Source organism: Oryctolagus cuniculus, chromosome 6 (assembly GCF_964237555.1).
Source record: "Oryctolagus cuniculus chromosome 6, mOryCun1.1, whole genome shotgun sequence".
Classification (NCBI taxonomy): Eukaryota; Metazoa; Chordata; class Mammalia; order Lagomorpha; family Leporidae; genus Oryctolagus; species Oryctolagus cuniculus.
In genome coordinates, this window is record NC_091437.1 from 148536330 (window position 1) to 148791817 (window position 255488).

General features: G+C 50.7%; 1 protein-coding gene, 2 long non-coding RNA genes and 1 pseudogene across 9 annotated transcripts; 1 reads left to right on the forward strand and 3 right to left on the reverse strand.

The window, feature by feature from the left end:
- Positions 1–11124: 11124 nt before the first annotated feature.
- Positions 11125–20079, reverse strand: LOC103348123 (uncharacterized). 3 transcript variants are annotated; one of them, XR_007918716.2, is made up of 3 exons: positions 19685–20079; positions 13559–13649; positions 11125–11353 (listed from the first exon to the last, which is right to left on the reverse strand). It is a non-coding gene; the product is annotated as an uncharacterized lncRNA (long non-coding RNA). The 3 variants fall into 3 exon arrangements; XR_516567.4 differs by lacking the exon at positions 19685–20079 and adding an exon at positions 14020–14086; XR_516569.4 differs by lacking the exon at positions 19685–20079 and adding an exon at positions 13790–14012.
- Positions 20080–58338: 38259 nt separating this feature from the next.
- Positions 58339–59028, reverse strand: LOC138849976 (small ribosomal subunit protein eS1-like; annotated as a pseudogene).
- A 3604-nt stretch (positions 59029–62632) lies between these two features.
- Positions 62633–71364, reverse strand: LOC103348124 (uncharacterized). Its single transcript, XR_007918718.2, has 2 exons — positions 71040–71364; positions 62633–63389 (listed from the first exon to the last, which is right to left on the reverse strand). It is a non-coding gene; the product is annotated as an uncharacterized lncRNA (long non-coding RNA).
- Positions 70991–225204, forward strand: ZHX2 (zinc fingers and homeoboxes 2). Of its 5 annotated transcripts, XM_051844016.2 has the most exons (5): positions 71202–71491; positions 108206–108327; positions 141176–141246; positions 208318–211042; positions 224003–225204. In XM_051844016.2, exon 4 carries the CDS (start codon positions 208525–208527, stop codon positions 211036–211038), a length of 2514 nt encoding a protein of 837 aa, XP_051699976.2. In that variant the 5' UTR covers positions 71202–71491; positions 108206–108327; positions 141176–141246; positions 208318–208524; the 3' UTR covers positions 211039–211042; positions 224003–225204. The 5 variants fall into 5 exon arrangements, with proteins under 5 accessions (XP_051699975.2, XP_051699976.2, XP_069931544.1 ...); XM_051844015.2 differs by lacking the exon at positions 108206–108327 and having other exon boundaries at positions 70991–71491; XM_070075443.1 differs by lacking the exons at positions 71202–71491; positions 108206–108327 and adding an exon at positions 111877–114838.
- Positions 225205–255488: the final 30284 nt, after the last annotated feature.

Here is a 255488-nt window from a genome sequence, read left to right on the forward strand (position 1 = left end):
AATCTCCATTGTCTTTGCCATTAACACGTTACTATTATTCTTCCATGGATGTCTCCCTCTGTGATGGATCCTCAATGTTTTCCACTACCTGCTGTACATGCATTGGCATCATCTTCTCCCTTTGAATGCAGACAGGACCTGTGTCTTGTTTCTAATCAATACAGTGATGGAATGCCATCTTCATTGTTACCTTGCATCACGTAAGACTCTCAGAGATGCTCCTTGGCGGCGGGATAACGTAAGTGGTTGTGTTGGGGAAGCCCACGAGGCAAGGGACTGTGGGAGCCTGCATTTGCCAGGAGTAGTCTCTCGGACCTTGGGCTGGAACCAGCCAACAGCCAGCCAAACCACAGTCATGCCTTGGTAAGAAAGTGAATTTTGCCTACAAGCTAAATGAGCTCGGAAACATATTTTTCCTCCAGGCAAGCTTAAAGGGGACAACATATCTTGGTAGAACACCTTGATTGCAACTTGAAGAGCCTGAGCAAAGGAGCCAATTAAAACAGGCTCAGACTCCTGACCCCTAGAAAGTGTGTTGTTTCAAGCCTCTAAGTTTGTGGCCATTTGTTATGCAATGATGGAAAGCTAACACATAATCCCACTAGACTATATACTCAGTGTGGACCGAGACCATGTCCCCCTTATTCCCCATTATATCCACAGCACCCCACACTACCCCTGGAACAGAGAAGACGCTCAACAGTTATTTTATGGATTAATGATTGAATGATGAATATCATCCATACAATATTTCCAACCACTTTATAACAAGGATTATTTTAATTAAACTTTTAATAACACTGGGCAAAGATAAGTGACACATTTAAGATTCACATAGAAAGAGAAGAGCTGGATATAAACTAGCATCTGCTAGGACCAAATTCCAAGCTCATTCACCAAAACCATAGCCTTAAGAACAGCACAGGCATTCCACTGTGGCAGAGCCAATAGGAGCCTACACAAATTATTGTCCCTTTCCTATGCCCAGAGAAGACATCACTAATCAATGCCAGCCTTCAGGCTGAGTTCATCACAAACCTCCTCAACTCAGCATTTCAGTAGCTACAGGCAATCGATCACAGCTGGCCCAGGAGAGGAAACCTATTTATCATCTGAGCTCTAAGATCCTAGTTAGAAGCTATACCTTCATGTAATTGAACTTAGGATCCATTCCCAGCGATGTCAGGAAAATAATAAGAAAGAAAAAGAATTCTGAGGATAGAGGGAAGTGGTAGGAAGGGAAAGAAAAGCCAAAAAAAAAAAAAAACAGAAAGAAAGAAAAGAAAAGAAAAAGGTTAGGGATGGAGAAAAACCAAACAGAAAACAATGTTCCTAGAACTTTTTCCCACAGAAAACATTTCCAGGCAGGAAATTCCATTCATGATGCAGCTACAGCTGGATTCTCTTATGGCTGAATTCCTGAGTCAGCTGATGGATTTGTCCTTGTACAGTAATTGGACCCAGCAATTAGAATCCCCTTTTTATTATCATCACTGTCATGCTATCTCCCAGCTTCCCTCCAAACCCAGCTGATGACCACACCACAAGTGCAATGGATTGGACACTTTCCACGACTGTTATCTGTATTGTTTTTATGATTAAGGTGTGTGTTTGCCTAAGGGGCTGCAGTTATGATATGTTAAGCATCTTTCTCCAGAGAAGAAAGCTAACTGTTTGAACAACAAGTGTGCATGCTGCCAAAAACATGATGGAGACTTAAAGTAAGAAAACAGATTGAAAAGTATGGAAAATGTCAATGAATCTGTTTGAATTTCAGTTGCTTTCTTTGTTAATAAATCAATTAAATCCACTTTGCTCTAGGCATTGTGTAGACTAGAGTCACCAAATATATTGTGCTGACAGTATCACCTCTCTTGCCCAAGGCAGGCATTACTAATTAATCACATCACTCTTTCCTCCTTGAGCCTCAGAATGGTCTTGGAAACCATCCCACTATGGAGGTTCAGCCAGCCAATATCAATCTATCGTTTTGGATCTCAAAGCAAAACTACTTGCCCTCCAACATTGCTAGCCCTACCTCACAAGTCATCAAGTAAAAAGAAGTAGAATGAAGCTCTTATGATAAAGGGGAACCCCGACACTGGGCTAAAAGTGCCTGGATTTGAAGCCAACCTCTGATATCCACAAGCCCTCCCATTCCCCAGTATTGTCACCTGAAAAATGGGGCTAATACCAGCACCCATCTCACAGAGCTACAATGATGATTACATGAGCAAAGATATGAAGGGCCTTTGGAAGAGTACCTAGCAAACACTGGTTACTCTTTCTTGCATTTGGATGGTTTGGTTCCCTTTTTTTCTCTTTGCACAATCTAGCACTGCTGGTAGACTAAGCTGCTTTGCATTTCTAACACTTAATATGCAATGAGAGAGGCCAGCCTGTTCGAGACCTGGCTGCTCCACTTCTGATCCTGCTCTCTGTTATGACCTGGGAAAACAGTGGAGGATGACCCAAGTCCTTGGGCCCCTGCACCCACGTGGGAGACCCAAAGGAAGCTCCTGGCTCCTGGCTTCGGATCTGCTCAACTGCAGCCATTGTGTGGCCATTTGGGAAGTGAACCAGTGGATGGAAGACTCTCTCTCTCTCTCTCTCTCTCTCTCTCTCTCTCTCTCTGCATTTCCCTCTCTCTGTGTGTAACTCACTTTCAAATATTAAAAAAAAATGCAATGAGAGCTAAGTCAGTACATGTTAAACTCTTAAATCAAACTCTTCCAGCCAGACCAGCACGCTCCCTACCCCAACACACAGTGCCTTCACATCTCTGCTTCCTGTGTCGCTCGTCATCTCCCACCCCATCCTCCACCTCTTTAAGGCTCCACTTTACCCCTCCCCCTCTCCCACTCTCTCCATCTCAGTTCCATCCTGCAATCATTCCTCTATTTCCCACCCATCCTTCAGAGTCTTCCCAGCTGGAGAAGTCATCAATCTGTCCCCCAAGTGCTTCCAGCTCTCTGCCTTCTGGGCACAGAGTAGATGTGTACTTCCTGTCCTTCCCCTGTGCTTGGATGGGGCCATATAAAGAGTAAAGCACTTAATTGCTGGTGTGTTCCTGGCCCTCCAGATCTCACCTTCTCTTCCTCTAGCCAGCAGTGTTCCCACATGTGGCTGTTCCATCAGTCTGGTTTGGAGTGAAAGGAGGCACTAGTGGACCATGATGGGCGGCCAATAGGACGGATGGAATTGAATCTTTGCTTTTAAATTTGTGATCATTGTTTTGCACCATCGTCTAATTTATCCTGACAGCTTAAGTTAAACACCCTTCTGTAAGACTGTTCCATCTACTCTAATCCATGGCATTTTCCCCCCAAAGAACATATAGTCTTACTCACTTTTAGTCCAATAGCTAACAGAATCTTGCACCTGGTGAGTGTTCATTGCATGAACAATCATTAATCTCTGAACCTGTGGTTTCCCATCTGTGGAACAGAATAACAAATTTCTTGTTCTCCCTACTTTGCAGAGTTATTGTGGGGCTCAACTGGAATTACGTGTTAAGAAAGTGCTCTGTGAACCATAGGATGAAGAATGCACCCCATGTGTTATTATTAGATGATAAACTACAGGGAAAACTTCACAGAATTCAGTCATCTACCTGGCACTGTTGTCCCATTTTATCATTAATTGTCCTCATAGTCAATCCTGAGTTCCGTTACTGTTCTTTTTTTTTTTTTAATTTTTTGACAGGCAGAGTGGACAGTGAGTGAGAGACAGAGAGAAAGGTCTTCCTTTGCCGTTGGTTCAACCTCCAATGGCCGCCACGGCCGGCTCGCTGCAGCCGGTGCACCGCGCTGATCCGAAGCCAGGAGCCAGGTACTTATCCTGGTCTCCCATGGGGTGCAGGGCCCAAGGACTTGGGCCATCCTCCACTGCACTCCTGGGCCACAGCAGAGAGCTGGCCTGGAAGAGGGGCAACCGGGACAGAATCCGGCGCCCCAACCAGGACTAGAACCCCGTGTGCTGGCGCCGCAAGGCGGAGGATTAGCCTAGTGAGCCGCGGCGCTGGCTCCGTTACTGTTCTTAAACTTCAGTAAAATAACAATAGGGGATTCCAATTCAATCCCATCAAGGTGGTATGTACCAATGCCATCTCACTAGTCCAAGTGATCAATTTCAGTTCACAATTGATCATAATGAAAGGACTAAGAGTCAAAGGGAGCACATAAACAAGTCTAGTACCTGCTAATACTAACCGATAGAATAAATAAAGGGGAGAGTGATCCAACATGGGAAGTGAGATACTCAGCAGACTCATAGAATGGCAGATGTCCTAAACAGCACTCTGGCCTCAGAATCAGCCCTAAAGCCACTCAGATCTGGCTGAAAAGCCCATGAGAGTATTTCAGGCATGGAAAGCCAAGACACTCTGGGGAAAAAAAAAAAAAAAAAAAAAAAAAAAAAAAAAAAAAACCTAAATGAAAGTCTGTGAGTGAGATCCCAGTGGAAAGAACAGGTCTTCAAAGAAGGAGGTACCTTTCTCTGAAGGGAGGAGAGAACCTCCACTTTGACTATGACCTTGTCTAAACAAGATAAGAGTCAGAGAAATCAAAAGGCTTCCATAGCCTTGGAAACTCATGACTGGAGCATAGGGAGATTACTGATGCCATGAACAGGAGTGTCAATTTGTAAAGTCAACAACAGGAGTCACTGTGCACTTACTCCTCATGTAGGATCTCTGTCCTTAATGTGCTGTACATTGAGATTTAATGCTATAATGAGTACTCAAACAGTATATTTCACTTTGTGTTTCTATGTGGGTACAAACTGTTGAAATCTTTACTTAATGTATACTAAACTGATCTTCTGTAAAAAAAAAAAAATTATCAATTCCCAACTTGACTCTCACTGGATTAAACATGACAATAGGGCTGATCTGATTTCATCATCATTTAAAAAATCATCTATTATTTTTCACTTTATGTTTCTGTGTGGGGTGCAAAATGTTGAAATCTTTACTTAATGTATACTAAACTGATCTTCTGTATATTAAGAGAATCAAAAATGAATCTTGATGTGAATGGAAGGGGAGAGGGAGTGGGAAAGGGGAGGGTTGCGGGTGGGAGGGACAGTATGGGGGGGAAGCCATTGTAATCCATAAGTCGTACTTTGGAAATTTATATTCATTAAATAAAAGTTTAAAAAAAATCAAAAAAAATAACAATAGTCAACATCTACCAATTGGACGATATATGAGAGCATATCAGAAACTTCACGGAATATGAAATTAAAAGATGAGTTTATTTTGGTAAAAAAAAAGTGAAATCCATTAATACAAAGGATCTGCAAAATGTTCGAGGATAATGGATATTATAAACAGCCTATGCCTGGATTTCAAAACATTTTGACATTAAAATAAATTTATCTTTAATGCTTTTCCATGACCTTTTTGAAGTATCCTCATAACCAGACACTGAGCTGAGTACTTTCACACCATTATCACTGATAATCTTCAATCATTGGTGATAGATACCTTATGCCTATTTTATATATGGCAAAACTGAGGTTCAAAAAGCCTAAGTAATCTGAAGCCCCTGTCAGATGGCTAAAAAGCAATAAACTAGGAGCTCAATCAGCAGATCCATATATCTGAGCTCCTCAGAGCAGAGCCCTTAGACACAGAACCATTCTACCTCCCAAGGAAGGTTTAACTAAACAATCTCCAAACCGCAGATGGAAGTGACATCACTGCAAGCTCAGGGACTTTGAGCATGGCCACTGAAGGGACAGCAGTGACCCCATGGGAGGAGACTGCCCAAGTTCTCATTTTCCCAAGCCACAGAAGCTGGGCTACAGGGTGTTGTCAAATGCACATCCATGCGGATGAGACCACACCCAATTTTAGAAATTTGATTCAGTCATGCACCACATAGCTACATTCCCAATGATGGACTGAAGATACAACCACGGTCCCATAAGATTATAATATAGCCACAAAATACCTACCACCTAGTGTTCTTCTAGGTGTAATCTGTTTGGGTACGCAAATACTGCTGTGTGGCAATTGTCTACAGTACTTGCCACAGTAGCATGTTGCACATGTTCCCACCCAAGTGGCAATAGGCCACTTGCGGACTAGGCGTTTAATTAAATAAACTCATGCAAAAACTCTAAAATGTTGAAAAGACAAACTCATCTAATGAATCAGGACATGTCTCCATGCTAGGTAATACTCGATTGTATACAGAAAGACAAACACCCCACAAGGGGCCAGCATTATGGCACAGTGGTACTGGTCCCAGCTGCTCCACTCCCAATCCAACTCCCTGCTAATGTGGCTAGGAAAGCTGTCATAGATGGTCAAGGGGCCAGCGCTGTGATTTATTGGGTAAAACCACCACCTGCAGCGCTGGCATCTCATATGGGCAATAGGTCTAGTCCTGGCTGCTCTCTGCTGTGGCCTGGGAAAGCAGTAGAAGATGGCCCAAGTCCTTGGGCCCCTGCACTTTCATGAGAGACAAGGGAGAAACTCCTGGCTCCTGGCTTCAGGTGGGTGCAGCTCTGGCTGTTGTGGTCATCTGGGGAGTGAATCAGCTGATGGAAGACCTCTCTCTCTCTCTCTCTCTCTGCCTCTGCCTTTCAAATAAATAAATAAATATTAAAAAAAGATGTCTCAAGTGCCTGGACCCCCTACCGCCCACATGGAAGACCTGGATGGAGTTCCAGGATCCTGACTTTGGCCTAGCCTAGCCCTGGCAGTAGCAGCCATTTAGGGAGTGAATCAGCAGATGGAAACGCTCTGTGTGTGTGTGTGTGTGTGTGTGTGTATCTATCTGTGTGTGTATGTGTCCCTCTCTCTAACTCTGCCTTTCAAATAAGTAAATAAATATTTTAAAAGAAGAAAAAGAAGGAAAGACATCTATAAAAGTGTCTACTTCTCACTTTAGAAGGGAAATTGCCTGAGTAAGCGTGTAAGTAGCGTCAACCTCACAAGCATTCCACCAGTGCAGCACAACAGAGCCCTGAGCTTAAGGCCCCACATTCAGTGTGGCGATGCAGATGCCACACTGAAATTTTCAAACAATTTCTGAAGATGCTTAAAATGTTTTTATTTATTTCCATTATATTTGAAAGGCAGGGGGACTCACTCCCCCAAATGCCTACAGCAGTCAGAGCTGGGCCAGGCCAAATTCAGGAGCCCAGAACTCCATCCAGGTCTCTCACTTAGGTGATGGGGACCCGAGTAGTGGAGCCATCACTTGCTGCCTCCCACGATGTACAGAGATTCCCATGTTGCTTTGGATTTGCACTCCAAAGATCAAGTCTACGGGGGCAATAACAAACACTCCAGAGCTGAGAGCCTTGGTTCACGCACAGTCCCACCTCCTACTGCTCCCTGCTTCCCAGGGGGAAGACTCCCAGCTCCCTGTACCTCAGCCTGGGTGCTCCAGCCCCACCTTCCCTGTCTCTACCTGAGCACAGATACTGCTGGGTCACTCCCTAAATGGCTGCTACTGTCAGGGCTGGGCCAGGCCAAAGCCAGAGCCGGAATCCCGGAACTCTACCCGGAATGCAGATAGCTGGAATTTCAATCCCCTCTCCTCACTTGCCAGCTCTATCATCTCAGATCTTACTTACCTGTCGAGCCTCAGTTTCCTTCTCTGGACTACAAGTGCGAGCACAGTATCTGCCTTGTGGAGCTGTCGTGAGGATTAGGATGCTTCCGCCAAGCACTGAGCAGGACACTCAGTAAACAGTAAACAGCAGGGATCGTGTTGTGGGCATCAGGCTATGAGGCTGGGGCTTCCATTCCAGTCCACAGATGAGAAACTGAGGCCGCAGAACATTAAGTTATGCACCCAGGAGGCTCTTTCAAGCAGGAGCCAAGATGTACTCTTAGACCTGCTGGCTTTCAAAACCCAGGGGCCTGATCCCCCAGGCCACACTGCCACACTTCTGGGACATGGCCCTTTCTGATGGCACAGGTCCCACCCCAGGCTTGCCTCTGAGCTCTTTAAATCGCAGCCCTCTGAACTTGGGATCTGACAGGTCTTTGCAGCTCTCAAAGTCCTATTGGCAATCAGGATAACCCTCCCAGGCAGCCATTGTGGCCACCATTATGCACGCACCCCAAGGGACCCCTCCTGTCTGTTGAACTTGTCTTGCACAGAGCCTCAGACAGCGCCATGCCCAGACAGCCACTTAATGGGCTTCTTTGATGAAAGCCGATGTGGCAGTTAGGGCTGGGACGGTATTCATTTTCCCTGCACCTACCTGATGTTTGATGCCGACACTGAGCGGTAGGAGGCGAGCAACAAGAATGACCTAACGAAAGCACAATTGAAACCAAAGGCAAAGGGAAAGAGGGAAAAGGGCAGACTGAGCGTCTGCAACCCAGGCTTTTATGTCTTTGGAGCGGAATCCAGGAAAATTGCTGCGAGCCGTGTGGACGGTTGGCGGGCGTCTTCTCCCTGGATTGCCGCATCGTTTGGGAACCTCCTGTCTCGAAATGCTCAGGTTGGGAGCACAGCCCTGTAGCCTCTGAGTGCAGTGAGTGTGTGTGTGAGAGTCGGCCTCGGGCCCTGGCCAGGTCTCGCAGGGAGTCCAGGCCCGGCGCTGACACATGGGGGAGACGAGACAGGAGTGGGTGTTTGCTGACAAGCAGCTTCATGGGAACGCTTGCCTTGGCATTTCTCAGTGCTGAATCAGGGAGAGAAGTTGGGCAGAGCGCCTGTGTGTGTTTGGGGGGTTGGGGAGTGGGAGAAAGAGAGAAAGAAATAAAACAGGCTGAGGTGGGAAAGCAAGCCCCACAGAAGGCAGTAAGAGCAATAGGACAATCGTCACTGCTTGGAGGCAGACAGGCGCTTGTCCTGCACTTGCCCTGCCTGCCCTGGGGATAGCTTTCTGAGTTAAGGGAACCCCTGGAGGAACATTCGCCCTCTAGCACATGAAAAATACAGGTTAAGAGAGATCCAGAGCCGTACAACAAAGGAGTGCCTAGAATAGACTGACCTCAAGTCTCATTTCAAACCTCGCTGTTCTCAATGTCTAATGCTCACTCCACCCAACTCTGTACAATGCTCTGTTCCACCCTGCCATCTCCTTCTTTAGGGAAAGGCAACCAGACAGGAAACAACTCAGACACGGAGAGTGGCATTCACCTCCCCAGACAGACTGGGAAGAAGTGAGTGGACTCCAAACATGGGAGTCTGGGTGGGCCTTGGTCAGCCCTGGGTGAACAGATCTACACCCAACTGTCTAGTGGAGAGAGAGAAAGCCAGGCATCCCATTACTCCCTGATTGTGTTGTCTGATAAAAATACAAAGCAAGATATGTAGCAAAATTATAACTTGCTAGTCACTACATTTGAAAAAAAAATGGAAAGATTGATTATAATAGATTTATTTCATCCAATATATCAAAAATGACATTACTTAAATATGTAATCCACATGAGAATTATTTTGTTTTAACTTATTTTTCATTTTTTATTTGAAAGTCAGAGACACAGAGATCTCCCATCTACTGGTTCAACAGTTCAACTCTCCAATGCTTAGCCTACTATGCCACAGCACTGGCCCCAGTAAGTTTTTAATTTTGATGATGTCAAATTTCTTGAAGCATTTTCTCATATGAAATGTGTTTTTATTATCATAAATGGACTCTTTGCCTAACCTTAAGTCATAGAGATTTTCTCATATTAAATTTTTGAACTAGAAGATCACCCTTTAATAGCTAAAAAGAAACTAGGAGAAAATTAACTGTGCGTTTTTGTTGTGAAGATCCACATTTTCTTATGGATTCATTCATTCACCCCACAGATCATTGCAAGTTGAAAAATCATCACTTGTAAAACAAATATGAATAACATTTGGTCCACAATAGCAGTCGCCATTGATTGAGCATCTAGAGCCAGTGGCCATTTAAGCATCATCTATAACCGTCAGTCTGGCATTACTGTCCCCATTGCACAGCAGAGGAACCTGAAGTCTGCAGAGGTCAAGTAATTTTCCACAGTTGCACAACCAAGAAACAGGACTGTCAGTGCCAGCTAACTTCAAAGCCCTCATACATAGGGGAGTTGTTTGGTTTCTAGCAACTTAGCTCAGGTACCTAAGAGGGAAAACAAAGAGAGAGGTACTCCACCAACGTTTTACAGAACCAACTCAACAGCTAAACAGGCAGAACGTGGAAGGGAAATGCATCAAGTCCAGGGATCCAGGGAGCAGGGGGGAAAGAAGGCATTATCCTCCATCTATTCCCTTAGACTGAAGCATTTTCAACAGTTTTCAGCTCTTGTGTTTTTCCTCTCAGAATGTGGATTCCCTGACAGACCTGGTGTGGATCATGTGGCCGTATTTTTTGACCAAGGAAGGAAAAGACGTTGTACTTGACAGTCCTACTAAGACTATGCACAACAAGGAACATGGGCTCCTTTCTTTGTTGTAAGGAGTATTGAGGTGCTGTCACCAGAGGAAAAGAGAAGAGTGGGTTCTGGGGTGGGAAAAAAGTCACAGAATCTATCTATGGCAGTGGCTTCCAAAATTTTGGACCATGATCTGTGTTGCAAACAGTACTTCACCAACAGGTAAGCAAACATGTGAATGAATGAAATGGGATGCCCCTATAATAGTATATACTCTCACAATCTGTAATACATTCTGGCACGTCATATCTTCCTCCTGTTTAGAAAGCGAACTTTGTCACTCCCTATTGAGTTAGGACCTGAAGTTGAAAAGCACTGCTCTCAGCCGTGATTTCCTTCCTCTCCCTACCCCTGGACCAGACTCCAGAAGGGAAGACGTGAGTCCAACAATGAAGATGGAAAGTGGGGAGCTCCATAATTTGTTCCCAGAGAATACTGGGTTACCTGTCTCCCAATGTGGATGTGTGTGGACACCCAGGATGTAAAGATCTGGATCTGAAGAGCTGATTTTCAAAGTGATCCCAGGGAGCACGAAGAAGAGGTAGTGAAGTGTACAAGGAAGAGAGTGAAGTCAGCCCTGGCCCATGATGCATGTGTTGTCACTGTAGGCCTCTGGGGTGAGACCATACGGGAGGCCCTCTAAGAAACTGGGCCTCAGAACTCTGCCACCTTTGGACAAGGGAGCTGGGTATTCATCTGCCAACTGCCATCCTCCTATGCTCAAGATCAAAGCCAAGCCTTAACTTTATTTTTTTAATTTTTATTTTATTTATTTGAGTGGTAGAGTTACAGACAGAGAAAGGGAGAGACAGAGAGGTCTTCCATCCACTGATTCAGTTTCCCAGATGGCCACACTGGCGGGAGCAGTGCCCATCTGAAGTGAGGAGCCAGGAGATTCCTTTGGGTCTTGCACGTGGGTGCAGGGACCCAAGCACTTGGGCCATCTTCTGCCTTCTCAGGCCAAAGCAGAGACCTGGATCAGAAGAGGAGCAGTTGAAACATAAACTAGCACCCATATGGGATGTCAGCACCACAGGTGGAGGCTCAACCCACTATGCCACAGCGTCAGCCCCATGCTTAACTTCTTGATTCTTCCAACCTGCCCAAGGTGAGGACCAGACTTCCACAGCCAGCGAGCACCTGCAGACCAAGAGACACGGGAAGCACTAGGCTGTAAGGGAATGGTCTGCAGATGACCTCAAGAGTGAGCTAAGAGTATGCAATCTGAGGCTCTCCTGAAGGATAGAAGGAGGCGGGAAAAGGACTAGCCCAGGAAAGCGCTCTCAGCCATCAATGCTTATCTCCCTCCCCAGAACAAACCTCACAGCCCCAGCTCATCTACCCATCTCAAAGGTAAGGAAACTGAAGCTCAGGATAATCAGGTAATCCACCCAAGCTCCCAACCACAATAGAGCCAGAATCACCACCCAAAACTCTGAGCTCAAAGGCCATGATTTTTTCTACCCACTATATTCCCAAGTAAAATTTCAATAAGGTTGATGATAAAAGGGATGGGACAGGAAAAAAAAAAAAAAAAAACTGAGAATGAGGTGTCACAGGAAAAAGCAAGGCTGGCCTAGATAAGGCAGGTTGAAAGAGGGCCCTGTATCTCCCAGGCTGTCCACAGCACCAAGGAACATGGGCAAGGCCACCAAAGGGGACTGAGTAACATCTAGCCCTCTTTTCCAACATTCCCTGCGGCTAACCCTGCTCTCAAGAATGCCTTGCACCCAAGGTTGCCGCATGGGCCGTAGTCCCATCAGACCCTGAACTGAGACTTGGAACATCACACCCATCAGCTCGTGTCTGAGAGTCTCTTGGCGTGCTTAATCTTCTCCATCTTCCCTCTGGCCTCCAGGCAGACTCGATTCAGCTGTGAGAATAAACCATCGCACAGCAACCCGCCTCTCCTCATTTCCGCAACGGATTTCTCTATTCTCTGTGACTGCTTGGCTCTCGGAGCCGGCAGCCCATCTGGCTGAAGGGCTATCCTGCTGTGTACAGCCTCCTCTGGGACTGCTCAAAGACAGGAGAAACCCTATTCATTTCTACTCCTCTGCATTTGCTCTGTGAAACTGCATCTTGCTTAAGCATCGCATTTGGAAAAGAAAAACAGAATTTCAGTCTTTGCTGTCTTGATTCTTCAGTGACAGAAAGAGGCCCAATAAATTAAAGCAGCTCTCAAAAGAAAAGCCTCAAAATGAAACTCTCCCAAGCAGGCTGTGTTTCCCAAGTTCAAGAGCATCCTCCGGTGAGGATTGGGAAACCGTCAAGCTCGAAGGGCCCTAGAGATTGCCTCTTAGTTGGGGAACCAAAGCCCCAAATGGGGACGTGACTTGTCCAATGTCACGGCACAAGCTGGGAGCAGACCCTCTGACCTCATCCTGCTGACCATGTTTTAGTGGGCAGGGGCTGCAAGACGAGGAAAGGCAGGAGAACCACACAATGAAAGTGGGCCCCCTTGGGCCCACCAAAGTAGTATTGGTTAAGAAGTAGCGGATTTAAAACCTGTAGACGTAGCACCACTTGTGAAAAGCAAAGTGATCTTTGCTATTTACCAATCTGTCTCTCCCAAGTTGACCAATACAGGGCCACCATGTGGCGCAATTCCAGGCAGTTCAGCTCATGCTGCACAGTTCATCTGTATTTTTGAAAAAGCGAAAAGAATAGTAGCTCAACAAATACTAGCTATTCTTTTCCTTATCTGCACTAATTGATAACTACAATATTCACAACTTAGGGACATCACGATGACTTAGCTTTCAAGATCCAAAAGAATAAGTCTGCAAAAGTGGGTGTTACAAAATTGTTTGAAAACGAGGACATTTGCAGCAAGCACAGACTTTGGCACTTGCAAATGTCAGCTCTGTGGCAGGCATGGTTCCACATGCTTCATGTGTGTTAATCCTCACAACTCTCAGCCTAGGTTCTACGATCACCCAGTTCACACCTGAGGAAACTGGGGAGAGAGGTAATCAAATAACAGGCAAATCCCAGAGCCAGTAGGCAGCAAAGGGGATTCAAAGGCAGCAAGTATTCTGCCTCCCCACGCTGTGTCCTTACCAGTTTACACCATCATCCCTTTTGTAGACGCCAGCTCATCAATGCTATTTGCTTCTGAGAGTTGGGGACAAGCGAGGCCATCTCCATTCCCCTCAAATCACTGCAGGTGACTTACGTGCCATGTGCAACATGGTGACAGTGAGGAAGGGCTCTTGATCCAACACAGGGAGAACCTTTCCAGAGAGGGAGGCCACCACAGCTCAGCTCTAGGGAAACCAAAAACCGCTGGTGTCATTGTCAGGGAGACGCAGAGATCAGCAAGCATCCCAGATTCCGCAAACATCACGGCAGGAGTTCACCCAAACTCCCCTCCAGGGGTGTACAGTGCAAAGAAGAGAGTAAAAACCTTCAAGTCCCTTCCACGGAAGCCAACAGCAAATATTCCCAGTAACTCGAGCCCTCCTCCAGCACTTCTGAACTCATTATAGAGGATTTACTTTAATTCATCTCACTCTGTAATCTGATCTCTCTGAATCCCAGCTCCTTCAACTCTATAGAGTTCACATCTACTGCACATAGATACGTTGCAGGAATTAATTGGAAACACAGATGAAAAAGGCTTAGTACAATGCTCACCACCAGGTAGCAGACCAATAAATGGTAGTTTTGCTCTGCCTTCTGGGGAAGAGGAGGGCACTGATAGGTTCTTACCCAATATCCATTATTCTTCTTTGTCAACAGAACTATTTTCTCATCTGGGGTTGCAACATGTCCAGATAAAAAGATTACTTTTCCAGGCTCTTGTGCATGTAGGGTGCCAATAATTCAGTCTGGCAAATGAGATGTCAGCAGAAGACTAGCAGTGAGGGGAGCTTCTAGAAAATGTGTTGCTTCCCTAAAAATAGAGACTCACTTGGCATTTTTTTTACTCTTGCTTTTTGCCCAGCCTTCTTCTTCTTAACTGAAACCGTGGGCTGAGGATGAGCATTTGGCCCAGAAATTAGGACTTCTGCATCCCCTATCAGAGTTCCTCAGTTGGATGCCCAGCTCTGGCTCCTGACCCCAGCTTCCTGCTGCTACGGACCCTGGGAGGCAGTGGTGAAGGCTCAGGTAGTTGGGTTCCTGTGAGCAACATGGGACACCTGGACCAAGTTCCGAGGTCCTGGCTTCAGCCTTGCCCAGTGTTGGCCATCGTGGACATGTGGTGAGTAAACCAGTAGGTGGGCAATTTCTCTCTCTCCCTCCACTTCAAATAAAATTGTTTTATAAAACTAAAAACCACATGCTGATCTCAAGAACAGAGAAGGAGCCTAGATCCTAAGTAACCTCTTTTGGTTATTACACCAACTCTAGATCCCTACCACGTGACTTGTCAGTGTAGAAAAATAAACTCCTATCATTAGAATTTCATTGTTATTCTACTAAGTAGCTGAGCACAATCCTGATGGATATCTACCAATCCCAGACTGATGTATTGAAATTAACAAAAGTAGAGAGATGTTGTTTGTTCAAGGTCATATCAGGAATTGATTAGTGGCAAAGTTAGAAACATTGCATACCAAAGTCTTAAATTTCTAAGCCAAACACTGCCCTAATAGATTACATTTCCATAAAAATTGTCTTCTTGTCAAGAATAAGAAAAGGGGTCAGCACTGTGGCATAGAGGGTAAAGCCACTGCCTGTAGTGCCAGCATCCCATATAGGAACCAGTTCGAGTTCTGGCTGTTCCACTTCCCATCCAGCTCCCTGCTATGGCCTAGGAAAGCAGAAGATGTCCCAAGTCCTTGGGCCCCTGCACCCGCATGGGAGACTTGGAAGAAGCCCCTGGCTCCTAGCTTCAGATCAGCACAGCTCTGGCCATTGCAGCCAACTGGGGAGTGAACCAGTGGATAGAAGACCTCTCTCTCTCTCTCTCGCTCTCGCTCTCTTGCTCTCTGCCTCTCCTTCTCTCTGTGTGTAACTCTGACTTTCAAATAAATAAATAAATCTTTTTAAAAAAGAATAAGAATGGACAGTGTCATAAAGCATGTGTGTGGAAGCCAGGTGTGCTCATGTATAAGAAATTGCCTTCTGGAAATTTAAGTAGCAAATTTATTTTTTGAAAACCATAGATTCCACTTAATCTATGCAAGTGGCCTTTTCAGTCTTGGGGTAAATCACACACAGCTCAGCAGAGAAACTGTTCATCTACAAAACCCAGCTTCACTTCCCTGCAAATGTAAGGAAGCACCTTTGAACCACACAAAGAACATCACACCGTGAAAGCAACAAATAGAGCTGCCTGCCCCGACGTCTCTCCTGGAGAAGATACTGGATGCAAAAAAGAGATGCCTTTGAAGTGCTAATAAATATTTTATAACTGGATCATTCGAGGAGTCAGGATTGAAAAGCACTGCCTTATAAATATAACCTGTGTGGCAAAATTGCTTGGGTTTAAATATATCACCTGTCGTGGGTTGTTATAATTTAATGAAAGTTATTTGATGGGCTCAAAAATGCCACTGACAAATGAATGCAATTAATAAGACCATATCCAAATTCTCTTGTTGAATATGTTTCTGCCAGGAAGCTGTTGGCTCTGAGTTTGGTCAGAATCTGGACACATTAGAGTCCCTGGGAGAGGAAGATGTACTCCGATTTGCCAAGAGGTACATCCCTGGAGCTTTCCAGGTGGGTGTAGGTGACGGTGCTTAGAACTGATCTTGCCACCAAGCAGTCGACCCCAAGTGATTCCCCAGGGGCCTTGCTTGTGCTCATGTCCACCTGTCCCTGGCCAGACCCTACTGGTCCAACATAAGCACACGTGATCCACACTGTGGCAGACTCTCAGTCATGGGAAATTGGGACTTGAAGAGACAGTGCTGGGAAACCTGTAGACCATCGTTGGCTAGCAACACATTAGAAAGTGAGCTTACAAATTACTGTCGTTGAGGTAGGTCCCAAGGGCTTGTCCAGTTCTTGCCTTTCCTGGGACCTTCTGATTCTGACAGCTCCCCAGTACTTCCTTAAGAAATGTCTCTTTTCTTTTTTTTTAAAGATTTATTTATTTATTTGCAAGTCAGAGAGAGGAGAGGCAGAGAGAGAGAGATAGGTCTTCCATCTGCTGGTTCACTCCCTAGATGGCCGCAACGGCCGGAACTGTGCCAATCCAAAGCCACGCTTGGGCCATCTTCTACTGCTGTCCCAGGCCATAGCAGAGAGCTGGATCGGAAGAGGAGAAGCCAGGACTAGAACCGGCGCCCATATGGGATGCCGGTGCTTCAGGCCAGGGCATTAGCCTGCTGTGCCACAGCACTGGCCCCAAGAAATGTCTCTTTTCAAACTTGAGCTGGACCGAATCAGTTTCTACTGCTCACAGCCACCTCTTAGTGAATATACTTTGCCACTACTGTGCACCAATTTGGAGGCTCACAGAGGCAGAAAAGAATCCAAGAGGTCTCCCAGCTCTTCCCATCTTCATGCAGAAACTAGTGGGGAAAGAAAAGGGAGTGGCAAGGAGTCGTCACCTGATTGTCTGCAGGCCTCTACAGAAGGTAGTTTCAACACCCAGCACCAAGCACCTTCCTTTGTTTCCTGCCTTCTTCCTCCTTTCTGTTGTAGTGACAGCAGTTAATAGTGGTTCTGGCTTTGTGCCTGAACTCCCTGGCTTGGAATCGGACCCTGCTGCTGTCTAGCTGTGTGACTCAGGTGTTATCCAACCTCCCCGAGCCATGGCCTCTACGTCTGCATCTGTATAGATGGGATAACCAACGGACTTGCCTTATGGGGTGTTTGTGGGACTTAAGTGAGTTAATGCATATAATGTGCTCAGAATGATGTTCCAACTCTCCTGCCACCTACTATTTCAGGCATACCAGCCTATATCTGCTTTTCTGTCCAAAACTCTTAGGGGGTTCTTTCTGACTGGGAGCCCCTCCTTAGCCTCCATTCCCCTACATACTCCCAGAGATAACATTGCAAAAATCATCCCGGTTCTCCACCTTTCCCTGTAACCATACTCTGTGCTTTTACACTTTGTGATTTTACAGCTCCTCCTACCAGAGGTGAGGTCTATATGGTTCATCCCTTGACTCCGGGCTGGTCATGTGACCTTCCTTGGCCAATAGAATTCCATAAAAGTGACACCATGCTAGTTTTAAGCCTAAGTCTCAAGAGACTTCGCAGTTTCCACTGTCTCTCAGATCCCTCCCAGCCACCAGCTTACATTAGCCTGTTGAATGATGAGAGACACCTGGACCAGTCTCCACCATTACCCCAGCCCATGAATGACTAATTCCTTGAAGCAGAACTGTGTAGCTGACCAGGATCTGACCATCAAATCATAATGGCCCAGCGAGACCTGGATGAGCTGAGACCAGAAGAACCATGCAGCTGAACCCAACCCAAATTGCCAAATGTTCTCCCTGATCGGTGACGACTGACTGAACACCAAGAGGGAAACCTGTTGGAGTGAGGTGGACACTATGGGAAACGGTGGCTTGATCAGCATAGCCCTGACTGTTAATGAACAACTTAATACATTATCCCTCTTAGTAGTTTTTTTATCTGTTCTACTTAATATGACTGGTTTAGATCTGTAATTGATGCACAGTTATTCTTAAGTGTTGAAAATTAACTGAAATGTGATCCCTGTTGAACATGGTGGTGGGAATGGGAGAGGGAAGAGATGTATAATTTGGGACATGCTCAGGCTGACTTGCCCCAAGTGGTGGAGTTGGAAGCATACCAGGGGATTCCAATTCAATCCCATCGAGGTGGCATGTACCAATGCCATCTCACTGTTCCAGGTGATCAGTTTCAGTTCACAGTTGGTCATGGTGGAGGGACTGGGAGTCAAAGGGAGCACATAGACAAGTCTAGTACCTGCTAACGCTAACCGATGGAGTAAATAAAGGGGAGAGTGATCCAACATGGGAAGTGAGATACTCAGCAGACTCATAGAATGGCAGATGTCCTAAATAGCACTCTGGCCTCAGAATCAGCCCTAAAGGCATTCGGAGCTGGCTGAAAAGCTCATGAGAGTATTTCAGGCATGGAAAGCCAAGACACTCTGGCAAAAGATCTCTGTGAGTGAGATCCCAGTGGAAAGAACAGGTCATCAAAGAAGGAGGTACCTTTCTCTGAAGGGAGGAGAGAACCTCCACTTTGATTATGACCTTGTCTAAACAAGATAAGAGTCGGAGAACTCAGAGGGCTTCCATAGCCTTGGAAACTCATGACTGGAGCATAGGGAGATTACTGATGCCATAGACAGGAGTGTCAATTGGTAAAGTCAACAACAGGAGTCACTGTGCACTTACTCCTCATGTAGGATCTCTATCCTTAATGTGCTGTACATTGAGATTTAATGCTATAACGAGTACTCAAACAATATATTTCACTTTGTGTTTCTATGGGGGTGCAAACTGTTGAAATCCTTACTTAATGCATACTAAACTGATCCTCTGTAAAAAAAAAAAAAAAAAAAAATTATCAATTCCCAAGTTGACTCTCACTGGGATTAAACATGACAATAGGTCTGCTCTGATTTCATCATCATTTAAAAAAAATCATCTATTATTTTTCACTTTATGTTTCTGTGTGGGAGCAAACTGTTGAAATCCATACTTGATGTATACTAAGCTGATCTTCTGTATATTAAGATAATCAAAAATGAATCTTGATGTGAATGGAAGGGGAGAGGGAGTGGGAAAGGGGAGGGTTGTGGGTGGGAGGGACGGTATGGGGGGGAAGCCATTGTAATCCATAAGTCGTACTTTGGAAATTTATATGCATTAAATAAAAGTTTAAAAAAAAAAAACTAAATAAGTGATTGTTATTTCAAGCTGCTAAATTTGGAGTAGTTTACCATATTGTAAAAGCTAACTAATAAATACCCTCTGTAAGCCTCAGTTTCTTTAATATGATGACAATAGAAATAACAAAACCTACGTCATAAAATAAGTGTGATGATTAAATAGCATAATGCTTGTAAAGCGCCTATGTGATTGGATATTGCACAGCTTTTAACTACCACAAGCATTGTAATGATAATACCTTACTTTGGATTCTTTCTCTGTCATCTATAAATTTAGGAAGAAGGATATGGAATGATTAGGGTGGTTGTGGAGAACTGAGAAAATTTGTAGAATGTACTTCACACAGATACAAACCAAAGTCAGATACAAGGCAAACATCAATAAATACTTGTAACTGATGTGCTGTTCCTGAGGCTGGTTCCTTCATTGTATTTGCTGCCCCTCACACACAGTCAGCCACCACCTCCCCCTGCCTTGTCTCCAGCCCTCATGGTTTTTCTCACCTTGGACTCCTGCATTCAGTCTCACACTGGAGCATCACAACCTGCATAGCACACACGCTTGCAAGAGGAGGCATCAGAACTCCACAGGAAGTTCATGGTGAGTCTCCTTGAACTTCAGTCCCCTTATGAACCTTAGCCACTAGGGGGCAGCCTCACACTCCAGCACACAAAAGCAGGGTCCATGCTGTGGGTTTTATTCCGGGTTTCTGATCATGCTGCCCACTTTTCTCTGCAGGACTTGGGACCAGTGGACTATGGGCCATGTCTCCACGGTGATCCTTGCCCCTGTTCACATCTCCCCCTCCCTCCTGATGCGGAGCAACCCCACTCCCCGCCACCTGGAGTAGACACTGGTGGCAACAGTGCCCCAACTCTGGGCAACCTCTCAACCTACGTGAGTGGTTTCATAATTCATGCCTGCCCATCAGCAGACAGATTTAGCCCGCTGCCTGCTGAGTCTGGAAATACTGAATATTAAAATATCCCCAGACACTCGCCCTTCTGACGCCCTGGCCTCTCTCGGATTCACATGCAGTTTGTTGCACAAACAATTTCAGGGACACATATCCATGTGTCGATTAAGTAGGTTCTGAGCACTCCTATGTATAACTTATCAAATGGGGGAGGAATCCTTGGGGCCACATGTTAGGTGTGTGCCCTTTGAGAAGTCCTAGGCTTCTGACATCAGAGCTGTCATGTTTTCTCCTGGCCACATTGCTTCAAAAACTTCCCAGGCCCTTTTTGTGGTACTATTTGCAAGAAAAAGCAGGAATCCTATTTGGAGGGTTTTACTAGGCAAAGTAGAGCTGAACACCCACAAACATATTTTCTGCCTATGTAGGACAACAACAGAGAGGCTGTCGGGAATTAAAATCTGCCTCAAATGTGAAGTGGAAGCAGAGGAGAGTGGCGTATTTGGTAAAGCAGGTGCACATGCTTGTGTGTGTGTGTGTGTGTGTGTGTCACACCCCTTTACCAAAAATCTGACTCCTCCTCCTACACACCAAGGTCTGCCCCGCATTTCCCACCTTTGATGTTGAGCTTTTAAAACTTCTACTCAGCCAGAGAACTCCTAGGCTGCTGTGAACACACACATGTTGGCTGATATCCAACAATGACAAGCCACGAAAATGGGCTTGAGGTTTCTGGGTGTGAAGTGGGAAGTGCCCCCACGGATTCCTAATAGTGGAAAGGGTTTCTCTTGGCTCTCTTCCTGGAGAAATTCAGTGAGCCCCTGAAGCAGGTTCCAAAAGAGGAAAGAAGTCAGAAAGAGACCATTTGCTCTCAGGGTGGGTAATCTTACAGAGGAGGCAAGACCACCATAGGGAAAATAAAAGACAACGGCCAGGCAACATAGGCAGCAGGCGTAGTAACTTAGTGTAAGAACCGTAAGGAGCAGCAGAGAGCAACAAGTCTCTGTGGAGGGAACTTGAAATTTCTCAGGAAGCAGGCGAGGAAGGCCAAGGTGTGTAGGACACAGAGGAGCTGGGCCAGGCAGACCAGGATTCAAGCCTGGGCCCTTCTGCCCATGGCGGGACCTAGACAAGGTCCTTGGCTTGAGATGGGAGACTCTGCACCTGAAAGCATCTGGTCACAGCTGATGGGTAAGTGTCTCCGAGGACTGGTAATAGTGCAATCCAGCACGATGACTCATTACAAACTGCAGTGGGCTGTGCCACACGTCTCCACATGTGAGAGGTCACCATGCACTTCTTTGAGGAACGCCCAGCAGGAATCCAGGGACACCCATCCAATGAGACCACAGACGCATCACGTGCAATGCCACCTGTTTGCTGTCTTACAGAGCTGGAGGGAGAACAGAATGTGTCTCACTGGGCTGAGGCCACCTCCTCCAGCCTTGTCCAGCCTACAAACTCATGACACCAGGAATATATGAGCCCAGTGGTGCTTTAAGAAAATGTTCTCCTCTTGAAATCCCAGCAAAGCAAGGGCCAGCCTACCTCCTGGATCCATAACCATGCCCAAGGAAGATCTTCTTCCTGTGGGAGCTGGGAGAGTTCAGAGGTTCAGATGCGGATGTCAGAGTTGAAAGTCCCAGATAACACACCCTGGTCCAACACTGGCCAGCCACAGGGACTCAGATCAGCTACTGCAGCTCCTGTAGTCTCAGTATCTTCTGCAAGCTGGAGATGGTGTTACAGTGACACCTGACAAAATGAGTTAGTTCTCATGGAGTGCTTGCTGCAATGTCTGGTTTGTTCTGGGTGATGTGCAAACAGCATTTGCACTATCAACCCCACCGTATCAGCCTCCTAAGGCCACCATAGCAAATTAGCCACAAACTTAGTGGCTAAAAGCAACAGCTCTAGAGAGCAGAAGTCTGAAGCCAAGATGTCAGCAGAGCCAAGCACCCTCCCAAAGCTCTAGGGAAGGGGAGTTCCTTGCCTCTTCCAACCTCTGGCGCTCCTGCAGGGCTTGTGGGCCCATCCCTCCTTTCCTGCCTCCCTCTTCCCATGACCGTCCTCCCCATGTGTCCTTTCCTCTTCGTCTAAGGAGACCCAAACTGTATCTAGGGCCAGTATGATCTCCCCCCAATCCTCAACTTCATTACATCTGCAAGATCCTCCTTCTGGATGTCTCCATCCACTCAAGCTTCTTTCTTCAAAGCACCTTAGACTGAGTCATTGTAAAACAACAGAAATGCATTGCCCACACCCAGGAGACATGCACGTAGGCTTCCTATACAGAGGGGGCCACCGGAGCCAGCAAGGACCCAGATCCACCACACAGGGAGTTGGAGCATCATAGAGTCAAGCGAGGTTTCTTGATCCCTGGGCTATTGCCACGTGGAAAATCTAAAGGCACACCCCATCACGAAGAGTCCATTTGGAAAGTGCATTTTTAGAGACGTGCTAACCCACAGGGCTGTATCTCTCTCTTCTCTGCAAGGCACATCCCTATATGTATTCTCATTTGATCATGACAAGAAGGCTGCAAGGAAGAGGGAATGGGGGCTTTAGTCCCAGTTTACAGAGAAGAAAATGGACTCTGGGTGATCATGGCCAGTCTCCCCCTCTCTTCATCTCAACATCCTCACATGTAAGATGAGGCTGGATCCTCATCCCATCTATGTCTGTGAGTCACGCAATTTGTCCCCAAATATCAGATGATGTTAAGAACACACAAAGAGGCCGGCACCGCGGCTCACTTGGCTAATCCTCCGCCTTGCGGCGCCGGCACACAGGGTTCTAGTCCCAGTCGGGGTGCCGGATTCTGTCCCGGTTGCCCCTCTTCCAGGCTAGCTCTCTGCTGTGGCCAGGGAGTGCAGTGGAGGATGGCCCAAGTACTTGGGCCCTGCACCCCATGGGAGACCAGGAGAAGCGTAGGCCGCAGCGCGCCGGCCACGGCAGCCATTAGAGGGTGAACCAACGGCAAAAGGAAGACCTTCCTCTCTGTCTCTCTCTCTCTCACTGTCCACTCTGCCTGTCGAAACACACACACACACACACACACACAAAGAACATATTACAGAGGCCAGCGCCGTGGCTCAATAGGCTAATCCTCCGCCTGTGGCACTGGCAGGTTCTAGTCCCAGTTGGGGCACCGGATTCTGTCTCGGTTGCTCCTCTTCCAATCCAGCTCTCTGCTGTGGCCCGGGAGTGCAGTGGAGGATGGCCCAAGTCCTTGGGCCCTGCACCCACTTGGGAGACTGGGGGGTCACCTGGCTCCTGGCTTCTGGCTTCAGATCAGTGTGGTGCACCAGCCGCAGCGGCCATTGGGAGGTAAACCAATGGGAAAGGAAGACCTTTCTCTCTGTCTCTCTCTCACTGTCCACTCTGCCTGTCAAAAAAAAAAAAAAAAAAAAAAAAAGAACATGTTACAGAGTGACAGATAACATGTTGTGCGTAAATTCTTAGTATATGACAGATCACTTAATCCTCACAACCCTGTGAGTGCCTTCTCACAGTCACACCTCTCTAAGTGTCTGGGTCCCAGTGTCCTGCTCTTACAAGAAATCTCTCTACTAGATTAGAGCACACCCCAGTGAGCACATCTTAATTACGCCTTTCAAGACCCTGTCTCCAAATACAGTCACCCTCGAGGTACTAAGGTTAGGGCTGCAATCAAGAAGCTGGGGAGAAGGGACAGGATTGAGTCTGTAACAAAGACCTAAGTCCAAGTGGGGTGCAGGGGCCTCACTTAAAGTCACTCAAGTGAAGCAGACTTTTATTTATTTATCTGGTTTATTTGGCTGGGGGGGGGGGGTGGGGAGAGAGAGAGACTTTCATCTCTGGTTCACACCTACAATGCACACAATAGTCAGAGGTGGGCCAGGCTGAGCTAAGAGCAGGCACTCAATCTAGCTCTCCCATATTCAAGGAAGAGGGGGCAGGAAACCAACCACTTGAGCCACCACCTGCTGCCACCCAGGGTGTACATAAGGAAGAAAGTGGTATTGGGAGTGAAGCCAGGACTTGAACCCAGGCCCTCTGGCACAGCATAAGGTACCCCAAGTCTTATTTTAACAGCTGGGCCTAACACCTGCCCCTGCATGGACTTTTGAAAGCAATGTTGTCACCAATTAAACTCTAGTCACACCTCCTCTCTTAGAGGATCCCTTGGACATAGTTCCTCATCAGCAGACACAAGAGAGGAAGCGGCCTCAAGTTCTTCTCTGGCAGATGTGAGAGCTCTGCAAGAATTTTTTACTTTCAGTGTTCTCATTTTTATGATCACCAAAAACAATTATTTCGGCTGGTGCTGCGGCTCACTTGGCTAATCCTCCGCCTGCAGCGCCAGCACACCGGGTTCTAGTCCCAGTTGGGGCGCCAGGTACTAGTCCCAGTTGCTCTTCTTCCAGTCCAGCCCTCTGCTGTGGCCCGGGAATGCAGCGGAGGATGGTCCAAGTGCTTGGGCCCTGCACCCGCATGGGAGACCAGGAGGAAGCACCTGGCTCCTGGCTTCAGATTGGCGCAGCGCGCCGGCCATGGTGGCCATTTGGTGAGTGAACCAACAGAAGGAAGACCTTTCTCTCTGTCTCTGTCTCTCTCACTGTCTAACTCTGCCTGTCAAAAAAAAAAAATTATTTCATGAGGTTTAAAGATGAAATTCTCAGTAATGCTAGTGTGCACTTGAAAAATATTGGTCAAGAATGAATCTTCGATTTTTCTTCTTTCTTTTTTTTTTTTTTTTTTTTTTTTGGACAGGCAGAGTGGACAGTGAGAGAGAGACAGAGAGAAAGGTCTTCCTTTGCCGGTTGGTTCACCCTCCAATGGCTGCCGCGGCCATCACGCTGCGGCAGGCGCACCGCGCTGATCCGATGGCAGGAGCCAGGTACTTATCCTGGTCTCCCATGGGGTGCAGGGCCCAAGTACTTGGGCCATCCTCCACTGCACTCCCGGGCCACAGCAGAGAGCTGGCCTGGCAGAGGGGCAACCGGGACAGAATCCGGCGCCCCGACTGGGACTAGAACCCGGTGTGCCGGCGCCACAAGGCGGATGATTAGCCTAGTGAGCCGCTGCGCCGGCCAGAATCTTCAATTTTTCAAGTCTCTGTTTCTGAAAGTCAGGTCCTGCAAACATAGGGTTCACCGATGTATTTTCAAGCGTCCACAGGAAATGTCCCACCAGAGTCGTGTTTGAAGAGCGTCCATGTAGAAATGGTGTTTTCCTCCAAGCCACCTACCTCTCGTTATGCTTCGGGAATGGAGCGAGATATGAACATTCTAGCCCCGCATCCTTCACTCTAATTTTCTTGCAATATTTGTAATTTTATGTGAAAACAAAACATGGGGAAATTTTGTCCACCACAATCTTACCACACTGAAAATTATTCCAGGTTTCTTCTCTGCTTTTCTGAGGATCACTGGGTAACATTTATGGAGTTACAGACACAAATAGATATACTATTGCAGTCAACTGTTCCCCCATTGCAACAAAAGCATTTCTCATGTTATTACATTTTCTTTGAAATAGTCTTCCAAGTGAATACAATCCTTTTATTGTTCATTTAACTCATTTCCAATTTCTTGCTTTTAAACTAACATTAAAATGAACAATGTCGTACATTATTTTTTCCCCTCATTTTGAATTCTTTTTTAAAAAGAATTCCCAGAAATGGCATTATGGAGTGCAGAGTATACAGGCTTCTTTGGATGCTTACAGCATATTCCCAAAATTGTGCACCGTCACCACCACTATCCATTCATGAGTATATGGACCTCATTAGTTTTCATTTTTACCATCTGTGTACAATAAACTCTGACACCAGCTCAATTCATTTCTTTGATAATGAAGAAAGTGAAGCATGTTCCCGTATTTATTTACTTACTGTATATTCTTATGTCACCTGAGTTTTCATGTCATTGCCAATTTCTGCCCTTTCGAACAGGACTAACCAATCTGCCTGGGTCTTCTCTTGGGACCTAGTTCCTCCCTCTGCTTCCAGACTGAGCACACTGTGGCTGTCACTGGCTCACACAGAAGCTTCTGGAGGCAAAGAGCTACGTCTCCCCCCCTAAACCTGCCCTGTCCCTTACAGCAGTCACCAGTGTCTTCTACTTTTTTTTAAGATTTATTGTCCTTATTTGAAAGGAGGAGTTAGAGAGAGAGAAAAGGAGAGAAAGAAAGAGATCTTCCATCCTCTAGCTCACTCCCCAAATGGCTGTATCAGCCAGGGCTGGGCCAGGTGAAGCCAGGAGCCAGGAGCTTCATCAGGGTCCCCCATGTGGGTGCAAACACTTGCGAAATCTTCACTGCTTTCCCAGGTGCATCAGCAGGGAGCTGGATCACAAGTGGAGCAGCAGGGATGGGAACCAGCGCCCATATGGGATGCAGGTGTCCCAGGTGGCTGCTACACCACAATGCCTGCCTCCAGCCACCAGTTTCTGTGACTACTGAACACTCAAAATGTGGCTGATCCAGATCAAGATGTCCTCAAAGTGAGAAACGTACACTGGATTTTGAAGATTTAGAAACATAAAGGAACATAGAATGTCTCAGCAATCACATTTACATTTATTATATGTTGAAATGCTAAATATTTTGCCTATGTTGGATTAAATAAAATAAATATTAAAATTAATTTCACCTCTTTAGTTTTACTTCTCTGATGTAGCAACTAGAACACTGTAAGATTGTATGTGTCTTCATACTATGTTTTTGTTGGACAAAGCTGCCTACAGTCCTGATGCTTCAATCAATGTTTTCAGAGAAGTAATTTATTAAATGTTTAAGAGTTGACGGGAGCCAGCACTGTGGCATAGCGAGTAGGGTTGCTGCCTGTGGTGCTGGCATCACATAAGGGCACCAGTTCAAGCCCCGGCTGCTCTACTTCTGATCCGGCTCTCTGCTACGGCCTAGGAAAGCAGTAGAAGATGGCCCAAGTCCTTGGGTCCCTGCACCCGAATGAGAGACCTGGAAGAAGCTCCTGGCTCCTAGTTTGGATCGGCACAGCTCAGGCCGTTGCAGCCAATTGGGGAGTGAACCAGCTGATGGAAGACTTCTCTCTCTCTCTCTCTCTCTATCTCTCTGCCTCTCCTTCTCTCTCTGTGTAACTCTTTCAAATAAATAAATATTAAAAGAAGAAGAAGACCTACAAGCGCTTAAGGTCTTCCTTGACAATCTGACTGTGGCCCCTTAGTTTAAAATCATCATCATCGTCATCTTTTAAGAGAGAGCTCCAACACCGATTCAGCCCCTAAATGCCTGAAAAAGCCAGGACTGGGCCAGGCTGAAGCTGCAGGCTGGAACTCAAGTCAAGTTTCCAGGTGCACGACAGGTTCCAACTACTTGACCCCTCACCACTGCCTCCCAGGGTGTGCACTGGCAGAAGCCGGGAGTCAAAGGCAGGCACTCCAGTATGGGACACGGGCATCTTAACCATCTTACCCACTGGGCCAAGGACCCACCGCCTCACCTTGTCAGGTTTACATCTCCCCCGTTAACACGTTGCAACATGAAGGGAGAAGACCTAGCACTGCAGCTAAGGCAACAAATGGTTTTGGAACATCTGCTGCTGTCAGGCTCCTTCGAGAAACAGGACAATCATTGGAGGAAGAAGACGCAGGAGCTCTCCCGGAGGAGTTAACACGGGGAAGAGGAGACAGGGATAAGAACAGTAGGTTTATGACCTTGCATGTTAGAAAAGGGGAAATGCTACAGCAAAAGAGAAAACAAACAGGGGATAGGGAGGGGCAGTTTGCACTATGAGTGGGTGGTCTCAGTAGGTCTCAATGAGGAGAGATTCCAAGCAAAGATTTCAAGGAAGCAAGGACTGTCGCAGGGACTCCCTGGGGGAAGAGCATTCGTTGGCACCAAGAATGACTACAGCAAACAGCTTCTGTCTCCAGGCCTCGGTTTCCCCGTGTCATCCAGATCTTATCTCTGGGGCTCTCCACCCAAAATGGTCACAGCTGCACCACCTACGTCTCTCATCAAGGTCAGTGCCCATCGACCCCATCCTCACCGGGGCTTCAGCCGTCTCCCAGGCTCCCTGAGTCTAGAAAAGCCTGGCGTGGTGGGGGAGGGGCGAGTGGAGCCGGAGTCGGCTTATTGATAGAGCAGGGCAGGCAGTGGGTTACTCTGCAACCCTGGCTCAGCTCCTGGAGGAACAGCCGGCTGCTGAAACGCGTCCCCGGGGAGCCGCTCAGCTCACTTGCCGGCGCCGCAAGCAGCTCCGCTGGGGTGCTGAAGAACGAGGCCGGATGCAGGCGAATCGGCCTCCGTGGCTTCCTAACTGAATTCCGCCCTCCTCTGCCCTGCCGCGTAGGCCTGTGCGCCGCGTTTCTGCGCTTAGCAGTGCGGCATGCAGCGCCTCCCAGCACAAGCATCTTAGCAGAGTGAGTGGAAGTATCACAGTCTGGCCCCAGACCAGCGTCCTGGCTTCATTTGTTTTCTAGATCCTTCCTGATCTTTCTCGATCACCTTCCCTCCAAGCCCCTCTGCCAGACGTCATCGCAGCCGCCCAAGGCGCGGTTGTTCCCACTCCTCCGTCTGCCTTGAGGTGGCCCTCTCTTCTGCTCCCCCCGCAGGCGCCCACACTCCTCCAATGCGACCTTTTGTCAGGGTGTGGCTCCCGGAGTTAGACGTCAAATCCCAGCTCAGCCATTTGCTGCCACCCTAAGCTTTGGCTTCATCAGCTGTGAAATGGGGTCATGATAAACAGCACAGCCTAGTAGAGTGCGGCAGGTGCTGTGGCAGCACCAGGCATACAGTAAGTGCCTGATAAGTGCTGACATGGTTTCTGTGCTTTCATGCTATCATCATTATCACTAACAACTCCTGCTACTACCATGGCTGCTCCCCCAGGCAGAAGGGATCCTCCTCCAGTGTGTCCCTAATGTCCTCATGCGGGTTCCTCAAACTTGGTGCTGGTTCCCTCAGAATCAGACCGTGTCCTGTGATGAGGGCATGGATGCAAATGATTTGCCTGCAAATTGATCCCAGGAAGACCGATGAGAACGTGGGAGAGAAAAGTCAAGAAAGGGTGGGTTCATGAGAGCCTTATCTGTGTAAGTAATTGAAACTCAGCCCCACAGGAGATTCCTTAAGAGAATGCCCCCTTTATCAGCTAGATACCCATAAGATGGGGACCCAACCTGCCCAGTCCTGGCCTAGTTCAGAGATACAGACACTGCTTACAAGAACCATGGTGCACCCTGATGTCAAGTATTTCTCAAAAAAAAAACTCAAGAATTTGCTAAGTCTTTACCTTGGCAATTCCACCTTGAAGAATGTATGTGAGGTGACTAATTGTAGACATATACAGAAGAACAGCAAAAAGAAATTTCAAGGGGCTAGCCCTGTGGCATAGTGGGTAAAGCCACTGCCTATGGTATTGATATCCCATATGGGTGCTGGTTCAAGTCCCAGATGCTCCACTTCCCATATAGCTCTCTGCTAATGTACCCGGGAAAGCAGTGGAAGATGGTTCAGGTGCTTGGGCACCTCCACTCATGTGGGAGACATGGATAAATCTCTTGGCTCCTGGCTTTACCTGGCTCCACCTTGGCTGTTGTGTCCATTTGGGGAGTGAACCAGCAGATAGAAGATCTCTCTCTCTCTCTCTCTCTCTCTCTCAACTCTGCCTTTCAAATAAATTTTAAAAAATTTTTAAAAACAAATTTTTCATTTCCAGAATTGTTTGTAACAGTGAAAAGTTGAGCTCAATCTAAATGTCCAACAACGAGAATAGATAAATGAACCATGATTCTTCCCCACAGAATTACCAGCAGCCACTAAAGATGATTTTGTGCAAGAATATTTAACATCACAGAAAACTTAGCATATATTGTAGACATACATGACATGAAATGAAGTCATTCTTAAAGAACAGGTGCATACGCACATAATCCAGTATGAATAATAGGATCCAATATGAATTTAAATAAGAGTTTACTGTAACGCACACACTTCCAATACTTGGAAAGGTAAGGACTAAAAATGATCACAATGGAAATAATTGATTGCATTTGCATTTTCTTTTGTTGTTGTTGCTCTTATCTGTAATGTCAAACCATTCTAGAGTGCTCAGATGTTACAGGGATGCTCTGGCAGCATCCAGGCTGCCAGCTTCGAGAAGGAACAAGAAGGCTGAGCATCACTCAATTTGCCTGTCCAAGTGAGTTTTTATTTTCCTCTAACAAGAAAGGTCCTGAGATCAAGCAACTCAGAAAGCCTGGCTTGCCTCCAGTCCCAGAGTAGCCCATCTGGGACATGTGCATCTCTGAAAACACATGGGCTTTTCCAGTGAGAGCATGCAGCCCACAACCAGAAAGGGAAATTAAATGCTTTTCTCAGCAAATGCCTCCTTCTCCAAATTTTAATCAGTTAAATAGAACCACTTGCTGGTTTATGTTGATTAAAGATTGATTGAAATTAGTTGATCCTATGAAATTACTAGTAAAAGGAAAAGTGAATTACTTATACCAGGCTTGCTAATCTCTGATCTGTAGATCTTGAAGATCTTGTTCCGTGTTCTCCAGCTGTACTTAGAGGATGGTAAGGAAAACAGGAGACGGCAACAGAAAATCTCTATGGTCACTGAAAAATGTTTTGTATCTTAATGGAAGGAGGAAGGCCTCTACCTTTCTCTAGATTTTTGCTCTCACAATAGCATTAGAGGAACTTTCACATCCCTTTCATCACTTCTAGAGCCTGTGTCCACCCCATCCCTTGAAAACTTCCTCCCCAAGGAACCAGAGCTGGAGTGATCATTGGACCATGCTTATGGACAAGTTGAGCTACAGTGTCCCTTGACTTCCGCACACCCTTTTCCTTGGTCACAGGCAGTCCCCTGTCTGTGCCTGACCCTCTACCCAGGACTAGGTACATCATGCAAGTTGACCATCCTTGCCTTCCAGCTGGGTGGGTAAGTGGTCTTAGAGTCAACTCTACATGGCCAGTTATTCTAGACTTGAGAGAACAAGAAAAAAGAAGTTCCATTTTCGTGGAAGGAGGCAGAAACATAAGCAAATGTGTACCATAATGGGCACACTATAATGGGATAAATGCTACGATGTGAGAATGGACAAAGTGCAGGGCAAACACGCATGTAAATGTTGCAGAAGGAATTGGAAAAGAAACTGAGAAGTCTTAACAGAGGGGAAGATATTTAGGCCACATCTTGATGAGCCTATAGGAGAGAAGCAAGAGAAGGAAGTTCAACTAGAGGGAATAATAAGTGCAAGGAATACAATGTATAACTCCACATGGCACTTTGCAGAAGTGGCAAGGTATAAATGATGGGAGCTGTGATTTTCTTATGAATTTATGTAGGTCTTCATAATTAAGACTAATTCCTTTGTCTATTATTGTTATTAATTAAAGACCTGTTCTGTCATAGAGTATGGAGTAGGTTTAGTGAGGAAAGGCTAACAATAAGGCATAATTTAGGAGACTATTTTTCTACTTGGAAGCCATGTAGATCCAAATCAGATGGTAGCAAAAAGAAAGCATCCCAAGCAAGTTGTCCAAAGCATGGAGTAAAACCGGAAGTTAAAGCAGAAAGGTAATCTGTGTATGAATGCAGTGTTCTTTGTCCTATCTCATGGAGGGAGCAGCCTGGGAAAAACCTCAGATAATAAACGGATTGGCTGCTTATAGGGTCTTTACCATGAGAGATGTGGACAATTTGGAAAACAGCCATGCCTTTTGCAGCCTCCACTAAAGATCCCCTCTTCTGATGGAATCCCACTCACTCAGATTTCTGTTGAGAAAACCCTTGGTAACCAGAAAATCAGTCTTTTTTTAAAAAAAATCCTGATTCATTAACAAAGGTTTCATGGAGAAGATGGAACTTACTCTGGTCCTGAAGAATGAATAGAATCTGAGTAGGTGGGAAAGCGAGAGGCATAGCAACTCCAAGAGTATTCCTTCATGGTGCTAGTAAACGCCTTAGCACCCTTTCCCAGGCAAATCTTCCTTGGTTTAAAAAAAATCAACTCAATCGAGCTCAGTAAAAGGAGGAGGATGTGTGGGAGGTGTCCCATAGACCATCCCCTCTCTTCCAGCCACTGAGAAGATTAACAGGTTCTAGCTCATTGAATCCCAGTTCTCAGAAACAGATCTGATTGGTCCAACCTGATTCTCATGTTCAGTTCCAGCCAATCAGCTCCTGCTGAGGGTCTGAATCTCATGGTACAAATATGGCTGCTCTGGGCAACTGTAAAAAAAAAAAAAAAAAAAAAAAAGCATAAACTGGACCACACTCTCCAAATTCACAGTTCTTTCAGAAAGAGAAGGAATGTATTACCAAGCTCCCTTCTGCCCCAGAACTAAAGTTCAGCTGAAATCTATGACCAGATAGAAACCTTAATTCAGTGTGGACAGTAGGGTGGCCAGATTCAGGAAATAAAAGTACAAATTACACAAATAATTTGAATATTTAACCAAAACAAAAATTTAGTAAAAGTATGTTCCTTTCAATATTTGGGACAAACTTATACTAAAAATCCTTCACTATTTTATATGAAATTCAAATTTAACTGGGTATCCTGTATTTTATCTATCAAACCGAGTGGAAAGGTGATACTTTTATAGCACTCAGAATTCTTGACATTTCCAACATAATGATCACATCTCTGGGAATGCAAATGCCCAAGACAGATGTAGGGATTTTCAATATGCCATATCGAGACCACTGTGAGTGAAACTGGCATCCTGAGAGCGGGAGGTGGATCTGCATAATTATCAGTGAATTAAATTGCTTTGCTGCACAGAGTCAGCTTATTAAATATGCATTTCCATTTTGGAGTGGTTGGCTGAGGAATCTGAGTATCAACAGATGGGAAATCCCTTGTGCAGCCATGACATTTACCTGCCATGCTGACTCACAGGGCCATATGCAGGAGGACATTACTGTACCTCCAATGCCACTCTCCAGACACTGTGGGCAGGGAGCACCAGGCTCCTCTGGGGCTGGCTACCTCAATGGGGACATGCTCTCTGTGGCTTTTCTTGGTCTTTACCCGTGCCTTGGCTCCTCTCACTCCGTGACAAGGACACTGCTATCAATGTTAAACAAATTTGGGTCCTGGTTTTACTGCTATCTCCTACAAGTTTTACAAGCCAGAGAACATAATGAAAATTCTGTGGGCATCAGTTTCCTCATATGTTAGTTGGGGGTGGTATCCATTATCTTAGGGTCATGGGGAAGAGTCAATGACCTGATGACTATAAGTGCAAGATGTCTGTGGTCCTCACCCCTCAATCATATCCTAGTCTTTCTTCTCTGTGGTCTGTGTCCCCACAATCAGTCATTTTCATGGTGATCTCCTATCCACCTTAAAATGGATGTCTTGCCAATCACCAGCCTTCAAGATCAGTTATTCCACCATCTCTGAGCCACCCAGCTTGCTGGCATCAAATCTTAACACAGACTCATGTTACCCAGTCTCAGCTGGGCTCCTCCTGTGCTCAAGCATCCTTTAAATTTTTTCCCATGGACCCACAGGTCCTAGTTTCACAACTAAAACAGAAAGTCGTATTTTGTTCTCACACTGCACACATGATGGGGAAGAGGAATACCAGAGAGGGGAAAGATGGGATCTGGCCCTTGGAATCTCATCTGATCTCTAAGGGCAGAGGTGCTTCAAGAAGCATTGAGAAGACATGGAGACCCACAGCACTTGCCTTGGGATCTAGGTTACAAAGTGTGTGGTACACCAGATACAACAAGGTATACTGGAGCCTATTGGGATCCGCAGTGAGAAGCCGTGTGTCACCCCACTGTGCCAGCGGCTCAGCACCTCTGTAATAACCCAGCATCTTCTTCCTACAGCAGATCTGCAGTGCATCTCCACATCCCAGATGATGAAGGTCCCAGCCACTGGAAGTTCTCTAGCCTAGGGTGCAGAGTTGCTGCTGAGTTCCTCTGGACCCACAGCAAGTCTGCAGTGCACACACAGATGTGGGTGTCATTAGAGCAAAGTTTTCAAAAAAACACACCTTACCTGCACTACATCCATGAGGCTCTGAGATTTTCTGTTTTATTTCTCTTTTGAATTTGAATGTTCAAATACTATTGTCATATTGGGAAAATGAAATAAGTATAGAAAAATAAACTGTAGACAACATAGAATAATAAAAATTATTTTACCAGGGCCTAAGATGTATGTAAGTTTCCAGACAAGATCTGCAAAATGGTCACAAGCTTTTTACATGCAGATAAACCCCACTAAACAGATTTCCTGGTGTGGCTCAGACCTCAGATCTCTGACTCTGAATTTAGTCTCCCTATTATTTTAGCAAGCAGCATGATTTCCTTCGTTCTGTTGATCACAGTCTGCAATTCCAGATATGTTTCTGTTCATTTGTTTGATGTCTACTTGTCCACTATCCTGTGGTCTCCACTGGGGCAAAGACAGGTCTGTATTTCTTGGTCCCTTAAACCCAGTCCCTGGCACTGAATGGGCGCTCCTAAAACCTTCATGAGCAATACACTGATGATATGGCTGCATAGTGTCTGTGGATACATGTCAGCATTTTCCAGAAAAATATATAGGTGTGTGTGTGTGTGTGTGTGTGTATATGCATGAATGAATTGGCTTACATGACTATATAGGTTGAGAAATCACAAAATTTACAGTTGGCAAGCCAGAGACTCAGGAGTGCCAGTGATGAAAGTTCCCGTTCAAGGGCAGAAGAAACCTGAAGTCACAGGCCGAGCAGTGCAAGAGGAATTCTCTGACTGAGAGGACAGGACGGTCAGCCTTTTTGTTCTACTCAGGCCTTCAACTGATTGCATGAGGTCCACACCCTGGGAAGGGCCATGTGCTGTACTCAGTCTACTAACTTCAACATTAAACTCATCCAAAAACACCCTCCCAGACATACCGAGAATAATGTTTGACCAAACCTCTGGGCACCCTATGGCCCAGCCAGGTCAATACATAAACATTAACCATCCCGGTGGGGCAGGATTAATCTTTTATTATGGATGTGTCCTGTGATGGAAGCCGCACATATCCTCATCCCACTTCCTGGAACTTGAGAATCTATTGCCTTATATAGTGAAAGGGACTTTGCAGACCCAAGTTAAAGATATCACAATGGGGAAATAAATTATCCTGGGTAATGCAGGTACCGAGTCAAATCACACAGATTATTAAAGCCAAGAACCTTTCTGATCTGTAGCCACAGGCTCTGTAACCATGGAAGAATAGGCAAAGTGACGCAGCGTTGCCGGCTCTGAAGGCAGAGCAAGGTCCCAGGCAAAGGAATGTGACAGCCTCTGGAAGTTGGAGAAAGCACAACAACAAAAGAAGCTCCCCTGGAGCCGCCAGTCCACACCTGAGCCCAGCCCAGGAAAAACATGTCAGATTTCCACAGAGCCCATTTCTACCAAAATAAACTTATTTTTTAATTCCATTTTTCCATGAATTTTTTTAAGTTCCCCTGTGTTATCTCAACTTTATAGGGGAGAAAATTGAGCCACAGACAGATTTAACACTTTGCTGAAAGTCAGGGAAGGATGGAGCCAGGATTTGAACTAAGACAGAAGCCTAGTGTCTAACCACTGAGCCACACCACCTCTCAGGACAGGCAGACAGTAGTAGTGAAAATCAGTGGTGTTCTTCAGCAGGTTTTCTCACATGAATCCTGAGGACCCAAGGGCAAGCCCCAGGGTCCTAAGACTTTCCCCCATGTGCACTTTCTGAATATCAACCCATGACTTTGGTATTTAAAGGCCTCATTAATTTGGCACTCAAATCCTGTTTAAATCATAGCATCACTCGCCCCAATCTACACCCCAACCCCTACAGTTTCCTATGGTCTCCTCACTCCTCTGAACAGTCTTCTGCCCCTTCAGTATCTTTCTCAAGGTCATTTATTCTATAAATATTACATTTATTGAGCAACTGTTTAATGCATTATTAAGGACCACAGACTCTAGAGTTGCAGGGGAGAATGAGACAGAATGGTGAGCAATGACACTTGTTACTGTGCTTATGTCTGTGCCCCTGCTGCAGCCAGGAACCAAGGTCTCGACCCTTGTTATACTGACAAAGACTTTCTCCTTGACCAAACTCTAGTCAGGCCCCACTGAGTCCTCTTGTTGACTAAGCCTTAGCCTTATCCCAGTGCAGCCTTAATCCTGCATTTGACCTTCCCAGCCTTATCTTAGCAAAGACCTAAGTCACCCCTCACCCTTGATATCTGACCAAGGTCCTCATGCTTCAGCTGTGATGTCTAAGTTCTTGGCCTGTCTTTATCCCTACCTCTGATGTCTTTTTTCAGTAATGGAAAATAATGGAAACCCACTGGCCCCCTCACCCTGCGACTTGATGATAAACCCCACTGTCCTGGCAGTATTCAAAGGTGAGCCCCTCTCTCTCCCCTATTGCAATAGTCTTGAATAGTCTTCCTCACCATTTTAACAAGTGTCAGTATAACTTTTCTTTAATGGTTAATTAATATCACCTAAGTTTGGGGTTTTTTTTGTTATTGTTTTGTTTTGTTTTGTTTTTTACTATGAGGAGGCCCAGGCTCTACCTAACACTGACAGAATCAGAACCTTGAGGGTGGCTCTATGTTCCAGAAACTCTGCACAAATCTCCTTTTTTTATGGAGAACTCAGGAGCTAGGCTGACTCTCAGACTGGAGGGCCCTGAAGATTCTTCCTGGCTGGGTTGTCCTTTATTTCTGCTTCATATCAGCCCCATCCTCATTTGAAACTGGCTTATTCTGTCAGCTGCACCAGACTGCATCTCCGGGAACAGGAGCTGTGTGGTTTCTCCCTACATTTGCCCACATTACCTCCTCTTCCTCGAGTGTCCACTCCATTCCCCACCACCACCACTTGGGAAATGATTCCTTATAGTCAAGCCCTCTGCTCCAGTACCACTCCTCTAGAATGCCTTTGCCAATTCTTCTTTCCAGGGCTTTAATGATTCCTGCCTCCTTTCTCTCCCCACTGCCTCATGAGCAGTGCCCATCACAACATCTTCCATACCACAGCCGGACAGTTGCCCTGCATACCAGCCTGGCAATGCATGGTACAAACTACAGCAAGGCTGACATCACCAGAATCAGGAACATAGCTCCTCACCAGGCAGGAGGACTTAATATTTATGTTAACAGAGTTGCAGAAACCACCCATCTAACATTAAGACCGACTTGAGGAGACAATAACAAAAGCTTGTCATTAGGCAGAATGAAGCTGATTGAATCTGCCAGGAAAATGAAAATTGGATAAACCTCTATGTTAAACACCAACGTTACTGATGTATCATCAAATATTAGGAATTCTACAACATGGAACAGTAGATTTAGAGTTGTAAAGCCTGCACTGTGAATGAACTCAACCATTTTCTAAATGTGTGACTTTGTGCAAAACCCTTACTCTCTTTGAGCGTCAGCTTTCTCATCTATAAAATGAAATTATAATACCTCACCCACTACCTCTAGTAGGTAGTTTTAATCATTAAATGCATCGTAAAGCATATTTTCTTTAACTGTGAAACTCTACACTAGTATAAGTAAGACTTTTAATGTTCTTCCTAATTACTTGTGTTTCTCTTTATGCCTAATTAGTATCAACATGTTACACTCACATGAAACAGATTGAGAAATCCATTCAGGAGTAATTAAGAAGAAATGTTCATTTTAAAAAGACTGTGGTATGTTGTGGAGGGGTGGTATAACTCGTCTTTTCTTTTCTTTCTTTTTTTTCCTCCTTTTTTAGGAAATGAGATGCAAATGACTTTATTTCACTAAGACTCTTCCATATAAACTGTAATAAAAAATATCTTGCACCTAAACAATGCAGTTATGTTTAAATTATAGTCATCGAGGAGAAAGAATAGCTAAGGACAGGAAGCAAGGCCTAGCAACAACATGTGATTAAAATGGTAATTTGAAAAGAGCTGAGATCCAAAGCAGGTGTTGGTTTTGCTGATGTGGTTGGTTCACTTTCTACTTCTTTTTTTTATGTTTTTTTTTAAAGGTTTTATTTATTTATTTGAGATGTAGAGTTACAGAGTGTGAGAGGGAGAGACAGAGAGAAAGGTCTTCCTTCCGTTGGTTCACCCCCCCAAATGTCTGCAACAGCTGGAGCAGCGCCAATCCGAAGCCAGGAGCTTCTTCCAGGTGTCCCACATGGGTGCAGGGGCCCAAGGACCTGGGCCATCCTCCACTGCTATCCCAAGCCACAGCAGATAGCTGGATTGGAAGAAGAGCAGCAGGGACTTGAACCAGCGTCTATATGGGATGCCGGTGCTGCAGGTGGAGGATTAACCTACTGTACCACGGTGCCGGCCCCCACTTTCTACTTCTTATCCATCATCTGTCCCTGTCTAAATCTATCTTTCAACAAATGAGGGATATGTGTTCATGCACATTCAGTGCATGTGTGTACACATGTGAGTGCTGCATGATTTCTCCTCCTAGTCTCGGTTGACTGGTTGGTTTGTCTGGGAGGTATTTAACTTAATTTTTGGCAAGTGAATCTATGTGTGTGATATGAAAGTCTAGAAGGCTCGGTCCTACCAAAGGGCTTTACAACTCTCTCTGGAGTTAGGTTAAAGCTGGCAATTCCAGAAGTGGTGGAGCTCACGAAGCAGATATTTCTTTGCACTGAAATCTCGGATTGAAAGGAATCTTAAAGAGCATCTTGCCCGATCCTGTGCACCCCCTCATTTTAAAGATAAGAAAAGAAAAAGTGACCAGAGAGGGAAAATGAATTGTGCAAGATCACACAGACTTACTTTTACCAACTTTTCCTAAGCCTCTATTATAAGTGAGCTCTTAATCTTTTAAAGTGATTCAAAAAACAATAAGGCACAACCTCCATACTCGAGGATTTGATGATCTAATAGCTCAATAGGTCAGTGTCCTATGACACAGACAGTGTAAAACCAGGGCTAAAAAGAAGTGCTAAAAATGTTGAAAGAACTTGGAGCAGGTGTTTAGCTAGTACTCAAGATGCCACTTCAAATGCCTGCATCCCATATTAGGGTCCATAGGTTTGGGTCCTGCCTCTACTCTTGCTTCCAGCTTCTAGCTAATGTACACCCTGAAGGGCAGCAGATGATGGCTCAGGTACCTGGGTCCCTGCCTCCCAGTGTGGGAGACCCAGATGGAGTTCCTGGCTCCTGGCTTCAGCCTGGCCCAGGCATTTGGGAAGTGAACCAGTAGATGAAAGATATAGCTCAATCTCTGCCCACTCCACCCTGGCTCCTCAAATGGATAAAATAAAATTTCAAGATTATTTTACAAAGGGATACTGTGAAAAGTGAAGAAAATGCTGACTGGGAAACTAAAAAGTGTTTCATGAAGAAGATGGCTTCTGATCCTGGCATCAAAGGAGAGAGGATCCAGATCACAGGGTGCTCACATGTGTGTATATACCATTGCGACCTGCTGCCTCAGGGCACCCATCTCAGAAAATCACAGCAAAAGGCTGGCTGGTTAAAAAGAGGACAAGAAGGAAAACTTAAAAGAAGCACAGTCAAGGAAAGGACAAGTAGAAAGCTGCCCCTTGAGAATCATAGGGACATCTCTAGAAAACACACAGTGCACCTGCTTGTATAAAGCACATTAAAAATGCAAAAGTAGAGAAAAGAGTATTTTCTGATTGTGCCAGGAAGTTAAAACAATTCAGTAGATCATTCAATAGATGATTATTGGGATGCTAACCCTCTTACATGTATAAAATATGGACTAGATCCATGCCCAAATTAAGGTAAGGCAAGAGAGACTAGGTAAGGGCAAAAAAGTGTGAAGGAAACCATTTCAAACTCAGTTCCTAAATGGATATAGGATGGAAGAAAATGCCGCTGTGAAGTTTGGAAATGCTAAGCTCCACCGTAGGCAGCAAGGTCAGTAGGGGAACAAAAATATAGGAGATGGAGCTACAGGTATAACAGCATCCTAAGTAACTGTTAAGGGTAAGAGGTGGGGTGAGACTACACAGAGAGTGTGCAGAGTGAGAGGAGATATTGGACCACGACTCTGGAAACCTCCAAGCTTTCAAGGACAGGATGGAGACAAGAAGTGTCCCTGGTGACTTGAGTGGCTGCAATTTCATGGCACTTTGGGAGTGGACAGCAGAGCACAGTGAGTTGGGGTAGATGCAAAATAATTAATTGTCCTTAAACCTGTACTACATGTAGCTACACAGGGGACAGAAGATGCTCTACCCTAGAGCAAGCGAGAGTGAGTATGGAATGATTAGATGCTGGGGCACATAGTACCTAACAGGTTAAAGGATGTACCCCCAGACCAACAGGAAATCTAGACAGCTCCTGGGAAGTATGTTATCCTAGGTCCACGGAAGAGCTCCAGTTAGAGTTCCATTCCCCACCCCAGCCAGACACACCACCACCACTACCACTCAGAAACTGGACATTTGATGAAAAGACCAAACATCCGGGTTGATCCCTGCAAAACAACGGGTAGGTTATTTCACTCTCAAAAGTCTCCCAGAGCAGTGATTACAAGGGCTAGACTGTGGTAGCAGGACAGGTGGACATGCTACCCAAGGGTAGCAAGGAGGAGAGAGATCATTATGGTGAAGGAATCATTCCATGTTGTGATTGTGGTGGTGATGACGCAAATCTGCTCATGTGATAAATGACACAGCACACACATAGTACCAATGTCATTTTCCCAGTTTTGATGTTGCACCATAGGTGAGAAACTGCATGAAGGGTACCCAGACCCTGCCTATACTGGCCTTGCAATTTCCTGTGCATCTGTAATCATTTCACTATGAAAAAGTTCTAAAAGCAAAAGAGAAAAGAGCTCAAGCAGCCTCCACTGAGCACTGGAGAAGGGCCACTGCAGACATGAGGTTTGCTCAGGCAGCATTTGCTTGGATCCGTATAGTTGCTAACGGGAACATAGACTGCTGTTGCTACAGACTACAGGTGTTAGGGAAGACCCAGTTCTTTGAAGTTTGAATTACAAGACAGGGAGGCCAAGAATTCCATGTAACTCTTCTATTAGCCCTGGTACAAGGAAGTGAATGTTCTGATATGAAGCCACAGGGGTAGACAGAGCATGTGAAAGTGCACCGGGGGATGTCCCAGAACAAGCTCAAAGACAGCACAGGAGATGGGAAAGGAAAGCCAGGGCACCCTCTGTCTCCAAGCTCCATCAGCTTTCAGGAAAAGAGAGGTTTAATAGTAAACTCCAGATTCATGTTGTAGTAGAGTTGTGCATAGATGGTTTGGTAAACTGCTTTTAGTTACTCAATATTGTGACTTTTGTCATTCCAACAATTCAGTTTATTTCTCTTTTATTGTCACATATTAAAAGCATCCCATCAGCTATTTTTAATTTATTGAATATTATGTGTTGACACCATTCCCATGTCATTTCACTTGAATCTTCACACAGACTTACAAAGTGGAGATTGTATTCCCATTTTGCTTATGAGAAAACGGAGACTCAGAGAGCTTAAGGAACTTGTCAAATGTCACTTGCATAATAAGAGACAGGACCAGGAATCAACTCAGATGACTCAGGCTGCAAAACTCTGTCACCCTACAGGATACACCACATGAAAGCGGCAAGGGTCATGGGACTTGCAGGGTTACCTGAGACAAGAAAAGTCAACCGACGGATACACTCGCAAATGCATTGCAGTGTTGGGGAGACCCAGGAAATGCACCCCTGGGTGCATTTGAGTTTACCTTGTGTTCCATGTACCCCTAGTGTTTGTGTAGTCAGGAGTCTCTCTTTATCCCATCATTCTTTCTTGAAGATCTTAGTGAGGAGGACGAGGAGGAAGGAAAGGAGGAGAATTCTGCCCTACACACCTAGAGCAGTATGCTAAAATTCCATTCTCTGAGAGTTCAAGAAGCTTTCATGGACTCAATGCCCACCTGCCTGCCCACTCAGGGACCTGCCTGCAGGCTGCAGGAACATCAGGCACAGATCCTCAGGAGATCGCCAATGTCCTCAGCAACTCTGGAATGAAGAATAGCATTGGGGGGAAATCCAGCTACCAGGTCTCTTTCTCCAAATCCTTTCAGGTTAACAGCACATGCCTTGCATTAGAGGAGAGAAGGAATCATTTTCCTGGCCCAAGAATGTCTCCAGCAAGGGCTCAGCTGAGAAAAGCCTGCGAAATCTACTCTCATGGCAAAATTTGAGGTCACCAGGCCAAGTGATGAGAATGGAAATTCTAAAGGCAAGAGTGAGGAAAACAGCAGAGATGTGGCTGACATCTCAACCATGAGACTTGGCCAACAGTGCCAAGGGTTTGCTCCTCTGCTCCTGTGACTCCAACAGACAAACTGAGATAGCTCAGGATCCAATGAGCAAGGTGAAGGGCAGTGGGTCACAGGCCCTCTCAGCTTCCCTCCTCAGACACAGTTACAGGAAAAACAGAGGGACCAAGGACAGCAACTGGGCTAAGACGTGCTTAGAGACTGGCAGCTGTGACTCCTCTGTGTCTACACTGCAGGCCCTGAGGTAAGTGCTTGATACGCATTCATGTCATTGGGTTCTCACAATAGACACCTAGATTGGTGTAATTGCCATTCCCGTCTCACAACTGAGCAAACTGAGGCTCAAAGATGCCAAGTAATTAGCCTAAGATTCCACTGAAAATGAACATGAACAGGATTTGAACCCAGGCAAACCAACTCTTAAGTCCATGCTTTTGCCTGTTCTCACCTGTCTCCCACACAGAGAACAATGGCGAGGAAAGGGAGCGGGATGGACAGCTCAGACCTGCCCAGCTCTAAGGCTCTTGCCTGCTCAAAACACTGCATGCATTCGTCACCTGGGAGGATGCACACACACACACACACACACACTTCACACACACTTGTCTTGCTTTGACTGTCTACCTGGTTGGGGGGGGCGGTGTTTACAACATGTTCTTTGGGAATCCCATGCTCAGTTGGGAATTTGGGCTATCTTCCTGTGACCTTGTGTCAGAAGAGCTGCTGGCTCTGGCATCTGAGCCACCAGGTACCAACCCATGAATGGGGTACAAAGTTCATGGAGAGATCTAAGTCCGGCCAGATCTGGGACTTGCCCTGGCCCCTGCCCGCCCCCTCCCCCCCACACACACACACATCCCTTGCAGCTGTGTGATATTGGAAAGGTTATAGCCACAACACTCAGGGACAAGTTTGCCTTTTTTTCCAGTCAGGTACAAGGCAACTTCTGACAGACCCAGACTTGGAGCAAAGGAGGCAAAAGCATAACAAACCTCAGGTTTTTAATTTGTGACTAATAGAACTCCAAGAAAAGCAGGGCTGGACCAAGTAAAGTCTGGATGACCCCAAGGAGGAGCAAATGGTCTTACAGAAAAGGACTTATGAGAGAAGAAAAGCCTCAGGTGGCTAAAGCTACGTGCTCCAGGAAGGAGGACGGAGAACCCCAGGCATAACAGCAACAACTCAAAAGAGCATCAGCCACAAACATGAAACATTTCCAAGATGGCAGCTAAGAGCTAGATGTTAGGACCCCACCTTCATAGCCTCATGGTTGGGCCCTGTGCAAAGGTTTCATAAGCAGGCGGGAGGTCGTGCACTCCAAATGTCAATTTCAGGAGTACAGCATCATTGGAGACAATTCATGTGCATCTTGTCAGCTTGGGAGCCAAAGGTCACACAGTTCACATTACAGAAGAACAATTAGGAGACTGGGGGGGGGGGGTCACACTCCTTGCCTTATAGCCTCATGGGAGGAGCTTTGATCCAATGCTAGGGTCCCAGTGGATTCTGACATGTGTCTGCCTAGGTAGTAATGAGTTGTTAATGAAAAGAACGAAGATTCCCTGAGAGCTTAGCATGTGCCCATTACTGCTCTAGACACTTGCACATAGTAACTCATGTAAGCCATACACCAATTGGATGATGTGGTCATACCACTCATGTATGAACATAGGAAAAGTGAGTTTGGCTTTTGTGAAATGGATGATAAGGATGTTGGTGATGGAGATGATGATGATGGAAGTGGTGGTGATGACTGTGGTGTTAGTGATGGGCAGTATAGTGTGGTCGGTAAAGATAAAGACTTGGCGTTGCACGGGGACCTAGTCCAAATCCCAGTTCTACTACCTACTCATCGTGTGAGCTTAAGCAAATTATATGAATCTCAGTTTACTTGCCTGAAAAAGAATAGTCTCTCTGCCATGGGGGTATTGGGAAGAGAAAATGCTTGTCAACTTCCTGGCACAGTAACCAGCACTTCCTACACACATGACCATGACAGAGGAGGGCAGTGGTGGCAACAGCAGCAGTGATGATGGCAAGACAGTTCCCAGTGGATGTCTCTGCAGCAGGGGGGTGCAGGCTCCTGTTCACACCCTACACAGCCCATCCAGCAGAGGGACTTCTCTTTGATAGAGTTTTTCATTGGCTACATTTAGTCCCAAATGCACAGGAAGTCTTTCCAAGCTATTGCAGGTGCCACCCACTTAACCATTAACCAAGCCGGCCCTCGCTAAGCAGGGAAACAGCCAAAGGTTACCTGTGGAATTATTGCATCATCTTCCCATCCCCAGTCTTGGCACTCTGTGGCCTGCTAGGACCCCAGTTGCCCTGTCCCATCTGCTCCCTCCCAGAACACTGCTTTTAGGCCTCTGTGTCTAGGTAACATTCGCAAGTTGGGGTTCTATGGTCTCAAAGTTAGTAGCAATAATAATAGCTAAGACAGCTTGTGTGTTCACTCTGATCCACTGAGCTGTTTATTTAATCCTCACAACTGCCTTGTGAGTTAAGTGGAATTGTTAATCCCATTTTACAGGTGAAGATACTAAGGCTCAGGAAGGGTGAGTAACCTTTCCTTGGTCACATAGCTGAAAAGGTGCAGAACTCAATCTGATTTGAGATGTGTCTGTCCTGGAGTCCACCACATTATGTGCCTGCCTTGCAAAGACTTACCCCACATGAGAAGGGCACTGAAGAGGAAAGATGAAAGGAAGTTATTGGGGGGCTGGCGCAGTGGCATAATAGGTTAATCCTCCGCCTGCAGCGCCAGCATCCCAATGGGTGCCAGTTCTAGTCCCGGCTGCTCCACTTCCAATCCAGCTCTCGGCTGTGGCCTGGGAAAGCAGTAGAAGATGGCCCAAGTGCTTGGGCCCCTGCACCCATGTGGGAGACTGGGAAGAAGCTCCTGGCTTCTGGCTTCTGATTGGCACAGCTCCAGCCATTGCAGCGATTTGGGAAGTGAACCAACGGAAGGAAGACCTTTCTCTCTGTCTCTCCCTTTCACGTCTGTAACTCTACTTCTCAAATAAAATGAATTAAATCTTAAAAAAAAAAAAAAAGAAAAGAAAGGAAGTTATTGGGAAACCAGTGAATTTTGCTAATTCTCAGATCCTCCTTCTCCACCCCCAGCTTCCCTCTAGGCATTGTCCGGTATTACCATGGCCCCGTTCTCATGGTCATTATGAATCCTAGCAATGGTGTGTCAGTTCCAAGTTCTAAAGCATGCTTTCTGAAAAGGCAGGCTCAAAGGAATGTTGCAACAAACCCTTAATCCCAGCAGCTCCACTTCTAGAATTTTATTCCTCAGATGTTCTTGCACAAGTGTGAACTGACACGTGTATAAAGCTTCTCATGGCTTGTAATGGCAAAGGAAAAGTCTGGAAGCAGCCCAATTGTCTATCACAGGAGAATGGTTTAATAAGCTGTGGAATATGTAAATGAAGAGATACTCTGCAGACATAAAAAAGGAAGCTTTATCTGCAGGGGCATAGAAGGAATATGTAAGCTATGGGTATCTGTAACACACGGCCGAGCACAGAAGAATGGCACGTATGTGATGCTGTCCTTTCTGTCACATAGGAAGAGAATGAATAAATGTGTTTCCTTAAGTATGCACAGATGACCTCTAGAATGATATATTTTAAAAATGACACCACTGGCTTTGCTCAGAAATGGCCCCAGATGCTGGGAGACAAAAGTGACGCAGGGACTTTTTACTCTATCCTATCATGTGTCTTCTGAATTTAGCCCTTATGCCAAAATAAGCACAGACACACACATACACACACACACAAATAACCATAAGGAAATGTTCGTGGCGCATTTAATAAAATGTTAGAGACAGCATCAGAGACCTTCAATTTGATGATTGTTTCTGACATCCTAGAAAACCTACCTCTGTTTCTGAGCCCAGGTTCTCTCAGTTCTTGGGAGGGGAAGGGTTGTTGAGAGAATTAAGGGCCGGCGCCACAGCTCACTAGGCTAATCCCCCACCTGCAGCGCCGGCACACCGGGTTCTAGTCCCGGTCAGGGCGCCGGATTCTGTCCTGGTTGCTCCTCTTCCAGTCCAGCTCTCTGCTGTGGCCCAGAAAGGCAGTGGAGGATGGCCCAGGTCCTTGGGCCCTGTACCCGCATGGGAGACCAGGAGGAAGCACCTGGCTCCTGGCTTCGGATCAGCGTGATGCGCTGGCCGCAGTGCGCCGGCCCCGGCGGCCATTGGAGGGTGAACCAATGGCAAAAAGGAAGACCTTTCTCTCTGTCTCTGTCTCTCTCACTGTCCACTCTGCCTGTCAAAAAAAAAAAAAAAAAAAAAAGAGAGAGAGAAAAATAAGAAATAAAATGTACATATTTATTCATTCTCCAGTTGTGTGTTGAGCACTATGGCCAGGCCCTGGGCTTAGAACTGTGCATTCATAAGACAGGTGCAGTAGAGAAACTCCCCCACCAGAGGGATTAGGGTCGCTTGGGGAAGATGGACACGCAACACATGCACGTATGGCTGTGTAGTCCCATGTTGCCATAAGCACTGTGGCAAGAGAGAACATGCTCTGGAAGAGAGGATACTGGGAGGTGAGGGTGGGGATGCTAATTTTTAAACTGAGGTTGTAGCAAGCCTGTTGGAGACAATACCACTTAAGTTCAGACCCACCAAAAGGACCAAACAGGCATCCCCCTGATGGATAGTGCAAAAAATTCTGAGCCAGAAACAAACTTGGAGACTGCAAGGGACCAAAAGACAACCAGAATAGCTGGGGGGTGGTCGAGGTGGGGGGTCAGGAATGCACTACCTGCCTTCAGGGCTCATAGTAAAGACCTTGGAGGATCTGCCAGGTGCAACAGGAAGGCACTGGTGTTCTTCTGTCCAAGGGCACTGGGGCCTAGCAGACAAGAGAGCAAGCTGACACCATACAGGCTTGAATTCTAGCTGTCCCACTTCCTGCCTGGGTGTCTCCACTTCTTTGGTCCTAAATAAGGAGGTGAACAGTGCCCCGGGGAAGGTGGCTGAGAGGTTTACACACAGCCCAGGAGGAGCCTTCGGCCCTAGTCCAGTATCTCAGGTCACTTAGCAGCAGCGGCAGCCAGAACCGTGACTGCAACCACAGCGTCTCTGAAAAATCATTCTAGAGCTCGAGTGAGCGAATTATGATTCCCTAGGCCGAATGCAGCCCACTTCCCGCGCTCGTACTGTCCACAAGCCAAGGATGGCTTTAACATTTTAATTGATTTTTATAATCGAATGAAATACAGAATTTCATGACACAGGAAAACTTTATAAAATTTGCATTTCAGCACCCATAAATGAAGTTCATCAAGACACAGGCATCACCATTCATCTCCATATCATCTTTGGTTGTTTGGGGGCAACAGTAGCAGGATTCAGCCACTGAAACCAACAGCAGATGGCCTGCAAAGCCCAAAACTGTTATGATCTGGCCCTTTACTGAGCAAGTTTGCCAATCCCTGCCCTGGAGAATGGATTAGGAAGATCCAAATGTACACGGGGAAGGGCAGTTAGGAGACGTCTATAGAGAATACACAAAAAATACAGCAAAAAGGGAGAGAAGCAGAGAGCTGGGAGAGATTCTGTGAAAGTGTTCTTGTACACCAAAAGGAGCTTACAAATGTTGGGCCATTGCAATATTTCCTATGTGGGACACAGTGGTGATGCCCGCTGTGTGTGAGATTTAAGAGGCTTTTCTGGTTTGGCGTCAGCTCTGACATTCAATGTTTTGGGACTGTTATGATCACGGCAGATGATCTCAGACTCCAGGTAACTGACTAGCTGATGGCACCACAGGTGTGGAATGCAAGGAAAGCCATGCTGTTCAGTCCATGCATAGAAGTCCATGAGCTGGGGGGCCACTGCTATGGCGTAGTGGGTAAAGCTGCCGCCTACAGTGCTGGCATCCCATATGGGCGCCGGTTTGAGTCCCAGCTGCTCCACTTCTGATCCAGCTTTCTGCTATGGCCTGGGAAAGCAATAGAAGATGGCCCAAGTCCTTGGGCCTCTGCACCCACCTCTCCTGGCTCCTGGCTTCCGATCGGCACAGCTCCAGCTGTTGCAGCCATCTGGGAAATGAACCAGTGGATGGAAGACCTCTCTCTCTCTCTCTCTCTCTCTCTCTCTCTCTCCATCTCCTTCTTTCTTTGCGTAACTCTGACTTTCAAGTAAATAAATAAATCTTAAAAAAAGAAAACAAAAGAAGTCATGAGCATCAGCATGCAGGATGTACTTAGCCTCCCCTTACACCATCATGCAGGTCCCAGGTAAGTGTTGGATCTGCATCTGTACCACACAACCAGCCCAAGTCAGGAGAAAATGGTTGGAGTTCACAGCAGAATAACACCTGTTAAAAAGGTAAAGCAACCAGGATTATCCAAAAATGGTTGGTAATATAAATTAGGTATCTACTATGTTCCAGGTGTTGCTTTAAGCTCTTTATGGGAATTATTTCATTTAAGCCTTACAATCAACCTTATATATAGTAGTAGTGACTACTGTTATCTCTGCTATCTCCCATTTTACAGATGGTGATAAAGAGGCACAGAAGGGTTCAATAACTTCCCCCAAAACAGTATAGCAAGTGATTCCATTCCAGATCTAGTTAATTTACAGCTCCTAAATCCAACCACCATGTTTTACCATCTATCTTGCATAGCTCTTGGGGAAAGGTAAAAACTGGAGGTCATTTAGCAACAACATTTAGAGCCCCAAGCATCAAAATACTTTGTCTACAAAACAGTATTTATCGTGTAATGATCCATTCTTTGTTTTCTGAAGTTAGTATGGCTCTCGATCTTTGCACCTCAACATGCTCTGCCAACATCCCCTACACATACACACACACACACACACACACACACGGTACAGTCTCATCAAAGGCAAATGAAGATTGGCTAAGGGGCATTTCTATAACCTGCAGCCAGTTCTCAAACAGCTTTCAATATACCCAGGCCACACTGTGGGCTCTGGACTGGCAACCATCAGCCTAGACTGCAAAGCTTAGGCCCTGTCCAGCTTCTCTACAGTATACCAGGTCACATTTTCCACATAAAACCCAACCAAGTGTGTGAGCTTGGTTACCCACATGAGAAATGGAAGTTTGACATAATGTCAACAACAAGGAGAATTAGAGCTATCATGTATCAAGTGCCATGAGCCTTCCATACAGCCTTCTCAACAATCCTATGAGTGGGAGTTGGCCGATCTCCTGTCTTCCTCATAGAAAACAGGGTCACAGAGTGGAAAGCACTCAACACAGGATCCCCAGAGAGAAGATATCTGGGTCAGGGCTCGCACTGAGAACTGCCCAACTCTAAATCTCTGCTCCTAACCATGAGGCCACAGTGGCTTCCCCAACGTATAACAACGAATGTCCCCAGAGCTACTCAGTTCTGTGGATGTGCTTGGTGCTTGGTGATGCATTAAGCCTTGGAGGTCCCATAAAGCAAAAATAATCCCTGCCTCATGGAACTTAGAGTTCAGTAAAGACAATTATAGAATTTTCCATCAAACAAATACTTATTGGGCATCTGCCATATGCCAGAGACAAACACAATTCTAGTATATGCAGCAGTGAACAGAAAATGTAGTGATGCTTCATTCATAAGATCAACACATTTCAGAACAATGGAATTGAGCATTTTGGACATGTAATGGATGCGATAAAAGGAAAAACTAGTCTCCTGAGCCAGTGCTGTGGCTCAGCAGGTTAAGCAGCTATCTGCAGTGCCACATCACATATAGGCGCTGGTTCAAGTCTCAGCTGCTCCACTTCCGATCCAGCTCCCTACTGATGTGCCCAGGGAAAGCAATGAAAGATGGCCCAAGTGCTTGGGCACCTACACCCATGCTGGAGACCCAGATGAAGCTCCTGATTCCTGGCTTTAGCCTGGCCCAGCCCTGGCTATTGAGGCCATTTGGGAAGTGAACCAGCAGGTAGAAGACCTCTCTCTGTCTCTGTCTCTCTCTCTCTCTCTCAGTCTCTCTCTCTCTCTCTTTCTCTCTCTCTGTAAATCTGAGAGGCTGCCTGAATTGCAGTGTGGAGTAGCTAGCCCCAGGGGACACTTCAGGTGTCACCAGGTGGAGGGGGAGGGCATGCAGTTCCCGTCACAACTGCTCCCAGAGGGGAATCTTAATTCCATTTCATGTCAAGTGTTACTGTGTTGATGAACAACATTTTGTCATGGAAAGGAGAAGAGGTGTTAAAGGGAACACGAAGATGCAAAATGTCTGCTTCTTTGGGAAAAAGAAGCTATTTTTTTTTAATTAAGTGCTGCATAACTGGAGGGAGGGAGGAAGAGTGTGGTTGGAAAGTTTAGCTGAACCAACAGCAGGTTTCCTGTCTACAATCGCGGTGGGTGAGCCAGCACCAGACTACGGAATGTCTGCCATCGTGTTGGGAGAGTCCCCACGTGCATCTTCTACCAGGAGGACATGTTTTTCTCAGAATCTTGGTTAGGGTGCAGGTGGTATTTTGCAAGCCCCAGTGGCCATTTCTCTCAGGCTGGGATTGAGGTCTCAGAGAAGCCCTTACTGAACACTGGCACTGGATGTGCTAAGACAGCGTGGCTCCCTTCCTGCCACGGGGCACATGTCCCACCGCAATGTGAAGTTTCCACTCTTACGTGAGTCAGTTTTCAGTCCAGTAGTCAGTAAACAAGAAGGCCAATGTTCCTGCTGTGGCAAACTCGAACTAGTGCTGCATAAGTGGCCAAGTCTGTAAACCCTGAGTTGGTCCATCTCGATCTTTCCTGTGTTTGAGACCCAGAAAGCTGAAGTGGATTGCTCAAGAACACACTGCAGACACAGCTTCTGACTCCTTCAGTGCTCTGTCCACATCTGCAAACTTTCATGAAAAACATGGAATTCAAGCTAGGAAGACAACCATGAAAGCCCTGTGTCAGTGTTCAATGAAACATCCTCTTTGTTTCTTGAAAAATAAGTGAATGGTAACCCTTTAAAGATCTATGGCACAGGGGCTCATGTTATGGTGCAGCAGGTGTGGCGCAGTGGGTTAGAGCCCCGGCTTGTAGCACCAGCATCCCATGTGGGCACCAGTTCAAGTCCCAGCAGCTCCTCTTCCAATCCAGCTCTCTACTGTGGCTTGGGAAAGCAGCAGCAGATGACCCAAGTTCTTGGGCCCCTGCACCCACGTGGGAGACCCAGAAGAAGCCCCTGGCTCCTGGCTTCATATCAGCTCAGCTCTGGCCATTGTGGTCATTTGGGGAGTGAACCAATGGAATGGAAGATCTCTCTCTCTCTCTCTCTCTCTCTCTCTCTCTCTCTCTCTGGCTCTACCTCTCTCCGTAACTCTGTCTTTCAGATAAATAAAATAAAACTTTTAAAAAAAATCTATGGCACACTAGAAGCAGTTTACCCCCATATAGCAGTTCCCTTCATTAGACTGTTAAGCATCCTTTGTAAGCAATAATGGTAGAAAACCATCATATAGGCTCCATGTGCTTATGACAATCCTAGGGAAAGACTTTAAAATACCATCAAGTGGCCGGCGCCGCGGCTCACTAGGCTAATCCTCCGCCTAGCGGCGCCGGCACACCGGGTTCTAGTCCCGGTCGGGGCGCCGGATTCTGTCCCGGTTGCCCCTCTTCCAGGCCAGCCCTCTGCTGTGGCCAGGGAGTGCAGTGGAGGATGGCCCAGGTGCTTGGGCCCTGCACCCCATGGGAGACCAGGAAAAGCACCTGGCTCCTGGCTCCTGCCATCGGATCAGCGCGGTGCGCCGGCCGCAGCGCGCCGGCCACGGCGGCCATTGGAGGGTGAACCAACGGCAAAGGAAGACCTTTCTCTCTGTCTCTCTCTCTCACTGTCCACTCTGCCTGTCAAAAATTAAAAAAAAAAAAAAATACCATCAAGTAGGACTTCTGCCTGCAAGTGCAGCTAAAAACCGTGGACTTTTGCTTTGGTAGGCCTCTTTTACTACAATGAAACACTGAGGCAACTAACTTTATAAGAGGAGAAGTTTACGGAGCTCACATTTTTGGAGGTTCAAGTACAAGATTAGGTAGCCCCATTTGTTTAGCTTTGGCATCTGGTGAGAGTGATGGATGGCAATGACAGATTGCATGCAGAGAACAGTTCACATGCTGAACCAGTAAGCAGAGAGAATGGGCGGGCCAAAAGTCGGGCTTTTATAACAACCCTCTCACAAAACTCCAGTGGTTACTTAAGAAATGCTTTCTGAGGTCACGCTCCCAATGATGTAAGGACCTCCCAGTAGGCCCCATCCCCTAATGGTGCCATCACCCTGGGCATAAGAAGTGTGACCCTAGGAACCAGCTGTGCATGACACAAACCTTCCAAACCACAGCAAATTCCTATGCAAAAAACAAAATTAAAAGATTCTGAAAGGTGGAGAAAGGAACACAAAACAGCTAGTGACCTTGGAGCCAAAGAAAAACCATATGACAGTGATTTCCCTGGGTTTTCTTTGGCCTCTTTCACCCTAGATCTGGAGCTGGAGAAGCCAATAACTCACAAACACTAATAGGAGCAGGAAAAAAACACTCAACAAAACTCAACCAAGCCTGCTCCCTCCAACCAAAGAACCAAGAAAGAAGCAGCCTTCCCAGAAAGAAACTTTCAGACTGTAGCTTCTACACTTGGCCAAACACCACAGGAGGAAAAAAAAAATTGTGGTCCAGCCAAGACTGAATGAGGAACAGAGACCTCTACCCTTGAGGGACTCTAAAAAGGGTGGTGTCAGAAAAGGTTAAAAAAAAAAAAAAAAAAAAGGAACCAGGATTTTCAGCAGCATCAACTCAGTGGAGACCATCTGGGATCTAGACCATCTAGGAGTCCACCTTCACCCAGCAGTACTGAGATGTCCCTGCCCGCGCCCTAGAGTGCCGTTGGGAGAGACCTAGTAGAGAGTCAAGAGTTTCAGCCTAGCCCATCGTTAACAAGGTCATCCTCATCGTGGAGATCATGGAGGCCATGAAGCCCATGCTTGCCCTCAGTAATGATCCTCCCCTCAGGAACCAGCTGAGTCCATGTGGAGAACTTGGACTTTTACTTCCATCTGGCAGCAACAAGACAGAGTCCCTCTCCCTTCCCTTGCCAAAATGGTGTCAGGAAAAGCCAGCTAAAACAGATGGTTTAAATAAGATCCAGAGTCTCATAACATTATATGAAAATGTTCATATTTCAACCAAAAAATCATTTTTCCTTCCAACAAGCAGAAATATCTTATCTGAATGAAAAAATACAGTCAATAGATGCCAATACCAACATGACAGAATTATGTTAGAATTATCTGACAAAAAAGTTTTAAGCACCTGTGATAAAAATGCTTCAAGGAGCAATTATTAACATGCTTTCAATAATTTTTTAAAGCCTCAGCAAAGAAATAGAAAATCTCAACAAAGATCTACATAAAATGTAAAGTAAATCCAAATGAAATTTTTAAAACTGAAAACACAATAATCAAAGTAAAACCCCAGTGGATGGACTCAACAATGGTGACACAGAGGAAAGAATCAGTGAATTTTTGGATTGAACAATCTGAGCAAGAAAGAAAGTAGATTGAAAAACTAATAATAGCAGTGGGCATTTAGCCTCATGGTTAAGACACCCACATCCCACACTGGAGTCCCTAGATTTGATGCCTGGCTATGACTCTTGACTGCAGTTTCCTGCCAATGCAGATCTTCATACAGCAGTGATGATTCAAGTAGCTGGGTTCCTGCCACCCACACGGGAGACCTGGAATGTGCTCACAGTCCAGACTCCACACCGTAGTTCAGCCCCAGTCACTGTGATCATCTGAAGAGTGAACCAGCAACTGTTAGTGCTTGTTCTCTTTGTCACTAGCTGACTCACTCTCTCTTCCTGCATCCCTTTAAAATAATTTTTTAATTTTAAAATATGATAATAATAAGCATAGCCTCAAAGACTCATGGGCCATAACAAAAAGATTCAATGTTTGTGCTAGTGGAGTCTGAGAAAGAGAGGAGAAAGAAGACAGGACTGAAAGATGACTCAGAGAAAAGAGAAGCCATGGCAGACGGGCGTCAGGTGCCCTCACCACTGTGCCAGCTACAACAGTCATGAGACCCTAACATGGGCTGTTCCAGCCACAAGCCTTGAGCAGTCATAGGTTTAGGATCCTCTGACGATTTGCCCAGAATATCTGGACAGGCTTATTGTTGAAGAGTGTTCCCATTAAAAATTCAGATCGTGAATATTGGAATAAATTCCTGCTTCTTCAGCACACAGATAAGAACACAGAACCATAGGGATGAAATACATAATAACATTACCAACTGAATGAAGGTGCCAGTGAGTGACCCTAAATAGAGATATATGAGCTGTCTGACAATGAATTCAAAATAAATGTTTTAAAGAAGCTCAGTGGACTGTAAGAAAATATAGAGAAATAATTCAGAAACATATCAGAAAAATCTAAGAGATCAAAATTTTTGAAAACATCATGGAGTGGAAAAATACAATGAATGAAATGAAAAATGCAACATGAAAGTATAAACAGCAAATTTGATAAAGCAGAAAATTCTATGAACACAGAGACAGATTATTTGAAAACATATCATCAGAGGAGAAAAAAATAGTGAAAAGTAACACAAAAATCTTAGAAGATTTATGAGACAGCATCAAAAAGAGAGAATGTATGAGTCACTGGAATTCAACAGGGAGTAGAGAAAGATAAAAAGGCAACAAGGTTATTTAAAGGAATAACAGCAGTAAACTTTCCAAATCTGCAGAAAGATAACAATATCCAATTACCGGAAGGTCAAAAGTCTCCAGCAGGTTCAACTGAAATAAAACTACCTTATGATATAATATCAAAGACAAAGAGGAGATTCTAAAAGCACTAAAAGAAAAGGAGCAAATAAGATCAAAGGGAGTTCCAGTGTTCCCAGAAGAAATTTCTCAGCAGAAACCTGAAAGGACAGGAGAGAGTGGAATGATACAGTCAAAGCAATGAAGAAGGGACAGGCGTTTAACCTAGTAGTTAAAATGCTTCTCATCACATACAGAAGCTCACTCAATTGGACTAGAGACTTAATGTAACACCAGAGACTATGAAATTTATAAAAAATAACATAAGAGAAAGTCTCTATGGCGTTGCCTTGGGTAGTGATTTTTTTGGGGTATGACTTCCAAAGCACAGACAACAAAAGCAAAAATAGATAAATGGAATTATATCAAACTAAAAAATTTTCTGAAGAGTTAAACAATAATTAGAGTGAGACAACAAACAGAATGAGAGAAAGTATTTGCAAACTATATATCTGATAAGGGGTTAGTTTCCAAAAACATATAAGGACCTCAAACAACTCAAACAACTCAAAGCAAGAGGACAGGAGCCAGAGCTGTGGCTTAGCAGGTAAAGCCACTGCCTGCAGTGCTGGCATCCCATATGGGAGCCAGTTCCAAGTCCCAGCTCCCTGTTAATGGGCCTGGGAAAGTAGCAGAAGATGATCTAAGTCCTTGAGACCCTGCACCCATGTGGGAGACCAGGAAGAAGCCCCTGGATCCTGACTTCAGATTAGCCCAGATCCACCATTTGGGGAGTGAACAAATGGATGGAAAATCTCTAAGTCTCTCCCCATCCCACTCCCTGTAACTGTGTCTTTCAAATAAATAAAATAAATCTTTAATATCTGAGCTCTCATGTCTATTTCAGCACTATTCACAATAGCCAAGATATGGATTCAACCTAGATGTCCTTAAAGAATGAATACATTAAAAAATGTGATATATATCACACACACACACATACACACACAATGAAATACTGTGATAAAAAAAAAGAACAAAGCATGTCATTTGCAACAATATCAATGAACCTGTAGGGTATTATATTAAGTGAAATAATCCAGGCACAGAAAGATAAATATCACTCACATGTGGAATCTAAAGAAGTTAATCTCACAGAAATAGAGAGTAGGGGCCAGTGCTGTGGCGTGGTGGGTTGGGCATCTGCCTGTGGTGCTGGCGTCTCACGTGGGCGCCAGTATGGGTTCTGGCTGCTCCACTTCCAATCCGGTTCCCTATTGATGGCCTGGGAGGTCTGTAGAAGATGGTTTTGGGTGCTTGGGCCCCTGCACCTATGAGGGAGACCTGGAAGAAGCTCTTGGCTCCTGGTTTTAGATTGGTCCAGCTCCAACCATTGCAGCCATTTGGGGACTAAACCAGCAGATGGAGGACTCTCTCTCTCTGTCGTCTCTCCTTCTCTCTGTGACTCTGCATCTCAAGTAAGCAAATAAATAAAATAAATTAATTATTAAAAAATAAAGGAGGAGGAGAGAGTAGAATTGTGTTTACCAGAGGCTCGAATAGAGATAGGGAGTGGCAAGACAGTAGGGGCACATTGCTCAACAGACACATATAATTTGAGGAATGAGTTCAAGATATCTATTGTGTAGCATGGTGACTATAGTTAATGATGATTTATTGTATTTTTGAAAGATGCAAAAAGAGTGGATGTTAAGTGTTCTCACTGCAAAAATGATAACTATACATTTGTTAATTAGCTAGAGTATATATATATTTGAATGCTTAAATATGTATTTCAAAACATCATGTTGGATACAATAAATACATACAATTTTATCTGTCAATTTTAGAAAATGCTGAATGAATCCCAAATAGGATAATTGCCTGTGCATTAAACAGCAGAGCTATAAAGTCTGTACAGCAAAAACTGCGAATGGAAACCAAAACCAGTCAAATCCACAATTATAGCTGAATAGTTCAATACCTTTCTCTCAACAATGAATAAAAAACAATCAAACAGAAAACATCAAGGACACAGAACACAGGAACAGCGTCAATCAACAGGATCTGATAGACATTCACAGAACATTCCATTCAGTAACAGCAGAATACACTTTTTTTTTTAGTACAAGGAACACATACAGACAAACCATGAACAGGAACCATACACACTGTCCTGGAACATGCATGTGACAACCTGGATGAAATGCCAGAGAATAATTCTGAATGAAAACAGAATTCCCAAAATGTCACATGCTGAGTGATCCAGGTCACATAAGAGTTTTTGAAATGACAAAATTATAGGAATGGTGAACAGATTAATAGCTGCCAGGGGTTCTGGAGGGGACGGGGTAGAAGAGAAGTGGGTATGGCTATAAAAGGGTGACACGAGGGATCCTCTGCGTGTGTATCCACAATTCTCTCAAATTTAAAATCAGATTAAAAAATAACTACAAAGCGCTCTTCAGATTTCACAGAAATTTTAAAAAGCTTTTTCAAAAGTGCATGTAAAAAGTGATAGGAATCCAAATAAGGCCTGCACTAGTATGATACCAACGTCAACTTTTTCATTTTGAAAATGTGCTGAGCTTATGTGAGGTGGTATCCTTGGAAGAAACTGGATGAAGGGTACATAGAATTTCTGTGTATTATTTTTACATCTTCTGTGAGTCAAACTGTTTCAAAATAAGAAGTTATAATTTTTAAACCTTTAACATTTTTATTAACGCGTACCACTTGTACTTTTTTATGGGATACAGTGCAATTTTTTTCCACAGATAGGACTTTTTACATGTCACTATTAAAATCCAAATTTTAAACAGATTTTGGACTGGTGGTTCATGCCCACTATTTCATTCGTCTTCAGCACCTTTCTCACTCCCAGTGGCTTCTCCAGAACTACTACTGTCACACTAAAGCTGCAGGAGTCTTCCCAACTCAACCTTGGGCTTCCTCAGCGTTTTTACTTTTCTAAGGAAGACATCATGGAGACAATAAATAGATTGGCGAGCCCTTTCTATGTCTTTTCCAGTGCAGTTTGGAATCCATTTATTGACCACTATTTTCTTTTTTTTTTTTTTTTTTTTTTTTTTTTTTTTTTTTGACAGGCAGAGTGGACAGTGAGAGAGAGAGACAGAGAGAGAAAGGTCTTCCTTTGCCGTTGGTTCACCCTCCAATGGCCGCCGCTGCAGCCGGCGCACCGCGCTGATCCTGGCAGGAGCCAGGAGCCAGGTGCTTTTCCTGGTCTCCCATGGGGTGCAGGGCCCAAGCACCTGGGCCATCCTCCACTGCACTCCCTGGCCATAGCAGAGAGCTGGCCTGGAAGAGGGGCAACCGGGACAGAATCCGGCGCCCCAACCGGGACTAGAACCCGGTGTGCCGGCGCCGCAAGGTGGAGGATTAGCCTATTGAGCCACGGCGCCGGCCTTATTGACCACTATTTTCAAGTTGTTTGTTTGCCCCTCCTGCATCATGATTTTCATATCTTCGTCCAGATGTGGAGGACCTCTTAGAGCTGAGCATAAGAAGTCTTTGGTATCTGATTGTTGTGTTTTTCAGTAAAACCAACACAAGATAAAGCAAATAACTGTCAGCAGTCTTGACATCAACATGAGTTTCAGTCATCGTCTGCCATTTTGTGAGCATGGAACACATTTTGTCACTGCTAAGATCCACACCACAGAAGCTAGTCAGGCAGTTTGTACCCTCCGCATGCTTAGTAATCAGCTTGAATTTTCTAAACACAACATCATCATTCTGCAGGTTAGCAAGACTCACTTCAATTACATGACCCTTGAGACCATCAGATGCAATTTTGGTCCCTTGAATCCTCGTGACGACTGTTTTTCCATTATTTCTTATACTGAGCACAGCAGGTGCTTTCACACCATACCAATCTTTCTTAGAAAATGGATCAACCACTTTCTTTTTGGCTCCCTTTTTGCCGCCTTTTTAAGGCCTGCTTGTTCTTGCCACCAGTCATGGTGGTGCCCAGACAGCCAAAAAATACCGTGCAATATTTCAACATATATATGCAACATCAACCAGTCTAACCAGGCAACTAGCTTTTCCACCTGCATTTGGAGCCCAGCAGCTCCTCTCTTCCAGTTCTTTATGCAGAATATAATACAATATTGTAAGAGAAGAGTTTCAGTACCCATTATCCAGCTGCCTCTGTTCTCCCTCCCCCTACCTTTCCCAGGCTCTGATAATCACTATTCTAAGTTCACATTGACTTATTTTAACTTCCACTTATGAGAAACATGTGGCATTTGTCATTCTGTGTCTTATTAATGATCTCTAGTTCCATTCGTTTTGTAGCAAATGTCAGGATTCCATTAGGTATACATACTACATTTTCTTCCTCTGTTCACCTGTTGATGGACACCTAGGTTGGTTTCATATTTTAGCTATTGTGAGTAGTGCTGCAATGAACACAGGAGTGCAGGTATCTCTTTTATATGCCGATTTCATTTCCTTCTAGGTATATACCCAGAAGTGGATAGCTGAGTCTATGGTGTTTATTTTTAGTTTTTAGAGGTACTGCCAGACTGTTCTCCATAACGTCTGTAATGATTCGCATTCCTACCAACAGTGTGTGTAAGTATTTCCATTTCTTCACATCCTCACCGGCATTTATTATTTCTTGCCTGTTTTATAATAGCCATGCTAACTGGAGTAAGATGAGACTTCACTGTGCTTTTGATTTTCATTTCCCTAAAGGACAGTGATTTTTTTTTTTTTGGGTGTTGAGTCCTTTGTGTTCCTTGTATATTCTCTATATTAAAACTTTGTCAGATGCATATTTACAAAGATTTTCTCACACTCATTGTCTCTTCATTGTGTTAATTATTTCTTTTGCTTTGCAAAATCTATATATATAATATAATATAATATATTTGTAGTCTTGTTGCCTATGCTTTTGGAGGCATATCCAAAAATCAGTGCCTATGTCAGTGTTTTGAAGTTTTTTTCCTATTTTTTCTTTTAGTAGTTTTATAGTCTCATGTCTTAAGTTTGCATCTCTAATCCAGTTTCAGTTGACTTGTATAGGGTGGGAGGTGGTGGGTGGTCAACAGTCAGTCTTCGGCCTATAAGAAGCCAGTTCTCCTAGCTCAGGTTGCTGAAGAGACCATCCTTTCTCCAGGACATGTTTTTGGTAACTTTGTCAAAGAACAGTTGACTGTAGTTGCATGGATTCATTTCTGAGGTTTCTACTCTTCCATTGGTCCACGTGCCTGAAAACATTTACTATTCTTATCTTCTTTTAATTCTTAAAAGACCACAGACAAATCCCAGTCCTTGCCTCTGGGTTTGCATGTGAGCATTGTATAGCTGTACTCACCCCCTGGGAAAGCACATTCTTTTAAGTGTGGATGAGCTATAAATCAAAGTCCTTGACCAGAGTGCTCAAGTCTACCAATTTTCTTTAATTTCTACAATGCAACTCCTTTTGTATTTGGAGTTCCCATTCAGTCAATGTGGTAGAAACAATCCCAGACAGCCCAACTCCTACCACTTACTCCTTTCCCTGTGGAGATAGTGCACGTTCTGCAACACTTTTGTATAACCTAATATCAAAGTGAGGTGGGGGATGGTGGAAAGCAGGGACAAACATACCCTCATGCCTGGTATCATCTGCCCACACTGCTATCCCTAGAGGAACCATTCACTTCAGAGTCCCTCAGTCATTGGTCCACACAGGCCACTGCTGGGTCATCCTTGAGTCCCACCTATGAGACCTCTGTACCAACAGTACCACATCCACACCAGGGTATTAGTTTCTGTGCCTGCTATAATGGATCACCAAAAATGTAGTGCCTTAAAACAACACAAACGTATTATCTCAGAGTTTTGGAGGTCAGAAGCCTGAAGTGGATCCACTGGGACTAAAATCAAGGTGACAAGAGGGCTGTTTGCCTGGCAGAAGCTCAGGAGGAATCCGTTTTCTTGCTTTCCCTTCTGGGAGACTGCCTACAGTTCTTGATTGAGGCTGCATCGCTGCATTGTGAACTCTTGCTTCCATCCTCACACCCCCTTCTCTAACCAGCTCTGATATTCCAGGACCATGCCCCCACCTCAGGACCCTCACTTAACTCCATCTATAAGCCCTTTTGCATGCAAGGTAACACAAGCACAGGCTCTAAGGATTAGTGTGCATGGACACATTGGAGGCAGAGGGTAGTGAAAAGATGAATAGAGACTATTCTGCCTCCCACATCACCTGTGGCACTTGGGGTCATCCCACCCTCACCCACCACAGGAACTACTGTGGCTTTGTGAGAAACCACCCTGAAATAACCATTGTACTATTATGATATCCCGGTTTCTGTGGCTCAGGAAATCAGACCAGACTCAGTGGGGAGGGTTTGTCTCTGCTCCATGATGACTGGGGCTTCAGCTGGGACGACCTAAGGCCCAGAGATGACCTGACAGCTGGACACTGGAATCATCTGTAAGTCTCGTGATGGCCAGGTCTTATGGTCAGTGCCAGGTGTCAGCTGAGACCTCCACTGGGATGCTAACGGGACCAGGTACTTGTGGCTTCTCCTTATGTGCACAGCACTGTGTGAGAGCCTTCATGGAATCAAGCTTCTCACACTCAAGTCTCAAAACATAAGTGTCCCAGAAAACAAGGTAGACACTGCATTGTCTTTTGTGACTGTGCTTCTGAAATCGCATAGAATTATTTTTTGCCACGTGCTGTGGATCAAAGTGCTCACAAACTCATCCAGCTCCCAGGGGATGGAAGTAGACCCTGTGTCCTGGTGGGGTGTGCTAAGATTGCTTTATAGAACAGCTAATGGGCTGTCAGGTGGGTTTCATCTCTCTGCCTTGCTTGGCAGCTGCTCCTATACAGTCTTGCTTCCTGTCCCCAGAACTCTACCCTGGCACGACCCAGGCCTTCTGGTCCAGATCCCACAGGCCGGGGAGTAGATGTGGCCACCCCTCAAGGTTCACGCAGAGGGCAGAAATCAGAGGAGCTCTCATAACTTTCCCTCCACCTCACTCTTCTCCAGCTAGGGAAGGGGCTGGGGAGCGGTATCTCTGCTTCATCATGTTCTTGCCAAAATTTATTATCCATTTCCTGAGTTCTTCCAACCCTCCCATGGGTCCATGATTTAAAAACTAAAAGGCCAGCAATTTTCTCAGGAATGCAGTTTTTGCCTTATTCCTTCCCCAAAGCAAAAGCACCAAAAGTTCTCATCCTCCTTGGGCGAAGCACATGATCAAAGAGCATAGGGAAGTGGATGGAGATGAGCCTATCAGTAAACTTTTCCAAAATGTTATCTTACCACAGGTGCTAATATCACAAAACTGTGGCATCTGTTCAGGCTCTTCCTGCCCTCCCACCCCAACATGCTGGTATTTGGAGATGTTTAGGAGGCAATTGAGGTTAGATGAAGTTGTAAGGTGGGACTTTGGTGATAGTATTCATGTCCTTAGAAAAAGAGAAACCAGGATGTTCTCTTTCCATTCAATCATTCACTCAGCAAACATTTGCTCTGTCTATCCATCAGTCTTCTATTGCCATGGAAAAAAGTGATCAAGAACCTAACAGCATGAATTTATTCTCTCACAGCTTCTGCGGGTCACAAATCTGCCCAAGCTCCACTGGATCCTCTGCTCAGGGTCTCACTGGGCTGAAACCAAAGTGTGTGCCCGGCCCACAGTTCTCATCTTGGACTCAGGGTGTTCTCCAAGCTCGTTGGTTAGTGGCCAAATTCATTTCCTTGCAGATGTCAGACGGAGGTGCCCTGTGAACTGTTGGCTTCTAGGGTGGCTCTCTGTCCTTGCCACAGGCCCCCTCCATCTCAGCAACAGAAAACCCCCTCGTGGTAGATCCCTTTCGTGTTCTGAATGTCTCTGCCTTTCCCTTCTGCCTCCAGCCAGAGAAAGCCGTGTGTGCTTTTGAAGGACTTGTGTGAGCAGCTCAGGCCTATCTACATAATCTTCATAATCTCCCCATTTTAAGGGCAACTGACTTGGGACTTCAGTAACATCTGCAGAATCCTTTTACTGCAGTACCTAGATTTGTGGTTAATTGAATAAGCAGGGGCTGGGAATTCTTCGGCTCTTGCCCACTAAATCCCTGCTGTGAGGCAAGAAATGAGGACACTGAGATGGCTATGGCAAAGTCCTCATCCACAGGGACCTACAGCCAACAGCACGTGGCAAACACAAAGTCTCTAGAACACAGGGCGATGACCAGCGATCTGAGCAGAGTACAGTTCTGCAGGACGTCAGAGGTATCAGGATGAACTCTCCCGGAGAGCAGGCAGAGGGACTTCCCAAAGTGACAGGGTCTTTCCCTAGAAGGACAGAAGAGGAAAGAAGGCATTCAGGTGACAGTCACACCACGGACAAAGACAGAAAAACCACGGACAGTTTACAGGAGTGCCCCATAACCCAATAATGCCCTGACTTACAGGACAAGGTTAGAAGCACCAGCAGCCAGGGCTGGAAAAGCTACTGGGACACGTTTACACAAGACGACTCATGCCATCCCAAAGGACGGTGGGCAGGAAAGAGACCGAGCGAGATCTGCTTTGATGACAGCTTGGATAGTGGAGGAGGAATCCAGTGCCAGAGAAAGGAGTTAGTCGGTGTTTATAGCATCTCATGCTTCTCAAACTAACTGTTTCAGTCAGTTCTGGCTGCTAGGACAAATTGCCATGGGCTGGGTGACTTAAACAACATAAATTTATTGCGAACACTTCTGGATGCAGTCCCCAGAACAGAGTGTAAAACAAAGTAGACACTTGAAAAAAAAATCTCAATGCAGGCAGACGTTCGTAGAAAATGTTCTCAGTGCCTTCCTGTGGAGATAAAACTGAATGATCTCTTGATCCATTTTCTAATGCATACATTTTTACTTGTGTTCATTTTATATAACATATAGTAAGATAAATAATCTAAGTAGTATAGTACACGAAAAGGCTTCAAAAGGCTTATGGAAAATTTTTAATATCTTTTAATTTTCTTATGAAAGAAGCAGAGATAAAGAGAGGATTTCATCCATTGGTTCACTCCTGCAAATGCCTACAATGGCCAGTGCTGGGTCAGGTCAAAGCTAAGAGCTGGAACTCAGTCTGGGGCTCCCAGATAGGTGGAAGAACCCACTTATTTGAACCATCACTAATCACCCAGGTTGTGCCATAGCAGGAAGCCAGAGCCTGGAACCAAACCCAGGTGCTCCAATATGGGATGTGGGCATCTCAACAGCTAGGCCAGATGCCTGCCTTGCATGTCTTATTTCTATTCTTCCGTGAACTTTCTGAAACCCCTCATACTTTGTGTATTTTCTTACTTTATATTTTTTGCTCGTATATGGCTTATAGATTATATATTTATTCAACAAGTGTTTTATTTATGTGCATTTTCTAAATTTTCCACAATGAATATGTATTATTTTTCCATGAGAAGCGATAATAATAGGTAACATTTACCGAGCCCTCACAGTGGGCCAAGCATGAAAGCTCAATACTTTACATGAATTATCTCAACATCCCTGGGAGACAGGGATTATCATTATCCCCATTTAGTATTCATAGCTAAGGACCCTGAAGTTCAGAGAAGTTAAGTTAGCGCTGGAGCTGGAATTCAAACCCAAGAGCCTCTATGCTATCGCTACCAAATACTAGCTAGATCAATGCCTGTGTCGCGAAACACATATAAGATCATTATAAGAATGAAGAGAGGAGCAGGCATTTGGCCTAGCGCTTAAGACGCCTGAGTCCCATGTTGGAGTACCTGGGTTCAATACCTGATGCCACTGCTTACTCCAGCTTTGTGTTAATGCAGACTCAACTTGAGGCAGCAGGTGAAGGGTCAAGTCACTGGGTTCTGCCATCCAAGTGGGAAACTTGGATTAAGCTCTCAGCTCCTGGTTTCAGCCCCTGGTCCAGTGTCAGCCCAGTCTGGGCCAGTGAAGGCATGTGGGGAATAAATCAGCCTCTCCCTCTCTCTCTCTCTCACTCACTTTCTAATAAATAAATAGGTTTAAAAAATTTTTAAAGAATAAAGAGACACATTAATATTGGCTATCTCATTGGAAGCTCACAAAAAAATCTTTAAAAATACTTTAAAAAAAATTTTTTTATATATTTGAAAGGCAGGGAGAGACAGAAAGAGGCCCAGAGAGATCTTCCACCTGCTGGTTCACTCCCCAAATGGCTGCAACAGTTAGGGCTGGGCCAGACCAAAGCCAGGAGCCCAGAACCCCATCTGGGCCTCTCCTTGGGTAACAGGAATCCAACTACTTGAAGCATCACCTGCTACCTCCCAGGATGTGCATTAGTGGGAAGCTGGAACCAGGAGCAGAGCCAGGACTCAAACCCAGACGCTCTGATGTGGGATGTGTCTTTTTTTTTTTTTTTTTTTTTTTTTTTTTTGACAGGCAGAGTGGACAGTGAGAGAGAGAGACAGAGAGAAAGGTCTTCCTCTGCCGTTGGTTCATCCTCCAATGGCCACCGCAGCCAGCGCACTGCGGCTGGCACACCGCGCTGATCCAATGGCAGGAGCCAAGTGCTTCTCCTGGTCTCCCATGGGGTGCAGGGCCCAAGGACTTGGGCCATCCTCCACTGCACTCCCTGACCACAACAGAGATCTGGCCTGGAAGAGGGGCAACCAGGACAGAATCCGGCACCCCGACCGGGACTAGAACCCAGTGTGCCGGCGCCGCAAGGAGGAGGATTAGCCTAGTGAGCCACAGTGCTGGCCGGGATGTGTCTTAACTACTGCTCCAAATGCCTGCCCCGCACGAAAACTTATGACACCCAGAGGCACTATTATGTCCACTTTCAAGACAAAGTCACAGGCCCGGATGACTGTGTTTTGCAACTGCCTCCTGCAGGTGCTCTCTCTCCTCTCGTAAACCTTTTATCCCACAATACAGATCTCTCTTAGCTCCTCTGTATATTAACTGTGGACACAGCTCTGCTTCTCTCTGGTGAGCTTGAGGTTTGTCCATAAGCAAATCTTCTAGGAAGTTACCAGAAGACAGGTCAGGAGACTTGACATCTAGTCTTGGCACTAACCCCAGAAACGTCAGTTTTCCCACCTGTAAAACGAGCTGGTTAGAGGCTCAGACATCTAGGGATCAACGCAGAGCTGGTATTTGTCAGCCTGATGACCCAGGTAAGGACTGACTACCATGCACTTCCTCACCTACACTGCAGAAACTGCAGCCTTGACCCCAGGACACAAAATGCTTTGTAAGATCGTTCCAGGTAAGCAGATCGGTGGCCTCTTGGACAGCATCGGCTCCCTGTCTCTGGGTAAGCATCGACCAGAAATGCACCTCATTCATTCAGCAGTTGCTTGGGCACCTTTGACACGCCAGCCAGGGGTAAGCATGTGGATACTACCTACAGTGAACTGAGCAAAGCTCTGCCTGCATGAACTTCCCATTCTAGTTGGGAGACAGCTATATAAATGCATCAGTTCATATTAAAATAATTTATGATAGAAAGACTGCCCGATGGCACTTGTACTTCAGGGTTCTGCAAAAAAAAAGGGGGGGAGGGTACAGGGGTGGGTCATGTCTGGTAGGGACTATCTTTACTCTCCTTTTGGTGCAATAGCAAAAGATAAAGACAGGGCATTGAAATAACATCGACCTTGCACTTACAAGACTTGGATTTTAATCATAGTTCTGAATTCAGCCTGTGAACTTGAACTAATTACTGTAACCTTTATAAGCTTCCAGAACCTCCTCTGTAAAATGGAGATAATGGTACCAGCTGTGTCTTCCTTACAGCGATGATGCAAAGATCAAACCACATAGTGAAATCAAATAAATAATAAGCTCTGGTTTTTTTTCCCAATTTGTAAACTTTCAGTTCTAACACCTCAAGCAAGTTCAAACTGCTGCTAAACTCAAGCTCTGGCATAAACTTGAAAACACCAAGTCCCGGCTCCAATCCTAGCAATGCCAGGGGATTTCATCTCCTGGCATAAGGACATTTCATAATAAGCCACGGGGGTGGGGAGATGCAGACACGAAGGAAAACAGCGTCTACCCAGCATTTCCTTTTCCCTCTCACTGCAGGCATTCAGTAAAGCCATTCGAATCTCCAAAGGGTCACACTGTGGCTCCTCTAATTAGAAGTAGTGCCAGTGGTGGCTGTTGTATGCCACTGTTGGTCAATTGATACTTAATAGTTTCCATTTCTAAGAGTCTTAGAACCAATTAAATAAATTTAACATATGGAATATGTACAGCAAAATTGTAACCAGGACCTGGTAGGATCTCTGAGACCTGTTTGCTTTTTCTTGCTCATTTCTCTCTGCATTTTGTGTTTCTTTTTTCATTCATTCACAAGATATTTATCCAACATGCACATGCAGGAGTCAGACAGCTCGAAGGGGCGGCCCTGCAATTCACATCTCAACTCGCAGCCTTGGCTGTTCCTCCCAGGTCTCCTCTGGGTTTAAAAGCCACCGTGGCTGTCTTACTAGATTAGGGGCTTCTTGGGGGAAATGTTGTGATTGCTGTTTCTTCCCGGTCTGCCATTTCTAAATTTTTAAGACTCCCCAAACAGGCTTGGTTCTCACCAAATTACCATGCAGAAAGTGCCCTTCCCCACACCACTGGACCATGTAGAAAACCCCATGGCTCCTTCCTGAAGCCACCAAAGTGGGAATCCAGATTCTACCACTTGCCAGTTCTGGGAATTCAAAGCAGCTTCTCATCCTGCCCCAACTGCAGTCCTGTCATCTATAAGGTGGGAAAACACTACTGTCAGGTAGGTGGTTCTAAGGATGTGATAAAGGCTAGTGCTGTGCCCAGCCTCAAAACTTTTTGCTGTCAATGAAGACAGTCATGGGAAGCCGGACAGCTGCTCTAGTCTAGAGGTTGAGCTCAGTTTGTTATCAGAAAGGTGGAATGGAGCTCTGGTTCTAGCCTCTAATGAACTGGTGCTCAGTTATCCTAGTTTCCTTCATTTGCCTTGGGCTGGTTGCTACACTTCTCCGAGCCTTGGCTTCCTCACCTGTAAAATGTGGATAATAATATAAGCGGACAGCGGGTCTCAAATTATGGCCAGAGATCCTGGCGGTCCCCAAGACCCTTTCAGGGTCCTCGAGGTGAGAACTGTTTTCATAGTGGTCCTTTTCACTCTGATTCCTCATAGGTGCACAGCAGAGTTTACCAAAGGTTATGTGACATGCAATGATGTCACTGCTCTGCAGGCTAATGGAAAGTGTACTTTTCATCTTTTCCAATTTAATTTTCCAATACAGCAAATATGTATCCAACCCAAAAAAATAAAAGATATTTAGGATCTTCAATATGACTTTAAATGGAACCTGAGTCAAAAGATTTTGAGAATGGTTGGCTGATAGGATTGTTGTAAAGATTAAGCAGCAACCATACAAAAAAACTGAACAATACCCTTGAGAGTCTTGGTTCCACACTCCTGATCCCTATCAAATAAGGGTCTGCTTACTCTTTTGACAACAAATGCAAAAGTCATCCTTGTTTTATTCCTCGCTGGTTCTTTAGATAGTGAAAGTCCAGTCCATGCTAAATCTAGAACAATGTAAAGACACACACTGCACAGAAGCTCCTCACCCCTACAGTTCCATGAGACCCAAGGGCCCTGAAGAGAGAGGAAGCCAGGGTCCGTGGGGTTCTCCGGCTCCCAGCATCCGAGCTGCCCTCCCGGTATACATAATCTCCCCCAGCCTGAAGCAGCTGGCAGGGGGCCTGAGACAAGGGAAACTCAGCTTCCAGAAAACCCTCCTGAGTGATTGATCATCAAGATGAGGTGCAGCCTCAAAACAGGAATCATTTTTAAGGTTTGGGTAATTTCCATGGAAACAGACTCACAAAGATCCTTCCAAAAATTCGTAGAAAATTTAAATAAAATAGGTTTATTTTGCTGCAAAAAATTTTTTTGAAGTCCATGCATATGCAGGGTCTTCAAAAATTTCACAGAAATATATGTTAGGAAAAACCATATTTCTATTTTCAACCAAAATACATTGAATTTCATTTTCCACAAATTTTTTGAAACATGTGCCTAGTTATTTTTTAAACAGAAGGGGAAGTAGAATGATCTACAAGGGCATATCAAGGTAAGCAATGCAAAAATGCTAAAATTATCGGCATTTCCCCCCATTTACTATCCCAGGACCCTCTTAGGGTGGAAAACCAGCATCCCTAATTTCTGATGCCACAGGCAAGCAGCTTAGGACCTTGGCCGAACGGACTTGTGCTGGACTGTAATCATCACGGCGTTCTTATCAGAATCCTGTAATTTTCTAGTTCGCAAATTCTAGACCGGTGGGTAGCACCTGCAAGCCAGGACCTTGTTTATGGGTTATTAAAAAGCAAACAGACAGGCAGACCCTGCATCAGCAAAGACCAAAGGAACAGGTGCAGGCCATTGAGAAAGTTTTGCATAGCAGCTAATTTAATTACAATTTTCTTTCCTGGGGAGTCAAGGGGTTATTTATGTCAGAGAAAGGGGAGCCCCGGGGGAAATGGGAACCCTTGCACGTCTTTCAGCTACTTCCTCCTCCCCAGCCTAGGAAACCAAACCGCCAAGCGGTCTCCCGTCTCCCAGCGCGCCGGCCACGCGGTCGGCGCCCAAAGCCAGCCTTGCCCACCCCAGTTCCCGGCCTCGTCAGCGGCCACTGCACCGCACCCGGCCACCTGTTGCTGCCCTGGCGCCCAGAGCCGAACTCAAACCGCCACTAGAGTTCGTTCTAATTCCCCAGAGCCAAGCTGGCCGGGAAGCCCGCCGCGCCGCGCTGCGCCGCGCCTGCTAATCCGCAGGCCGGGCGGGGACTGCGCAGAGTCTCCCCGCCGCAGGCTCCTTTTGTTTTCGCGCTGCACTCCGAAGTGTCAAAACCAAACCCGGACCGCAGCCCCTCGCCCGGACTCGGCTCACGCGCGCTCTCCCCCGGCGAGAACCCGGGAGCTAACGCAGCGCCCTCCGGCCAACAGAAGCAAAGCGGGGTCCACCCGGGCTCGGGAACGCGCGGCACACACGGGTTGCCGCATTAGGGTCTCCAAGTGTCCCTGCATCGCGAATCGCTCGGAGCTCCGGGGCCGACCACTGCTGCAGGAGCCAGACGCCGGGAACTCCTGTTCACTTGCGGTTCCGAGACCCCGCCCGCCAGCGCTCTAAGCGCCGCGGGGGAGCTCGAGGCGGAGGCCGTCCGGGCTCCCCCTCGCGCGTCTCGGTCCCGAAAGTGGTGGCCTCGCTCTCCAGGGGCTTCACTGCACGCGCCGCAGCCGTGTGCGTGTCCCCGGGTCTGAGGATCCCAGCGCTCGCGGGCCCGACTGGAGTTTAAGTCGCCTCCCGGGGTGTGAGTTTGTTTACCGGCTGTTCAGGGGAAAAAGTTTGCAGATCTCTAACCAGCCTCAGACCCGCGCGGACGGAAATCCCCGACTCTCCCCAGCGAAGGAGAGCCAAGTTCCAGCCGTTACATAAGTGGGGGCTCCTTCCCCTCCCTGCCCCGAGTTGTCTCGCTTCTATCCAGGGAGCAAAGTAGATCTCGCTTTTTTTAAAAAAAATTATTATTATGGTTATTACATTCCTGAAGCCGAGGGCGCGCCAGGGCGCGGATAGCGCCCTGGGGGAGCGCGGCGACCCCCCCCCCCACGCACCCCACCCGCGCGCAGCGCCCGGAGTCGCCGAGGGGACGCGGGTCCGGGCGCGGCGGGTGCCGGGCCAGCGAGCGCGCCCCGCGGCCCCGGGCCCGCCCCTCCACGTGGTCAGGATCAACAGTTTGTTGAGCTCATCAGTGACACCTTGAACTTTTCATAAAGAAAATGGGTATTGCACGCCGCGGGTTGGGCTGCGGCCGCGGAGCCGGGTCGTGCTTAATATTCAATGAGCTCGCTCGCGCCGCCCCCTCCTCTTCTCGCAGAAATTCCACCGAGTCCGTTACTGGGCTCGGACTTTCCAGTGAATGTCTGCTCCCCCCCCCTCCACGCACACACACACCTTGGCCAGGGACCAGTGCCTTTAGGGGTAGCCTCCCCCCAGCCTCCAGCTCCCGGCTCAAAATGACACCGCGCCGGCGTCTCCGCGGGGCCCCAAGGCCACTTTGCAACTTTGCGCGGAGCCCGAGCCCGGCGGCGCCCGGCGGTGGTACCGTATGCAAATACGCATGCTGACGTTACAGATCATGTGGGTTTTGGCGTAGATTCCCCACTGATCGAGGCATTTTTTTCCCCCTTTTTTTTCCCTTTTTTTTTTCTTTTAAAAATTTTGGCTACCGTCCTCCGTCCGGGGGCTTCCTCCGTCCGTCGGTCCGGCGGGCTGGCGGCCCCCCTTTCCCACGCCGCGACCGGGCGCCGCCGGGCAGCGGGGCCGTGGGTGGGAGCAGCAGTTCCATTTTGGAACCCGAGCCGCGTCTCGGCCCGGCCGGCGCCCGCCTTCCAGCCCCGGCGCAGGTAAGAAACTTCGCCCGCGCTGAGCACCCCCGGCCGTGCCGCCGCCCCGGGCCCGCTCGCCGGGCGCCGGCCGCTCCAGCCCCAACTTTCCCACCGCCGCCGCCGCCGCCGCTCCCCAAAACGCGCTGTTCATGGGACTTGGCCGTGTCCGTGATGAGGGGGTGGGGGGGTACGGGAGCAGGACCGGGGTGGGGGGGGGGTGCAGGCTTTTTTTTTTTTTTTTTTTTTTGCTTGTGGGAAGAGAGGTGCGGATACGGAGAAGGAGGTTTAAAAAAAAAAAAAGAGTTCTGATTGCAAGTTTGGATAAACGGGAGGCAGACCGAGCAGGAGGGGAGGAGGAACAACATGTCTACGTTTCCCTATGTCGACATAAGCCACAAAAAAATATGGCGTCCGCTTTCGACAGGGCGTTACGTAGACCCGACTCTGTTTTTATTTATTTATTTCTTCCGTGGCCGGCGCCCTCCCTCCCCGGCCGAGCTGCGGCGCTTTGTGCCAGCGGGGCAGGTCCCGCGGGGACGCCCCCGGGACGCGGCCCCGGCTCGGCGGGGCGCGCGGGCAGCGGCGGGGGCTGCGCGTGCGGCCCGCGCCCCTCCGCGGTGACGACGCGCCGTGCGGTGGTGGCAGGAAGCCTGGCGCCGTGGGCTGAGGCTGCCTCGCCGCGCGGCCGCTCCCGGCGGCTGCAGGCAGGGGCGCGCCGCGCGCTACCTGACGGGGGGCAGGGCCGGGGCGCGCCGCGCCGCGCGGCGCTCAGGTGCCAGCGAGCCCGGCGGGGGGTCTGGGGACGGCGGGGGGACCACGGGGGGTCCTGCGGTGCGCACGGCCGCGGGAGCCCACGCTCAGCCCCTGCGCGACCGCCCCACAAGAGGTTAATCTTTGTTGGTGTTGCAGCTTCTTTGTGGCTTCCCCAGGACTTGGTACCCTGGGCTTTGCAAACTTGCCCTTTTCCCAGCCGCTTTGCAGGAGGCTGCGGAGACAGAGCTGAGCGGAAAGTTGGAAGCCGGCGAGCATCACAGGACGATCCCTTTGGCCTCTTCGCTGTGCAGTGCTCAGAGGAGGAGGAGGGGGGCGGGGGACGGGCGAGGAGGAGAGCTGGTCAGGCTGGGGAGAAAACTGGACAGGGAAGCAAAGTTGTGATTTGCTCGGGCTTCGACCCGAGTGCTCGGCCAGTGGGGTCTCGCCTTCAGTTCTTTGGCCAGGGTCTTTTGTTTGGGGCGAGCAGGAGGAGGGGGCTGGATGAATACAGACTTTGCCTGGAGCCCTCCCCTTTTTAAAAAGAGTTTGCTGCTCAGCTTGGGCCCAAGGGATCCGTCTCAGACCCTGGAGTCCTGTCCCTACCCACTACTGTCGTGATCGGGATCGTTTTCTCGCCAAGGACCCCAGGCAGGCCCTGTTGGCCAGGATCCCTTGGGGTCTCTCAGAATTACCACAACTGCCCTTGTAACGCACATGCACACAGAGGAGCCAGCGCTCCTTTATGTGGCGCGGAGGGCAACGCTTGTGCACGCACAGGCGTGAGGTTCTGAGGGCTCTTCCGGGCTGGAGTCAAGAGGTGACTTTGTCTTTATGAGGGCAGCGGCGGGTGTATGGAGTTCACTCCCGGGGCAGCAGTATCAGGAAGCATTTAGATGATGACCAAGTGGAATAAATATCTTGTAAAATGGTGTGTTTAATAGGAAAAAAAAATAGATGCATGGAGCCGTCAGGTGGTTGAATGGATGAACATAAAGATCTGATTTCAGTTTATAGGCAAAGTTACACGAAGCTGTATTCACATCCTTTTCTTTAAGGCCAGAGGAGGGGAAGTCCACAAGTAGCACGGCATTGTGGCCTGGGAGGCGTGGGGCTGCCATTGCTGGTCAGAGAGGCCCCGCTCCTGCACGGTTCTCACGCCTGCCTTGCTTTCTGATTCTTAGCTGCGTTTGATGCCAGCTAAGGACTCACCTGAAGTTAACAACCCTAAGGAGAGCCTTCAGAATGCCAAGGGTTTAGGGCCGATCAGCTGTGTTGGGTTGGGGGCTTGAAAATGTCTGTGAAAAAGGGAATTAAGAGCTAAGTCTGTTTTGGTGCAGAATGTATGAAATCCATGCAGAGTTTTGTTTTCATAATAACGCATTTTCTGTAAAGTTTTGCAGACCCACTAGTATTAACTCATCCTCACTGACAAGGGAAACCATTGGAAAGGACGCTGTTGGTTGGCGATGGTGCCGCCATGCAGATGGGAGGACCTTGATGCACCGGGGTGACCCCCGCCCCCACTGTTTTCTACTTTGGGGCCATGTGGTTCTGCAGGATGCTGTGCATTTAGCCAAGAGAATAATGGCGATGTTTGGTAACAGTTGCTACCACTTCCTGTTAACAGTGTGCCAGGCCGGGTGCTGTATGGTTTACCTGCTCTATCGGCTGCTGCTTGCCGTAGTCCCATATGCTAAGTGCTGTAATTATCCCCAGTGTGCAGATGAGGAAGCTGAAGTTCAGAGAGGGGAAGAAACTTGACCAAGCCAGACAGCAAAAAGCAAGCCAGGCCTGACTTTGTTATCTTAACCCGCTCGCCTCGTAGCAGCTCCCCAGATATGGGAAGTCATGGTCAAGAGTGAGAACGTATAGTGCCAAGAACAGGTGGGAAAATGGAACCTGTAGCTGCTGCCCTGGGAGCCGAACCCAGGCATTTCCCTGGATTTCATTGTCTTTTCATTTATTTAGCAGCTGTTAGTGGTTCATTTATTCATTCAGCCACCACCATTGAGTACTTTCCTATCTGGGCACCGTCCTGAGTGCTTATGTCTTCACGGCAACCCTGCCACATAAGTCCTCTCGTTCTCTCTCTTTTGTAGATGAGCAAATGCAGGCAGGGAGGTCAGCAACTTGGAGAGAGTGTCAGCCCCTGGGGACACGGGCAGCCCACAGTGTGCAGTGCCGTGCACCATCCCAGACGTCGCAGAGATGCTAGGCAACAGAGCCCCCTGGCTTCTGCGTAGAGCCCTCTCCAGGCACTCATGGATGCTGGTGGGATAGAGACCCCCTAGCTCTAGGCGGTTGAAGCAGATCAGCAGGGGACCCTCATTAGGGCGCGTCAAGCAGGATTAAACAAATGCAGTAATTGTGAACGGTCACCGCCGTGGAAGCACCAGGAAGGGCTCAGAGGGAACCGGGGAGGGTCTCCCTGAGCCATGGACGAAGAGCAGCCGTGTCTGGAGCTGGTTCAGACATCATTGCATTCAGCTGCTGGTCACAGAAACCCACAGCACTAATGACTTAAGCAGATAGGGGCTTCCTTGTGTCAGACAAGCAACGGGGTGGGTAGGATGATGCCTCAGCTGTGCTGTCGGGAACACAAGCTATGTCTTCCCGCTCCGCCATCCTTACAGGGTGTGGTTTGAGCCTTTGTCAGCTCATGGTAGTAAGATGGCTGCTGCATCTCCAGGCCTCACATCCGCATTCCAGGAAGAGAGAAAAGGATGAAAGTGGCCCGGAGAGCTTTGGCCCTGTTATGTTGGGAAGGGACCCCTGTCCTTAGCTGATAGACCAGAGCTATGCCATGTGGTGACCCACACCTGCCAGGGAGAGGCAGCCAAGTGTTTTTGATGGGGCCCATTATTGCCACAAACAAGTTGAGGCTCACTGTGTAAGGCGGGGACGGGGGGGGGGGGGTGAATGGCAGAGCAGTTGCTGACTTGGTAGGAAGAGCACTGGATGACAGCAACACAGACAGACTGTGGGAAGCAGACAGAGGGACATAGGGGAGAGTTATAACAAGAGGTGAGGCCAGACAGGTAGGGGGGTACACAGCAGGCTGGCTTTTAACCTAAAGGTAGCGGGTTTTAGGAAAGGGGCAAGGCTTAGACTGATAGCAGTATGCCTTATGTGGATGAACCAGCTCGCTGCTTACTTGAAATAGAAGGAGTTCTGGAAAGCTGTAACCAGGGCACCAGTCTTGCCTTAGGACAAAAAGAGAAGCTGGAAGGATAAAGCAGTGAGGGCTGGTGGGCATGCTTTCTCTTAGGCTCTATCAAGGAGGAGCCGAAATTCAAGGAGCTCGCCTTCCACCGTATCTCAGTGAAACTGAACAGGCTTAGAGGAGGCCCCGATTCCTGCCTGGACGCCACATTGGCCTTTGTCTTGGCCTCCGGGACTTCCGGGTCCTGGCCGCAGCTGCACTGCTCAGCAGCTGAATTTGGCCATGAGCCTCACCTTTGCTTTAAATCGAGGGAATGATGTCACGGGGCCTCTGAGGCCTTCCCCACGCTGAATATCTCCAGCGTGGGCCGCCAGCCCTTACCCTCTCAGCTCATTTTATGAGCTATTGCTTTCCCCCTCTGACTCTCAGTCTCCTTGTCTCGAAAATGGATGCTGTTCTGGGAGCTGTCGTGGGGCTGTCATGAGACTCAGAAGAAATGATGAAGGGGTTTGGACAGTACCTAATGTGCAGATTGCGCTCAGCAATTGTCACCACCGGCATCAGCGTCACTGCCAGCACCTCTAGGAAGTGACTTTATCGTATCCTTGAAGTGCCAAGTAATTAACATGCATAGATTTTATTAACAAGCCCAGGACCCTGACTGTCCCCGTCTCATTGCTATTCTCCTCCTATCCTCCTGCCACTCCCCCCCCACCCCCCTTCCCCATGTGCAGCGGTACCCTGGCAAATCCAGGCAGCTACTGAAATGGTAAGCCGTATTGAGAATGTCACGGTGAGACCCTGGCGATCAGGTCCTGTAATGTGCTGTGTCATGGTCAAATCCAGAGCGCACAGTTCTGGAAGGACGCGTCGTTATGCACCTGCCCCCTTTGGTAGACAATCAGGTGGGTGTTGTTTTCAGTATTGACAAAGTAGTTTCATTTCTAACTGGAAAAAAAAAAAACTCTTGTTTCCCCCACTCCCACCCGCACCCTTCTCTGAGTCCCCCAACCTACACTGAACAGGTTGTGATTTTTAAGAACAACCACCCACAATCTGCTTCCTGTTCTCAGGCTTGTAGTCTTGCATTTAGGAAGGGCTGGTTGGTTTTGGGATATGTGGGACAGGCCCCAAGGAGAAAGACAGCCCTGACAGCAGGACCTCAATGTCCACTCAGACTTTAAGGTGTACTGAATCCCAGCCTCTCCTTACCCACCAGTGGACAATTTACCCCTCAGAATCCACAGTTCCGCCCTTGTGCCTCGCCCCCTCCCTCCTCCTAGTACTAGAAACACTAGTGGCCATGAAATGTTGTTACAGTGTTTCACTGCAGTAGTAGTTGACACGTAACAGAATCTGCAGTGAATGAAACTCCAGCTCAGATCTGTGGTGGATTGGTAGTTATGGGTGTTACCCAGGCATTCACTTTGGTTAAAGGGGTATATGGTATATCTTAGGGGTGCATAGGTTTGGTTTTCAGATGGAAGTGGGAAGCCTACGCTGAATTTATCTAGCAGAGGGAAGCCAACAAAATCCTGGGCTCCATTCAGAGTCAAGTTCAATGTGGGCACTGGATGTGTACATCCCTGAGGCCTCAGGCAGTGGCCACATCGAGGTCGCTCAGGGCCCACTTCTGCAGCTGAAGGGGCCTGCCGTTGAGAAGGGTTCTGAATGAGAGCTCCTGGGTTCTGCTGGGTCTGGCTGGATACCTGCAGCTGCTGGGCTCCAAACCCCTGCAGAGAACCGAGAGGAGAGCAGTGGAGGCGGAGGCAGCATGCACACAGGCACGCATGGGCTGTCAAAAGTGACAGTTTGAACCAGTGTTGCAGAAAGACTTCAGGAGCACGCTCATGGGGGGGCCTGCCACTTGGGTCCCCACAGCCATCTCTGCGCCGACAGCCTTGTCCACTCCGTCTGGTGAAGCTAAGCCAACAACAAAGCTCCCTCCACACCCAGACACACCATTTGCACACGGTGTCTGCACCCTAGGAACAGCAGCAGTTCCTGAAAGCCGGGCACTCTGCGGCTGCTTTCCCTTCCCTGTGTCGTCTCACCTGAGCACAGGCAGTGCTGTGAGCCTCCTTTGAAAGACAGGAACCAGAGCAAAGAGAGTTCCATCCTTGCTCAAGATCAGCAGAGTCAGGATTCAAACTCACCCAGTCTATTTATAAGCGCCGCGACAGTCTGATTGCTTGTCCACTACGGGGTGTCAGGGTGTGTGTGTGTGTGTGTGTGTGTGTGCATGCTTGTGTGTGCGAGACAGCATTTCATCAAAACAGAAACAAATTCCAGATCGGTGCCTATTATTTATAGCACCCACCAGCACCTCCACCCTCCAAACCCATACAATGCTGCAGCCTCTGTCAGTGTGTGTAACAGAATGTTGGGGGGTGGGGGGAGGAGAGGCAAGCAGGTACCACACCTTCTCCACCCTCCCCTCTTTGGGCTAGAGGGAAGGAATCCCAGTGGGCTGAAGGGTGCAAAGTTCGAGCCTGGGGAGAATGTGGGTGCTACTTGCAGGCGGCTGAAGAACCTCACCAGCCAATGGGGGCAGGGGGCGGAGGGAGCAGGCATCGGGAGGTGGAGAATGGCTGTGTTGCTGTTTTTATACAATAAAAGAGGATCATTGTAATTGGGAGCCTTTGACTGCTAACACGTCTGCCTATGGCTCTCTCCAGCTGCAGAGCCATTTAGTTAAACAGCGCACAGAAAACTCCTTTCAGCTGATATTACGTTCCTGCTGTTCTTAAAATACGAGTCTGGGCTGAATTGCTCCAGCGACAAAGCCATCTGAGGCTCCCCCAACCCCTGGGTGTACCCAGAGTCCCTGCGAGATCTCCACGGCCTGTGGAGGGTGAGGTGTACACGTTGTTTTCACTTGCATGGCACCCCCTGTCTTTTGGAAAACAGATTCTCAAAGCCGATTTGCAGAGAGCGGATATCACGGCCAAGTTGTTTATAGTGGGTGGTGGCCTGGAGGGAGAGGCTAGAACTGGAGCACTGGATGGGGAGTGGCTTTGCTTTTCTGGAGGGGGCTGTTTAATTGAGGGCTGCGGAGCTGGACAGACACCATCCGCCAGCCAAGAAGTGGAAGGGAAGGGATGGCTTCCAGGCAGGCTGTAACCCCTCCTAATAGAGAGCTCAGCGGTTTCATTATTCTGTAGAACTGCCTGTTACTTTCTTCCGGGGGACTCTGTGTTACAAAGTTGATGCTGAGCATGCATTGAACTTCTGCCAGAGACAAGTAGTCTAGGAGAACTCAAAAATTTCACATTGTTGCCCAGATGCAGGGTTCTCCCTGGGGAAGCAGAGAAGAGGTAGCGCTGGTCACTTGGAGGCTGTTGGTGCACAGTGCAGAGACACAGGGCTGGGTTGGACAGAGTAAAACCAGGCAGGCCTAACTCTGACACTTCGAGCAGTGGGATTCAGGGTCTCCTGGAGCTATGTCTTATGTCCCCTGGGATGAGTGGGGGTGGGCGTGCGGGGTGTGGGGTGGAGCTAATGGCAACAGGGCACATCAGTAGGATCAGGGAATGACACTTTAGGGGTCTCCTAGTCCAGCGTAGGGAAACTGAGTCCCCAGAAGGCAAGGGAATTGGCGTACGGTTACTCCATCCCATGGCAGTGTCTTGTTTGCTTCTTCTGACGATATAGTCAAGCTGATGGCCCTTCTTTTCTTCCACCTTCGCTGACCAGCCAGCTCACCCCCATGCCTTCCCTTCCCTTTCCATTCCTCTTTGCAGTCAGCACTCACTGAGCACCTGCCAGAATAAGAAAACAGTGTCCCCACCCTCCGCAAGTGCAGCCGTGGGTGCTTAACCACTGCACGAACATCCTAGCCTTCACCTGACACCATCCGCACAATTCTGGGAGCTTTTTGTGGCTATGCTCATGACAGTCCTGTCACCCCACTTAATGCACAAAGAAGCTCAAGAGTGGGAAGTCCTTTGTCCGAGGTTCTGGAAGCCAGGCAGCCTGATGCCACACCTGGTATGCCTAGGGCCTGGGCACTTGCACTCCCTCCTATTCTCCTTGCACCTGGCCTCCAGCAAGAGAGCTGAGGCCTCTCCCTCCACAGATTAGAACTGGAGCCTGAGCCACTCAAGGGCAGGTATGCACTCAGGACTTGGCCGAGGGCTTCTTTGTCCACGGTTTTTTCCACTTTGTTGAATGCACCAGGTGCCCTCACACCATGGCCCGTGTCATCTGTACTGCAGCCCCTCTGAGTGGGGGTGTGAAGGGCAGAACCAGAGCGCAGACACAGGTCTCTGCGACCCATGACTTGAAGAGCATTATCCACAGGAGGCACCATGCCTGTGGCAGCTGCTGCAGCCAGCACCAGCTGATTGGCAAACCGGGGTGGGGCTGAGCAGGGCACTTAAGGATACAAACTCACTGGTGACTTTCCTGATGGGTCCCCAGCATTCCCCTAAAAACAAAGGAACGTTTAGGCAATGTAGGCAACCTTGAACTGAGCAACCGATACCTCTCTAAGCACGGTATTTAGCAGCAAGGATGATCTAGAGGACATTCGCTGTGTGTTGGGCATTGCACCCCTCTGCGCCATAGGCATTGTCATTGGCCCCATTTCTATATAATTTGCATATCCTAAAAGTTACCCATTTAAGTGTACGCTTTGTTGATGTTTAGCATGTTTACCGAATTATGAAATCATTACCACAACGTGACTTCAGAGCGTTTTCATCCTCCCAAGGAGACACCCTGTGTACCCATTAGCAGTCACTCTCCATTCTTCTCTCCTTCCTGCCCCCGCCCTCCTCACCGCAGCCCTGGGCAACCACTAATCTATGTTCTATCCCCATAGTTGCCTTTTCTGGACACTCCATATACATGGGATCTGGTAATACGTGGTCTTTTTTGTTTCTGGCTTCTTCTTTTAATAAAATTATTTATTTGTTTAAGAGGCAAAGTTACAGAGAGAGCAGAGGAAGAGAGAGAAGTCTTCTATCCACTGGGTCTCTCCCCAGATGGCCACAATGGCCAGAGCTGCACCAATCTGAAACCAGGAGCCGGGAGGCTCCTCCAGGTCTCCCATGCAGGTGCAGGGGCCCAAGGACTTAGGCCATCCTCCACTGCTTTCCCAGGCCACAGCAGAGAGCTGGATGGGAAGTAGAGCAGCTGGGACCCAAACTGGCGCCCATATGGGATGCCGGCACTGCAGGCAGCAGCTTCACCTGCTACGCCACAGCGCTGGCCCCTCTGATTTCTCAGTGAGCATCATGCTTTGGAGGCCCAAGAATGATGTAGTGTGCACCACTGTCTCACTCCTTTCCGTTGGCAGGTGGCATCCCATTGTGTGGACATTTCGCATTCTGTCACCTGTTTGCCAGCCGCCGGGCATTCAGGCTGTTTCTGCTCTTCAGTGGTCATAGCAATGCTGCTGCGAGCATGTGTGGTCAAGTGTTTGTGTGGACGAAGGTTCTCTGTTCCCTGCGAGTGATGACTGTCTCGGAGTGGAGCTGACTTCCTAGATCATAGGGTAACTCTGGGTTTGATTTTGGGAGGACTTCCAGGCTGCTCTCCCCCATGGCTGTGCCACTTTACACTCCCACCAGCAGTGTGTGAGAGGTCTGATTTCCCCACAGCCTCCCTGACTTGGATATTGTCATTAGCCCCATTTTACAGGAGGAGGAAACTGAGGTGCAGGGAAGGGAGGAGGCGTGGCTAGAGAGTGGAGGAACAGGATCACACACTAGTCTGGCCAGTTATTGTGGGGCCAGGACTAGGGTAAGGCTGATGAGGGGCAAAACTTAAGGAAGCTCCCACTCTCTGGCTGGTACAAGTGCAGGGCTGATGTCTGAGAGGCATCGCCTCTTTAAATAATGCTTCCTGGATGCTTTGTTTGCCACTTAGCTCATCCTTGTCCCAGGATAGGGCACTGTTCTCAGTGCTGGGGGTGGGCAGCTACCCAGATGACCATGTCACTTCCCCTTCCCTGGAGGTACTCGGCCCAGCTGAAGCCCTACAGGGGGAGTCTATCTGTGAAGGACTCAGCCCAGTGCCTGGCACTGAGGCTATTCCCTGGAGATGCTGGCTGGGGTTGTCATTGTTGTTGCCCTGTCTTGACCCTAGGGGCTCTGAGAGCCTGTCTCTGAGTCACTGGGATTTGAGGGACAATTGAATGCCTTGTACCTGTGACTGGTGGAGCCCCACCCACACAGCAGAAGAGGAGGGGCGGTCAACCTGGTGACCAGGAAGTGGCACAGGGTGAAGGCATGTAGACAACCAGGCTCTCCTCTGACTCCCTGGCTCCTGCCCTGGAGCATGAGCCCAGCCACAGAGCCCAGCACCAGCTCCTGTCTAGCTCCCGGGTGCCTTTTGCTGGACAGCAGACTATCCATGACTGGCTCTGTCCTTTCCAAAGCCAGAATGCAACTCCTGCACTCCCCCAATACAAAAAACTACCTGCCATATCATCATTGTGGGGATAGGGTAAGCTCAGGATGGGGTGGCCTTGGGTCCTTTCAGAGGCATGAACACTCCCTTGGCTTTCCCCAGCTGGGAGTAGGAGCCCCGTGGTGGCCTCGTCTGTAATCAGCTCCCCCTGCTGGTCTTTAGGGTTTGGGGCATGGAGGGGGCCACTGTTTGATCCATGCCAGATGTGGGGATCAATCTTGAGGTTTCTGGGTGGAGAAGAGGTGGCTCAGTTACAAACCGATAGACATGGAAAGGATGGGCACACTCTTGCTCAGTTGGTCAGAGGTCACACACACTTCTGCACATGGCTTAGATGGACCCACTCTTAGTGACAGGAGCTCAGGGGGCCCTGCTTCTGGGGAAGGCTGCTTGTTAGCAGACTCATACCACCTGCTGCCCCCCTCCCACTCATACCCCCTGCCCGGCACCCCCTGAGCAGGGGGCTGTCAGAAGCCTGCTGCCTCGTGCTATCTGCCAGCAGCTGCATGTATGTGCTGATGCTGGGGTGAGACCTGGAGCTTGCTGGACTCCCACATCTCCCCAGCCCCCAGAGCACCTAGCCTTGGCTGAATGGTTGCTCAATACGTAGCTGCTGAACTGATAAATAGAACTGAACACCAGAGAGTCTGCATGTGTGCTGCGGGTGTTGAAATAGGAGGGTGACGTCATGCTGGTCTCAACTGCCCAGAAGTGAAAAGAAACTTCAGGGTTGATTTTTGCATCTGATTTTTTTAAATAAAAGGAAAGGAGGAAGTCTTATTGGAAGGAATGCATGTTGTGTCATCTGTCATCAATCTCTTCCTTCCTCAATTCTGCTAGCATGTGGTTCTATAGCAGCAAATTCATTAAGGTTTCACTCTCTTCCTAGAAACTTCCCCAGGTTTCTGGTTGTCCAGAGGACACAAACCCAAGTGCTTTCAAGGGCTTTGCATGTGGCATCAACAGCAAAAGGGTTGAGGGCAGAGTGCTAGGAAGTGGTGGGGAGTGGGTCAAAGCAGGAAGCATTCGCCCCATCTAAAGGTACTCAAAAAATTTTAATGAACTCCACAGTCCCCTCTCCAAAGTGCCCATTAATAATTTCTGACTGCCAAGATCAAGTCCAAATGCATGACCCTGGCATGGTGGCTCTTTGAAAGGTGACTCCTGCCTGCCAGGCACATTTTCTGTACGTCTTTCCCCACTTGTGCCAGATTCCCCACGGTGATACAAGGTTGATTCCTGAGCCCCAAGGCACCGTCCCCTCACCTCTCTCCTCTCCCCAGAAAGCACATACCTCAGGCTCAGCAAAACTTATTTGTTCCTCTCCAGAGGTACTTCCCTGAGGAGCCAGTGTGCTATGGAAATAAACCAGTAGACGTCTTAGCAGATTTTCATCTGCTTACACGTCTACATCTATCTCCTGAAAAACTCTGAGCCACCACTCTTCCACCAAAGGGAACGCTGCTCGTCTGTCTCTGGGTTCCCAGAACCAGCACAGGCTGGCCCACCTTATAGGCTCAAGATGAAGGTCTGTGGAATGACAGGATGCTTTTGTGAATGGGAAAGGGGCTTTCTCCCCAGGCCTGTGTGGAGGGCTGTGCTGGGTTAGCACAGGTGCCAAATGGGTTCCTGCTCGCTGCTGCCCCTGCTGACCGGTCCTTGTCACTGCCTGGAAGGACGGTCCCTGGACCATTTCACAACAGGAAGCCGTCAGTGCAGCTTCCGTCCCGGGCAGGACTTGTGCCAGGTTTGGGAACTCTTGGCCAAGTCTGCCAACCTGCCTGGCTCCCTGGCCCAGCTGTGCTGCCTCGTCTTAACAGCTGGATCTGGGTGATCTGGGCCCCTACCCGCTTTGGGTTGGCCTTGCTCTCTGTTTCCTGTCCGGAGCACCATCCCTGTCTTCCTGCGTCCTTGTGGTATCCTTCCATACTTCCAAGAGTAAACTTTGTTTTGAAAGAGCCTAAACGTGAGACCAAATGCTTCTTCACAGTGGTGAGGAGGCAGGAAGGAAACCTATTGAGTGCCTGCTACTTGGCAGCCGTTGACTCAAGTATGTTGTATGCTTTGCTTTGTGCTCGTCAATCCTCCCGACTACCCCCACTTGCTTAGACATTTCTACCCTCATGGTATAAATGTTATACCCATTTATACCCAGATTGAGGCTTCAAGAAAGTAACTTGCCCAAGAGACACCATTAATGACAGAGGTGAGGTCTAAAGCCAGGTCTAGGAGTGAACGCTTGGCACAACACTAAAGATGCTGCTTAGGATGACTGCATCCCGTATCAGAGTGCCTGGATTTGAGTCCTGGCCCCACCCCCAGTCCAGCTCCATGCTGATGGGCACCCTGGGAGGCAGGAGGTGATGGCTCCAGTAGTTGGGTCTCTGTTACCCACATGGGAGACCTGGATGGAGTTCCAGACTTGGAGCTTTAGCTTGACCACTTCTGGCAGACATTTGGGAGGTGAACCAAAGGAGGGAATCTCTCTCTCTCTCTCTCTCTCTCTCTGTTTTCAAATCAATAAATAATTATTAAAACTTTGTCCAAGTGGCACCTGAGCCCAGGTCCTGCCCCATCACCATGCTGGGCAATGCAGACAGGTTGTAAGGATTCTGTGTTGGGTCCTTGACAAGGACACAGAGACCCTGGCCGGGCTATTGCTCCAGACCACCACCAGCCTGGAATTAGTCCAAGAGCGTCTTTTTATTTCCCTTTGAAGGCACTTGCTGGCACTAATGCAGCTCCCTTTTCTGAAAACACGTGTCCTCTTAAACTTTTGTCACCAACTGTGGGACTGAAGACAAAAATACCCATCACAAGAGAGATTTACTAAATCTTAATACTCTTACTGGCGTACTTAGGCAATAGGAAAAGTGGCCCTGAGATTCCAGCCTAGTGTGTGTGAGGTGTATGTGTGTGTGTGTACAACAGAGAATAACAGGCCACTCTGACAAAGGTGCAGTTTGCCTCTGGGATGCGCACTGCATGAAATGTATGAGTCAGGTTGAGCTAAGCTGAGATGCTCAGCTCCCGACTCCCGGTGGCTTCATCCAGCAAGGTCTGTGTCTCTGTCTCCTGAATCCCGGGGAGCTTCCCTCCACACTGTGACTCAGGGATCCAGGCTGCCAACATTTTGGAGCCACCTCATTGGAAATAATTGACTTCCAGGCTGCTGGAGCAGGGGAAAAGAGGAATGTGACACTCTCGAAGGCGTCACTTCTGCTCACACCACCCCACCTACCTGCCAGGAGCCCAGCACACTCCGGGCAGCACAGGAACGGCTGGTGAGCAGCCGCTGCTGCCTGGGAGGCTTCAGGAATCGCTGCTCCCAGCCTCTGTCCTGCCCCGTGAGGCAAGGCGACCAGAAGGCCACTTTCCCCCAACCAGGCTCCCGCTGTTCCAGAAGCATGGCTCTTGAAGGGGGAGCCAGGCCTCCAGAGAATATCCATGGCAAAGGCCACACCTGAATGGGAGCTGCAGACGCTTGGTCCGGTGCCCTTGTTGGCTCTATGGACAGCACTCAATTGTCCCTCCCAAAGACATGTGGGAGGAGCTGTCCCGGTGATCTGAAAGGCCACCAAGCATTTTTTTTAAAATTTACAACCTATTTGCTTTTCTTGTATTTTGAAGAACACCATTACAATTTGCTCTTACATTGAGCATCCAATCTGGCATAAAGAAAATTAACATTTAATGAGCCCCTAATTACTGCCAAGCACTAATAATGCTGAGTTTAACAATTGTGATGCTAATGGCTAACACTCACCAAGAGGGTTCCCTGTGCTTGCGCTTCCTAGTACTGCACATATACTAACTTGTGTCCCCTACCCAACAAGGTCCTTACTGTCACTTTCCTCCCAAGAGGGACCCAATTATCTTCATGGGATAATCGATGAGAAAACCGAGGCACCGAGAGGTGAAGAAACCAGGTGGGGAAGGGGCAGAGCCAGGCTCCCCAGGCTGGTCTGGATGTTGGTTGTACATGGTGTTGCAGAATAGGTCAGGGATGAGGCACCAGTGCCTAAGAGCTTACCGTGTGCTGAGCGGGGCCTAGAGATTCCAGGGTATGTCCCAAGCATTCGGGAGACGGCACACTTTGCTCATCCAGGAGCTACTCCTGCACCTACCACCAAACACTGGGAATACCACAGAGGTGGGTGAGACGCTACTTGCAGTGTAGATGTGTTCGTTTTGCTGTGGAAGTGCCTAGATTATTTAAAGGGCCTTGAAAGACGACTTTAGAACCTTGATCCCAGCCTCTTGACCAGGAATGGTTGCGAGTTCAAGTTTTTGCCTCTGACAAAGTTGCGTGGGGCAGGTGGGCTCTGATTGGGGAGTCAGGACCCTGTGCAACCAACTGAGCCTGTGATCAGCCAATCCTGTGGCAGTCGCTTTTGCAGTAGTTCCCCGTGGTGAACAGCCAACCAACAAGCTATGGAAGCCAGCATCCAAGAGCCTCTAGACCAACACCTTGAGAGACTGTCCTTTGGCTGCTTTATATGTGTCTCTGGGTCCTGTGCTGTGGCACAGTGCCGGCATTCCATGTGGGCACTGGTTAAAGTCCTGTCTGCTCCACTTCCCATCCAGCTCCCTGCTGATGCAACTGAGAAAGCAGCAGAAGGTGGCCCAAGTGCTTGGGCTCCTGCACCCAGGAAGGAGACCTGGGTGGAGTTCCTGGCTCCTGGCTTCAGCCTGGCCCAGCCCTTGCTGATGTGGCCATTTGGGGAGTGAACCAGCAGTTGGAAGTTCTCTCTCTCTCTCTCTCTGCTTTTCAAATAAGTAAATATTTTTAAAAATTTTTTTCTGAGTGTTAAGGCTAGCAGTTAAGATGCTGTTTGGGACACCTGCATCCCATGTTGGAGTGCCTGGGTTCAAATTTTGTCTCTGCTCCCAGTTCCAGCTTCCTACTAATGCATACCCTGGAAGGCAGCAGGTGATGGCTCAAGTACTCAGTCCCTGCCAGCCACGTGGGAGACTCAGGCTGAGTTTCTGGTTCCCAGCTTCAACCTGGCCGAGCCCCAGCTTTGGCAGGCGTTTGGGGAGTAAACCATTGGATAGGCGCTTTCTTTCTCTTTGTCTCTGTCTCCACCCATCTCTGTCTCTCTGCCTCTCATGTAAATAAAATAAGCACACTAAATTTTTTCCTGTTTCTGCACTAACACTCCTTCCAAAATAACAAAGGATCATACAAACAGGGCTTCTCCTGCTCTGGGCTCCCATTAGATGTTCAGAATGCAAAGCTTTACCCCTGTCCGCCCTTGACTCTTTGGCAGATGTCACCCCTGTAGTGCCCAGGGCGGTAGCAGCCTCATCTCCCACCATGCTCTGGGGTCAAGGCTGGGGTGGATCTTCCTCGTGGCAGAGAAGGGAAACCACACCCACAGCCGGGAGTGTGCGACTGGCTCGGGAACTTGGGCTGGAACCTTGAACTGCTGGAACCTTGAACTTTCTGCTCCTGCCTCTCTGTGAGACTCCCTAAAACACTTCACAGAAACATGGAATTCAAACATAAATTTATTTTGGATAAAGAAATTTTTAAATCCGTGCATAGTTTTTTTCATAGTGCACATTTTTCCATGAACTTTGGGAGGCCGTCGTACACGTGGATTTCAATTTTCTGTTTCGCAGTGAGATAAACTCATCTCTTCTAACTCTGCTGCCACAGACTTTTTTGGAGCACCCTGGTGTTTTGTTATTTTCTCAGTTTTGTGTGTGTGTGTATGTGTGTGTGTGTCAGAATTTCACACCGTGTTCTGGGACAAAGCTCATTGTTGACAATTTGGGGGAGGGCTGGAGTTGGGTAGGATAAAAATCCGGTATCCTTTGGCTGAATTTTATCTTTGTTAGCACCTGGTCTACATATTGGAGTTTGGGTCCCAGAAAGTAAGGCTGTGACTTGCTTATCTCAGGGGGCAGAGGGTTTGGTTATGGTCCTAGCCAAGGCTGCCGGGCTGCAGCTCCAACTGAGAGGCTCCTGCAGGCAGCCGCTTGGCTGCGTCCTGCACTGTGTGAAGCTTCCCTCTTTCTGGGATTCTGGAAGAGTCCCATCCACCCTCTCCTCCCCGCCCCCACCACATCTGCCTTTGCTTTGCAGGAGTAACGGTCTTCAGGATTTCCTTTGGAGAACGCAAAATGCTGTTTGAGTCCTCTTAGCTCATCTGGTCCAGCTGGAGTCAGCCTGCCCTGTGGTTCAGGTGTCCCTGGTGACAGAAGACCCACTTGCACTCTGTTCCTTGCGTCCCCAGCCTTGTCTCATCCTGCCTCTTCTATTGTCCTGAGCTCACATGGTAGCAGTAGCCAGAGCTGTGGGGACTGCCAGCTTTCCTCTTCTGTTAGGCACCCCCAAAGGAAGCTGGTGCCATGCCTGCACCCCTTGGCTTCTGGGGTGGGGGTAGAACGTCTCTGTCCCTGGACAGCATGGTAACCATGGTGACAGCTGTAGGGACCACCTCTTTGTGCAGAGTAGTTGCTCAATAAATATTTGTGGAATTTCTGAGCCAGGCAGTGCTCATGGACCCACACTGACCCTTATCCGGGACACAAGCGGTTGGAGACTTGGCACACTGGTGGTTTGTCCTGGCAACTGATTAAACGCCTCTGCACCACGTGCTAGTGCTAACCCTCAATGCAGGTTAACAGGGAGCGCTGGAATTAATCGCTTAAGAGCCAGGTCTTTTCCCAAGGGAGGAGGAGGGAGAGGAGAGAGAGAGAACGAGGAGAATGCAGAAGCTGAAGAACAAAGACATTTTTTCCTTTTCAGACCCAGGATGGGGGCTTACCCGAAGGAGTTGTGGAAACAAAACCAAGCCTAGTGCTGGACTTAGGGCGTGTGTAGACAGGTGCGCACACAGCTGAAACACAGCACCACCGGAAACCTCTGTGTTTTGGAGTCTTTTGTTGGACAGTGCATAGGTGTTTGTGTCCTACAGCAAAAAAACACATCTCAGGATGGCTGTTTCCTAAATTCCCAGCTACAGAGAGTCAACCCTGCAAACCCGCGCTTTTGGGCCATGAGGAGGCTGTGTGATTGTGTCGCGCTTGGTGGTTGGTTTGTTTAAAAATAACAGCCCGTGAAAAAAACTCCTCATTATCAGCTTGCAGAAAGCAATGGTTTATTGCTAATTAACTCCTTCATTATGGTGTCTGCAATAAAGTTTGCAGGGCATATTGGGCAAATTACCATTTTTAATAAAATAATTACTTAAGTAAACATATTCCTGCAGATTTCCCATAATGACCCTTTGCATGGAAGCCAGCTTCGTGAGCTGAGACTTGAGAGCTGTCCCCTAGAACAGGCTGTTGTATGGGGTTTATCTTCAGGGACCTTGGGAACACAAGGGCATGTGTTCTGTTTTTAAAGATTTGTTTATTTATTTGAAAGAGAGTGATGGTGGGGGAGCGCTCCCATCCACTGGTTCACTCCCCAGATGGCCACAGCAGCCAGGACTGCTCTAGGCTGACAACAAAGCCAGGAGCCTGGAACTCCATCCTGGTCTCCTATGTGGGTGGCAGGGGCCCACCCACTTGGACCGTCTTCTGTGCCTTTCCCAGGTGTTGGTGGCATCCCCCCTGCCCCAAATGCACATGTGGAGGGGGGGAGGCTGCCAGCTCTTTCTGTTCGGATGAGCTACTATGCGGGGATAGCTGTGTGGCCTGAAATTCCATACCCTGGTGAGGTCAGGAGACCTCGGCTCACTGCACTCAGCCCCTCACTGCCGCTGGCTTTGAACAGGTCATTCATCCCGCGCTTGTAAAGTGGAGGTGGCCTCCCAGTGCCTGCCTGAGTCATGTTTCCTGTCAGCGGCCGCCTGTCAGATTCGCTGTGTCCCTCCCAGGCTGGCCGCGTTTCTGCGGGTGGGGCTGCCACCCTGACTCCTCCGATCTTTCTGGAAGCCTTGTACGAAAGGACTTGACTTCCCATCCAGACTGGCCTGCACTGAACCACTGTGCTTTGGAAAGCCCACGTGGTCTTGAGCAGGAAGATGGGGCTTCCCCTGGGCCAGCCAGGGAGTCCCCAGGGAGAGGATCTGCAACTTAGTTACAGGGACACTGGGAACCCCAGAGTCAGAGTGACTGGAGACAGGCAGGGGAGGGCAGGTGGCTTCATGTCCCAGCACCTGCCTGGCAAGTAAATGGGTCAGGTCTGTGGGCCTGGGGCAGGGAGTCAGGCTGGCTGGGCTGCCCCTCCCCAGCACAGGAGCCCCCTCCTTATCTAGTGCTCTGTGTGTGTCCGCGTCCCCTGGAAAGTCACTTCTTGCGTGGCCGTGGCCGGAGGAGGCTGACAGGCTGCCTTCAAAAAACTCCCCCTGCCGCTGAGACCAAGCACTTGGAGAACTGGGGGTGACAGCAGGAAGAGCAGAGGAAGTGAGCCTGATGGTGGCCATTGGGGCCCCTGGGTGGTCAGCCTGGGTTGAAACCCTCTCTGCTCACCTCCTTTCTGGTTCTGAGCCTGGAAAGAGGGTGGCGACAGGGATGTAAAAGTGAAAGCAGCCCAGCAAATGCAACCGGATTTCCCGCCCCCACAAACAAGGCCGGAAGTGGAGAAGCAGCTTAGGTGCAAGCCCGGCTCTGGGTTCGTCGCCGGAGGAGGTGTGGGTCCCATTGCATGGCGGGGATGTCAGCTGACGGCCTCTTGTTAAAGATGGCGTGGTGGTGCCCACACACATTAGAGTCGGGGCTGGCCCTCGCTTCCTCCGCGGGCTGTTGCTGGCGCGCCTCTCTTGCCTGTCTTGCTTCTCTGCACCCAGGTCTCAGCTTTCCTGTCCCCACCTTGGAGAAGCCTTCTCTGAGGTGGTCCTCTGCATCAGGACATCGCTGGCGCAGACTCCCAGCTGGGCCTGGGTGATCCTGTGTCCCTGGGGGCACCCTGTGCAGCGCCTTGGCTTTTACATCCCTGTCCCCACCCCCTTTCCTGGCCTCCACCCACTAGATGCCAGCACCTTCCCTCCAGCTGTGACATCCAAGAACATAGCAGAGTTTGCCAAATGTCCCCTGGGAAGGGTGGAGTGTGGGCTATCCCATCATCCCTACCATCCACTGAGCACCTTTGAGCAAAACTACACCTTGAATTTATTTCCTGGAGTCCCCTTCACCCTCTGGATCCCCGGGGCGCCTCTGGCGCTTGAGACGCTTGTAGAAAACCCCAACCAGCTTTCAGTGCTGTTGTCACAAATGTCCGAAGTTAGCCTGCTGGGCAGGCCGGTCGGGGCTCCCTGCTGTCAGGAGCCTGGGCTCTTGACCAGAGTTGTTAACATGTAGAAGCGTGCTATCATCAACCAGCAGGCATTAGGTGTTTGCTGTGTGTTCTGCATGGCAGCGAATGCTGGGACGAGCAGATGAGTGTCTTCTGTTTCCTGGCCTCCGGGTTCCGGGGAGGCAAATCTGCAAAGGCAGAGGGTAGTACCTTTCGTGAGACCCTTGCTGGGTGAGAGGTGTGCAGGGAGCCGGGGGAACACTGCTGGGAGCCTGCTGTCCCTCAGTGAGGTGTTTCACTGCCACTGTCACACTTGAACATCACCCCACATCTGCGCCACCTGGCTGCCAGTGCCCAGCTGAGGAAACCAAGGGTCTGGGTGGACCCCCAACTTCCTAAGGGTCACCTGCCTGTCACTAGCCTGTCACCCAAAAGCCCACCTTCTTCCCAGCATGCAGTGCTGCAGCCAGAGCTGAGACTAGAACTCAGGCCATCCATTCCCTGTGCACAGTCCCCTCTGTCTGCACGGAGCATAAACCCTGCCACAGGCCCCAGTTACCTACGAAGTCCCTTTCATTCTATGAAGCCAAGAACCAGGCTGGTACCACATCAGTGCCCCAGAAGCAGACGTCAAGGCCATGCCCGAGATACAGATGTTTAATTGGAGAAATGAGGGAAGCTCTAGTGGGGAACCAGGCAGTGAGACAAGGAAGAGAAGGCAGCCGGGGCACACAGCACTGCCAGGCAGGTTCCCCCGACCTGGTGGGGGAGCTCTGGGTACCAGTGGGGGCCCTGCATCTCCATTTCATCCCCGCTGGCTGGCGCTAATTCGCCCCGTCTCATCACCAGGGATGGGAGCTGTGGGCTCCCCGCACTTGAGGCCTGCTATGAACAAAGCAAGGTGGGTCCTGGAAAGTGGCAGGGACCCCCAGGAACCGGCAGTTAGAAGGAGGCCTGTGCACCCTGAAGTGGGAAGAGCAGGGTACCCGGGCTGGGCCAGACAGCACCTGCTGTGGAATCAAACAATACTTCCTGTTTAGCCGTGAGTCTCCGGTTTCATGTGCAGAGCTCCATGCTCAGTTTGAAGGTTTGAAATAGCAAGTCAGATGTCCTGTCCTTAGGAGCTGACCGCCCGGGACCTGCATAAGGGTTGTTGCTCTGCAAATACTGCCATCGAAGGCACTTCAGCCGTCATTCATCTGTCACTGGGACCCAGTCTCGTCTCATCACTGCTCCCATGTTTCCGCCCCTCTAAGTTCTCTGCTTCTGAAGTTGTTAACTGCTTGCAGCTCCTGAAAAACTCCTCTCTTCCTCTCCTCCCTATGGACACTTGTACATTATGGTCCCTGTCCCTTATTGCCAGAATAACGCCCTGTGTTTCATGCGTCAGGCTAACGTGCCCTCCCCTAGGAAGCTGCTAGTCCTAATCCCCCAGGTGCCCTTGGCCTTTGTGAACAAAGCTCCCTGTTTCTTATTGCCATCCAAGTAATCATCAAAAATGATTGTCATTACCTCTTTAATTGTCTGCCTGCTTTTGGGAAGCCAGGGAAGAACGTGCCACTTTCATTGGGCATGAATGCAGGGCCTGGGTATCCAAGCTAGGTCTGAAGCTGAAACTCAGTGTGCTATTTGACGAGCTTGAGTTGAACTTTTTTTTTTTTTTGGACAGGCAGAGGGGACAGTGAGAGAGAGAAAGAGAGAGAAAGGTCTTCCTTTGCCGTTGGTTCACCCTCCAATGGCCACCGCGGCCGGTGCACCGCGGCCGGCGCACCGCGCTGATCCGATGGCAGGAGCCAGGTACTTATCCTGGTCTCCCATGGGGTGCAGGGCCCAAGCACTTGGGCCATCCTCCACTGCACTCCCTGGCCACAGCAGAGAGCTGGCCTGGAAGAGGGGCAACCGGGACAGAATCCGGCACCCCAACCGGGACTAGAACCTGGTGTACCGGTGCCGCAAGGCGGAGGATTAGCCTAGTGAGCCGCAGCGCCGGCTTTGAGTTGAACTTTGTGCCTCAGTTTTCCACCTGTGAAAATGGACCGACTAAGACTTCCCTTACAGGCGTCACATATGCTTTAGAGTAAACTCAGGAGAGCTGCCCAGAGCACGGTATGTGCAGGTATCTGAGTTCCCAGCAGGAAGGAGAGAGTGCACCCAAGCGACGTAGTGAGGACTGTTTACAGAGGGGTGGGCAGGGTTCGAAAGTGCCAGTAACGGATGGAGAAGCTCTGGGCTAGGGGACGCTGGGGTCCTGCCTCCCCTGGGGCCTGAAGGGACAAGAGGAGGGATGGCCTCTGTAACTCAGGACCAGTGTGTTTATGGAGAGACCTGCTGCATGCATGATCATGAGACCTGGGCCACCATTCATTTCCTGGGTGTCTGCGCCGAGCTGGCATTGTTCTAGACATCTTAACGCATGTAAGCTGCATTCCTATGACTCTTTGGCCCACTTGGCAGGTGGGAGGGAGACCTGAGACCCAGAAAGACTGAGTCATTTTCTCTGGGCTTCACGATGGGGGTCCATACCCAGACTTCACTGTGCTTTGACCCTCTGCTCTTGTGCCAGTACTCCCCCATCCCAACCTTTGTGAAACGCAATTGAAAGGAGTGTGAGGATGCCACAGGAACAGGCCACAGGGTAGAAAGCGTGGCCAGTGTTTCGGGGCACCCAACACAGGGCTGGTGAATGAGAGCTGCCACCACGCCTGTCCTGTCCTCAAAGACTGCTCCGAAGCCTGGCTCCTCCTAGGCAGGCCCAGATGGTTTTCAATTGAACGAATGAACCACTGACCTATTAATGACATATTATAGCAACATCACTTGGGCCCTACACAGCATATTTATTGAATAATGTAATTGAGAATATTATTCCTTTAAGCTTCCAGTAATGTGGGAAATGGTTCACTCCTAAGAATTTTAATAATATTACATATTTGTTGACTCAAGGAGTTCTTTTTGACATTTATTCAAGATTTCCAGACTGCATGGGAAGAAAAGCAAAAACACTATAATCAGCGTTATAGGTAGCAATAGGAAAATAGAGTTCCCCATTCACATTGAAGTATTTGGCACTTAAGGTGGTCTTGTACTTTAGGTAGCAGGCTTAATGCTCCTGCCTGAGACCACCCAACGGGAGGGTTCCTGGAAACCACATGTGATGCCCTGACCCCCAGGCACCCAACGATCAGGTGCAGCACCTTGGTGACCCACCCACAGGGCTGAGGCCCAACTGAGGGTGACAGAGGCCAGGCCAGCCACACAGAGCTCAGGAGTGGCAGCCAACGCCTCCTGTGTGCTTCCCTGCACCAGGGCTTTGTGTCTGAGGACCTTCTGGGAGGAGAACCATGATTGGCCCTATTTTGCAGTCAAGGGAACTGAGGCCCGAGGAAATGAAACAATTTGCCCAAGAGCACCTGGGCAGTAATTGGAAGAGCCCTGGTTCAAGGTCACAGCCTGACTCTGGGAACTGCCTCCAATAGGGAATGGTAGGGCCAAGGCCCTTTTATTTCACAGATGAGGCTCAGAGAGGTTCTGTGACTTGTTTGGGATCACCCAGCATGGGCAGTGAGAGAATTCAAGTAGATCCCAGTGCTTCTAACTCGGAACCATCCTGTCTCCTTGGGCAGGTCGTTTAAATTTTTTCAGTTTACTTACTCACCTGTAAAATGGGACTAGTCATTATACCCAAACATACTTTTAGGAATGAAGGGTCCTTTTTGTCCTGACTCCTCTTAGGTAGGGGACACATTCAATGTATGCAGATGCCCCCAATGCAGAGGGCTGGGCAATAATAACAATGGTGGTGAATAGTAATAGTAATAGCCCAGGCAGCCCCAGCTCTGGCCAGGAGAGTCCAAACACTTCCATTAAACCAGGTCACTCACGATCCGTAACTCCCACCACAGCCCTTCCGGCTGTACTGCCTACAAACCAGCTACAGAGAGGGGAGTCACTTGCCAGGTTATCAGAGCCAGTAAGCGAATGCCCTTAACTGAGATTTGCACCTGCTGACCTGGCTTGTAGCACCTAACCACCACCAGGGATGGAGAACTTGTGGCCTAGGGGCCATATGAGTTCCATGAAATCATTTAGTCTGGCCCTGCCAAGGCAGCCACAGGCAGGACTCAAAAATTCATTAAACCTATAGCAGGCTAATTTTAAGTTGATAATTTTGTATGGCATACAGATGATGTTATAAGTAAACCACATGGCCCTTGGCAGATGAAAGGCTCCCCACCCCTGAACTACACCAGTATTGTCAATGTTGTTATATTTCATGATGCACTTACGTTTTTTCAAGCAACAGCTACAGCCACAAGCGAAGGAAACCCATTTCTTTACAAAGCAGAATCTTTTCTGCCACCTGCTAGCAGAGATGGCAACAAATGCCGTAAGTTCCATCATCAAGGAAGGGAGACAGGATGGAGACAAGTCCCAAGACTCCTCCTGAAGTCACAGTGGCAGTTGTGTCCTAACAGAGAGGTGGGAGATACCTGCAGGAGCTGCAGGAGGTCAAACCTGGAGCCACCAGAAAGAGGAGTGATGGCCCACTCTGCCATCACCTGCACACGGGCGTTGTACTTGTATCGACGTTTTTCAGTCTTTTTGAAGGTTAAAAGAAATCCTGTACTTTAAAAATCTCCACCCAAAGAATTAGAAACAGAGTTAGAAAAGATTGCCTTCGGGGAATGTGTTGGACAGGGAGTAGGGGGCTAGTGTTCATTGCAAGCTCATGGTTCTCATTAGAAGCCTTGGTAGTACTTCATTTCTTGGCCAAGGGCATGTATTTCTTTGCTGGAAAAGATGTCTTAGAAGCATTTTAAGCGATTCTGCAAATCCATCGCAGTGCGTGATGCAGGAGGAGAATAGTAAGAGCTCCATAAATAGAGGGTGCCAGTGTCCATGGACCTGGGTGACTGGGGTCACGGGGTCCTGAGTGCCTCGGAGGGGAGGCAGGGTTGCTGCTTCAGCCTGATGTTCCAGAGTTGCAAGTGGGAAAGAGGAAGGGGCATGCTTGAGGCATGGCTTGTTCTTTGCTTGCTGTCTAGGCTACGCCGTCCTCTCCTCCCTGCCAGCAGCCTGCTGCACAGGAAGAGGTGGCATTATGACAGCTGTCTAGCCCCATACCTGGACTCGGCGAGTGTCCGTCCTGGCTGCCTCAGCTCTCTCGCTCCCCTGGGCTGTCTGTTTCTAAGGCTGTTTTGCCAGGACTTCACGGGGGAAGTATGGTGGCCATCAGAATCCAGCCTGGGCTCACCAAGGTCTGGTGGAGCCAGATTAAGTTCATCTCCATAAAATGGTTTTTGAGCTAGGAGAGGAGGAAAGAGCCACAAATCAAGTATCTGTGGTTTTCCTCCAGGCGTTTGGGAATGCGTGGGAGGAAAGTTGGCCAGTACCGTTGGATAAATGTGCAGGTTAAATGGTCACGCCGAAGGCTGCCGATAGATCCAGGAGACATCACCTGGCCTGAAGTGCTGGGCAGTGCACCTGTGGTCTCTGAGCTCACCCTCGCTTGGATCAGGTCTCTGTATCTTAAATGACCTACATGCTAGCCATAGGGGCCATCAGGGATGCAAGCTTTGGAACTTGCACTGCTACTTGTGAACTAAAGTGACCCATGAAGACCCTTGACCTCTAAAATCATCAGTTTCCTCATCTGTGAAATGGGACAGTAGCACATGCCTCGTTGGCTTGGCCAACGAGAATTACACAAGGCAATGTGGGGAGGATGTGTGGCCCCATGCCTGAGACCGTGCAGGCATCCAGTAAGCAGGCGCTATTGTGGCTGGAGATAACACAGAGCCAGAGGTAATGGTGAATGTGTTGGGTAGCAGAGACAGCCACTTAAAGACTTCAGCAGATGAGAAGAGCGGACCAATCTAGTGGCAGGGAGAACAGCATCAAGCCCTGAACTGACCAGGACAGGTGGCCCTGAGGTGGCAGATCCTGGGTGGCAGAGGCTCCATGCACGCAGTGGAGGAGGGATGGGTGCACATTTTTTTTTCAAGATCTGTTTATTTTCTTGAAAGGCAGAGTTAAACACACACACACACACACACACACACAGAGAGAGAGAGAGAGAGAGAGATCTTCCATCCACTGATTCACTCCCCAAATAGCCACAACAGCCAGAGCTGGGCCCATCTGAAGCCAGGAGCCAGGACTTTCTTCCAGGTCTCCCACGTGGGTATAGAGGCCCAAGCACTGGGGTCATCTTCCGCTGCTTTCCTGGGCATATACATCTTTTTTTTTAAGATTTATTTTATTTATTTGAGAGGCAGAGTTACAGAGAGAGGTAGAGACAGAGAGAGAGGTCTTCCATCTGCTGGTTCACTCCCCAGATGGCTGCAATAGCCAGAGTTGTGCCGATCCAAAGCCAGAAGCCAGGAGCTTCTTCCTGGTCTCCCATGTGGGTGCAGAGGCCCAAGGGCTTGGGTCATCTTCCACTGCTTTCCCAGGCCACAGCAGAGAGCTGGATTGGAAGAGGAGCAGCCAGGACTAGAACTGTGCCCATATGGGATGCCGGCGCTTCAGGCCAAGGTGTTAACCTGCTGAGCCACAGCGCTGGCCCCCTGGGCATATACACCTTAAAACTGGGAATGTTTGGGGCTGGAGTTTTAGGGGTCAGCACATCCCCCAGCCATGTCCCCTCCCAGGTTCAGAACCACTTGACTTGAGACAGGAGTCACACTGGGGGATCAAAGTATCCAGTAGGCTGCGCATAGAAGCAGGCTGGAGACTGTGATGGGAGTCCACTGGCTATATGACCTTTCACATGCCCCTGCCCTGCGTGCGTGGCGTGGGAGAGCCCAGCAAGGGGACTGCGATACTGCAAGAGCAGACCACTGACCCAGGGCCATTGCTACTCTGCAGTCAGCGACAGAACAGAAAGGGACTGCAGGTGTGCCGAGTGCAGGGGTCCGGAGAGGGACCAGGCGCTGTACATCCCTGAGGAAGCGGCATTAGGGAGAAAGGAAACAGGGCCACAGTGCTTGGGAAAAGATCCTCTCTCATGGAAAGAGGACACAGGAAAGGAGGAAGTCTCCCTTTCACTTTTAGGCAGGCTGCCAAAAAGCTAGTAGGCACTTTCTTTGTGTACAAAGTATTTTTCTTTCATTCAGTCAATGAATCATCAAATATTTGTGGATCACCTGTTTTGTGCCAAGTGCTCTACCCAGGCTCCTGGGGGTAACAAAACAGAAAGAGATTCCTTTGCAGGTTACACTTTTGATCAAGAGAGAGACAGCAAATGAGTAAGTATAGGAAGGAGATCCTGTACTGTCCTGGGAAGGGATAGTTGCTGTGTGGGGAAACGTAACCCTGAGAGTGGGAGCCGGGGGGACAGTGGACCCTGGTGCTGTCTGGCAGAGGTTCGGCTGGGCAGAGGCGCTGAGGGGTGCGAGGACAATCAGGAGACCAACACATGCAGCAGAAGCAGCCATGGATTCTGGGAGCCTCCGGAGCCGGGAGATTGGAGCTCGTGGGCCATGATCTTGTCCATCCCGGTTCACACGTCCTAGTGGCTCTGTCAGAGCTGTTTCTTCTTCTCCCCTTTGGCACCTGTGTAATCTGAGACTCACAGCCCAGAGCCCTCTTTATTTTACACCTGAGGAATATTAATACGCAAAGAGGAAACACACCTTCTTCAAGGCCACGCAGTGGGGAACGTGGCCCTGCCCTAGGACTTGGGTCCACCCACTCTGAGTCCAGAAGGCTTCTTCCCATAACTCTCTCCAGAAATGGACTTCCTTTGAAATGGGGCACTTTGGGCCCTTCTAGAAGATTCTGAGTTAGGTCACGGGGCTCATACCGCTGTGTTTTGCTGTCAGATCTTCTAAGGTGATTGCAGACTTTCCTTCCTAGTAAGAGGTTTGACAGGGAAAAATCTGAAAGGGGCCAACATGTTAAACACACGTGTTCACAAAGACTGGACGAGGGAAGGAAGACCACTGACTTCTCAGGGGATGGTGACGGGAGTTGTAGCTCATCCGGACCCGGGCTGACTGCGTCCTGTGTGCCTGGCCCCGTCGTCAGCTGTTGATATGCAGTGATCGGCTCGTTCTTCTCCACCACCTTAAGAAGTAGTTACTGTTTGCAGATAAGGGCACAGACGCCCAGGAAGGTGAGGTCGTTTGCCCAAAGTCACAGCGTGAGTGAGTATCTAAGCCCGGTTCAAAGCCCAGGCAGTCCAGTGTCAGAGTCTGTCCCCTTGAGCCCTCTGCTCTCACAGATTGGCCACACCCCAGGATCTGGTCACCAAGAGCATGCGCCCATTTCTGGGGCCCGGGGAGCAGATCGGAGCTGCCTTTCCTTTTTTTTTTTTTTTTTTTTTTTTTTTGACAGGCAGAGTGGACAGTGAGAGAGAGAGACAGAGAGAAAGGTCTTCCTTTGCCGTTGGTTCACCCTCCAATGGCCGCCGCGGCCAGCGCGCTGTGGCTGGCGCACTGCGCTGATCTGATGGCAGGAGCCAGGTACTTATCCTGGTCTCCCATGGGGTGCAGGGCCCAAAGACTTGGGCCATCCTCCACTGCACTCCCTGGCCACAACAGAGAGCTGGCCTGGAAGAGGGGCAACCGGGACAGAATCCGGCACCCCGACCAGGACTAGAACCTGGTGTGCCGGCGCCGCAAGGCAGAGGATTAGCCTAGTGAGCCGCGGCGCCAGCCTTCCTTTGTTCTTTCCTGGAAGATGCTTCCTTCCAGAGCTTGTGTGGCAGGAAGACTTTCAGACAGCGCCCCTGTGTAGAACTTGCCGCTTACTCTCTCTCTCTCAGAGCGTGCCTGTTTCTACTTAGAGCTGGAGGAAGAAGCCTTCCACATGGGTTAAAGCAGGACTCAGCATACACCAGTGTGTTAATGCTGTTGATGGTCAGTGTAGCTGTGGGCCTGGCTCCTTCCACAGCACAGTCCTCACATCTTTCGGTCCTACAGGAACTCGGGGAAGGAGGCCTCCTTGTCGCCCTTGTACCCATGAGGACGCGGAGGTGAATTCGAGGTTAAGTGGTTTGCTTTGTTACACTACAGTACTGACCAGCTGAGGAGGGAGAGAGGACTTGGACTGAAGTGCCGATCCATAGCTCTCACCGTTCCTCTGGGCTGGCTGCACAGACACTCAGAACACAGCCCTAGTAATGAATCCAACCCGTCTTTCTTGCTGAAAATGAGCTTAAAGAGCCGTGGCAAATTCCTGGGGTATCTACCTAGGCTGAAATGCTACATTAGAGAAGCCAGATCCTAAGACTGACTCTCCACTACAAAGATTCTTTTGATCCTCTGGGAACTGTCTGGCTGAGTCTGGCTGGCAAAGTGGGCTGCTGAGGGATTGACATCCAGTGGCCACACTGAGAGTTTGTGTTGAGATCCCTGTTGTGAAAAAGCGCATATTGGTCCTCAGCATCTATATGGCTGTAACTAATGTTGTTCCTCCATCTCTTCCATTTCACGCAACTTTTGCTCACAGCCTACTTGGCATAACTGACACATTGGCTCAGGCCTCCGAGCCTGCCAACTTGGAGCCTTGGATCAGTTAAATCAGTTATGACAGATGTGATTATTTACAAGAAAATAGAAGTCACTATAATTAGGCCTTCTGAGGAGTGCATTTGGGTGGAGAACGAGAAAGCACAAGTTTCATCTCGCTTGATGTGTTTGGATTTCAGCCCCGAAGCAGGTGCTTCGCTCTGTTCTGTAAAAGGAGGTGTTGGGGTGCCTGCCCCCCCCCCCCGCAGACACGGCCTTGTAATCAGTTCTCATGACGCAGCTCTTAATAGATGGGAGGCCAGGTGGCCGGGCGAGGATCAGCTTGGGCACCAGGAGAAGTGGCTTCAACTCTCAGCTCAGCAGCCACTTGTCCTGAGCATCAATTTATTTTTTTCCATCGTTAAAGAAAATCCCTACCTCACCAAACAGGGAAAATTAAAAGTGATAAAGGAAGACAAGTGTCTAGCACTGTGGCTACCGCCAGGCACCAAGTGAGTGTTCCATGTCCCTGCCTTTCTCGGCCGCTACTGTTGCATCTACCCGAGCCTGGCTTTTCCCTCTCACTCACGGTAGGTGTGAGGGTCGCAAGACATGAGCTGTATAAAAGGGCCTCATATCCATTTGTTGCTGTTTCATGCCACAGCCTTCCTGTTACTATTTTTATAAATCCCTGTAAGAGCCCCCGTGTGTCCTGGGCACCATGGGCCAGGTGCTAGAATAGGCAGAGTTGGCTTTTCCATTATACGCACTGGACGCAGAGCTGAGGGATCCAGGATACTTGTAGGAGCCCAACTGGACACAGAGCCGAGGGATCCAGGATACTTGTAGGGGTCCAGAAAGTGTTTGATCTTTATGTCTCTTCAGAGGAAACTATGAGAATAATAAGGAACATAAAATTGAATATAAAGATAGTAATAGCTAATAATAAACATAATAATGGATCCAGCCTGGATTATATTCATCTTTATACTGGTGTAATTTGTAAACCTACTTTTTAATGTATTTATTTTCTTGTGGAGGAAGGGACCCACAGAGGCACAAGTGCCCAGGGCTCACCAAAGTCATAACACAGCATTGGTCACTGCTGAGAGGTATTTATTTATTCATTTTTATTCAACAGGTAGATTTATAGACAGTGAGAGAGAGAGAGAGACAGAGAGAAAGGTCTTCCTTCTGTTGGTTCACCCCCTAAATGGCCGCCACGGCCAGCGCTGTGCCGATCCGAAGCCAGGAGCCAGGTGCTTCTTCCTGGTCTTCCATGCGGGTGCAGGGGCACAAGCACATGGGCCATCCTCCACTGCCCTCCAGGGCCACAGCAGAGCGCTGGACTGGAAGAGGAGCAACCGGGACTAGAACCGGCATCCATATGAGATGTTGGCGCCACAGGCAGAGGATTAACCAAGTGAGCCATGGCGCCGGCCCACTGCTGAGAGTTTTATCAGCTCTCTGATTCTCAGGAAGGTTTTTTTCATTCTCATTTGACAGATAAGCAAGCTGAAGCTTGGAAAGGCTAAGAAACTCATCCAGAGCCACCACGTGGCCACTAAGAGGCTTTCTCCATCAGATTGGACTAACAGCTTTAACAACCCCAGAATTTAAGAGTTGATTTCTTGTTTACTCAAGCCAGGCATATATCTGCCAAGCAGCCATCTACACAGGGATTCAGGAACCCAAGCCCTTGCCTTCCTGTGGCTCTGTCACCTATTAGTGCTGGGAACTTTCTCTGCCCAGCTGGTAAGGGAACCACAGATGGGAGATGTCATGGGCCAGGCCTGGAATGGGCTCAGAGCACTCTGCTCACTTTCCATTGGCCAGAGTGCAGTCACGTGACCACCCTGAACTGCGAGGAAGGCTGGGAAACGGAGTCTAGAGGTCGGCCCAGGAGGAAGAGGAGAGCTTGTATATTGGCGAGCACACACAGTCCCTGCCAGAGCGATAGTACTGGCTTCCAGCCCAGCTTTTGTGCACAAAGTCCATGCTCTCACCACTCTGCTTAGCTGGTTCTTAACACGCTGAGCTCCCACAAGGCGCCTCTGCAGGTGCTTTCCTCCTGCCGGCCTGCCCACACGCTCACCGTTGCTAGCACCAGCACTGCCTGCTGGGTGCCAGTTGCCAGGTGAGGCACTGGGGAGAGCACCGCACCGGGCTGCTTCTCATGCTGGCTTTGCAAGGCGGTGACCAGGGGTTGTGTCCACGAAATCTCCCACAGGGCGCTGCCAGGCAATGCCTCTCTGGGCTGGCAGAAGGGGGCTGCACAGAGAGTTTTAGAGACCAGGAGGAAAGAGATTTGAACGGAAGCCTTGGGTGGGGCACCCACAGTGAGGGGGGCAGCACTGAATTGTCATGATCCTGGGGTTCCTGGCCATCTGCCTCCAGGGAACTCTGGTCTCAGCCCTAACCCACTCAATATGTGCTGACTTTGGACACCACGAGCCTAAAGGACAAAGCTGGGGGAGCCAGCTGGAGGCCAGATGCCCTGTAGATCCCTTCCTAGAACCGCTGAGCAGGCCCAGGGACCCTGACAATAGCCTGACGGAGCTGGTATTAGTGTGTGCCCCTAGCTCCTCTAGGATCTGGCCAGGGCTGTCAGCTAGGAGACTTCTGAGTGGAATCAGAATGGCCTTCCTCCTCCAGGAAGACTTCCCAGATCGCTCAGCCCTCAGTGAGGCTACCCGCCTTTCAGAGCTCTCAGGACCTTGTTGCCACCCTACCTAGTAACATCTCTTAGCATCACCCTCTTTTTATTTGCTGTTGGCCTCTGAAGCAAGGAATCTGGGATCCTGTTGAGAGGGACGTGTATCGGAGGCAATCCTGAGTACTTGGCACCATCATTTCCATCCAGATACTCATCCACACTGGATGTGTTGTAGTGAAGTGGTTCTCAGTGCCATCCTTCTGTTTGGAGATGGGAAAAGCCCAAGAAGGATGAAACAAGGCTTTGTCTGCCATCCTCTGAGACACCCTGGGTCACACGCTTCGTCTCTGTAAGGTGCACACAGTCACACTGGATGCCTGTGTGGGTGTCAGACACAACCCAGCTTCTGCTGGAGGGGAGCACATCCCCTTGCCACCATTTGCCAGCTGCTGGGTGCACGGCAGTCTTCCCCACTTCCCTCTGCCTGTCTCCTTATCTGGCAGGTCGTGAGGCCTCCGTGGCTAGCAGGAGGCTGGCTCCAGGGTTCAGCGAGAGCTTATCGAGACAGCTCTTAGCACACAGCTCCCCTCCCAGCCCCTATTCATCTCCTGCACAGGCGCAAAACCTTGCTTTAAAAAATGTGTCTTGCAAGGAGACTTGGCATCCAGGCCGCGCCCCGTGAGGAATTTGTTTTTGTTTTAATGCCGAGGACGTTTGCATGAAAACAGGATCTTCGTTGCTTAGGAATTGATCAACTCCTGCTGGTGCTCTTGGTGCTGAAGCACCAGTCCCCATGTTCGTCACAAGCAAACTGTAACTGTAGGGCAACCAGGACCTCTGCAGGGGTGGGATGGTGGCTGCTGACAGAGGGTCTCTACAGCCACACAGGGTCCAGAGAGAGGGTCAGGAATCAGACGGAGGCTGCAGGGCGCTCCTACTAAGGAGGTGCCCATGGTCCAAGATCCACAGCATAAGTGAAGATTTTCCTGTGGCCCTAGTTTCTTATAGATTCCCAAGGGAGAAGAAAGGGCAGAGGCAAGATGTGTAAATCATGGCCTCCACCTGCTGGGACCTTTGGGGGCCATCTGAACAGACAGGAGGCCAGTGCAGGAGAAGCTGCAGTCATCAGATACAAAGCAACAAGGAAGACCACGGGTCTGAGTGAGAGGAGCTGCACCTGCCACACAGAGTTTGGGAGCAAGGAGTTGGACCCACTTGGGAAGTGCTCTTACCTGTGGTGTGACCCTGGAGTGCTGCCTAACCTCTCTGCACCTCGCCTACAAAATCACTCTCATTTCACGGACACCTGGGGGAGTCTGCCCAAACCATTCCTTGGTGTGCATACTCATACTCAATGCCCTCCTTTCTAAGGATGAGACGTCTAGAGGCACACAAGGCTGTTTAGGGGAAGGACTTGAACTTGATTTGAAAAGTGGAGAAGGTGATCAGAGACCTAGGAAAGAGAGCATCTGTCAGAACAGTTTGAGCAGCCAGAATAGTACACAGCTGTGTCCACTACCAACTATTCTTAAGGAGGTTTCGAAACACTGCCCAAGAAACCTAAGTAAGATTGCGCACTTGAAATTGGAGGGGAGTGTCTAGGTCCCCTGCCTAGCCCCAAGGGCATCGACACAGACAGGACAGGGATGAGAATCCAGTCGAGTGAGCACCTCCCCAGGATGGGCCCTTCCTGGGCCTCCAGACTTGGCTTCCATAAGGCAGGGAGGTGCTTAATCCAAATGCCCGCCAGAGGCCGGACACCTTCCTCTCTCATGCCTGCATGTGTGCTAAGCACAGCAGAGGGCCTGCAGAAAAAAACAAACCTGCTTGGCCAAAGCCCGGCGCCCTTGCCTCGGCAAGCCTACCCATCCTCCCCAGCTTCCCTCCCATCTGCCTGCAGAAGGGCGGCCATCAATCAATCCAGCTTTCCGAGCCCTCGGGGGCTGGCGAGGCTGTAGGGACCTCAGTCACACCATGATGGAAACAATTGAAAGCCACTTGGCAAAAAGAAGGGGTGAGCTAATGTTTTAGAGCAAGAAAACATTTTTTCCTTCCCATTCTTATCCAAACCCTGGAGCCCGAGCCGTTTGCTGCCCAAGCCCTGTTGGGCCAGGACCCCAAAGGTCTCATATCTTCTCACCTCTCTCAGAGCACCCCACAGACCAAGGCTAGGCTGGGGACTGGCGCTGGAGGAGCAGGGCTGCTCTTTCTTTCTGGATTGGCCAGGCTGCCGTGGGCCTCTCGGAGGCCAGGATGTGGTGGCATGGGCCTGTGGCAAGGCCCATATATAGAGGCTGGGGAATGTGGGGTCCTGGCACGCAGCCTGGAAAAAATGGCTGTGTTCTGAGGGTGAATGCTGCTGAATTATAAATAGCACCTGCCTCTTCTCCCCCACCTCTCCACCAACCCCCCCCCCCCCCCCCACTGCTTCTAACTTGCTGTGTCTGTCGCTGGAGGGCTGAACAGGACAAGGGGGCGGGAGCAGGGTGGGGAGAAGGAGGGGCTGGATGGCACCGTAGGTTCTGCTGCTGTCTTGGGGTTGATAAGGAGAGTTGTCAGCAGACAATGGGGCTAAGAGTGGGGTGCCCTTGGGGTAGCCGATGACTACAAATTTAATGCATTTTTATCAGCTGAAGAAGCTCGGAGGTTCCAACTCCAAGAGATGGCTTTAGAAGCCTTGAAAAAAAATCAGCTGCTTCAGGTTCCAAAAGGTCAGCGGCTTGGGCTTCCCAATCAGCCATGTGGTCAGTGGCCTGCAAAGACCCATCCCTTGGGAGCCTCCTGCCAGAGGTTCTCTTCCTGGGGTTTCTGTGTCTCCTTGACACGGAGGAAGCAAGAGTGCTTTTTCCTCCTCCTAAAACGTCTCGCTCACCCAGCAGAGACCAATGAAGTCCGAAGGTTTTAGAAAGTAAAGAAATACAGGGGAAAGCCGCTCAGCCGTTCCCACCTGGCTGTCAGGGACAGTAGAAAAAAGCTCGGGTGGATTGTGAATTCCGGAGGAGGGGCGGCTGGCTCAGCAGGAGACAGAAGTCCTTGGCTCCTGGGGACTCCTGGGGACCGGCTGCCAGCCTGCTTGATTTGCTGCCCAGCCCTGCAGGGGTAGGAAGGAGAGCTCTGCGGGCACTGAGGTGGGACGAAGGTGACCGGGAACGAGCTGAAGACTGGGACATCCCTGGGCGTCCCTGCCTGCTCTGTGAGCCGGGAGTCCACTACATCCTTTGTGTCAGCGCTTGGGGCTCTTACTTCAATGATTTGGAAATGAATTAATTCATTGGCGTCTCCTCCCCTGCCGTGTCGATTCCCAGTGCTTATGGAGCAATGTTTGAAATCAAGAATTTTGAAAAATAAGGAGGGGCAGGCAAACCCTTGTGCCCTTTGGACACTTCTCAAAGAAGACCCTGGGACCCCACAGACTGCAGGTACTGAGTGGTGACGAGGTGGGAGCAGCCAGGGTGCAGAAACTGGACCCCTGGGCTCGGGTTTGGAGCCCCCACTTCCCGTCTACAGGAAGGATTTCAAACAGGGAGCACTGTTGGGGGAGGGTGTCCCCGGGCCCTCCCTCCTAGTCCCACTCTTAGCTGGTTCAGGTGTTAGATTGCAGTTTGTAAAGAGGTTGCATGCCTTTAAAGGGCTTAGGAGGCAATGTGGAGGTTCACCCGGCCTGACCCTTTCCCTGCTGGGTAAATGCAACCCTGAGAGGGAAGGGATTTCCCCAGGGTTCAGACCTCAGCTTGGCTCGCTGCCACCAGCTTGCCCATTGGTTTGGAGAGGGAAAGCCCGAGGGTGGGAATGAGGAGGGACCTCAGAGAGCAGCTCGTCAATTGCCACCTGGCAGGAACCAAGGCCAGGGAGTGGTTTGTTCAAGGAGAGGCCAGCATCTCGGGTGTTCATGCCAAGAGGCAGGATGTGCGCAAAGAACCAACATGGCAGTTCTCGCCCCAGTGGAGACAGCTTCCCAGAGGACGTGTGCAGAGCTGAGCTAAGATAACTGGGGAGCACTGGGTGATGGGGGCAGGGCGTGCTCCCAAACAAAGGAGCCGCCTGGCATTGGGTCCAGCACTCATCTCTCGGCTCCCGGGAAGCAGGCACCCAGAAACAGTGTAGCTCTCCAACACGCTGCTCCGTCTGTCCCTGCACCATCCTCCCACCAAGGGAAGGCAGGGAGCTGACTGTGTCACCTCCTGCCAGGCGAGGCCCCATCCCAGGCTCTCGGAGAGACCCAAGGGCACAGGCAAAGCCGGCGGTGTGTGCAGGCTGGGACTGCTCCCTGAAAGGCTTTCCCGCAGGAGCCCGGGCTGCAAGGCTTGCAGCGCCAGGACCTGCATACGTAATGCGCCTCATCTAATTTGGGCTGTGAGGAAGTCCAGACAGCCTCCACCAGACAGGAAAGGACATGGCAGGGACAGGTGGTTCATTTTCTGGCCAGCTCGCCACGAGTCCTGGGGCAAGCGTTAGTAGCCCTCCCAGGATGTACACTTTCCGTGAAGACATGGTGGACCCTGCCTCAGCTTCCCAAGTTGTGTTTCTGGTCTTCAGATGCAGAGTTGATTCCTTAATTAAGACTTGGGTAAAGATTCCCAGAAACACGGCCCTTGGTCACCATCTGTGGGTTACACACTTAGGATAAATACGTGCTCTTTTTTTTTTTTTTTAAGATTATTTATTTATCCAAAAGGCAGAGCCACAGAGAGGCAAAGAGAGAGAGAGAGAGAGAGAGAGAGAGAGAGAGAGAGAGAGAAACAGAGAAACAGAGAAACAGAGAAACAGAGAAACAGAGAAACAGAAACGGGGGTCTTCCACTCGTTTATTTCCCAGATGGCCACAACGGCCAGAGCTGCGCCAATCCAAAGCCAAGAGCCAGGAGCTTCTTCCAGGTTTCCCACGTGGGTGCAGGGGCCCAAGGACTTGGGCCATCTTCCACTGCTTTCCCAGGCCATAGCAGAGAGCTACAACAGAAGTAGAGCATCCAGAACTGGAACCAGTACCCATATGGGATGCCAGTGCCACAAGCAGTGGCTTTACCCGCTACGCCACACACCGACCCCATAAATACATTCTCTTTACAATGGAACATCCCACTGGGCTCTGTCTCCAGGCTTCCACCAACCTGTGAAAAAGTAGCCTGCATCGAGACCTGTCACCTAAGGCTGGGTTCCACGTCCTCTCCAGCTTCGTGAGCCCCACAGAAGCAGGGTGAGTCCAGGGAGGCCCAGGCCGGTGGGTACCATGCTTCGCCAAGCCTAAAGTTAGTTGGACAGAGACCGCCCAGGCACTCCCATCGCCTGATGCGCACTGAGGGGGCTCCTTTGCAGAATGCCTTGCTTGGCATTTGTGAGACCCAACGTGCTTGTCCTGACATGAGGACCCAGGTCTGGTTGGAGTGTGAAGACGCCAGCATCCTGCCACAACAGTGGCGTCCGTGCAGCCTTTCCTGAAGTGCACTCAGAGCAGTCGTACAAGATGTTCTGTGACACAGGGGTGTTGGGGGAGCGCTGCACGTGATTCAGGCCCCATGTTGGTCCCTGCTCCTCAGAGCAGTCCTCCCACACCCCCACTGTCCTTGCCACCCATCCCCTTACCTGCTCTGGCGTCCCGAGATCATATTTAGCCGTTTACTTTTGGACTGTCAGATTCCTCAGATGCCCTGTGCTGTAGGAACCTTGTCTGTCTTGTTCACTGCTCTCTCCCTGGTACCTAGAACACTGTCTGCTTCAATACAGCGCTGTCCAGTGAGCCCATGAGTCCATGTATCCATTCAAACCCTCAGGACCCCTCCATAAAGAATTCTCTTTAACTTTGATTAGCTCAGTTTTTTCTTTTCAAGTTTACTTTCCCCTTCCCTTTCCTGCCTGGCTGTGACCCTGGAAGGCCAGTCTGGACCACCCCAGAGAAGCATGCATGGTCTCATTCCCAGGGTCATAGCACTAAAGACCAGAAATGCACTTGTTGGTCTACCAACGGTCTCAGTGCATTTTCTGTTGCTGTAACTGAATATCACAAACTGGGCTGTTTGTAAAGGAAAGAAGTTTACTTAGCCCATGGGTCTTGGAGCTGGGAAACCCAAGGATGTGGTGCCAGCAGCCAGTTGGCATCTGGCGAGAGTTTTCTTGCTGCATCAGAACACAGCTGAGGACATCACGCAGCAAGACAGAACAAGGGTGCCCGTATGGGCCTCTCCTCCTCCCCTAATTAAAAGGCCACCAATGCTGTGACGGGGGCCCCACCCCTGTGATGGCACCCAGTCCCACTGTACCTCCTAAGACCCCTGCCTCCCGGATGCCATTCACATAGGAAATTAGGGTCTGAGTCTCCAGCGCATGAACTCCAGAGGGATGCACTCAGATCATAGCAGCGTCGGCTGCTCCCCTGATCTGAGCCCCTGAGGTCAGGGACTGACTCCCCAGTGCCTTGGACAAACGGTGCCTGGTGAGTGCTCACCAGCGATGTGCTGCACACCCCCTTCCCAACCACCCTCATCACCATCCCAGAGACCTTAACCTCTGCCGGTCATGCATGCTATGGGGCACGCTGCTATCTGTCAGCCCTGTGACAGGTTGCCAGTCCATAGAGCACAGTGGCCACGCCCTTCTTCCTCCAAAATCCAGAGCGTCGGAACCAGAAGGGATAGTGGAGCCTCTGGCCCAGGGCTTTGGTTTTGCAGAGGCTCAGAAAAGGTCAGTTCAGGTCCCCCGGCTCCCATCTCTGTCTGCTTCTCCTCCCGTGTTGATTTTCTGCGGCTGCTGCTTCATGACCACACGCTTGGGGAATTAAAATAACACTGTTTTGTTATGTCACAGTGCTGGAGTGTTCAGGGCCAAGTGGGTTCCCCTGAGCTCAGATCTGGGTGTCAGCAGGGCTGTTCCTTCCAAAGACACTTGGGAAGAATCTCTTTCCTTGCCTTTTCCAGCTTCGAAAGGCTGCCTGGGTCTCTTGACTTAGAACCCCTTCAGAGCCAGCGATGGCTGCCGAGTCTCCCTCGAGCTGCTTCATCCTGACCCCGCCTCTCCTGTTCTGCTCCTTTGCCCAAAAGGACCTCTGTGATTCTGCTATGCACTCCTGGCTAAGCCTGGATAATCTCCCCATCTCAAGATCTTTTTTGTAATCCCATCCACACAGTCCATGCTGCCGTGTCAGGGAACATAGTCACAGGTGCCAGGATTAGGTGGTGGGCATCTTGAGAGTATGGGAGTCCTGTGCTACCTGCCATGCCTCCCAACATACCAACTGCCTTGGGGGTACCTCTACACACAGACCACCAGCACTTTCTGTTCCCTACTGCTGCAGAAATTGCCATGTCACTGCATAGCTGGTTCGTGATTTCCTTACACCAAGGCAGGAGATATGTCTTGCATGTGCCAGCTGCCAGTTTGCAAGCCCTGGGCCACAGACAGGGTAGTTTGCCTTTGGCTTTCCCACTCAGATAGGTGGCGTGCTGCCATGCCTGCCTTACTTTCAGCGTGCTTGGGTGTGGATTTCTTCCAGGACAAGGTGTATGTTTATGTTGAGTACTTAACTGTCCTTGGAAGGTAGTAGTTGGTCGATTAATGACAGCTATAAAGGGCCAGATCCCAAGGTTGTCCTTGTGAGCTACCACTGGCACTGTGACAATCACAGTGCTGTGTATACAGAATAGTATCCAGTCATATGCACTTGTTAAGTAGTCAGGGTATGAGAGAAAGAGAGAGCGAGAGAGATAGAGAGAGCAAGATAGAAAGAGCGAGAGAGGAGAGAGAGAATCTCTCATCTGCTAGTTCACTCCTCAAATGTCTGCAATAGCCAGGGCTGGGCCAGGTTGAAGCCAGGAGCCAGGAACTCCATCCAGCTCTCCCATGTGCGTGGCAGGGACCCAAGCATTTGCGCCATCCCCTGCTGCCTCCCAGGGTGCATTAGCAGGGAGCTGGATGAGAAGCAGGAGCAGAACTCCATCCCAGGCACTCTGCTCTAGAACGCAGGCACCCCGAGCAGGTGCTTAACCCATTGCACCATAATACCCACCCCAGGAGCTTCAATATTTAATGATATCACAGAATCCCTTAAGAAATAAGGGAAGCTCCTAGTTTGGGGACAAAAATGGGTGTAATGTTTGATAGAGAAGCTAACATGCCTAAAAACCTCTGAGAGTGACCCCAGTCTGTAATTTCTCCTCCTCCTTATCCAGGTAAGAGAGAGTCCTGCAAAGAGCAGGATTCGCCATGTGTCAGGGGCCAGCATGTACCAGCCACCTAAGAGTCACTTAGCTCTCAACTCTGCTCTTGCCCCCTCCATCTACTCCCTGCTCCATTGTCCTCAGCTCCCCAAAAAGGAGGTGACAGCCATCTCAAGGACACATCTTACTTTGCAGGGGCAGGCCTCGGGCTGGGGCAGAAAAAGCCCATTATCCCCGAATCTGCAGAGGGTGATCATACCTTCTGCAGCTGAAGGGAGCACAAAGAAACACTTGAGCCTGTGGTTTCGGCCCTGCTTGCCTCACTGGAGGGAAAATGGGCCATTATTCTCCCGTGCTCCACTCCCAGCCCTTCGTGGAGCAGGTTTTGCTGCTGGACACTCTGACAACATATTAGCATATTTTGCATTTAAAAGGGGCCCCAAAGATGAATTAAATGATTGGCATGGTGTTTCAAACAGTTGTTCCAATCTACCAGCAATTGTGTGGTTTGAAAATTCGCCATTGCTGCCTGAACCGCCCTGGGCCAGGCAGCCGGCTCCATCAGGAGGTGTTTGCACCAGGCAGGGGCGTGTCTGACGGCTCGGGAGGCTCCGTGCCGGCTGAGCAGTACCTGGAGACTCCCTAAGGAGGAGCTTGTCCTAGTTTTCTTAGCAGAGCTCTCAGTTCATTTTCCTTTCTTCCAGAGCTGAGATTCCCTTTGATTCAAACCTCTTTATTCCGAGAGGCCTGGGTCAGCCATTTACAGTCTACTGAGACACTGGGCAGTGTAGACACCAACTGATTCTTGACACTGAACCAACAGAGCAGGGAGCATGGGGACAGGTGCCAGGGTGTGGACTTGTTCATAGCAAACAGCACTGCTCTGACCACCAGGGCTGTGTGGAGGGTGTGAGTGTCTTTGGACAGGTGGAAGCTTCCAGCAGGTGCTGGGAGAACTCTGTTGAGATCCAACATCTTAGTTCTTTAGGTGAAGCAGTTAGGATTCAAAAGGCTATGCCTCTCCTGTAGTCAGAGCCATTTCTACTCTACTGAGAAGGAGAGGCAGAGAGAGAGGTCTTCCATCCACTGGTTCACTCCCCAGTTGGCCGCAATGGCCAGAGCTGTGCCAATCTGAAGCCAGGATCCAATAGCTTCTTCCGGGTCTCCCAAGCAGGTGCAGGGGCCCAAGGACTTGGGCCATCTTCTACCGCTCTCCCAGGACATAGCAGAGAGCTGGATTGGAAGTGGAGCAGCCAGGACTTGAACCAGCACCCATATGGGATGCTGGCACTGCAAGCCGCAGCTTTACCCACTACGTCACAGCGTCAGCCCCTCCTCCAAACTCTTGATATGGATTTGTTAGTTGTACAAATCCATCAAAAAGAAAAATTAATCTGGAGTTGAGCTCGGGGCTGGATGGGAGTACCACAGGGAGATTAGGACATCTGAGATGGAGAAACTTAGAAAATAATCAGCTGTGAGAGAACTCTAAGCCTTGTAGAATAATAGGGAGTTGTTAGCAGTTACTGCAGTTAACGATGAGGTCAGGTTTTGTGCTCTGTCCACACCAGCACTGCATTAGTGCAGTGTATGCAGCATCTCATTGCATCCTCACAGCAACTCTCTGAAGCAGGTCGGCACAGGCTGAGCACCCCTCACTTGCAAATCTGAAATCCGAGCCATTCCCAAATCCAAAACATTTTAAGTGGAGACACGATACCACAAGCGGAAAATTCCATACTTTTGTGCCGTGAATCAAGTTACTAAAACTATTATGTGAAATTACCTTCGGGCTACATGTCTAAGGTGTATATGAAACATCTATGAATTTTGCATTTAGATTTGGGTCTCATCTGTAGCATAGATCAATTTGTATATATGAATATTCCAAAATCCAGAATAATCCACTGTCTGAAACACATCTAAAGTTATTTAGATAAAGTTATTTAGATAAACACCTAAAGTTATTTTGGATACAGGAATCCTTAACCTGTGCTAGTCTATTCCCATTGTACAGGGCTTGTAATGTTAACTAACTGGCCCATAGTGCCCATGGCTGTTTGATTTCAGAATCAGAAGCTTTAGGGAATAAAAGAGAGAGAATCCCTAAGTAAATGGTTAAGACGTGGGAGTATCAGGCCAGTGACCCCCTGGACAGCGTTAAGGACAGAGACAAGATGAGCAAGAGAAGAGCAGGACACCAGAGGAGGGCAGCAGGCACCGAGATGGTTCTGGCCAAGACTGCAGAGGGAGCGCAGCATGCACAGGGCAAAACACATCTGCTAAGCAGACACCAATGGCCAAGAGGACAGCAGCTTCGACTGAAGCCAGGAGCACAGGCCTGGACTCAGGAGTGGAATGAAGCAAAAGTTCCAGTTTGTTCAAGAACTAGAAAAAGAGGAAGTGCCTGGTATGTGTGTGAGTGTGTGACAGGGGGTGGACACACATCCACACACACACTCACACACTCAAGGGACCGGAGGCAGAGTGCTGCCCCAAACAAACTGAAGCTGGGCCACTGTGTGGCATCCGTCTGAGAGTTCTGACCAGAAGAGAAACCGGAACCCATGCTGATGGGAAAGTCACAGCCTGTGACCATTTCCACCTGTGTCCAGGCCCCAGCAGATGCTGTCCCTAGAGCAGCCCTCGCTTGACCAGGCAGTCCCTCCGGCGCTCTGTGCAACACCTGTGCAGGGTCACAGACTGGACGGGACGTGCAGGAAGCAGCCCTAGTGCCCGGGGGTTGAGGTGCCACAGCAGTAAAGAGGGAGCTGCTTCCTCTCAGGCATGTGTCCTGCCCCTTTCTCAGGTTGAAGGATCCTATACCCGAGGGACCCTCAAGAGGCTCACTTCCGGATTTTCTCCCTGAGAATTTCAACAAGGTCCCAGGATCTTATGGGCTGATTTCTTATTTCATTCAGGATCCAGGCTATGGCAGATACTGACTTATTTCTGCACTACATTAAACTCATGCATTTCAACAAAAAAAATTGGATCACATTTTCTTCGCTCTGAGCCATTGATTGAAAAAGAATTCTATACAACTGTTCTAAATAGTGGTCATGAGGACCATGTAATGATAAGGGTGGATGCTTGCATGGGACTTTAGGCAAACCAAAGAACCAATAAAGTGTATGCATAGTAGAATAGCAATTTTTAAGGAAACCAAAGTTAAAGAGGTTAAACACGATGCAGAGTCTCACAGGTGGTGACTGACTGGGCCGAGGTTCCACCAAGGAAGGGTGGCGATCTTCATCATGATGTTAAGTGCCCAAGGGCATCTTATGATATTAGTTCAGCTCCACATCTGCAAATCCAAAATGATTTCTTTGAATCCACAATGCTTGCATTTAAACAGTGGAAAACTCACCTACCTCCTTCTAGGAGCTAAAGAAGAAGAAGAAAAAAAGTGGGTCTATTTGAGCAGCGTTAGGGACCAAGCATGAAAGAACTGGTTCCACCTTCATATGAAAACTTCAAACAAATTGGTGTGACAAGAGCTGGGCGCCCTGAACTTCAGCATCCAGGGGGGGTACAGAATGAAGAACCCCAGATGACTGCCCGGCTTTCTGCATATCAAAGGTACCATGAGAGTGGCACTTGAGTAGCATGGCCCTAGCTGGTGGAAGGAGTGGCATGGATGCACTGAAAAGCAGGTCATTGTGGTTATGATGAAGTGCATTTATCACTCGACACGGAATCTGCACCTGCCATCCTGAGGGACTTGAGCGGGCTGGGTCTTCCACAGCACTGAGCATCCAGACGAAAACTCAGCAACTGTCTGATTGTTAGCTCTGTCCTGGAAGTAGTCATTGATGGTCTGGAAAGTTACTGGGTAAACTAGCCTTGCCGCTGCCTCCATGGCTTCCAAACACCCTCCGTCCTTTCCAAAAAGAGAACCAGTTCCGTGTGTGGTCAATTACCAGTCACCGGATTTGCGTGTGGTAGACAGAGCTGGTCAGGATATAATGCAGCTAAATTAATTTTGCAAATTCCTGGTGGGTTTTTACAGGTGGAGAATAGAAGATGAGACTCAAGGGTTCCACACTGCATTTCAGAAATGCTGTCACATTAGAGCTTCCTGTGAGTCCCTTGGGGTGGCCACCGAGTAAATAGCTTAATTTCCATCCCTGCTGGAGGCCCGGAACCCAGCATTCACACTTACCAGCCGACAAATGTCCCCTGTCTCTGTTGCGGCTTAATGGTTTTGGGGAGAGTTAAGGCTGCGAAGGCACTTACTTTCTCTTCTTGGGCACAATGGAAACACGGGGGAGACAGTTGCATTTCAGACCCTTTCCTGCTTGGTTTCCTGATGAGCAGCCTAGCCGACTCCCTTTGGGCTCATTCAGGTAAAAAGGAAGACAGAGGCCATGGGACTGGGCACAGGGGAGGGGTGGGAGTGACTGTGGGGCTCTGTGTAGGGGATTTGTCAGCAGAGACGATTTGCATTTCTAATAAAGGCTGCCCGCCTCCTTAGCTCTCCCAGCCGCTCAGTTTGCATGGAGCCAGGGATGCATCTTCTCAAGATCAAATAGCTGTGGGAGGACAGAGGACAGCGCAGGGTGATGGGGTGGCAGGGGACACTTCCTGCTGCGAGCCTTCCAGTGATACCGGAGCCACCTGCGGATACCCTGGCTAATGCCCCTCGCATGCCGATTCCCGCACGCCCTTGGTGTGGGAGGCACTTGTTCCACCCGGAGATTCTGAGATTCGTGGTGAAGTAACCAGGCGTGCCTATCCCAGGGGCATTTACAGAGCAGAAAATTGGGAGAAGAAAAACAATGTCCACCAAGAGGTGCCTGGCAGATTTACTCAGCGATTAAACAAACTCGTGGGTAAATAGTGCCGGAAACCCTTCCATCACAGAGGAAGTCTATTTAGTATCGCCGCAAAGAAAACAGTATCAAGCAACATCAACGCAAAATGCGGGACGCAGACCCTAGATAGTGTTAGTGTTTTAAAAACCACACACATCCTTGTAAAACCAGAAGCAAGTGTTAACCCAGTTAAAATCCTTAGACCTGACGTCAGATACAATGTTTTTCTTTGATCTTTAACTCTATAAAATGTGATACATTTTGTGACGAAAGAAGTTCCATAGTGACCATGTACCCTGGCTTCTTTGTCTCTTTCTTTTGTGTTTTCCTTTCTTGCTCTTTGTCTCAATGCATGCACATGGCTGAGAGTGTTGCTGCCCAGGGGCCAGGGCATGTTCCATGCAGCCAAGCCTTCTCTGATCGGCAGGGACCAGAGCGGGCTGCAGAAGCCCGAGATGAAACCCGAACGCTTCTAAAGCCCTCAGCCGCCTGTTGTTCGCTCATCTGTGAGTGCATCTAAACCCTTCTTGAACTTATTTATATTTTTAGCTGGTCCGGCCTCTCTGGCCCAACGAGTTCCATGTGTTTTCCACCCCTGGTGTGAAGTGGCAGGGGCCTGCCCAGCTCGTGTCCTGGGTTGACCTCCCTTGGGCTCAGAGGGGTCCTCCCTGCTTTGTGCATTTCTGGCGTGGAGGGAACAGAGTGAGACCAGCAGTGATACACTGGCCACTAGCAAAGCCCACAATCAGACTGAATTGATCTTGTCGCATCGTTGAACTCGATGTTGGAAGAGACCTTTGTTGAGGCCAGTGTTTGCCTAAAAGTTCACAATGTGGGTGTCAGTATTTCCAAAAACCAGTGGAACTTGTACAGTGCCCTGGATACGGTGGCGCTGCCTGCCTAAAAATACCATGGGGTCATAGGAGTTTTTGTTTTTGCTCTGGGCTGGAATTGGATAACAATGGTTGCCTTGTTTTGTTCCAAAAGCCCAGGCTTAGTGATTTTGTTCATGGAGAAGTTAATTAAGGTATGAGAGACAGAATCTTTTAACATGTGTTTGTGGAGAAGGTAGATGTTGATGGGACCCTGCTAATCTGGCCTGAGCCCATGAGGTGGCGAGGGGACAATATTCTGGCATTGCCTGAGGGGTAAGGGAACAGACTCCAGAGTTCTGGCTCCTGACCCCAGCTGGGACTGGTGCGTGGGGCTACTGGGGTTGAATCCAGGTTCTCTACCTGGGACTAGCTGAGCAGACTACAGCTGCACCTTGCTCCAGCTGTGGTCTCTTTCCAGAAAAGTATTAATTATTGGAACAGTATTAATTACTTTAATCACCCTTCTAAATCCTTCCATCCTTCCTAACTGTAGACACATGAGCTTACAGATCCAGTAGTGTACAAAGCAGCGTCTGCCTCTCACAGACTGGGTTCAAATCCTGGCTCGACCACTCACTCCTCCCTGATCCCAAGATTAACTCTGAGCATCAGTTTTCCAAACTGCAAAATGGGAATCATGGTAGTGCTTGCCTTAAAGGGCCACTGCATTATCCAAAATAATGAATGAGCAGTGCCCGTCTGGAGGCTGGCGCCCAGTACGTGCTTGATAAATGCTGGTCCTCGTCTTTATCATTGTCACTGTCATTGTGATTACTGTTAATTTCTCCCAGAAGGACCATGGCCAGGACAGTGTCAGCTTCCAGTGGCATTCTGCTTTGCAGACCCAGGGGCACTTACCTCCTTGTCTGTCTGCTTTATCTTTAGGGAAGAACAGTCAGCAGCTCCCTCATTCATTCCATGCTGTTTCAAAGGCCCTGAGAACCCAGGTGACTTGCTCAGGGTCACACAGCTCACCAGGCAGAATGGGAGCAAAACCTTGAGCCTCCTGCCCTCCTGTCTGGAGCTCATCACTCTCCAGTGTCCTGTTCCCTCTGCGTGTGTCCTTTGACCACCCATAGCGAGAAGTGAAAGATACAAATAAGCAGACACTGGAAACCCCAGTTTTGATGGCAGCATTGCTGTGTCCCTGGCACTTGATCACCCTCTCGGTGACAGCATTCGGTACTGCTGCCAGTCAGGTGCCGGGAACCACCTCTCCTTCCCCTCCTGCCTTTCCCCGACTGCTCTCTGCAGGAAACCCTCAGAGTGGGGTGGATGACAAGGCTGCTGGGGACCTATAGAACAGTGGGGAGTCCGCTGGTGGCTTCCTGGCTTGAAGCTTTGTATTTCTCATCCCAGTGGGGAATCATTGGGCCACCTGACAGCCCCCTCCCAGCTCTCTAGGGCTCCCTGCCTGGAAGCCTCCCTACCTCAATCTCCCACTTCCCAAGCACTCCTTGGAGGTGCCAGACGTTCTGGGGCTCCCAGGACGCATAAGTTGAGGCCCACTCCCTGCCTGCTGGGAGCTCCCAGTTGGGGACAGTCAGGTGCAGTCTATGCACAGAGGCCAGCTGAGCAGAGGCAGAGGCATGGGCTCGCATTCAGCGGGCAGCTCTGCCTTCCTTGCTCTGTGACTGCATTGTGTTTCCTCCCCCTCCAGCTAGCCTGGAAGTGGTTCTAGCCAAACATCACAGTGAAGCCGCCTCTTTCTCCCCTGGCCCCTGCATTTGTGGATCTGGTTGACAGCTTGGAAAGCACCTTGATGCAGGAAGGATCTTCGGCAAGGTCATAGAAAACGTGTATTGTGAAAAAAACCTACATGTGGACTCAAAACTTTTTGCACCACCATTATCTTTACTACTACTTCTCACAAACTTATAAAGTGCCCTCATATGTGATTGGATTTGACTTGCTACGAAGCCTTGAGAAGTCAGACCTTACTCCCACTTTATAGGAGAAGAAAGTGAGGCTCTTGGAGGGTGGCATGAGGGCTCAGCTACCCAGCCACTGAGCCAAACTTGCACTGAGATGTGAAGGAGGTCCACTCCTTGGTCAGCCTGGAGGAACAGTGCATGGCCTGAGTGCCTGACTGCAGAACCTGCTTTGAGAGCAAACCTGCAGGCAGGAGCTGCAGGGAATTGTGGGAAGGATGTCAGCTTTGGAAGTAAGACCTGGGGTTTGAGTTCCAGCTCTCCCAAGTGAGAGTTGCATGGACTTAGGTCCGTCACTTCTCTTTGGAAAGTGGTTGGCAAATGAAGCGGTTACAGAAGACGCTGTCTCACAAATCTGTAGAACTGGGGTTGAGGACATCAGTCTTCAGCACCTCATTCCTCCCAGGGCCCCAGCCCCACCAGGCCTGTGGTCTGCAGCCCTCTCCCCACCCCACTTCTGCTGTTCAAGCATGCACCCCTAGTGATATTCCAGGCAGTGAGCCCCGCATATGCCATGGTGGCCCCATGCCAGTATCACCCAGTGACGTCACAGCTGCCTTGTGATGTTTGCACAGTGACAAAGCTATGTAAGGACATGCTTCTCAGAATGTCCCCTGATGTTGAGCCATGCATGAGTGTACTTTGCTTTTCCAGTCGACTCAGCTTCAGGTTCCCTGGAGTCATTCCTCAAGCGGGTTCAAAAGCTGAGTCCCAGGCTGCATCCCAGAACCTAATGATTCTGCATTCTTGGAAGCTGGACCCCAGGAACTTGCCTTTCTACCCCCAAAATGCTCCCAGGACATTTTATGACCCACCAGAGCTGCCAGTTGCTGCCTCAGTTTCTTGGTTCTCAAAACTGTAGTAGGCATCTGATTACTTGCAGGGCTTGTAAAATGGCGGTGCCCTTCCCCCAGGACTTCCGGTTTTGGGTGAAGCCCCCCAAACTTGCATCTCTATCAAGTTTTCAGGTTGATCTGGGAACCACACTTAGAACCACCATCCCAGCTGGGTCCCTAGCAAACCATCAGGGACTCTTGACTTGGCTGCAGTGGCTGGGGTGGAGCGACCCCATCAGTGTGTGAACTTGTTGACAGATACTTTTGAAATGACTGACATGGTTGTTCTTGACACTCACTCGATGCCAGGCCCCATTCTGGATGGCTTACAAGTGATATTTCTCATTACACAGGGTTTGAGATGCACAGTCGGGGATCAATGAGATTAAGTAATCATCTAAGATTCCGTTTATCAAAAGTGCAGTCAGAACTTTCTAGAACAAGATTTGGACTCATTTTCTTTATCCTACTAGACCTCCCTTTGCTGGTCTAGCCATGAGTGACTTGTAGGAATTTCAAGCCAGATTCAGAGAGAGGTCATTGTGCAGGTTGGGGGTAGGTGTCGGGCTAGAAGAGTCTTTCATTAGCTCCCCACAAATTGTACCCTTCTGGTAGTGGCCTTTGGACCATGCTCTGGGATAGCTCTGCTCAGTGCTCACTGCTCAGCCCCCTTTTCAGGGACCCCTCACGTAAATAGGGGTTGTTGTGTCTAAGGATTGTTGTGTATCTAGCATTGTGAGCTCTGTGGGTGGGAACAGGGGGTTTCTCAGATTCTGGGAAGACCCCCAGCCTGGTGAGGTTCTTTCTGCCTTGGTTTGGGCCTGGCTGATGTAAGGGCATTGGGAAAGAACTGTTGGCTCCAAACCCTAGGGAGCATTTACCAGATAGACGGGAAAGATTTTGTGTCATGACCTAAACCCTTCCAGCAGGTGCAACTTCTTTCTCCTTAGCTCGTGCAGATTGTTTAACGGGAAGTTTATAAAGAAGTATAAAACATGGAGTAATTAGAGAGGAAATGCAGGTGGCTGCGGGAGCTCTTTCTGCACTGAGGTTTCTGTCCTCACCATTCACCAACACACAGACACGCACACACACACACACACACATGCACATGCACATCTTGCTTATAGTTCTCTTCAGTTCATTTTTTTTAAAGATGTATTTATTTGAAAGGCAGAGTTACAGAGAGGCAGAGGCAGAGAGAGAGAGAGAGAGGTCTTCCATCCGCTGGTCCACTTCCCAGATGGCTGCAATGGCTGAAGCTGCACTGATCCAAAGCCAGGAGCCAGGAGCCAGGAGCTTCTTCTAGGTCTCCCACGTGGGTACAGGGGCCCAAGCACTTGGGCAATCCTCTGCTGCTTTCCCAGGCCATAGCAGAGAGCTGGATGGAAAGTCGAGCAGCTGGGACTCAAACCAGCACCCATATGGGATGCCAGCAGCTATACCCGCTATGCCACAGCACTGGACTCTAGTTAATTTTAAATCTGGCAGAGACTCAGGAAGTCATCCAAGCCATCTAGGACTTTCCTGTGCCATCTCCTACTACCTCTACCTGTGTGTTCTGCTCTCAGTGAAGAAGAGGAAGGAAGGAGAGGAGGAGAGACCAGCCCTCCAGCTCTGATCCCTGGGGTGGCCAGAGGCCTCCATGTGACAGCTTCAGAGTGCTCGTTATTGTTCTGTTTGAAAAGAGGGGGCAAAGGGAGGTCCCAGACAGGCTCTGTCCTGTGATGGAGTTGGCTGTCCTGGGAACTGGTGTTGAAAGTTGATGACATTTGCCTCTAACCCATACCAGCTTCTGTAACCTGCCCACCTCCTAAAGGAGGTCGGGAAGGCATAAAGGATCATGGACATAAAATCATCCCTCCAGTCAGAGGCATGGAAGGGACCCCGTGAATCTAGATGTTTTGTGTACCAGTGAGAACACTGGCGCTCAGAGACAGGAGACCGTTTGCATGAGGACGCACAGCCAGTGAGGGGCAGGAGAGACGCATGGGAAGAGAGAAATAGGGTCCCATTGTCCTCATCATGGAGGCCGCTTCCTCCCACGTGATTGGCAGATGGTGCGTGAAGCAGCTAGAGAAGTGGGAGACGGGCATGGTGGTGCGAGAGCCTCTCTAGGAATCTCTCTGGCCAGAGCACCTTCATCAGCTCCTGAAACGGAACACTCAGAACTAAACACTGACTCTCTCTCTCTCTCTCTCTCTCTCTCTCTGTCTCACATATACACACATACATACACACACATGCACATACCTCCATGTGTGAAGAGCAGAGAGAATCATTCTTCTCCACTGATTACGGGGAAGCCCTATGGGCGCTGTCCAGCTTTGCAAGTTAGAACACAGACGTGAAGGAGTGATGCTTGAATGCAGGGAAAACCTCCTGTCCAAACCACCTCCATCCCCCATGGTCCCATCTGCCACCTTGTTATCCCAGCTCCTCTCCCGCTAATATGGGAGTCCTTCAAGAAGTTCATGGGAAAATGAAATTAAAAGATGTTTTTCATAATACACATGATCTGCTAACTTACTGAAGAGCCTCCTAAGCACATTCCTTGTCTCCCTGCTCCTAACACACACAGGGTGGAACACAGGAATGTGGGCTATAGAAATAGGCAGGAGAGGCGTGGAGCCCAGTTTCTCACTGGCAGAGTTACCCCCGGGTCAGTTTCTCTACCCCCATGAACTTCTTCCTCATCTGCACCACGGTTAAACAAAGGCAAAGTGTAAACAGCTTGCGACAGGGACTGGCACAGAAGACAGGCTTGTTCCATGTCACCCACTGCTATGGAAGATGCTGGCGATGGTACTGCAGGACACATTATGGCTGCTGTTATTCTCATCAGGGAATTAACTGGTTTATAGTTTATGTGAGACCTCATCAAGCCCTGAGGAACTTGACCAGCAGTAGTTAAAACCCTGATTTTTCTACTCAGGGAAGAACAAGTGTTGTCCATGCTTTGAGCATGCCCTAGCTGGGCTGTTATCTTTGGAGCTCAGATGCTATCATGGCAGTCTTCAGCAACACCTGGTGAGTCTAAGTGTCCTATCAGAAAAGCATATAAAATTGCACACAAAGAGAGAAATGCAATGGAACAGGAAACCATTGAAACAAGAGTAAAATATTAAGCGAGAATCCAAAAGGGGTGGACATGATGGCACAGCAGGTTAAGCTGCTGTTTGGGACTCCCAAGTCCCTTATCAAACTGCCAGGGACGAAGTCCCACCCCCACATCTGATCCAGCTTCTCGCTAATGTGCCTGGGGGCAGCTGCATGGACCAGGGAGGTGACTCAGGCAAGAGATGCCGGCAGTGCCGATGGAGATGAGAGAAATGAGTGGGTGTGGAGGTGGAAGACTGCCTGGCTGTGGTTTGGTTGTGGGAGGTGGAGGAGAGGGGAGGACGCTGTGGTGAGGGGGTCTGCGTGGCAGGAACGCCTCTGCAGGAACAGGTTCCCAGTCACTCCCGTCCCCCCCAGGCACTCACTTTGGTGAACAGGAGCGAGTTCCCCAAATGCTCGGCTCCTGCAGCAGGCAGCGGGCTAGTGAGTTGCTTCTGGGCCTACAACAAGTGCTTCCTGAGAGCAGGGTGAGCTGAGGCCCGCCCCTCGCAGCCTGTCTGTAAAGACTTTTGCTGCTGGCTGCCAGAACCTTCTGCCGCCAGGGACTGGGGGAGCCATGAATGACCCTGCTCACAATGTTGGGCCTGGTACAAGAAACAAACCAAAAAAACCTGGTGTCCTACCTTCTAGCATTTCAGGCTCTGCGCAGCTTTTTCTTTTGCCAATCTCCATGAGATCTCCTCTGTGCTTGCGGTTGAAAATGATTCCTTTTGTTTGTTTCCTTTTTATTTATTTATTTATTTTTTGATGGAGTGAGGCCTTAAATAACCTTTGCCCTGTGGTAGCCTCTGAATAGATGAAGCTTCGTAAAGTCGCGGTAACATGCAGAACCATAAGCCTGACCAGAGTGCCAGCCATTAAAAAGGCCTCTTTTATACACATTACTTGATTTTAGCTCCACACACACACACACACACACACACACAATTTCTGGGGTGAGATAAGTGGTCGGTTTAACTCTTTGAGAGGCTGGAGAAGGCGGTAGCCAAGAACATGTGGGATTACGATGATAGGATTATTAAATTAAAAGGAGTTGCACTGGATGCGGCTCTCAACACAGGCCCAGGCACGTGAATACCAGCTGTTGTTGTTATCATTCGACTCCACATTGAGAGCCAGAGGCACAGGGAGGCTGTGGTGCACACCCTCGAGAGAGGAGTGCATTCTGCGTGTCTCCCCAGTGGGGTACTCAGGTGGACAGGGAGGCACCTGCCGGGCTGCATGCTGGGGGAGCCTTCTGTCTTCTGCATGAGCTCTCCACCTCTCCCCCAGCCAGAAATTCCCCTGCTTTTCCCTTGCAGCCCCCCCTGCCCGCTTCAGGGTACTGTTGGGGAGGGGAGCGGTGTTGAGCCTATCTCCAAGATCACCAGTATACCTGCCTCCTGCCCAGGAGCCCTCCCCTCCTCCCCGCATTGGCCATCGTCGCCACCTCCCCTCCTGATGTCCCACCCGTTCAGTGCCATGGGTCCGCAGTCTGGAGTGACCCCAGGTGGGCCCTGTGGTCAAGCCTCAGCCCCCCTGCTGGGCAGTTGTCTTGTACCCTCTAGCTTCCTATCTCCCACATGCCAGACCACCCTCAGATGCTGTGGCACATTATATAAGGGGCTTCCAGAAGTCTGTGGAACACGGAATTAAAAGTATCTTTTATTTGAGTGCAAGAAAATATTTGAAATCCGTGCATGGATTTTTTTTATAGAAGATCTCTCGTGCAGCTGGCTTTCATAAAAATCACATCCACCAGAACCCACCCTGGCAAATGGTGGTGGTCTCATTGTGATGTCCCCTGGGGGAGCTCATCCTTCATCCCAGAGGGGGTGCCGAGATTCAGCACTAGGCACGGCTGAGCGTGCCTGGCCCTCCTCCACACCCGACTCTGGTCCTTGGTACATCTCTGCCTTTGAAGGTAGCTCCATCAGCTACACGGCAGGGTGGGGGCCAGGAATGTAACATCCCTAGAAGTGCAGTTGTGGGGAGCAGAGTGAGGTATGGGGGCGATAGTACAGTACTGCACCCCATTTTCCTCTTGGTTTCCAGGGGCAGTCCCAGCTGAAGGCTTCCAAATGCCTCTTATTCAAGGGCCACATGGTTGGGGTAATGCCAGCAGTCTGAACCAATGGCTCCTTTGTCACTGGGTCAGTTCTATGAGCCCATTTACAATTGCCCTCAAAATATATTCTGAAGAACACGGGCCTCATGGTGGAGCAGGCTGAGCCGCTGCTTGGGATGCCTGTGCCGGGAGTTCAGGTCCCACCTCCGCTTCCGATCCAGCTTACTGCTCATGCATAGCCTGGGAGGCAGCAGATGGTGGCCCAAGTCCTTGGGTTTCTGCCACCCACTTGGGAGACCCGGATGGAGTTACTGGCTGCTGGCTTCAGTCTGACCCAAACCCTAACTGTTATGGGCATTTGGTGAGTGAGCCAGCAAATGGAAGATCTTTCTCTCTCTCTTTCACTCTTTCAAAATAAATTAAATATAGGTATAGATATATATTTAGAGAAAAGGAAGAAGTGAGTGCACATATGAGTGAAACCCCATTCCTTCATCACCTAAGTGTGCATTTGCAAGACGAAGTGTGTATGTCTTTGTGTGTGTCGCCGTGAGGGTTAAAGAGCTGCTGGACCAGCCCCTGCCCCCCAGAGCCACCACCCTGCCGGAGACACCTGCTCCCGGCCAGCAGCAAGGCCATCCTGGGCTGCCAGTGGATGTGCCACCTCCCCACGACCTCCACGTTTGTCTCAGCCCTGCGGCTCCCTCCACTGACCTGAACTTGACTCTTCTATGCTTTATAAACAGAGCACTTCTCCCACCCCTAGCTCTCATCTCCACTCCCCACACTAACTGGCCACCCCTCCTTGAGGTTGCGAGCACTCAGCTTTGTGTGGGGAGGTGCTGGGGTCCTGGGCACAGCTGTGCCTCTGGCCTGAACTCGGGACGCTTTGGCCAGGCCGGGCCGGGGGAGGCTGTTTTCCCTGCATTCCCAGGATTCAGATTGGGTCTGGTGAAAGCACTGCTGAGCGTCCAGTCGGGATTTTCTTCCAAGGCCACTGTCTAGCCGCTGGCACTGGCTCAGGTACGGCCCGCGGGTCCTGCCCGCCCGCACTGTCCAGCCTTGCTCCTCGTGGCCAGTGGGGGCCCCCCACTCTCCTGAGTGGGTGTGATGAGTCCTGAGGTGCCCCCAAATCTGTTTACCGAGCCTGCTGCCCCACCTGCGTCTCGTCACAGCCACTTGCATGTGGACCCAGCAGCTGCAGACGGAAATCGCCAGATTGGACGGAATCCCCAGCCCAGCCGGCTGCTGGCTGCCAAGAGGCGTTGGCAAGGCTGGGCGGGGGCTGTCAGGGTTTTTCCAGGTGGAGGGATAGGGATAGAGAACTGGGCGCTCACTCGGCCTCCTCACTAGATGCCCAAAGGAGCCTGGCACTGCCCTGCCTGGCTCTGTTGCTTGGTGCAGCCTCTTGGCTGTTCATCTACATGAGGTTAACGATGCCTGCCTCCTGAGTGGACAGCTCTGCCACGCACTTGCTGTGTGACCCCGGGATAGTTCCTTCACCTCTCTGTGCCTGGTTCTCCTTGTTATATTAATTTTCTGCAGCTGCTGTAACAAATTATCACAAACTGAGTGGCTTAGGACAATAGAAAGGAGGCTGGAAGTTTGAAATACAATGTCGGCAGGGCGCTGCTCCCTGTGGGCACTCAAGGGGAAAAAGGCTGCCTCCTCCAGCCTCTGGGGCTGTGGCATCCCTGGCTGCAGCCCTAAGATCTCTGCCTCCATCTTCATAGCACTATCGCCTCCTGCTGTCCCTCGGGAAGACACTTACCGTTGGCCTTAGGGCTGTCCTGGGGAACCCCAAATGATCTGACCTCCAGATCTTTATCTTCATTACATCTGCAAAGCCTCTTTCCAAAGAAGCACACGTTCACAGGTTCTGGGGCCCAGAACACGAGCCCTACCGACCCACCACTCTCATCCATCAAACGAGGATGGCAGTGCTGCCTCCCACGTAATGGAGATTCATTGAGATAAGGCGTCTGGTGCTTGGCACACAGCGCACACTCCACATTTGCTCTTTTCGTAATCCTCGCGGAGGCATCGTCTCGTAATTAGTGTGATCATCATCCTAACTTTCATCAAGAGGTTTCCCCACACGTAACATGCCTCGCATTAACTCCTGACTCTCCAGCATCTCAGTGAAGAGTGCCCGGGTTTAACCCAAGTGTGCAGCCCAACAGCCTTCAGATCATCTGTTTCCCCTTTTCTGTGCAACTGTAGACCTGGCTGTCTGTCATCACTGCATGTCCCCAGTCTGACCACAGCCTCCCGGGACTGTCCTGCAGCACCCCAGGGGCATGCCTGGCTCACTGCTGGGCGTGGGTGGGGCTCCTGGAGTCCTGCAGTGTCCACAGGTATTGCTGCCGCCTGCTGCCTCCCCCACCATCCCGCAGGTCCACCCCCACACATGTGGATCCTGCAGTAGCCGTTGGCTGTCTGTTCTGCTTCACCTCCTGCACACACCCCGTGACTGTCTGCTCTCCTTGGAGCCCTTGTGAAAGACGTCGGTCAGATTTTTGTCACTGCCTTGCCCCAGACCCTCCTGCCATTCTCTCATCTGGCTCAGCCGGGTCCTTGCCGTGAGCCCATAGTCCCCTGCCCCCTGCATCCCACCAGTGCAGCCTCCTGGCCTTGCTGTTCTTCCTGGAACACAACACAAGCGGGCGTTTGCATTTGCACTGGCTCTTTTCTCCACCTGGAACACCTTTTCTTCTTTTCTTTTCAAAACACAGCGTAAGAGACACATAGACGGAGAGGTGACAGAGATCTTCCACCTGCTGGCTCACTCCCTGAATGCCTGCAACAGCCAGCGCTAGGCCGGGCCAAAGCCAGGAGTCTGAAACTCAAGCCAGGTGTCCCATGTGGGTGGCAGGGACCCGACTACCCAGGCCATCACCTGTTGCCTCCCAGGGTGCACATTAGTAGGAAGCTGGAACCAGGACTGTGGCTGGAACTTGAACCCAGGCATTCTGATGTGGGACGCAGGTATCCCAAGCAGCAGCGTAACCACGGCACCCAACACCTCCCCTTGGATACTTTCCCCAGCTCTTGTGGTTTCTCCCTTATTGCATGCAAGTTTTCCTTAGGAGACACCTTAACAAAAAGGCTTTTCCCTGTCCTCCAGAGAGTCAGTGCTTAAACTGAGCCCTCTTGTTGCCACATTGTGGTGCAGTGGATTAAGCCACTGCTTGCAATGCCAGCATCCCAATAAGTAAGTGCTGGTTCACATCCTAGCTACTCTGCTTCTGATCCAGCTCCCTGCTAGTATGTTCACTGGGAGGCAGCAGACGATGGCCCAAGTATCTGGGTCTCTGCCACCCCAGTGAGAGACCAAGATGGAGCTCCAGGCTCCTGGCTTTGGCCTGGCCCAGCCCTGGCCATTGCAGCCATTTAGGGAAGGAATGAACCAGCAGACAAAAGATCTCTCTCAATGTCTCCCTCTGTCACTCTTCCTTTCAGATAAATAAATCATTAAAAACCCAAAATCACCTTTCAGGGCCGGTGTTATGGTACAATGAGTTAAGCTGCCGCCTGCAGCGCTGGCATCCCATATGGTGCTGGTCTGAGTCCTGGCTGCTCTAGTTCCAATCCAGCCCCCTGCTAATGTGCCTGGGAAAGCAGCAGAGGGTGACCCAAGTTCTTTGACCCCTGCAGCCATGTGGGAGACCAGGAGGAAGTTCCCGGCTCCTGGCTTTGGCCTAGCACAGCCCTGGAAGATATCTCTCTCTCTCTCTCTCTCTCGCTTTCTCTCACTCTCTCTCCACCCCTTCTCTGTAACTCTACCTTACAAAAAAAAAAAAAAAAAAAAAAAAAAAAAGCCCCTGAATCTCTACTTGCTCATCCTGGTTTTTCTTCAAAGCACCTGCTGCTCCCTGACATTTAATGTTTCCCTGCCTCGGTTTCTGCTCTTCCCCATTACAGTCAAGCTCCGTGGAGGGAAAGACTTGGTTTTGATCTCTCCCCAGTCCTCAGCGCCTGGTGCACGTTAGTCACATCATAAACGTGTCCTGGATAAGGGAGTGATGATGGGCTCGGCTCTCATCCTCCAGCAGCCTTACTTGTCGGGGGCTCAGGGAGCTCAGAGCCAACACCTGTCCCCCCATCACCCAGCGAGTCCGTGCGAGCTAACGAGGCTTACTCCAGGACCCACTTCCCTCTTCACCATCTGTCAGGAGACAGAAGGAAAGAGATTGGAAATGACAGCAGCAGGGCCTGAGCTAAGTGCGTCAGGCTGGGTCTCTTTCCTGTTTAGTGTTTGAAATGTCGAGAGCCGTTCTTGTCACCTCCCTGGATGATACAAGGGGAGGTGGTGAGGAAAGGTGGCAGATGCCACGTTGCACTACTCAGCCTCCGTTAGACTGTGGTGTCCTGGAACATTCTAGAAATGGGGCACACGGGTGGCGTGAACATGCCCTCAATTCCCCAAACAGCTCAGGCCATTTTTCCTGCCTTTCGTAAACTCAGCACCTTGACGAGAATCAAGTATTTCATTGCAAGGTGATGCAGAGAGCACCACACTGAGTCAAGATCCATCCCTGATGCTCGTGGCTTCAAAGGCTACGCACAGGTGCCTCTCTCCTGAAGCTCCCCAGGTGCTGGGCCCACACCACGTGCTTGATGCGTACACCTGCTGGGAGCCGGCATTGCCACTGACCGTCCTCGCTATCAGTCACAGACACAGAGACCTTAAACAGCGTCGTGGGAGTCACACGAGCTAATACCCAGCAGAGACGGGTTTTTAACACATTCTCTATTGTGGCTCTCAGCTTCATCTGTCAACTGTGGGGAACGCACTCGATCACATTTTCCAGCTTAAAAAAAAATCGAGGCTTCTGAGACTGAGACTCTGGTAGGAGTTTTGAGTCATTGGTGTGAACGCAAAAGGAGAGGAGGAGAATGGGAGGAAAGAGCTGAGCCAAGGGTATTACAGGGAGAGGTCTAAGCTGGGAGCTTTTTTTTTTTTTAATCAGGTTCTTGCTTGCATCTTGCTGTACTGTCTTTTGCTACTTTTCTTGCCTCAGTGGCTTGCAGAACTCGGAGCCCCAGGTGCACATCTCCCCTGTGCACAACGCTCTGGATGGGAAAAGGAAAATGAAACCCCCATGGTGTTTGTTCACTTTAAAGCAGCCTCCCATCTCTTGTCTAATTCACGTAGAAACCCCACCTGCACAGCCAGGGAGATTCCCGTTTGACAGATCAGGCAACTGAGACACAGGTTGCAAAAGCTGATCTGAAAGTCACGTTTACCACTTCCTGCCTCTGAGTCTTCCCTGGGTGCACACCGGGGTTTTTCTGACTTTAATAAGTTGGGCGCCCAGCTGCCTGCCCCTGCTGTTGCCCACACGAGATCTGCAATGAATGTTCATCGTCATGTGGGCTCAACCAAGTGTCCTCCATGTGCCGGGAACTGTGCTGGGGCTTTTCTTGTCTTGTTTCCCTCTGATCCCCACAAGCAGTCCTTTGAGACACAGTGGCACGAGGCCCGTTTTACAGGTGAGGGGCCCATTTCACAGCCAGGAAGCCAGAAGTCCAGCATCTGAATGTGTTCACAGCATAGATGGCCCCGTGTCCCCTCCCTGCTGCAAATCTTCTCCAGGGCTCCTGGTCCTGCAGGAAAACAGCGGGTGTGGTGACCCCGCACCCCTGCACCCACCACACCAGCTCCCCTCCCCCATCTCAGCCACGCCCAGCTGCCCTCACTCTCTCTGCCCTTCCTCCAGACCTCACCATCTGCTCCCCTCCTTGGAGTGCATCCCACCCCCACCCCCACCCCCACAGCTGGTGCTGTCCTACCCATCCTCCAGGGACCAAACCCCACCTTCTCCACCGTGTTCCACAGCCTTCTCCCTGGCTGCTCTTACTCTGCCCAGGGCACCCTATGTGGCTCTAGGTACCCCAGGCCCCCAGCATAGCCCATGAGCATTCCAGTTCCCTGCTACTTTTTAGCGCCGTATGCCAGCCCATGACAGCGCTATGGCTGGCGTTTGAATCAGAGCTGCCAGTCTGAGACTCCTGAGGGTGCATCAGGAACCCTTGTCCTTCTCTGCATCGTCAGTGCTTAGGGGAGGGAGGGAGGGGCTTCCCTGGCTGTTTGACATTCGGGAAACATGGTATTCCAGATCTTTCGACCCACAAGTATTTCCCGTGTCCTTACTAGGTGAATTCTGAGAACACTAAAGGGAAGGAAGCAGCAGAGGCCAGTGATTAAAAATGTAGACTTTTTTAAAAGATTTATTATATTTATTTGAAAGAGTTTGAGAGAGAGGTAGAGACAGAGAGAGAGGTCTTCCACCCGCTGGTTCACTCCCCAGATGGCTGCAATGGCCAGAGCTGTGCTGATCCAAAGCCAGGAGCCAGGAGCCAGGAGCTTCTTCCAGGTCTCCCACATGGGTGCAGGGGCCCAGGGACTTGGGCCATCTTCTACTGCTTTCCCAGGCCATAGCAGAGAGCTGGATAGGAAGAGGAGCAGCCAGAACTAGAACCGGCGCCCATATGGAAGGCCAGTGCTTCAGGCCAGGGCTTTAACCCATTGCACCACAGAACAGGCCCCAAAAATGTAGACTTTCAAGTCAAACAAATTCAAGTCTGACACCTAACCCTGCCACTCACCACCAAGTGACCTTAGCCAACCTACTTACCTTCTCACCTGCAGAGCGGGGACCATGTAAAACCATGGTAAAATAGGGGGCAGCCGGGGAGGCAGCTGGCTGGGAAGGGCACTGGGGAGGTGACTTTGATAAGACATGGATGCCACATACAGAGTGGGGCAGAGTGTTCTAAGCAAAGTGGAGCAGCAAGCAAGTGCAAAGGCCCAGTGGTGAGCATACCCGATGTCTATGTGACTATTTGCTGTGGTTGTCATTGCACACGGCCCCGTCCTCTGAGTCTGCCACCCTTTTGGGGAGACAGGACCACTGCCCAGCTGAACTGGGATGCAAGCCCTCAGGAAAGAGGGACTTCAGAGAAGAGCCTCTGGGTGGAGGCTGGAGCACCAGGGAGGGCGTACTGGAGCGGGGAGGAGGGAGGAGGAGGGTGTGTGGGGAACGGGAGTTTGGTTTAAGAGCTTGACGTTTGAGGGTCCGGAAAGACTGTCCAGGTCAGAGCCGCCGCCCCAGGGAAGCCAGGCAGAGACTGTAGGCACCAGCTGGGCAGCCTCAGTGCTGGCATCCGTGGTCACTGTGCAATGGGCAGGTTGCTGACTCGAGACTGTGCTCCCCACCGGAGATGCAAGGCCATGTGGGTCACAGCCAGACGCACCTCTTGTCAGGGAAAACCAGGGCCACAGAGAAACTTCTTGAATGTGCATTGAGAGGGTGTGGTGGGAGGGCTGTGGCTGAGCCTTCCCGGCCTCTAGGGGTTTGGGGCCTGAGACCACTAGAGTGGCCGGGTCACTTGTGATGGTGCTGACTCTGCCCTCTCGCTGCATGGTGGAGCCTCCCGGACTCCTGCAGAGAGGCCACGGGAGCAGGGCTGCACCGGAAAGTGGGAGTTTTGAGTCCTAGGACTTCCACAAAGGCGGCTTCTCTTGGCTCTTGCTCCCCTCAACTCCAAAATGGGGAGGTAAATCGGGAGCTTCCCGAAGTTCCACCAGCTGGAACATGCAAGAACTTCCTTTGTTGCTCTCCTCCTAGCTGGGAGAAACCAAGGCCCAGGAGCTAGGGGCCTGGAGCTCCCGCCCGGTTCACATCCACAGCCCCTGCACCTGGCTCAGTGCCCTGTGTCCTCTCCCCTACCCCTGGTCCCAGGAGGCCTCCTTTCTGTCTGCCATGCTTCTCCCCAGCCAGCGTGCAGGTTCCGCCACCCCAAGGGTGATGCTCCCACCCCAGAACCAAGATGGGAGCTCCCAGCAATTGCTCCAGTCACCTCCCTTCTGACTCCTATGCATCCTTCAATCCAGCTAACATGGCTCCTGCCCCAGGCTGCCCTTCCCAATGGCCCCAGCCAGAATCAACACCTGACAGAGCCCTCTGTGTCCATGCCACGTTATAATCCTGCCTGTTCGCACCTTTATGTCGTGACTTGGGCACACCTCACACCTCCTCTCTGTGATCCCAAAGTCAGGAGAAGCAGCGCCACCCCCGATGCCGGGTTTGTAGACTGAATGCCACACGGACATCTGTGGAATCAAGAGTTCTCTTCGATGATAGAATTCTCTCCTTTCAGAATGTGTGGTCCAGTGTGCAAGAGCTTCTTTCTATTGCAGAGTTAGGCTGACTTGAGTCTCGGCTGTGCCCTCTGGACGCTGTGGGACCTTGGACGAGTTAATACTCTGGTGCCTCAGCTTCCTCACCTGGAGAACAGGAACAATCATGTGCCTCCCTGACTGAGTGGCTGTGAGGGTTAAAGGAGTCGGCCTGCAGAGTGCGTGAGCCAGTGCGGGCTGACCTCATGACTGAGGCTGTTTGATTGTGGTGATCCTAGATGAAGAAATTTTTTTTGTATTGGAGTTCGCCTTGTAGTTGGAGTTTGGCTTTGCCACATCCTTCCCAGGCCTTGCAGTCTGCATCTGCCTCCTCCTGCACCATTCAGTGCTGGGTGGTGCCCCAGCTAAGGGCAGGGAGGCAGGAGAGGGAGAGATGGAGTCCCAAGTGGCTGGCTTAACTGCTCGTCGGCTTGGGGCTAGCAGCCACATTGAGTGCTCTTGCTCAATTCATGTGACTCGACAAATTTGGAATGTGTTAGGGAGAGAGAGTTTTTCCAAGTATGAGTCAGTACGTTTGTGCTCTCACACACACATTAAACAAGAGAGAGGGAATTTAGCGAGAATCGTTTATGAGCGCAAAGTGGAAACCTCTGGAATTTTATTCTGACCCTGAAGGCAAGCAGTGCGTAAGACATTTAATAAAGGATCCAAAACAAGATACAGCCGGGAGAAAACACAGCTAGCCGCCTTCTTCTGTGTTCTCAGCCGCCGCATTGTGTGCGGAAGGATCCAATCCACATGGCATTCTTAACACCTCCGGGACACCCAGATATGTGCTGAGCATGGCCAGAAAACACAAGCTGTGTCAAAGAAGGGAAGCGAAACCAGCATTGCTTACGCACCTCTCATGTACCAAGTAGTCATGAAGTGTGGACCAGCCCCAAGTTCAAGAGGCAGCGGGGATGGGAATGGGGGGGGGGGGTGAGTGGAATGATCATATTCAGAAAGCATTCGTTGTGAACCCTAGCACCTTACTTGCATAACATGATGCAATCCCACTTTATGGATAACAAAACTAAGGCTCAGAGTGAATGCAGTATATTGTGAACACAAAGTCCTTTTTTTAAGAGTTATTTATTTATTTATTTATTTCAAAGAGTTACACAGAGAGAGAAGAGAGGCAGAGAGAGAGCGAGCGAGAGAGAGTCTTCCATCCACGGGTTCACTCCCCAAATGTCCGTAATGGCTGGAGCTGCACCAATCCGAAGCCAGGAGCCAGGAGCTTCTTCTGGGTCCCTCATGTGGGTGCAGGGTCCCAAGGACTTGGGCCATCCTTTCCCAGGCCACAGCAGAGAGCTGGATCAGAAGTGGAGCAGCCAGGACCTGAACCAGCACCCATATGGGATGCCGGCACTGCAGGTGGCAGCTTTACCTGCTACGCCACAGCACCAGCCCCCACAAAGTTCTTCAGTGGCGGACACGGTCCTCTGAACTGGGTTTCTCAGTCTCCAGCTAGGAATGTCCTCTCTGTCCCTGTGCTCACAAAGTGAGACATTTCCACCCCAAGGAGGGCAGCAGACACACCCACTCTGGGAGGTAACGGCTCTCTCGGACCCCCTTCTCTGCGCCACCTTCTCCCACTCGCCTTGGATTCCTGCGCGCTGGGGATTGTGAAAGAGCTGGGTCCCCCCAGGCTTGAGCCTCTGTTGGCTGCTGTTGTTGATTTTCAAGACAGAAACCACTGCCTGCCCAGAGGGCTTGTGTTTCCAGCTCACTTACGCCTCTTTTGCAAGGGCCGGTTTTCATCGATGCCCAGTCTCCAGGGAGCTGTGTCTTTCCTCAGAAACATGAGCCACAATCAAAGGTGGATGCTTCACCCTCGCATCTGCCAGCAGCCGCACTGGAGCCAGGGTTCCCTGGGGCTCAGGCCAGGTGCCCAGGAGGATTTTTCCCAGCACAAACCAGATCACCCTGTGCTTGCCCTTTCTAAAGATCACAGGGTCCCTGGCACTGCCTTTGCAATGGCTGGAGGACCCATGGGGGGCTGGGCCTAAACAAGGATGTGCCCTTCCATTCTGCAAATGGAGAGCCACCATGCGCCAGGGACTGCAAACACACGATCCGCCTCTGGGGTGGACTCCTGTCACTTGCAAGTAATGACTTCAAGTCCCTGGAAGAACAGGCCCTGCTGCCCCTTGCCCCTTCTCGGCTCCAGCAGCTCTGGCCAGCACCCGGGCTCTGGTGCCCACATCATGGCCCTCTCGCCTGTCTGTATGACTCAACTCTCCTCTCTCTGCCTGTTCCGCTGCAGCTTGTCTTTCAGGTCTCTCCTCCATCTGCTGTGTCCTTGGGTGCCCCTTTCCTGCCATCCTGCTACCTTTGCACTGTGCCTTGGTTGGCAAAAAGACACCACTGGAGTCTGTCTCCACCCTGGCTGGGGGGAGGCCAGGGTTTGGTGTATCTCCCCATGGCCTGACCCATTATCAACACCCGTGAGGAGTTGTTGAAGCAGCAAAGACAGTAGGGAGCAAAGGAGACCCTGACCTCGCCGTGCAAGGCACATCTTCCTGGGGAGCCGACCAAACCTGACAATTCTGAGTGGGGAATATTTGTAAACAAATACAGATGCATTGCAGAGAAGAATTTCTCATAAATGTTCAAGATGTTGACTTGCACACACAGGCTCTAGGGTGGCTGTGAATTCACCCTTTTCTGTACTCTACGGGGAATCTTAGATGAACGGTTGAAGGGGCTCCAGTTCAAGTCCCGGCTGCTCCACTTTTGATCCAGCTCCCTACCACTGCACCTGGGAAGGCAGCAGAAGATGGTCCAAGCCCTTGGGCCCCTGCCACCCATGTGGGGGATGTGGATGGAGTTCCAGGATCCTGGCTTTGGCCTGAACCAGTCCCAGTCATTGCAGCGATTTGGAAAGTGAACCAGCAAATGGAAGTGTGCTCTCTCTCCTCTCTCTCTCTCTCTCTCTCTCTCTCTCTCACTCTCACTCTCACTCTCACTCTCTCTCTCTGCCTTTCAAATAAATAAATAAACCTTGTAAAAAAAAAAAAAAAAAAAGAGTAGTTTGGAGCTGGTGGCAGAGATGGGCCAGGCAGGCAGCCACTGCAGTCAGAGTCGCTGTGGAAGAGGTGGTGCAGGGGCGGTGGTTAGGGAAGGGTTATTCAGCCGGGCCTGTGTTCAAGTCCAGTGCCAGACTTTCTTCTGTTGTTACTCTGGGTAACGTATGCCATCTCTCCCAGATTCAGCCTTTCCCTCTGTACAGTGGATCTATGAACACCTACTCCCTAGAGCTGCAGCAGAGAGAGAGGTGGGATCTGACTCCACCCAGTGCCTGGCAGGGAGCTCAGTCAGGAGGCTCCCTCTGCCCTTTGAAACTGAAGGCTGCTGTTGGCGACAAGGGGACACAGCAGGTGCCTTCAAAGCACACGGGCCCAGACGCAGGCTGTAGCTTTCCACCGGGTTTGAGCTGGACCATTTCCTTGTGTCCAGCCCTGGTGGGCTCCAGCCAGAGGCCGCTTCTCCCTGCTCTGTGCCCTGCCGCTTGCTTGCCTTCCCCCGAGATGCGATTCGTTCATCTCAGGATGCAGCGTACCTGTCGGCTGGACCCGGAACTTCTCACTCCTCTGCTAAACGTTTGTAAACCGCGTTCCAGCCTGTGACCTGGCGCAGGCTGGTCCTCCCCCGCGGTGGAACCCCTACAGTAGCTTCCTTCCTACCCCCTTCAGGTGTCTGACAACTTGACAGGCAGCAACTAGCCCCAAAGGGAAGATGGAAATGCCCCCAGCAGGTGTCTGCTTGCAGGGACTTTGAAGCAGGTGGTCAGCATGTTCTGCTGAAAGAAGGGCCCAGTCAGAGCCCGGCGGGCACTCCGAAGTTCTAGACTTCACTCACTGTGCTCCCAGTGCGAGCGGCTGTCTCCTACATGCAGGAACTGCAGGCTTCTGCGCATGCGCACTGAGGCACTGGGTCCCCACTCCCGCCCCTCGAGGCAGGCTCTGCCCAAAAAGGAAGCGACTGATGTGAGGGCATAGAACCTGCAGGGCCAGCCTCACGGCTGTTAACTCCAGGACCTGGGCTCTTCCCACCGTGCTGCCTAAAACCAAGTGTCTGTGTTAGTGAGTGATGGTTCAGTGTGCAAGGTGCAAGGTCAAACAGGGAAAGCAGAACCAAGTCCTGGCCACTCCTCAGGTCTGAGAATCATCCACTCTGCAACCCCAGCCAAGCCACCATGCCCCTCTGTGTTCAGTGGCTGCCTCCTCAGCTGAGGATAATAACAGGGGCTGTCAGAAATGAGCATGGCGGACACACCTGCTGACGCATGTCCAACCACTTAATGTGAACTACTTCCGTCACTCCTGCAGGGTAGGTCGTTAATGAAGGGAAGAGAGGGAACGCAGCCCAGCCACGAGGCTGCAGGGAATGTGGTGCGGAGAATGGAGAGGCAGCCACAGGTGAGAACAGCATGAGGCCAGGACAGTGGAGAGAGGGAGGGGGCAGGGCGTGCAGGCCACGTGCTAAGGCGCGTGATCATCGGCCTGAGACAGGTGAGGGGGCTATGAGCGGCGCCAACCTGGAACCACCTTCTTCACACATTGTACCAAGGGACTGAAAACGTTCATGGAAAATAGAAAGTCATGAAATGTTAATTTTGGCACCAAAACTTTTTAAGATTCATGCATAGTTTCTTCATAGTATACATTTTCATGAACTACTTGAAGAGCCCTCAGATGCACGGAGCTCAACATTTTTTGCACCCGAATAAACTCTGAATTCCATTTATATGAGCGCCCTCATACCTTCTCACACCCCGTCTTTTTTCTTTCTTCTTTTTGGTACCGTGTTTTAAGAGCAGGGTAGGGACTAGGTTTCCAGTATGCACAGAATCAAGGATGTACAGGTGTCAATAAATGATTATTAATTGAACATTTACCATATTCAGCACTGATGTTGGATATTTAATAGCCATTATGTTACATATGGTTATCAGTACCTACAATGTAACCTCTATTATGTGGGCATTTCTACCATCAAGTGATACATGCTCTATAGATCCTTGCATTCTGAAGCATTCAAAAATCGCACTGCTTTAGGGGCCGGATCCTGGTGATGATGGAGCACCGTCAGATGGGCATGATTTAAAAAAAAAAAAGCAGGGTCGGGCATTTAGCCTTAGTTCTTAAGATGTGGGTTAGGACACCCACTTCCCACACTGGAGTACCTGGGTTTGACTCCTGGCTCCAGCTCTGGATTCTAGTTTCCTGCTCATGCACACCCTGGGAGGCAGTGGTGATAGCTCAAGAAATTGGATTCCTGCCACCCATGTGGGAGACCTGGATGGAGTCCCGGCTCTGTCCCATTGGAGCCGCAGCCATTGCAGGTGTCTAGGAGTGAACCAGCAGGATGGGAGTGCTTGCTCCCACCTTGGCTCACTAATAAATGTTTAAAGAGAAATACAGCGGCAATGTTAGGACCTGAGTAATCTTTGGATTACTAGGATTCAACCAACTGAGAGGACTGCAAATATTTGGGGGAAAAGTTGCCTCTGTACTGCATGTGTATGGAGTTTTATTATTATTATTCCCTAAACAAGGCAGTATAACAACTATTTACATATATTTACCTCCGGCTAGGTATAACTAACCTGAAGGTGACTTAATGTATATGGGAGGGCATGGGGCATAGGTTGAGGGCAAATACTAGACCATGTGTGTTATATAGCGCTTGAGATTCCAGAGTCCTAGACCCAATCCCTCGTAGGCACCGAGAGAACGAGAGAGGATGGTTTATAAAAACAAGCAGGGCGATGGGGCTCCACTTCCAATCCAGCTCCCTGCTGTGGCCTGGGAAAGCAGTAGAAGATGGCCCAAGTCCTTGGGCCCCTGCACCCACATGGGAGACCCGGAAGAGGCTCCTGGTTCCTGGCTTCAGATTGGCTCAGCTCTAGCCATTGCAGCCATTTGGGGAGTGAACCATCAGATAAAAGACCTCTCTCTCTCTCTCTCCCTCTCTCTCTCTCTCTCTCTCTCTCTCTCTCTCTCTGCCTCTCTGTAACTCTTTCAAACAATAAACAAATAAATCTTTAAAAACAAGCAGGTAGTTGCAGGAAGGCGACGGGAGATGGGTTGAGGCTGCTGTGTTTAGAGGCAGGCTCAGACCGTTCTCTGTATCACAAGTGGCAGGTGGAAGAGCCATTGCTGGCTTTGCTCACACGTAGCGGAGATGGCCAGTCTGATAGGGCCTCTGCACAGAGACCAGGGAGACCTGAGCATGTGCCCACACAGAGCCGAGAGGAAGAGCACGGAGTGAGTGGGTGTCATGGGCAGCAGATCTGTCTTATCGAAGCGAGTGCAGCAGAATAAACTATGTGTATAGCACGTGACCGATTGATAAACCAAGAATGCCAGCCTGGGGGGCCGTCTCCCTCTTGGTCTGTAAGTCTATTCAGTTCAACCAACTCACAAGTGCAATGGACGGTACAAGCAAGGGGGTTGGATGACACTGACTGAGAGCATCATAAACCTGTGGGTGAGGTCCCTTTCCCCATCAGGAACAGCTGGACTACCCTGTCCACACCTCTGGACTTGGAGTCAGAGGATACCAATCCGACCCCAGCCTGCTTTCGAGCTGTGTGACCTTAGGGAAGTCAGTTGACCTCTCCGTGCCTCAACTTTCTGAGTTGCAAAACAGGGCTAATGATGCACCCCACTGACACAGGGGACCAAGGGCTCTGAGCTGTAAAACGCTTCCTAGAGCATTGTCCGTCCTACATTCGGTGTCTGGAGCCCTCGGGCCAGCTTGTCCCCCAGAGGTGCCTTCTCTGGCTGGAGATCAGTTCTAGGAGCCGTGGAGAAGGGAACTCAGCTCCCAGGGATCAAAATAAACCAGTCCGTGCAGAAGGGAGTTCCCCTGCCGGAGGGCAAGCCCCAACTTCTGGCTGGGGGATCGCGCTGTTCTTTGACAGACTGGGGGGAGGGACACCTGCCCCTCTCCAAAGACTCTGATCCCAGGGCCTGAGGTCACCCCACCCCCACCCCTGGCACACAGTTGTCCCTGGGCCACCCCGTGAAGCTGGGCCTGCCGCCCCTTCACCCTCTCAGTGGTCACTTCGAGAGCCTGTTTCCCTACCTGCAGAGCGGGCGGCCACACCTTTTCCTTCCACGCCGGAAGCCGGAAGCCGGCGCTTGCAGACTGTACCGTGCCCAGCAGTCCCCCGAGGGCCTGGTTAAGATGCGGGTTCTGATTCCGCTGGGCCGAGACCTGGCCTTTCCCACCAGCTCCCGGGTGGGGCCACATCACCGATGGGCCGGAGCTTCTGGCTCAGGTGTGCCCGCCTTGCCCTCCCCCCACCGAGGCTCTCCTCTGAGAAGAGGGAGGGGTGAGCAGAGCAACCCTCTGCTCGCTCAGGTCTCTCAGGAAAGGAAGGGGGAAAAAACCCAAGTTTGGCTTTCACGCGTGCTGGGTTCTGGGAGTGAGACGCGGAGGCCCGGCAGCAGCTGGCTGTGCCGGAGAGGTGCCCGCAGGTGGCCCTGCTCACCTGGGGCGGGCACCTCCAGGGCTCGGGCCTCGACGGGGCACGCTGTGAGCGCGTCCTCCGCGCCCTGCGCGCGCATGCAGCTCCGCCAAGGAATCTTCAAAGCACACGGGGTCCGCTTGGCAGCGGCTCCCAGGGTAGAAAGCCGCCTTAGGGCCTGCTGGAGGGACTGCGGGATCGTCTCCACCGGCCGGCCGGCTTCGTCCTCATCAAAATGGAAGCAGGCCTGGCCTGCCGCCAGCAGCGGCCGTGACCGCCGACTCCAGGAGCCCGAGCGAGCTTCCAGAGGGGCCTCCCCCGCCACTTCCCTCGCCTTCGGCTTTGCTCCTCTAAGAGCCTGCTTCCCAACAAGCTGCTGACTCATCTGGGGTTAGGGTCTCTTTTTATTCCCCCCTGGTCTTTCTCAGAATCGCCACAAAGCCCAGAGATTTTTGAGGTTGGTTTAAGGAGCAGCTGGGTCCTGGCCATTGTCTTTTTATTTTATTTTTTTTTAAATTCCCCCCACCCCAGCCTGCCAGGAACTCGGCCCTGCTCAAAAGGAGAGCTGGACACCCCCCACGCGCCACCCCTGCTTTTAATACTGAGTTTCTCTTCTTTGCAGGTCCTGAGGCACTGGCTGCTCCCCGAGGTGGCGTGGAGAAAGATTCCCAGGATGTAAGCTACAGCAGACTGGTGAGTGATGCGTTGGGCAAGGGTTGCAGGTGGCCAGGATCTCCGGGAGGGGCCGAGATGAGTGGGCGAAGCCTGTGCAGAGGCCAGCTGGGCGCCCCACATACACCTGACGCAGCGCAGTGCGAGAGTCCAGGTGTGAGAGCCTGGGTGCAATTCTCGGGGTTCCTGCCAGCCTCTCCCAGAAGCAAACTGAGCCTGTGGGAGGCTGGGCCGTCCTCTCTGCTCCGATGGCAGCTGCTCGGACGCCCGCTCCACAGGGCATGTGCTGGAGTTAGGGAAATATTCTTAGAACGGGGAGAGCTTGCTGGCTCACTCCCATTGGTAAACCATAGCCCTGAGGGGACAGGGCTCCTCCCCTTGCACATATTGAGCGACTGTTCCAGGCAAGAGGGAGGCGGGTGGCTGATGGCTCAGTAACAGGAAAAAAAGTCCTAGCAAAAGACTGTGCAACAGTGTCATGGCCACTTTGGAGAGGTGGTGAGTTCCCTGTCACTGGCAGAATTCAAGCAGAGGTTGGAAAACGTCAAAGGAGGGACCAGTTTTGGCTTGGGCAGTTGTACCAACTCTGTTCCCCAGTGGTCTGGAATCCCCCAAGGGACAGAGAGGGGAAGGTGGGAGTGGGTGGGTTCAGAGGAAGCTGTCAAACTCACGTACACAACTCTCTGGAACTGCCTTGGTTTTAGGTGGCAGGTTCCGCTATAAAAACCATTCAGAAACCGCAGGAGGCGTTGAACCTCCTGTGACTGGTTCCGCCTGTTGACCAGCTGTGCCTGACCAACAGCAGCCGGTGCACAGCTCACAGGCGTGACCCCAATCCCTGATGTGTGTGATGGCCGAGCACTGACCAAACACGGGAGCTGTGCTCTGAGGCTCCAGGGACCTCCCTCTCGTCCCAGGGCCACCAAAAGAGTTAGCAGCTGGTCCCACCGTCAGGGCACTGGGCCACGATCCAGACCACACAGACCCAGAGGAAAAGCATGGGGCTCCTGTGGCAAGACCCACACCCACACTCACTGCCCAAGGTCCCAGAAAAGGCAGAAGTGCAGGGGACGGGGAACTTGGCTTCCTGGAGGGTGTGGGCAGGACCTGGGCTGCTGAATGTGAGAAACATTGCCCTCCAGACCCAAATGGGGAAATTACACAGGAGGGAGCCCCAGTGCACTTGGGAGGGTCTGAGCAAGGAGCACATGGCTTCCTTTGTCCTTTGTATGTGGGTCTCTCTCCCTCATCTGGGTCAGCTGCTGCAGTATTTACCCCGTCCCCACCCCCAGCCCCTCCAGGACAAGACGCTGTGGGAGGCCAGAGATGGTGTTTGTGTTTCAGAAACTGACAGGCTAGATGAGAATCAAGTTTGACAGTGGCTGGGCTTGGAGTTCAGCTGAGTCCTGATCGCTTTTGGGGGCGGGGCTCACAATGAGAGGAGGAGGAAGAGGTGGATGGTGAATTTGAGCCGTGATTCTGTTCGTCTTCAAGCAGGAGTTGAGCTTCGGGGACAGGAGCTGTGTTGTTGCATTCACAGAATCCAGCACATAATAGCTGCTCAGTAAATGATGGTGGGATACAGTGATGGTTCACAGGTGTCCGAGGCTCAGAGCCGAGGCCCTTGGAATCAGACTGCCGGCATCAAATCCTGGCCCTTACTCTAGCTGTGGGACCTCGGGCAAATTGCTAGCCTCTCTGTGCTTTGGGCTCATCGGTATAATGGGGCTACCTGCAAAATAGCACCTACCTCTCAGAGTGGTTGGGAGGAGTCAGAGAATGAATTCATAGAAAGCTGCCTGGTCTCATGCCAGAACACAGTGAGTGCTCGATGGGGCACGTGACCCCAGGGTAAAGCTCCCTGTTGGGACAGGGAATAGGAGGCCCAGTGCAGCTGCAGGAGGCCCTGGGGTCGCATTTGCTGCATGAGCCCATGCTGCAAGACGGAGAGTCCATGAGAAGGCAGTCGAGGCAGCATTTTGCCTACTGCCTCTTCTGGGGACCCCTCTGCTTCCAACGCTGGTCTGGAGCCCAGGGCAGCTCTGCCATTTGTCACCAGCTGGAAGCCCCCCAGAGACTGACTTGTCACAGCAGCACTTTCCCCCAGAGAATGGGACGCCGGTGCCACCCTCCTTCCCTCACAGAACTTCCCTCTCCCTCCCTCCCCCGCCCCCTCTCCCTCCTTTCTTGATTTGTTGGAGATAAGGAGAGATAAGAGCTTCCATCCACTGGTTCACTGCCCCCAAGTGCCCATAGTAGCCAGGGCTGGGCTAGGCCAGAGCCCAGAACTCAATTCAAGCCTCCCACTTGGGTGGCAGGGACCCAAGTGCCTGAGCCATTATCTTTGCCTCCTGGTGCACGTTAGCAGGAAGCTGGAGTCAGGAGCCAGAGCCTAGACTCAAACCCAGATCCTCTAATGTGGGGCGCAGGAATCTTAATGGCAAGGTTGTCTGTGGAATTGGTCTCAAAGGCTAAAAAGTGCTAACATAAAGACATTCTCCAAAAAGTTCCTGGAAAAACATATTATGAAAAACTATCAGTAGCTTTAAAAAAAAAAAAAAAAACTTGCAACAAAATTCATCTTTTAATTCCATTGTGCATAAACTTTTTTTTTATTGCTGTTTAAATCAACTTTATTCATAATTGCTAAAATTTGGAAGCTATTCAGTTTTACTTTGTCTGATAGTAAGATGGTTACACCTGCTCATTTTTGCTTTCCATTAGCGTTTAATATCTTTTTCTTTTTTTTTTTAACTTTTATTTAATGAATATAAGTTTCCAAAGTACGAATAATGGATTACTATGGCTTCCCCCCATACCGTCCCTCCCACCCACAACCCTCCCCTTTCCCACTCCCTCTCCCCTTCCATTCACATCAAGATTCATTTTCGATTATCTTAATATACAGAAGATCAGCTTAGTATATATTAAGTAAGGATTTCAACAGTTTGCTCCCACACAGAAACATAAAGTGAAAAATAATAGATGATTTTTTTTAATGATGATGAAATCAGATCAGACCTATTGTCATGTTTAATCCCAGTGAGAGTCAAGTTGGGAGTTGATAGTTTCTTTTCTTTTCTTTTTTCTTTTTTTTTTTTTTTTTTTTTTTTTTTTTTTTACAGAGGATCAGTTTAGTATGCATTAAGTAAAGATTTCAACAGTTTGCACCCCCATAGAAACACAAAGTGAAATATATTGTTTGAGTACTCGTTATAGCATTAAATCTCAATGCACAGCACATTAAGGACAGAGATTTATTTATTTGAAAGGCAGAGTTACAGAGAGGCAGAGGCAATGGCAGAGAGAGAGGTCTTCTATCTGCTCGTTCACTCTTCAGATGGCCACAACGGCTGGGGCTGGGAGCCAGGAACTTCCTGCACACAGGTGCAGGGGCCCAGGGGCCTGGGCCATCTTCCACTGCCTTCCCAGGCCATAGCAGAGAGCTGAGTCAGAGGTGGAGCAGCTGGGACTTGAACCGATGCCCACATGGGATGGCAGCACTGCAGGCGTTGGCTTTACGGGCTATGCCACAGCGTCAGCCTCTCCATAAACTTTTTGACATTGCCTCATACAGATGGAAAATCACTTGGGACCCAAGTTTGTGTAGTCTTGAGCTGCTAGGTCCGTGTCAGTTCCTGTCCCCTCCTTGGGGAGGCCTGGCTGTCTCCACAGCTGGGAGACAAATGGTTTGTCACCAGAGTCCCAGAACAGAGCTTCACTCTGCAAAAGGCACCTCCACCCCGCTAGGACTTGTAGCATCTCGCAGCCAGCACTTGCATTTGCTTGGAACACTTCTCTCGTGTCTGTATTTCTTATATTAGAATTAAACCTGGGCGCTTATAGAATGAGCTTGTCTGGGGGCCAACCTTGTGGCTCTCCTGCCCCAACTAAATGTGACCCTCACTGGATAGGAGGACTGTGGTATAGGCCAGAATTGTTTATGATACAAGCAGAGGCCCTGTGCCCACAAGGTCTAAAGACATACCAGTCTCTTTCCCATGCACACTGCACCCCCCACAGACATCTATCAAATGGCCACAACCTTACTTCCACCAGGAATGAGGGCATCGATGGGTTGTGACTGCCAGGAGCGTGTATGTGTGGAGAGGTTGCTGCAGTATACGCAGAGCGTGCTGCAGTGGATTAGTGATGTCTGCAGAGGGGCCAGGAAGGAAGACTGGTGCTAGCTAGCGTGCCGCTTCTGGGCGTCCTAGCCAAAGCGATTTCTCAGGCCACCTTCCTATTTATGGTTTCACATCAGCAGCCTTGTTTGCCACTAGTGAAGCCAAGCACAGCCAAGCTCATTAATCTGGACCTCTTTGGAGCCAACCTGAGCGAGTGAAAATTCTTAATCCCAGGGAGCTTGCTGCATGCAGGTGAGCACCAGGAGCCTGCAACGCAGGGACCCAGCTCAGCCCAGCTTAGCTAGCCAGGCCCTCAGGCTCTAAGCACGTGGCTGAACATCCCTGGCCTGGCCTGTAAGGCCGCCTATTCCTTCTGTGTTCCTGGGACTGCACGCCAAGGAAAGTACCAAGAGCAAGGCACTCTTCCCAACAGAAAATGAGTCCCTGGGCAGCCTTGCCTCTGTGTTTCAAATCACCAGGAAATTTGAGTTAGAGAGACTCAGTGCGCTAACTGGGAATAAGCTATGTTTCTATAGAGTGATATGCAAAAGATGGGATGAAATAGCCCAGATCTAGCTTCCCCCTGAGTTTCCTTATCTGTAGAATGGGGAAACGCGACACCTGCCAGGGTGACTCAGGACAGTGCGTCCCATGTGTCCATACTCACTATAGAAAGCAGAGCTTGCTTCTTGTGGTACGCTCAGGAGAACAAGTTACAGAGACCACTTTTAATAGGTTCATACTTTTTTTTTTTTTTTTTTGACAGGCAGAGTGGATAGTGAGAGAGAGAGAGAGAGAGAGAGAGAGAAAGGTCTTCCTTTTGCCGTTGGTTCACCCTCCAATGGCCGCCGCGGCTGGCGCGCTGCAGCCAGTGTGCCACGCTGATCCGAAGGCAGGAGCCAGGTGCTTCTCCTGGTCTCCCATGGGGTGCAGGGCCCAAGCACTTTGGGCCATCCTCCACTGCACTCCCGGGCCACAGCAGAGAGCTGGCCTGGAAGAGGGGCAACCGGGAAAGAATCCAGCACCCCAAGATTCATACTTTTTAAAGATATATTTTTTAGATTTATTTGAAAGGCAGAGTGGCAGGGAGAGAGAGACCTGCCATCCACTGGGTCACTCGCCAAATGCCTGCAACAGAGAATATTGGGCCAGGCTGAAACCAGAAGCCAGGAACTCCGTCTGAGTCTCCCACGTGGGCAGCAGGAACCCTGGGCCATCATCAGCTGCCTCTTGGGCGCATTAGCAGGAAACTGGGGCGCCTGCCCCAGCACTTCGCTGTCACTTGACTCCTGTTAGTTCTTCAGGGGCTCTTGCTGTGTGTTCCTGATGATCCTTCCACGGGAAATGTCCACTTAAATCTTCAACTTTTCTCCCGTCTTCTGGACAGCATGGCTGCATGGGTCTGATATGCATGTGGACAAATGATCCCAGGACATGCTGGGGGCCCTTAGCATGTTTCTCTGTGGGGACTGAGCCTCGTGGTGGTTCGACCACATGCTCACCTTCCCTTCAGCACAGCCCACACGGCACTGCCTCCACAGGGAGAGTCGGCACGGGAAAGATGATACTGTGCCGAGTTGATAGCGGCCACATTTGGGTGTGAGCCCACCAGTAGGATGGGCTTTCCTTGTTAAAAACAGGCAAGGAGTCTGCAGTGGAAGCCCCTTTAGTCTTGGTTCCTGAGAGTCTGCAGGAGGAAGATTGTTTCCATTTAAGTAAAAGACGACGATGACCATGACAACTCATGGACCACGTGCGGTGGGTGGTGAGGCCTGCACAGCTGTGGGAGCAGCAGCTGCGCCAGGAAGCGGGAACAGGCCTGGGCAGCCCAGGGAAACCCTCTTGGCCTCTCGGATGCTGGGTTGTTGGCTGAGAGCTGCAGTCCCGAGGCCGGCAACCGGCCAGGCACTCCTGTCTTCTGGCACCTTGGGCATCTGCTCCTATCCACTCTGGCCTGTGACCTAGTGACTGCATTGGACAACCTCATTCTTCTGTCCTCTCTCCTGGAGTCTAGCACTGCTCTGAACCTGTGCCCCCCACCCCTTGCCTGAGGAGACACCCGGCCCCCCTGTGCCCCTGCCTTAGAGAAAGGGCAGCCAGTGGTCGTCCACAGCCCCATGTCCGGGAGAGACGGATGTGACCTCCATCCTGCCCTTGCATTCTCCCCACTCAGGCTCCGTTTCCCAGTGCAGCAGCTCTGCTGGGGAACCCTCTCTTCAGTGCTGTCCAGCCTCCTAAGGATGGAGCCAGGACACTGTAGAACAGGAGGAGGCTGTGAGGTCAGAGTTCACGGCCAACACAGCCTCATCCAGGGAGCTTTCACCAGAAGGTCTGGCAGCAGGAGCATGGCATCAGAACTCGAAACTGAAGGCAGGCCCCACAGCTTCCTGCAGGGCCCTCATCCCCTCTCTGGGCTTCCATGGACCTCACGGGCTGCTCTAGCCAACATCAGACAATGTTGCATGGCCATTAAGACCATGCACTCGGGGCTGGAGCTGTGGCGCACAGGGTCAAAGCCCTGGCCTGCAACTCTGGCATCCCATATGGACGCCGGTTCAAGTCCCGGCTGCTCCACTTCCGATCCAGCGCTCTACTATGGCCTGGGAAGGCAGTGAAAGATGGCCCAGGTCCTTGAACCCACATGGGAGACCTGGAAGAAGCTCCTGCCTCCTGGCTTCAGATCAACTCAGCTCTGGCCATTGTGGCCATTTGGGGAATGAATCAGCAAATGGAAGACCTCTCTCTCTCTCTGGCTCTAGCTTTCTATGTAACTCTTTCAAATGTTTTAAAAATATAAATAAATAAAAAGACCAGGTGCTCTGGAGCCGGCACTGTGGTGTAGTAGGCTGGGCCTCCACATGCAGTGCCAGCACCCCATATGGGCACCAGTTCGAGTCCCGGCTGCTCCTCTTCTGATCCAGCTCTGTGCTGTGGACTGGGAAAGCAGAGGATGGCCCAAGTCCTTGGGCCCCTGGGCCCACATGGGAGACCTGGAAGAAGCTCCTGGCTTCATATCAGCCCAGCTCTTGCACTGCAGTCATTTTGGGAATGAACCAGCAGATAGAATACTTTTCTTTTGTTTCTCACTCTCTCTGTAGCTCTGCCTCTCAAATAAATAAATAAATACCATGCACTCTGGAACCAGACTGGCTCCTTAGCTAAAACCTCAGCTCCACCTGTGTTCATCCTGTGATTTTTTTTTCTTTTGGACAAGTTATTTAACTTTGCTGTGCCTCAGTTTCCTCATCTGTAAAATGGGTCACTTCATAGAGTAGTTAGGACAGCGGAATGAGTTTATGGAACATGCTGAGAACAGTGCCTGGCACAAACTCGGTGAGTAGATGCAGAAGTCAGTGTGTCACATGGTTCCCCCGACTGAACTCAACAAGATGCTAAGTCTTTCAGTCTGCCCGTAGGATCAGGGAGGCCATGGGCTAGACCAGAAGGATGGGCGGAATCCCTGCAGACAGAGAACAAGGGGGGCCTGGGCATTTGGAGACTGTTGGGAAGTCCAGGGCTGCTGGAGCTGGGACAGCCACAGCCACAAAGGCCCTCGAATGCCTTGTTAATAATCCAGCAGTTTGCAGGTAGCTGTGAATGGCTTTCACAAGTCCCAAGGGCGTGGCGCCACGTGACCTGGGGCTCAGAGATGTGAGCCATGCAGAGGGTGGTTTGCAAGTGGAAGAGACAGAGACAAGGCAGCAGGCTGGAGGAGGTGGCCAGCCTGATGATGCTGGCGCCGGGGGCTGGGGGTGGGGGTGGGGGTGGGGGGATCTAAGCCTAGGCAGTCACAGCCTGGGTGGAGCAAGCGACCCACTCCCGAGAGGAGCACTGATTCAGAGGAAGAGGGACTGGCCTTGAATGTGGGACCCGAGGAAGAGTCAAAAGTGAGTTCCAGGCTCCTGGCTTGGGAATCTGAGAGCGAGTGGTCCTCTTCCCCACCGCTGGGCAGACAGAGCCAAAGCAGTGGGTGCTGCAGAAGGCAATGCATTCTTGCATTTGAAGAGCCTGGGGAACACTGTGGACCGGGAGGCAGCAGAGGGCAGCAGGTGAGCCGTGGTCTCTGGACTCCAAGCGGCTCACTGACTGCATGGCCTTGGAGGGGTCGTTGAGCTGTCCTGACACTCAGCTCCTTCACAAGCACAACGGGGATGATGAGGTTATTACCGTGAGCTACCCGAGAGGCTGCTGAGGATGAATCCATAGTTTTGAGAACTAGAGCCTCCCAAAGGCAGTGCTCCAAAGCATGAGCTTGCATGGCGTAAGTAGTAGCATCAGTAGCAATTTTAGCATTGCTGTTAGCATCACCATGCTAGTGGAGATAGCCAACAAGGGCGTAGGGAAGAGACTGATGGATTCAGGAGTCACCAGTCTATGTGGGCTGGTGCTTGCCAACCTGCTGGGTGTGTTCCTAGGAAAGGAAGAAATGAGAACTGTTTGGGTTCTTTGCATCATCCTTCCCAGCTGGGGTGCAGCCCCCAGCCCAGCCCTTAGCCTTGCTTTTCTATGAAAAATCAGCATGGGCAGGTGTCACCTTTGCTAAGAGGCACATGGCACTCCCTCGGGCCCACTGTGAAGGGTGAAGATGGGCAGACAGCTGATGGGGGAGAGAAGTGAGCCCCTTGGGATGACCGAACTCTCCCCATGACACCTTGGAGACAGAAGATAGCTGGGCTGAACACAGAACCTGGCGGCAGCAAACAGCATTCAAGAAGCAGAACTGACAGCTCGGTCAGGAAATGGGCTACCTCCATTCCAACTGCCGCTGGTCTGAAATTCCTTCCATTGCAAAACACTAGACTCAAAGATCCAGTGTAGGTGTTTGGTCCTTGCACAGGGTCAGGTGCAAGTTCAAAACATGCCCCCATTCAGTGGCATGTTGAGGGTTCTTCACTTCTTCAGCAATAAGAAGAAATTCAGTACATCTAAGCTAAACAGGAGAAAGGGAGTGAGACATGAGAAATGGCACCCACCCTTTCCTGGTTGTCCGTCTGAAACTTAGCCTTAAGTGCCCTGCCCTGAACCTCATTCCATGCTATTTCAGAGCCCAGCATGCCTTGGCCAAGGGAATCACACCTCCACCCAGCAGATAATATTGAAGTGGGTATTTGATTATATTAGTCTGACTTTGCTTTACAAGATAGAAATTCAATTCAAAATGACATACATGTAAAACCAAAAGGCTGTTGGTATAATTAAAAAGTCAGAGCAGGCCTGGCTCTGAGCCCAGCTGGATCTAAGTGATGTCGGCAGGCCTTGTCTGTCTCTCGACTGGCTTGGCTCTGTGTGGGCTCCTCTCGGGCAGAGTGACCATCGACACCTAGCGCCTTCTCTCAGCAAGCCCCAGGAAGAGGACTTTGCTCCCGTAGTAGTGGTCCTGGCAGTGCCCTAGTGTCAAGAGACCTAAGTCACAAGTCCGCCCCTCAGCCAACTCCTGTGACCAGGAGGTAGACATGCAAATTGGCCAGGCCAGGAACAGGTGCTCCACCAGGCATTTTGGGCCACGTGGACTGAGAAGGCATGGCGAGGAGGTTGGGGAGAGGGAAGATACCCAAGCCAGTATCCACAGCTAAGTCCTGCAGTGCATGTAGATAAGGGAGTGGTGGTTGGGGCTGTGGATCTGTGAGCAGACTCTGCTGGCAACACTCAGCCTGGCTCAGGCCTGGACCCCAGGTGAGGATGAAACCTGAGGACGCAGGTACCCCCGTGGAGTATCCGATCACATCATTTCAGGATGACACACAGATGTGTTGTCTCCCCCAGGGCAGCAGGCAGTGTCCCCTGTGTCCTTCCTCTGCTCCCCACTCCCCTGCAGCCAGGAGGCACCTGCCCAGACCTGGCACCTGTGCCGTGCTCCGTCAGAGGTCTCTGCAGTGGCAGCGGCACCACAGAGGGCCTGCAGGATGCCAGCCTTGCCCGAGGCAACAGACCTGCCGGCCGTGGCGAGGCCTCTGGTTTGTGTCACAACCAGCAGTGTGCACACGCCCCATCACTGCTGTGACAGAGCCCCCCACACTGAGTGGTTTAATGCACGTTTATTGTCTGATGGTTCTGGAGCCATGGTCTGAAAGGGATTTCTCTAGGCTGCAGTAAGGGGTTTCGGCAAGGTGTGTCCCCCTGGAGTCTTTAAGGGAGGATCTGTGTTCTTGCCTGTCTACCTTCTAGAAGCTTCCCGGGTTCCTCTGCTCATGGCTCCTTCATGGTCAAAGCCAGCGATGGCTGATTGAGTTTATCTCGTGCTGTCTGTGTTTCCCATCTTTAAAGGACTCTTGTGGTCAGTAATGCAGGATAATCTCTGCATGTTTAAGGCCGTGAGGTTAGCAACCTTTGTCATTTAGAGTCACAGGTGCTGGAGGCAGGGTATCCTCCCACAGCCTTCCACAGCCACTGTTGTCATCGTCGGCTCTCGCATGACCCAGCCTGCATGGCACACAGGGCCATCTGCTAAGGCCTCACTGTGCCTTAACTTGCCAAATCTTCATCACCACCCACCAGGCGTGAGAGGGTACAGCAAATGTCCCCATTTTACCACTGAGAAAATCAAGGCACTGGAAGGTTCGTTATGTCCAAAGGGACAGACTCCGTAAGCAGCAGAGCTGAGGCTGCCTTACAGATCCACAGACCCTAGAGCCCGGGCTCTTAGCTGGAATATCAGTGGACAGAGCAGGTGGCGAGTCTCAGATTAGCGGGCGATGGAGCCGCTTTTCTACGGCGCTGGTGGTGGACAGGGTGGAGCAAGGCTCTCAGGTTTGTGTCCCGGCTCAGTCCCGCCCTGGCACCGTGACCTTGATCGGGTCACCCACCCTGCGCCTCCTTTCCTATGAGATGAGCACACAAGGCTGCCGTTGCTTACCAGGGCTGCTTTTCTTTTTTTGTTGTTTTTTTAAAAGTCAAGCTCCCGCCCAGAGTTTGTCTTGTTTTTGTTTTTCTCCAACCTTCTGTGACTGCTGGAAAGTCTCACGGATCCACCTCCCTTTCCCTTTGCATCCTTTGTCCTCTGCTTCCGCATAAGGCCGCAACGCAGGGACTTCTGCCCATGTCCGTGTGGCCTGTGAGCTGAGGATGATTTTGTATCCCTAAAGCATTGTCCAAACAGAGCAATACGCCACCGAGATTGCCTGTGACCCACAAAACCTAGAACATTCGCCACCTGCTCCCTCCCTGGCAAAGCGGTGACCACAGAAGGAAGGGGCAGTGGAGTCACGTGCAAAGCGTGGGTTTGAATGCTGTGCTTAGGGGTCAGGGCTCAGAGTGACCTTCAACTTCACAAGCGCCTGGGGGGGGGGATTTTGTCTACACTGGGGGCCGTAGCAGCATGTGTGCTGGCATGGCAGTGCTGATAGTGGCAGTAAAGTGGTGGCTTTGTCAAGTAGGAGCCCTTTGAAGCCTGGTGCTGGAGGCCAGAGCTTCGCCGGGGAACAGGTCACTCCCCGTGGCCCACCCTGAGATAGGACGGAGCCCGGATTTGAACCCGGGCAGTCCGCCACTGCCATTCATCCCCCCCTTCTTTGCCCTCTCACACAGGTGCACTTCCCTGGCCTTTTTCCCCTGCTCAGCTCTGGAAATTCCCTCCCATTGCAAAAGGGCAGCAGAAGAATAGAGCAGTCGTCACAAACAGCTGTGACACAAACATCCCAGCATTTTGATTTTGGCGTTTGTCCACTCATCCATCCATTCGTCCATCTGTCCATCCACGCAATAAAGGCAGCCCAGCACCCGGAACTCGTGAGAGCCGGGTCTTTGACACAGACAACCAGGCCAAACCCCAAGCCCCCAGCTCCTCCAAATTCATTGTTTCCAGGGGCCTCTGAGGGAAGCTCATTAAACAGTCCTGAGCACTTGATTAATATGCTGGAGTACGGGCAGCACCAGACTAAGTCAGCCTCCCCACCCACCCCCCCGCCTCGTTACCATGACAACATTATTTTAACAAACAGCTCCTTAATATTTAATGAAGGTGATGCTCCTGACAGGCGAACTGAGAGCTCTCCACCGCCAAGGGCTTAGAGGGGTCCACGAGGGTGTTTTTAGCACAAAGCCACCAGTTCCCTGCCCTGCCCCCATCCCTGTAAGTGACTTGTCACCAGAAATTGCAAGTGTCCAGGGGGCTGGGCCCCCATGTGATGCCAGGCCTGGGGCGTACGTGGCAGCGGAGGGCTGTCACCTTTCTAACACGGAATGTCACAGTGGCTCCGCGCGAATGGGCAGTGGGATGCCATCATTAAGCGCCCCTTTGTACACGGATCTCTGCTAATTTCACCCCTGCTTGCCTGAGGCTCACGGGAGAGCCTGTTTGCTTCCCATGTCTCGAGCAGAGCCGGGCTGTAAGACAGCGTACCAAGAGCCCAGAGCCTGCATGCCTGTGCTTCCTCCTCCGGCACTGTCCATTCTACCCAGTCGTATCAGGAGCTAGCAGGTGTAGACGTGTGGGGACCCATCCTCCACCCTCAACGGGGTGCAGGTCAGGAGAGGAAGGAGCGGGGGCCACTGAGCACTCTCTGACAGCCTCCACTACTGGGCTGGTCCGTGCGCCGGGCACTGTGATGAGTACTTGCAGGTGAAAATTACTCCAGATCTCCCATGAAAAAAGTGGGTGACAATAATAGAGGGAGCATGATAATGGTGATCTCTTCACTGTGTGATCTTGGGTAAGTTCCTTAACCTCTGTGCCTCAGCAGGCTCGCTCACAAACGGGGGATAATGAGCTCTGTCTACATTAGCAGGTGCCATAGGATTTGAAATGAAATGAAAGCAAGCTCTGTCAAGAAGAGGGGTTGGTATTTCAAATAGGGGTTAAGTCACGCTTGGGACAACCGTCTCCCATATCAAAATGCTTGGGTTCGAATCCAGCTTCCTACTGATGCATACTCTGAGGGGTGGCAGTGGTGGCTCAAGTGGTTGGGACCTTGTCACCTATGTGGTAGACTTCAATTGAGTTCCCAGCTCTTGACTTTGGCCTGGCCAGCCTTTGTGAATTAGTGGATACAAGTGCTTGCTCGCTCTCGCTCTCTCTCTCTCTTTCTCTCTCTCTCTCTTTCTCTCTCTCTTTGCCTTTCAAATAAATGAAATTAATTAATGAAACATTTTTAGCACTCGAACAGTACTTAAAATCCTAAAAAACAGTGGGTACGTGCTAAGCATTAAATAGATACTAGCTGGGGCTTGATGTTCCCATGGTACCGTACATCCAAGCATAGCAGCAGCTAACGTGTGATAACCACGCTAAGTGTTGGAGAGACACTATCTCATTTAAACCTTGCATCCCTGTGTGAGGCGGATACCATGGTGATTCTTCTTCTCGTGGAAGCGGTGCTCTGAGAATGCGGAGGGCCTTCCCGCCGAGCTCCAGGGAGGGCCGTCCAGGGCAGGTGGCCATGGAGGTCTCCATGGACACAGGGTGGGATTTGAAGGTGGCAACGCCTGGGGGCGGGGAGGCCTGGCTGCCCTGGGACCAGGAGGCACATTCTGGCTTGTTTCTTCCCAAGGCAGCTTCTTGGCACTGAGTGGGAGCCGGTCTGAAACAAACGTGACCTGTTTATTTAAAATGCACATTGGAGTTCTATTTAAAATAAATGGATTGGAGTTTGGAGAGGAGGAGTGAGACATAAGGGGGACAGCAAAGCTCACAGAGTTTTCCTCATATTGGTATTTAATACGACGAATACAAGAATGTCTGAATCAACTGGGTGTGTGTGGGTGTGTGTGTGTGTGTGTGTGAGAGAGAGAGAGAGAGAGAGAGAGAGAGAGAGAGAGAGAGAAGCACAAACACATCTTGCCAGTACCTCTAAACGCAAAGAAAGAGACAGAGAAAGAAAGGAAGGTTTGAATTGTCTTTGCAAAATACCATCACAGAGTGCACAACATGTTTAAAGACCACATACACATACATAGCTGTTTGTTGCGACAGTAGTGCTTTGTAACAACACCCACCAACCTCTCAGCAGATGCAAGGAATCACAGCCATCCAGGGTTCCACCAGCCTCTGCTGTCTGGGTGGTGATGGTTTGCACACCGAGGTTGGGGGGGGTGGGTGGGCAGGACTGCACTCAGCCCTGCCTTTGGGGCTGGCTGGCTGCTGCTGACTGAGGAGGACCTCAGCCAGGATACAGGAGGTCAAGTGTAACACACCCATCACCATCACCCTGCAACAGCTGCCCCCAGGAGCCGAGGGGTGTGCAGGTGCAGAGAGAAGGGTACCAGAGCTTTTCCAGGCCATGGCTTGTGTCACTTCACTGACATCCAGTGGGCCAGAGCAAATCACGGGGCTGGAGTCACAGAGGGCAGGTTCTACAAGGTTATAGGTCAAAGAGCTTGGAAACAGAGGTGGGGACTGGGGACTCATTGCAATCAATAGCGTGTTTGGCAAGCCTCCCGCCCCCCATGAAACCAGATGGGAGGAGTGCTCAAAGAGGAACTTGGGACATCACATTATTTTTCCTGCAGTAGGAGCCACGAGGTGAATTTGACCTCCGAGTAAGACCCCAGCCTGGGGCATTTAAGTTGGTATCTGCATCTTCCCACATCACACCTGATCCCTGGCGCCTGGTGTCTGCAGTGGCAAGTGGATCCCATCTGTAGAGGGTCGGATCCCTGTGAAGTCTCCATAGCAGTAGGGTTGGATGCACCTCTTGTCCTAAGAGACTGCCCTGCAGAGCAGGACAGTGTAGCTTGGATACAAAGGACTGGCCACATGCCTCCCTGCAGAATCTGGGACCCAGCATCTGCCCCAAAGGCAATCTGCCTAGAAATGTCAGTCAAATAAAACAAAGACCCTTCAAAGGATTTCTTTTAATTCTGCCAATACCTTGGGTCTATTTCATACTTGATGCTTTGTGTAGCGATCGGGACTAGTATTATTCCCATTTTACAGATGAAAACACTGAGGCCCAGGAAGCTTAACCAGCTTCCTCACTTCCCTAGAGTGGCAAAGCCAGGAGAAGCCCCCAGCCCCATCTCTCTCCACCAGCACTCACCAGCTCAGCCCATGGACTGCCTTCCACACACTCTAATGGCTCTGTTCAAATCCTGACTCTGCCTCTTGCAGACCTATGGCCCCGGATGTGTCATGAACCCCCCTGGGCCTCAGAATGGAGGGAATCAGACCACCCTGATAGGGCTGTTATGAGAAGTAAGCGAGTTTAAGGTTGCTAACATTCTGGAGTGTTGCCTCATGCTTGGGGATGTACCTGCCACCATCTCATTCAACCCTCTAACAACTCAGAGCGAGGTACAGCTATTGTTGCGTAGCTGCGTTCACAGTAGGAACCTGTGGCTTTGATACAGCCTGTCTGGTCCAGAACCCTCCCCTCAGCTCCCACTTCTGCTTCCTGGGAGAGGGCTCAGCAAGGACCAAGCCATTCTGGTCCTTTTGGAACCTCAGGGTTGCAAAAGCCCTGCCACCACCCTGAAGAGCCTCTGAAACAGATGTCAGCCAATCATCTGATCCCTCACACACAGCAGATCATGTTAGGGAACCCCTTAGCGGAGAGGATGGAAAAAACCCATCCCGAAGTTGAGTCCAGTGACCCTGAGTGACTTGGAAAGCAGTGGCTCCTCTCTGAGCCCCAACACTTGATTGCCACCCGTGGACCCACGTGGCTGGATTCCTCTGAGGTGGATGCAGTATCACGGATGTCATTTGTGGGGTCCACGCTGGGGTCCATGATCAGCCCGCCACCCCCAACCTAATGCCCAAGCAAAGCACCTCGACATCAACGCCTTCTTTACTCCTGGGGAGAGGTCAGAGTAGGGATGTGTTTCTACCTTTTATAGAGCATGGCAGTTCTGGCTGCCAGCCCCCAGGAGAGACAGAGGAGGAAAAGACACTAAAACTGTTTGCCTTCCATCAGAATCTCGGGTCCATTGTTCGTGTTTTACCTTCTACCATCTCTGTGACTTTGGGCAAGTCACCGACTTCTGTGTCCCTCAGTTTTTCTCTCTGTAAAATGGGGACAATTATGGTGTTGACCTCTTAAAGCTGTAATGAGAAACAAATGAGTTCATCTATATCAGGTGCATAGAACAGTATATGGAATAATCATAGGAAGTGCTTGCTAAGTATTACCTGTTTCAGTTTTTTTTTTTTTTTTAATGTGACAAGTAGAGTTATAGACAGTGAGAGAGAGAGACAGAGAGAAAGGTCTTCCTTCCATTGGTTCACTTCCCAAATGGTCGCTACAGCCGGTGCTGCACCGATCCGAAGCCAGGAGCCAGGTGCTTCCTCCTGGTCTCCCATGTGGGTGCAGGAGCCCAAACACTTGAGCCATCCTCCACTGCCTTCCCGGGCCACAGCAGAGAGCTGGACTGGAAGAGGGGCAGCTGGGACTAGAACCCAGCACCCATATGGGATGCCAGCACTGCAGGCAGAGGATTAACCAAGTGAGCCATGGCGCCAGCCCCATGTTTCAGTGTTAAGTGTCTTGATGAACCATAAATGGAATGAAGTAGGGTTTAGTACGTGTGGCTGGTGGCATGCATGTGTGGAGTCACCAAAGTGTGATGAAACATTCGGGAGTTCATCAGGATGGGTGACTTACCCGAGGGCACACTGGTGGGAGGCCACATGGGGACTCAGACCCAGCTTTCCTGACTCCCAGGATCCATGCCTTTCCCGCCTTCTTGAAGCTGTCTGGCCCTCCTGGGAAAGGTTTCTGGACCAGCCCCAAGTCACCCACTCTGTACGCCACGATGCTCACTATGGGAAAAGGACCTGCATCCCTATGTCCAGTGGAAACCCGCTCCCTGCACCCCTCCCTGCCATGGTCTTAAAACTGCCAGGAAAAAATGTCATGGAGCTGGGTACACAGGCTGCATTAACCATGCAAGCAGGATACGGTGTGTATCTAAAGCACTTAATTAAGCAGTAGGTTTAATTAACTTCTATCAAGCTCCCTCCCTGCTCCCCTGCCCTCCTCGAAAAAGAGGGCTGTTTGAAGCCGAGCCCTAACTGGAAGTTCTGATTCTAGCAGTTTCGCATCAGGCTGCCGATTGCTGGCTTGTTGTCTTAATCTGCCCTCCTGAGATGTCGACCCTTCCTATGTGATTCCCCTCTCATCTCCTTGGCCACGTTTCACACAGAGATGAGCACTCCTCTGCGGTTTATCACATTGTGGTTATTGTTCCTGAAAGGAGTGAGCAGAAACAATAGGACGCACTCGCATTGTTCTTCCAACACACATGTGCTGGCACATACATGTGCACACACACGCATGTGCCCCTCTCCTTCCTGTTTCCACAGCCAGTGTCCGGGCTTTGCTCTCTGGCACCCACGGTGGCTGTGGTGTCGTTTGCCTGCACCCTCAAAAATCTACAGTCATTGTTTTGCAATGTTTTCTTCTTTTATCTAAAGAATGACCTGCTAAAAACTGGGCCAGCGTGACATATGCAGAACCAGACCTTCTCCTCCCTTCCCCACGCTCGGGGCTACGGAGGCTGCCTCCCACGTGCTGAGCCTGCTTCTGCCACCCTGGGACCAACCCCGCCATGGCTCCCCTGGACCTGAGTGGTCCCTCACTCACTCACTGTCTTTCCTTTACTCCCTAGCCAGTTACCCTTGGAAAAGACAAACCAGATCATGTCACTCCCACTGGTCACAGGCATCTATGGCTTCTTGCTGCACTTGAACTAGGGTCCAGCCTCCTTTCCCTGGCCTCAAATCCCCAAAGATCTCGCCCTTTCCTCTCTCCTCCAACCTGCTTTGCTACCAAACCACCTCCCACCCCTGAGACACCTGACACTTTATGAGGGGATGGGATAGGGACAAAGGCAGGGGACCGGTGTGGAAGGGGAGGGGCATGCAGTTCCAGGCAGGAACAAAAGTGACAGAAAGGGGCCGGCGCCGCGGCTCACTAGGCTAATCCTCCGCCTAGCGGCGCCGGCACACCGGGTTCTAGTCCCGGTCGGGGCGCCGGATTCTGTCCCGGTTGCCCCTCTTCCAGGCCAGCCCTCTGCTGTGGCCAGGGAGTGCAGTGGAGGATGGCCCAGGTGCTTGGGCCCTGCACCCCATGGGAGACCAGGAAAAGCACCTGGCTCCTGGCTCCTGCCATCGGATCAGCGCGGTGCGCCGGTCGCAGCGCGCCGGCCGCGGCGGCCATTGGAGGGTGAACCAACGGCAAAGGAAGACCTTTCTCTCTGTCTCTCTCTCTCACTGTCCACTCTGCCTGTCAAAAAAAAAAAAAAAAAAAAAAAAAGTGACAGAAAGGGAACGAGAGAGACAGCAAATGCTGCAAAAGCGTGGTTCAGCTGCCTGATGGCTTCATGAGACACTCTAGCCGGCTGCTCGGCACAGGAGATGTGTTCCAGTGGCAGTGTGGGCTGCAGCCCATTAGGCCATAAGGCAGCAGATGCATTCCTCAAAATCACCCTGCTTTGCAGGAATGCACGTTAAAAATCACAGGGCTGCGTGGGCATTCAGTGTAGCGGGTATGGTGCCACTTGGGTCACCAGCTTTCCTTACTGGAGTGCCTGATTTCTAGTCCCGGTCCCATTCATCTTCCTACTAATGTGACCCTTGGAGGCATCAGTGATGGCTCAAGCAGTGGGGTCCCTGCTACCCATGTAGGGAACGTGGATTGAGCTCCTAGCTCCCAGCTTCAGCCTGGCGCAGCCCTGGATGTTGTGGGCATGTAGGGAGTGCTTCTCTTCCCTTCCCTTCTCTTCTCTTCTCTTCTCTTCTCTTCTCTTCTCTTCTCTTCTCTTCTCTTCTGTCTTGTCTTGTCTTGTCTTGTCTTGTCTTGTCTTGTCTTGTCTCTCTCTCTGCCTTTCAAATAAAATAAACAAAATAAAAATAGATTGTATACAACCATAGAGATCATGGGCAAAATGTAGTCAGGGATACAATACTCAAAAGGAAAGATGATGAATAAAAGCCATAGCATAGATTCAAGCATTACACATGGTGGAGAAACCACAAATATGACAATAAATATAGCACTTTGCCTTGTGTAAAAATCTGATTTCCGCTTGAGGAGCTGGGTGTCAGAAGGGCTGGAAGTTGTGCGTTACTGTGAAGTGGTGATGAGAGTGAAAGCAGATGAAAGTCGTAACACCCGACCTGGATGAGTATGGCTGGTAACACATGTGGGGAACCGAGGTAGCTGGCAGAGGTGGATGGGGTGTGTGTGTGTGTGTGTGTGTGTGTTGTGTATTCCTGTGCAGCTCCATTCAGTTGGATGGTGTGGTGTTCACCTGCTATTTCTCACTCCTGAAGCCGCACACAGGCAAATGCACAATTCACAACATATTCAGTTCGTTCCCTAATACACCCGTTGTGTTAGAAGAAATTTGCATTCTCAAGCATTACAGCAGAACCAGTAGCACTGGACTCAGAACAGTTCACAGAGGGTGGAGAGAGTGAGGACTCCATGTGTCAGCTCCTTGTGTTGGTCATAGCTCCGAGGCTCAGTAGGGTCCCCCCACTCCTTTGTGTTCAGGGTGGGTCACCTGGCCCCTCTGGGCAGCGCTGGTTGGGTGAGGCCTGGGCAACGAAGTGCAGCAGACTGTGGCAGGTGTCACTCTGGTCATAGACAATTGGCCTCGAGGGAGACTGAGAAAACCTATGGGATTGGGAGCAGGTGGTGGCACCCAGGGCACAGGTGTGCCAGGTTAATGGGGGAGACAGGATACAGACATGCCCCGCCCAGAGGCAGTGGCCACGGGCAAAGTGGTAATGCCAGGCAAAGTTCATTCACAGGCAGCGGAATTTCAAATAAGAATGAGAAGCGTGGGAGCCAGGGAGGGACTGATTTGCATTGTTCAAAGATCTCCTTGATGCAGTGTAACAAAATAGATCCTAGGAAAACTGACATCCAAGCAGGAAGCCAGGCAAGAGGTGGCAGCGGCTGGGACCGGGATCAGAAGAGCAGAGCTGGTGAGAAGGGGTCAGATCTGGGATGCATTTTGGAGGAAGAGCTAGCTGGAGCTGTCGATGGGCAGACGGGAGAGAGTGTGAGCACAGACGTGGCCTGTGACTCCGCTGCTGACCCCACTTCAGAAGGATCATTGGCGGGTCAATGAAAGCTGAAACACATTGCAATGTGGAATTTGTCATCTTCCGGAGGAATAGCCAGAAATGGAGCTACACAGTGAAAGCACTGGGCTGCGATCAAAGTCACCCAACGAGAGTGGAATGCAGGGGCCACTAGGTGTACGGGCACCTCCTTCCTGCCTTGTATAGGAAAAGCCCTCTCCTAGGGGGTGGAGACCTTTGCTCCGGGACGGGGGGCTTTGGGAGTTCTCAGCACTGCCATTTACAGCAGTGGCTCTCATCAATGGGTGGGCTCGGGGCGAAGGAGCCGGGTTGTCCTCCCAGACAGGTTTGGAGACAGTTTTGGGCATTACAGGGTGATGTGAGGCTGCTGCTGGCATCTAGTAGGGTGAAGGATTTCTTTCGTCTAAATTTCTATTTATTTATCTTGCGAGACACAGAGACAGAGAGAGCTCCCATGTGCTGGGTCACTCCCCAAATACCCGCAGTGGCCTCTGGCTGCAGCCAATGCCAGGAGCTGGGAATGCAATCCAGGTTTCCCACGTGGATAGCAAGAAGCCAAGTAGTTAAGCCATCACCCCTGACTCCCACAGTCTGCATTAGCAGGAAGCGAGAGTCAAGAGCCGGAGCTGGGACCCCAACCCAGACTCATCACTATGAGACTCAGGTGTTGTAACCACTAGGCTAAATGCCCACCCGGGTGAAGGATTATAGCATGCTGTTAAACATTCCACAGAACAGCCCCCCTCAACCAACAGCTATCTGGCCAAAAATGTCAATTCTGCCAGGGTTGAGAAACCTTGAATTAAAATATCTTAAATCTCTGATACTGTTTATTAGCTTTCCCCAGGCCTGTTGCAAAATCCTGTGCTCTGGAGCACTGGCCGTGTGGCCTGGTGGGCTGTGCTGGGTCTACACCTGACATGGGAGTTCCTTGCTCCCTGTGTTTGGGAGGCATCGATGAAGAATTGAATACACATACGACATATTTGGATCAGGGTTCCAGAGAGGCTGCCAACTCAAGAAAAGAAAAATACTGTAAAAAACTTAAGCAATCCATGCCAAAAGTTGGAAGCAACCAACTTTTGTTGTTGGTTATTGATTCAAGGCAGGAAGGAGCTGCCCACTTACTCTTCCATAATGAATGGATAAATTGTGGTACAGCCATACAATCAGGTGTTATTTATCCACAAAAATAAGTGAGCTATCAATCCAAGGAAAGACACAAAGGAAACTTAAATGCCTACTGCTAAGTGAAACAAACTAACCTGTGTGATTGCAACTGGGTGACATTCTTTACAGACAGTCACAAGATCTGTGGTTGCCAGGGGTGAGGGGGAGGGGTGGACAGCTAGAGAAAGTGGATTCGTAGAGTAGCGAAACTTCTCTGTGCCATCCTGTACCAGTGCATGTGTGCCTCTGTGCACTCAGAAGGGAGACCCCAGCCACAGGTAGGGTGCAGGAAGCAGGGGCAGCGGAAGCAGGAGAGGAGGATGTGAGGGTTGTTCAGCTGCCCCAAGCTGCAAGCCCAGGCTTTGGTCTGCAGAGTTTTCCCAGGCTGCCCTGCACCCCCGCCCCCACCCCTGCCCAGCGTCTGGGGCTCTTCCTGTGGGCGTTGCCACACTCTGCCCTGCCCGCCCGCCCGGGACTCATCCTGGGACAGTCTGTAGCCTGTAGCCTGTTGGTGACCCTGGCTGACCAGTGTTTCCCTTGGGCCCCTGCCAGCCCCAGAGCTCCCAGCCTGGGTGGTCCTGGATCACTTCTCTCCCCACCACAGGTTGTGGCTCCAAACCACACAATGAGACCCCTCCACACACACACACACACACACACACACACACCCTGCCCCCTTCTCCAGAAGTGCTCTCTTTTAAGGGGCTCTGAAGATCAGGCAGGATCCTCCCATCCCAATCCATGATGCCAAAACTGCTCTGGTTCTGCAGATGGAGCCTCCGCGTGCAGCGTCCAGAAACAGAGAAGCAACCCCTTTTCTCCTTTCATGAGCTGCACTGTGTCGCCCAGGTCGCCCTGGACCAAACCGTGACCCAAAGTCCCAGCCACCCCACTGACAGGTTGCTGTCCTTTGCAAGGTGCCGGCATGGGAGGAGGCGAGGTGGCCACTCCCCTCTCTCCTTAGCCGCTTTGCAGGTTCTGCCTCTTCATTTCCCATCCATCTTAGTGCGGCAGCCCCCACTGTCCACCCAGACACACAGAAGCCCTGAGGACAGGTCTTGGCCACCTGTGCCCCTCTGTGTCTGCTGTGGTGCCTGACCCTGACACATCAGCCTTGGGGCAGGGGGCTCAAGGGAGCATTTGTTTTCTGTCCATTCTGGAAGATTCCAGCTGTACCCTCCCGTGGTCTTCCTTTAGTTTTTCAGTCACCAGCATTGATTGCCCTTGCCCCTCTCCCCAGGGTCATCTCCACCTCACTGCATTAAACTGCAATGAATGTTGACATTGGTTTCCCTTTTGCTCGCTCTCTCGCTCTCTCTTTAAAGGAGGCACACATGGGCGGCAGCAAATTGGAGAGCCAATAGCTATGGCATCGTAGGGGAGGCGTGAGCCCTGGTAAGGGCATTCGCGATTTAATTAGGTGACACGCCCCTGCTTTCCGAGGACGGGCCAGCAAGCGGGTGACGCCCGCCGCGGGGAGCTGGTTTCTCTTCAGAGTTGCCGTGGGAGGTGCTACCGAGTGGCACGGGTGAGGGTCGATGACCACCAGGGTTCCTTGCTTCGCAGGGCTCCGATTTTAGCAATCAATTCCTCTAAGCCTTTTGACAACCGTGCCAGTCCGCATGCTCTCAGCCTGTGGCGCTGTTTTTCTGCTCTTTTTGCTGTCTCCGTGTTCCTCTCACTGGTACCTAGACTCCTGATGCCACGATGTGGACAAGATGTTTTTCACACCTGCTTTGTTCCGAAAGCCGGCTGCAGGGCAGCGAGAGGAGGTGTCTGTCATCCGGGCCCTTTGGGTTCTCGCAACCTAAGAAGCAGGCAGTTGTGCTAACGTGAGGAACGCTGTGGCGGAGGCGAGGGTCGCGGAGACGCCTGTGACCATTTGAACACCAGGACCGTTGAAAACCCTCCCACCTGCCACGCCACACTCGAAGATGAAGAATACACTTTATTAAGAGTCTCAATCAGCTCACTTTTTTTCTCTCTCCTGCAATCAGCAGTCCATCAGCCTGTAATTCATTAGGATTACCGTTATTGTGACTAATAGCGCAGCTGGGCACTCCACCTCTGCTGGGAACAAGTGCAAGTGCGGGGTGGGGGGGAGGCTCCACCCTGCTGGTCCTGGGGTGCCCCTCGGAGGAGGCAGACACATCCACCAGTCCAGATCCTTAGTCCCAAGGCCCACAGCCCTTTTGTTTCCTCTGGGCAGATTCTAGAACCTTCTATAACTCCTTACCATGACAGCTGTGGTTGTGTTTTAAGGCATTTTTTAAAAATTATTATTAAAAGGAGATGAGCTCTGCTCTAATCATTATCTTACTCCCTGCTGTCCTCTCTCGCATCCTCCTGCAGAAAATGGGCACAGCAAGCCGTAAGGACAATGCAACACTGTAACGCATAGAAAGCTCTGTGGCTCAAAGGTGCAAGCGCAGACCCCCTGCCTTGACTCCCTGCAGGCACCAAAATGCACAGATACTTGGGTCTCCCTGTGTAAAATGATGTGTTTACATACAGCCTCAGTCCCGCCATAGACTTTACATCATCTTCAGCTCTCGTAATACCTGATCCCAAGCAAATGCTGAGTAAATATTTGTTTTAGTGTCTGGGGAATAATGACAAGCAAGAAAATCTTGTACATATTCAGTACACACACAGTATTTTTCTAAGTATTTTCAATCTGCAGCTGGTTGAGTCTGGGGATGCAGAACCAGTGGATATGGCAGGGCATCTGCAACTGGCATTTTTTTCAAAGTTTTTTTAAAAAATTTATTTGAAAGAGTTACAGAGGGAGATAGAAACAGAGAGAGAGAGAGAGAGAGAGAGAGAGAGGTCTTCCATCCTTTGGTTAACTCCCCAGATGGCTGCAACAGCCAGGGCTGTGCCAGGCCAAAGCCAGGAGCCATAAGTTTCTTCTAGGTCTCCCACGTGAGTGCAGGGGCCCAAGGACCTGGGCCATCTTCTGCTGCTTTCCCAGGCCACAGCAGAGAGCTGGATCAGAAGTAGAGTAGCGGGAACTTGAACCAGCGCCCATATGGAATGTCAGTGTTGCAGGCCCGGGCTTTATCTCAGTGTGCAACAGTGCCTGCCCCCAATTGGGGGGCACCACTTCTGTATTGTGCATAATCACTTACATGAGCAGTGTACTGTCATTTTTCTGCTTAACGATTCATTCTGAAAGTCATGTTTGCTGAGCACCTACTGTGTGCCAAATAGCATACAACACACGACTTCATCTGTGCACAAAACAGACCCATTCCATGTTGGGCCACTTGGGTGGCAGCTGCTGTGACACCACTTGCTAGACCAGGACACTGAGGTTCAGAGCATGAAGCCACTTGGCCAAGGTGACTCAGCCAGGCTCCAAAGCCAGCCCCTGCTGTGCTGCTGCCATGCCCCCCAGGGTCTGAGCCCTGTTCTTTGGGCATGGCTGAAGCTCCCCAGCCCTTGTTCCATTGTGCTTAGATGCAGGGACAGCGTCACCAGGGAGAGAACAGTGCCTGGCAATTAGGAGATAACTAGCATAAGTTTAAGCTGTATGGCTCACTGGCTATGTATGGCCTCAGCTTATTTAATCCCTCCAAGCCTCCATTCCAAAGGCTGTGAAATGGGGGTAAACACAAGGGTACTTCAAAGAGTTCATGGAAAATGAAATTAAATTGCCTGCTTTGGTGATGAATTTAAAACCCATGCACAGTTTTTCCCTACTATGCATTTTCTGTGGACTTTTAAGGATGCTTTGTTTAACACTGAAGATGTCAGGGTAGTTTTTCAGATGGCCGGGGAATGGGAGCATGCTTTAGGAACTATGAGGTCCTGAGCCAGTAGGACTTGTTCCTCAACACCCTGAGAGGCCCTGGGTGTCCTGGGACCCTGTTCAAGCAGGAGCCTGGTTCTTCCTGCCCCTGGAGATGGAGGTGCTTCTGGATCAAGAGAGGCAGGACTGCCTAGTGGTCATGAATGGTGATTAACATTCCAGCTCCCCACTTCCTAGTCGCATTACCAACCACACTGCCTCTCAGTTTTGTCACCAATTAAATGAGGAATAATGGTGCCTGCCTTATGGGACTGTTCAGAGGATTCCGTGGTCCTGTCCTGGGGAGAACAGCAGCCAGCCTGGCCCGGGCTTTCAAGGACCAGAGCTTCGTTCTTGTCTTCAGCAGCTGCACAAGCCCCTGATGCTGAGACATCCCCAGTGATTTTATTTCCTGGTCCAAAAACCAAGTCTAATTGTTTCTAGACAACACTGCATCCCACTGTTTGGTTTGGGGCTTCTTCCCCTCGGAACAGGAGTTTGGGGTTTTGTCTGCTCCATTTCTTCAACATGGCATTTAGAAATTTAATGGAGCAACTTGGTTTCTGTTTACAAAGATTGCCAGAGATCAGGGGCCATAAAGACGGGGTTCACACCCGGGAGGCTGCCTCACCCTAGACGTGACCGGTTGTCTTCACAGAGAACTGGGAGCTGGCCTGAGTCGACACTGCCCTGCCTCTGGGTAACTCTCTGTAACTGACCGTCGGACGTGGGTCCGAGACATTGACCGAGCCCGTCCGGTGTGTCCAGTTGGCTTTGTCCTTCTCCCAGGAGTGGTGGTCTGGTCACCGGAAGACCACATTTTTGGCTCAGTGCTCTCAGCCAGGGTTGCTCAGCCTGGAAGCCCAAATCCATGAGGAGAAAACATGGCAGCCAGCAGTCTTCAAGTGAGTGACACCTGCCGGGACCTCAGAGGGAAATCAGCAATCGACACTGACCAGAGCACCCGCCCTGTCAGAATAAGCCACTGCTGACTGGGGTCCGTGGGGACTGGGGGAAACACACCTTCCCAGGGGCTTCACACGTCTCATACCATACAGCCCTGTGGAGGGAAAGGGATCACCCAAGGGTCTGCTGCTGTGTGGTGATGGAGCAGGGTCTTTGTTTATTACTGCTACTCGGGTGCTCTTGCCGTGTTGGTAAACCAGCAGGGAGTGGAAGCATAGGGGTAGCTCGTGACACAGTGGGGCTGGAAGGGCTGGGGTCACCCGTCAGCGGCAGATGGTTCAGCCTGCCAGGGATTCACTCCCCAGCCACCAGTTGCATCCCCAACTCTGTTTAAGTACCCGAAGAGAGAAGTAGCATTTGTATTCATGTCAGATGCACTCTCTCCCCCCACCCTCTCCGTCACAAGCTCACCTTCAGCCTTTTTTTGGGGGGGTTCAAATTCAGATGGGGGTACGCCATCCCATAATGTCCCACCCACAGAAAATAATAGCCACTGATAATTCCCGAGCCCTGACCTGCGTCAGCTCCTCGAAGCTGGTCATCCTGTGAAAGAGGTGCCAGCATCACCAGCGTCCGGCAGATAAGGAAGCCGAGGCACAGAGAGGCTGAGCCACCTGCTGAGATGGCCCAGGTGCAAAGCGGCAGCCGCACCAGGATGCGCGCCCAGGGCCAGCTGCTCCCCGCACGTGGGCTCTGACTCTGCCCTCCCTCAACAGAACCCACCCCCCACCCCATGCTTCCAGTTGCAGGGGCAGGAGTGCCCGCAGTTGTCTAACACCTACTTGTTGGTGCTTCTCATGATTTTGCAAGAGTCATGCTGTCCAGGGCTAAGACATCAGGTGGCAGCTCCAGAACTCCCCTTCAGCGAACATGTTGAGCCCCTCCTGGCTGGGCACTGTGAACTCGGGTCCTCATCCATGCACTCATGGAAGGCCACATTTGCAGGGGGCTGGGTGCCTCTTCTGGCTTTTCTGTCCTCCGCGCCCAGAGCGGCAGCCCCCTGGGACTCCCACATAGCTCCCCCTACTTCGTTCTTCTCACAGTGCCCAGAGCACTTCTTCTCCCGGCATGTATGTTGCCTGCCTCTCCCCCTCTCCTCTCAAAGCATCGACTCTGCCCTCCACGCACAGAACCCGCTTGGCTCATAGTAGGTGGTCAGGAAAATGCATATTAGCGATGGAAACTCATACTTAAATTGTCTGTTCGGGGAAGAGCCAAATGTGGGTGGCTAATCATTGCACAGAGAGCAGCTCCACAGCTGGCCAGCTGGCAGCCCCTGGAGCCTGTAGAGCCAGGTGGGATCCGCATATGGCCATACTCAGCAGCACTCCCGCCGCGTCTCCCACCATGACCCGGAAGAGAAATGCTGCCGCGGGGTTTTTGCCATGTTGGTCTTACCTGAGTCTGCGAGCGTCATCGTAGCCTCCTCTTAACCCAATTCCGCAGTCACACCTCCCACTCTCTCCGGGCCTGCTGACTTCCGTGGGGAATGGATGGCTCAGGAGCAGGAACCACTAATGCCCAGAGGTTCCACCTGAGGTGGGAATTATGCAGGCAGCTTAATGCAAATCGGAGAGGAGAGACAAAAATAAAGTGGTGTTAGCTGAGAGAAGCGTGCTCCTTCCTGGCTGCTCTGCTCCGGGGGTTTGCAGCAAGGTGGGCTGCGTTGCGTGACCCAGTTAAAGCGACCATGGTTTGGGGCTAACGTATTGAGGAAAAGATTGCCACTGCACACATTTGTGCTGCTTTTTGGCAACAACATTGAGTTTCCTGTGGCCTTCAGTGTCTCATGCGACTCCCTCTTGTTAAGTACCCCCCCCCCCCCAGCAGACCTAAAACGGGTTCTGGAAACAAGAAGAAGCTTTAGAAGCCTGTATCTACTTGGAGTGACTTCTGCTCCTCATGCGTCGATTCCGATTTCCGAGACTCAGCGACCTCAAAATGCACTGGTCCTGAATGTTGTCCTAGAGTGGAGGGCAAGCTGGTTGTTTCCAAAGGTTCGTCAGCGGGAGTTAAGCACTGTCAGACACATGAGCGTTTGCTGGCTCCGTTCTTCCTCCTCCAGGAAGCAGCAGGATTGTCATCCAGCCCTGGAAATAAGGCTCTGAGAATCCAAAGGAAGGGCCAGGCAGGTGTGTCTCGCAGACTGTGCAGTTACTGTGAGAAGGTTTCTTTTGACAGCCTGCGGTTGCTTTGCCATGGCGCCCTGCTCCCTCCGTGTGTGGCGTGTCAGTTCTAAGTGGCGTGGGCAAATGTTATGTATTTTGATTATTACGTGTTCCCCAGAGTTAGAAGGGAAAAATATCGGTAGCAGATCACACCTGTGATTTCCTGCTATTGTTGCTTAGAAAGATGCTAGAATTTGCAAGGTGGTTTGATTTTTTAAAATTATTAAGCAGAGACTAGTGCAGGTGGTATTTATCCAGGGCCCAGCTCGTGATGATGTGACAGCCGTGACGGAAGTTGGAGAAAGCGTGCCAGAATGTGAGAATTTCTAGTTCACTGCTGAAAGCACCCCCCCCCCACCTCCCCTCCCCATTGCTGGAGAAAGGAGAGAAAATGTCAGCAAGCACTCAGCTCACCAGCAGGTTTTCACTTCACCTGAAAACGCGCGTCCCACCAACTCTCCCCAGAAGGGTCTGACCCAGGGGGTCTGGGGGTGCAGCCTGGGAGTCTGCATTTTAGCAAGCTGCTCTACCAGTCTGCAGGACGACTTCCCAGAGCACAGTTCTGGGATATTCTCCTGGACTGTGGGGGCTCTCCTCAGGCATAGAATGCGCACCCTCCTTTTTCCTTTAGTGATCTCTGCCTGCTCTCTCAGAATAAAACTCCTGACACCTAAAGTGAGGGCTGAGCAGATCTGGGGACAGCCTGGCTGGCACGGGACGGCTCAGCTTCAGAACTGTGGGCATATGGGGTGGGCTGAGCCTGTGTCGTGGTGGGTTATCCCCACGTGGCAGGATGCTCTGCCACATCCCCCTGCCCGCTCGATGCGAGCCACACAAACGCTTGTGATGGCCAACAACATCTCCAGGTGTGTCCCCTGCAGGGACACAATCACCCACCACTGCAGACCACGGGGATGAGTGGGAGCCTCGTCCCACTTTGACAAACCTTCCCAGGCCCCGCGAGACTCAGCAGACAGAGATCAGGAACTTGCCAGTCTCTCACTGCTGGCGCCCCAGCTGAGCAAAATGTGCCCCAGCAGACATTCTTCACAGCTGTATGGGCTGGGGTTGGTATTCTGCCACTTTTTTAAAAAATATTTATGTGAAAGTCAGAGTTACACTGAGAGAAGGAGAGGCAGAGAGAGCGAGAGCTTCCGTCCGCTGGTTCACTCCCCAGTTGGCCACAGTGGCCGGAACTGGGCCAATCTGAAGCCAAGAGCCAGGAGCTTCCGGGTCTCCCACAAGGGTGCAGGGGCCCAAGGACTTGGGCCATCTTCTACCACTTTCCCAGGCCATAGCAGAGAGCTGGATCAGAAGAGGAGCAGCTGGGACTCGAACCGGCACCCATATGGGATGCTGGCACTGCAGGTGGCGTCCCTACCCGCTATGCCACAGCGCCGGCCCCTCTCCTGCTTCTTATTCACTGATGTGTAAGATACCTTTGCCCAGAGCTAATCTCTTCTACTTGGCACTGGGTTTCCATTGGAATCGCAGCGTTCTGCCGACAGATCCACTCTGACAGGCAAGGGCCTGGAGGCTTCCTTCCAGAAAGTGTTTAGCAGATGCTCATTGTGTGCTGCAAGGGGAAGAAGTAGCAAACACGACCTGGTTCTTTCATTTAAAATGCAGCTGACCTCCAGGAATTAGCGGTGTCTAATGCAGTGTGTGGCACCGCCCACAGCCTCGGGCTCCACAGCGGGGGCCTCGAAACGTATCCCAGGTGGCAGCAGATGTCTCATCCGAAACTGTGAAAGCCAGAAGGGAACGGCAGAGCATTTTTAAAAGACCTGTCAGCACAGAATCCTGTCTACATCAAAAAGTCTCCTTCAGCGGCCGGCGTGGCGGTGCAGTGGGTTAAGTCGCCATTTGCGATACAGGCATCCCATATGAGTACAGGTTAGAATCCCTGCAGCTCCCCCTGCAAATGTGCCTGGGAAAGCAGCAGAGGGTGCCCCAAGTGCTTGGACCCTTGCTACTCGGGTGTGAGACCAGGATGGCGTTCCATGTTCCTGGCTTCAGCCTGGCCCTGCCCCGCCCCCAACTCTGCCTTTCAAATAAATAAATAAATCTTTTTTTAAAAAAAAAAATCCTTCATATTGGAAGAGAAATCAAGACATTTCAGATGAAGGCAAGCTGAGAAGCAGACCTACTGTAAAACAATGGCTCAAAGAACATTGTCTAAACAGGAAGGAAACACTGAAAGAAGGAATTTTGGAACATCAGGAAGGCAGAAAAGACAAAACTATTTCCACTCCGCTGCCCAGCCTGAAGGGAAAGAAACGTTGGGAAAAAAATCGGAGGGTGAGCATTTTGAGAAAGGAAAACAGCCTGAATCTCCAGGGGCCCATGAGAAGAGAGGAGTGACGGGACCTCCGCCCGGGGTGCAGAAGTGGCCTGGGGACCTGAGGAGCGACGCATCTGTAGTCAATGTCCTCAACTCCTTGTCATTTGAGTTGGTGGAATAAAATGACTTGGGCTCAGACAGCTCCACAATTTCTCTCAGAAACCAAAGACGTAACTTCAACTACCTTAGACCAAGTAGTTTTCTGCACTAGCTGGGCCTCAGTGAGTGAGTTAGCATGCGTTAGACAATTCAGGAAAGTGGTATCACTACAAAACTTTACTGTCTGAGCCCAATTGCAGTGTTGGATCAGGTAGATATTAACACCCGATGCCATGAAAAGAACCAGTTCTCCTCCTCGTCAAAACAGAGACGTAGTTAACTCCAACATTGGTTTCTGAAATCAGCACTTGCTAGAGGCATTGAATTGAGGTGATCAGTTACATAAAGCTACATGCAAAGGTTTAAAAAAACAGTTACTCTTTATTGGGAGCATATATCTCTAGGATCTGTTTAATTTACAAAGTTGTACGCTACAGAATCGGTGAGGAATTGGAGACAACCTGAGAGTCCCTTCACTGGGGAGGGGCTGGTGCTCCATTTGGACAGTGAAATCTGTGCCCAAGGATGAGGACTCCATGCACGTTGACAGGGGACCAGAGCTGTGATACATGGGTGAGCGAAGGAAGCAAGTCGCTGAATAATGTATCCAGTTCCACCCATTACAAGCAAAATAAACTCCGTGAGTAGGTGTGTGCATGGGAGAATTATATCCATCAAACTGTTCTAAGCAGTTACTTCTGGGAGTAGAAATAGAAAAGTAGAAATGAGGATCTAACTTTTATTTTAAACACCCCTGCTTCATTTAAATGTTCATAAAAATCATCCGTCGCTTGTGCAATTAAAAAAAAAAATTCCATCGAAATGGGACAAAGGGCATAAAGGCCTCCGCCAGCCCAGTGGCCCAGTGCCTTTTTGTCCTCAACTGGGAACCCTCCCGGGAGGGCTGGGTCAGGCAAACAGCCAGTGCTGCCCGTACCTGTGGGCGTGGGTGCCAGGAGCTCCTTAGTCGGGTAGGAGGATGTTTGCCCGTCCATAGAACAGCGAGGAACCCCACCTCAGGAGGGCGTGGGAAGAATTAAGAGTGAAGATGCCAAACATGCCCGGATCGTACCCACAGGGCTACCCTCCCGAGCAGTAGTGATGCCGGCATCTTCATTGCCACCCCAGCACCAGCCCCACGATGAGCCCTGCAGACGTGCGGGTTTTATCTGGACCCAACTGCGTGCGATGCCTGAGGCTGCAGTTCCCAAATGCCCGCTCTCCAGACAGTGCAGGGATTCGCCGTGGATGACATGCCTGGCGAAGGGCAGATGGCAGCGGTCTCGCCCGGAGACCACAGGTCAGCTCGCAGAGGGCCACGGCTTCCAGAAGGACGGTGAGGTGATGCCCTTCTCCCCGCTCCTTGTACCTCGTGAGGCTGCTGTGGGCACAAGTGAGAGGCGGTGCGTGCACACGCTGCGTGCACTGTGAAGTCCCGTCCTCATGGGTCACCCTTGCTCTCACCGTCTTGCCTTCAGTGTGACAGCAAACTGTAAGCGGTGCCTTTCTCTCACCACCCAGCACCCGGGCACCAGTGGCTCCTATGTTAATTGTTCAGATCTCCTACAACCTGCTTGTCCCAGAGCGGCTGGGGCTGGGGCAATGCTGTGAAGGGAGAAAGCCGAGAAGGCTTGACGTGCACTTCCGGAGAGGAGGGCAGCGCTGGGCGGTGTTTACAAAAGCGTGTGTTTCACTGCCACTTCCGGGCCCTCCCTGAGCTCAGGGCAGCTGGAAACGTGCCTGGCCCCAGGGAGCCGGGGATCCATCCCCTTTTCATGTTTCTTTTCTGATGTCCTCCCTTCTGTAGGCACCATTGGGCTCTGACTTGTTCTGTAATGTGACACTTCTTCCCGCTGGTTTCAGAATCTGCAGTGTTGAGCCAAGGCAGGGAGGGGGTGGGGTGTGAGGACTCACCTGCGTGGTAGCGTAGATGACGTTTAGATGAACTTTTTGAGTTCCATAGCCAAAAAGAAAAGGAGGGGGGTTAGATTTGGTACATTTGAAAAGGGGAAGAGGGCAATTTTGTGGATAATCGTTACCCTTTAAAGTAATTTATGGACTTTACAATTGCTGTGGGATTCTAAGAATAGACTAGACTCTCGTCATTCCTGTTCACTGTCCTGGGGCCCAGCCAAGAAGCCTCCTCCTGCTCCTGCCCCACCCCAACCTGTTCCTCCTGGTTCCCAGCCACTCAGGGCAGAACCCTGGCAGGACTGGGTGTGGCCCTCACACTCCCCGGAATGGTCCTCACCCTCTGCTTCCAGTCCCCGCTGTCACTGGGTCATGCAGGGCCACCTGCCTCATACCTGGCCTCTTCCAGAAGCTTCCATTTCACCCCCTCCCACCCATCTTCTACCCAGGGCACTTCAAGGCAGTGGCCACCGAGCAGTCACCCCAGCTCAAGACCCATTTCGGAGCACTGGCCCTTGTCCATTGCTTGTGTATTCCTGTTAGAAAGTCATGAAGGAAATGCCTTCAAAATGGAAAACACTGGAAGGCATTAAAATCACCCTACACAGTGACAGAATTCTCTTGTCCTGTCTTGCTTTTATACATGGAGATGGCAATGCCTATATACATAGCACACAGGGTTGCTATGTAAAACATGCTTGTTCCTGTGGGGTCTCGGTCAAAAACATCGAGAAACCAGTGGGTCAGCTCTGCAGTTGGCCACCCTGTACCTTAATGGAGTCGCTTTCTGCTTTAAAACACTCCCCTCCATGGGGTACCCAGAAGAGGAAGGGGCTTTGCCAAGATGGTGGCAGGGAAGGCAGTAGACGTCTGGGTGGATGGAGTTGGATGGGGCCAGCAGGCCAGCCCCACCCTGTGCCACATAGTCTCACACACACACACACACACACACACACACATACACACTCACTCAGTGCGCACTCAGCTGGCCCTGCCCCTCCAGCCACTTCTCTCCTCCCCCTCAGCTCCCCACATGAGGGAGACCCACGTGTTCCCACCAGCACCCCCTTGGTTTCTTGGGGTACAGGGACCAAAAAAGAAAGCACCCCCACTCAGCCAGGGTAGGAAGCAGTGGAGAAGGGGAAGAAGGAGGAATCCAAGAGAGACTGTTTGACAAAGGACTGTTTATTAAAGTCGTCCCATGTGCCAGGTTGCGTGCTAGGCCCTGGGATACAGCTGTGGCCTGGAAGGACCCAGCTTCTGTCCCCGGGGAGCTCACAGGATCGGGGAGGGGAAGACAGATCAACAGAAACCAAAGCAAGGACAGAGCCATGATCCTGCATGGAGATGGTCTGGAACAGATCAGGGAGGGCTTTCCACAAAGGAGGTGCAGCTGATTCTTGAAAACCAGGAAGAGTTACATACAGGTGCAGCTTTGGGGTGGGCTGGAGGGTGGAACTGAGCCACCTTCCCCAGGGAAGGAGTAGCTACTGAAGGAGTCAAGACTGGAAAGGGGCTGGCGCGACGGCTCACTAGGCTAATCCTCCGCCTGCGGCGCCAGCACCCCAGGTTCTAGTCCCAGTTGGGGTGCCGGATTCTGTCCCAGTTGCTCCTCTTCCAGTCCAGCTCTCTGCTGTGGCCCGGGAAGCCAGTGGAGGATGGCCCAAGTGCTTGGGCCCTGTACCCCATGGGAGACCAGCAGGAAGCACCTGGCTCCTGGCTTCAGATTGGTGCGCCAGCCATTTGGGGGGTGAACCAATGGAAGGAAGACCTTTCTCTCTCTCTCTCTCTCACTGTCTAACTCTGCCTGTCAAAAAAAAAAAAAAAAAAAAAAAAAAGACTGGAAAAGGCCAAATGCCCACGAGGACCCCTGGCTGAGGTTCTGGAGGCCCAGGTAAGAATGAGAGAAAGAGGTCAAGAGTTGTAAGAGTCTCGTGGCCTGGGAGTTCTTTCCCACATTCTTCTGAGTCGAGTCTTTAAGGGGGTGGCAGGACTCCTAGTGGTCATGACCCTGACCCTCTCACAGCTGGACAGCTTGAAAATATCATACTTTTCTGGTGTGTGCTGCTCGCACAGCATGGACTCTGAGCTGGCTTCAACCCTGACCAGCGTTGACAGACAGGGCCTGGGAGAGACTTCTAGATGCATCTCCAGGCAGAAACAGAAAATGCAAGCTGTCATGTCCACTCAGCCCCTGCTGCTCTGGGCTCATAGCACAGAACAGAGGGGCCTTTCAGGGCAACCCTAACAACACAGCCAGTGGCATCACATGGGCCCTCTGTGTCACAGCTTGACCATTCACAGCAAGGTGGCCTTGGGATGGGAGGTGGCAGGGATGCCTAAGAAACAGAATTCCCACAACACAATTCCACCTTCAGGAGCCTTTTTGGTGGCCCTGAGCTGCACATTCAGGGAGCTGCCCTTAGCCAGCCCTGCTGTGTGCTGAGACGGCGCCTAGGTCAGTGCCTTCACTCCCTCCTGGTCACCAGCCCTTTGCAGAAGGCATTGCCATCTGCGTTTTACAGATGCAGAAACCGGGGCTTAAAGAGCCTTCCTGGCATGTCCAACACCACGTGTTCACGTCTTAGCAGATACATGAGCGCCTGTTCTGTACCCTGTCCTCAGCATGCAATGGTGGGCAAAACGCTGCTGAACCTTACAGTGTAGCAGCAACCAAGAAGAGATGGAAACCCAGATTTAAAAAAATATAACAGGGCCGCGCCGTAGCTCAATAGGCTAATCCTCCACCTGTGGCACCGGCACACGGGGTTCTAGTCCCAGTCAGGGCGCTGGATTCTGTCCCGGTCACTCCTCTTCCTGTCCAGCTCTCTGCTGTGGCCCAGGAGTGCCGTAGAGGATGGCCCAGATCCTTGGGCCCTGCACCCCATGGGAGACCAGGAGAAGCACCTGGCTCCTGGCTTCGGATCAGCACAGTGCGCCAGCCGCAGCGGCCATTGTGGGGTGAACCAACGGCAAAGGAAGACCTTTCTCTCTGTCTCTCTCTCTCACTGTCCACTCTGCCTATCAAAATATATATATATATATATATATATATATATATATATAAAACAGCTTGATTGAAGTATAATTCATATATCGTATAATTCATCCGTTGAAGATATACCCTTCCCTAAGTTTGAATATAGTCATGATCCAGGCAGCCATCACCCCAATTTTAGCACACTTTAATCACCCGAAAAGAATCTTGAATGCATTAGGAGTCACTACCCAGTTGCCTCCAAAGCCCCTTGCCTTCAGCCAGCTCTGGTTTCCTCTCTGTCTCTGGTAACCTGCTCATTCTGGATACTTCCCGGGAGTGGTGGTCTTTTGTGGTGTTTGTTTCACTTGGCATGTTGGTTCCAGGGTTTGGACAAGTTGTAGCACGGATGCGTGCTTCATTCCTGCTTTCACCAAGGAAGGTTTCATGGTTTGGGCAGACCATACGTAGCCCGTCCACACACCTGTTCGTTCACGTCTCCACTTTGGGACTGTGAAGAACAGTGCTGCCAGGAACAGTCCCGTGGGGGGACTCAGACTTGAACCCAGTTCTCCCATTCTGCAAAGCCTCATCTCTGTACTCCTCAGCGGCGTCCGTGTCCCAGAAGATCCTGCCCTCAGGGGCCAGCCTGCCTTGGAGCCGGGTGTACTTTGGTGGAAAGCAGTCCACAGTCATGGATCAGCACGGTGGCCAAGCCTGGCGGACGGATCATGCAGTGAGAAGTGGGGGTGAGCAGCTGACGAGGTTCTCCAGCATCTCTGTTGCTCTCTGGACAGGAACAAGGGCTGAGGCCTTCTGTCCTGAGCAACCCCAAAATCAGGGGCCTCGAGGGCTAAGTTAGGCATTTGGCCAGTGCCAGCTGATACAGATGCAATGCCCCTCTGTCTCAGACTTGCTTTGTAACCACAGGGCACTTGCTTCAAGTCCCTCTTGGCTCTTTCCTGAGCGTATCACTCCCTTACCTGATTCTCTCTTATGACAAAGGTTGGATTATGGCATCATTGGTTGTTGATAGAGATGAGGAGGTTTGCACAGAGCCTGTGAGCCATCAAGCACGGGGGCGAATCCATCCTTTAACTATGGCCTTATGAGCTCTGTTGGCTCCTGCAGCAAGCCTAGCCTGATGTCCATCCCCACAGACCCCATACACTCCATGCTGTGGTCACCTGTAGTTCTTTCTGCTCCCTTGTTTCTTAGAACTGAAGCCATTGTCTTATCCCTGCCTGTGTTCTTACCCACCTCCTTGAACCCAGGAGAAAAGATTGCCTGTTGTCATTGTCCAACACAATTGTCCAGCACCTTGGTCCACGGAGAGGCTCAGGAATGCTGAAGAAGGAGGCAGGGCTGGGAGCAGCTGCCCCGTGGGGCAGTCCCCTGCCAGGCTGCCCGAGCCACGATGACAGTGCATACTAACCCAGAGGAGACAGAGAAACTCTCAAGACACCTGAGTCCCTGAAGCCAAGGTCGCTGCACCCACAAATGGTGACGCGATGACAGAAAAGGGACAGAGTGTGCAGCAGCCAGAGCAGATGGCATTTGCCAATGACTGACAAAGCACAAGGGCCCTGTCACTTGTTTCTCGGCTGCACCTGCAGGCCCTGGCCAGGCCCTGGAGGAACTTCAACCTCATTACACGCTGCCACTGGAGCAAAATACAGCCCCATTCCTGCTTCCCAAGATCTGCCCTTTGAGGCCCAATGCTTGGCACTTTGGCACTTGCAAGATTCGCTGGTTATCCAAAGCCCAACTAATTAGAGCCTCCACCTGGCTGCCTTTCTTAAAACGGTCGGCATCTACTCACTGACAGATCCTACTGGTTAATTCAGACGCTTCCATGCTCTCTGCGAAGTGGTTTCGTCTCTGCTGCTTTGTTAGCCGAGCTGTTTCATCTCTTTCTCAGATCCTTCTGATGGTCAGAGTCTGTAATTTAGTTCTCCCCAGAGAAACTGCTTCGGGGTGCTGCACGTCTCTCTCCCAGACAGCTCCCACTGCGTTCAGTATGGGAATGGCATCCCCAGAGGGGACCGTCTTGCCTGCCTTCTTTGCCATCCCCAAACCTAAGTCTAGGTTGGATGTCCTGCCTCCACTCCCTTGCAGCCATCACGGGCATCCTGTGTCCCTCTGTGCTCCAAAGAGCCGAGCCAGAGGACAGCCCGGGGTGGAGGGGGCAGGGGGCCCACAGCGCGGGATCGGTGCTGGGGGCTCCCCATTCCCCTTTCCAGAACTAGACTGATCTTTCAGTCTGGCTGGGTCCGGCTGTGGGGGTGAACGCCCCCTAACTAATCCTGTAGCCGCCTCCCACTTCTCTGGACTTCTGGTGGGCTCTCCCACCATCTTCATGTCTCGCACCAGGCAGGACGGAGTGTGCTCTTCAAGCCTGGAGATCTCCCCCAGTGTTTCCTTAGATCATCGGTGGGAAATAGGAAATACATTGCAGGACATCCGCTAGAGGCTCAGTGCTGATTTGGGGGATCCGTGTAGGAAACCATCCATCTCTTTCAGCCTTGGATTTCTTGGCATCACGCCGCAGGAACACGTGCCTGAGCACGGTCCCGGGGCCTTGCTGGTGGGTTTCCCTCTCCTCCTTGTCCTCTGCAGCCCAGGGGACACGGGACCTGCAGGCTCTGGTCCCCGGGGCTTTGCTCCCCCATGTCCAGGCACCTGGGGGAAGGGCAGACAGGCCCCCTAGCTTGTGTGTTTCCAACCGCCTGCCTTGAAGTGCAAATGGCAGGTGCTGGCTGCCGCGTGCCTTTCAGAGCATCCGCCTGGCTCTTTTATGAGATTACAGGCGCTTTCATCTCAGCTTTGGCCCGGTTTTCCTCCTTCCCAGCAAGGCTCCAAAGACAGGCTCCGAGGGAAGAACAAGGAGAGGAGGCTCATTCGTGGCCGCGGCCCCGCTGGGCAGGGCGACCTGGCCTGCGCGTCTTCAGCCCAGCGCCTTTGAGCCTTGAGGCTGGGAAGGGAGCAGAGAGGGCCGGGTTAAGAGGGGTCCTTCCCCTTGGCGCCGGGAGGAAGTTGCAGTGCATCCTGGGAATGCTCTGATCATCCCCTCTGCTTTGTGTCTTCCACTTCAATCCAGGCGAGAGGGACTCGGGGCCTTTCTTTTGCTTTCTTTTTTTCATTCTTTTTCTTCCTTTCCCCTCCCCCTAACCTGGAGGAACTTGTCTGAGGCTCGGGGCCGAGAGCACAGCGCATGCCTTGCACGCTTGCTTTTTGTGTGTACCTACATGCACACCCTTAGTTCTTTGCCGTATTTGCTCATGATCTTGCTCTTCAAGTCTTCTTTCCTTTCAAAGCCCAAGCAGGGTTTCCTTCCCACATAGCTCCCGATGAGAGAAAGGGGAGCTCCCGCCTTCTCCCAGGTCCTAATCATTCCCTCCATCTAACCTTCCTGTCCTCCAACCACTGCTTCTGGAACATTCCTGCTGCCCCAGGAACTGGGAACGCGACAGTAGACAAAACCAAGTCCGTGCCCACGCGTCTTCTCCACCCTTCAGCCCCTCTGGTTCCATCTCCACCACTGACTCCTGGTCCCTTCTCCAGGGTGTCCTTGCTCTTCAAAGTCCACTTCCCCAGCTTGGCCCTACTCCTGTCTGCTGGTCATGCCGGGCAGCCAGGACCTTGCTCCCACGGGTGCTTGGAGCACCCCTCACACACAGTGTCAGAATGCATTTCTCAGGGATCCCACTGAGGGCCTCCTCCTCCCCTGACCTGGACGGCGTGCTTGTCTCCAAGGAGCCACCAGAAAACCTACCCGCTGTGGGGGGCGGGCCGCAGTGTCTGCGCCATGCTCTGCCTGCCCGAGCCCCTATCCCCAAGCCTTGGTGGGTTCTGCTCATTGCTCTGTGCCGCTCTGTGCCAGCCCTGTATCACAGTCCACCATGGCTGCCGCTCAGAGACGTCTTTGTCATGGTTGCTTTGTCAGTTTTCACTCCTCTGCTCCTCCTGGAATCAGGCTTAGACGCGTGGAGCCCAGGCCAAAGGCTGACCTGAGGAAGATCAGGCACCAGGCCTGCATTGCTTCGTGATGAGTAATGCAGTGTGCTTATGTCATTTCCCTAGGGGTAGATTACTCCCCCCTAAACAACTCCCGGGCCACTAGAATTCAAAAAATTATAATCAAGCCTGCCTTGCCAGAATTCCAAAAGTGTCCTGACATGTCTGGATACTAAGACAAGCATCGCACAGGCCAAAGAGGCTCACGCGCCCCCGTTGCCCTTTTCTTGCCCAGAGCAGACATCAGCAATCAATCACAGTGCAGGTTCTGCCTAGTGAAACCATTAGGATTCTTCTCACTGCTAGGCAGACCTCACCCCTACTCTGAAGACTTCCTGGATCCCCCCCATTACAAACAATCCACCTTTCTCTTCCCTTTCACAGACCCCACCCCCACATGCAACTACTCCTGTCTGGCCTCATCCACAGTGTAAAGATAAAACAAATGGCTCAAAAATACCGAGCTCTTACTTCCTCCCAGGCACTGTTCTCCATGCTTCCTGACACGCACGTGAAGTCAGTGCTGTTGTCACCCATTTGACAGATGTCATTTCAATGGCTCTGCCCCCCCACCCCCCGCTTTGTCCTAGGCGCGCATATGGCCAGGCACTGGAGACATGTGAATCCAGTCTGGTGCTTGGACGTAGCCCCTAAGAAGCAGTTGATTTTGAGGACTGTTTGCATGGCCAGGTGGGAGGGTGGGGGCTCAGCTCCAGCAGGAGGGGTGAATTGGAGATTGAAGACTGAGCTCATTGAGGAGTTCAAAATGAATGGGAGAGGAGAGGCGAGAAGGGAGCTGGATGCTGACTCTTGCCTTTCATTGCCTGACAGCCCCGCTCCTCCGCCTCCACCCCCAACACTTGCTGGTGGGGAAGGCCCTCGCCTCCCTGTCCCCCTCGGGCCTCACTGTTCCCACAGAGGCACCATCTCACAGCCTCGCTGGGATGTTGCAGTCACTGAGGGAGGGCCGTCACCACCAGGCCCTGCCGGGATTGACTGCGGCCTGGTCCAAACCCCAGCAAGTGCAGCCAAGCTCTTCAGCTGCCCTGGAAACAAGAACTGCAGTCCAAGGCCCCAGGGCATCTGTCTCCCCCGACCACCACCACCCTCACTGCCCTCCCAGCCTTGACTTTAGGGTCTCCTTTTCTGCCTCTCCTCTCACATCCAGACTGCTTCTTACCTGGCCCTAGGTGGAGACCATGGTTTGTTCAGACTTCAGTGTCTTCACCTAGACCAGGGGCCAGCTAAGCTGTTTTGTAAAGGACCAGATAGGCAACATTTTTTTTTTTTTAGATTAATTGATTTATTTAAAAGGCAGAGTTACAGAGAGGCAGAGAGAGAGAGAGGTCTTCCACCCACTGGTTCACTCCCCAGATGGCTGCCAACTGCCGGAGCTGCACCAATCTGAAGCCAGGAGCTTCTTCCAGGTCTCCCACGTGGGTGCAGGGGCCCAAGGACTTGGGCCATCTTCCATGCTTTCCCAGGCCATAGCAGAGAGCTGGATTGAAAGTGAAGCAGCCGGGACTCGAACTGGCGCCCATATGGGATGCCGGCACCACAGGCAGTGGCTTTACCCACTATGCCAGAGCGCCAGCCCCCAGATAGACAATATTTTAGGTGCTGCAGGCCAGGAGGGCTCTCCCATGATGATTCAACTCTCATTGAAGCAGGAGAGCATTCGTGGGCATTTCTTTCTTGGTATTCCCATAAAACTTTATTTATACAAACGTCAGGCCACATTTCACCAACCCCTGACCCACCAGAAACATCCTTCCCATTATTGTGTGTAGCTTCCTGGTTTTTGAAGCTCACCTGTGGCCCCACCTGGCCGGGAGAGCCCCACCCCTTTACCAGTGCCTCCTGCGTATCTCTCCGTATCTCTCCGTTCCGCCAGTTCTCCCTGCACCTGTCGCCTTGCATCTACTGCGTACGATGGTTAGCTTCTTGAGGTGCTCAGCTCAGACTTCCCCAGCAGTGCCATTAGCTGTGACAGCGTCCTGGCCCCCTAATCAGTAGGCAGTGCAGGACCAACGATTCTGACCCTCGGTTGCAGGTCTGAGGAAGGCAGTGGTTGTCAGCCTACTTCTGTAGCTGCAGGCATAAGAGATGATCACCTGTCACTTGTTCATTCCACGCACACTTGTGAGCGCTCACTACCTTCTAGGACTCATTTTCTTTTTACCTTTGTTTAAAAAGCAATAAATAAATCACATGCTAGCATAAAGCTGTTGCTAGCATAAATACAAGATGGACCCAGGCCTGGAGACCACTGGACTGAGAAACTAAAGAAGTTCTCAGAGATGAGACGGTGGTCGTAATTGCTGGTAAAGCAGCGTCTTCAGTTTTATAAAGTGCTTCTCACTCCATTGTTGCGTTTACTTGTGGGGACAACCCTCAGGGGTGAGTAGTTTCATTTTGCAGATGAAGGGATTGGGCTCAGCAGTGTGTGGCCTGCCCAGGGACACACAGCTTCCAAGCAATGGAGCTTGCCCCAAAAGTGTATCGGAGCAAAACCACTTTTCTGGTTCTAAAGAGAAGAATCCGGAAGATATATCAATCAGAAAAATAATCAGGAGTAATCCCTGTGCCCGTGGATAGCTGGTGTTCACATCATCTGTGTGTTTTTACACGCTTGTGTTTTCACTAAGTTGGAATTATATTATACATACGGCTGTGTAGTTGCATTGTTTTGGCTTTCTTAACTAGGTTAAACATACCGTAAAATGCTCTCATTTTCTGTGTACATTCTATGGATTTTGAAAAACTCATGTAGCTGTGTAACTACTACCAAAATCAAGATAAAGAGCTGTCTCTCCTATGGCCTGGGAAGGCAATGGAGGATGGCCCAACTCCTTGGGCCCTTGCGCCCACGTGGGAGACCCAGAAGAAGCTCCTGGCTCCTGGTTTCGGATCGGCGTAGCTCTGGCCATTGTGGCCATCTGGAGAGTGAACCATCGGATGGAGGATCTCTCTCTCTCTCTCTCTCTCTCTCTCTGCCTCTCCTCTCTCTGTGTAACTCTGACTTTCAAATAAATAAATAAATCTTTTTTAAAAAAAAAAGATAAAGAGCTATTATTTTTTTAATATGACAGGATCCTTTGTTTTTAAGATTTATTTATTTATTTGTTTGAGAGGTAGAGTTACAGACAGAAAGAGGGAGAGATAGGAAAGTCTTCCATCCACTGGTTCACTCCCCAGATGGCCGCAATGGCCAGAGCACTGATCTGAAGCCAGGAGCCAGGAGCTTCTTCCAGGTCTCCCACGTGGGTGCAGGGGCCCCAAGACTTGGGCCATCTTCCACTGCTTTCCCAAGCCATAGCAGAGAGCTGTCAAGAAGTGGAGCAGCCAGGACTCGAACTGGCATCCATATGGGCTGCTGGCACTGCAGGTGGCAGCTTTACCTGCTACGCCATAGCGACAACCCTGACAAAGAACTATTCTGTCACCTCCAAAATTTCCTGTCTGCCTTATACTCAACCCCCAACCCTAACCCTGGTAGCCACTTGGTTTTATCTCTGTGATTTTGCCTCTCCCAGAGTCACATGTGTTGAATCACCCAGTGTGTGGTGGCCTCCTCTTTCCCTCTATGTTACATGAGAACGTCCTAGTGTCATTGTATATTCCTCAAAGGTTTTTTTTTTTTTTTTTTCGTGACTGCTTGCCTCTGTCTGTGCCTCACCTTCTGCAGTTCTCTGCATCAGACTCTCGGAAGATAGAAACAAGAGGGAAGAGGTTGTGCTGGAGACATAGGGCATCTGATTGATTAACTCCGAGCTGATGAACCCTGTCACCCTGGACAGCAGGTGCGGGTCTCTGCACTCAGGCCAAGGCGCTGAGCTCCTAGTAGGCAAACTGGACGATACCCAGCCACAATAGGTGACAGCAGCATTTCCATCAGGTGTGTGCTGGCAGGGGGACCTTTTGCATTCTTGGCTTCCATTTCGGGGCTTCCTCAAGGAAGTGGAGATTAAGAATGGTCACCCTCAGGGCCACTGTGAGGCTGGAAGGATGTTTGTGTCCGGATGCTGGCCACAGGGCAGGGCACAGGAGCTGGTTTTCTTTCTTTTTCATCTCTTGCCACCCCTTCCCCAAGTGTCAGGATCCACGGATCTTAAGTGTTCTCATTGCAAAAGAGAAAGAAAATGACCACTAGGGGAAGCGGTGGGTATGTGGACTGGCTTGATTGTGGTGAAGGTGCCCCAGCCAGGTTCCACACCTTACCTACACTCAGCCCTGTGACCCATGGGTTCTGCTTCCATGGATTCAGCCAACCACAAATAGATAATATTTAGGGAAAAATGTGCATCTTTCTTTTCTGTCGCTCCCCCTCTTCGTGGAGGAACGACACAGGACCCTGCGCTGTTCTTTCGTCTGCTCGGCCCTCCCCGGGTTTGCTGCTGGTTCTTCCCGGGTTGGCTACCGTCCCTTCCACCTCCGTGGAAGGTTGGTTCCCCCTGCCACATTCCCCACTTCCGCGGGGGAGCGGCATACCGCCGGCCGGCTCTCTCGGGGGCTGCACAGGTGTTCCTTCAGATAGATGTTCCCTTTAGATGTTCCTGGTGCATATTGTCTCTCTCCTCCTATATAGTCCTCTTCCGCCAATCCCAACTCGGCTGCCCACACGCCGAGTACGCTGCTCTCCTCCAATCAGGAGCAGGATCAGCTCCTGGAGGTCATCACTCAAGTTGGCAAGAGGCAGCTGCAGCTGCGTAGAAGCTGTTTTCTCCTCTCCCAGCGCCATATTGTGGGAGAGCAGATGCATAGAATAAGTCTTAATTCCAGTAACTCAGTCTAGTCCGAGTTGCTCCCCACACTTTTCCTTGTTATTATTCCCTTAACTATAGAACAGTAATGTCCATAGCATTTACATTGTGTTAGGTATTATACGTAACCTAGAGATGTTCCAGAGATACAGGGGCGGGTAGACAATGTGCAGATACTGCCCCATTTTATACAAGGGACTTGAGCATCCACAGACTTGGTTGTCTGCAGGGGTGCTAGAACCAGCCCCCCATGGACACCAAGGGACAACTGTCTACACAGTTTGTGTTTGCCTAAATAAAACTAGGCAATAAATAGAGATGAGTCGATGTCACTGAAAGGTGTTGGAGACAGATTGTCACTGGGATGACTGTCTCCCTTTGTCATCAGAAGGATTCAGAGAGACTGAAGAAAGGGAGTGCTTCAGAAAAAAAATGAATACAACTGCTGGGAACACACACACAAGGCTTCTAGAACCTTCCCCCGTCGTTGCAGAAGGCCTCCTTCTCAGCATAGGGTAGGAACTCGGAGCTAGGATGACACTTGTAGCTCTTTGTAGCAAAATGGCTCAAGGCCTCTTCTGCATTTGGGGTGTTGATGTTTTAGAAATTTCATCCTCACCCCCACTCAACATTTTCTTCCTCCTCTTTCAGAGCCCTTCTGAGACTTCCCCCAGGCGAGCAGACTCAGTATCCTAGTGTGTTGCTATGGAAAGAATGGCAGCATCACTTCTGAGTTCATGCAAAGAAGAAAGAAAAGGAAAAAGACAAGAAAATAGGACAGGCTGGATTTTTTTAAGTGTTATACAAAACTGGAAGAAAAACTGTTTCACCACTAAATATATCCGCTTAGAAAATCACCAGATGCAAGGGTTTGCATGGAGTCAGTCTCGGTCCCACGGGAAACTCCGCAGAGTGTGCTAAAACTCGGGGAAGCTGCGAGATCCCCAGGTTGGTGGCCAGGTGGGTCTGGTGATGGCACTGCTGGGGCACCCCCGAATAGCCACCCTCTACTTGGTTTCTTTTCATGGTCTTCCTCCTGTTCCCTCTCCCCCATTTCCTATGTCAGGTTGCTCCAACTTTGAGCCCCCTTGGGTGCCTCCAAAATGCCCAGCTTTCACGCCTGGGTTTGAATCCCTTTGCCTAGCTCTGGTCCTTGGACACATTATTCAGTGTCTCAGGGACACCTGCTTTCAGGGAGTTGTGAAGTGTAGCAACCGCACGTGCATGCTTGTCCTAGAGTGAGAAGGTGGCGCTAGAGCAGGAGAGCAGGCGGGACCCAGGTCACGGATGGCAGTGAAGAAGAGTTTAGATGGCACACCTTGCAGGGTAGCTGGCTTCCTGAGCTGCAGTATGCACACTGGCACTCTGGAAGGGCCCCTAATTACGAATGAGGCGTGGCTATGTTCTCCGATTCCTACTGATAGCAACCCCCAACCCCGTCTTGAGTCTGAACGGCAAGTGTTCACACGTCAGGTTTGCTGAAAGTGAGGCGGTTCCATTCTGAGTCACTGTGCTCTTTCCTGGTGAAAGGAGGGGTCCACGTTGTGAAGTGAGGGAATCAGCCAGGCCCACCTTCAGCAGCCGGTTCTCCAGGCCACGGTTGCCTCAGAGGATCAGATCCGTGCATCGCGTGGAGTGTTCGCTTCCCAGTACTGCCATAAGCATGTGCCGCACACCAGGCGGCTGGCGAGGAATTGTTTCCCCCAGTTCTGAAGCTGGAATTCGAAAGCAGAGGGGCCAGCAGGGTGGCGCTTCCTCTGCAGGCTCCTCTCCCAGCTTCTGGTAGCTTGCAGGTGGCTGTCTTCTCCCATGTCCTCCGTGTCATCTTCCCTCGCTGTCTTTCTGCCTCTGTGTCCCTTTGTATAAGGACACCAGTCAGACAGAACTGGAGTCCCCCCCTCCCCAATGACCCCTATAAAGACCCTGTTTTTAGTACACAAAAAGTCTGATGTATTGGGGTCTGGACTCTAGCATATCTTTTGGAGAAAACCAAATTCAACCCACAAAGTGCAGTGAGTGGAGATGAACTCATGCCCTCTCCTTTCGGGTCTCTCTAGGGGTGACAATCTAGACAAGAGGACTTTCACTATGTATGATCCAGAAGGCAATCCCCATTACCCAGAACAGTGCTGATACATATTAGGCTCTCAGTACGTCTTATTGAAGGAATAAACAAATGAGCCAGCTGACCAATCAGTGGCCACACAGCAAGAGCAGAAGGTCCTCCTCCTCCTCCCTCTCATCCCCCTTCCATGGCCCCTGTGGCTCTTGTCCTAAGTGGCCAAGTATTGGGGCTGTGAGTTGTGGCCTCAGTAGTGTTCAGGGTCTCAGGTTCATTGCTATGGTTACTTTGGCTGCTGGTGGTACAGTTCTTTTTTTAAAAGATTTGTTTATTTATAAGTCAGAGTTACGCAGAGAAAGAGAGGCAGAGAGAGAGAGAGGTCTTCCATTCACTGTTTCATTCCCCAATTGGCTGCAATGGCTGGAGCTGTGCTGATCCTAAGCCAGGAGCCAGGAGCTTCTTCCAGGTCCCCCACATGGGTGCAGGTACCCAAGAACTTAGGCCATCTTCTGCTGCTTTCCCAGGCCATAGCAGAGAGCTGGATTGGAAGCGGAGCAGCCGGGACTCGAACCAGTGCCCATATGGGATGTCAGTGCTTCAGGCAGCAGCTTTACCCACTATGCCACAGCAGCAGCTCCAAGTACAGGAGTTCTCACAGGCCTCTCCTCCCACTTGGAAGTAGAGTCAGCAGCAGCCTACTTTTAGGAAAAATATAGGGGAGATGCCATAACGAACTCCTCTGGCAGCTCTTCCAATAACTCCTCGAGGAGGAAGAGGGGGCCCCTGGTGTGAAGCTTGCTACAAAAGCACTCTCAGAGTCAGCCTGACTTCTAACCGCTGAGATTTCGGTCTTTACTCTCGATAACTTTCAATTAAAAGTTATTTAAAAATTTAATACACTAAAAAAGTTAATTTAAACTAATTTTGGTGTAACTTGGTACACAGTTGTGTCATGATATACCAGATTTTCACTCTCCTTAAAATCAGATAATCACCCAATGAGCTTCATGGTGGGCCTGTCTTCTGCAAATTGTCCTAGGCACCAAGGAGAGATGCAGCGTGGGAGCTGAAGTCATGGTGTGTGGTTGATGCCCAGTTAGTGTTGACTGAGCCACCACCAAGCAGGCCCTCTGATCAGTGTTGTGGGAGACGCAGAGATGGTCCTTGCCCAAAAGGTCCTTGCTGTTGACCTACTGGGACAGAGAAACACTTACACAGGTCGCTAGAAACCATCCCTGTGAAAAATCCAGATTCTGTTTACTAAGAGCAAGAGAGGGAGAAAAACCGTGCACAGGAGGGAATCGGGACAGATCGCTGGGGGACAAGGGATCTGAGGGAGCCTTGGAAGACAGAGTGGGTTGGCCCTGATGGGGAGATTTTGGAGAGAGGGCCATTCCAGAGAGGGCAACCCAAGCAAGGCCTGGTGGTGGCCAGGGCAGAGCTGGTGCAGAAGCAGCAAAGCACATGTCCAGGTGGTGTGGTGGAACCCAGGCCATACTGAGCAACTTGGACAGTGTTTGAGGGGCACTACAGGGCCAGCGAAGGCTTTAGAGCAGGGAGTGGCCTACAGAGATCTGTTTGTTAAGCAGATCCCAGGGACACAGTGGGCGGTTGACAGGAGGCTCTGGTGGCAGTACAGGTGGGGCGGTGGACGTGGGATGGAGGGGAGGACACTGATGGAGTGGACTGTGGGATGGCAATGCAGACTGATGAACCTGCCCAACAGGGGAGCAGAACGTGGACAACGCCTCCTCCCAGAGCCTCCTCCGTAGAAGCCAAGTGAGAAGCTTCCCAGCTCACGTGTCCTGGGGCATGGCTGGCCTGAGACCAGTGCTGCTCAAGCTGGACTGCATGCTAGGACCACTTGCGGACTTTAGCAAGGGGCTGCTGCAAACCAAACAATGCAGGAAGCTACAGGTGCTACACCTTGGTTCTCAATGACTAATATTCACATCCGGTGCTGCCCCACCGGAGTGAGAGGCTGCAGTCCCTGCCTCAGTGTAGCAGCCCTTACCTGTTTGCACAAACCAGTGGGTAACAGCAGGTGCCTCCCTAAAGAAAGCTCTGAGACAAGCTTTCTCCCTCCTCCCCCTTCCATGGCCCCAGGGGAAACAGGTGCGCGTTTTCCAGCCGTGTTTCCCCAGGGCTTCCAGGCTGCTGCAGAAACACTCAGGGACACAGGATTCATGGACATGATGCAGGCAGCACGTGCAGGATGCTTGCTCCTGTCAGCATCGTGATTGTGAAGATGTGGGGAGGCCAAAAGGAACAGATGGCCGCTGGTTTTCTACCACCGCAAGCTAGCTTATGAAATTCCTTAGAAATATGGAGGGGAGGGGTGGCCAGCGTCGGGGCGCAGCAGGTTAAGCACAGTTTGTAACACCCACATGTCACATCGAAGTGTTGGATTGAGTCCCAGTTGCTCCGCTTCCAATGTAGCTCCCTGCTAATGCACCTGGGAAAGCAGCAGAGGAAGGCCCAAGTAGTTGGTTCCTGCCACTCACATGTGATGCCCAGAGGAAGTACCTGGCTCCTGGCTTCGGCCTGGCCTGGTCCCAGCCATTGTGGCTATTTAGGGAGTGAGCCATTGAATGGAAGATCTCTCTCTCCCTCTCTGTCTGTCTGTCTCTCTCTTTCTCTCTCACTCTGCCAAATAAATAAATAAATAAAATCTTTTTAAAAGAACCATGAAAGGAACTGTAAAAGAATGAAGGCTCCTACAGGCTCTTTCTTGAATTCCAATAAAAGATCAAACCTTTCTAGGACCCTTCCACACCAGACAGATGTGGTGAGAATTTTGCTGTCCCAGTGAAAGAGTCCTTAAAGGGACCTTCTCTTCCACTTTCCTGCCACACCCAAAGCGCACAGCTGTTTTAACACCCTGCTAAACTGTGGGGCTGCTTGGAATGCGGTCAGGCCCGGGGAAGCAGCCGGGGCGGCTGAAGCACCTGCTGCCCCAGGCCTTGGTGCATCCGTCAAGACCTCCTGGTGCCAGCAAGTTCAACCAGAACCACCCCGCTCCTGGCTAGGTGGGTGCAGCTGTGATCAAGGGTGCCTTCCCTGGCCTCAGAGCTGTCTTTGGGGGCCATTTTTCAGCCTACTGCACCCTGAGTCCCTTGCAAAGAGATGCAGAAACATGGCCTGGGGTTGTGGTTTAGATCCCTGCGTGTTTTGTCTGGGATTTGACTGGCTCGGGCGAATGCCTTTGTGGAGGACATTCTATCAGAGAATAAGAGTAAGCCTTCAGCCTTTATCCAAGGCTTTGAGATGAAGGGAAGTCTCTTCGAGGTGGAGATGAAAGGGGGTTCAACAGAAAGCTGTGAGTTTGGAGATGCAGGGGAAGGGCTGGCAGGCTGGAGGCGGGGATGGGGGTGGGGGGAGAAGGGGGAAAGAGATCTGACAGACAGAATTTGAGCAACTGCGCAAAAGCCCTGTCTCACCCGGATCCGTGCCTGGGGAGCAGAGAAATCTCACTCCTCTCCCAGCCCCAGGAAGACAGAGTGGGCACGAATCCCCCGCTAGGAGGGAAATGAAAAGGTTACACCAGGAACTGTCGATATAATAAATCCCTGTAGTCTTACAGCCTCTCTAAATGTTTTGATAGCAGAGCGTGATGGGTTGTAAATCCGAGTAGGCCCGTCTTAAACGTTTGGTAGTGCCTTCTTTATTTACGTATGTGACACCTACAGCCAGGATTGATTCCTTTTTCAGCCTCAACACAAATTTTTTTTTCCCTCACTTTCAGAAACACATCACTCCTCTTCCAGCCCCGGTTGTCTGTGTTTGGGAGGGTGGTTGGGGGTGAGGGTGGTGGGGATGTGGTGCTGGCTGTCAGGATTCCTTCTACACAGAGAAAGAATGCTTTGCCTTGGAGAAGAGGTGGCATCAGGAATTAACTGAAAAAATAATGAAACCACTTTGCTTTAAATTATGTCTCCATCTTTAATCGTATTACTTTTTTATGAGCTTATTGCTCAGCGAAAAAGGGAGCAATGGTGTCAGAGCATGATAGATGTGAGCTGTAAAACTCAGGCAGACACACAACACGAGGGGCAATTACCTGATCTTCCCGGTTTTGCATGTCAAGCCTCATGAGCTACCTCAAGCTCATCCAAAGGATCAATTTCACCTCATCTTTGTCACCTAACACGCTGCCTTCTGCCTATTCATGCCTCGTAGTGGAGGTGCTCTCGTGTCACTGTCCTCATCGCTGTCACTTCCTGAGCGTTTGTGGGTTCCTGGTGTTGCCAAGGGGTCTTTACAGACATTAGCGTAACAAACCCCAAAAGAGTCATCAGCCCCGGATTTATAGATAAAGAAGCCCAGCCTAGGAGAAGGAAGGTAACTTGCCCACAGCCTGCACCTGGGAGTGCAAGCCTAGATCTGTTCTGATCCCAAAGCTGTGGATTAACCTGCTCTGCTTAACCGGCTTCAGGAGGATCAGTGCAGCTCAGAGTAGCCTGATCCCGCATGGCGCTGAGAACACGCGGGCGCCCAGCAGAGCCCTTCACTCCCGTACGGCTACCTCGGGGAGAGGTTTCCCCGACCTCGTGTGAATGGTGAAGAGCAGGATTCTGGCTCCTCTCTAGGACCAAGACTCTGGCCCCTCCCAAATCTCATGGTTGACCTTGACTCATGGACAGTGCAGGCCCCCCTCCAGTGCCCTGTGGACATTTTCTCCACGGGCTTCTCCCGTTAAAGACAGCATTGGGCACTGGGGTGCAAGGTCCTTGCTTATTCCCTATCAAGACTGTGCTGCGTTTTGGCCATGTTGAAATGCCACGTGCTGAAGTTTCTTTTTTTCTTTTTCTTTTTTTTTTTTTTTACCCACTCTATCCACTCTATAAAAACTACTCTTTGGCATTAAAATTTCTTCTAGTATTTGATCGGGACTCACAAATGACTTTTCCCCCTGTTTTTTCAGGGGGTGGGGGCCGCTGTTTGGCACTCACAATTCAGCTCATGTTCATCTCTTCCTAGATTATCGGTGGTAGGGGAAAGAAACGTTTTCATTATGAATCCATCAAAGAATTTTTTTTATGTTGGTAAGTGAAAAGTTGTACTTCTCAATGATGCCTTTTTTTTTTTCTTTGAAGACCTTTCAAGAAGTCCTTTGGGGAGAATAGGGTTTTTAAATAACAACCGAAGAATGTGAAAATGATTTTACAGTGAACGTGGCAGGTTGCAGGTAGCCAGCGAGGCTGCTCCCCAGCTCTCGCTGACTCTCGTTAGCGTGCCCGGGCTGCTCTGTCTGATGTGTGGCTCTCACCTTGGCTGTCCCCTCCTCCAAGAGGCTTTCCCCAGGTATCTCGTGGAGAGCAGCTCCTCTTCGCCGTCACGCCACTTCGTTTTTTGTGTGTATTTGAGAGACAGAAACAGGACAGAGATCTTCCATCCACTGATTCACTCCCCAAATGTCAGTAACAGACAGGACTGGGCCAAAGTGAAGCCGGCACCTGGAACTCCATCTGAGTCTCCCATATGGCGGCACCTGCTGACTCCCAAGGTGCTCTTTAGCAGGAAACCATATCAGAATCAGAGCGGGGACTTGAACCCAGGTATTGCGATATGGGATATGGGCATCCCACACAACACCCACATCAGTGTTTAAAAGCCTTTGCATAACACTTCTTTGTTTTCTCTTTATATTCTGTCAAGACATAGGCTCTTTGAGAGCAGGAATCTCGGGTCTTATTCCCTGGGTTTCCAGAGCACTGTCTGACCCATAACAGACATTCCAGAATAAATGAGCCATGTTCTCCTCTCCAAGGTTATGTTTCTGTTTCTAAAAACCATATGTCCTGCTGTATATCTCCTTTAGGACACTAGGGACAGGCCAGCATTGTGGCATGGTGATTGTAAAGCCGACTCCTGCAACACTAGCATCCCGTATGGGTTCATGTCCCAGCTGCTGCACTTCCGATTCAGCTCCCTGCTAATAGCCTGGGAAAAAGCAGTGGAAGACAGCCCCTGCCACCCACATGGGAGGCCCGAATGAAGTTCCAGGCTCCTGGCTTTGGCCTGGCCCAGTGCTGGCCATTGCAGCTATCTGAGTTGTGAACCTGCAGATGGCAGATCAATTCATTCTCTCTCTCTCTCTCTCTCTCTCTCTCTCTCTCTCTCTCCCCCCTCCTCCTCCTCCTCCTCCTTCCTCCCCATAACTCTTTCAAATAAACAAATGAATCTTTTTAAGAAAGAAAAGAAAGCGATCCCAGGGACATTTGCAGAGGGTTGTGGTGTGATCTGGTGGAGCTTGGCGGTAATGAGTGCCCCTCGAAGTCACCCCCAGTGCTCCCAGGTGGGCTCTGAAGGCAAGGATAGCATGATCAGACTCGTGTTTAGAAACATGACATTTAGTACTGGCGTTGGCTGTGAGGTATGTGGAGGCAAGAAATCTCTTGCTGAAAATAAAGTATGGGAGTTTGTCAGTGGCTCTCGCTTTTCCTGATTAGCGAGGACGCAAGGTTATCCCTATGAAAGTGTCACCCCCACTTACCTCCTGAGAGTCTTTGTTCAGGCAGAAGGAATGGTGCAGAATTACAGGCAGCACAACAAAGAAGGTAGTTAGCCCTAAGAGGGTGTTGCAGATGCCATGCCACCCAGCACACTGTCACCTGTCACAGCAGGAGAGAAATGCTACTTTACAGAGAAATGGTGGGCCAAAAGGAAGCTTTCTATTTACAGGTGGCAGAAAACACCATCAGTATGATTTAAACCCACAACATAGTGGGCAAGTCCATGAGTCAGGTAGATCAAGACATAGCGGATCCATTGGGATGTTCCCGGAACTGGTTCTGTGCCTGTCTCAAGTCAGCTTCCAGCTCAGCTCCCAGGAGTGTCCCCTCACAGGGGCAAGGCAGCCACCAGCCCTTCTGGGCTCGCATCTCATCCCATCAGCAGCTCCACATTTTCCTCCCTGCGGTTCCAACAGAAATCTCAGAATGGAACCCCACTGGTCTTTCCGCTCTTGCTGTGCGGGCGGCCATTCCTTAGCCACTCCCTGTCCCTGGAGGACACTACATTCTGATTGGTCAGGAGCAAGTCCCATGCACACTGCCGAGGGTCCCACGTGGGCCAAGAGTGAGTAAGGGTCTTTCTCCGGAAAAACTGTTCCGCTGGTGCCAGAGGAACGGAAAGGATGAGCCATGCTTGTGAAGCCAAGAGGGAGGGAGTTACTGCAGCTGCTAAGGAAAAGCCTGAGGAAGACAGCTTAGAGCAGAACAGTGGAGAGCTAGGAGCCTTATGGAAGCAGAGTCCGGAGGACCTGGTGCATATGAGCTATGAGATGAGGGAGAAGAGAGGAGAGGAGGAATCTAAGTTCCAGCCCGAATGGCTGAACAGAGTCTGATGTTTTATTGGCAATAAGGAACCTTACAGGGAAAGATGAGATTTGGCATAAGCACCATTTCAGAATGATCTGGGAGGCAGGTGGCAAACTTGGTTCTAGGTGAGTTCAGCTGGAGGCCCCCGTGGGACCGCCCCACACACGCTGGTGAGCATGGGTTCCCTGGGCACGCACATGGAAGAGGCTCTGAAGGCCGTCCAGCCCAGCCTCTGGCAAATCTCCCTGTCAGATGCACCTGCTAAGTGGGAACAGGTGAGGCATTCTCCAGTGGAGTGGGGGGACAGTGCCCATTTTCTGTTCATCTGTTTCTTGGTTTTTATGAATCATCGTGGTCACTCCAGCCATTTCCCAGTGACAAATCCCCCAGTCCATTCTGTCTTCTTGCTGGCTCTGGAGAGATCAGTTGGGGCTGGAAAGGCTGGCTTGGTCACGTCATCTGCAAGCAGGAGTTGACAGCTTTGGAATGGACGAGTTCTCGAAGAAGGATGGAGAGGAGAGAGAGATGAGAAAGAGCCCAAGTCATTGTCTTGGTCCACTTTCTATAGCTGCAACACAGCACCCGAGACTGGGCTCATTTATACAGAACAGATTTCCTTCTTACGGTTCTGGGAGATGGAAAACACAAGAGCATGGCAGAGACCTCTGGCAGAGGCCTTCTTGCTGCATCATAACGTGGTGGATCACCTTGTGAAGGGGCTGCACGCACAAGACAGGGAGGGAGCCAGAGGACACGCCGGGGAGAGAGCTGTCTGATGACAAAGCCGCTCCTCCGAGAACCGCATTAACCCACTGCGGAGGGTGGGGGAGCCCTCCTGACCTTTTCAAGTTCCCACTCCCAATCCCATCACGGGGATGGTGAGATTTCAATGTGAGTTTGGGAGGGGACATTCCAGCCATAGCAGGCATGCGGATACAGCCATGGCAGCACAAGATAGAAAAGGAAGCAAAGAAGGAACAATCAGGAGAACCAAGAGCCCAACCCGGAGAAGCTGAGAAGATTGGAGGATGGTGGTTTGCTCCGCAGGGTCAGTGACGTGGGCAATGCGTCCATGGTGCAGGGGGAACAGAATCTGAGGAGGTGTGGGGTGGTCTGAGTGAAAAGAGCAGCAGCTGTGGCTCACTTCCTTTAAGAAGTTCAATGGCGAGGTCATGTTAGCAACAGGAACCCTGAGAGCTCATCACAGAACAGACCCAGAGCCCAACATTGTACTCCAACAGGCTAAGGCCTCAAAGATGGGTGGAACCGGTCCTCACTCACAAACCCAGGTGGCGGCACCAGACCCAGAAGGTTTGCGTCTGTGTCTTGCAAGTGTTGGCGTGACAACGTGGAGGTGGTAGAGGAATCGCGCATTGTGGGGAATTTGGTCTCGCTTTTCCTGTTTATTTTGCTTTGCTTGTTTTTTTAGGGAGATGGCAGCCTGAGTTGTTTGTAAGTCAGAGGGAAGGGGACCCAGAGAAAGGAGGCCAGAGCTGAGGGAGCCGAGAGCTGAACACAGGGAATCAACCTTAGAGTGGGGTAGCCGACTGGAAAAAGAGCAAAGAAGGTGACTGACATCTTGTGCCCTGCCAGGATGATCTTGGTCACCTCAGCGAAATACAAGACAGAATCTAAAGCACAAAGGCCAAAGTTGGGAAAATTAAAAATAGCGCAGCCATTTACTGTCGCATATTCAACGGGCAGGAATGAAAGATGAGAAAAAGATCTGCAAGCAGCAGGACCCGGATGAGATGAGCTGGCGGAAATGCTCAGAGCCCCGTACCAGGCTCGGCAGCTGTGGAGGGGAGGAAGGTGTTCACCTGGGAGGAGGAGGACGGAACAGCCCATCTGAATATCACCTGCCAAGTTCTTTGTCATTAGTGGTAGCTCTTTCATTGAAGTGACCCTGTTAGGGACCCCAGACTCTGCCAGCATTAAAGCCTGCAGGAGATTCACTCTGTTTTACCGCTGCAGGAACTGAGGCCAGCCGGCCACAGTGAATTAGGGTGCTGTGTTTGCTGTTCTCAGGCTGCGTGTGAGTCTGGGGGCTGAGAGGTGGGCATCCTGGACTCCTTCTAGGAAGTAACAGAGCTAGGATCCATGCTGAGGATGCGGGGGTCAGCCTGTGCCCCCTCCGTCCCCAGGTGGACACTAAGAGCCCTGTGGGCAGCAGGGCTCCTGGGGACCAGGTCTTATTGAAGGGCCCCAGGGGTCTAAGCCTGGGAACCCATTGTTTCTGGGTAAATGAATCAACTCTGGGCTTCAGGCTCTTGGGGGAGGTGGCGCCCAGTCGGGGTCTACCCGCTCACACATAGCTGGCTTCCAGTGCCTCCTGAGTACCGACTGTACCATCTGAAGCCGTCATGGGGGCAGGACAGCCTCCTCTCCAAGCCTTGTGCCACCTGTGGGCTGCATGACACACCCACAAATGTCATCTCATCCGTTGGCGATTCAGGAAGCTTTGTGGCCAGGAGAAGCCCTGAAACCTTTCTTCTGCCTAACGTGTGGGCTTCTCGGAGCGGCAAGTTGAAAAAGACATCACAATTCAATCAAAATCTTCCTCCTTTGAATTCTCCCAGAGGGGACGGGCCATTGGGAATTTGGAGGAAATCTAATTTATAGACTCAGCATCCAGAAATGAAACTGTTGGCGCTCAACAGCCGTGGGCCAAGCAGCAGGTGTGGGGCCAACAGGATCCGGCTTCCCCCATCCTCCCCGGGCCACAGAACCACTCTGAGCTTCAGCCGCTGCACCTATGAAACGGAGATGATGGGCATCGGTTGCTGTTACGGGAGGAATAACAATTGCATGAAAATAGCATCCCTCTGTTTGGCTGGATCAGCAAACCTCGACTGATTGATTGATTTTGAAAGGTGGGGTTACAGAGAGAGAGATCTTCCATCTATCTACTGGTTCACTCCCCAAATAACCACAACAGCACTGGGTCAGGCTGAAACCAGGAGCCAGGAGCCTCCTCTGGGTCCCCCAGGTGGGTGGCAGGGGCCCAAGTGCTTGGGCCATCCTCTGCTGCTTTCCCAGGCCATTAGCAGGGAGCCAGATTGGAATTGGAACAGCTGGGTCTCGAATCAGTGCCCATTTGGGATGCTGGCATCTCAGGCAGCAGCTTTACCCACTATGGCATGACACCAGAGCTGAACAAACCCTTCTAAAAATGTGTGGTTTAGGGGCCAGTATTGTGGCATACTGCGTTGAGTCACCCACCACCCATGATGCCGGCATCCCATATGAGCACTGGTTCAAGTTCCAGCTGCTCCACTTCTTTTTTTAAAAAAGGCTTATTTATTTTACTTGAAAGTCACAGTTACACAGAGAAAGGAGAGGTGGGGGTGGGGGGTCTTCCATCCGCTGGTTCACTCCCCAGATGGCCACAATGGCCGGAGCTGAGATGACCTGAAGCCGGGAGCCAGGAGCTTCTTCCAGGTCTCCTACATGGATGCAAGGGCCCAAGGACTTAGGCCATCTTCTGCTGCTTTCTCAGGCCATAACAGAGAGCTGGATCAGAAGTGGAGCAGCCAGGGCTCAAACCAGAGCCCATATGGGATGCCGGCACCGCAGGTGATGGTTTTACCTGCTACACCACAGCACTGGCCCCAGCTGCTCCACTTCTAATCCAGCTCTCTACTAATGCACCTGGGAAAGCAACACAAGGTGACCCAGGAGCTTGGGCCCCTATATCCATGTATTTGGGGAATGAACCAGCAGATGGAAGATAGCTGTCTCTCCCTCTTTGTCTTTCACTGTGACTCTGCCTTTCAAATAAATAAATAAACCTTAAAAAAAAAAAAACGTATGATTTGCACAACTAAGCAATACAAAAACCAACATGGACAACAGGAAATAGCTACTGAACGCTCAGCTCCCCTAATCATGACCTCCACCGCTGTTGTGATGAAGCTGTTCCCTGCCCCATGGCGGAGCCCCCTGCGAGCTGTGGTCTGTTCTCTCCCAAGGTCATTACTTGTGTGGTTCATCCCCCATCTCCACATCAGCCTCGAGATCGTCAGTCTGTCCCCTGGGGAGGATGATATTCCACTGTAGTGACATCGTGGGGAGCCTGGGCTGTTTCTGGTTTCAGCTGTGACCCAAGATGCAGCCAGGAAATTCTCCCCGTCTTCATGGGACAGAGTTGGCCTCAGCCCAGCCAGCTCTGACTCAGAAGAGACTGAGTGATGTCCTGTCGCTGAGGCCACCAATACTGGTCCCGTCCCTGCTGGTTAGAAATGCAGATGGCCTGTGGTTAAGATGCTCATGTTCCACGTGGGCGTCCCTGGGGTCAGACCAGCACCCAGCTCCACTCCTGACCCCAGCTTCCTGCTAATGTGGACCCCGAGAGGCAGCGGTGGTGGCTCGTGTGCTCGGGTCCTGGTTACACACGTGGGAGACTGGAGAGCGCTCCCCGCTCCCAGCCTCAGTCTTAGTCCAGCCCAGCCATTACAGGTGTTTGGGGTACAAACCAGCAGGTAGGGTTTCTTTCTCTCTCTCTCTCTCTCTCTCTCTCTCTCTCTCTCTCTCATTTTTCTGTCCCTCACAGATAAATAAATAAATAAATTTTCTTAAAAAGCAGAACAGATCATTCCTGGGCCCTGGGCCTGGATGTTTGTTTATTAAGTCTGAACTGGGGTTCAGGAATTGGTATTTCCACAAAGCACCGCAGGTGAATTGTGGTGGCCTGGGAGCCCCTTAGAGGCCCACCCCCAAATTCCAGCTTAGAGCAAAGGTAGGATGGAGAGAAAGCTGAGAGTCACAGCGACCTGTGTAACCAGTGAGGAGCAGGGAGGCTGATGACAGGAGCGCTGGGAGCAGACCCTGGACCCCTGCCTTCTAGCAGTGGGTTCCTCCCCTACGCCCCCACCCCACCACCCCCACAACACACCCACCCCACATCTGAATGCCTCCCCAGGGGCTCTGGGGGTGTCCTGTTGTGATTGCAAAACACAAAGGAGCAAGCCTTCCCACCCCCTCCCCAGAAAAAAAAATGCACCCTTGATGAACTGCGGTGGAATCTGTTAACGGCCCTGTCGGAAGCCCCCCGCCAGGCTAAAGCCCGCCCTTTTGGCTTTGATGTCTGCACAAGATGCTCCCTTTGAAAGCGCAGCCGCGACAGCCCTGTGATTTCCTCTGACAGCCCCAGAGAAAGCTCCGAAATCAGAAGCAGCAGCGTTGAGCCTGAGCCCAAGGTGTGACTCCCAGCAGCGCTCCCCAGGCGGGGAGCAGCCATGTCTGCCCCAGACGCCCTCAGAGCGGCTCGGACCTCTGGACCCGAGACCCACAGCCACCTGGGGAGAGTTCCCAGGAGGTGGTGTGGCCATTTGGCCCATTGTCCCTTCTCCCTGGGGGCTGCAGGCCACTTGCAAGGAACAGTCAGGAACAGCTGTCACCCTGGCTCTGAAAATGAGGCTGTGGACGGGAGGAAGCAGGGGTAACAGTGCAGAGCCCCGACGTGGGGCACCTGATGGAGCCTTCCTGCTCCAAGCCTGGTCCAGCTTTGGAGCAGGTCCTCACTGGGGAGCTGGCTGGAAACGCAGAATCAGACCCTACCCGGACGACGGAATTGGAGTTTGTTTTTTACCAAGATCTTCGGGTCCTGTGTCTGCACCTAAAGTTTGCATCCCAGCCCTGTGGCTCCGGGCTGCGTGACTTTGCCCAACCTCCCTCACCTGTGAGCCTTGACGTCCATGTGGGGTTTTTGAGAAGTGAAACTTAGCACTCGGGGTATGCGAGGCCAGTCGGTGCCGGCTGTTGTCGGTATTGGGGAAATGACTGTGGGAGAATCGGTGTGGCCACATTTCAACCCACGTCATCCACCCACTGCTCGGTGGGGGAAAGGAGGCTGGACTGAAGGGCAGAAAGTTCCAGATGGTACGCAAAGGGCCACCAGCTGGGTGCTGGAGGAAGGGTGTCTCTCGGGAACCCCGGGCCATGGCTGTGTGCTGGGGATCAGTGACGTTGGAGTTCTTCTTCCTGGGTGAGGCTTCTTCCCTCTGTGGACACTCCTTCTCTTCCTGCTCTCCTCAGCCCCAGAGCTTGTCTGCAAGCCCCCTCCGCTTCAGCGAGCAGAACTGAATCCTAGCTCGCCTGTTTGCTCTTGCTGGCAGCCCTGCTCGGGGAGACAGCATCCCCCTGAGCGACATCACTCTGCCCGTTCTCTTCAGGCAAATCCTCCTCTCCACCTTGGAAGTCCTGCTTACGCAGGGGTGGGCTGTGTAGTGTTGTGCCAAGAACACAAGGTTTGGGAAGACCATTCGTATCGCAGCTTGGCTGTGAACCAGCTGGGTAACCTCAGGCAAAGCACTTGCCCTCTCTGGTCTTGATTATTTCATCTGCCGCGGGAGGCTGTTTTGCAAAGCTTTTGTAAAGACCCATCAAGAAAGTATGGGCAGTGCTCATTACAAGTGGTTATTACCATTTTATTTCTAAGAAGAGGAAAGTTCCCCTCGCCCCATAAGCCTTTATCTACCCTTCTCCCACCCTGTCCGACAGAATTAGTGTGGCCTCCCCTGTGTTCCACAAATCCTTTCTCCTTCTCGCCTTTGGAACATCCACAGCCTCCCCTGTCACCTGCTTGGGATGGAGCCCCTGGCCGCCCTCCCTAACCTCACAGGTCACCCCTACTCCCACCCTTGTCCTCGTCCCGCTTGATCTTCTCCCTGGTGACGTCCACAAGAGCAGCAGTGTCCATCTGTCTGTCTGTCTGTCCACTGCTGTATCCTCAGCACCCAGAACCACACGTGGCACTGTCCTGTTGGCTGCACATCCCTTGTGCCATGAGAGGGTACCAGATGGTGGTGCCCTGCCCTGCTGTTACGGACTGAGTTGGATCCCCCAGATTCATTGCCTGAAGTCTTCAGCCCCCTCTCCCACACCTCAGAAGGTGACCATATTTGGAGGGGGATCTTCAAAGAGATCATTCAGATTCAGTGAGGTCCTTGGGGTGGGCCCTCACCTGACATGACCGGTGTCCTTCTAAGAAGAGGAGGCCAGGGCCAGCGCCACGGCTCACTAGGCGAATCCTCCGCCTGTGACGCCGGCACACCGGTTCTAGTCCCGGTCGGGGCGCCGGATTCTGTCCCGGTTGCCCCTCTTCCAGGCCAGCTCTCTGCTGTGGTCAGGGAGTGCAGTGGAGGATGGCCCAAGTCCTTGGGCCCTGCACCCCATGGGAGACCAGGAGAAGTACCTGGCTCCTGCCATCAGATCAGCGCGGTGCGCCGGCCACAGCGCGCTGGCCGCGGCGGCCATTGGAGGGTGAACCAACGGCAAAGGAAGACCTTTCTCTCTGTCTCTCTCTCTCACTGTCCACTCTGCCTGTCAAAAAAAAAAAAAAAAAAAAAAAAAAGAAGAAGAAGAAGAAGAAGAGGAGGAGGAGGCCAGGACACAGATAGAGAGGGAGATCCTGTGAGGACACAGGAGGAACACAGCCATCTGCTAGCCAAGGAGAGAGAACTCAGAAACCAACCCTGCCGACGCTTCGGTATTGGACTTCAGCTTCCAGAACTGCAAGGGAATAAGCTTGTGTTGCCCAGGGCTGTGGTGCTTTGCCACGCTGGCTGTGGACTGCTGGAGGCCAGAGCACGGTGTCTTCATTCCCACATCCCCAGACATCCCAGGGCCCTGGCCCATGGCCCTACTCAGCGAGCGGGGTCACAGCAGGGAGAGGAATGATAGCAGTGCCGACCGGTGAAGGGAAACAGCCCTGTACCGGCAAAGTGGGTTCTCACACTGTCTATACAGGCGGGCATTTCCCGTATTTGTTGCCTACCCCAAGGTTCCTCATTCGCGGTTGGGGTTTCTTTGAGGTGCGTGCAAATGCCATAGCCCTCACCACGGACTCTGTGTGGCATGCTATTGGCTATCCTGTGAGGGGCAGGACTCGTGGGTGGAAGGGGCTATGTAGAGAGCTCTGAATGAGGAACGCTTCTTGTCTCTCCTCTTTCTGGGGACTGCAATCTTAAGTGTGCTGAGTTCTCACTACTTGCATGGACATCCCCTGAAGACAGGGACACCCCACTGTCCCTTTAAGTGGCTGCTTTCCAGGTCGGTCTCGATGTGCCTGTGCCCAGCGCAGACCCACTGGGAAGCTGGCCCAGGTGACCCTGGTTCTATTAGGATATTTGCTACCCTCAGTGGAAGGTGATTTTTTTTTTTTTTTTTTGACAGGCAGAGTGGACAGTGAGAGAGAGAGAGAGACAGAAATGTCTTCCTTTTGCCGTTGGTTCACCCTCCAGTGGCTGCCACAGCCGGCACACTGCAGCCGGCGCACCGCACTGATCCAAAGGCAGGAGCCAGGTGTTTCTCCTGGTCTCCCATGGGGTGCAGGGCCTAAGGACTTGGGCCATCCTCCACTGCACTCCCTGGCCACAGCAGAGAGCTGGCCTGGAAGAGGGACAACTGGGACAGAATCCGGCACCCCATCCAGGACTAGAACCCGGTGTGCCGGCGTCACAGGCGGAGGATTAGCCTAGTGAGCCACGGCACCGGCCTGGAAGGTGATTCTTAACGTGTGCTTTATTCATTGCAGTTTCATTTTTTGCCAACTTTGGCCCGGACTTTGCACACATTCGCCTTCATGCCAGCAAGTACCAGGGCCTCATGGTGCAGGCCCTGACCTTGCTGACGGCTCGTAGACGTTCAGAAAGACACACACAACCCCTCGTCCCAGGGCGATTCTTCCTAAGTCGTGTTCCTCCACCACGGGGACCCCGAGAAGTGAAGTCTTCAAAGTCTCCATCTTTTCTGAGCGCTCCCCACTTTCTTTCCTTCCGCATTTCCCTTCCCCTTCGTGTAACGCGCTCTGGAGTGGCTCCCTGGTGGCCGGATATGTTTTAGAAGACGCTGTTTATTTTGAAGCACAGCTTTCAGAACACTGAGACGCTTCCAGGAGATTTCACCACTGTTCGCCTCATTTCCCGGGCTCACTTGTCAACAGAGTTCAACCAGTCTGGATACGGGAAGGTTCTGTAAGAAAGATCTTGTCTGTACCCACTCCTGCCTGGTGTCTTTGTTGTGCCGGAGCAAAGTCTCGTTTGGCTCTGTTTGCTGGAAAATGGTGACTCCAGTGGCCAAGGCTCCTTGGCCAGTGGGTGCGAGTTTAGCCCATTGTGTGGTGTCCGTGGTGACCTCTCCAGAAGTCTAGGACCTCCTTGCTCCTGCGGAAGTCCTCCACTCACACAAGGCCACCTTGTAACAGCTCAAGGCAAATGGAATTTAAAGATAAATTTATTTTTGCAATTTTTGGAATGCGTACAGTTTTTCATAATACACATTTCCCACAAACTTTCTGAATATCCCGCATATGCATGAATTTCAAAAAACTTTACACCAAAGTCAGCTTTTTTTAAAATGCTTTATTTGTTCATTTTTGTGTGTTTGAGAGGCAGACAGACAGGTAAAGAGAAACCCTCCTATCCACTGGTTCAGTCCTCAAATGCCTGCAACAACCACAGCTGGGCCAGGCCAAACCCAGAAGCGGGAACTCAGTGTAGGTCTCCCACGTGGGTGGCAGGGACCCAAGGACTTGGGCCATCACTCGCTGCCTCCAATGAGGTGCGTTAGCAAAAGCTGAAATCAAGACCGGAGCCAGGACTCCAACCCAGATATGGTGAGCAGGTATCCCGAGAGGCGCTTTAACTCCTAGGCCAAACGCCCACCCTAGGCTTCTTTTAGTTCCATTTTCCACAAAGATTTTAAGTCTTCTCCCAGATACACACACGCACACGTGCACACACACACACACACACACTCCCAAGCATTCACGAGAGAGTTCACCAGAACCTCACTGCTCTGTCTGAGCTGTGGATCCCCTCACCTCCCTGTGGTTAACTGAACACTGAGACAGTATCTGTGGGAAGCAGAGTGGGCGTGCTGTGGCCAGGTACTGCTGTCGGCCCTGGGGCAGCTGCACTGGCGCATTAAAGGCCATGCCGGGGAGGGGGGAGCGTCTATCCTAGATCCACACACCTCGCTGAAACTCGCTGGGAGAGGCCACCAAGGAAGTGAATTTGTACCTTTCACTGTCGTTCGTTTACACCTAAGAGCCACGTGCGGCTAGTGACTGCCGTAACGGGCAGTGCAGTTCTGGAGGGCGAGAGAAACAGGGAGGTGGACACGCACTCTCCTTCAACCACAGAATGCATCACCACGATGTTTACCGCTGGAAAAAAAAAATGCAATGAAGAAAGCACAGCTGGGGGAGGAACTGCAGAGTGGCTGGGAGGGGCCTCCCTGTGGGCGGGTACTGGGGAGCTCTGGGGTGGAGTGTTCTGGCAAGGCCCTGGGAAGGCAGTGACGCTTCCGTGGGAGCAGCTGGCGTGTGGTGAGCAGGGGAGAGGGAGGCGCAGGCCAGAACCTGCGGGGGCCTGCAGGCTGAGGTCAGGGAGTGGAGTGCGCTCCCGTGCGATGCTGGAGATGGTCCGTGTACGAGGGTGGTGCCCGCTGGTTTTTTACTTTACAACATCCCTCTGATGGCCCCCCCAGGGGGAAATCCAGGCTGGAGATGACAGTGGCTAGGTCTGTTCCACGATGCAGCCGACAGGTTGATGGCATGGGCTGAGCCCAGGAGGCCTCGCTCAGGCCCAAGTGCAAGACAGTGGAGCCGGTGGCGCAATGAACCCTGGAGGGAGGCAGAGCACATGTGTGAGGCGCCATCAGGAGGCTGACAAGCATGGGAATGGCAGCTGGCAGGGTCAGCTTGGTGTTGTCCACAAAGGACACGGTGGCCCTCTGCTCCCTGGGGGCCTGTGACCCCATAACTGGCCCTCCCCCATGTCATCAGATGCCAGTGTGCCCTGGCTTCACAACGCTCACCCCTCCTCCTGTAGCCACCAACAGGCTCTCCCGCACACCTGCTGCACACTGAGACCCTCACGTGGCCCAGCTCACTGGTTCCCCAGTCTGAGTGCTGTTATTGTACCCCACCTCCTAATCAGCAGACTGTTCTGTACTCCCAAAGTACCACTTGTTTATTACCATTCAATCAGAATTCTAATAGGATTTTATTTTACAGTTGACTCTGATTTGTGAGAACAGATGATCAAAATCACCAAGAGCTGTATTTGCCAAAGAAGAGTAATGAGGGGGAACGCCATCAGATATTAAAACATACTCAAGAATTAAAAAAAAAAAAAAAAAAAAAAAAAAGCTTGAATGCTTGAAAGGCAAGGTGTAAGTGCATGGCACAATAGCGAAATCAGATGCCCACACTGGATAAGCCAGAAACGGCCCTGGTAGACGTAAAAGTCCAGTGTTTGGGAACAGGCGTTCAGCCTAGCAGTTGAGATGCCCGCATCCTCTATCAGAAGCCCTGGGTTCAAGCCCCCGCTCTGGCTCCTGGCTCCAGCGTCCTGCTAGTGTAGAACCTGGGAGGGAGTAGTGATGGTTCAGTGATTAGCTCCTTCTGCACAACTGGGAGACTTGGACTGAGTCCCTGGCCTTGGCCTGGTCCGGCCTCCAGCTGTTTCAAGCATTTGGGGAGTGAACTGGATGGGAGCTTTCTCTCTCTACCACCTGCCCCCCAATCTGTTCTCTCTCTCTTTCCCACCCTCCTCATCTCTCTCTCTCTCTCTCTCTCTCGTCTCTGCCTTTCAAAATCAGTTTGTTAAATATTTCTTAATTTGGTTTATGATAAAAGTAGTTTCTCATAGATCAGAAAAAAGAGAACACAACTTCAGATCATTGAAATCATTTGGATGGGCCAGCACTGTGGTGCAGCGGGTTAACGCCCTGGCCTGAAGTGCCAGCATCCAATATGGGTGCCAGTTCGAGATCCTGCTGCTCCACTTCCAATCCAGCTCTCTGCTGTGGCCTGGGAAAGCAGTAGAGGATGGACCAAGTCCTTGGGCCCCTACACCCACATGGGAGACCTAGAAGAAGCTCCTGGCTCCTGGCTTCAGATTGACACAGCTCCGGCTGTTGCAGCCCTCTGGGGAGTGAACCAGCGGATGGAAGACCTCTCTCCCTCTCCCTCTCTCTCTCCCTCTCTCCCTCCCTCTCTCCCTCTCTCCTTCTCTCCCTCTCTCCCCCCTCTCTCTGTATAACTCTTTCAAATAAATAAATCTTAAAAATATAATTTAGAGCCCTCAAGAAAAATGGTTAGGAATATATCTTATAGTTTAATTCAAGATGAATCAACACCAGATGAGTCCAACCTAAAAAATAAAGCTAAAAGGACAGGAGTCATGGCACAGCAGGCCAGGAGGCCACTTGGGACTCCCATATCCTGTACTGGAGGGTCAGTTCCAGTCCAGCCTCCTGCTAACACATCCTGGAAGCAGGAGTTTTTGGCCCAGTATTTGCGTTCCCACTACCAACCTGGGAGACCTGGATAGAATTCTGGCCTCCCAGCTTTGGCCTGGCCCAGCCCAGGCTGTTGCAGGCATTTGGGGAATGAACCAGTGGACAGAAGATTCAAGTGACAGCTTAACCCCCTGTGCCACAATCCCTACCCTACAGCTGTGTTTTAAATCAACATTTTGCTCAATATTTATGAAAGTTCAAGGGAAGTGAAGTAAGTAAAATATTTGGGATGGTAAGGGTTTTTTTATGCTGTTCTGAAGTTTCTTTTTTTAAAAAAAAATTATTTATTTGAAAAAGCAGAGATACAGAGAGAGATACAAAGATACAGAGAGAGAAAGAGAGAGAGATCTTCTATCTGCTGGTTCATTCCCCAAATGGCTGCAACAGCTGGGGCTGTGCCAGGCGGAAGCCAGGAGCCAGGAGCTTCTTCTGGGTCTCCCACATGGGTGCAACATCCCAAGGACTTGGTCCATCTTCTGCTGCTTTTCCCAGGCACATTAGCAGGGAGCTGGATGGAAAGTGGAGCAGCTGGGACTCAAACCGGTGCTCATATGAGATGCCAGCACTGCAGGTGGAGGCTTAACCTTCTACGCCACAGCCCCTGTTCTGCATTTTCTAAAGTGATTTTTTACTTTTATAGTAAGAAGCAAACTGTACGTATCCATTTTCTAACACCCTTATAAGCCCCCACTGCCAGCCACAGGTAAGCACCTTTCCTCAGAGGCATGGAAAATAAAAGCCGCTTGCCAGCCCCGCAGCGTGTCTTCTGCCGGCCCCCCACTTCAAAAGATCTCAGTGCCTATGTTTGTTTTCTGGGTCCCTCTGGCTCTGAAGGTGAAGTGGTGCCCCCGTCTGTGTTTGCTTGCTGTGGGCCTGTTCCCAAATGGTTCCCAGAGAAGGGAAGAGAAGAACATGACCTTGTGTAAGCACGCACTCTCCCACCATCTGTGCCTGGGTACACAGGTGTTTGATTTGGGTGCCGGTTGAGATGGGTCACGGGAACAACTCGGAAAGACGTGCTCTTTCCTTTTGCATCGTGAAGAGACGCTGACCCCGTCTTTGTTCTTGTCCCACAGATATGATGCTGCCTGGTGTGTTTAGTGATTGGTGCAGTTAGGATTTGCTGTGCTGAAATCATTCTGAAAACTCAAACGGGGGACTCCAGCATTCAAGGGAAGCCAAAGCCATTTGCGGGGGAAGAAAGCCCAAAGCCTTTTATCTTATTTGTTCCAAGGATTTCACTGCCCTCTCCAAAAATAAGCCATCGCACACAGACAGGCAGCATGGCAAGCAAACGAAAATCTACAACTCCATGCATGGTAAGGACATCACAAATGGTGCAGCAGGATGTGCCCGAGGAAGCAGACAGGGCCAAAGAAAAAGGTGCCGGCACAGCACAGCCTGATATGGCCAAGGACAGTTGGGTACCAGAACCTGAGAACCCTTCCAAAGAAAATGAAGTGATAGAGGTGAAATCTACGGGAGAAACCCAGTCCAAAAAACTCCAAGGTGGTTACGAATGCAAATACTGCCCCTACTCCACGCAAAACCTGAACGAGTTCACGGAGCACGTGGACGTGCAGCACCCCAACGTGATTCTCAACCCCCTCTACGTGTGTGCCGAATGTAACTTCACCACCAAAAAGTATGACTCCTTGTCCGACCACAACTCCAAGTTCCACCCCGGGGAGACCAACTTCAAGCTGAAGTTGATCAAGCGCAATAATCAGACTGTGTTGGAGCAGTCCATCGAAACCACCAACCACGTCGTGGCCATCACCACTAGTGGCCCTGGGAGTGGTGACAATGACCCTGGGATCTCGGTGAGTAAAACCCCCATCATGAAGCCAGGAAAACCCAAAGCAGATGCCAAGAAGGTGCCCAAGAAGCCCGAGGAGGCCACCCCCGAGAACCACGTGGAAGGGACCGCCCGCCTGGTGACGGACACGGCTGAGATCCTCTCGAGGCTCGGTGGCGTGGAGCTCCTCCAAGACACATTAGGACATGTCATGCCTTCTGTACAGCTGCCACCAAATATCAACCTTGTCCCCAAGGTCCCCGTCCCGCTGAACACTACCAAATACAACTCTGCCCTGGATACAAACGCCACCATGATCAACTCCTTCAACAAGTTCCCTTACCCGACCCAGGCGGAGTTGTCCTGGCTCACCGCTGCCTCCAAGCACCCGGAAGAGCACATCAGGATCTGGTTTGCCACCCAGCGCTTGAAGCACGGCATCAGCTGGTCCCCAGAGGAGGTGGAGGAGGCCCGGAAGAAGATGTTTAACGGCACCATCCAGTCGGTGCCCCCGACGATCACTGTGCTGCCCGCCCAGCTGGCCCCCACAAAGATGTCCCAGCCCATCCTCCAGACCGCTCTGCCGTGCCAGATCCTCGGCCAGACCAGCCTGGTGCTCACTCAGGTGACCAGCGGCTCCACAACCGTGTCTTGCTCCCCGATCACGCTCGCCGTGGCCGGGGTGACCAACCATGGCCAGAAGAGACCTTTGGTGACTCCCCAAGCTGCCCCCGAGCCCAAGCGTCCACACGTCGCCCAGGTGCCAGAGCCCCCACCCAAGGTGGTCAGCTCCCCGCTCACCTCGGCCAGTGACCGCAAGAAGACGAAGGAACAGATCGCGCACCTCAAGGCCAGCTTTCTCCAGAGCCAGTTCCCCGACGATGCGGAGGTCTACCGGCTCATCGAGGTGACCGGCCTGTCCAGGAGCGAGATCAAGAAGTGGTTCAGTGACCACCGGTATCGGTGTCAGAGGGGCATCGTCCACATCACCAGCGAATCCCTTGCCAAAGACCAGTTGGCCATCGCGGCCTCCCGACACGGTCGCACGTACCACGCCTACCCAGACTTTACCCCCCAGAAGTTCAAAGAGAAAACACAGGGTCAGGTTAAACTCCTGGAAGACAGCTTTTTGAAAAGCTCTTTTCCTACCCAGGCAGAACTGGATCGGCTCAGGGTGGAGACCAAGCTGAGCAGGCGAGAGATCGACTCCTGGTTCTCCGAGAGGCGGAAGCTTCGGGACAGCATGGAGCAAGCCGTCTTGGATTCCATGGGGTCTGGCACCAAAGGTTCAGACGTGGCGTCCCCCAATGGTGCTCTGTCTAGGCTTGACCAGCTCGCTGGGGCCCAGTTAGCCGGCTCTCTGCCCAGCACTTCACCAGCAGTTACACAAAGTCAACAGCAGGTTCATCTCCTGAGGAGCACTTTTGCAAGAACCCAGTGGCCTACTCCCCAGGAGTATGACCAGCTGGCGGCCAAGACTGGCCTGGTCCGAACTGAGATTGTGCGTTGGTTCAAGGAGAACAGATGCTTGCTAAAAACTGGAACCTTAAAGTGGATGGAGCAGTACCAGCCACAGCACGTGGAGGATGATCATGGCTACGATGCTGTGGCCAGGAAGCCAACAAAACCCATTGTCGAGAGCCCAAAGAATGGGAGCGAGACGGCTCAGCAATACTACAAGGACCCCAAAAAGCTCTGCGAAGAGGACTTGGAGAAGTTGGTACCCAGAGTGAAAGTGGGCAGTGAGCCCACAAAAGACTGTCTGCCTGCCAAGCCCTCGGAGGCCGCCCTGGACAGGTCGCAGGGCAGCAGCAGGGATGGCCAGGGTGGCGAGGAGAACGAGGAGTCGGGTGTCGTGGACTATGTGGAGGTGACAGTGGGGGAGGAGGACGCCATCTCAGACAGGTCAGACAGCTGGAGTCACACGGCAGCAGAAGGCGCAGCCGACCTGGCCGACTCCGACTCCGACAGCGTCCCCGCTGAGCCTGGCCAGGCCTAGACAGGTAATCGCACATGTGCCCCCCAGGCCGCAGGGGGCAGGCTGGTTTCCTCTCTTCTTACTGCACGGTTGAAATGTGTGTTGGGTACACAGATATTGGCACAGATGATGGGTTCTTTTATCTTTATTTGTTAATTGGCTAATAAATTTACTTTTATAAAAGAAATTATAAATTTATAAAATATTTTAGAAAATTTGTCAGTTGACAAGTAAAAACTGTCAATCTATACTGACAGCGACATTAACATACATTAAATATACCATTGCCATGATATAAAGATTGGATAGCCCTTATCCAAAGTACTTGAATCTTGACATGTTTCAGATTTTGAAATGCAACATCTCAGGGCTGGGACCTAGGACAAAGCATGAAATTCATTTGTGTTTCATAGATACCTATTAATAGCCTATTAATAATCTTGTATGGCATTTTGAATAATTTTGCATCTGATACAAGGTTTCATGGTATGGATTTTCCCACGTGTGGGCCTCTTGACACTGAAAAAAATGTTGGATTTTGGAGTAGTTCAGATTCAGGGGTTCCACGCAGGGAGGCTTCGCCTGTGTTTACCATCACACGTGGTGCTGTGGAATGCGTATACACCGTGGAATGGCTTAGGGGAGCAAACGGGTACGTGTACGACCTCCTATTTCTTATTGTGGAGGAGCTCCTTGTAAAGGTTCTTTGAAAAAGGAAGAAAAGTTGAGGCTTCCCGTGCTCAGGGTGGCAGCCCTGGCGCCTGTGGCCTGTCCGGATCACAGCTTCAGGCTCCTGCCTCCTGCACAGGGCTCGTGTTCCCTGCTCTGAAGAGCAGACGTGACCGGCTGGGTCCTTTGCCTGTTTCCTTTTTCCCTTTTCAGATTTTGTTTCAGATCCAGCATCCAGGTTGGCCGAGTGAGTTTACTGAGTCGGGTTCTTTGTCTTTATCGCAAAGTCTCGCACAGTGCTTGGCGTTGGCCTTGTCCTGGCTAAAGGAAGATGCCAGTCTGAGTCCCCAGAACCCCTTTAAATCTGGAGCCAGGAGGGCCAGGGAAGGGAGGTTGCCATGGTTACTAATGGCCATGTCCTCCACTAATGGGATGTGCCACAGAAACCCCTGGTGTTTGTGCTTCCCAGGAGGTCTGTGCAAATCAAGGCCCAAGCAAGCCTCTCGCCTGATGGTGAGGTAGGAAAGGGAGCAGGGTTGGGAGGAGGGGACAGGAAGTGAAGGTCTTCCTTTGCCAGGTTGTCCCCAGGCAGCTTGGGCGAGGAGGGGGACAGACAAGTTGCCTGGGTGGCCTTGCTTCCGCAGAGGTCACTTAAAAACCAACAGAAGCAGTCCTTTAAAATATTGTAATAAAGGTAAGAACCTCCAGAATGGTTCTAAGTGCCCAGAAGGAGCCCTGGAAGCGCCCATGTCTGTGTCAATGCACTGGGACAGCTCTGGCTGGCCGCCTCCCCCACCTGCTTCTCTGTTCAGAAATACGCCATCAGTCCTCTGGCAACCTTGTTTGAGCCTTTCCTGCAGCCATGCAATGAGGGGCCGGCCCCAGGGTGCCACCAGGTCTTCTCCTTCCACCACATGCACCCTGGGGCCATGGGTGAGGACCAGCCCAGAGGAGAGGGAGCTCGTAGGAGCTTGGGATAGCAGGGCGGCTAGGAGATGCAAGGGCATCCATCTGGCTTCCTCCAGCCTCTGGCCATTTTCTTGACTTCTGGGAAGACGCCACCAGTCTGGCCCACGTCTCCCTCATTGAAATGAAGAAGCAAGTCGTTTGTCCACCTGAGTGCTGCTTGCTTGCCCTGTCCTCTGTCCTTGAATCTCTTCTGATCCACAGCGCAGTCTGCTTGGTTGCTTTTTCCTCCAATCCCAATGTAGCCGGCAGGGTACAGTTCCATAGTCAGTAACTTCTGAGCACCTACTGTGTGCCACCCGCCATGCTGGGCTGTAAAGACAGACAGCCAGCAGCGCTGGTTCACATGGAGTTTGATCACGCCATGGACAGAGGAGAGGGTACCTCCGCTCAGAAGCCAGTGTGCCGCATGCATGGTAGAGGAGGACGTGCGTGGCTGTATGGGGAGCCTACAGGAAGGCTACCTGTGCCAGGGACCACAGACAAGGGGCTCCCTGCAGGCAGAGAAGAGAGCAGTTCCAGTGGAAGGAAGGGCAGGGCCAAGGTCCATAGGACAGGCCAGGACTGGTGCAGTTGAGGAACCAAGAGAGGTGTGCCATGGCCAGAAGGTGGAGTCTGGGTTCAGCCACATCTTCTGTAGCAGGCAAAAGCTGTGCGGAGCCAGCTGTGAGTGCTGTGTGACTCTAAGGATGCTAAGCACCCCTGTATCCCCAGGGAGCTCGGGGAGGGGCGGGTTTCTCCAAAGGCAGCAGCTTGCCCAGGCCCCGCTCCCCCTCGTCCAGGTGGGCCGTGGCTCTGCCTGCCACCCTCTGAGGCCCCAGTGGAAGAGAGTTGGAGGAAGGAAAGCGAAACCCATGGAGAGAACCCCTGGGGACAAAGGGACGCTGGGAGAGAAGAGGGAAGGACCTCCTGGGGAGCGGTGCTCTGGCCAAGCGTGTCTTTCCATAACTCTCCCGGAGAGGTGACACTGTGTCTGTAGCACTCCAGGATGGGGCTGAGAGACAGGGAACCCCCCCTACCTTCGCTCAGCCGGAGTCCTCCCTCCTCCTGCTGCTCTCTCAACCGTTCCATTTCTGCAGCAATTCCTCATTTCTGATTGGACCCACACCCAGGGATTTTTAAATTGGCTTTTGAACTAACATCAGACAATTCAGAGATGGAGGAACCACCAGTCTCCCCTGCAAAAAAAAAAAAATGGGAACAACCAGGGACCCCACTTTATATTTATTTGTGATAAATGCCACAAGTGTGCACTGGAATCCGCGCTAAGTTCTGTGCAGCACCCGGCAGCACTGGCAGCACTAATGGCTCCTGATAGCACGGAGGCCAGTGGTATCGAGCACAGGGCTGCAACTGTGCAGGGGCTGGCATCCGAAAGCTCCCCCAAGTCCTGCACAGAAGCACCCCTAAAAGGAGACTCTGACTTAGGTGGAGAGGGAGAATCTCTTCCGATCACTTTAGCTTTTAGGAATGAGGCACGTGGGTCTCTTGAAATTCATAAACAGTCACTGATGGCCCTATTTAAGTGGATAGCTATTTAGGAACCTGCAGTGGAGTTGCACGGCTACACATATGAGGATGAGGATCCAGGGAGATGGAGGAGGGAACGCGGGCAAGCAGCGAAGATCTGACTTCAGGGTTGGGTCTCCTGGCTCCGCAAGGCTCAGGACAGCCGGTGACTCACCTCAGCCCCAGCGTTAGCCCCAGAGATAGGAATCCTTCCCAGCCTTTGAATGCTGTTGGCTGGATTGGGTCCCTTTGTCCAATTATCCTGTTGAGAGGCCTGACCTAGTAAGAGGCTGAGAACTAAATTCCTCCTTTCCTAAAACTGAGACACCATAATTGAGCGAGACATTGTCAGACACAAGCCTTGGTGTTCGGCCAAATGAGATGCCCATTACTGCTACTAACAAGAGCTGCATTTATGGCTGGGAGCTATGGGCTTAGCATTCTTCTAAGCATGCCTGTTATGTCATGGAGAAGTGACAGAAACCACGTGAGGTAGATACAGCTTTTTTTTTTTCCTCCATTTTACAAAGTGCAAAATTGAGGCTCAGAAAAAATTGCAAAATTTGCCCTGAGTTCTTTAGTGGGTAGTGGAGTTGGAGGCCACTTCTCTGCTAGGCCGGTGCCTAACCTCAACCCCTCCAGTGATGGCCCCACTATGGCCTGGGGCCCAACTGTTCCTGACACTTAAAGTCCAAAATGTGTGTGCCCCACATTCTGTTGAGATTAGCTACCCGAATACCAGTAGTTGACTGAATGGATGAATGAACGAAGGAATGCACAAACGAATGAATGAAAATATTTGCATCATCTGTTTCCCTGTCTCTCCCTCCAACCCCTGAGGCGGGGACCATCTGTCATTCATTTCTGAAGCCCCAGTGTGGGAGTCCCAGCAGGTGTTTCATAATGGTTTATTGAAATAACCTGGGCATTAACAAAGATCCTTGACTGTCCATTATCTGGGATCTGGGATTTCAGCCCTTTAGCTTCTCTGCGTTTTCCCACCATTGCTCTTTCACCCCAGTGACTGAGAGAGGTCAGAGGAGAAGGGCTGGGGACAGTTTGCCTCCCGTGTGTGTAAGCAGCTTGAGAGAAAGATGTGTTGGAGTCCGTCCTGAGCAGTGCTTCTCAGGGCCACCCTTTAGCCTCGCTCCTCTCGTCCCTAATGGGGAGTTCACTCCTACACTTCCAGTTACCTAACTACAGAGCGTCTTGCCCTGGGAGTTCTCAATGTGCTTTGGGAGGCTTGTAGCAACCTAGGAACCGTGAAATCCAAGCCCCTTCATTTTCAGAGGAAAGATTCGGGCCCAAGGAGGTGAAGTACGCAGCCCAGAAACATCCCTAACAAGCGACTTGGTTCCCTCACTCAAGGATTTGTGGATCGCCTGCGGTGTTCCAGGCTCTGGAAGGCACTGGTGCCAAGTGCCCTGCCCCCGTGGAGCCCAGGGTCTAATCAGAACAGTTTTCATCAAGCAAAACAAAAAGTTGGCCGCACTGACAAGTTTTTTGAAGCAAAGGTGCATGCTGCTATTAAACTGTAGACTAGAGAAGTCTGATCAGATTTAAGGTTTGAAGAAGGCAGATAGATGATTTGAAATCCAAAGGGTTAATTAGGCCAACATGTAGGAGCTGACTGGGCAGAAAGGGGAAAGGAGCATTGCAGGCCAAAGAAACAAAAATCCTCAGTGGCCCAGGGCTCAGAGGGAACTGGATGCATTAGCGGAACTAAGAGGTAGCCAGTGTGCTTCACAGACGTGCAGGTGCTAGAAGCCAGATGTTAGGTGGATCCACATAAAATCAAATTTGCCTTTGAAATGCCTTCGTCTCACCAATAAAGGAGACCATGTGTGGTTCTGTGTGTGTAACCCTACGGAGAAAGTTCAAGGCGCCTCTGTGCTACTCAGGGGAGGAGCAACAGGCAAGTCAACTTGCAGAAGCTGTGCATTCAGAGCTGTCTGCCCTCGTGGTAAATGGAGGAGGGATGCCAGAACGTTCTAGAGTGCCCATGTGCCTATGCAGTTTTACTTGACTTTTATTACTGAGTTTCCATAACCTCAAAGCATACTGCTGTCATGGAATAGACCGGACAGCTTAAACAACAGACCTCTGTTTCCCAGGGTTCAAGATCAAGGTGATCTGCTGAGGCTTCTCTCCTTGGCTTGTAGACAGCCACTTTCTCGCTACATCCTCACCTCGTCTCTCTAGAGTCTCTTTCTCTTCTTGTAAGGACACCACGCCTGTGAGATTAGGATTTAATTACTACACCCTTAATTACCCCCCTAAAGGCCCTATCGCCAAATACAGTTACCCTGGGGCTTAGGGATCAAGATATGAATTTAGTGAATTCCGTTGCCCTTGCTAGTAGAGGTGTCCGCTGTTGTCGGGACTGAAGGAGGTGACACAAATGAAAGCCCTGGAACAGGGAGCCAGTGTTAGCACCAGCACCTGCTCACGTGGTGGTGCCGTCTGAACTTGCAGTCACTGCTCTCCGTGGGGAGAACTTGGCCGCCTGCTTCCTGCCCTTCCAAGTTCACTTTTTCTGTTGGGGCCCATTTTATGAGCTCCTGCCTTTGGGTGTTCATTGCCTCTCAGAGGGGTAGGAGAGGGGATCCGGAGGCTGCAACAAGGGGTAACATCTGGTGCTCGCAGTAACTCTCAATTTAGTATTTATTTATCTATTTATTTTTTGACAGGCAGGGTTGGACAGTGAGAGAGAGAGACAGAGAGAAAGGCCTTCCCTGTCCGTTGGTTCACCCCGTAATGGCCACTGTGGCCGGTGCACTGCACCGATCCGAAGCCAGGAACCAGGCGCTCCTCCCGGTCTTCCATGCGGGTGGATGGTCCAAGCACTTGGGCCATCCTCCACTGCACTCCCAGGCCACAGCAGAGAGCTGGACTGGAAGAGGAGCAACTGGGACAGAATCCAGCGCCCCAACCGGGACTAGAACCCGGGGTGCCGGCACCGCAGGTGGCCCATTGAGCCGTGGCACTGGCCAACTTGCAGTAACTCTCAAAGTTGTCATTATTTTCTTCACTTATGGCTGATCAGAAGGAGGCACAGAAAGTTAACTTGTCCCAGGTCATCCAGGTGAAAGGTGATGGAGCTGAGAGTCGAACTGTAGCCACACATAGAACCACTGTGGGAATCTGCCTGGTGCGTTGCAGCTACAATTCCATTGGCTCAGATCCTGTTGAGCCACACTGGATGATTTGTGCAGGTGGGCAGAGTGGTTGCCCCTCACACCTGCTGCCCTGTGAGCCTCCCTCCGAGCAGCCTGGGAGAGCCTCTCGCGGCCTCTGAGTCTCAGCAGGTTCCCCAAACGGTCGCAGGGAAAAGAGCTTTGGTTGGATGTGCCAAAGCTGACCAAGGCCTGGGAGGGGGTGACTCGAGGCGGTGCGAAGTTTTCTTCATTCACTGGAAACCGCTCAATACTCTTCCATGCCAACGTTTTCCCCTTCTCAGTTCTGGTTGAAATCAGACCCAGCCCTCCACCCCAAATCAAAGAACATTTGGCTTAAATATTACAGAGAGGTACCAGAGCAGACGACTGGCCAGGGACGGGCAGGGGGTGGAGCAGTCGTTGCCCAGTGGTTATTCAGATGCAGAGGTGTGCTGTGGACAGTGTCCATAGTCCCCCATGAGGTGTTGCGTCCCTGAAAAGGTGTCAAGATGGTGGTCTTAGGTGGAGTGTTGTCATCTCCGGGAAAAAAAAAAAAAAAAAAGAGACACAAAAGGAAATTTCTGGAGGGGCTCAGTGTGTTTGGTGCCGGATTGTGGCGACGATTGTATTCAGCCGTCTAAATGCACCAAAGTGTATCCGTTAGTCGCATGCAGTTTTTCACAGACCACTTACATCTCAGTAAAACTGGGACAAAGGAAAAAAGAAAAAGCAGCCAGACAGAAAAAACATTAGCTACCGGGAAACTACAGTTAAACTGAAAACACATTGCCCAACAACAGCAAAACAGAAGCTAATTGAGTTCTAGCTGACAGTGGTACAAAATGCTTAGCGGATAGCAGATACTCAATACGTGAACAACGGTTATCTCCCCACACCCCTCCAAGAAAGAGAAAAGAAATATGAGAGTACTCCAAAAGTTTGAAGAAAAATGGAATTAAACAGTAAGTTTATTGTAGTGCAAAAATATCTGGAAATCCATGTATAGGTTTTTTTTAACTATTTTTTATTACTATTTGAGAGGTAGAATTACAGATTGAGATAGGGAGAGACAGAGAGAGAGGTCTCCCATCCACTGGTTCACTCCCCAGATGGCTGCAACAGCCGGAGCTGTGCCAGACCAAAGCCAGGAGCCAGGAGCTTTCTCCAGGTCTCTCGGGCAGTTGCAGCAGCCCAAGCACTTGGGCCACCTTCCACGGCTTTCCCAGGCCATAGCAGAGAGCTGGGTCGGAAGATAAGCAGCTGGGACATGAACTGTTACCCAGATGGGATGCTGGCACCACAGGCGGAGGTCTTAACCTACTACACCACACCGCCGGACCCCTTGCATAGATTTTCATAAAATGCATTTGCTTTTTTTTTTTAAGATTTATTTATTTATTTGAAAGAGTTACACACAGAGAGAGGAGAGGCGGGGGGGTGGGAGTGGAGGGGAGGTCCTTCCATCTGCTGGTTCACTACCCAAACAGTTGCAATGGCTGGAGCTGCGCCGATTCAAAGCCAGGAGCCAGGAGCTTCTTCCTGGTCTCCCACACGGGTGAGGGAGCCCAAGCACTTGGGCCATCTTCTACTGCTTTCCCAGGCCACAGTAGAGAGCTAGATAGGAAGTAGAGTAGCTGGGTCTCAAACTGGCACCCATATGGGATGCCAGCACTTCAGGCCAGTGCATTAACCCGCTGTGCCACAGCACAGGCCCCCATAAAATGCGTTTTCCATCAGCTATTTGAAGATCCCTCTCATTAGGGAGAGAGACTAAGTGTTTTTCTTTCTCATGGAGTGCAGTGCTCTCTCCCAAGGCCCCAGAGCCTTAGGGAAAAGCCTCCAAGGGAAAATTGAAAACAAACAGAAAGCTGGCCCCAAGGGGAAAGAATTCTATTGTTGTTTTTCTTTTCAAGGTTTCCCCAAAGGGTAAAGTACCAGAGAAGCAGATTTTGCTAGAGAACTTGATAGTACTTTTCAGTACACCAACATGTCCCCAAGACAGAAAGGGACGGCTTTGAGACGCAGTGGCTTTGCTGTCCTGGGAGGGAACCCCCATTAGAGAGTAGGGACATCTAGCCATGTGTCTGGAAGAAACGTCCCCTAGGGGCCACAAGGCCTTGCAGGTCTCCAGGACTGAGCTTGGGTACTGTGGGACCAGGTGACTGACCCCTCAGGGCCTTGGGCCTCTGCAGCGTGAATGTCTGTGACCAGGCAGATTGAAGCCCCGTGGCAGGGGGTGGGGTGGGCGGCAATAGCTGTGAAGTCCACGCCCAGCCATAGTCCCTAAAAGACAAGGCCACACTGAGATGTGGACTCCACTCTGACAGCACCGTGCTCCGTTCCTGTTTCTCATTCATTAATGAATGCTTATGAGCAGACACTGCAGGGAGGGCTGGCGAGATCAGCAGTGAACGTGACACACACTGTCCAAGTCCTCATGGGCCTGCCATCCACGGACAGTTAACTGGGCCATCTGAAGTCGGCGTGATGACAGCCGTGCCGACAAGCTCCAGGGTGGGAATGCCTACCCAGGCAAGGTGGGAGCAGAGGCTTTCCTGGGCAAGCCCAGAGCTGGATCCTGCAGGGCCTGGAGCTGCAGGGGCCCTGGGGCCTGGTCCCCAGGCAGCTGGCGGGCAGCTGGCGAACGGTTTTAGTAGGGGAGCATGATATGTCACACCGTGGTGTGGGAGCACAGCCCTGGCCGAGCTGCCAGGACCTGTGCCCAGGAGCCTGGGATGGAAACACATTCAGGGCCAAATGTCCACTGCTGGGGGCGAGGAGAACTAGGAGGGTCAGGGCTTGTCTGTCCTGTACTGCTTCCTCCTGTGTGAACACAAGTAGAGCCAGGAGCGCCGGCTGCATAGGCAGGGACCTGCGGGACCCACTTATTGCCCAAGAGACAAGACTAAACGTGCCCACGGATCCCCTTCTTCACTTCAGCTCCAACCTGACCGGACCCTGGGCTGGGGCCACGAGCAGACACCCCGCGAGAGGGATCAGGCCCCTGCCTTCGGGCTCTTGTATCTTCCCAGCCTCACAGCCTGGGCCTGCCCACTGCCACATGTCCTGGGAAAGGTCAAAGGGAAATTAAAGCCCAAGTGGGCCTGAGCGTGCTTCCAGGGCCCAGAGCCATCCACACACATCTGGGGTTTCTGCAAGAGCCAAGGGGAAAAACTTGGCCTTCTCTCTCCCTTTTCTCCAGGTCATCCTTTTGGCCTTGCAATCTCTCTCTCTCTCCCTCCCTCCCTCCCTCTCTCTCTCTCTCTCTCTCTCTCTCTCTCTGTGTGTGTGTGTGTGTGTGTGTGTGTGTGTGTTCTGAGGATCTTGTTTGGGGATTTTTTAAATTCTTACTACATATGGTTGGAGGATTATGCAAGTTTGCGTCCTTAAAAAAATTGCACAAGGAACCATAAAAACACTGCTGGGCGAGGAACCACCTTAACATCAAGGTGCATCTAAAAGGCAAGCACTTGTCTGTCCCTTGAAGAGGCACCATTCAGTTTCATACATGAGAGAAAGGGGAAAAAATGGGTCCACTCATTCACACGGGTAACTCACTACACTAAAGGCCCCGTTTTATACCCAGCCTTCCTTGGGGAAAACAAAGCAGTATTCCTTGAGCCCCTGGTATGTGGGAGGATTTGTGTGCCTGGCGCGCCTGGCGGTCCTGTATGACAGAGGGAGGCTCAGGGGTGGGCGTTGTGGTGCAGCAGGTTTAAACCACCACTGGGGGTGCTACATCCCACATCGGAGCGCTGGTTTGAATCCTGACTGCTCCACTTCTGACCTAGCTGCCTGCTGTTGCACGTGGGAGGCAGCACATGATGGCTCAGGTGCTTGGGTTCTTGCCCCCACATATGGGAAACCCAGATGGAGCTCCTGGTTCCTGGCTTCAGCCTGGACTAGCCCTGGCTGTGGTGGGCATTTGGGGAGTGAACCAGTGGATGGAAGATCTCTTTCTTTCACTCGCTCGCTCTCACTCTACCTTTCAAGCAGATAAAAATAAGTTGTTTTTTTTTTTTTTTTAAGGAAACAATATGAGTTCATATCAAAGGAGAAGCAGTGAGGCCCAGGGCAGTTATAGAACTGACCTAGGCACATACCCAGGAAGCCGTGGACGCTGAGTCCTGCTTTCCCATGGCTCCGCTGTGCTGCACGGGAGGAGACGTGGGGGTGATCTGCCCACCCTGGGTCTGGATTCCTGGCCTGGAGAGCCTTCAGGGGGAATCCAGCGGGCAGCAGCCTCCCTCCCTGAGGCAGTGAAAGAGCCCATTTGCTGAGGACGCCCTGTCCCTTTGAGGAGAGGGGGAGGAGGCTGGCTGTGCCCAGCCAGCGGATGTGGGAAGCTTGTCTGAGAACAGCAATGAGGATAGGGTCTGACCGGGGTGCCCCAGCCTTTGAAGCAGATGCACACTTTCCCATCGCCAGGGGGCCCCATGCGTGACCCAGACCACAGGGTCTGGAGCTGGACTGGCCAAGGTGGGCTCTGGAACCCAGCACTTTCCAGTCCCTTGCACTAAACGCGGCCTTAGTCTCTCCAAGCCCTCCGCTCTGTCACTGTCAAGCGGGCCGGGTAGCCACCTGCCTGCCAGGTTGCAGTGAGGAGTGAAAGAGCTGGGCCATGTTAATAAGAGCTGCAGCCTGACGTGTGTCACGTGTGGGAGAAGCATTAGCTGCTGTCGCTGTCATGATCCTGATGATCATGGCTGGCTTGTTTTGTTTGGTTTTTATGGTGCCACTGAGCAGTCATGTGGCTGGGGAGACGGTTTTCTCTCCCCGAGCCTCCGGTCCATTTGTGCCAGAAGTGATGTGGGCAGCATCGGCTCAAAGGACCCCTGTTGCTCTGAGGGCTGATGACTTTGATCACTCCAAGGACGCCCCTGAAATGTGCATGCACCCCCAGGATTCTCCTGTACGTGTTCACCCCAGCACCCAGTCTTACTCCCGGGAATGTGGGTGTGTTTACCATGCAGCCGCTAGGAGCCAATGACAATCTGCTGCTGCCTCCAGCTGCTCTTCCTGCCCTTGGTCTCCTGCACACGGAACACTTCCTGGGGCTTTTTCGGCCCCTGATGTGGCCAACAGCCTTGCCAGGAGGGCAGCCAAGAGCCAGGGACTTGGGAAGTGACGTTGTCCATCACTTCTAGCCTGTCATGGGTTAGGGTTAGGGTTAGGGTTAGGGTTAGGGTTAGGGTTAGGGTTAGGGTTAGGGTTAGGGTTAGGGTTAGGAGCTCCTAATGGAGTCTGGCTGTGTCCTGAGCCCTGAGCCCTGAACCTCCCACTGGGGGTCCTTTCTCAGAGTCCCTAGAACCTGGCAGCCAACAACAGAAGGGGTCACAGAGGTCTAGTTTTCCCAGCACTTCTAGAAGGTACCGCGAGGTGGGCGGATCAAACAACAGGAATTTGTTCTCTTGCAGCTCAGGAGATGAAGTCTGGCATGGGCCAGGTTGGTTCCTTCTGAGGGCTGTGGGGAGTGTCTGCTCCATGCCAGGCTCCTGGCGATCTGTGAGCCATCCTTGGCCTCCCTTGGCTTACAGGAGCGTCACCCTGATCCCTGGCCCTGTCTTCATGTTCTCTTTGCCTGTGTCTGTCTTCGTGTCTAATTTTCCTGTTTTCATTAGAGTGGTGGCAGTATCTGTCTGTAAAGGTATTTCCAAGTAGGGTTAGGACTTGAGGATGTACTTTGGAGGGAGACACCATTCAACCCACAACAAGGTCCTTGGGCTACTTCTATTACTCCCAAGTATTTAAGAATTAACCTTTTTCCCTATACCAGCTCGTAATAGGTGCTGTGGGCTAGGAGCAGCCTCTACTGACTGCCTGGGCTTGAATCCCAGCTCTGCCACCTACTGACTGTGTGACCTTGGGTAGATTAATTGGCCTCTCTCTGTTCAGTGTCCTTGCCTGTAAAATGAGAATAATAGTAACAATAATTCTACATCTCTTAGAGTTGATGTAGGCATTAAATTTTACTATGTGTGACCTATGTATGTATTAAGAGTCAGTGTTAAAAAAAATATTTAATTCTTACCTACTTGGAAGTAATGGAAGTAGTCCAAGGACCTTGTTGGAAAGGTTCTATAAGAAGCAATGCAAGATCCCGACTGCTTCCCCGGTGCCAGGCACTATTCCAGGTGCCAGGGTCGGCTCATTTAGTCATCACAGCCACCGGAAATGATGGGTGCTGGCATAGTCCCCGTTTTACAGGGTGAGAGCTAAGCCCTAGAGAAACAGTCACACAGGAAAGCCCACAGCCGCTAAATGGGAAGCCGGGGCCGCGATCCAGGTTTGTCCCACTCCAGGGCCTTTTAGGAGCCGCTGTGACAGGCTGCCTCTCTAGGAAAGAGAAAGGGTCTTGTGATGATGAAAAGAATGCCAGGCCCCCACTTCCGCTTGCCCAGAAATGCCGGCATCCCGTTTGCAAAAGCCTGATTGCGGAGCCAATTCCCCTAATATCAGACTGCGCTCAGCAAATACGCTCCTGTCCAGGACAGGCCCCACACTGGAAGGCCATCTGTCTCTCCTCCAAGCCCAGCAGGGTGGCTTTGCAAGGACTCCCCCTGGCCCCGCCAGCCGCCACCCCTCGCCCCAGTACCGCTGCCAGGATAGCTAGGAAGAGGCAGACCTGACCCTTCCCACCCTCTCCCTGACAGCTCTTCTCTGCTTTCATGTTGTCCTTCCAGGACGTGTCGGAACTGCCCCACTGGTGACTCTGAAGAGAGAAGTCCCCTCCCAGCCAGGGGCCGCCCTCGCCGGGGACTCCAACTGAGCTGAGTGCCTGGAGGTGCAGGAACCCAGCTCTGCTGCATGCACCTCCCAGAGGCCCCGTGGGAACTGTTCACAGTGCCAAAGTCCTACTACTGCGTTTTCAATGGGTCCCTGGACAGCGTCGCTCCCCTGCCCAGCCCCCACCTCTTGCTCTACTGGAACCGATTTGTACAATGTGGGAATTTTGTTACCTTTTTAATGGAGGGCAACTTCCTTTCCCAGCACTACCTTGGAAGGTTTGTTTTTTTTTTCCAGGAGGGAGGGCTAACCACCAAGCTTTTCTCTTTTTCTTTTGTATTTTTATGTTACTAATACGGGGGAGGGAGTATTAGTATTAGTGCCATTGTATCTACTGGATTGTAAGTAGGGAGAATCTATTTTTAAAGGTAGCTTGAAACTTGGGAGATTTCTCAGTGGGAAGGGCTGAGGTTCAGGCCTCTTGCTCACCAGGAGCCGGTTTACAAATGGCAGATCTTCCAGATCAGATCCGTTTCCAGTTCTCCCGCTGGCCACCTCGGGTGCCCTTGCCTTAGCCCCATGCCGGGCTTTCTGCACTGCCAGGAGCTGGGTCCCACTGCCCGACTGCTTGGCCTCACGTTGCCAGCCCCAGCCAGCACCAGGAGAACTGGGGAGCAGGGGGCAGTCCCCCCCAGAGCTTCTGTTTAAATACCAGCCTAAGGGGCTCCTGCATTTGTTAGCATTACCATAGCTGTTATGAGGTTAAAACAAACAACGAAAACATCTTCCTATCTAGATGGTACAAAGATGAACAACTTCAGTTTTCATTTCTCTTCTTAACTGCCTTTCTCGGTGTGGTATTTGATGAGATTTCAGCTTGAAGCCTCACCATGAACTGATTTGTTTGTGTGTTTGTTTTTGGGCCAATTTTAGATACCTGAGTGCACTTTTTTTTCCCAGTTTAGTCCTAACTTTTAAAGAAGGTGTAAATGTTGCAATATGAATTATGTCTGCAATCCCTTCCCGTCCCCCACTGCCCCCCATTTGAGTACACTGCACAAATAAAATAATAGGGAGTTTGAATAAAACCAATTTTTCTAACTTGTTGCTCATTTGTTGTAACTCAATAAAGCAAAGACTAAACGTTTTTATAACCTGCTCCTCGGCTCCTCGTCTTTCCCGGCTGGCTGGCTCCCGAGGGTTTGGCCTGAGATCTGCTCGGCCACGTCCTGTTCCAACCTGTGGCCATCGTTCTTGTTTCCATCCTTGGGGGGATCCAGCCTTGTCAGCTGGACTTCAACGCAGGCTGCTGCCACAGGGAGCTGCAGCCTCTCTCTGACACCAAGAGGGGACGTCCGGGCCCCTTCTCCAGGGTCTTCACACTAGACGATCCTTAAACACTGTGCAGAAGAACGTGGGAGCAGGTGTGAGAAGACCCGCGGTGGCCTGGCTCACGCTCTGCAACCTCAGGTAAGTGACCCCCCCGCCCCGGCTGCTGGTGACCATAACTGGGATACTGCCATTTCTCTAAGGTGGTGTTTATTCTCACTTCATTTGAAAGGCAGACAGACAGAATCTTCCATTGCTGGTTCATTGCCCCCAGATGTCCACCAGCCAGGGCTAGGCCACGCGGATGCCAGGAGCCCAGGACTCCCTCCGAGTCTGCCCTTCTGTTATTTAAAAATGTTCACGATGGCTGTGGCTGACTTCTCCCCTGCGCTGGTTTCCCCGCCCGTGCTCCCAGCACCCGGACCTCCGTGGACCCCAGCACCCGGACCTCCGTGGACCCCATCACCCCACGCGGTCCGGTCCTTCCAGCCCATTAAGCCACATCTCCAGTGCTTGCCCTGCAGCAGGCGACTGCCTCCCCCTCGTGCCTCGGCAGCGACTGGCATGAATTCTCCAAGCAAGGCAGTGTGAGACACTATCAAACCCCTGAAGAAGCCAGAAAAAAAGGCCCAAGAATTGGTCGGGATGAAAATACACCAGGGAGATGGCGGTGGCGCTCTCAGCCATCCGGCAGAATGTCAAGCTGTCTCCACCGAGAGCGAGGGAAGAGGAGAGGAAGTGGGCGTTTGGCCTCACGGTTACGATGACGGCATTCCGCATCAGTACTGACTTCAGCTTTCCACAGTAGTAACCCGGAGAGGCAGAGTGGGAGCTCAAATACTGGAGTCCCTGCCACCCACGTGGGGACCTGGCTTGGAATCCTGGCTGCAACCCCACGACAACAACTGCCGCTGTGGACATTTGGGGAGCGAATTAACAAATGAGACCAATCTACCTATATCTGCATCTATCCATCTGCTATCTATGTAGCTATCAGAATTTTTTAAAAGAGAGTGGTAAGAATTAGGAGAGAAGTTCTCTTTAAAAAAAAAAAAAGATTTATTTTATTTATTTGAAAGAGTTACAGAGAAAGGTAGAGACAGAGAGAGAGGTCTTCCATCCAATAGTTCACTCCCCAGATGGCCACAACAGCTGGAGCTGCGCCGATCCGAAGCCAGGAGCCAGGAGCTTCTTCCAGGTCTCCCACATGGGTGCAGGGACCCAAGGACTTGGGCCATCTTCTGCTTTCCCAGGCCACAGCAGAGAGCTGGATCGGAAGAGGAGCAGCTGGGACTAGAACTGGTGCCCATATGGGATGCTGGCACTTCAGGCCAGGGTGTTAACCCGCTGTGCCACAGTGCCAGCCCCGAGAGACGTGCTTAGGGGGAACAGATGGACAGGGTTCCCAGTGAGTTGAAGAGAACGGGGTGGAGCGACCATCCACCGCTTTTCTCTGTGCCGTACCTCTTTGCATCCCTGTCACTTTCTTAAAGGCAACTCCTCTTCCCTTCTACTCAGCTGATACTGGGGGACTTCCCATCATGGTGGGCCACCTCCCTCCCACGGAGTGACCCATGGGATCTCCAGCACTCTACACAGAGACAGGTGCAGTACCACGCACAAGACCCAAGCAGGACCAGTCCGATGCTAGAAGAAAGAGATGCCTTTTACCATTTAGTTGGTGAGTATGATATTAGCCTGGAGCCACCAGTGCCAAAGCCCTTGGCTGTCTGTAGGTAGAGAGAATGATGCCAAGAAATCAAAGAAGAGGACGCTATGAAAGAAGGATAAAAGATGATATTGATAATGATGGCGACCATGATGGTGGTGGTGATTTCAACAATGATGACATCATTTGAGTCCCTAGACCTGCTATTCCTAATGCCAGCTCCCTTTCAGTTCCATGAAAACCAATATATTTATCTCTTTTTAAAAGATTTACTTACTTATTTGAAAGGCAGAGCTACAAAGAGAGAAAGAGAGGGCTTCCATCCACTGGTTCACTCCCCAAATGGCCTCAATGGCTAGGACTGGACCAGGCCAATGCCAGAGCCAGGACCTCCATCTGGGTCTCCCACGTGGGTGACAGGGGCCCAAATACTTGCGCCACCTTCCACTGCCTTCACAGGTACAGCAGCAGGAAGCTGAGTCTGAAGTGGAGAAGCCAGGACATGAGCCAGCACCCAGATGGCATGCTGACATCATGGGAGGCAACTAAACCCGCTAAGCCACAACATCAGCCCCTGTAGTTCTCTTTCTCATGAAAGCTAAAACCCTCATTAAGTTGTGTGCATTTGGAAGGCAGAGATCGCTCACTTCACTCATTCACACCTCAGATGCCTGCAGCAGCCAGGGCTGGACCACACCAAACCCAGGAGCCAGGAATCAATCTGGATCCCCTGCGTGGGTGGCAGGGAGGGACTCAGGACTTGAGCCATCACCTGCTGCCTCCCAGGGTGCACATTCCAGGGAGCTGGATAAGGAGCACAGCAGGGGCTCAAACCGAGGGACTCCGATATCAGATGCCAGCATAGGAAGTGGCACCTTAACTGATGCACCAAATACCTACCCCTAAAACCTGTGAGGTTGTGTTTCTGTCACTAGAAACTCAGTGAGCTCTGATGGGATGGTGAGGCTACGAGGTAAAAATCAAAGAAAAGATGCTGAAACTTAAACCAACACATGCAGCTGGCAGCCACAGTATCAGGCGGTGGTGCTCTAAGTCCTTGCTGTTCAGATACGGCCCCCACAGCAGCAACAACACTGCAAGCTTGTTAGAAATGCAGACCCTCCAGCCCTCACCCAGACCTGTTGAATCAGAATCTGTCATCTGACAGGATCCCTAGGTGACTGGCATGTTCATTAAAGTTGAAGCAACCCTGCTCTGAAGGCAGTGAATGGCTCCTGCCCTCTAGTCCCCCAGCACACTGGAGGGGTGACCGGCAAATCTAATAACACAAGGACATCAGGTCTGTCTGCAGCACACAGATCCCCAGGCCTGGGAGCAAGGAGGCAGAGGAAGTTAGGAGGAAGGAGGGAGTGTGGTCCCCAGGTGCTGGTGCACTTGCCCTTCTGGGCCACAAGGTACATGGCCAATCTCGACCAACAGCTCTCACTGGACTGTCACAATCCAGTCTGCATGGAACCAGGAGAGGCATTGCTTCCCTCCTGGACTGATCCTTGAAAGCTCCCAGTCTGAAGCCCCTCACAGCTGGACACACGTATAAACCCCAGCTAGAGACACCAGCACTGCTCCAGGGGGAGGGCTTGGACAATAAAAATGAACTGCAGGCCAGCGCCGCGGCTCAATAGGCTAATCCTCCACCTGTGGTGCCAGCACACAGGGTTTTAGTCCCAGTCGGGGCGCCGGATTCTGTCCCGGTTGCTCCTCTTCCAGTCCAGCTCTCTGCTGTGGCCCGGGAGGGCAGTGGAGGATGGCCCAGGTCCTTGGGCCCTGCACCCGCATGGGAGACCAGGAGGAGGCACCTGGCTCCTGGCTTCGGATCAGCACAGCATGCCGGCCATAGCAGCCACTTGGGGAGTAAACCAACAGAAAAGGATAGACCTTTCTCTCTGTCTCTGTCTCTCTCTCTGTCTCTCTCTCTCTCTCTCTCTTTCTCTCTCACTAACTCTGTCAAAGAAAATAAATAAATAAAATAAAATGAACTGCAAATACTTCTCAGGCCATGACGTGTGGCAAGACAGGTGTCCTGTAGGATGCAGAAGGCACCCTGGAGTTCTCGACTTTGAGGAACTTACAATCTAAATGGAGGAGCCAGCACTGTGGCGTAGCCAGTAAAGCCGCTGCCTGAGTCGCCAGCATCCCATATGGGTGCCGTTTCAAGTCCCAGCTGCTCTACTTCCAATCTCACTCTCTGCTAATGGCCTGGGAAAGCAGTGGAAAATGGTCCAAGACCTTGGACCCCTGTACTCACGTGGAAGACCTGGAAGAAGCTCCCCATTCCTGGCTTCAGATCAGCCCAACTCTGGCTGTTGCAGCCACTGGGCGAGTGAACTAGTGGATGGGAAACCTCTCCCTCCCTCTCTAACTCTGCCTTTCAAATTAAAAATCTAAACAGAAACCAGGGTGTCCATCAGTGACTCTAAAACCTTCACCCCCGGGCCAGCGCTGTGGCGCAGCGGGTTAACACCCTGGCCTGAAGCGCCCGCATCCCATATGGGCGCCGGTTCTAGTCCCAGATGCTCCTCTTCTGATCTAGCTCTCTGCTATGGCCTGGGAAAGCAGAAGATGGCCCAAGTCCTGGGCCCCTGCACCCGTGTGGGAGACCTGGAAGAAGCTCCTGGCTCCTGGCTTCAGATCAGTGAAGCTCCGGCAGTTGCGGCCATCTGGGGAGTGAACCATTGGATGGAAGACCTCTCTCTCTCTGTCTCTACCTCTCTCTGTAACTCTTTCAAATAAATAAAAATAAATAATAAATCTTAAAAAAAAAAAAAAAAAAAAAAAACCCTTCACCCACACAAGCCCTTAAAGGGTTCTAGACTCCCAGACTCCCTCCGGAGTCTGCAGGAAAAAGATGGAATGCTGGGTAATCCAGGGATGGTTTATTAAATGACTGAATTACAGTGGTGTGAACAGGGTTTGGGATCTTGGCTTGAAGGAGTGTGGGATGGGACAGGACAAATGGACAGAGTGGCTGCCTGAAAAGAGATGTGACCCTCCGTAAACCGTGATGACCCAGCAGGAAGAGAGTCCCCGGCATGTAAATCCTGGCCTCTTTTCTCCTATCCTCTGCGTCCCTGTTTCATGCCAGTAGCCAAACAACCAGAAGTCCAAAGACAAGGGTGCCTGTTGATCCAGTCTGACAGCGTACACACCCATCAGTGGGCTAGTCCAAAGACGGCAGCCACCCATATAGAGATAATAATAATCAATCAAAGAACCTTTGCCTGCTGGGTTTGGACAAGTCTTCAAAGTGCTTAACCTAGTGCTCTACCATAAACTATTAACCTTGAAATACGAGATGAAATATACAGAGGATGCCCGTGGTTGCCTGGCTAACATCCATGCCCCCACTCTTCATCGCTAACAGAACCAACATTCGCTCAGGCAGTTCCATACCCAGCCCCAGGCGAGAAACGGGACTTCCCAGCTTCCTCTGCTGCTACGAGTAGTTAATGAGATGTAAGCAGGGACTCCTGTCAGCAGGTGCCACGATCCTTCCTCCCTTCTTGCCCTGTATGATCTGATCATCACAAGACTGCTACCTTACGGGCTTCACTGAGCCCAGGAACCACTGCCACAGCTGCCTGTCTCCATACATCTTGGTATACAGAAAAGGTAAACCTCTGTTTGACACCCTCCCCCATTGGATTTGTCAAATATTTGCTACCGAATGCACTGACAAAATAAACCCAGGTGCCATCCTTGGGCTACTCAGCCAGAAGTCCTCTCACTCATGCAGTTATGCATTTATCTCTGTGCTAGTTTTCTGCTGGCAGGTATGTTAGGCATAGTCTGTTTCCTGCTCAAGGAAACTTGGTCTGTGTTTGAAGGATGCATAGGGGTTTGCCAAGTGAACAAATCACAGGAAAGCCTACGATGCAGACAGGAAAGATTTCAAGATTCGAGTTTCCAGATTTTAAGTGGTAAGACTCCAACAAGTAGCATATATGATGTAAACGAAAGAAGAAACTATCCATTTTTGAACAATCATTGTTGACAACCAAGTCACCCTCTTTCAAACACAGCCATGAAAAATATAGAAGCAATCAATCAGGGCTGGTGCTGTTGTGTAGCAGGTAAAGCTACCAGCTGCAGTGTCGGCATCCCATATGGGCACCAGTTTAAGTCCCACTTCTTATCCAGCTTCCTGCTAATGCACCTGGGAAAGCAGTGGAGGATGGCCCAAGTTCTTGGGCCCCAGCAGCCGCGTGGAAGACCTGGAAGAAGCTCCAGGCTCCTGGCTTCAGATCAGCCCAGCTCCAGCCATTGTGGCCATTTGAGGAATGAACAAGCAGATGGAAGACTTCTTTCTCGGCCTCTGACTCTGCCTCTCAGTAACGCTCTTTCAAATAAATAAATAAATCTTCTCAAAAAAAAAAAAAGGCAATCAATCTACTTGGAAAGACACTGAAAAATAGATGAGGAATTAAGCTGCTAGCTTGTGTGATGGGAAATCAACAAGTATTTGGGATATCACAAAATAAATGAAATATTATATAAAGCACATGTAAAGTAAAACAAAATACATTTGAAGCCCCTCACCTTGAACTTGCTTCCCATAAGTTTTCAACTCTTCCCCTCTTTAGTGGCTGCACAAACTCCCTTCCCACTGGGGAAGCTTCCACAGTCCTCTTCTTTCCCTGTTCCAACCACATAATGTTGGTGAGGCATCAGCACAGAACACAACCCTTCTGCTCGCTACTAGTGATGTGACTCAGGCCTAACCAATCGCAGCATTCATTTCTGACCTTGGTGCATGGTCCAAGGGCAAACTGAGTCATTCTGGGCCAATCAGAGTCATTCCTGAAATTCAAAGTGCATAGCTTTGGAATGGGGGATATGAGAATACTGGGTAACATTCTATAAAACACACTGCCAAGGGTTATACATGGAAGCCTGCTTAATGTCCCTTCAGGAAGACAAGGAGAAAATTAAACCCCCTTTTAACTATGTTTTGACTTACTGGGACTATGCTTCTAAAACTGGACCATGTGGGTCACAGCTTCCTAGGGCCACATGAGCAAGCTGTTTCAGTCAGTATGGAAGGTGCCTGGAAAAACCAGCTAAAACATACCCTGCTATTAATAGGGCAAGCTTCAGCGCCCATATCCAGGGGCCATGCTTGTCTCCACATGGGCTCCTACTGTCTTCCAGCTGGAAGCAATTCCTCCGAGCCCTGGAACAGCAACACAGCCAAGAGGCAGAGCACAAGGGAGTCATCAGCACCCCCGGACCACACACAGCCAGGCTACCCCAAGATGCAGGGGCCCTGAACTCCGGCCCCTGATTTATCACTAATGGGCTGCACGGCCCTGAGCAAGTCTATGACTTCCCTACAACTGAGGGGGTGCAGACCAGGTGACCATTAACGTTCACTCCAACGCCGAGACCCTCTGATGAGAGGAATCTGGGCAAGCACCCTCTGAAAAGGCTCACAGCCCAGCTCCCTCGCTTACCCTCAGCAGAAACTGGAGTGGGGGTGTCAGGATGGCCGCGAGCTCCGGAAGCATCTGGAAAGTGACTCTAAAGCATTGCAGCGGGGGGGGGGGGGGCGTTAGAGGGGTTCAGCCGGCTCCCTTGGGGACTTGGGAGACATGCGTACATCCATGAATTGTGCGTAATGTGGAAAACTGAAGAGGACGCAGTTGAGGACGATTCCCCGGACCCGGATCACATCACTCTGCACCCCTTCTCAGCCACGCTGCGTTCACAGTGGCATTTGGTACAGAAACAGAAAACCTCTGTCTGGGGGTCATTGCACCAGCTTCTCTGGAAAGACAGCTGCCCTTGCTCTGTGCCTGGACGCAGTCCTGGAGGCACGGTCTCCACCCTACAGAGGTGAGTGAACCTGGCGGGCAGCAGAGTGAGAGCCAGGCTCAGGGCTGGGCGGCCTTAGCAGGGTGGCTTTCTCTGTAAAGGGGCTGTTAACTCCATGTGTGCTCCAGAGGAAGTTCTCCGTGGAGCCGCCGATTCCTTTGTGTGCAGACCATCAGCGTGTTGTGCAAGAATGGCTGGGGCTCCAGGAAGCCATGACTTCCACACAGCATGGCAGCTCCTCTGCAGGGGAAAATTGCGTAATTTTCCACATCAGAGGAGTTAAGTCTGGACTCCAGAAGTATTTCTCCAAGACAGAAGTTAGGAGTCTCCCCAGTGCCACACAACGGCTGAGTGCCAGAGCCAGGGTTTAAAGCCAGGTCCCTCTGAGACCAAAGCCCATGCTTTTAACCACGGCACACCAGCCCCTCATCAAGTGGCTGTCATGGCTCAGAACAGACGACGACATTGCAAAACCACATGGACACACACACATTCGAAATGGGCTGACACGTGGTCTACATCCCCTGGCGTTTGCGCCACCCCCCCACCCCACCCCCCACCAGGATGCATTCCTCCAGACACTCCCACGCTGGGGAGTGAACAGTCTCCTTCCTAGGAGACTGGCTTTCTGTTTGTGGTCATGGCCGGCTGGCTGGGAATGGGAGGCATGGGGGGCGGGGCGGGGAGGGGAGCCTTCCAAAGGTCTGTGGAGAGGAATAAAAAGACCTTAAACAACTTGGCTATCGAATGATTCCAAAAATCAGCTCCTATTTATTCATGAGAACAAAGGGCCAGGGCAAGAGACTAAGGGAGTCTGAAATCCACATCACGATCTGTAAGACCTTGCTACATATAAGTGTTTATTCTACCTTGTCTCCTTGAAACGAATTTCCTTTCTGTTTCTTCTTATCACTTGAAGGAAGCTGCAGGTTGGTTCATCAGGCTGGGAGATCCCTGAAACAAGGATCTTACCTTAGTCCTCCTTCTGCCAAATGCATCATAGGGTTCTTGATAAACACTGAGGAAGGAGAAGAGGGAGGGAGGGAGGAAGGGAGGGAGGGAAGGGAGTGAAGGAGGGAGGAAGGAAGATGAGAGTTCAAGAGTTTGACCCCTATACATGCTCTGTATGTTTGTTGAATGAATAAGTGAATGAACCTAGGTGGAATGCTGTAGGAAAAAGCACAATTGATTTATTACCTATTATGACCTATTACCTTTACTACCTATATGATCTATACCCTGCTGATACTGCCCATGATGTTGGAGGTGGAAACATTTGCCACCAAGACCTACAAATGATAAAACACAGAATACTCTTTCCCATACCCCACTGTAAATATTTATATTTAACAAACATGCTTTTGGGGGCCAGCACTGTTGCGTAGTGGGCTAAGCCTCTGCCTGCAGCACCAGCATCCCATACGGGTGCCTGTTCATGTCCCAGCTGTTCCTCTTCTTATCCAGCTCTCTGCTGTGGCCTGGGAAAGCAGTAGAAGATGGCCCAAGTGCTTGGCCCATGTGGGGCACCCAGGGGAAGCTCCTGACTCCTAGCTTCGGATCAGCCAAGCTCTGGCCATTATGGACATTTAGGGAGTGAACCAGCAGATGGAAGACCTTCCTCCCCTCCCCCCCCCTTAACTCTACCTCTCAAAGAATAAAATCAAATCTTTGAAAAGAAGAAAAAAGAAACATGCTTTTGATCCATACTAACAACTAAACAAGTACGTGGTGGTGAGGGGGAGAAATTCTTCTTTTCAGTGAGATACCAACCAATAAATGTAGAAGGAAAGATTGAGCTAGAAATGACCCTCCTGGGGCCGTCGAGGTATGCACTGATTGAGCCGGGATTCCTGGGGCTGTGAGGCATCGGGTGAGATGATGGGGAGCAGGACACTCACAACCTCAGTGTCTCCCACAGATTGCTCTTTACAAAGGGGGAAAGGCATCTTCCAGGGGAGAGGGCTGGCACCTCCACCACATGACCGAAGTCAACGCCATCCATAATGGCACAGACTGACATCCAGGACTTCTCGATGTGTTGCCCTGAGAAGGTCTTAACGTCTTGCCATCAGTAATCCTGCCAAAATGTTGCAGTATTCAGAAATCAAGTCATGAGGACGCAATCAGATCAGTGCAAACGAGGGGGACATTCTACAGAACAGGGAGCCTCCATCTTCTACGATGCCGGTGTTGTGAGAGACAAGGAAAGGCTGAGAAACTTTCAGACTGAACGAGAGCAAAGAAGCATGGCAAGGAACTGCAGAATGCCATTCAGAGTTGGAGTCTGTAAATTAAAAGTTGGTATAAAGGGCAACACTAGACATTTGGCAAAATATGGACTGTACCCAGGATACCAGGATTGTAGTAATGACAGTTTCCTGATATTGGCAATTACACTGTGTTTGTGTTAGAAAAAAAAAAAAAACGTTTCTTTGGAATCTTCTATTTTGAAAAATTTCAAGTGCATAGAAAATAGAGAGAATAATGTAATACACACGTGCATACCCATAACCTAGATATAACAATTGTTCACTTGCCACGATGTTTTCAGAAATATTTTAAAAAGGTAAATCACAAATATCTCATGACTTTTCATCCCTTTGTTATGCACCTTAAAACAATGAGGGGCCGGTGCCCACAGCTCAATAGGCTAATCCTCCACCTAGCGGTGCCAGCACACCAGGTTCCAGTCCTGGTCAGGGTGCCAGATTCTTTCCCGGTTGCCCCTCTTCCAGGCCAGCTCTCTGCTGTGGCCCGGGAAGGCAGTGGAGGATGGCCCAAGTGCTTGGGCCCTGCACCCCATGGGAGACCAGGAGAAGCACCTGGCTCCTGCCTTTGGAGCACCGGCCGCAGCGCACCAGCCGTGGCAGCCAGTGGAGGGTGAACCAATGGCAAAAGGAAGATCTTTCTCTCTCTCACTATCCACTCTGCCTGTCAAAAAAAAAAAAAAAAAAAAAAAAAACGAGGACATTTGCTTATGTAACTCTAACACTGTAACATACTTAATGATTCATAATAATTCCTAATAGCATCTCAAATCCATCCACGTTCAAATTTCTACATTTGCATCCAGATATCTCTTAGAGTTGGTCTGTTTGGACAGGATCCAGCCAAGACCACACATGGAAGTAGGTTGTTATGGAAGAAAAACCTTACATTTCTGTCTTGCCTTGATGGGCTAATGTCATACCACACAGATCTTTCTAGCCGGTCTCTTCCTCCCTGCTCCCTCCCTTCCTTCTTGCCGGAAGAGATGATGAAGTTAGGGGAAAACTTGCCCTGGTAGGAGCTGTCACAGAGCTGGGGGCAAAGTGCTCCAAGGCAGGAAGGAAAGGCGAGGGGGGGGGGTTCACCCAGGAGGTGTGTTTGGACCACACTGATGGGCCTCCCAGACGTGGTGTTTAGAATCAGCAGTCGCCGGGCCTGAGGTTTGAAGACTGCAGGACTGCCAGGCTGGTTACGGAGACAGATGAAGATGATTTTTATAAAGATGGCATCCTGCCATGGACAGGATTTTTTTGTTTTGTAACCTGCTCTTTTCATTTAACGACTTACTGTGAACGGTTCCTTTTCATGCCAACGCATGCAGATCAGTTTCAGGGGTTTTCTGTGAGTCACTCCCTTCGCACGAACAGCCCATGATTTCTTTAACCAGCCCCTTCCTGATGGACGTGAAGGTTGTTTCCATTTTTTTTTTTTTTTTTTTGCTACCACAAGAATAATCTGTGTTCGTTTTTCTTTCATGTATCTGATTGTTTCCTTAGGATAAATGAGGGCAAGGCATTTGGCTTCCAAGATCAAAGCCAGATCGGAAGGATCTGCGTCCTGTCTGGGTCAGAGAGCAGTGCGGAGCTGCCTGCTGCTCGTTCCCACCAAGGCTTCATCCCTGCCACAGCAATGAGGCTTCCTAACAGCCTCCTCCCTGCCTGCCTGAGCCGCACTAACGATCCGCCAATTACTGCCAGCGCAGGTGCTGCAAGACTCCAGGTAGGCACTCTGACATTTTCTAGACGTGAAAGCCAGAGCCTGTGTAGACTAATACCCTGTCCCCAAGATGCTGGAAGGAGAAAATACGAAGCATGGAACAGCTTAGAAGCCACACCGCCTGGAGACAGAGAAGGAGATGGCCCCAGGGATGTCGCAAATGATCAGCACAACTCAATAGTAAGGACACAAACTCTGAAGCCCGCTGATCCGAGTCCTTATGTGAGGCCATTCAGTTAACTGCTGAGAGCAGAGTTGGTTTTCTTGGGTCTAAATGGGAAGACAAAGCCAACCTCACAGAGTTCAGCAACTGGGACACGTGTCCCCAGATGAGCTCTCGCTCACCACGGTGATTCAGCAGAGACACTGCAGGGACTGCATGGACACGTGCAGGCAAGGCCAAAGGAAGAAGCAAGGGGTGGCAAGGCATGTAGGGACCAACAACAGTAGGAGGCCATTCCGGGAAGAGGCAGGAAGAACCTAAACCTCTCACAAGAGATAATATAGATAATCAGTCACACCTGAAACCTGCATTTATCACCTAAGTGTTTTATTGTAACCTTAAAAGCCTTTTTGATATGTAAATCTTTTGTGCTCCTTCTTGTAAACAACTGGTCATGTTTAAATACTACTGGATTTGTTCAATAAATGAGCCTTGATCAGGAAATAAATAAATAAATAAATAAATAAATAAATAAACTTAGAGGGTGGATGTTTAGCCTGGAGGTTGACACTGCTTGGGACACCCACAGAGGGCCTGAGTCCAAGTTCCAGCTCTGCTCCTGATCCCAGCTTCCTGCTAATGCACATCCTGGGGACAGCAGGTGACAGCCAAGCGCTTGGATTCCCACCACCCATGTAGGAGACCGGGTTCAATCCTGACTCCTGGCTTTAGCCTGACCCAGCCCTGGCTGTTGTAGGAATTTGGGGAGTGAACCAGCAAATGAGGTTTCTCTCTCTCTCTCTCTCTCTCTCTCCTTCTCTTTCTGCCTCTCAAATAATCAAAATAAATACATTTTTTAAATGGTTACAAAACAGCATTTAGGGTCAAAAGGCTTGGCTTCTACCCCCAGTTTTGCCACTTAGAAGCTCTGTGGCCACCGTCTGTGAGTGACACACAGCAGACAGACAGAGCCTTACAAACCTTGTGACAATCAGTGAGATAATGGATGAGTGCACCTGAGAGTGCTCTGTCACAGCAAGTGGTGACAGTCACACTCAGGGTGACAATGAAAGGTAGCATTGGCCGCTGTCACCTGGTGGGCATGTGACGGGTCTTCCAAAAGCTCACGGAAAATGCATATCACGCAAAGAAAAAAAAAAGCATACGTGCGTTTCAAGTGACTTTGGACCAAAATAAATTTAACTTTCCATGCCATCTTTCCACAGGCTTTAGAAGTCTCTATGTAATGTCTCTCCCGTTGCCCTCTGCACTCTAGATTCCAGTGCTCTGGTCTCGGCACCTCCTGTTCCCTCCGCCACTGGTTTCTGTGTCTCCTTCCCAAGACTCAGTTCCGCATCACCTTCTGCAGCCCCTGAGGCCCTGTTAGGAAAGTGTTACTGGCCACGGAAGGGAGGGTGGTTGCCGGAGCGAGTCTCGTGGGTTCTGTTCCTCAGCTTAGTATAGAAATAAAAAGCCAGGAACAATTTGCAAAGAGGCAGAAACTTTGATTGGCAAGTGATAGAGAAAGCGCCTGGTCAGAGGAGACCGGGCAGAGTGCCCGAGCGGGACACTGGCTTTGAGGAAGTGTCCTGGGCTTTGAAGGCATTATTTCTCTGTTCATTGGGTTATCTTATCGGGGGGTGCCCACTGGACAGGGGGTTTCACATACATATGTTGATTGGCTTGGGGCTCATGGAGACAGTGGGGGGCTCCTTAGGGGCTTAGACCCCTCCTCTGCTAGCTCCGGGTCAAAGACCACAACCACCCGGAAGGTGTGATTTAAGGTCGCAAGGTCACACAAGATCGCTTGGGTCTCCTGGAGCCAGTCCGACTCTCCCCAGGGGCTCAGCCCCTTCCCCTGCCAGCTCTGAGTGAATGCCCCCGCCCTGAAGGTGTGATTGAAGGCTGCAAGGTCACGCATGCAGCACAAGAAACTATCAGTGGGGGAGATGCCAGTTGGCCTGGAGACAGACTTTCCAGCCACAGCGGGCAGCCTGCTTGTGAAGGACATTCTACCTACCTCTGAGGGGCCCGCAGACTCCCAGCCCCGCTGGCCAGCCTCAACAAGCCGAGACGCCAGGGCGGAAGGAACCCGGGAGCAGGGCAGCTGACAAAGCCTTCACTGAGGGGTCACCTTCTGAGTCATCTCGGACTTCTCAGGAACCTGCGCAGAGCACGCACAGCACCAAGACCACGCATTCCGCATTCGCCTGCTCGGGGACGAGCACTGCTCACTGCTGGGAAAATAAACTGGAGCCAGTGCCGGCCCCTACCCTTGAAAGGTCCAGCCAGCCTGTCTCCCAGCAGCGTGTCACTGTCGCTGCAGGACCCTGTCCACCTCGTCCTTGCCCGTCCAGCACCTAGCCCAGAACTGCCCTGGGGGAGGTGTGCAAGTCCCTTCTGCTGAACTTGAGTCTAATGCAAGTTCATCAGCAACTTCAATGGGACATAAGCAGAGAACTGGGAATACAGCAGAGAGGCACCTACTCCAAAACAGGGAATCACAGTGGACTTCCTGGAGGAGGTGGTGCACAAGCTGAGTTCTGAGACAAACAAGGAGTAGGTGAGATGGGACAGAGTTTGGCTGAAGTGAGCTGGAAAGCTGTTTTTTCGATCTTCTGGCTTTCTCTTCTGTTTAACCTCCATCGGCCTCTCCCTGCACAGCAAAAGCGGTTGAATCCCAGAGGAACATCAAAGTGAAGGTTATCTGTGTCTCCTCATGAAAATCACCTGTCTGGGTGCCGGTGTTGTGGCATAGCAGGTCAGCCACCACCCGAGACACCAGCATCCCATATGGGGATGACAGTTCAAGTCCCGGCTGCTCCACTTCCAATCCAGCTGCCTGCTAATGGCCTAGGAAAACAGTGGAAGATGGCCCAAGTGCATGGGCCCCTGCACGCACATGGGAGACCCAGATGAAGTTCCTGGATCCTGGCTTCAGGCTGGTTCAACCCTGGCCTTTGCAGTTATTTGGGGAGTGAACAAGCGGATTGAAGATTCTCTCTCTCTCTCCCATTCTCTCTCTGTAACTCTGCCTTTCAAGTAAACAAATGCATCTTTTAAAAGAACATCATGGTCTGAAGGACAGGTGGAAAGGCCCAGTGGAATTCTGGGTGAAACCGAGGAATGGTTATGGGATTCCGCTGAGGAGCGAGGACCAGGAGGCCAGAGCGAGGGGGGAGAAGGTGCTGGCAGGAGTGGCTCCCACGCCCAGGACTTCTGTCCCACTCACTGTGGAGCAAAGGCCCAGTGACAGCCTCTCCTCTGGGCTCAGGTTAACACCAGGACAAAGCATCAAAACTCCTGGACCTCGGATTTCAGGGCAGGTGATGCAACCGCTGGGAGTGTGTAAATCAGCCTGGAGCTGGGCCCAGGGCCAGCAGTGTCCCTCCTGGGGCAGGGACTGTGCTATACACACTGCTCAGAACAATCCAGATCCCTTGGCATGACACGGCTGGCCTCCACTCACCTGCAGCCCCCGCTGTCGCCAGCCTTCCCTGTGGCCGCCCCCGCCTCTAGGTCCTCAACCCCCATTTCTCTCACCTCAGGGCCTTTGCACAAGTTGTTCTCCCTCCCAGCCCTGTTCTTTCACCTGGTTAATACCTGCTCCTCTTTCAGATCTCAACTTAGAAATGCCTGCTTCTAGGGGCTGGCACTGTGACGCAGCAGATTAAAGCTCCAGGCTGTAGCGCCGGCATCCCATATGGGCACTGGTTCAAGTCCCAGCCATTCCACTTCTGATCCAGCTCTCTGCTGTGGCCTGGGAAAGCAGTGGAAGATGGTCCAAGTCCTTGGGCCTCTGCACCTGCATGGGAGACCCAGAAGAAGCTCCTGGCTCCTGGTTTCAGATTGGTGCAGCTACAGCCATTGCAGCCAATTGGGGAGTGAACCAGCAGATGGAAGACCTCGCTCTCTCTCTCTCTGCTTCTCCTTCTCTCTCTATGTGTAGCTCTGACATTCAAATAAATAAATCTTTTTAAAAAAAAGAAAAGTTGTGTCCCATCCAGGTAAGCCGCCTCTCCTCCAAGCTCCAGGGCTTGAGCAACACCCCCACCCCCCACCCTCCCCGCTTCCAGTGCCACCACACTGCACTGCAGTAGCCCCATCTCCCACAAGGGCTGCTTCAGGTCAGAGGCCATGGCTGCTGCTGCCTCACGTCACCAGCACGTGCTGCAGTGGCTGGCCTGAACAAACACACGAGGCCAAGTGAACAAATGCATGGTCCTCCCATCATGGGGGGAGGAAGCCAAGACCAGGCCTCAACTGAGGAGGCCCTGTTTGGGGGCCGAGAGTGCTTCCTCTGCTTGGAAAACTTCTCCCTTATGGGGGGGGGGGGGTGGGCAGTGAGGGGTGTCTCCAAAAAGCTCACAGAAAGTGGCACGTCTTTTCCCTCCATTTGCTCATGATCCTTGAAGACACATTTGCAAAGGGCTTTCATGTACACCTCTCTAACTTCCCACTGCCCTCGAGGTGGGCGTTAGCATGCCCACTTTACAGGTAAGGCACCTAAGGCCCAGAGAGAAGGAAGCCAGGTGAGACACCCGAGAGCACACCCCAGGAGACAGCAGAGATGGGGGTGGATGCCAGCCTCATCAGCTTCAGGGTCAGCACCATCTGCCAGCCCCTTTGTCTTCCATCATAGGCCCCAGGCCTCTGGTGTTGCTAGGTGGAGCATCTATAAGCCCCGCCCACGGTTCTGAGGATGCCTGTGGATGTCAGTCCACGTCCATCCAGCCGCAGAGACAGAGTGGCTACTGAGCACTCATTACAGGCGTTGGAGAAGAATGGTGTTAGCCAGAGCCCACGTGCCCAGGCTCCAGTGACGCTGCTGCCAGGGGACGACAACGCCTACCTTCTCCACCTTCTAATCTCATCTCAAACAGTGCCATTTGCTTGCAAAGATTAACTGGCATTCAACTGTCAAGGCAGTCTGGGGAGCACAGCTTCTCAGTCTTGGTGCTACAGGAAGCTGCATAAGATGGCCAGCATAGAGGTGGACACCAACACACAATGTCTGATACACCCTTAAGGCCACTAGAGAAGAAAGCCAAGGCCCCCAAAGGCCCTTGTTACAATCAACGTAAGCACAGTGGACCCCTGTTCTCTTTCCTGGATGCCCTGTGCATGTTGAAAGTTTTCTTACATTGGAGGAGTGCCTGCCTTCGCTGCCTCCCCACCCCAAACAGAAGCTCTGAGCTCCCTTTGCCAGCCTCCCTTGCAGCTAGGAACAGGCAGCAGCCCCACACCCCAGGACCCCAGCAGGACCTCTAGGAGTAGAAGGGAGCAGTGTGAGAGAAGCAGCAGCGTACACCACTCACGTTCTGGGAGTGCAGCACCTGCCAAGCTGAGTTTTCGTTGGAGGGGGGCTCGGGTGTTGGGGTGGCATTCACACTATAGTCACTTCAAGCTCCTGCTGCAGAGGTGGCCACGGAGGTGCCAGCACAGCCTCTCATGTGCTCATCAGCCTCATCCTGCAGCAGCCTCCAGGCTGATCCCCCAGCCTTCCCCGTGATGCTCTGTGTTAACCCCCAATCCTTTGAAACAAACATCAGAACTAAAACTCGATGCCCTTCCAGTCAAGGAGATACATCACAAGTATAGAGCTCAGCAGGTTTTCATGCAGTGACCCACCACCCCGTTAATAAGTAAAACATTATCAGTACCCCTTAAACGCACCCCCATTGGCCCCTCCCAATAACTGCCCCCCAGATGTAATCACCAACACAACAGCTATTCCCAAAGATTGTTTACACCTATTCTTGAATTTTTTATAAAAGGAATTACACATAATGTACTCTCCGGCATATAGGTTCTTTCCCTCAGCATTATGCTTCTGAGACGGGACACTATCACTATTTCTGGCAGCACTTGGTTCACGTTCATTGCTGTGTAGTACTCCATTCCATAAGGAAACCACAACAGACCCATTCCATTGTCCTCAGACATTCGGGTTTTTTCCAGTTTAGACTTTTTACAAATAAAGCTGCCGTCAGCAGTGTGATACACTGGAGAGGCAGACAGGCATACAAGAGAAGACAGATGCAGAGCCAACTCAGATTTTTATAAGGAAAAAGGTTATTTTTTAGATAAGTGGTTCCCAAAACTGGCTGAAAGGTAAAAGAATCATTCTGTGGCTGTACTAGGAGGATGTCCCCTGGGCCCACAGTGTCGCCTGTCGCTGACACCACAGCAGTGTCTGTCTGAAGCCAACTGAAGCCATGGCTGTCTCACGACAGTAGGACATGGCGCAGCCACCGAGTCACGGCCTCGCGAGCCTCAGCCTTCACTTCTGTAACAGGACAGCCTCCCAGGCTGCTGTGATCAGCTGACAATCCACCTGAAGGGAAGGGGAAGCCGAGGGGTGGGCAGTTTCTGTACAGAATGTTCCAGAACATTAGTTCATTGAGTTGTCAGAATCATCTGAGGAGAGGAGGTCATACCTCTCTCTTTTTTTTTTTTTTTTTTTCCTTAAGATTGATTTATCTGGGGGCCGGTGCTGTGGCGCAGTTGGTTAACACTGCGACCTGAAGCGCTGGGATCCCATATGGGCACTGGTTCAAGCTCTGGCTGCTCCACTTCTGATCCAGCTCCCTGCTGATGGCCTGGGAAAGCAGCAGAGGATGGTCCAAGTGCTTGGGCCCCTGCACCCGCATGGGAGAACCAGAAGAAACTCCTAGCTCCTGGCTTCCAATCAGCTCAGCTCCAGCCATTGTGGCCATTTGGGGAGTAAACCAGCTGACGGAAGACCCTCTCTCTCTCTCTCTCTCTCTCTCTACCTCTCTCCAAAACTCTTTCAAATGAATAAAATAATAAATATTTTAATAAAACAAAGCAGCATATATAAAATGATTTATTCATTTTTTAACGGATTGATTGGTTTATTTGAAAGGCACAGTTACAGAGGAGAGATATATAGAGAGAGGGACAGAGAGATCTTTCATCTGCTGGTTCACTCCCTAAATGGCCGCAATAGCTGGGCTGAGCCAGGCCAAAGCCTGGAGCCAAGAGCTTCATCCAGGTCTTCCACATGTGCGCAGAGGTACAAGGACTTGGCTCATCCTCCGCTGCGTTCCCAGATGTATTAGCATGGAGCTGGATCAGAAGTGGAGACGCTGCCACTCGGATGCCAGCGTCAGAGGCAGTGGTCCAATACACTATACCACAATGCTGGCCCCATCATTCTCTCTAAAGCTGAGGCCCACCGAGAGTGAACAGCTTGCTGGATGGCACAGAGCTGGGCAGGGGCAGTGTCCACCAGGCCACCAGTCCCAGGGGCTGAACACACACAGGACAAACCGGCTGCCTCCGGGTGTGGTAGCTTCACCTGCACAGGGACCGTGACACCTTCCCAGCTTGATGGTGGTGGTGAACCCGGCTTGTGGGTGTGGAGGGAAGGGTAGCCAGCATTTCTTAGGAGAGCCCGGGAATGCGCACACATCACCCGATTTACTTTTCCCATGGCCTGGAGCTGCCCCAGCCCTCCCGGGGGCCTCAGTTCCCACCCAGAGCCTGCACCCTGCACAGGACACAAGGGCCTGGGGTTTGCCTGCCTGTAGGAGCTATGGGCCCATAGCTCTTCCCACTGTCTTTTTTCCTCAGGCCCACAGACAGGCCTGCACCTACACACACACACACACACACACACACACACACACACACGGAGCTCCCCCCCCCAGCACACCCCCCACTGCTACCAAGAAAGCCATTGTCGGATGCGTGCACTTGAAATGCTAAAAGACTGCATTTTTATTTTTCAAGGGTCCCTTCCCAATCACAAGAGGCCACTTAGTCTGAGGGGGCCAGTGATGTTGATTAATGATTATGTGTTTCTCATGAGAGCGGGGAGCCTCGGGCCCAGCACCTCCCGGGGTGCACCTTAATCAGGACTAGCCCTGGTGCTGTTGGAGGCCAGGGCTGGGACTGAGAGCCTTTTGGCCAGAGCTCCAGGGCCCAGGCAGGCGAGGTTGAGATGGTTAAGGTGGAGTGGCAGGGCTTCGCGCACAGCCTCGGGTGGGAAGGGAAATGGAGCTAAGCAGAATGAGGATTTGAGAAGCACTGAGGGGCAGGGAGACAGAGCGCACCACACCCCCGGAGGACACAGGTGGCTACGACCGTTATGGAAACCTGTTTCTCCTACAGCTAGACATCTTGAGCCTCTGTGACCTGGCAGTTCCCACTTCCGGGATACTGAGTACACAGGCATGCACCCATGCCCGCCAGATGATGGGACACCAGGATGTTCACAGCAGTATTCTTTGTCTCATACCCACCCATCAATGGTAGAAGGAATAAATAATGGTTTGTCTGCACAGCAACAAAAATAAAAGCATCATAATTGTAAACAACATGAATGAATCGCAAAAATGTGTCGTTAAATAAGACATCAGACATAAAAGAATATAGAGGGTACAAATCTATTCCATCTGTACAAGTGTAATCATCAAAAGTAGGCAAAAACTAATGTATGCAGTTCCAAGCCAGCACAGCGGCTCACTTGGTGTGGGTGGCACCGCAAAGTTCCAGGGGCTTCTGAGAGGGGACACTGACCATATCATATTTTCTTTTTTTTTTTTAAGTCAGAGAGAGAGAGAAGGAAAGGCAGAGAGAGAGAGAGAGAGAGAGAGAGAGAGGTCTTCCATCCACTGGTTCACTCCTCAAATGGCCACAATGGTTGAAGCTGTGCTAATCTGAAGCCAGGAGCCTGGAGTTTCTTCTGGGTCTCCCACGTGGGTGCAGGGGCCTAAGGACTTGAGCCATCTTCTGCTGCTTTCCCAGGCCACAGCAGATAGCTGGATCGGAAGTGGAGCAGCTGGAACTCAAACCATGGGATGTTGGCACTGCAAGCGGTGGCTTTACCTCCTATTCCTCAGCGCTGGCCCCGTATTATCTGTTCTGATCAGGGTGCAAGTTACACAGGGGGTCCACGTTGTGCAAACTCTCCAGGCCATACATTTAAGATTCGCACAATTTTCCAAATGTAAACATACAACCAAACCGTGTTAAAGCAGCAGCATTTTAATGGCTATGTGCTTTAGATTTGAAGTGAAGTGCTGATTCGCTCTATCGTGGGTTTGGTTGGCTGGGCTGTACTTCTAGAACTGTGACACTGTGCTGAGACAAGGCTTCTCACTCTCCAAACTGCATGGCATGGCCTTCCTCTGCACACAGGAAGACCCGCATGTCTGAGCTTGCCTGGTGGTTAGCTGGCACCACGCAGTAAGTGCTGGCTGATATAACGTGGGCAGAAACCACATAGGATGCTTTCAAGCCTGGCCTCTAACAACTGCACAATCCCCACTCACTCAGCATATCCACACAGCAGAGGACTTTCAGGTTTTGGGGGTGGATGGAGCTACTGATAGCTCTTATTATGGTGCTAAAAAAAAACGTGAAAATGCCTTGCACTGCATGCAAGAAGCCAGAGTCCCTGAAGAACTGCATGGAGCAGAGGACCCTCTTCGTTTCCCACCACCAACCCTGCCTACCCCACTTGGGACGGTGACTGAACAGGAAACAGAGCTGGGAGGCGACATGTGACAGAGACTTGGGAATTGCAGTTGAAGGAACCGAGCTCAGCCCTTGCAAAGCCGGCAGGGCCTCCCGGCTGCCTTCCCTGTCATTCCCAGGGTAAAGCCATAGGAGACATGGTCCTCACCCAGCAGGGCCGGGGCAGGGCAGTCCTTCGACTCCTGGGGTTCAGGTTTACGAAGTCCACGTGGCTACACCCTAAGTGACATCTTTCTCAGCCACAAAGAGGACATCTGTGATCTCCAGCTGGTAACTGCTTCTCTCTCCACTGGTTCCAAGCTGAGGAGGGAAGCGGGGAGCTATTCGTGGCCCCCTAAAAAACCATCAAGGCGTAGGGAAGCAGCTGCCTTCTGCAGCAGCAGCCCAGAAGCAAAGTCAAGTTAGAGGAAATCCTTGTTACCAACAGACGCCGCGGAAGCTGCACTGGATTTGTTAGAGAATGGGCACAAAAAGGTGAAACACGAGGGGTGACCCCTCTCTGCCTGCCCAGTTCACATGAGCCCCACTTTTTACATACTGAGATTTGAGATTTCTTCTCTTTATGTTTAGTTTATTTAAGGTATACACATTTCAAGTATTTCATACAGATTTAGGAACACAGTGACACTTCCCAGTCTACCCTCCTCCCCACCCCCACTCCCACCCTTCCTCCTCCTTCCTCTCTTATCCCTTCCCTTAATTCTTACAATGATCTACTTTCAGTTTACTTTATACTCGTAAGATTAACCCTACACTAAATAAAGAGTTCAACAAATAAAAGAAAAGAACCACTGTTCTTCAACAGTAGACAAGGGCTGTAGACCATCATCAAAGCTCAAAACGTCAATTTCACTCCTCTACATTATTTTTGGTACCAGAGATCAGGGAAAACATACGGTATTTGTCTTTTGGGGACTGGCTTATTTCACTAAGTATAATGGTTTCCAGTTGCATCCATTTGGTGCAAAAGACAGGATTTCATACATTTTTACAGCTGAGTAGTATTCCATAGTGTATATAACTTTTTATTCAGTCATCAGTTGATGGACACCTACGTTGATTCTGTATCTAGTTAATGTGAATTGAGCTGCAGTAAACATGGGGGTACACGTAACTCTTTCATATGCTGATTTCATTTCCCTTGGGTAAATTCCCAGGAATGGGATGGCTGGGTCATATGGTAGGTCTATATTCAGCTTTCTGAGGCATCTCCATACTGTCTTCCACAGTGGCTACACTCAATTATATTCCCACCAGCAGTGGATTAGGGTATCTTTTCCCCCACATACTCACCAACATTTGTAGTTGTTGATTCCTGTTGATTAGAGAGCCCCTCTAACTGGGGTGAGGTGAAACCACATTTGATTTGCATTTCCATGATGGTTACTGATCCTGAGCACTTTTTCATGGGTCTGTTGGCCATTTGAATTTCCTCTTTTGAAAAATTCATCCAAGCAGAGTTCTATGTCCAAAAATAGCTGAAGAGTCTGAATTTTAGGTACCTCTGGCCTAAGGGATCTTTGAGCTTATCCAAGAAATCCAAAATTCTATTTTTCTGATGCTTCGCCAGTGACAGTGGCCTATGACAAAGATCCATGGACTCTGGGATGCACAGAAAAGCCTGGTGGCCGACTGCTCAGTCAGCTAAGGTCTTCTCAGGGGGCAGAGGTGCGCATGGGCTGCCTTAGCTGCACGGGCAGTGGCGTTCAGCCTGAGTGGGCAGAGTGTGAATGGCTCACCTCAAGGGGTGGCCTGTGCTAGGCCAGACCTAGAGTTGAGAGCGCTGCAGGCGTGAAAGGCAGAACGGGGCACATGGCATCGAAGGATGAGAGAAGACAGTTGGGGAGCTGTCACAGTACCTTGGGGACCCAGGGCTGCCCTAACAAATCGCTACCACCTTGGTAATGATAGAAATTTCTTCTCCCTGGGGTGGGCCTTTAGCCTAGCAGTTAAGCTGCCTAAATTCCACATCAGAGTACCAGATTCTCAGCTCTGGCTCTTGACCCCAGCATCCGGCTAATGCAGACTGGGAAGCAGTGGCGATTGTCCTAGTCATTGGGTTCCTGCCGCCCACCTGGGAGACTTGGATTGTGTCCCCATTCCTAGCTTTGGTCCAGCCAAAGCTCTCATTGCAGAGAGCCAGTCTCATAATCTCTCTCTCCATCTCCCTCTGTTCCTCCCTACACCCCAAATTAAAACAAGAGGGCAAGCATTGGGTGTAACAGTTAAGACACACTTGGGGGGCCGGTGCTATGCTGTAGTGGCTGGAGCTGCAGCCTGTGGTGCTGGCGTCCCAAATGGGCACTGGTTCGAGTCCTGGTTGCTCCACTTCCGATCCAGCTCTCTGCTGTGGCCTGGGAGGGCACTGGAGGATGGCCCAAATCCTTGGGCCCCTGCATCCATGTGAGAGACCCGAAGGAGGCTCCTGGCTCCTGGCTTTGGATCAGATTGGCCCAGCTCCGGCCGTTGTGGATGTTTGGGGAGTACACCAGCGGATGGAAGACTTCTGTCTCTCTCTCTCTCTGCCTGTGTAGCTTTGCCTTTCAAATAAATAAAATAAATCTTTGAAGAAAGAAGGAATAAAAAAAACAGACACACTGGGACACTCACATCCAGAGTGCCTGGATTTGAGCCCCAGCTCGTTGTGCTCCCAGCTCCCTGCTAATGCACACCCTGGGAGGTCACAGATGATGACTCAAGCAGTGGGTCCCTGCCACCCACGTAAGAGAACAAAGTTGAGCTCCCAGCTTTGGCATGGGCCAGCCCCAGCTGTTGCAGGCATCTCGAGAAGGAACCAGTGGATAGGAGATTCTCTGTCTCTCAAAATAATTTTTGGGAAAAAAACAAAAAAGGCATATTCTTGGCGAGTTAAGGAGGCCAGAAGTCAGAGCAAGGTGTCGGCAGGACCACACTTCCGCTGGGGAAGATTCTGTTTCTTGCCTCTCCTGCTGCTGGTGGCTCCAGGCATTCCTTGGCTTGCGGCCACATCCCTCCAATCCCTGCCTGTCTTCACATCACTGTCTCCTCTGTGTGTCAGATCTCCCCTGTGTCTTCCACAGGATGCCCGTCATTAGATTCAAGACCCACCTGGAAAATGCAGCACGACCTCTTCAGCTCAAGATTCTTAACTACATCTCTGAAGATCTTTTTCTTCCAAATAAAGGCACATTCATAGGTTCTAGGAATCAGGACATATACATATCTTTTTGGTGCCCCTCCCCTATTCAACTCATGACAGGGGCATATTAGAATCTTAAGGAGTATGTACATAAGGAAATAATCTTTAACTTTTTTTTGACAGGCAGAGTTAGACAGTGAGAGAGAGAGAGGGAGAAATGTCTTCCTTTTCTGTTGGTTCACCCCCCAAATGGCTGCTACGGCCAGCGTGCTGCAGCTGGCGCACTGTGCCGATCTGAAGCCAGGAGCCAGGTGCTTCCTCCTGGTCTCCCATGCAGGTGCAGGGCCCAAGCACTTGGGCCATCCTCCACTGCACTCCCAGGCCACAGCAGAGAGCTGGACTGGAAGAGGAGCAACCGGGACAGAATCCAGCGCCCCAACCGGGACTAGAACCCGGGGTGCCAGCACCGCAGGTAGAGGATTAGCCAAGTGAGCCGCAGCACCAGATAATCTTTAACTTCTTTAAAGCAGAATTCACCTGCACTGTTGACTGACAGTCTTGTATTGCACTTGATGAATAACTCTGTAAGCCTTTCTAAGGTGGGTGGGTCTGATGAACTGCAAGGCATTTGTTTTGCTGACTATGAAGGTTTGGGACCAGACGAAAATTAACAAAGATATTAGAAGGGACAGGAAGGTGGGCATCTGGCACGGTGGTTGGAAGTCACAGCCACTTAGGACTCCCACATCCCATATCAGTGTGCCTGGTTTGAGTCCCGGCTCCTCCACTTCAGATCCTGCTTCCTGCTAATGTGCATCCTGGGAGGCAGCAGATGATGGCTCAAGTACTTTGGCCCCTGTCACCCCTGGGGAAGGCCTGAATGGCCTCCAGGCTCCTAGCTTTGGCCACATCAAGCCCTGATTGTTGCAGGCATTTGGAGAGTGAAGCAATGGGTAGGAGATCTTTCTCTGTCTGCCTCTCAAATAAAATAAATTTTTAAAATTTTTAAAAAAGAAAACTGGAAAGGCCCCATGGGGAAGTTTGGAGAGAAAGGGAACCAGCTGACAGCTAAAGAGAATTTAGGTTATGAAATGTATTTATTCCGAAATATTTATCTCAAAAAGCCTATGCATGCCCAGCTTTGTGGCAGGTACTAGCGGTGACAGATGATGGGTTGAACCTGACAGAGACGGTACATGCTCTCAGTATGGGGAGTCACTTTCCCTCTGATGTTCAACGCCAACTCTCTCCACGTGCTCCCTCTAAAATCTCTAGCAAAATATACATTGCTTGCTACGGACTGGTAGATAAGCTAGAGGCAGGAGACAGGAGGGAACACGGCCTTGTTCCTGGGTTGCGATGAACCAATGTCAGAGCCCCCTCGCAGGAGGCCAAACATGTGACTTATCTGCTCTAGGAGGCCAGCTGGCACCCAGTATCCACTTCTCCTTCTTGTACAGGTCGTCATAAAGCGAATGTCAAATTCATAATGACATTGTCAATCAAATGTGTTTCCCTAATTCCTATCCACAGGAGAGGCACAAGAGCCAAGGTGGAACAATGAGAACTGGGAGCCAAATCCTAAAGGGAGAGACACAAGAATAAAATCAAAGGTCGAGCTGGTTTTAGCCTTGCAAGAGATGTGATGAGATCAATGCCTGCTCCACAGATCCCTTTCCACGCGAGGTTTCTCAGCAGGACCTTGGAATCTGTGAGCTAGTCAGGAGCCTTCCAATGAATTTCCTTTTTGCTTAACTTAGCCAGAGCCCTCTTTGGATGCCTACAAAGAGTCCTAGATGGGACCGGCACTGTGGCATAGCGGGTAAAGCCACCACCTGCAGTGCTGGCATCCCATATGGGCACCAGTTCGTGTCCCCGCTGCTCCACTTCCGATCCAACTCTCTGCTACAGCCTGGAAAAAGCAGTAGAAGATGGCTCAGGTCCTTGGGTCCCTGCACCCGGAAGAAGCTCCTGGCTCTTAGCTTTGGATTGGCTCAGCTCCGGCAGTTTTGACCATTTGGGGAATGAACCAGCAGATCAAAGACCTCTCCCTCTCTCTCTCTCTTTCTCTCTCTCTGCCTCTCTGTAACTTTGCCTTTCAAATAAATATATCAATCTTTAAAAATAAATAAATAAATAAATAAAAAAAAAAAGAGTCCTACCCAGTGCATATGATGGTGCAAAGTCCCAATCCTTCCTCTCCAGTATAGGGTCCAGGCACCTCCAAGAAAGAGCCTCTGGTCTAGAGGTGATGAGAGCCTGGCTTGGGGACAGATGTGCCTTGCAAGCTTACAGCCAGGTTTACTACTTCTATCACAAGACAGTTATGACCCAATCCAAAGGCTGCCTTCTGATAACACTGTATCAGCACCAGCCCTCAGGAAGAGGCCAACACACCGACAGAGAGAGATCAGATTCATCTGGGTCAGAGGATGGGTTCAAATGATAGAGGGAGCTTAGCAAACATTTCCTAAGGGATCTGTAGGCCCTGCACTCCCTGTGGGTCTCCCTGGTCCCACTGACACAGCATGGGTCTCTCCTCTCTGAGCAAAGGTGGAGCAGTGATGTCCAATGGAAAGCCCTTCACCTAAACCCTCCTCTTCCTCATTAAGCCCCAGGGATTCTCTTTCAAGGAGGTCACACCAACCAGCCCCCCAATCCTACCGCCTTGGTTTGGGCTGACCTTTGCCTGCAACCCACAGCCAGCAACCAACACTGAACTTGGCCATCTTGTCTTCAGCTTCTCCCCTCCCCAGGCCTCACCCCCTGCCCCCATACTGCTGCCAGCCACTTTTTAAAGACCGAATGTGAAAACGTTTCAATGGTTCCTCATTGCCCAGACTGAAGTTCAAACCACGTTCCAAATTTAAGCCACCACCTACCTGTCCGGCCAGCTCCCCTGCCACTTCCTAGTGGTGTTTTGTGCATCTAGCCACGTATTCCTCTTTCCGGAACTCCCTGCCTGTGCTGCTGCTCTTGCTGTTTGCTCTACTGAGAACGAAGAGCCTTCCCCTGTCTCCAGCCTATCAATCTTTCCAGACAAATCCCCTGTCCAAGACTATTTTTAACTTATTTCTGCTCTGGCAGTTTGCCAAACTGAATTAGCTCCTCGTGTTCACCTCATCAAATATGTCCATTACAATAAGCTGTCACCCTGAAGACATGAAGAGCGTGTCCTGTGTGCAGCTGCTTTGGCTCCCAGGACTGAAAAGACCCAGAGATCTTAACTCAATTAGGCTGGCACCCTCCAGCTGCTTGATCTTAACCAAGTGACTGAATCTCTCTGAGTGTTAAGATTCCTTATCTGGAAGTGGGCATTTGGTGCAGGGGTTAAATTGCCCCTTGGGACACCAGCATCTCAAATTGGGAGTGTCCAGCTCAAACCCCAGCTACTCTGCTTTAGATCCAGCTTCCTGCTCCCACGCACCCTGGGAGGCAGCAGAAAACGGCTTCAAGTACTTGGATCCCTGTTACCCTCACTGAGAGGTCCTGTCTGAGTTCTAAGTTCCTGGCTTCCACCTGGCCCAGTTCTGGCTGTTGCAGACACGTGGGGAGTGAAGCAGAGGATCTTTCTCCATCTGTCTGTCTGCGTTTCAATAAAATGAAAATAAATTTTAAAGATTCTGAAAAGAGGGGATGATACTATTGTAGTTCACAAGTCAGTTTAAAGAACAAATCCAGCTGATAATCACTGGGAACTTTAAAAACATGTAGGATGGGAATGGTACAATCCCAAGTGAGTCCTGTGTATATTGCAAAACCATAGACTGGAAGCTTAAATTATTCCTGAGTACCTTTCGCTCTAATGCTCAACAGGCAGGTGGGAGCACACCTGCATACAGAGCATTAACATGACAGGACTGATGGGAAAACAAAATAGAGTCGATGAGCAGTAAGAGGAGCATGTACAAGAACAATCTGTGCTTAACCCACACACACAATCACAGGACAGGGGATTCCCACCCTGCCTCACCCAAATTCCAAGTCACCAGACGCCCCTCTGGGAAGAAACTGCCCAAAAAGATATTAACAGCAACAAGCCCAGGAGGAGGGCTGGCACTGTGGCGTACCAGGTTAAGCCTCTGCCTGCAATGCTGGCATCCCATAAGGGTGCCGGTTCACGATCCAGCTATTCCACTTCCCGTCCAGCTTCCTGTTAAAGAGCCTGGGAAAGCAGCAGAGGATGGCCCAAATGCTTGGGCCCCTGCACCCAGGTGGCAGACCAGGAAGATGCCACAGGCTCCTGGCTTCGGCCTGGACCAGCTCTGGCCATTGCAGCCATTTGGTGAGTGAACCAGCAGATGCCTAATTCATCTCTTTCTTTCTCTTCCTCCTCCTCTGTCGGTAACTGCCTTTCAAATAAATATTTTTTTTTAATTTTTTTAAAAAAAAGGCCAGAAGAGGAGTAACTTGTTCCAAAGGTAAAACTTTATTATTCAAGGTATTAAATTACTGCTGAAAATGTAAGGGAGGAAGGGACCTCAGAAATAGAGCTGGCAATGAACAAAGACCGGCAACTGCACCACTGCCCACCGCCGGTCAGTGTCATTCAAAAGGTAGCTCAGCACACAGTGGCGCAAGCGGACCCTTTCCACTCCTTTGCTCCAGTGTTGCCCCAGTGACAGACAGGGGTGCAGCACCCCGCCCCCTCTCATTGCTCTGTTTTAGGATAAATCTTTCACAAGGCCTGGGGTGGGCCTGCATGGTTCATTCCTGAGGAAAACAGGCTCAGATGTCATGGCATCTGCTTTTCAGTCCCTGTGGGTCCTGCGTGGAAAAGGGATTAAGCTAATTCTAGAGTTCCAGCACTCAGATCCGTGGGTAGACATTACAGTAATGCCCATAAATACAGTGTATACATGTAATTAAACATCGCATGATACTGTATAAATACGCATTCTTTACATCTGCTGAAATTTGTTAAATAAAAAATGTCTACAAAAGCAATGCCATCAAGCATACTAAAAACAAGTAGAACTTGAACACAAAGTTCAGACCCGTCCTCCTTCATTAAAATAAAATTCCAGGCCGGCACCACAGCTCACTCCTCTGCCTGCAGCGCCGGCACTCCGGGTTCTAGTCCCGGTTGGGGTGCCAGATTCTGTCCTGGTTGCTCCGCTTCCAGTCCAGCTCTCTGCTGTGGCCCAGGAAGGCCGTGGGCAAGTGCTTGGTCCCTGCACCCGCATGAGAGACCAGAAGGAAGCACCTGGCTCCTGGCTTCAGATCGGCGCAGCGCGCCGGCTGTGGCAGCCATCTAGGGGGTGAACCAATGGAAGGAAGACCTTTCTCTCTGTCTCTCTCACTGTCTAACTCTGCCTGTCAAAAAAATTTAAAAAAATAAAAATAAAAATCCAGGGGGCCGGCGCTGTGGCATAGCCTGCAGTGCCGGCATCCCTTATAGGTGCCAGTTCGAGTCCCAGCTGCTCTACTTCAGATCCAGCTCTCTGCTATGGCCTGGGAACACGGCAGAAAATGACCCAAGTCCTAGGGCTCCTGCACCCCTCCTGCACCCCTGTGCGAGACCCAGAAGAAGCTCCTGGCTTCTGGCTTTGGATCAGCCCAGCTCTGGCCATTGCAGCCATTTGGGGAGTGAACCAGTGGATGGAAGACCTCTCTCTCTCTCTGCCTCTCTGTAACTCTGCCTTTCAAATAAATAAATCAATCTGTTAAAAAAAAGAAAAAGAAAATCCAGGACTTCTGCTGCAGGAATTAATCCAGATTTTCTCCAAGATGTAAACAAAGCCACATACTCAGAGTTGGACAGTGTCGCTCCAAGAGATAAAGCAATACTGGGTACCTCCCAAATGCTCAGCAAGAGAGAGTTAGCTGCGTAGGTTACGT

Excerpts from the sequence above, each read along its gene's own strand:
- ZHX2 (XM_051844015.2), top strand. The coding sequence starts at position 208,525 with ATGGCAAGCAAACGAAAATCTACAACTCCATGCATGGTAAGGACATCA.